A 288,358-nucleotide genomic window follows, 5' to 3' on the forward strand; every position below is an offset into this window, starting at 1 on the left:
TGAATGAGTGTGGTTAAGGAGTTAAGGAGGAGGGAAAAAAGAATAAGGAGAGTGGAGAGTGTAGCTGGAAACATGGTCTTATGGGTTTTCAGACAGGACAGAAGGGGGTGGAGAAGTGGTGCTCGAGGAAAAAAATACAATGAAGATGGAGCTGCATTAAGAGCGCGTCTCAGGCCAATTACTCAGCTTCTAACCTTCTTTTCTATCTCTCTCTGTCCTCTCGCTTTCCCTCTCTCCACTTTCTATATCTGTGCTCTAACTATCCATGTGCTGTCAGCAGCAACAGATCCCTATACGATACAGGTCTGCACAGGCAGGTTTTATCTTCCCGTGCTACAATAGGAAAGAGGGATCTGAGAGAAGATAAGATAGCGCCAACCAACAGTGACAAAAGCAAACAACATAACTGAGAGACACATGCTTGATACAGTGCTCCACTGCCATCTAGTGGCCGATAGCTCAGCAGGCTGTCTATCACATGGTGCCGATCCTTACAACAACAAATTTTATTCATATAGCACTTTTTATACAAGAAGAAAAATGTAGCACAGTTACATTACAATAATGAGATAAAAAGTTAATCTGAGAATGAGTTTTTACAGATGAGTTTGAGAAATATGTTGTGCACCTGTTCACTACAGGGGATGGAGGTTTTGCTCTAAGTGTTAGTGTTTACCGTACCTATAAACTGAGCAAAACATCCTGCTCTGGCTGACTTACTGCCAAAAGACTCATATTATGGTTTTCTGAAGCAGCTTGGTGTCATGTTGATACCTCCAATAAGGAGAATATCGCATACATTGTGGCAAATTTTGCTCAAGTTTTCTTTGATATGATTTTTTTGTACAGAAAATTTGTTTGATTAATTTATTTTGGAATGAACTAAAAGACTAATTTGAAATAAACAATTTAACATAATATTATACATAATAAAACTTGGATTGATATTACAATGCAATAGTATTTGCAGCGTTTGCCTGTTCAGTCTGGGTATTCTGGCTTCTTCCTACCATCCAGAAATACGCATGTTAGGTAAGTGGTGATTCAAAAAATTTTCTAGGAGTGAGTGTAAGTGTGTATGGTCGTTTGTCTCTGTGTGACCCTGTGAAGGACTGGTGACCTGTCCAGGGTGGACTCTGAATGAGGTTGAGCAACTCATTTTTGAATATTTTTGAACATTATGAACCTCATGATTTATAAAGCAATGATGTATTTCAAAAAATCTATCTAGTTGTAGTTAGATGTCATTTCACAAATGTTTGGGTCCTGCATAGGCATTTAATTTCCCAGACAACAAACTATCCATCCATCCATTCTGATCCAAATCGGGGTAGCAGCAACTATCCCAGCTGTCGTTGGGCAAGGGGTGGGGGACACCCTGGACAGGTCACCAGTCCATCACAGGGCCACACAGAGACAAATAAACATGCACGCTCACTCCTTGGATCAATTTAGAATCACCAATCAACCTAACATGCATGTTTTTTAGACGATGGTGGGAAGCCGGAGTACTCCGAGAGAACACACACCTGCACACAGAGAACATGCAAATTCCACGCAGAAAAGCCCAAGCGAGGATTCAAACAAAGATCCCCCTTGCTGCGAGGCGACGGTGTTAACCACCACACCACCATGTAGCCCAACAAATTAGACGAATTAGCAACACAAGGCCAATGAAGAGGCTTAAAGCCACCTGGAGCATTCAAAAGCAGTGTAGCCATCTACAGCCAAGTATATTCATGGATTCTCTGATGCATGACTGCCTTTTTTAGAGTTCTCTTGAAAGTATTCTTTCCAAATACTATAGTTAAACACAGGAGTGTTTGATGTAGCTTGTCAGAACAGACGTTGTGGCATTGATTGACATATTTCAGAATTTTAATTTGTCTGAAAATGTTTTTAAGCATGAAAAAGAATCTTTAAATCCGGCATACTTTGAACTGATGTGACAGCAAATAATCCATAGCATTGTATGGGAGGAAAATACTTTTGATTATTACTTTAATTAGATATGCACACACTCAATTAAGTGATAAATGCAAATTTTGAAAGATAACTTTCAGCATCACTGTGCTCAAATATCCCTTAATGTGGAATTTTAAAAAGTCATTTCTTTAGATATTTATACACGAAATTAACAATTAATGTAAGATTTAATTTGAACAACTAATTAACCTTGATCAGATCAAAAGGTTGCAGACCTGCACCAGCCTGTGGTCCCGGCTGATTTACTGTGTACTGCATAATAACAACAAAAACCACATCGTGAAAAGCATGTCAGGTTATCATCTGTCTAATGGGGTGTTTGGGGTATAACAGGTAGGCTAATTTACATTCAATAAGAATAACATCGAAGTTTGTAAAAGAAGACTGTGCACACAGTTTTTACTTGTAAACTTTTAATTAGAAGATGTATAGAGAAATTCTAGACACGAGGTTAATCTCAGAGGAAGGATGGGGGTTGTATAGGTGATGGAAAGAGCTGGAAACAGATAAAAATAAAATCACAGGACCACTCCAGAAATAACAGGACATCTGGTCCAGACATCTGGAGCCAGAGGACTTTTAGGAGCTTCCCAGCACCCTGTCACCTTGTGGGTAAATTAGCAAAGTGAGAAAATATGGCCGGGGTAAACGATGCTGACAATCACACAGAGGGGGGAGAGTTGAGACAGGTTTCTAGGAAATTCATCATGTGGAGATCTTTTTTTGTTTCGCATGAATAAAGGGTGATGAAGGATCGACAATGCGGGAGTTAAAATGTGAACGTGTGAGTGTGAGTGTCTGAGAGAGGTATTCGAAAGCAGGTGGAGGTTGTAACCATCTCATTACTTTTTGGCAAGTTTTTGTCAATTTTCCACATTTAGCTAATGAATAAAAATGGTTCTCAGTGGAGATAATAATTCCAGGTGGGTTGGACAGTACATAATTGACAGTTATCCCGTTTCTTTGGAGATCAATATAGATGTCTTCTACACCCGACAGGTGGAATGGGCTTTTCCAATGATTTTTCAAATGTGTGGGAGGGGGGGTTGGGGGTCTAATCTGTGAAACGAGCCATGCATTTGCTGGGTTGTTGTTTAGTTTTAAGCTGTAAAATATTTTGTTCACGATGTCGCCAAGAATATACAAACGGGTCATCAGTTAAAGTTTTCCAGGATTAAAACTCACTTTAAAAAACGAGCCTCCAAGATTGCAGTCTGGCTTTGCGAGCACGCATCATTGACTGATGGGTTTGCAAGTGTCTGAGAGAGAGAGAGAGAGAGAGAGAGAGAGAGGGGGGGGGGTAGAGAATGGTGTCAGATGTGATACTGATGACAAGTCATTGTGCTTGTCTCAAATTTCCCCTTGGCTCAATGTAAGGACACAGTGGAAAGGTGGGACAACAAATGCCACCAAGGGATACCGAAAAATTTGACCCCTGGGAGATGAAATGCCCTTTTCGTCAGATGTCCCTCCGTCCAACTGCCCTGTTCCTCCTCAAACTCACCTCCATTTACTATATCATGTCTAATTCTACTTAACTTGTTTTTCTCCATACCACACACTATTTTGCCTCATTTGGTGTTTATATCAACATGCACACTGAAGGATACAGATGCAGACATGATGCCTTCTTCTCCTCTGCAGTTTCCCTGAGCTCTCAATCTAATGTCACAAATAGGTAATAAAAATGCCGTCAAAAGGACACCAGAGGATTCACATTCTGCTTTCATTCCCTCCCACTCGTAACTCTCCAGAGGGCAGAAGGACATACATCACCTGGAAAGCTCCCTGGCATAGAATTATGTTGTTTAGTGCAGAGTGCTTCATGCTGATCCAAATGCATTCAAGTTCACAAAGAAAGAGCTAAAAGCATACTGAGCAAATACAGCTAAGGTGAGCCAGATAGTGTAATCTGAAATATCAAGCAAATTGTATCTTAGCTGGGTCTGCTCAGCACGCTAACCACAGAGAAGAGGAAAGAAAAGATCCAATAAGGACAGGGAGAACATACTATATTTATTCCCCTCCGTGCCTCCTCAGACACTCGGCCCGTAATGTCTGGTCAGATTTGACCTTGAGCTTGCTCATTGTCTCAAAGGATCTTCCCTCACACTGTTGCATCATGCCACTTTAGTGTTCTCAATAAAAACAACACGACAACGGCATCACAATGATGTACCACTGCACATCAGTTGTATTAGTGAACAGATGGGGCAGGTTTGTCAGTTCCAGTTACTGCAGCGGTACAGTACAGGGCCTTCAAATAATTCCCTTATGAAATTTTTATCATTTAGTCTGTCTCGTCCTTGTGATAGGTTTACATAACATTTTCCAATACATACATTTTCATTTTGAAGCTTAGAGGGCAACAGTACGTATTCATCTATTTATTTATTCATTTATTTATTCATCTATATTATCAATTATTTTTCAATTAAACGTTTCGATCAAGTGGAAGGGATACATAAGTCCGGGTTTGGTAAACATTTGCAAACTACAAACAGGAATTATTTGAATTACCACATTTCCAAAGAATTTTTTTTTCTCTTTCCTTTTTTTTCTTTGAAGAATATACTCATTCTGAATCTGTACTTTAGACAAGGCCATGCTGTATCACATCTTTGAACAACACTAAGAGCTTTTGGGAGCTGAGAAGAGCGAGTTCCGAAGATTGACGAGTAAAACATTTCCCCACTCGCGTTTGTTAAAGGATTTCAGCTGCTCGGCAGTTCAGGATTCTGTTGTTATATTTCTTTGTTTCACTACCACCCACTTGTTATCAGCTGGTGACAAGCCTGGACCACAAGATTTAAGATTTAATCTTTGGCAAAGCAATGAATAACATTTTCTTAACATTTTTCACGACCTTCAAAAACTTCTGGTAACGGGTTTGTATTTGGCCAAATCCATCATCAAAAGTATAAATTTGTAGTGATGACATAAATGTGCCAAGTTCAATCCTTTGTTTGAAAGTTTAACATTTTTCTCACCTTGATTCAAGTGTGTTATGTCACAGCACATGGTGTTACATTCCCTAAGTTAAAAGTATGGTGCCACACAGTTCTCAAATGTGCCCTCTTGGTGATTTGGTGAGTTATTTCACTTACATGTGTTAAGGGGGGAATTTTTTTGTTCTTTGTGCTAGTATTTTAATCATTTAGTCATATTGACCACATCGCAGAGAGTTGCATTTTGCCATCTATCAGTAGCTGCCTGTTTTTACTCAAATAGCTTTATGAAACTTTCCTGTGTGATTCTTTTTACCTTGTGTGTGCAAAAGAGTCCATTTTTCCCTGCTGGGATTCGAGCCCACATGCTAGTGTTCCCTCTCAGTGTTCTTGTGATGTGTCCTTAACAGGCAGACTATGTTCAGCACTGATAAACTCGGAAGACCAAAGACAAAAAGAACCTCAGAGTCAGGAGGAAATTTTCCAAAAATCCAGTTTAATTCATCTGTAGAGACAGAACTTTCTAGAGATTTTACACCTCACTTACAGTGTTTCCTACAGCGCATTATAGTCAAGGCGGCCGCCTTAGCACATTCGCACTGCCGCCTTGCCAACGTTCGCAAAATTTATTTATTTATTTTTTTTTTTATTTTTTTTAAATTTTTTTTTTTTTTAAACCGCAGTAATAATGCTTTGCCAGGCTCAGACATTAAAATACAGCATTGATAACGTTGAATTGCGACACCTACTGGTTGTTAATGTAAATAGTTAATAATGCACATAAAAAAGTGTTACAGCTCTTAAACAGCTTCGTTATTGCTCTAACAGCCCCCCCCCCCCCCCCTAAAATCGGTTTTATCAGTGCTTCAGTGCTCAATATTTGGTACTTAAAAATATGTCTATCGCTACTTCTACACAAAAACGTAACTATTTATTAATAGGACTAAATTGGCTTTCATCACATCTGCCAACACAGAGCTCCTCTTTTTCCTTTTTTTCTTGCCTTTTCTCAGCCAGTTTAGTGAGCTTGTGCCCACTGTACATTATAGCCTCAGATTCATGCTCGTAGTTGACAGCAATGGACTCGAGTGTGATCCTTTGCTGCAGTATCAAGGCTACTTCAAGGTTCCATGTGTTGTGCATTCAGCGCTGTTGTAACACAAGGTAATATGTATTACTGCCACCTTCCTGTCAGTTTGAGCCAGTTTTGCCATTCCCCTCTGACTTCTATCATTAACGAGGCATTTTTGGCCACAGATTTTGGTGATATTTTCTGTAAACTCTGCGGATTCCTGTGAGTGAATATCCCAGGAGAACCACTGTTACGAAGAGAGTCAAGCAGCCTGTTGGACGCCAGCAACTGCAAAGTCAAGGTCACTGTTATCGCATCTCTCTCCCGGTCTGGAGTTTATTCTGAGACATTAGTGAGCCTCCTGAGCATGCTTGCTTGGTGGTATAGTATGCAAAAACAACAACAACAAAAAAAGACCCAAACACCCTTGAACAGTTCATCCTGCCTGCACATCCGTTATTGCTGTCAATCCCATCCTTTATTGCACTGTCAGCTTAAAAACATCAAGTACTACATATTAGTGTGTGAATATGTAAATGGTACTGAAGCAATTATTTCCCAGTGCATGTGTCCTGTGCTCTTGTCTGAGAAAATAATGCCCGTGCTCTAAATAATTAAAAGTTGAATGTGTGAAAAATGAATTCACACAGTAAATGATTGCTAACATGAATATCCAAACAATGGGCATTCATACCATGCACTGTATCAAATTACTTTTACAACACAGCCAAAAGCTGCTTTGAACCATCATCCTTTTTCTCTTTGCTGCTCCTTATTTCCATTTCCCCATTTCTTTTGAACAGGACCTCTTGTAAATCCTGCTGCACGATCAAGGTAAAAAAACAATGAACTTAAAAATGTCATGATCTGTGTCTTTTCTCAGTCCTGTTCACTTCCTCACTTCCTCAGTCTCTCTTCACCTGTGTTATTTCCCTTAGCTGTCTTCACTCACCAATCACCCTCCTCTGTATTTAAACTCCTGGTTGTCCTCCCATGTTGCCTTTGCTGCTACTACTTTTTTTTTTTTTTTCCAGTTTGTTCTTGTTCCTGAGTTTTCTTTTTCAGTTTAGTTTTTCATAGTGTTCCAGTTTGGCTGCGTTGTCTGTTTAGATGTAATAAATCAGTCTAAATTTGGACTACCTCTTGTTTTCTGTCTATCTGCACCTGGGTCCTCCGACACGTGACATAATGCCACACAAACTGATATTTGGTATGACAGTACACACAGAAAATGACTCAGTAATTCTATTTTTGTTGTTCAGTCTTAGTCATCTGTTTTGTGCACTTTTTTTTTTAACTGTAAGTACCACTTCAAAACCGTTTTTCTGCCCATCGTGGCATAAAAATATTTAAGTCTGTTGAAAAATGAAGCAAGACATTGATAAGGAATAATTATTGGGACTCTCAGATTTGTTGGATTTTGGCAAGTTATGTGTTTTCACATCTTTTGACTTTAAAAGAAACACAGACGAGGATAACATGAAGTGTTGTGACGAGATTAATCCCCAGGCAAGTATTGATTTTTTTTTTCAACATATTAAGCAAAGACTGACTTGAGTTTTGCAACATGGATGTTTAAGAAGTCACCAAGAGATAATTTTTCATCAACAAATCGAGTCCTCCCCAAAACTCAATTTTATTCTTTAATTGATGTACTCTAAAGCCACAAACTGCTTTGAAATAGTCACACTGTTAGCAGGCAGAAACAAGAACCTGTGGTGGGCCAATCGTTAGAAACTTCATTACCAGGAAGCCAGGCTAGTAATCTCCTTGGCTGCAGCTGTGAGGGGCATACATTCTACCACAGCACCTGTTCCCAATGATATATCCAGCCTGCACCTGCAGCAGCACAAAGACACACTCACACCACTGTGTGGATTAACACTCCTGTACTATCTTGCCATCTCTTCTTTTCTGTCCGTCTGCCTAACGAGCTAACAAGGTTTTTGTGTTGTTTCATACTCTTTCCCCATTTCCCTCTTGCAGCTCTAGATGAGCTTTCTCACATCCATGCCAGGATGCATCTTCAACCACTAACAAGAGCACACTGAGCGAAAACTGTGGGAGAAAACAGTGAAAGAGAGGAGCAGCTCGGAAGGTGTAAGGATAACAAAAAAGAGAGGAGCTGTTGAGTCTTCTTTTTTTTCAGTTTATAGAAAAAGACCTTTGGGGCTCAGAAATTGTGCAGTATAGTATTATGTCAGAACAGTTCCATTTTAAAACCAAAATAGGCTCTGTGAAGGCAAACCACAGCAATATTTAAAAACATTTTACCAATGCAGCTTTGCCTCTGAGAAAATTGTTTCCCCACAGAAAAAAAAAAGAGACATAATCTACTTATCAGGAAGAAGGAGGTTTTCAGCCTTGGACTCAACACTCACATTCATAGCAGTCTTATTCTGTAACAGAAAAAAGGCCATTGAGAACAAAACTGTAGGTTCAGACCTAAATCGCATCTTGAGGCTCAATTTGAAACGGGCCAGCAGAGGTTAATTGCTCTGGACGAACAATGTGTGACTGAAACATGCTTATTTTCACCGATTAGGTTAATCCAACCAGTAGATGGCACTGGCAGAACAAGAACAAACACTGCAAACATCCCATTAAGACAATCATTCATATGAATAAAACTTAATTACACTACAACAGTGATATGGAAAACAATTGTTGCGGTTCTTCAAAAGCTGAACTAATCAAATCTCCCCTCTGCTCACACTTGGTGATCACTTCTCATTAAATTGGATAAAACTGAAATCTGTCCCTTTAAAGCAGAAACATGTAGCCTTTGAAGCTGGAAAATGTTCCAAAAAAGATATTTGAAAAAAAAAGAGGATGACTATTTTTACACCCTTTATCAGTTATTGTGTTGAAGTTCCAATATCCATGTGCTAATTGTTTCCAGGTATTCCAAAGCTACATAGAACCATGAAACCGACTCTCATCTCTGACTCGTACATTAAAAAATGCGTGGACTGAACCAGCCATGCTGAATAGGGGCAGTGCAATGCATTGTGTGTTACTCCATTAAACTGCAGCAGTTATCCTTTTGTGATTAAAAACAGGAAATGCTGGTTGGATTAATTCAATGTCACACAACACGTATTTCTAACTGCAGAGTATCGATTTGCCAAGAGGCAACTTGACCAACATTTCATGACAACACAGCTGTGATGTATGTTTCTTTTAAATATATAAAACTAGTAAAGGAGCAATTTCATCTGGCACACTAGATAAATCTAGTGTCCTTGGTTTATGTTATTTCAAAATTTCAGTAATTACTGTAAGGAGAGTGTTTGGAGTGCGGAGTTAATTTGTGCTGTATGAGACAATGTATCACGCATCAGATTTTTCCATTTAGGGATTAGTTCAGCTGCTCTATGTTGTGAAGCATTACACAGTTACACTGATCAGCTCAAAAGGTAGACTTAGCATGGCAGGTCATAACAGTGTGACAGGTCAATTATTCAATACAAAAAGCTGTATGCCAAAAAATGCTTTTACAGTGGAAAAAAAGTAATGGAGGTGATATAATATTACGCAGAATTTTTAAACTGTCCTGCGGGCAGGGCATGTTTAAGATCTACTGACAAGTAATGTAATGTGTGTTTTAGCAATCCTCAAACATCTGAATTACATTTGATTAAGAAATTTAAGACTTTTGGTATCACCCCAAAGACTTCAGCTTGCAACGTACAGTAGTTCACGGCGGATTTTGAGATTCGCTCTCTTGTAAAGATCAACCTTACTTCAGCCCAAGTTTCGTGAGCAATGACCATTTTTCTCAATTTGTAATGTTTACTTTTGCCTTTTGCAGCCCACAGACTTAAACCAGATTATTTTTGGCAAGATCATACACTTTTCGGTGAGATTAGGTACTTTTTCTAACTTAACTTAACTGCCCTTTCTTACAGCTTTCTGACTGTGCGTGAGCATCTCATGTATTAATATTTGATTTTGAATTTTTTTGTTTTCACTTTTTAAAAATTGGCCAGGAGTGCATAGACTTTTTATTGGATCACCCCTAAAGAGGATTTACTTCATGTTGTAATATTTTCTGTGTCCAAATCCTTCAAATATTAATTTTTTTAGCTACTTGTTGAACTGAGTCCTGATGAAATGAATGTTTTGTGTGATCTAATTAAGTTATTTCCATGACCAAATTAAAAACTAGTGGTAAGAGCAGAAGACATAAATTTGCGGTAAGAGTACAGCAATACAGATATTTATAGTGATTGAGCACTAGTTAAAAACTAAAGTTGACAATCTATTATATGTCCTTACACAATAGATCTGTGTGGTTACAGCCGTCCTAACTTAACACTCATGAAGCTTTCTCATTGCTATCAAGATAGCTTAGCAGCCCTTTGATTAAAAGGAAAGTCCAAAGCTAACAAGACATCTGTTAGGAAATCTGTGCAAAGATTACACAGACTCGGCTCACACAGACTCAGAGCAAGTAATGATGTAATTAAAACCAAAGTAATACTGCTTCTTGTTTGTGGCCTCATTTCTCATGCAAGTTTTTCTCGTAGTTTTTTCAAGCTATCAATGCTTTAAATCCTGTTGCATTTGAGAGAGCTGTTACAGAGCTGTTTCAAATAAATACACTGTGGCATGCTAAAGTTTGGGCACCACCAAATGAGTGAAAGATGTACTTTTGCTGATTTGCGGTCTATCTGAAATGCACTGCTCTTTTGAGGTCTTTTGACCGATTCACAATGATTAAGATGTCAGGGGACACCATGAAGGCCGTGGCAAAACCTTCAGCCTGTGTTTCTCAATGCATAGGTGCATTTAGGATCATTACCCTGTTTTAGAAGACATGCTGCTTTCAACTTCAGCCTTTTTTTCTTTTACTTTTGCTTCTAGAATTTGTTCAAATTTAGTTAAATCAATTCTCCCCTCTACAGTGAAACGCTGTCCGGGATAACTTGCTGCAATCCAAGCCAAAAGCATGATTTATCCAACCACCATGAGTGGTGTTCATTTCATGAAATTTTGTTAATTAAATTAACTTGTGGAGACAAACAGACAGAGGTCACAGCTGGCAAAAGTTTGCTAGCACCTTTGCTTTAAGCTCATTTTTAAAAAATTTGATCAGGCAAAGCAAGAGCGCACAACATATAGTTTTATTGTTTTTCGGGACAGAATTGCTCGTGCAACATATTTCCAACTAATCTAACATGTCATCATTGTGCCATTTAAAGTAATGACAAGTCAGACTCTCGGCACCTAGAGGCAACTCTCAAATGACTCTCATTTCCCCAATCTGCCTCTTTCCCACGCTCAAAAGCCTCTAAGCCCACAGTGCCTTAACTCTGTGTTTGCGGAAATATTTCTTAACTTAGTGCATGGGCCAGAAAAAACAAGGATGCAGAATACAAGATGGATTTATAAAATGTCCACACTCCATCTACTGATAGCTTTGTTTCAGTATACTGTGTGTATATCATACAAAGGAATCAAGTCTGTCCATGCAAACTCACCAAATAAAAAAGAAAACATGTGAATTGTCCTGCTAGGTTTGAGCTTCAGTGTTGTTCATCCACCAAATCTTGGTAATAATGAAACGGCACATATCTATCACAGTATGAGAGAAGATGAGTATGAGTGATGATCTCAATCTGCCCTTGTCCTGAGAACTTCAATCACTAAATTTCTCTAAGCAGTATGCTTCCAATCCCAGCAAACAGCTGGCCTGGCATTTAGAACACATGGGGATTAGGGGGTTGATTTAGTTAGAGGCTCAATCCAGAGTGAGACCATAGAACCACTTATGATCCCACGTTCACCTCTCTGCTGGCTTCGTTTAGAATATTTTTCTATTCCTTTTCATTTGCTTTCATGGACATACAACAGAAGAAGCCATAAATTAATAGTATTAATCCGTTGTAAGATTTTAAACAAAATATACATGATCTGTCTGTCTCTCTTTTTTGTATAGATATATATTTATTGATTAAGTCGCAGGTCAAGGTTGCCTACTTTAAGAAATACACATCATCAGTGTATGTCTTTTTTTTATTTGTAATGTTTTTAACTACTGCTGGATTAAAATAATCTCTCAATTTTGGACAATTTATGTTTTGCCTAGTCCGTTGTGCCATCATAAACTCTGCTGATGATCATATGCTTTCACTCTGCCGCAGGAATATAAGGAATGCTGCTGCTTATGACAACATGGGTGTGTGCAGAAAGGGCAGGTGTGTGTCTATGTGCTTTTATAGCATGCATGAAAGAGGAATCTGTTAACTCAAGATTTCCCACTGGCCAGTGTCTCTCATTGGATGGCACAGGGGACTGATTTGCATACGGTGGGAGTGTCCTGAGCCAGCGCTGGGATGAATGACTTGTTCAAGTCAGATAGAAATAAGGCATTGCACTCAGCAGAGGTCTGCACAACTCAAAGCTCAAAATGCCCGGGTTACTAAAGCTACCACTGCTCCTGCTATAAGTGGAAAGTGCTGGACCAGGACAAAACATGTTCAACAACAGACACAACGGCCTTGGCAAAAGAGGAAGAATATGGGTAAGTTTTAATGATCATTTGTTCTATTGGCAAAAGTCACTATGATAATCAAGAGGCTATTTACTGTATTGTAGATCATTTATGTATTATATAAGACGGAGGCACACTTAGGCCCCCTGGAGTTAGATACATAATCCAGACAATTGACAATTCTAGCTGAAAGCACTGATGAATGAAGAGCTCTGTAAGTGATAATACAATATAACAAAATGCATTTTAATTCTACTGTAATCGATGAATTTTTGATAATCTCCTTCTATTTGGCACTTCTCTTAATAAACTATATTATCACTATTTGCCTTGTGTTTCAGGGATTCTGTATCCTCTTGCTCTGCACCATCCCCCCTTACTGTTTTGCCAATTTCAGCCAAGCAAAACAGATCATCTATAAGATAAAAGAAGGATTACCAAAGGGGACTTTCATAGGGGCTATCGGAGTAGACTTACATTTGGATTTCACAGTTGAGCCCCCCTTTTTATTCAATCTCCCGCAAAAGAAGGTCAGTGATCAGTATGTGAACCTAAATAATACCACCGGGGAGCTTTACACATCTGCTACAGAGATTGACAGGGAGACCCTGTGTCCTGACAACTCAGAGGGACAGCGATGTGTCCTCTCACTGGATGTGTTTGTATTACCTCAGCAATACTTTCAGCTTGTCAAAGTTAAGATTTTAATTGAGGATTCGAACGACAACAGGCCAAAGTTTCCCACAGATGAGATCTGTATGTTCGTCCCAGAAAACACACCAGTCAATGCTCGTTACGTGGTGGAGCAGTCAGCAGTGGACCCTGATGTGGGTATTAATGGAGTCCAGACTTACTGGCTTGTTAACGACTTTGGAATGTTCACATTGGATGTCGAGGAGAATGAAGGCGGTGAGCTGACACCCTATCTCATTGTGATAGAGGCTTTGGACAGGGAGGTGCAGGATGAATATGTTACAGATATCATCGCGGAGGATGGAGGGACCCCTCCTCTACTTGGTGCAGCTACTTTGAAAATTGTCATCACAGACGTGAATGATAACTGCCCTCAATTCAAAGAGTCACAAATTAATGTCACTATTCATGGGAATACCACCAAAGGGGCACATTTGGCACGTCTGCATGCTGTTGACCCTGACCTTGGTGCTAATGCTCAGATCAGCTATGCTTACAGTGAACGTGTGCCAAGGGACACCAGGAGCTTGTTCCATTTGGACAAAATCACAGGGGTGATCAAACTAGCCAGGAAAATTGACACTAGCACAGCCACATTTTATAAGCTTACTATTCTGGCCAATGGACCTGGTTGTATCCCTGCTGTTGCTACTGTTACTATCCATATCATCAAAGTGGTTACTGGACCCCCTGCAGTCATACCCCGGTACATTGCACCTGAAAAAGACGGAGTGCTAACGATAAAAGAGTCTGAGCCAGCTTTCTCTCCAATCGCTTTCTTCACCATAAAAAACATTGATCTGAACCAAAGGGTGGACTGTTATTTGGAAGGGTCTGGTCCCTTCAGGCTTGTGCCCTACCAACTGTTCAAGAATGAATACCTTCTGGAAACTACAGAGCCCTTGGACTATGAGAAGACACAGGATTATGAGCTGATTGTGGTTGCTAACAATACTGGAGGGCTAGTCATGAAGACATTCCTTAAAGTGCACGTTTTGGATGAGAATGACAACGCACCTGTGTTTCAGCAGTCTTTGGTGGAAATATCAATTGAGGAAAACAATTCACCAAACACCTTTCTGGCCCAGCTCAAAGCTTCTGACCAGGATAGTGAAAGTCGAGGGGAGATCGTCTACCTCCTTGGAGGTGATGCCCCTGGGATTTTTCTGGTGGATCGTGTGACAGGTGTCCTGACTGTTGCCACATCACTTGACCGTGAAGAAAAAGAGAAATATCGGTTCATCGTGAGAGCAGTAGATCAGGGGACACCCAGAAGGGAGTCAATAGCAACTGTGGTGGTGACTGTGCAAGATCGCAACGACAACAGTCCACGTTTCATCAATAAGGACTTTACTTTTTTTGTGCCTGAGAACTTTCCGGGTTATGGTGAGATCGGTGTTCTGTCTGTGACAGATGCTGATGCTGGAGAAAATGGATGGGTGGCCCTCTCCATCCTCAACGGCAGCGATATTTTCATGATAGACACAGGTCGAGGTGCACTGAGGGCCAAGACATCATTGGACCGCGAGCAACAAGGGACATACCAGCTGTGGATTGAAGCTGTGGATGGCGGGGAGCCTGCGCTTTCCTCTGTTACTATGGTGACTGTGCTGTTGTTGGATGTAAATGACAACCCACCAATTGTCCTCTTCCCTAAGTCCAATCAGTCTTACATGCTAGTGCTACCAAATACGACACCTGGAACATCAATCACAGAGGTGTATGCTGTGGATAAAGATGCAGGCATGAATGCTGTGATTGCCTATAGTATCATTAAAAGGAAAGGTGGTGAGCCGGGGTCATTTACCATCGACCCTGAAACAGGAAATATCACATTGAAGAGGGAGCTCAGCAACAGGGGCCTCTACAGCCTTCTAGTGAAGGTCACTGATCATGGTCAACCTGAACCACTTTATTCAACAGTCATGGTTAACTTTTTTGTCAATGAAACAGTGAGTAATGAGAGTTACATCCAAAGTCTCCTGACCAGAGAGGCTGACATAGAGGTGGAGGAGAAGCCCTGGTACATTGGCCAGATGACAGATGGGCCTGAGAGGTATGAGCTGTTCCCCTGCCGGCCTGTCCTCATTGCTCTTTCAGTGACATGTCTGGGGCTTTTCTCTCTTGTTGTCACACTGACATCTTACATGTGCTGCAAGAGGTTTAAAAAGATCAGGAAGAAAAGATCAGAAGTGGAAATGCCTTTGAAAATAAAAACTGACCAAGCACAGACTGTGAACAGAAAACTCAGGCTGATCTCAAATATCTGATAACTCCGCTGTCCACACATCCAAAAACAACCACTGTTTACATGAATGTTTACTCTCACTGTAAGAGTTACAGCTCTTACACGCTGTTGCTCTTTTACTTTTGTCATGTGATTTTTATCGCTGCAGCATACCGGTCTTTATAATTTGGCTCTATGCTTCCGTCGTGGAAAAAGGCTTCAAGATCTGTTCTATTGTTTATTTTTCATAATATTTATGAAAAGTGAAACCTAATTTAAGCATGCTGTGCTAGAAAATTATTGGCATCAGAGGCATAATGGGATTATTATAAGGCATGAGGAGCAACTAATTCAATATTATGAAAGTTCGATGTAAATATTGTCCAAAATGTTTTGAATCTTTATATCAAAAGTTTGCATTGGCATCAAAAGGACACATGGAAGTGCAAGAAATGCTCATATCTTGGATTAGTTTGAGAAAAGTTTAATCTCATTACAACACTTGTCACTATTATAAATATTGTGATTGCACTTGCAAGTTAGAGAGATGTTAATATATTTATTTTTCTAAATAGAATGTCCACCTATGCTAATGAAGTAAACATACATTTCTGAGCTTGTTGTTACAGAAAAGGCTAATCATTGCATACACTAACATGTCGTGACAAAGCAATCTGTGCAATGAGCTTTTATATTTGGAACTAAAAACAGACCAAAAAGAAGGCTGACGGGTTTTTCCAGAGCTTTCACTTGTGTTTCACTTCCTAGTTTTTGATTGTTTGGTATTCCATGTCTTATAATGAGTACTGAGAGACACACTGTGAAATAAGGCTGAAAGCTCTTGTAACGGCTCGTTAGAGGACCTTGAGTTTTGTTTTTTTTATTTTCAGTTTTTGTTCAAATTTTGTTTGATGTCTTACAGCCATCTGAGTAACTGCAGCGAGCCTTCCAGTGGCAAAGGCTTATATATGTTACTGTTGATCTATGTAAACCCTTTAGATGCCATCACAAAGAGTAACATGTGTTTATCAGCTCAACAAATTGAATTGTGTCTGGATGTCTTTGTCTAAAATCTGCTTTGAGTTACATGCATTAGCTTCATTTATAGAATCATGCCCTTCTTAATGTGTCTGTGGAAAAAATGAAAGTGTTTGTGAAAGAAAATCAGAATAACTATTAAAGATACTTTATTTTCATAATATACTGGATATTGTCTAATGATAAAGTATGGCCTACATGTCCTACATATAGAGATTGGGTATGAGAAATATGCCTTTGGTTTAAGTATTCTTCCAATCCATCTCAGCTTTATTGGCAGTTTGTTTAATGATGCATGTCACAGGCAACAGCTAAATGTAACTGTGTTCTGATGCTGGCTGAGGTGGAATATTGATAGGAGCGTAAGCTTTGGATTACAATAAAATTACAAACACACATGAGGCATATTCACTCACTCAAACTCTTTGGTAGAGTATGCTAATTTTCCTCACGTGTGAGTGAGAATATAAATTCTGATCCAGAATTTTCAGAATTAAATATCTGCATTTATTGTTTCTTTCACGAACCATAAATTGCTTCTGGTGCAATTTACAACTGCCTTGTTCTATTTAATAGACAAACTACATGGAGCAGTTAAAGATTAATAGCTTGAGATCCCGTGCTGTTGTTTTCATCACCGGCATGGGTCAGAGCTTGTGGTGAGGGAACACCCAGAGTAACACTCTGAAAGAAAAACACTGTGCTGCAGTTGTTCTTGTCTGGAGGGTCAAATCAAATTCCCTTGCCTATTTGGAGATGTACTGGCAATGACTGCACTCCCAGTACCACTACAAATTTGTGAATAACTCCCCAAGAAATTGCAAAAGTGGCTCTGTCGCTTTTTCTTCCAATACATGAGAACCTGGGTTTCTACTTTTAAATATTGCTGTTACTCTGTTTCATGCTTGTTTGAATATTTGAGTTGTGTAGACAAAAATACTTTAGGAGTCTTTTTAATCTTGTAAATGGTATGCACACTCCCAAGAGAGGAACTTTGTTGTGTGTACTTCTGAAACCTGTCTGGGTTTGGCTCTTACAAAACAGCAGCCATGCAAACAAACCTGTGCTCACAATGTTCTCAAACATGCAGCTTCTCAAGTCATCGCTGGCTTTTTAGGATGGACACACATCAGGCAGGCACAGAGCAAAATGAGAAGATTTCAGCTCAGTGTAATCCTTAGTAATCGCGTCTGGACAAACTTTTCATCACACAAATGGGATGATAGATGATATACCACATGCACATAATGTATGTGCACAGAGTGATAATGATGAAAGGTGCTACTACAACAACAAAATATCTCACAACACATGACCAAAAGAAAGTGCATTTGCTCTGCCGTTTGTGCTAAAACAGGCATAACTGGATTGGGATGTTGATCTATAATAAGTAACAGAAATTTCTTAAAGGAACGGTCAGACAAAAACATGGTTAATGTCTTTAATAGGATAAAAAAAACGCGTAGTTTTCAGTCACTCTGTTTCATATCATTGGGACAAACTTTGTAAGCATGTTTATACATGCAATATAAGTGTTTGCATGTGAGAAAGGACAAAAAAAATTTGTATGTGCAAAGTCTAAATAAAGGTAATTTAATTATTGATTTATCACAACAAGCTGGTCAAAATACCCTTTACGAAAGAATATGAAATGGAATTGTTTCGAAGCTGTGGCGTCAGAACAGTTTTCATAACATTTCCTACTAAGTTCAACACATCATGCAGGAAAATGTCAAAAAAGACTTCCATCAAGTATGGGACCTGCATCGAATTTTGCTTATACTTGGCCAAACAGGTGCGATGTCATAATTAAATCTCATTTATCAAGCCCAATCCGTACCGTACCAATATCCTGATAATGTGTTCCATAACTGTGTACAGTGACGTTTTGCAGCCAAGTAACACATAATTGCGATGGTGTCTGGATAATTTTACTTTTGTTTTTCACACTGTGCAAACATTTACAGCATATGATTAATTGCAGTAAAAACAATGGAGATCTTTTTTCAGTGGATCCCATTTCGCTTTCACCCGCCTTCTCATTTTTTAATTAGTCATTTTTCCTCAGCGTGTTGGGACAGGAAACAGTGATAAAAGCCCTCATGTGCAAAAACAAACAAGGGCTTTTTTAATAAATGGCAAGAGCTGATCATGACCTCACATTTCCTTAAATGATATGCTATCTACGTTTCTTAGCTACTTGAGCCCTTTCTCTCTTTGTTGTGTTAGTAAAAAAAAAAATCAAATCTGCAATAATCTCAACTTAAACAGTTTGGGTATGGTGGTCAAATACTTTCCATTCCAACATACCCAATGATGTTTGCTTTCATTTTTAGGCAGTAGTGGTGTTGTCTACACATTAAGCGCTGAAAATGTATGGGATTTTTAACTTGACCTAGGGAGTCTACATTCTCCTGATAGCTTTTTATTACATTACAAGTGCTGCAAATATAAAATTATTAAAAATGAACAACAGAAATATCCTATTTATGTAAGTATGCAAACCATTCTCCCAGTAGTTGGTTTAAGTATCTTTGGCAGCCTCAAGTCTTCAAATTGGCTTATTGAGAATTATATCCTGTGAACTTAGCACACCTTTTCTTTAGAAGTTTCTTCAATTCTTCCTGATGAATATGTTTAATGTCATTCAGTTTGGATGGAGAGAATCAGTGCACACTTTCAGGTCTTTCCCGACATGCTCCGTGTCACTGGGAGTGGAACTCCCAACCTGCAATCTCGTGCCTTTTGATGACTCAAAAGCATCTGTGATGACGCACATATTGTGCGTTTGACATGTTTTTCCTGTTGTTTTGTACAAGGAAGTGATCAAGTGATGTGACGCAAACCTGTAACTATGTATAGATTAATATTAAAGTGTAACCATGTGTTTTTTTTTAACAACATATGTTATAATTATCATGTATTAATAACATGTATTTCTTCTATCTTAGCCTAACCAACCATGACTGACAGCCAACTTAAAAAGGAAAAGCCATTGGACAATGTTGGATTGGATTAAACCCAAACTTTTTTTCTCCTTTCGGGATAGTCTGTGGTGCAGTGCAACCATCTACCACGTCTTACCTCCACAAAAGTGTTTTTAAACATCTCGTTCATTATCTGACAGTTTCATGTAATGCAAAACGTAAGCATGTTGAAATTTGCAAAGGAAAACGTCAGCATGTAAAGTTCTGGAACCTTGAAAATATGGTAATTTTACAACTCTTGAACATGGTGATGGTTAAATGTTAAGTAAAACTTAGTTATGCTACGATTTTCTAAGGTGAACGAAGAAGAGTCGTAACTAAATTTTTGAGCCTTTAGTATGAGAAAGCTATTATTTTTTGCTGTGGATCAACATAACTATTTGACTCTCCTATACAGGCCGGATTATTGGAATACTCCTCACAAAAGGACAACCATTTCTCCCATCTCCACAAAGGAACTCTGGATCTCATCCATAGTGACTATAGGCCTTACTTACAAATCCCCTTGTCACAAACTACGCAACTACTGGCTAGGCAGCCAGATATAGGAAGTGTGTTTTTGTATGTGTGTTCCATTGTAGAATTGTGGATGCTACTTAGCTTTTTAGGCCTTCACAATCTGCAGAAATGTTGTTTCATCCTTTTCCAGAGCTGTGCCTTGCTTTGTGTCATGGTTCTTATGACAACTTACCCGACCTCAAGGCTTGGCTTTCACTCTCGGGTGTGAGTTCTTATAAAGGCATTGTGTGACTTAATTTAATTAAATCGGCTGAACTCGTAGAGCCATTGCAAAGACCTCTAACAGAAGCGGGATTGTCCTGGTTTCAGCTGAACTGCAACTGTCATTTCAAAGGGTCTGAATATTTAGCAAATTGGATATTTCACTCTGACGATTGATTAACTAAAAAAAAAATGACCTAAAACCATTTTGAAGCAAGTCTGAAGCATAACAAGATGTGAACATTTTGACAGCGTCTGAAACTTTCTGCCTGGAGTATATAAAAAAAAAATGGGACAATTTTAACCTAAAGATTAATGAGCATAATTAATACCACATTTCTTCAAAGAAACAGCTGGAAATAAGGGTGTTGCCCTAAGAGAGACCGCTTTTCCTCATGGCAGATCACCACCAGCAGTAATCCTGCAGGATGGACTTTAGAAGGGTAATTAGGCTTAAATCGGGAGCGTGAATTATATACATGTATATACAGATACATAAAGACAAACACTCGTGCAGTATCAACTGCGGACACAACTCAGCATTGCTTTGTATCTGTCTCTATCTCACTCCTCTACCCCCTTCTGGGAAAGTCTATCTGAAATTACATTAAATTCTTAATGGTGTAGACAGCAATAATTACCATCAGTCACAGCCTGATCCCATTTCCAGATTGGCTTTATTGTAAGTCCATGCCTTGAAATCAAACAAATAAAGACACAATGAGAAGCCCAGGTTAGGTTACACAGCGCTGCTGAACAGAGGAGGTTTCGTTTCCCAAGTTATGACATCAAATACGACCCCTCTCACACGAACATTTACACGCACAGGCACATACACACTTTTTCAATCTTTAATAATGCATCTCCATATTCTTCCGGTGAAAATCACTGCCTTTGATCTCAAACATCCTTCATTTGCTGTGATGCAACAAAATATAATCCAATCGCACTCTTTTGATTCTGCTGTGGATTACGTTACTAATTTTCTTTATTCCTCCGTCCGCATTTGTCTCTCACTTTCATCCAGCTTAATTCCAGGAAAACACAGAGAGGCTTCCAGGGAATTAAACGTGGCAATTTAGTTCTGAGAGATTTATTTTTTCCCATAACCATTGACAATTTATTAGCATCTTGTCCCATGATTGTATTTATTCTCCATACTGACTGCAGTTCATTCAAATAATTTAGTTTTCTATTCCTTTGTTAAAAAAAAAAGAAAAAGGACAAAATCTACTCCTATTATTATGCTTTAGGATAATGCTTCTAACTACTATTATGACACGGCTAATCTTTAAAAGTCTTTCAAGCAGTTTGTTCTGACAGTGACACTGCAGTGGACTGATCACATGCGATTACCAAGTCTTGATAATGTGTTTTTTCTTCTTTATGTTTTCTATCAATCAAGATAATTACTTAGTATGTAATATCAGATATTATGTGACAAAATTAGGTCGTATTTTTTGGAGTTGTTGGCTCATCGTTGTCTTTTACATAAAATATCCTCAAAAACTGAAATACTATTATGAAAAGAGCAGCATTATTGAAGTCGTCTGCAAATATAATGCATGTAAATACCAGCATCAATGGCACTGAAGATCATTTTCTAAAAAAATGAAAAACTTTTTAAGTTTTATTTAACCTATTTTGACTTGAAGCCAGACCTTTCAAGCCTGGAGAGGTGTACAAATGGCATCAGGATTTTTGTAGAAACACCAACTACTGTAAGGTTTACCCCGATGAAATGGCTCTGGTTGGATGTTGTGAAATTTTTCTGAAAGCCTTCATGTTTTACAAAGCTTTTCTGAGCAAAGCTTTCGCTCGTGACAGGTTAAAGCTGTAGGAAACATGTTGTTGAACCGTTGAGTGGAATTAATAATAGTCTTTTGGTGTCACTTCTGTTATGTAATTGAGGGTAATTCAACTAATTATCAGGTATGAGCTGAGGATGACTATTTGTTAACCTTTGTGTGGTGTAACAATACAAGAACTATTCTAGGAGAAACCTGTTTTGCTGGGTTCTTCAAGTTTCTAGCAACTTGGAGTGATGAGCATAAAGAAAATAATTCACAAAAATTGAAGTAAAAGAACTTGCACTGTGGAGCAAGATTCACCACTTGTGACCATGTGTGACACTGTCTGTACTGTTGGAACATAAACAACAGATAATGTGTAGAAAATCAATCAAAAGTTATCAGCCCAGTAAATAGCTGAAAATTTATCAGTTGTTGTCCTGGAAATTGTTCTTACAATTATGGGGGGGGGGGGGGATCATGTCTTTAGTTCAATCTGCTTAGTGTAATGTCTTGCATATGTTTTTTTTTTTCATTATTTAGTTTGTTTCCTATTGTGGTCATCAATCGGTAAAAAAAGAAATGCAGTAGAATGATGCTATATATCTGATCATATGCAGGATTGTTTGAGTATGTGTTCCAGAAAAACGGTTTCAATCAAACTTGGTTGTTTACACATTATTTTAACTGAGGACACTGGTATCAGGCAAATGTTCTCGAGACTACTTACCCATGGGACATGTTCACATTGTCTGCACAAACAAATCCCCCTTCAGCATATAATGATCCCATCAAAAATAGCCAATGCAACTTAGCAAACTACACATCTGAACAGTTAAACCCTAGACACCAAAAAAAGAAATGATAAGTTTAGCCTATTACATTGAAAATTCAATAAGCCTTTGGCCTCTAACTAATGCTTTCTGTAAAAAAATGAACAAGCTATTCCTTGTAGTGAAGGTTTTCACTCATACCAACTGTTAAAGTGTTATTTTCTCCAAAATTATGCAGTTTATGTTTAATTGTGGATGCTGTTAAATTAAAGCAGCAATATCAAATTTCTAATGAAATACTATACTCTGGTTAGCAGACTACAAAGCCAGCTGGGTCATCAGTTTCTGTTTTCAAAGAGTGCATGGATATAGACCACTGACTGTGCTCCCACTGCCTCTCTGCCTGGCTACATCATATGATTTCTAACAAAGCTGCATGGACAGTGGTAAAGAGTGTTACCGCGTCAAGTATTTCAAGGCCATGATTTATATTTCTTCAAAGTTTTCTTGTGTTTCTCTTTTTTTTTCTGTCACCTTAAACAATTTGCTGAGCTAAATTTTTTCATCTGTGGAAATGTCAGATGTCCTTAATGCAATAAGAGTTTTTAAAGGCCAGCACTGTGAACTAAATCTAAAACTAAATCATATCAACATTGTGAATTATAACAAACTCATGGTCCTGACTCTCCATGCTTCAGTCTTCTGGAGTGATTATACAACTCCAAGTTGGAGACATTGTGTAAAATCTAAGTAAAAACAGAACACAATCATTTGTAAAACTCACAGACTAATATTTTACTCGCACTTTAATTTAAAAAATGTAATAAATGTTGACATTTTACAACTTGCAAAAAATATATATATATTAGCTTGTCTTGATTTTGGTGGCAGCAATATGTCTCAAAAATGTTGGGATTGGGGCAACAAAAATCAGAAAAATGTAGTTGTACTGAAAATAAACTGCTGGAGAAACACATTGCAACTGATTAGGTTAAGTTTGACAACAGATCATTTACATGATTTGGTATAAAAAGAGCACCTTAGAGAGGTAGAGTCTCTCAGAGGTAAAGATGGGATTCTGATTTTAAAAAATAACAAATCTGGAGGTATCTTTGTGCTAAAAGAGCACAGGCTGAAATCGTTATTAGGTGCCTGTTGTCTTCAGGCTCTAGTATTAAAAATGAGTATAATTCAATCATGGAAATCAATACACCGGTTCAGGAACACTTCCAGAAATCATTGTTTAGGATCAGGTTAAAGCTCTGTCATGCAAAGAAGAAGCCCTGTGTAATCCAGAAATGTTATCCTCTTTTCTGGGTCAAAACTCATTTGAAATCAACTGCAAAGTGAAAAACCGCTCTGTCGTCAGACAAATTGAAATTAGAAATTCTTTTTGGAAATCATTAATCATGAATTCATTTCCACTAAAGTTGAGAGGGACCACCCATCATATGTGTCCATGACATACAATTTATTGTAGCAATTACTTGATTGTATTTGTTATCCTCTTTTAACAGAGAAAATAATTTTAGCTTGAGGTCTAAAAAAAAATGCAATGTTTATATTTAATTATGTCAGGCTAAAGCTTTATATTATTTAGGTCAAGATCTTTTAGCACACATTTCTAGTCAAAGACTGTAATTTCTATCTTTGTGTCATTACTTTGAGCATTTGGCCTGAATATCACTTCTGTTATCCTCAATTTGTGAAACTCACACACAAAATACTGCATAAAAAGATCAATTTGGCATCAAAGGAGACTTCTACATTCAAGGTAAAAGGGAATGAAAGCTGGATGCGGTATTGCCCCAGTAAAGTGTTCCTTCTTCCGCTCCTCAGAAATGAAGTATAAAAGACTTGTCTGATGAAGCTGAAACAGCACACTGAGTTAATGGAGTGTCAGATGAGTGTTCCTTTTTAATATCGGTCACTCGTGCATTTCGGGAAGCTGTCTCTTCTGTCAAGAGGGACTAGGTCTACTTGCTTAACTTTGAGAGTAAAATGTGCAACATTTTTTCAGAGAAACAATACAATGGGTCTTCATTTCATTAATTTGCCCCCTGATCTGCTACATCAACACTGAAAATGCCGACCATATTTGGACAAGGATTGAGCAGAGTCAGAATCATGCATGTACACATGGTGCAAGCATACACTCTATGCAATACACAGTGAGTTAACCTGACATCTCGTGCTAATTTTATTCTTTATTACAATTGGTCCAAAAACAATTAACCTAGGTGGTAAGAGAGAAACTTCCATCTGAGAGAAGAGAGTTGACACAAGCTGCAGACTGAATAGTAATAATAGTGGAAAAAGAGAGAAAAGGGGGGGGAGTAAAAGAGCCAACATATTAATCCCTGTCTGCACTGTTTGTGGTTTTTATTCTGACGGCCTTTGGCAGATAAAGAGAGACAGAAATTCCAACACAGATACAAACAAAGATGAGCAGAAACGTAGGGAGGTCCAGATTAAGTAAAGGAAAAATATGAACAGGTGGGCCGAGAGATAAATGTTCAGAATGTGGTTCATTTGGTCCCAAGTTATGCTATTAGTCAGGGCCTATGCTCTTCTGCCATATGGCCCAAGTTTATTCAACCTCTATATTCATTTATGGACACAGCAAATAAACAGAGGCATTGGTTCATCTTATCAGTTTCACTTTTTTATTTCAATTTTATCTTTTGGATGTTTAGAGTCAGTGTTCTGGTTCCCTGACCACAGTCAAAAGCTCTTGGACTTTGTGGTTTGTGGGCCAGCATGCAAAAAAACTAGATAAATTCCAGGGCTTGAAGTGAAAAAACTATTTTAGTAGTCTTTTAGATAACAGTAATTACTGTATGTCAGTGTAAAATACTTTGTACATTGAACAGTCCAGCCCATTATCCCTCCTAAGTTTTTTTGCAGCTATATAGCTACAATAGCCTGATGCTTGAGCCTTGGCTGCTGCGAGAGAACAATTAGATTACCCAAACCACCACTAAAGGAACATGTTAGAACAACGGAATTTCACTTTTCATACCAACTTCACTGGGAAAAGCTCCTTTGGAGCTATTTCATCCGTGACCAGCTGAAGTGACATTACTGGTTATTCATTCACAGAGAGGCACCAGTTCCAACCAGCATAGGTTGGCCAAGAAGTACTATTTTGCACACTGGCACCGCTGTCTCTGCACTTGCAGATTGCACACTCTTGGTAAACAGTGCAGTCTGTTTTGCCCCTTTCAGAGAGGCACTCTTTGTGCAACTTCTTGTGTCAGAGTCATGTCTGAAAGAGCTCTCTTAAGAATGTTAATGTAAGAGCGACTAATGTCTCACTAACTGAGTGGTGCCATTTTAACAGACTGATGACACTATCAATGTTACGCATCTCATATGAAACTGGCTTAAGTAATTCTTTCCCAGAAAAGGTGCATGCCCTTCAGTTAAGAGCTGAAGTGCTTCTGAGTCTTGTTCACGTGGGATGAGAAAAGGGACTGTGAGATTAATGTATTCAAATAAAAAAAAAACAGCTGGACTGGTTTTTCTTGGTTCTTGGGGGTTTTTTTTAACCACTCATCAACATTCCCTCTTCATTCTAAATGACTGGTGGTGACTTCAAAGCTTTTAACTACTGTCCGATTAAGGTGTCCACATGAACTTAATAACTCAGTTTTATTGTAATTTAGCCAATAATCCGATCCTTTCAGTGCCATGTAGCCCCACTGACTGACCCTCCTGACAAACCTTTAGGTTTTTATCACCCGTGAGTTGTTTACCTACCAGGCCAAAGTGTGAAGTGTTTTTTTCATTTGATTCAAGTTGCAAATGACCGATACCACCTAGGGAGGAGAGTCAACACTGCATTGCTGCATTGTAAGTTAAGATGGAGATGGACTGCACAGTCTTGACCTGTAAAGCTCTCTTTCTGTGTTGGGCAATGTGCTGGTGGAGTGGCTTTTTAGACTCCCCATTGTACTATAAATGCATGTGCACCTCTCACTGCACTGAACTGCATATACAATTAGGGTTGGCTTGCCTTTAGGTGTTATATCCTTAGGGTGAAGCAGTTTTTGTTAGTGTTGTGGGTGGGAAGCGTTTCTCAGACACGCCATCTATGTACTACAATATTTTCAAATCTGGGTTTCTACAAGTTTGGAGTACTTTTCCATGAGATTGACCTTAGATTGTGTCCAGATACTGTAGTGAGAGTGACAAGATCAATGTACAATACACTTAGGGTCTCATTTGCCAGTTAATGTCTCCACCCTCACCCATGGCAACAAACTTTGGGTAATGACCGCAAGAATATGATGACAAATGCAGGCTTGTGAGAATAAGTTTGCAAACCTTCAGAGGTTTGCAAGCACTGCTAGCTGGGAGGATGCTCATCAGGGACAGTCTGGGTCTCACGGGGAGGATTATCTCCCAACTAGCCTGGGAACAGCTAAATATACTTCAAATGGACCTGTTGGAAGTTGCTGAAGACAAAGAGGCTTGGATGTCTCTGCTCCTCCAATTGTTACTACAGCCTGAAATGGACTAAGAGGTGGATGGATGGGAAGGATGGATGGATGTTTTTAAGTATGAAAAACATAATAGGTTATGCAGTGCCTGTGAATGGTAGAAGCCAAGCGTAGAATGAGATGACATTATAGATTTAATCTAAAGACTCTTGAGCACAGCACAATCAGGTGTACTGTCCCTCAAATACCCTCCCTGGCAGTATTGGAGAGTAGTCAAAGGCCTGTTTATGTGACACTTTTGCAGGATTTGCAGCAGTGCTCAATTGCCTGTTAGAACTTCAAATAATGTATGGCGCGATGAGGAAAATTGTTTCAGATCACTAAGATACACTTGGGTCACTCATGTAAATACAAATGTGTACACAGCACGCTCATAGTCAGATGATTCGTTGGGATAAAGACACAGGATTAAGCATATAGTATTTCAGCTGCAGTCAGCTGATGACAGGTGAGAACAAAGGAGGTAATAATAGGAATGCCATTAATAATATGTATGTGTTGTTTTCCACTTTGAACTGATAATAAAAAAGAGATAACAGATTATATGACATCATTCTATTACTTAATGATTTTATTATTGATCATATGATATGTTAAAGTGAAACATGAAGGATTCTTACTAATATTTCTGTTGATACAATCAGATGTCAAAAGAATCGAAAATTAAAAATTCTGACATACGTTTATGTGCTGGGACCTGAAGAATGATATTCAAGGTTAATTACGCATCTATTCAATTTAGGAATTTTGTAACAACAAATGCTGGAAATGATATTAAAATAAATCATGGAAACAAATAATAAACATGTTGCATACACTACTCTATTTTTCGTCAATTACTGTTGCTTGTAATTATCGTCCTGATTTCTTGACACTAAATTGAGTTTTATTGAATGGGTTGTTTGACTGTTTTTGTTCATTTTATCACCCACATGGAGTTATTTTTAGTTGAAAAACTATGCTGTTTGAAACTAGGCGTTGGTATGTGATAAAAGGGATTCACTGGAGAAAGAAAAACGCAGTAGATAAAAATTTACCATTTTATTACCTGAACTTGGAGCAAAACAAGCAAACAACAGTTATTCCCGTGCAAATCATCAATAAATGAAATATTCTTGATTCTTTTATTACAATGTGCATACTAGTAATTAATGACAATAAGTGGTTATGAGTTGCAATGCATTTTCATCTTCCATCTGTGTGTTAGCTGTTTTTCACATCCCAGATCAGCAAAGTGAGCCAAGTTATTCTTGAGTAGACATGACATATGAACACTCCCAAAAAATCTGATGAACCCCAAAGGTTTTAAACTACTCTGGCAAACTGGATGAAACTGACAAGAGCAAAGCCATTCACTCCTGCTAGAGAAAACATGTTGCTATAGCTTTGGAGGACATTTGTATTGCAGCATCAATATTATTTATTGATATCACCTTGAGATATTCCATTAGGCATCATTATCAGGGAATTTGGTGAAAAAGCAGAAGGTGACACGCTAACTTATCAAAACACGATAGTGTGTGTAAACTAACACACTGTTATGTTCTATTTCTATCTGCACATTGTGATGGTGTTTTGTGAGTTTTTTAAAATATTGGGGTTGGCCTCCTTCCTCTCCAGGGAAATGTTTGCCCTTTGCCACACTTTACAAATGTTTTGTAGAATGCTCATAAGCGGAAACAGGTGAAAATACATAACCTTGTGTGACAAATATGCCCCTTTGTTCAAGGGAAGCCTTATGGCAGTTTATCATCTCTGTTGATCATGATTTGTGGCCCCAGTGTAAATCTCTATTGTCTGCAGGTTAATCCAGGGATTTATGGGATTTTAGGTACTTCATTGGCGAAAATAAGCTGTAATGAGGAAAGATGACACATTGGACCCTCATTTAGTGAGAGTGTAGGGCTGCTTTACTCTAAGGTATACCATTATGTTAAGAGGAATTAGTGGCAAATGAAACTTTTAAAACAACTGCTTGTTCCCTTAACCACCCCACAGCTGGTTAAGTAAACCTGCACTTCAATTCTGCAGTGCACAAACACTCATTACCCCTCTTCCCTGCTCAGGGAATGTAAGCTAATGGAATTTAATTTTTTCATTACAACATGTAACATCACATAGACAGACAACACTCTGAACGCATTATGCTTGATATATCTCCATCTATCCACATCTATGCCGCTTAATCTGTCGGTCGGGTCGCGGGGGTGCTGGAGCCTATCCCAGCAGTCATTGGGTGAGAAGCAGGGTACACCTTGGACAGGTTGCCAGTCCATCACTGGGTCACACAGAGACAAATGAGACAAACAACCACACACATGCTCACTAAGGACAATTTTAGAGACACCAATGAACCTAACATGCATGTTTTTGGACAGTGGGAGGAAGCAGGAGTACCTGGAGAGAACCCACGCATACACGGGGAGAACATGCAAACTCCACACAGAAAGGTCACAGCTGGGAGTTGAACCTAGAGCCCTCTCGCTGTGAGGTGACAGTGCTAACCACCACACCACCGTGCAGCCCCACTTGAGATATCCCTTTAGTCATTTTAGCACTGAAAGCTAACACTATCTACTTCACAGCTAAGCTAACCAAATGTTAGCTTAACTCGCTATTAGGCTAGTTTTAAAATCAGCATAATTTGTTTTCCTAATGAAATATGGAACATAAAGTTTACAACACACATCAGCTTTTTTCAAAGCATGGTAGCCTATTCCCATTTGCTTTGAGGGTGTCTTTTTATTTTGGTGTTGACCCTGAATTCTGACAAAGGATAGTCTTCCTACGCCCAAACTGAAGCCTCAAAATCATGTCTCACTCTTTTCCTACTTCTAACCAGATGCTAAAAATATCAGTCCACTGCAAGTTAAAAAAAAGTTTCCACTGAGGTATATAACTGACCAAAAAAAGGGGCAGTTGGAGGATCAGATTTTGTCACATAACAGCTTGTTAAGCAGATCTTTCATTCAATGGAGCTATTCTATTACCCAGCAAGCGCCATTCTCTGACTCGTTTTCCTTTTGCCATTTGTTCTCCACTATTGGAGATTTGTCTGTCTTTAGCAAGCAAAAAATGACCGGGCAATATTGGCAAAAGGCAGAGAGCAATCCCTGCGAGACAAGGATTTGAAATACTGTTGTTTTAAGGTAACCTTTTAAATCCCATGAATGATTATAATTATAACTGGACTGCCAAAATGTTTAAACTGTAAACCAAGCTCACTTGTTTATTTTTATTCTAGAACAGATGCAAGCTGCTATTACTACTGGGTAATCTTGCAATTCATCCTAATGTGAAGTGACAAACCATTATTTATTTCCTCCCTGCACAGATGACAGTTCCCTTTACACAGATAGTTTCAGCTCCTTACAGTTTGCGATCTTACTTAACATGGCTAAATACTCCGTTCCAGTCCACGTCACAGGCAATTATAGCACACCCTAAGGGACACTTGTATTTTGAGCTATTTTCACATCTTAGGTTGCGTCTCTGATCCAGACACTTCAATGCACATGAATCTGATTTTTATTTCCATATCAGTAACCAGAAAATAGAAACAAGGCTTTACAATCTTCCTGAAAAAGAACCTAACCCTTTTTCTTAATTTTTTTTTACAATATTTAAGTCGGAGTTCGAGACATGGCACAGTGTATAAACTGTGTATTATAGTTGAATAAGATGAGTTTTAGAACACAAAGTCAGAACCAAGGAATATTCATTATATTTCTCTTACGTTAGACTACATGGCTTTGTCTTCCCAGTGGGGTGTCACATTGACTCTTGCCCTTGCAGCTTACAGGCTTATGAAGACTATCAATAACAATGCTTTTGAAGTGTGGCCTACCATGATCTGGTTAGGTTAGACAACAGCGTGGACTATTTTAAAGCGATAGTGATGCAGACCTTTCATTGATGTTTTTTATTGATTTGAGAGTGTTTTTTTGTTTAGCCCCATAGATTTGTAAGCACTTTAGAACCTATAAAGGTATAAATGTGATTGGGGTAGGATAACAGGTGGTAATCCATCACTCCAACAGTGCTGCTTGGCAGCATCAGTTCAAGTGCAGTGGCGTTCCTGAACTCCTTCAATGTGTTGTGCTTGACCACATTCACGGCATCAGTGTCAGACCCACAAGTCGCTATCTCCTTTTTCCAGCATTGCCCTGACCTCTGTTTTCAGCGTGCTGACCAAGTCCTATTACTGAGCATTGAAGCTCCTGTTACCCCAGGCTGCTCTCACAGTTTTTCTTCAGATAGGATCCAAAATGGTCTTCTCTCCCTCTGGGTCAAAAAGGGGATCAGTGCTTCACAATTCGCTGCCTCCACAACATACAGTCATCCCCTAATTAGGAGAGTCATGGAACCAGAGGCTGAAGACAAAACACAAGACCAAGTGGATTTATGTCAACTGACCAGCCTTGCTGACCAAACAATCTCCTAATCCTTTTTTTGTTACATAACATACTTTCTGCTCATAGAAGTATGGATGTTTTCATTTCAGACTAATGTAAATATAACTTTAACACTGTGAAAGCCTTGTTTGAACAAACATCTTTGTCATTGTGGTAATGCTTCATTTTCTCATCTTTGTATGACAGCTGACTGTACAGTCATCTGAAATGTACACTCAGCTCTGTCAGTTTATTTTGCTCCTCAATGAATTTCTCCTTTGTATTCTTTAAACTGAGAGATATGAATCAGGTAGAAGTGCAGGCACTGATTTTACTTATTCACATTCACAACTGTCGATCAGTTCTGTGTTGATTCTGAAGAGGATCCTCACAACTAAGGCTTTTTTTTTATTTTTAGACTGAAAAAAGATAAGTATGTCAGTGCCAGCAGGTGAAAAGGGGAAATGAAGCATTGGAAGGTACAAAAAAGAAATCTAATTGCAGTTATTGTTTTTAAAACAACCGAATCTATGTTGCTCCGCGTTCCTGGATGCCTTTGATCAGAAATGTCAGCCACTGACAGTAAGACGTGTCTTGTTTTATGTTGGCACTCTGTCAACTGGGAGTAGTCAGATGCTCAGTCTGGCAGTCACACTGTATTTTCTCCAGTTTGTTGTGGAGAATTGGAGCTCGAGCTGTGGAAGGCATAAACAATTGTACAGTACCGTGCAAGGATCTTGGATTGCTCTTCTTTTCTTTACATATTTCCAATTAAAAAAGAAAAGCAGGAAATGGCTGCATCAGTTTATTAAAACATACATGGAAACACAGTCAACAAAGATTCTCTTTGAATGTTGGCTGCACAGTGCTTCAGTATTGTTTGGGGGGATTCATTTCTCCATAAGACATTACTCATTACTCCGACTCAGTGATATACAGAGACTTAATGGGAATTATAGGATTTCGCCAAGCTGGTATTTTAGATGACCAATATTGTTTGCTGTTTTTACAAAAGGTCATAGAGAAAAGGATGCTGGGGGTAATTTAGAAATGATGTCATGATGTATCAGCACTGTTTGTAGTGCATGTTATTTAGTATACATCCCAGCTCAGCAGGCTATGGAGTAAAACTGTGTTTTGTCTAGAAGTTTCCAGCAGGCTTGTGATATACAAAACAAAAAAGTAAATATACACATTACCTTTTTTATCTGCCAAAATATTAAAACCACTAGGCTGTTATTGTGTTGGCTATCTTGGTGTTTCTGAAATAGTCGCGGTCTGTTGGATCAAGAAAACAAGACCTCTGGTGGTGTCCCTCGGTGTCAGGCCCCACGATGTTTGCAGCAGATCTGCTGGAACCCGTGGCTTTGAGGGCAGGGTTTCTGTTGATGCTCGATCAGATTGAGGTCTCAGGAAATTGGAGGCCGGGTCAACGCCTTAGGATATTTGCACTGTTGGATAAATTGTTCCTGAACATTTTTGCTGTGTGGGGGTGTGCAATATCCTTATTTGCTGTCAGGGAATACTGTTGCCATGTGCTTGAGCTCATATAAAGTCTTGGTGAGTGGTTTGTGTAAAGTAACAGCCACAACAATACTAGGACCCAAAGTTTTCAGCAAAATGCTGCACTGTCTCAAAATGATTTTTGTTATTTGTGTGGATGATCAATGCATTCGTAAAAAAACAAAACAAAGATTATTGTTGAATGTATTGATATCCAACTTCCTCAAAAATACCGTATTACCAGAATCATTCAAAAATAACAAAGGTAGGCTCACTAGCTGGACTCAGTACTGATTCTCCTTCTCCTTTATGTGGAGTGTAGCCATTAGATGTTAACTGGACAGGGTCTATAAAAGTGACTGAGAGGTGCTTTACACTATGTTTGCTTTGCTGCGTAGACCCGCATGTGGTAACGGTACAGATCAATAACCAGCTGCTGATTCATCATTCACCCTTGGTCTGTACTGTCTCTGGTCAAACTAACTGGCCCCATTTGACCATTAAATTGTCATGTGTTATGAGTTACACAAGGGGTGCTTGGCAACAAATGTTTGGCAGGATGTTTGAAGAATGACCCATATAGGCCATGGTCTGCTGCACACTGAAAACAGCCATTACCACTGACAAGCAGCACCTATCTTGCTCATTAAGCGTTGAGTGTCTGAACTGCAGTTCAAGTAAAAACACCAAAGTTTGAAACTCAGCCAAACTATCTTTTTCTCTTGTCTGTGAGTACAGTAGCACGAGCGCGTAAGTTACCTTGATTAAAGCATGATGATGTCATTTCTTCATATGAGACTGCGGCATACCCATAATTGGAGTTGGAATTACACTTTGTGTTCTGATTTGAGGGAGAAAAGCTGAAATTCAGATGTTTCCCCCTCATCAGTCATCTCTGTGAGCTGTGAGCTGAGGGGAGGGTGAGGAATATGAAAAGCAGTGAGAAAGACGTGTGACAGTGATGACAAAAAAGTGCGAGTCAGCCTTTCTCCTGGTTTGTATCAAAGATCAGTCCTTTACCTGAGATTTGGGAATATTAAGACTCTGTGCAGTATCTTATCAGTTCCGAAGACAACCTGATACAAATACACTGAATAATCAGAAAATTTCAACACTACGCATAATGTGTTAGAATTGCATGTGGCCACATATCAATGTGAACCCCAGACTACACTTTTATGGACGGAGAGCTCTGGAATCTGCTGGGTTTGCTCCATCGATCCTGCTACATCTCAATCTCCTCATGCTCCCTCTCCCTGATGTTACTGTCAGCTCGGATTGGCACATTTATCATAACTGACCTCTTCTGCTCCTTGTTAACCACCACTGTGTCTGGTTGGTTAGCCAGCAGTTACTTGTATGTCTTGAACTTGAGGTCCCACAGGACCTGAGCCCTGCTGTACTCAACCTACTCCCACACTGTGTCCTCTCAAGGAACATATGGAGTACTTTATGTGCATACTGTGTATGAACCAGAAACAATTGTGCAATTCAGTTCCCGTTGTGAATTTCTTGATTCATAAAGACTACATTCAAAAATGGTACTATCTGGTAGAAACGTTCTATTCGTATATCATGTCTGAATAGTTGTGCGTACAGTGATTTGGTCGGCTTTCCCAGTTAAAGCATTGCCTTTAGGTTTTGAAAACAAATCTTTTTGTTGGAAAGACTTCTATTTGCCTGCTTTGTAAAGGAAAAAAAAAAAGAAATGTAAAACACAACGTCTGTCACACCTTAAACCAAATTCAAATCAGAAATAGTTCCAGACTCTTTGCTCAGGGCGCGTGGTTGTCTGAATGTAAAAGTTTGAAGCGATGTTGGCATTCTCCAACACTCCAGCTGTTATATTCTCATGTGCATGACTAAGAGCTAGACTTTGCAACACAAATTGCATTTGCCTAGAGATGCCAACAAAGCCTGCAGGCACTTGTTTTGCATGTTAGTGGTGCAGGCACCAACAGGAGGGTGGTTTGACTTTATAATCTTCGATTCACATGCAAATGACTCGCTTCCACACACAGGGAAAAGGTTAAATAACACACCAGCAACTCAAACAAGCCTTTCTGGACACATAATCTTCCTCACTATCTTGTGATGACATTTTTACTGCAGATTTGATCTTTTCAAGACTAGTTGAAGCTGCCCTGTCATTGTTATTGTACCTCCTCTTCTTATAAGCTTATAAGCCATCGCAAATAAAGAGTTTCAAATCTAACATGTTTAAATCTGTGCACGCAAACACCAATTTCAAGGATCATTTTCTATCTATCATTTCCAATGCATTTTTTTTCTTTTAAATAGAAACAGTTAGACTTGGCTTTATGATTTTTCCATAAATGGTCCTTCAAATCACAATTAAACCAGCCTAATAGCTTTATGGCGAGTGGGACTATTACACCTGATTCCAAAGCAATTCCTTATAAAGCCAGCGCACTAAAAGCTGTTCATGCTGCACTAAGTCTTCCTCTATTTCACCAGGTTCTGAAAATCCTCACAAGAAAGTGCGCTCCACCAGCAGTCACTCATGTAATCCCCCCCCCCCCCCCCCCCCCCCCCCCCCATTTACAAGAAGGAGAGAAAGGATTGGTTTGTTGAGGCCGATGCCGAAATTATGTGAGAAAGAGTGCATTTAACTGGATCACCGGGTTCAGATGTCACTGCCACAAAGGTACTATAGTGGAGAACTGGAGGTTGAGGGGTCAGGTACGCAGAAAGATAATGGCCAACAGCTGTGAATGGGGATATGAGGAGAGGCAGGCAGGTGGGAAACGAAGGGGCAGAGCAAAGGGGATGTTTATGTGGCAAAGAAGGTGGTTCCCTCTGAGGAGTGAAAAGCAGACCTCCTCTTGCAGAAAGTGATCAAGTTTCAGGATGAAAGAGGCCTGAAAAAAGGCAATGCAGGATCTAGAGAGCCTTTTTTTAATTAATCATACTAGCCACATGGCCCTGAAGGTGTCAGTCACTATGATCACCATGGACATCATGGACAACATCAATTCTTTAGAATTGTACTTGTAATCATGTCAGTAGGTCCATAACAAGCCTGACATGTGGAGGAACACACACTAAACAGCACAAACAAACTCTTCTACTGATACCAACCCCCCCCCCCCTGACTGTTAGAGGAACATGATTGTCAAACCTGAACACATTACTATTTTGATTCAAGGAGACAGAGCTAACAACAGAGAAATCAAACAACCTTCCCATGATCCAATTTAAATGGAAATGCAATCAAACTGAAGCTGACTGTGCTAACACCTTTCAAGCCCCAACATTAAGAAGCAAACTGATGCCCCGATACATTTTTACTCACTGTAAATCCAGTCATATGATATCCAATCATAATCTATGACTGTTTTGTGGGATGTTGTCCACTTGAGATCATATCTAACCATAAAAAGGTTCATCTGAGACAGAGAGGAAGGAGAACCATGCAGTATTTGAAGCTGTAGATTTCCCCGATTGAGGCATCAAGATTGCATCAACTGTGCAGTTACATAAAGATGTAAAACAAGATTTAATCAAGTCTTTCCAGACAGCTTTATGTTAACTCGGGTCAAACGTTCAAGAGGTACAAAACAGCGTCACGCTAGGTTTACTCTCATCAACTTACCAATTCCCTGTTAATTGTGTCCTGATGGATGTCGAGGCCCATAAGTATCAGAAACGGTTTATCTTTCGTCTTTGCCATGAATCCTCTGTAACGTCACCCAAAGATTCATTTGTCATTTCTAAAATTAGAACATGTTCAATGTGCCACATTTATTAAAGACTATTTACTCCCTTTATATAACCACAAAAGGATTTTTTCTCTTTACACTTTTCAACCAAAACGGTGACAGAAAATCGACCAAATCGAAAAATCCAGAGGATGATGATTTGCACAGATAACTCGACTTTTTTCCTTGAGTGTCCCAAGACCAGGTTAAACCAAAGGGTTATGAGCAGAAATCTCCAATTTCACTGCGAGAGGGCTTAGCGCTTCTACCAAAATATCAGTGATTATCGGATTGAAAGTCAATCCCTTATTATTTTCTGGCCAATGTGTCAGTCCCCTCGAACACTTTCAACAGGTTCACTTTCAGTTCCTCCCTTGCAGATAGGTTTCCATATTACCAGTCGTTAATTATTCATGCACGCTCGCTTGGCGCCTCGTTCGGAAAATAAAGCAAACTCTTAGAACCAGTGATACAGAATCACACAGTGACCTCTCTGCTGAACCCTGGTGCATTGTCTGTTTGTCTCCTGCTGTTCCTACGAAAGAAACTAGAGCCGAGGTTGAGATTATTTCTTCACGTGTAAAAGTTCTATAAACAGCCACCAGCGTGCGCGGTGCTTGAAGAGCTGCGTACAGTCCCTTTTGTAATGTGCAAAATGATATCTCTGCAGTGTAGCCATCTCTATTACAGTGAGGAAGAGATTGTCTTACCCTTTGGATTTGCTTCAAAGACCACAACGAATGAGTTCAGGCTGCTCGCTACGGACTTGTAGAGCTGACGCTTACGTGTAAGAGGGGAAAGTCAGAGCTAAGCAGGACCAGGCAAGTAAATGTCGAAGAGGAGGAAATAAAACATTATTGCAGCCTTGAACATGATCTGTGCGATTATACCGACTGACTGATACCCAAAGACAACGACCCAAAAATAAAGCCAAGGACCCCTGGGAGAGTTTATTCATCACTGAAGTCGGATGATTAAAAAACACACATTAAGACCAACCTGCTACATTCTAGCAATTAGTTCTTTATTTTTAGTGCATACATTTAACAAATTTTCACAACATATACAGTTGATATGTCCTTGACCAAAAAAAAAAAAAAAAAAAAAAAAAAAAAAAAAAAAAAAAAAGAGCTTCTGTCAGTATTTTTTATTTTTGCATCATGTGCAAGCCCTTTGAAAAGTTCTGTATGTCCGGATGGTGTGGCTGCTTAAAAATTCAGGAAGCACTCTGGATTGTTGCAGAATGTGGAGGGATGAGGGACAAGCTCACTGATGGATAAAGAAAGAGAATGTTATTAAATGTACAAAATCAATAATTTATGCATCATTTATGACCCTGGGCATCTTATGAGATACTAATTCTTGGAAACCTCGTGAAATTGTTTTAGACCATACTCTGTGCCGGCAACAGAGGTGAAAGTTGAAATATCATTTAATCGATTCCTAAATAAATAGACTTTTTCCTCTGTTTGCAAAATGAAGGTAAGAGCACAAAAGATCATTAAAAACAATGCCTGCCACTGACAGCCTAAACTTTGCCCAATTTTTCCCTCAAAGCTCCCTCCATTATAACGGAAGAGTGAGAAATATATATATAAAAATTCAAAGATCACAAACATGTTGGATGTTTAATTACAAGAGAAAACACAATTTCCTCATTTATTTACCCTCCAGTGCAACACAGACACATCAATCACGCGCCCTGGGTGGCTGGTAGTACTGTTGCGTGGGTCTTGTGCGTCTTGGCTGCCCATCTCCCCCCCGGCGAAACTCTAGTGAACTATCATAGTAGCCATCATCCTCTTCCTGCCATTTGATATAATTATGTGTTACTGCGAGTAATTAAACTGGATGTAATTCATATTTGAGCAGCTTTCTGCACCTCACTGGAACACAGCTGAATAAGTAACTGTAATAGAGTACTAACCAGCACATTCTTTCCTTCATGAAAACTAAATTCTAAAAGAATGCAGTTTTCTTTGTGACTTACCAACACATCAGCAGCAACAGGCTTGATGTTGTGCAGGAGGACCTCTTCACAGTTTCCGTAATCACTAAATACAACCACCGCCGTAGAGCCCGACGGATGAACGGCATCTATTCTGGCATGATAGAACTTTACACACAAAATAAAAAAAATGTTTTAAAAAAAAAATGCATTTTTAATACCCACATTTCCACATATAGTGATGACCCAATTTATGTCAATTATTCATGACAATAGAATCAAAGACATTGGTAACAACGTGATGGGCAATAACGAAAGGAATAATGCCGGCTGAATGCCTTTACATGCTCAGTAATGTCCAGGAACAACGTACCTTGCTGTCTTCCCAGTAAAGTGCCAGGCACTGGTCCCCTGGCTTCCAGCTGTGTTCAGTGACGTGACTTTTCTCTGGTCCTCGAGGACCTTGACCTTTGCCTTGCCCTGGACGTCTTTTAGGCCCCGGGTTATTAGGGGTGTTTTTCTTGGGTGCCTGGTCCCTTTTAGAAGGATAGGATGAGTTGGGTGGTTTGATGGGCCCAGTTCTTTTATATTCCAACCCTCCATTCTGGAAATGTGAAGGATTCCCTGTCACTGTTCGAGAGCCCTGTGATAATCCTACCTCTTGGGGAGTCCCTGAGTTTCCTCCTCTGAATACCAACGGCCCACTATCCCTTTGTCTATCAAAGTGATCCGAGTTTGGCCGGTCAGCCTTCCCCTTCCTCGTACTGTTATTGGCTTCTTCATTTCTTTCTGTGCGCTTATTATTTGCATGTCCATCCACTTCGCTTCCTGCAGAATTGTTCTGTTTAGACGAGGGCCCGTTATCTCTCCCCCCTCTCCTGTGAGATGGTCCTGACATATTCCCACCGTTGTCTTCATTTCGGTACCGTTGATGGTAAGGTCCACTAAATTCCATCTGCTGCTGGGGTTCTTTTGAATGGGCGAGAGTGGCCGTGATGGCGGAGGGAACAGTCTGTTCATCTCTCATTTCTCTTCTGTCATTTTGCGCTCGGTCTGATGGGCCTCGCGACCATCTCTCCTGGCCCTTCCACTGCTGGCCATGAGCTGATGTTTGGGAGCTTGTGTAGTTCGAAGCGGGCTCTTGGCCAGGTTTAGGAAAATCTGTGTCCCTGTTAAAGCGAGGCGGTTTGTCATTCCTTTGTTGCCTGTGATCATTATGCGAGGAGAACTTGGTCTGAGATGTGTCTTTGGTGTAATAGTTTGATTTGGAGAAATTTGCTTTGTCATCTTGGTATCTCTGTGGTGCCTGGCTCTTTGGATCTGAGAAAGCAGACCAACAAATGTGATTAAACACTGCGGCAAAACAAAGATTGGATGAATAAAAGAAGGGGCATTAATGAGTGCTTCACAGGTCTTTCTCACGTCTTTGCTGATTTTTGAGCATGAGACGAACATGCCTTAAACTTGCTCTTAAGTCTAAAATGTCACGTTCACCCACCATCAATGGAGAAAACTCCCATCTTGGATTCCAGAAAGTCAAAGAGAGTGCTTGGTCCAGACGGTCTTCCCCCTGCTCCCTCCTCCTCATCTTCATTTCTGGACCTTCCTCTTCCCCTTCCTCTGGCTGAGGAGAGCCCAAAAACAAGATAAAGAATAGTTTGACCCATGATACACCACAAAGATTTATTTCATCTTGCGAGACTATAATCTCTTCTCATCTTTTTCATAAATTTTTATAAATCTAAGCCCAACTTCATCAGATATTTTCCTTATGACCAGCGGCAAAACTCCGTGAGCTGACTCGGTGATCTATCCATAAAGTACCAAAAGGCTTCGGTTCATACACTCAAAAACATTTTAATTCGGTGTGATTAATCAAGTTTCATGGTGCTGCGAGATGACTTTACGTACTATAACAAATACAAAAAAAAGCAAGTAACATCTAATCAAAACCTCAGTCAGTAGCAGAGTGTGTGCACTTCAACCAGCAAAACTACCACAGTAAACCTTCAACGAGGCTGCTCTCACTCTGTAAGCCTTCTTTTCCTCTGCTAACTCTTCAGATATATGAAGTGCAGTGAGGCCGAGGGTGTGTTTGTGCGAGTATGAACCTTTGGGTGGCGGCTTGTTAGATTCAGCTACCACAGAGCCAGCTCTGCTACAAGAAGATCCAGTCAGTAGGCAGTTTAGTGCCACTTCAAGGTTGTTGTTATTATCCATTAGAGCTTGTCGAGCAGCCTCTCTGTTAAAGCCCATCTCCATGATGTCCCTCAGAGCACGTTCATCCACCTAGCCACGGGATGAAATGACAGAACAAAAAAAATAATTTTATTTGAGAAACAGTGGTGAGGTTCAGAGTCACAGAGAGAGGTGGAGTGGATGGATGGTCCACTATAAGGCATTCTTTTTTTTTCGCTCTAGTTCACCCTGGATAAGTGTGCATTTCACTCACAAACCATCTAAACCTAACCTAAACCCTATGATATCCCAATCTGTTTCACTAATGTGTTCCGCCCAAAGTGCGCTGATTTTAGCCGGAAAATTGCAACATCCCAACACAAAGCAAGGCAAGCGGACAGCCATTTGACTGGAAAATCTGACCAGGCCTCCAGCTACTTTACATTCCACAATATCATAATCGATGCCCGACTCAGTCTCTGAACCATGAAATAAGACTTCAGTCCCTGACCAACGGAACCGAACAAGTTTTGTAATAGCAAATGGAGCCTTCAGTAATGCGAGATAAAGCCATTATTCAGCGGAATTTTTTTTTTTTCAGGTTTAAAACACATCTGTCCTCTCACCAGCTCTCGGTAGTTTCCCTCTTGTCTGCTATGTGTTCTTTCAACCTTGTCTTCTCTTCTCCTCTGATGATAGGAGTCTCGGCTTCGGGAAGAGGAACCCGCATTGGATAAATTACTTCCCGCGTTTCCACCGCCGCCAAATGTGCGGGGGCCCTGACAAGAAAAAGAAAACAAGAAAAAACACAAAACATCAGGATCAATAGAGCTGCAGGGCTGGGCAAATAACAGCCAATCAACAAACATCATTTTTGTAGTTGACAGTGTGATTACGACTTTTAATTTCAAGACGTCAAAATCTATTTAGGTCAAGGAGAATGCCAATAATCAGCTCGTATTTTAAATGGCGGCCAACTCAAATAGCCTTTACACAAACAGAGATCAGTAGGAATTGTTCACATGCCAGTCGCACTAGTTCAACGATGGGAAGTGAGAGAAAGGTGGATAATCTGACATTAACGATGGATATTACGAACAGCTGCCTAAGACAAATATAATGGAGTTTAAAGACATTTAAGTACAAACTACATCGTGAGACAAAGCCAACATACATTCAAAAAGACGAATAATAAGAGTTTAAATACCTCTTTGGCCTTGGCCACCTCGGCAATAGCTGCTGTCCGCTGCTTTTCAAACTCATCATTCTCATCAGGGTTCTTGGCCACATTCTGAAGGGCCTGAAGGGTCTTCCTCTGGTCTAGGTCTCTGCAGTCTGCTTCATCATTCCTTCCACTCTTCTGCAGGGAGGGTAAGAATAGATCCTCCTCAGCTGTAGATAGTTTCTTGAGTAGAGTATCTTTGCACTTGCCATTTCCAGATTGTCTGGACATATTCTGGAACTATAACGGATTCATCTGCAGATTTAAGCTGCCCCCCCCCCCCCCCCCCCCGAGACCATAGATGTGCCAAAAGATTCCACTGTCTGAAGAGATGCAGACTGAACTCTTCAGGGGACACTGAAATGTCCGCTGAAAGCCCATTTTTACCTCGCCTGCTGTGCAGCACGCTGGTGGCAGCTGTGATGATGCTTTTGGGTAGCAGGTAGTTGAGACATAGAACTGACTGACAAACAGACAACTGCAGAAAACGCAACAACATATAACAACCCAAAACAAAGGCCTACAGGAAGCCAGCATCAGAAGTATAGTTGCACTGAAAATCTGGAAAATGCCAAATCATAATTCCCAAATGCTCCTTATCCAGCTCTATAAAGCCTAAACAAATCTGGAATACAGAGTGGTTGAAAATCCAAAAATCCAAGTGTCGAGCTGCAACAGATGCATGCGCTTCTAAAGCCGTGATCCCCGCCATGGGAGCATTGACTCCTAAGCTCTTAAATGTAAAAGCACTGTTTAATTTTCTTATAATGCCCGTGGTGCACAAAGCAAACAAAAAAAAAAAAAAAAAAAAAATGGGAGGAAAAAAAATCGTTTAATCCTTACTGAAGATACTGGGAATCAAAGGGAATCGGCCTTTTCTAAATCTGACCTCCGCGTACAGACACCAGCAGAAAGTACTGCAGAAGTATATTTGGAGCACAGTAATCATTATGGCCGGTGCACTCCAAAAACTGGCTTCTTTTTGTCGAACTGTAATCTCTTCTTACCCTTTTTACAAATTTACAACCTTTCATTTCAATACTAATGCAATATTTACCCACAACGTTGTTAACAGGGCAGTGAAGCAGAATTAGAGATCAACCGTCCACTTTAAAGATTCACAAAGACACTGTTGTTCAAAAAGGTCAGGCAAATACGTTGCCAAGAAAGAGGGCCTCGTGGAGTTTGGTTCCCCGTATGCTATCATCACGTGACTTCCACTGAATCACTGCTGAAATCTAGTTTCTTAAACACACGATTTCCAACAGTATAATGTCTGTTTGTTACTCTATAACCCCGCTGAGAGGTAGCTGCTCTCTTTCTACATCGGAGACGAAGCTCTTCACAAGCTTTGATTGAAGAAGTGCGCTGTTATGATTTTCCTCACCTGACCAAATGGCATAAAGGGAGGAGGTCCACCTTCTGCTCCAATGTTACTCCTGCTGTGTTTGGCCAGACTCTGCAGGTTGAAGGATAAGGGGAACTTGTTCTTAAATCCTGAGACAAACACAATTCTAGCACCGACAGACTAACGAAAGGCCGACAGTGGCCTACATAATAGATTTTATTGGGTATTCTGTATCTTTTTTAAGCCAAAGTAGCTGAGCCATCACTGGAACATTAACCCCTTACCCTTTGTAACTGCCATTTCTCCACCATATGATCGACTTCTCCACCAAGGACAGAAATCTTTGAGTCGTCGAGCAGCAAAAACCCATTTTTAACCTGGACAGTACCAAGAAGCTTCACCTTTGTTCCGGGGGGGGTATTGAGACTGCAAAACAAATCAAAAACAAATAAATGAAATAGCAATAAAAAGGAACACATGCTACAATGATTTGTTTCCAACCTGCTACTGAGATTTCAAGGGGTTTAAGACATTAAAACTGCATATACCAGGCATAGCAACTAATGCCTCACCCATACCACTTTCTAAATGACATGGAGCAGTGCCAGCAGATGGGTGGCAAGGCTAGGAGAGACTATTAATAATCCCAGCTGCTCACCCATCCTCATGGTAAATTAAAAGAGCCTCTATCTCATCAAGCCTGATAAGGGCTCTGCCTCTCTCATTAGGAAAGCACAGGGACTTAGGGGAATTTCCAGCTACTGATTCTGGAAGCCAAAGTAACAATTATGGATTTGACTCCAAACCTCTGAGATATATGGGGTTGTCATGATGGCAGCAAATGCACAAATGGGGCACATACATTCAATTCAACAAACGTACTGTTCAGCCTTAATGTTGTTACCCAAAACTTAATCGTCTTCTCTTTGCATCATTGTCTTACATGTCGAACAGTCCTGTAATCCATCTCATCCTTCTTTGCCACCCACTTATGGCCTCACTAAAGCGGTCACTTTCATCAGAAACACTAACCACTGCATGGTGTGTGTGTGTGTGTGTGTGTGTGCATGCGCGTCTTGCTCATAAAGAGGGGATTTGTTCTGTTATCCCCTCTCTTCCCATCAGGAAGTCAAGGCCCACATTCTGGCCACTCCACCTGTACAGACTGGCCAGTCACCATGGCAGCAGTCACCAAGGCCACCGTTGCTTGGATGGAGATGTAATTAAGGCAGCGTGTTGTTAGATCAGCTGCCACCATGTGGAAATTGCAGATAAATGGAAAATTCGGGCATGTGGTGAGGGAGAGTGTTGATGAGGAGGTGAAAGAGGAGGGTGTGTGCAGAATGTCACACATTAGCTTTGCTTACAAGAGGTAGCAGCTAAACGAGCCGTTTTCAGCATCAATGTAGCAGACAGAGAGGTTGTCTTTGCAACTCTTTGTTTAAAAAAAACACAAAGAAGAAAATCTACTGTTGTGTCTGACCAATATTACCTGGGGAAATAAACTCCCCTGACAAATTTGTTTAACTGCATTCCTTTATTGCCACAAATGTGCTACACACCTGATTTTAGACAGATGTTTAAACTCTATTCCAACACAGGCGGTGTGGCCATCTGTCATTTGTAGGCGCAGCATTCGCGGCGCACCCTGGGACTCCTCGTGGTCCTTTGGGGCTGAGATGTTTCTCACCTTCTGCACCTGGAGGACACATGGGCCCTCCAACTGCCGGTGCCCAAAAAAGGAATAAGAAAAGAAAAAAAAAAAAAGCACGTGTTAGGAGTAAATCAGCAGCATGACAGATTAGGTACAAGCAAAACCTTCAGGAGTTACAGTTAGGTGTGTACTGAGGACAAGATATCAACAAGACATAACAGAAATAATTATTTCCCTTTAGCATGCTCATGACAGGTTTGTTTATTCCTCCAAACTGCTTCATAGCTTCATTTTGAATTCAGAATGAACGTTTGGTTTAAAGGTCTTTGAAGGAACTCTTCTGTCAACAACGGGGTCTATTTCTGCGAACAGAAGTGTATACCTGCTCCCTAGATATTGCTCCGCAATCTGGATACAGTGCAGTTAAAAGTAGCATTCATTCTTTCATAAACACACTGCTACAGTAGAGTGAGTGTGCATCATATTCTGACTTCCAAGAAAACATGCGCCAAGCGCAAAGAAAATTGTGTGTTTTAATATTGGGAGCATTTTTTTTCTCCTGCTGCTCAATTTCAGTTTCACAGGGGAGTTGTTATTCGATTCCCATTTAACAGGGTGATAGCACCATCTAGTGGCACTCGTGAGAACTGCCTTTCAGATGTTTGGAGGGGGGGCTACACTGAAACAGAAAAAACCCTGTTTATGCGACATGAAACAGCAGTGAAAGTGATGTATGTGAATTTCTGTTCCACTTACCTTCTCGGTTCTTCCACTATTGATATCAGATGGTAGACATTTTCTCCCGATAGGCCTCAGGTCACTCTGCAAAGGATATACTACCTTATTAGAAAGAAGTGGCATATAATGTGCCGGCATTTGAAAAAAATGAAACGGGGGGGGGGGGGGGGGGGGGGAGAGTAATCCACCAGAGACTATTTGTCTTCATGTCAGGGCCGAGCCCGGAATCCATTCCATGAAACTGCATAAAAGTAACTGAATGACAATGTTTTATTTAAACTGTTATGGGTTGCTCTCAACTTTTTGCGCCCCATTATTATGCTATAGTCGAATGGCAACGTTTGTTCATCTTGACGCGATAAACTTCACAAACTGCACTTTGATGACATACTGACATTCGTGGGGCGCCTGCACAACCCATTACGCCACCGACCACCCCGGGGATGAAAAGACTTAATGACTGTAGTGCGTTGGACGGGTGAGGAAAGATTCACGATGTATACCAAAATGACCTGCACAGACATTGTCCCGAAATTACTTGAACGGGGATTTTGTCAGATGACACTGTCGTCATAAAATCAGGATTTTTTGAGAGCAGCAGTCAGGTTGTTGAATGTTTAAAGCGGCCGCGAGTTGACGTGTACTCAACTCAACTTTATTTATAAAGACCTTTAAAACAGCCGTGGCTGAAACAAAGTGCTGTACATGAGTAACAACACGAAATATAAGGCATAAAACATAAGAATAATGTAAAAACAATAATAAACAATAACAATATTAAAATGATAAAAACAATAACAGAAATAGAGTCTCATGCTGGGTTAAAAGCCAGGGAATAAAAATGGGTTTTAAGACAAGTTTTAAAAAGTGTAGTCTTAATGGGCTGTTTTTCAGTGACGATTCCTGACATGTTTAGCCACCTGACAGCAGAGAAACATGCGGATGAGAGCAGCACGTGCAGAGCAGCTCAGCCCAACTGAGGATAGTTGAGGGTAAAAGTGCAGGAATGATTTGAATCGCATTAATCTGGCTTTTTAGAAACTTGATATTTCATACATAACATGTCTACACCATTTTCAAAAGCTTCGGTTTTGGTCGGACTTACACAACAATTCTTTTTTGGTTTGTTTTTTTCTTTAATTCCAATACCATGTAAATGTGCTTTGGAATAACAAAATTGGAGAAAACGGGACAATAAAATGTCTTATGAGCAAAGCTCGTCAAAAGCAGTTCCTGATTCATTTTTATAACTTCTTAAGATGTTTTACAGATATTATAGACCCACAAGTTCCAGCCCAAAGCTACACCTCGCTGGATGAACCAGGTGATGCGTCTTAGTGCTGTCTCAGGTCTTTTTTTTTCGGGGCTTTTGCTGCGAATGCAGCTCCTGTGTTCTGAGCTCATCCGACGCTGCATGCCAGATGAGTTGTCTCATTCTGAATTCTTGGAGAAAAACAAACGTAACTATATGAAAGTTTAAGAAAGGTTATTTTGAATGTGAAATTAAATTTTATTGTAAAAAAAAAAATAAATAAATAAAAGCTGTCAAAGCCGGATTAACACACCAGCGTGATGCTGTTGGGGTCCAGTGGCTCCTGCCTGTATATGCTCAATTACACCCAAGTGGACCAAGACAGTGGGCTCTGTACATGCTCCAAAGTTGAATATATCCGAGTATAAATCAATTCAGTCAAATTTCCAGTAAAGTTGCTCAGGTTTGTCTATTTGTCTGTTTCTTTTGTCAGATGACTGAATGCATCGGACATTTTGACTGAGGATCTGCCCATTAAGAAGTCACCTGTCAACGCACATTTCCAGACCGTAGGTCTGCTATAATAAAACCCAGATTTTAAAAACGCTGCGTCATCCGACAACAATCCCCATTCATGTAACCTAAAGACAACACATCTGCTGGGAACGGCTACGATGGTCCTGTGCAGAGATAAGTTAGAAGCAGCAGAATGTCTTGGAAGTTTCCTCACACAATGCGGCATGCTTCGGTCAATAACTACATTCTGTTACCGTGTATACCGTGTATAATGGGACAAGGACAAATGACCGGGGCAAACTGAACTGAATGGCACAATGATAGATTCCTGACACAAAAATGATAGATTCCAGACCTGAAGTTCATTTCTGATATCATTCTGGGAGGTTGGCAATGGATCAAGGGGGAAAGAGATGATGGGAGGGTAACACTCCATAAAGATGAGAATACGAAAGATGGATAGAGCCATTGCTCAGTTTGTCAATAAAGTGTCATGCACTGACATTAAGAATAGACTGATACAGCACACATACCGAAACTTAGTTCAAAATAACTTTCTGTCCTTCAATAAGCTTTATGGCACTTGTACCTTGGCTGTTGTGATAACTATTTTCTCCACAGTAGTGTGCAGAGCAAACCCATCTGCACTCTACCAATCAGGTGAAAAGCAATAATGGTGAACTTGTGAACGTTAAACTCACATCTAGTGCGATGCGAATGATGTCACCGTGTGTTATTTTCTCCGCAGATCCTTTGAGTTCTGCTATGCCTTCATCACTGAGGTACCTGTAAGATGGACAAGTTGGGCGAGAGGAGATTTTGAGGTTAAAAGAAGTCATTTCAGGTCAATTCAGGTGCATTCTAAAACCAGTTTTCCAGAAAACTGTCCATGAAAAACCTTTGTGCTCAACCTCTGAAGAAACAATAAATATGACCTTCAGCTTTCTTAAAATTCACTGGCATTGCCCTGCTGTTTATCGATATACAACAAAAAGTTTTTTTTTTTTTGTATGTCCTTGGGTCCTGAATATGACCCTTGATGCAACGGGAGCTTGAAAAGAAAAAAATGCACGTAGACATCACTCCAGGACTGAAAAAGAGACATGCGCTTCGTCGCTTCAGGCCAGAAGTGTAACATCCAACGATGACGATAACATTAAAACTTAGAAAAAGGTCTCTGATGGTCAACACAGTTGAACTGCTGTAATCTAATCAAGTCAAATCTATCTTATCCATTAAGCGTAGCTCAATACCACAAATCAGTACATGATTACCTCCGTTTCGATAAAGGGAAAACTGCCCCCAGAAGAAAACCGAAGGGGAAAATGACCGAATAAATCTCACTTGGAATGTGTTCATGCAAATGGTCTGTCCTCTTTGGAAAATGAGTCAAAGACCTCAATGTACATTTCTTTGATCACTGAACTGTGTACACCTCAAGGTTTTGTTTTATGCAGGAGGGATGGTCCTTGTAGTCTAGTTCAATATGAGTTGTGTGAAAACCGATATGAAAGTGCATAAAGAAACTACAAAAACATGTAGCCAAATAATTAAAAAAAGAAAAAAAAGCACTGGTGTGGTCACTCAGAATGGTAATTTCTCATAGATACATCATTAAATTATCATCACTGAGGTATTTTTTATATATATATATATATATATATATATATATAATTTACTGTTATTAAACCATGTGAGAAAAGGGAAAGTAAATCAATATTTTGGTGAAGATACTGACAACTCTCTGACATCAGAAATGTGACTGACCAACAACACTACGCAGGTTTGTAAGATGATAGGAACCACTGGTTAAATGTATGTAAATGTAAGTGTGTGCTGATGTTTTGAAAAGCTTGCGGTTTTACTGAATGTATAAAATCTTAAAAGTTACTAAAGCTGTCACATGGGTTTGGTGCAGTCGGCGGAACAACACTTCCAGTTAACATGTGGGGCTAAAGTACAAAGCAACACGAAGTGGAAATGTTCAGGTGAAGTGAATGCACTTGTTACTTCCTTCTACAGCAGACCACGTTCTTGTTTATATGTGGATTAAGTGAGGATGGTAACCCGTCTGTTGCAATTAATGTACAATAACGCGTGCTGCTGCTGCTGGCAGATTCTTGGTCGCCCAAGCTCATATATATACCCCCCCATAATATCGGCTCTAATGAGTAAATTCGTTATTACCATGTGTCGTTGAACGCGAGAAAGAGCCCGGTCTTATTTTTTGATAGCATGCTAAATGTGTATTAGCTAGCTAGCATATGTCGTTGCTAACTTTGTAGGACGGCCCAAGTTTCGCTTTTAGAAACTTAATTAATCTACCACCTACAGCAGGATCCATAAAGCCCTCGTATAATGTTACTGCGGTTAAGCTCCTGCAAAACCTCACTGTAAAAGCGATTCAACAATTGAGTTTAGCCATTACCCATCTGACACCTCAACAGGACAGCTGTAACATAAGCTATCATGCTACCTACCAGCCCTCTTTGGTCAGGGAATCTGCCAAATCGGTCATTTTCGTCCAGATTGCAGAGGTTTAAATAAAGACAACAATGGATCTTATCGGAAGGGACTTAAATCACGACTATCTGATTCTGTAAAACATACTATTGTCTTTGAAACAATGCTCGCTAACGTGAGCGTTAAACCAGCGCTGTGTTTAACCTAGTCGTAAATACGTCACTCACTAAGACGCATCATGCAAGTATGGCGTGCCAAGAGGGTCAAAAACCCTTTTTTTTTTTTTTTTTTCTAAGAAAAGCGGCTTGTTAAGTCATCAAGGACACCATTTTCTTATTGATAATACTATAATATAAAAAGCACTTGCATGGAGTCATCATCTGAATATTATTACAAATTGTTAGATTAGGTGTTACATTTGCACAACTCACCTGCTGCTTATCTGGGTGTTTTACACATGGCCTTGTTGGAAAATATCCGCAACAAGTCTAGAATGAATGCTGTGTAGACCTTTGCGTTTTCACATGCCAACCCTCTTGGAACATCTACAGAACGTTTTAGGACTGCAGTGCATGTGTAAAAGCAGCTTGTGTGCCAATAAGAGTTAAGAGCCCTTCTTACACACACTGTTAAAAAAAAATGATTTGGTTTTCTTATGTTTATGGGTTAGGGTTTCTTGCTGATATATTTCAATGACTAGAACAACTTGTCTTTTTCTAGGAAAAAGGAAAGCAAAAGTGCACTTGACATCACCTCAGAGGATCGCTGCAGCTGGCCTTGTAAAGCCACGGCATGAAGCCTATTTCTCATCCATCAGGAAAGCAGTCCTCAGCTAAATAGAGAGAAAAGATATTTGTTGTTCATATATATTGACCTCATAGCGGCAATCATCCACCTTTTTGCCAGTGATTTCAGTATGTTGGCAATATGTTGCAGACTTTGAAAATACAGCTTACTCTTTATGTGGGCAATTAGGAAGTTGCATTTAATTACTGTCAAGTTACAACAAGTTAAAACTATGCTTATCCAGTCATGTCAACCAGAGATTGCACGAAACTGTGTATTTCTGGCTATCATCAGAGACATGCTGTTTTTAAAACCAGTTAAGTAGGCACTTACTGCTCTGTAACAGAGAAGTCAGTGGGGTAGACACACATGCAGCCACAACTCAGCAGTTCAGCAAAGCCCAAGTCACGTTCTAGGTGTAGATCTGCGTACGAACAATTTGAGTAAATCAATTCATTCAAGTATGGTCAATTTAGTCTAATTTAGTATCATCCTGCGCAATGAAAGCCAAATTAAGTTATTATGACGCATTAACCTTTGATGTGTACAGACCTGATCCTTATTTGAAGCTGAAGTTATTTGTAGAATCTTATGTAATTATAACATACTCAGATTTTTCAAGTTATTTTAAGTTGTGCACACTCAAATTGTTCGACATACTTGTACTCTCTGTTTTCTGTACTCTTAAACAGTTTCTAAGGGCATATTTATGTTTGTACTGTTGTCATCTTTTTGCCTTGTCCTTGTTTAATTGACAGGTTTGATTAGTAATTGGAGATTAATGAACATTCACAGCTTTTAGCAAATCTACATTGAACACAGATAAATACAATTTAATACAGTTTTAAACTGATACGTGTTTCGTAGAACCCTTGAGTTGTTTTTGTGTGAGGTAAAAATGTGGATCACTGCCGCATTCCTCAGCCAGCACCCTGTACTGTTGTTGGTTCTGTCAGTTCTTATAAGGAAACCAGCTGGCGGATGCAGTTGCTTGGTCCTGTTCGATGCAGTTGGATTGGTCTGATCCTGAGATGGAACATGATATGCAGAGTAAATTTGAGAACAAGTTAAACATAAACACCTTCTTAAAATTTCATTTCGTACATACATTTTTCATCAGTGGATCATGAGTCAACTCTTAAATAATTTAACAGTAAATGTAATTATTGTTTAAGAGCTTTTATTTCCACAGTCCATATCAAATGTCAACAGCTTTATCCAGCTAAAGGACCTGTTTTCTTGGCGTGATGGTGTATAAACCTGGTTGAAGGTCATTTCTGGAGACATAAACTAGTACGTGTACAGTGTACACTGACAAGTTGTGAGGACACCAGTGATGTCAAATTCAAATTCAACAGTTTGCTGGTTTTTTTTTCTTTGGTTTTTAAAACAAATATATTTTGGTACAATGCAGCAGCTGCACTGGTGAAAAATGCCCTTAAGATGTTTATTTATGCCTGCATATTAATAGAGGTGTGCTAGTTTATTTTGCTTACACATGATGCTTCAAGAGTGTTTTTTCAGGTCAAAAAACTTTCAAGTCCGCATGTAGTGTGTGAAAATCATGAACTGGAATTGCTGTGTTTTTTTTTATTATGGCCCATTTTTAGTAGAGCAGAAGAGAGGAAAACACACTAAGTTAGAATGGCTAGAATTAAGAGATTCGATCACTGAAAAATAAGAAAAACTTTAATAATGGTAACAACACTTTTATAGTTCAACACAAACAGCATTTGTTGAAACTATCAAAGTCTCATTAGTCTCATTATATGTATGTATGTATATATATATATATATATATATATATATATATATATATATATATATATATGTATATGGGTAAGATATCCTGTTCTATTAAAGAGCACATTGCTAAACAATGGGAGATCGGGCATTCTCTGTGGCAGCCCCCCGTCTCTGGAACTCTCTCCCGGTCTATCTGAGAGCTCCGCAACCGCTGGGCGACTTCAAAAGAGGCTTAAAGACTTTTCTTTTTAAGCAAGCCTATTCTGCCGCCATATGATTTTTATGATGTTGATTTTATCCTTGATTTTAGTTTTACTTTGTAGCACTTTGAGATTTTTGCTAATGAAAAGTGCGTTACAAATTTGATTTATTATTATTATTATTAAACATGAAAAGCAGTTCCACTGAGAGAAACCATAAAACCAGTCTGGTTGCAAGATTTCAGTGAAAAAAATTGTAACAGATGTGAAAAGTGCTGATAAAACCACAAAAGTCGTTCTCTGTACTTACCATAAGTATTGCTGGAATCCTCTCTCGCCTCATGCATCAAGGATTAAGAAAAATATTAATTAAGAAATAACAGTCTGTTGGAATGCATTCACTTTGCTGAACAGTCCGTCAAAGTCACCTCTATAACAGGTGGACTCAATTTTGAAAAAAAAAAAGAAAAATGAAAAAGCAAAACCCTGAATAGGTCCATCAATGTCAGTCCCACAAAAAAAAATTAAAGAAAAATGCTGATGTTCATGAAATTGTGTTGCCAAAATCAGATCAAGTTATTGTGACCAATCATGTATGTGATATATGGGATTGGGAGTGAGAAGCAATGTTTATGGAAAACTGCAATATTTCCCTGGGGCCGACCAATTAGTTTAATTCCTAAACCTAACCCAAATTTTTTTTAAACTGAAACAAGTGAAAACGAAAAAGATGAGAGGGAAAAATGATTGCCCCAAAGTGGTCTTAAAGTCACATCTCACAATTCTAAGTAGTATTAGTTTCAAACCAGAAATATGGACCAGGGCACTGACACCAGAGAGCCTTTTGCCCGTTTCACAAAAGCACCAAAACAGCAGTATTGGACACCTGGGAAGTGTAAACAGGTAACGTGACTGGGAGACCTTTGACTCGGTCTTCACTTGATCGGAGGCCTCTTATTCAATGATCTACCTTTAGTTGCATTACTGCATTATTTCAATCATGAAACTTAACAACTGGTAATATTTTCAAGAGCTTTCAGGCAGACAGAAAGGACTGTAGCTGTTAAAATGGATTGGTTCCAAACATTTTCTTCCTGTGTGTCTACAAAGAGTTTCACGGAGTGTTCAAAATTGGATTAAGTTTTAGCCTAGTAGGAATCGACAAAAACTTGATGGAAGGCGGAGCTGCAGCGGAGCGCGTCGATGACATCATCCAAGTAGACGCATGTGTAGAAAGCCCCAATAAGCCCCCCCCGATATCCCACAATAACAACAACAACACAGTCAGCCCTGAACTAATAGTGCAAAACACGTTCATTCATTCATTCGGCTTAAAGTATTGGTGAAATAAAGACAGATAATGCCTTATTTAGGCTGTATCGTCTATGCTTGGACTTAAGAAGAAACCTTATCATCTTTTTTCCCCCCTGTCTGGCATCAGTAAAATGACTATTTGCTTGAAAACTAGCAGGTCAGGTGATGAAACAGCTGGATGTCCTTCATGCTGACAACAACTTACCTTTTTTCCTTTGTATCTGCTGAATCCTTTTTTAAAAGACTAAATAGGACAAAACCTGTGAACTATATGTCATTGATTAAACTTAAACACTTCATGATTTAGATATGAGTTAAAGACAAAGCAGGATTGTGTTGTGGTGAGACCATTTCAACCAAAACCACACGATGGCAGCATAGGTACACTGAAATGTCACAAATAACGCCTCCATTGTTGAGTTTCACATGGCTGTTTTTAAAGCTGTTTTAATCGTGAATCCCCGAGCAATAGTAATGCAGTAGTAATGGACCACCAAAGCAAAGCTAAAGATTCAAATGCCATGCCAAGCAGACAGTGTTAAACACTGCTTCATAGCATTCACCACAATTTCAATGTCACTTTGATAAAAGGTTGAATAGCTGGGTTTTCTGCACTCTCACTGATGTAAAAGGGCCTGTTTAACTCGAACACAACACATTGTGAAAATGTGTAAAACATCCACTGTACCCAAATAACTTCAAGAATGTATGTAAAGAATGAAGAAGCATCTAAATTCTGCAGTTATCTTTTATATCAACAGATTGTGTACACTACATTAAGACACTAATCTGATTCTTCTTAAGGTCCATTGTAACAACTGGTACCTTTTTGGTGGATTGTCTCTTTTTTTGTACATGTTTATGCAATGACAGTGCTGCTTTGGGATACTCATATCATAAAAAAACACATGTAAATGAATATGAAAAAAACAAACACATTTGTTCTCATTTGGATGAATTTATTTCATTTAAATAACCAAGATCACTGTCATCATCTTACAAGACATTTGGAAATTCTAGCCTTTGAGCTTTTTTGAATGTATTTCCCTCTGGCAGTTCTTTGACCAATTTGGAAGGCTTCATCTCACATTGTCTGAGAGGATTAAGGGGCACAATGCCACAAGGCTTGTGTTTGGCTAGATGAAGAGCGTTAACACAGTTCTGGCAGTCATGCAGATGGCCTTCACTGTATTCTATGGAAAAAAGGTCTTTGAAGATAACAAGATTTTGAGAGGCTCAATTCAATGAATGTCAAACTTGACGTCATGGCTAAAAGCTTCATTCAGCTGTGAATCTTGATTCCAAGATGAGTCTGAATAAAACTATTAGTTTGAAAATTCAAAATTCACACACTAAATCCATTTCAAACAGACATACGAGCGTCAGCTGCACAAAGGTCTCTCTGTATGCCATTTAGCTTATAAGTAATCATTTAGATGAGCACTTTTCCTTTTTTCCAGAATGGCAAAGTAATAATGGGAGTATAATCACACTGAATCACAGCTCCACTTATCAGACTGATGTTTGAATCACAACAGTTGGGCAAATTACATGAATCAGGAGACACTTAAAATCGGTTAGTCTTTCTTTCTTTCTTTCTTTCTTTCTTTCTTTCTTTCTTTCTTTCTTTCTTTCTTTCTTTCTTTCTTTCTTTCTTTCTTTCTTTTGCTAAGTTGAAGAAACTTTAGAACATCTTTTTCTGAGATGTCCAAGACTGTCCTCTCTGTTCTCCGTACCGCTGGGCTGGCTGGCAGGGTTAGGACACACCTTAGATGATCAGCTTTTTATCTTTGGTCCCAGGTGCTTTTTATGTTTTTATTTCATGTTCATGTTAATTCTGTTTGTTGTGTAAATAATAAAAGAATTGAACAATAAAGTAGATGTCAAAGGTCATTCTTTCTGGACTGTTGGTAAAAATGTGACATGGTATAAACCAAAACCTTTGCAACCGTAACTATTTTTTTATGTTTATATTCACTATGGGTCCACATATGTGGACGATTGTCAACTCCATCACATTACCTTTTTACTTTTTCCATCATATAAGTTAACTAAGAGTTTACTGTAGATTTAGCTTTATTATGTTTCAAATGCAAGGGCACACAAAAAGTAACACTTTAGAGCACATTAAGAATACTATAAGCATCGACTTTCTCATGAATGTCTGAAATGAATGCTCTGTGATCATAAAAATGTTAGTTTGATGTGGGGAAGGGCCAATGCACGTAAAGTGATCTGAAAAGAGAGTATTTATTTCTGTTATTGATTCATCTTTATTCCTTTGTCTCTTAAATATAATGTTGTTATTCAATTTCAGACTTATCTTCTGAGCACAAAGATTGGATCAATATGGCTTTTATTCGAACTGACCATATAAATCAATTATTTTTATGTGTTGTTTGAAACAGTCTAATTCATTTTGGGTCGTCTTTTACAATCCCACCTACAGTCGTGTTTAATATATTTGCATTTTGTTGTGAACTCGTATGGTACTAAAACCTACCTGTGGCAGCTTACATGGTTGAAATTTAGGTTAATTAGAATGTACCTTGTGGGTTCGTTTATGCCGTAAAGCTGTAAAGTTGTTAAAGGTGCAATTTCCATAATTTCTATGTGGCGTGACGTGAATGATGGCAGACAAACTGCAACCATTTACTCCCCTCCGGTGGAATATATTTGTAATTGATTTTTCATGATATAGTGAAGCGCAGAAGAAGTTGAAAAGATTTATGGAAGAAGTTTATGATTTTGATGTTTGATTTAATGAGAACATTCCATTCCATTATTACTTTATGAATGTTTGTAGATTTGCGTTTTTCCTATTATTGTCTTTTCTGTCCAGCATTTCAGACAGACATCACTGCTTGGCAAGCCAAATTTGTTGTCCTAGTTGAAAATGACACAATAAAGCATCGCAAAAAAATCTCGCGAAAGATTATTTATGTAAATGCAATCGTTTTTTTATAATACAAGTTTGAAATGGAGGCTGCACGGTGGTGTGGTGGTTAGCACTGCTGCCTCACAGCAAGAGGGTTCCAGGTTCAACTCCCAGCTGGGGCCTTTCTGTGTGGAGTTTGTATGTTCTCTGGGTACTCTGGCTTCCTCCCACCAAAAACATGCATGTTAGGTTAATTGGTCTCTAAAATTGTCCCGAGGAGTGAGTGAGTGTGTGGTTGTTTGTCTCTGTGTGGCCCTGTGATGGACTGGCGGCCTGTCCAGGGTTTACCCTGCCTCTCACCCAATGACCGCTGGGATAGGCTCCTGCAACCCGACCGATGGATGGAATGAAGTTTGAAATGTTATATTTCATCATGCAATTGACCTTGTGCAAATAACTCTCTGAACACATAAAACCAAGTCCAAGATACCACTGAGCTACTGAAATTGTGCTGCAGGGTTTTTTGAATATCTCTTTTCACTCTGTGATAAAACAATAATGTTAACATAAAGAGACATCGGTTTTGGCCAAAATATCCGAGGCAATAGAGAACAAACAGGAGAGATCATATTTCTCCAGTTTTAGCTTCTCTTCATTGGTTCCCTGTTAAATTCAGAACAGAATTTAAGATTCTTCTCCTAACATATAAAGCTCTTAATGACCGAGCTCCATCATATCTTAAAGATCTCATTAGAAGATATTTTCCCAACAGAGCACTTTGCTCCCAAACTGCAGATTTACTTGTGGTTCCTAGAGTTTCTAAAAGTAGAATAGGAATAAGTTGCCAGTAAATGTCCGGGAAGCAGACACCCTTTCCACTTTTAAGATTAGACTTAAAAATGTCCTTTTTGATAAAGCTTATAGTTAGGGATCGTTCAGGTGATCCTGAAACATCCCATAGCTGTGAAAGGTCTAGACTGCTGGGGGGCCTCATCTGTCACACCTTTCCTCACTTTACTCTCTTCCCCCCCCGTTTAATTTCTCAAATGATATTATGTGCATGTGACATTATTGGGGTCATTAACTCGTGTTTCCCTGTTCCAACAGATATCCTTTGAATGGTGTTACGGTGTTTGTTGTCCCCTCTTTTCTGTCTTCTCAAACCCCAGCTGGTCGAGGCGGATGGCCACCCTTCCTGAGTCTGGTTCTGCCAGAGGTTTTCTGACAATTGTTTTTGAATTGGCTCTATATGAATGAATTTAATTATTTTTGGATTATTTTGAAATAAATTATGATTACAATGAATTGAACTCCAATTGGCTTGAATTGGACTATATTGTTTTAGTGCCTTGAGATGACATTTGTTGTAAGTTGGCGCTATAAAAATAAACTGATTTGAATTGAATGATAACCCTTTTAATGATAACGTAGCAGGCGCTGTAGGCGTTGTAAGATACCCTTTGAAATATCTGCTGGAGCCCAGTGTAAATACAGTACCTCCACGTGCCCTTTATAACAGCATCTTTAGCGACATAACAAGGCACATCTAATAAAGAATGCAGCAAAGAACTCGCTCAGATATGACTGTGATGGGAAGTTTAACGATGACTGGCTGCTCCTGAGCTGCTTTCACACTCCTCAGCTAAGCTGCCCTATATTGCTTTAGAAAATTGTCCCTCTGGGTTCTTTTGAATGCGATTGACTTTACTGTATGTCATTAAACGTAAAAAGAGACATTGAGTTAAAGTTTCGGATCAAACCAAGCAGTCTGTGATCATGTCAAAAATGGACCCAAAAGCTTTTTTCACTTTCTTTTTCCTTTTAAACTAAAGTAGACAGAAAGACGGTATATTGCCGAGGTGGCTTTTGCCCTCATTTACCGCAGTGGATTCCACAAAGATTTGAAATGACAATGCACTGTGCTGATACATCGGTTTTAGTATTTATCTGAATTAAGGGAAATCACAGATCAGCAAATTCTGAATTTTTTTTGGTGTGGTTGAGAGAGAAGAGCAGAAGAATGCCAACAAAGGAGAGATGGTGAGAATGAACAGGTAGAGAAAAGCAAAACAGAAGGGAGAGACAGAAAAGAGCCAAACAAAAGACATGCTATCACTGTGTGTCATTCTTTTTTTTTTTTAATATAAAAATCAGTATCCCAAGGCTGCTTTTCTATTTGACCTATATCAGTTGGTATTTCAATTTCAGCAGCAGATGTTTTGCAGTAGAGATATTATTGGGTTTAGCAAGAGAATTTATATGCATATTTAATGAACGTTGCAGTCTTTGCAATAGGGGCCTGTGCCCCAGAACTTTTTGTCTCGCAATGCCTCTGGTTCGTGCTATTATTGCAATGGATCGTTCTGATTCAAGAGTTCGTATGAGAAATCGAAATTATAAAAAGAAACCAAAAATGCGGATATGAAGTTCCTTATATATTTTCTCCATGCATCCCATTTAAGACCAGACCCCCCCGCCCCCCCCGCCCCCCCCGAACAAACGAACAAACCTAAAATCAAGGTAAAGATCGACAGCTCCGTCCAGCCAATCAAATACTTTAAAATTGTAAATAGAGCGAGATGAACCAATCATGAGCCACTGCTGCATTTCAATGATTACTATTGGTTGGATTAAACATGCGGAGCTGACGTCTCAATCGCGCGGGTCTGTCAAAAAATATCTGCTAACTTGTATTTTTTCTTTACCCGGAGAAGCTTCAACGTCTGCTCATTGTGACAGTATTTCCTTCAGTTGATGGCTAGATATAATACGTTTGTTGCGAACTATTGTGTTTTTTATACAGTTTTTCTCTGTTATCACAATCTTAAGTGTTACGTGACAGTTTGTAAATTGGATTAGCTCTAAATTAAGACAGTCTTGAATGGTGGTGTAGCCGACTTGCTAGCAAGCCATACGTACTGTTGGGTCTGACGACTAAAGCGTTAACATTTTGAACGTTCTGACTCTGACATAGTTTAATTTCCAAATATACCTCGTAGCTGTCCGACTGGGGCAAGGCATGAACGGTAATGTTAGACGCTTGACAATTCCGCATGTTTCGGTCTCCACAATTTAAGGGTGTGTGCTAACATTACAAACGTCCGTTGATCGTCTACATCCAAAGTAACAATCAGCTGACGGAGAAGTCACTTGGTTAACATGGATAGTTACAGTCAGCGCTTTGAATCCACAGCAGGACGAGATAGTAAACCTCAAAAGAAGAAAGGGTCTTCTTACCACAGCACTTCTTGTTGCGATGAAGGGGACCGCAAACCAAAGTTTGTAAGTACAAACCTGTAAGACTTAGCAGAAACGTGTCTTTTATTCCAGTATCAAGGTCCATATACATATGAAAGGTTTACGTTAATTTGATGGAAGACTATTACTTTGCTTTTTAGATTTAGAACTTTTAGGTCACTTTCCCTACCTTAAGTGTTATTTGGCACTTGTAATACAAACAATTTACATTACGCACACACGCACACGGACACACACACACACACACACACACACACACACACACACACACACACACACACACGAATAGGCGGTGCAAGAGCTTTTTTCCCACATATAGCAGGAGCTTGTGTGTTTTTTCTTATAGCAAATTGCATGAACATTATGTGGCAATGGCAATCGATTAACTATAACACCCATGCGCCTCAGTAATACATTCGTAAGAGGCAAACAGGTAAATGAGTAGACCTCTGGAGATATCACCACCTTTTTATAGTACTTTATTGACGCACGTGTGTAAGCCCACTGCTGACAAATGCTTTTACAGAATATAGGTCACAATGAAGAAAATGTAGGCCTAAACACATTGCAATCTTTGGATTTTTCTCTCTGCACAGTGACCTTGACTGTTTTGTGACTTTGTTTTGCAGGTAGGAACTCAAAAGGTTAAAATTAGCACAGAGTTAAGCTAACACTAATCCACGGGTTTCCTCCTACTACAGCATGTCGAGGTTCTGTCTGCCTGCCTTCATCCCTCTGGCAGAGATGGGGAGATAGTTCTTTCGGGGGAAAAGTAACTTTTACCACCGGGTTCTCTTTTTTACAAAGTTGAACTTCAGTTTTGTGTCACAGTGATACTTTGAAACATGCATCCTTTTCAAACAGCAAGGTTGTGTTTCCCACAAATCTCCTTCAATTAACTTTTGGCCTCTTTTTGAACGTTGACTCTAGTGTCTTGAGCTCGTGAAGTTTATTACTGGTTGCGAATGCTCAGAGATTCTAGCCTTCAATTCTAATATTCTAAAAGGAAGAAATTTGACATTTACTCGTACAGTAAAGCAATTATGATCACGTTGGAGATGGTGGTAATTGGTAAATTTATTTGTACTTTATCCTACAGCTGTATCATGCTGTGTCTTATTGACTGATTAGAATACTGACTCCCGGCAACGTGCCACAAAACTTGTGTAACATCTGATTAATGTCTGTCAAATGCCTTACAACTGATCTTCTAGAAGCGCCCAAAATCTCAAAGTAACATTTTTAGATAGTCTTTGGGACGGTGATAAATCGTGTGAGTGGGCGCAGTCCCAAAAGTACATTACATTACATTACGGTCATTTTGCAGACGATTTTATTCAAAGCGACTTACAATAAGTGCGTTCAACATCGGTTGGCAAAAGAACTTCAGGTCACAAGAAATCATAAGCGCATTTCCTTCCAAAACCAAACAGCTAAGAGCATAACTAGTGCTAGAGTAAGTGTGATAAGTCAGGTACCTAGACAAAAACAAAGACAATTTAGGAAACAAATAAGTGCGTAAGGAACTAGGACGAAGCAGGTGATGTCCTAAGAGGGCGGATCAGGGTAGTGTTTCCTGAAGAACATCTTAAACATTGAAGGTCAAGACATGACACGCAGGTAATAGAAGGTGGACTCTCAACTTCCTCTGAGCTTTACTATATCATGAAAAACCAATTACAAATAAATTCCACCAGAGGGGAAGAAATGGTTGCAGTTTGTCTGCCATCATTCACGTCATGCCACATAGAAATCCAGACTAGATTTTTTCCATTTTTGGCACAGGTGCCTCTAACTTTATGACAATGTCAATGAGCTGAACAGATGATATTTGCAAATGGTAGCAAAAGAAAACGCTATTTCTAGAATGTAACAACACTAAGCACAGATGTTCATTGCTGTATGTCCTGATTTGCTTTCTTTCTGCTCCCCACCTCCAGCACTTGCCCTTTAAAAACATCACAGATGATGTGGTAAGATCAGAGAAACGGGTGTACTCTGTTGTTCGTGCCTGCACCATCTAACCTCACCTTAGTTTAGGACAACTAATCTGCTCCGTCTTAGTGGCAACTAAGTTTGCCTTTATTGCAAGAAATTAGATTTACCTTCACTATGGAGCACAAACTGCTTTTCACACTAACACTAATTTTGCATGCATGTGTCCATAAGTCGTTCTGGGTTGAGCTTTGTTCATACAATTCACACACATCATCGCTGTTTACTTACTTGTTGAAGTTTTGTCCACTCTGTGTATTAACCATCAGTTATTCGTCATCTGTCTTGCGTATTTTGTTTATCTCAACTCGGCACAGACAGTTCTTAATCTAGATTGCGTTTTCTCTCTGCAGCTGGACAGATTTGCCAGTATTCGGATCCCAGGCAGCAAAAAGGAGCGGCCGCCCTTAACACAATCCAAACACAACACAAATGATTGGTCCACATCTTCGTCATCCACCCTGCATCATTTCGAGGAACTGTCATCGAAGATCACCTCGGAAAAGGAAATCTTGGCCCTGTTTGAGAAGATGATGGTGAGTTGTTAAGTTATGATACAAAATCGTAAACCTTTGTTAAACAAAAACCCCTCAGCTGATACAAGGGTAAATAGTGTTAAAGTGAAGAAGATGTGAATAGAAAAAAATAAGAGATACACTGGATATAACATGTGGCATATTTGGAAAATTCTTTTTTAAAATTTTTTTTTTTAATCATAGTTAAATTAATTGTTTGAATAAAAAAACAGAAAAAGCACATTCACCCCCTTTTTAGCTCTAAGGACAGCACGCACCTCAAGCATACGTGGGAAAATTGTGCGGAACGCAAGATCCTCGTTTGATGGTCTGCTTTGGTCTTTGGGTAGTTCTTGTTAAGCTTCGAGGTGCGTTTGCAGTCATTATCCTGCTGCAGTGTGAGTGCTTCCTCATAGCGGTGAAAACCTCTTTAAATCATGCGGTGGTACGTCTCTGACATCCTGATCAAGGACAGTTGCAAGTATCCAACCCCAGAAAAATCTCCCACAGGCTTTGAATGAGACGTAATAAAACCCCCCCCCCCCTTTTTTTTTTTTTTTTTTTTTTTTTAACTTTTGTTTAGTTTCCCCTGACTTATTCAGCTTTTGCAGCCAACTTGCATGGCAGTGATCTGACTTTATCAAACTTTAGCTCTGAGTGATGGTTTTATATGATGTTATAGGCATTTTCAAAAAGCACAGCTGTTGTCCATGATGATTTAATAGATGACATCAGTCATTTTCATATTCTGGAGCGATGGCATGTGAGTACGCAGATGTCCATAACATTAACTATGGACATCTTGTGGATATTCTCCACCCATCCCTCAGATGAAATCTCCAGGACATCAGAGGATGAGACGATGTATGGAAATGTCAGCAAATATTCCAGAGTTGTTGCTGCTGCTGCTGCTGCAATTCGAGTGAGCATGTGTTTGCGCTTCCCCCAAATTGCTTGTCCCTTCTGCTTACCTGTATGCTACTTTCCGCTAGCTTCCCACTATAGTGGATATGCACAGATACATGCGCGACTCAAATCAATACAATAATTGGCCTAATCTGCTAAAAACAGCGATTCCACCGCATAACCTCTGCATCCCCCGCTCTCCCTCTCACACATTTCCAGCTGGGCGAGCTTTTTTGCAGCAAAAAGAGCCTCCTGCTGTGACGTTCATGTGTAAACAGCAGCCGCGGAAAAAGCTGTGATCAAACTGTCCGCACATAGTCCTGAAATGTGTGAAAAACCACTATTGTGGTTTATGAAATCAGTGACTTCTACTTGTGCTCTTAAAGGGCTGCATTTAAGCCACTATTTGTGATTTGCAAATGAGAACGCTTTGTCAGGAGTAAAGCTTCCACTACCAGTGAGAAGTTTAGACGCACCCACTCATTCAAAATGCATGGAGTAAGTGAGTCCAAACTTTTGACTGGTGCTGCTGTGTATTTATCACCCTTCAGTCTAGAAATGCCAAAGAAGTATACATTTTGATCCATATTGCCCATCACTGGGGGCCCATCACTAGAAATATTAATTTCTTGTTAGGTGGACGATGCAAGAAACAGGGACAATAGCAGCTTTCGGACTGTAGGAACCTTTGGCAGTTCTTGTAACCTTTTAATCCACGGGGCCGTTTTCTTCCGCATTCGCACATACAGGAACTCGGGACCATCGCCCTCAGTTCCTATAACCATTTTAGCTCCTTCTCCGAGGTCGGGTCTTTTCAGGGTTCTATAGGAACACATCTGAGGGAGGTGTTTGGTGGTCGGTAGCTACGCCCCTTGTCATGCTGTCACGGCTGAACTGTTTACTCATACAACACGGACACAACCTGCGCGTGTTTAATAAGTTAAACTTACACGTCGTCTCCTTTGTCTGCGGCGCTCTGCTCTCCTTCCTTCATGAAACCAAGAAGTATCGCCTGCGCTCGATCCTGACTCTCTCTGTGAGCTCTTCCGGCCTCGATGTTAGACGCCCGATGTGATCGTCCATGATTAATATCACCATCATGCAGACCATGAACACGGTGGCCTCCCCGCTCTCCATATTAGCTTCTTTGTGGTGTTTGTTTTGTTTTGTTTTGTTGTTGAGTGTGGCGCTAAAGTAACATGTCACTGTCGCAGACGGCTATGCCGCATCAGTCCCGACTCATGTGCGAATGCAGACTGAGGCTCTGTTTACATTAATTAATTTCACCATTTCTTCGTGTCGGCGTCTTGCAAACTATTTACATTTACGCACAAACGGGGATCGGCTGATTCGCTAGTCACATGACTAATCAGCCATCACATCACATGATCGCCCTTGCTTTATTATTTATTATGCTTTATGCTTTATTATTTATTCTTTATTATTTATTCTTCGGCGACAACAACTTGGTCCACGAAATTGTCCCACCATGCGCTGCTTCTTCCCGGTCTAACCCAAAAGCGGCGCTCCATGTACGGCTTGCGTTGCTGCAGTGGCTGGGTTCTCATCATAAAAGCTTGTTGAATCTGGCGCCTCCTTGCCACCTATTGTTGTGCACAGCGTACTACCAGCAGTAGGACATGGAGCAGGCTCCCATGCTGATCGTGGTTGTCCATGATTTCCATATTCTTCTCGATGACACGAATAGAAAGGAAGTGTGTAACTGAAGTGAAGCACGCCTGTTTGTTTTTAGTTTCCCAGCACTCAAGTCACATGACCAACGATACCAGCCTAGCGAATCAGGGAGGAGATCGTCAGCATTATAGAGCTCAGCACTGCGGATCCCCGTTTCTCACCGTTTACAACTGCTAAAATCAGCATCGTATGCGAATGCTTACGTGGGCTCTGGCGTATTTGAATCCTTCCACCTATGAAGTCGTATTCCAGTATTTTAATGTAAATGGACAGTGCATCCGCGATAGAAACGATATAGAAACAGATTAGTATAAACGGACCCTGAAACTGTTCCCCTGGGGAAGGACAGTTATCAGAACGAAATTCGAGGAGGACCGTTCTTAGAACGGCTCTGTCCGAATGCGGCTAATAATAGTCCTTTCAGAGGTTTGAAACAGTCATGAAGGCCACATTGCTGCTTCCTGCTAGTTGGAGTCCGGTCATGTCAAATGTAGAAACCCTGATCTCTTGAAGAAGAAGTGCGTGTATTAAGTCGGAAACTACAAGACTATAGCGACACAGACGGCAAACGTCCAAGGACAGCGATGAATCTGTTTCTTTTACATCTGAGGCCCCGTACACACGAACATGGGCATTTTGACTAATTAAGATTCCTTGTAGTCTATGTGCCTGTTCTATAGATGCTAATGCTGTTCTTTGCTCCTCAAAACAAATATTGTTGAAAACTCCAGCCATGGTAAAGACATTTGAAAAACTCTTTTGATAATGTTCTCATGTGGACAGTTTTTTTTTATATTTTTTTTTATTTGGCTTGCTGTATCAGATTGTGCACCGCTGTATTCTTGGTTTGATGTCAGCATATGCATTGATCTCCGCTTTGTTGATTTGGCAACGGAAACCTCCGGCAAGATGGCGACGGTGTTGACCTTGTCAACGGGGATTTCAGGACATACATGTATAGTTGACCTACGATGAAGATCCGAGGCATCACAGTCTGTTGTGAAGTTCACTTCTACATCGTCCAACACAGAACCAGAGGCCAACGCTGCTGTTTTTGACTTGATCAGAGCTTCAGTTGTAGGACAGTCTTAAGGATGAAGGGACTGCTGCTGCAGAATGAATTTTTGTTTTTCTCATTCGTCCTCGAGTGAGCTGCTCCGCCTGCACGGAGACGAAAACAACTATAACTGTCACTGTGGAACGTGTGATGTCCCACTTGTGTTTTTGCCTCTTTCTTTGGACAAAGATGTCTGTGTTAACTTGTGCGGTGTTGATGCGTTTGCTCTTCTATTTGGAACAAAGGAGGGAAAGCGTCTGCTCGTCAAATAGCTGTGCTTGTGTACGAAGCCTTGGTGTAAACAAGCAGGCCCCTGACCTGACAGAGATGTGAGCGTGCTGCCCCTGTGTGCTGCCCTCCATGTCTTCTCCTCAGTGTGCCGAGCAGCTGCTTTGCATGGAAGGTTTTCTTCCTGTACCTGACCTGAGGTGTCCTGTAGGTTCCTGAGTGATTTCACTTCCACAGAAAGTCCACCGTACCTGGCGAGGTGCATTTGGCACTTCATCAAGCGCATTCTGCTTGATGACCGAGTCGGACCCGAGGTTTATTATCGTACTGACTGGGAACGCAGTGGTCAAGGTTTTTGACATGCTTCCAGTATTTTGTACACAAAGTGTGGATTTTCAGGCACAGACCAAAGTGAGTCTTGTGGTCAGAGGTGGTGTTGTGTTTTGGTGGGGAAAAAAGACAATAGTTTCATACTGGACTGATGCCCCGGTTCCTTTTTTTTCTTTTTAGGAGGACATGAACTTGAATGAGGACAAAAAGACTCCTTTGAGGGAAAAAGACCTCAACACAAAGCGGGAAATGGTCCTTCAGTATGTTTTTGCTGCGTCCAAAACTGTGAGTATTTTTTAATAAATTTATATGTGTATATGTTAGTGTAATCTTAAATTGTACTTTAAATGATTTGCCGCCTGCTTGTTTTTTTTTTCTTTGAGATTTGGTTTTCAGACCTGACATTTGACAAATCATTTACTTCCATTATGCGTTTAAAGACGAAAGGAATTCAAAGGACAGAGTTCACCCTCTCATATCTAACATTAACCCAATGAGGCCTTGTTGCTCTGTGGCGTTATCGCTCTCTCTGATTTCTTCAGTCTTTTCCAAAGGGTTATCTAAATATATTTTTTCTCCTCTAGTGCCTCAAAACATGAGCTGTTTGTGCTGTTGAGTCATAGTGCAGCACAACACAGATTAGTACATTTTAGTTTTGATTCATGACAATTCTTGATCAATGGAAGGAAATTTGTTAAGATTTGTCTGTATGAGTCTGGGGTTACGACTGATGGGACTCAGACTTTTAGCGGTAGGTCACCACAGCTCTAGGGACAGAAGGTGATAAAACTGTTTTTTAGGAAACTAAAAATCAAAGAAATGGGTCCCGCTTACTTCTCTTTCTTCCCCGGAACAAAAATACTTTACAACAATTTGTCAAAGTTTTCAAACTGAGGTGCGCGCATGTTATGAAAAGGAAAAAAAAATAAAAAATCGATTGCCGACAGTAAAACAAACGACTCGTTTTCAGTCTGCTCTCAAAGCTTTGCTTTTAAAGTTTCATGAATGTTGTAGAAATCAATAAATGGACCTCTGCTCTGGGTGTTCGCTACAGGTCCAGGATTTATTTCTGGTCTCGATGTGACCCGATTCCGCTGTGAAAGCAGCCACCTGCTGGAGATTTTCAGCTTTCCTGCCAATGAAGGAAAAGCACTTCCAACTCACTTGGTCTAAAAATCAATTTATAACCCCAAACAGTCAAAAAAATGTTCTAATAATTTCAATGAATGACTGTGTTCAGCTTGTGTTTACTCTGAAGGTTTCAGGAGTAATTTTCTCTTCACTTTAGGAAGTTTTGTGGGAGAAAGATGAATACCATAAAATAATGGTGCTGCTTTGTTAATATTTCAGAACTGTGTTTATAAATGAATAATCTTTGTCAAGAGCGAGAACCTTGAATGTAAAGATGACATTCACTTGCGAAGGTCCCATTCTTGTGACCAACGACAGCAGGCATGTTTTTTTTTTTTTTTTTTTTTTTTTTTTAAACCTTTGATTATATTCTCTATGTCCCCTCCTGATGTTTTCAAGTACGAGTGGATAAATAGCCTTGTTGATTTATTAATTTTTTTTCCAATGCTGTAGCACAGAACACCTTTGTCAGCGTGCTCTGTGGCAGTGGTTGTCTTGAACAACCACTCTACTTCTTGGAGTCCCGGGCTGCTGATTTGTCTGCAGTGCCCCTGAGGAAGAGAAAAACTGTGATTTACTTAAATCGCATGACAGAATCTTCGCAGATGTTTCTCCTGAGGATGGTATCACAAAGACGTCGGTGTTCTAAGACAGTCGTTGCTGTTATTTAAAAAACAAAATTAAAAAATGGTCCTGTTACAAGGATGAGTCGTTGTTACTTTGACTTGATGCAATTAACACTGCAAGAAGTTAGCTCAGGACCCAGTAAGCTTTGAGAGCGTCAGAATGAATGATTTCCAATAGTCATGGCACCAAGAATATCTTTAAATATTGATCAGAGCATGTGAGGATAAGCAATTAAGACCCTTTGATATGGCCATGAAGACGTGATTTATTCTCTCTGTAAAAGTAATGGCTTTGCTAGTTTGTTCATTGTGGGTTAATACTAAAAGGAAACTAAACTAAAATGAATGTTGTTTGCCATAGATTTGGAATGAAATTCTGCTAAAAATTAAAAGGCAAAGTACACTAAATGACAGCAGGTGATGTGAGTGCAGCACTCTGCTTTCACTCCCTGCAGGGGTAGTTGGTGTGTCAGCGGGTTTTTTTCTCGTATCTCCCAGCTTTCATGGCCACAGAACAAGAGGTCCGTCTACAAATGTGGGATCCTTCTGATGGTGAACTGTTTGTTGGGAAAGGGAGACATGGCCCTGCCCGTTAGTCGGTGCAAGCGATGCCACTAACAACACAAACCTGTGCTGACCAAAGGAGCCGACACGTACGGCTCGCCAAAACATTGTGCCGACAAAAGATCACATCAGAGGATTTGATTGATAGCCTCGTTACACCACGACAGTTTCCTGCAATGGGATACGATCACAAACTTGTGAACGTACCTACTCAAATTAGGATTTCCAGAGTTATTTTATAATGAAAATTAGAATATTTATGAGCTTAGCAATTATAGATAATTTGATCAATTATTTATACAATTTGCCTAATGATAAAACGAGCATCTAGGCTTTTCATATCTTCTTCTTTTTCTTTTTAAATCACTGACTGTTCGTTCACAGTTTAGTCTTGACTGGAAAAAAATCTCGAGAGGTTCGGGTTCTTATCAGGATTCAGTGTTTTTGCATTAAAGATGCGAAGCATCACTTGGATTTTTTTTCACAACACTTCTGGCAGAAGGATTTGAGAAAAGATGAGATGAGATGAGTTTTTTTTGGCAAATGTTTGTAGTAAAGAAGACTCTGCACCCGACACCAAAAGCTTCATCCCGACCTTGTAGCACGGTGGGGGAGGCATCGTAGTTTCGGAGCTGCTTTGCTGCCTCAGGGAAATAACTATATACTGTCTGAGAACGTCAAAATAATTCACAGCAAATTTTTACTCTTTTGTTTAATAGAGACTTTTTTTTTGTCTAATTGTGAGTTAAATGTAGACATTGCTACCTTTTCAGTCGTCATTGCAAAGCTCCCAGAATTCCAAAAGGTTCATAGTCTGAACACATGATTAGAGCAACTGTGTTTGTTGGTTAGATGTTTTGAGTCTGTTTGTCAATCCCACTCCAAACAGGTTGTGGGGTTGGGGAACCCTAATATGACTTTATACACAATGTTCTTTTTACCTCTGTGAAATTTGTGCCCCAGTGAAGTGATGCCAAGTCTCATGAATTAATGTCTGCTGAACTGCATCACTTCACATGTTGAATTTGATTCACCCCCCTCCTGGTAATGGCTCTGTCAGTGTACAATTCTCGTCTTGAAACTATAATCGAGCATTTCTTATGACGAATATAAGAAAATTGGCCAAAGAAGTGGAATGATTTTTGGCTGTTTAGAAGAGAGATTTAAAATAAATGTCAGAGCTTTCTGTTATTGTTGACCGACACCGTGTTGAAACTGTTGTTTTCACTTTCTTATTTCCGATAGTTTCTGATCGATAGTTCAGCAGACGCGTGACAACCCAAAATTTAGGCCAGCTCTTTTAAGAGAGCCTTATTTATGCCGTCTGTAAAATTAGAGCATTGATTCTTTCGTTATGTTCTCATGAGAAATGTTGTTTTAGCACAGTCTGTTTTTTTTATTGTTAAACGAGACCAATAGAGTGCAAATACAAAAAAAATCTACATTTTCATTTAATTTTCATTCATCTTTTATTCATGTTTTATACAATATAGGGAAAGATTGTCGAGACAGAAATGTGAAATGGGTGTGAATACTTTCTGCATGCTGCTTCTATTTGAAAGTCCAGCTTGCGCATTATCTGCGAACTAATCAGCCACAGCAGCAGCAATGCACCCAGCATTTGGCATCTGTGTATTGAGCATTTGTTTAAAACATATATATATTTTGACCTCAAACTTTATTTTCAGTGGCTGCAGTTAAGAGATTTCTCTTCCTTTTTTAAAATTTTTTCCCAGGGTAGCCTCAGGAACAGTCATCAGATATCTCCCCAGGAATTCCTCGGTGAGTTGAAGTCGGGGGTTCTGGATGAGCGTCTGTTTGCCTGTCTGGACTCACTGCGAGTGTCCCTCACCAGCAATCCCGTCAGGTAGAGTCTACGAATACCGTCGTCCGACGAACACAGACTTCGTCATCGTAGTGAAAGTGAACATTTGTGTTACTTCTTTCAGATTTGATCACACGTACATGTCTGTTCATCGTTAAACCAGAAAAATCCCCTTTCCTGGAGATTTGACTAAAATTGAGACCTTTTTCATGTTATTTTTGGGCATTCAGGGTGTTTGGGTTTTGTTTAAAGTGGGGCTGTGTGACATGTTTAGTCAGTGAGTAGTTTGTGCCTTACCTGCAATGGGCAGATGTCCAGAGCACTCGGATGTTTGGAGAGTCGGGGAGGGATTCTCATGGGGGAGCCAAACTAATGGCTACTCAGCCACACATAAGAAGAGTGATTTTTTTTTTTTCTTTTTTTTTGTCTTCTCTTAATCTTAATAACGCTTCAGCGAACGCTTCAATTAGAAAAAAGGTGGCTGTCTGTAGGTTGGTCTCTTTGCAGAGGATGCTGTGTCACTGTGGTGCTTCGAGTGCTCCTTTCCCCCTCATTCCTTTCTCAGAATTAATTTTCCTGACAGCTCTTTTTAACACCTGCCTTTTTGAGGTGATCATTTGTGACAACATTAGCACGGTGTCTATAAACTAATGTCTACACACCAGGGGCCTCATGTACAAAGCGTGCGTACGCACAAAATAGTGGCGTACGCACCTTTTCACGTCCACGATCAGATGTATCAAGAACGAAAAGACCGTGGAAATGTGCGGTGCCTCACGGCAGCTTCAGGGCTGGCGTACGCACTTTTCTACAGCTGCTGATTCTTTGGCGACACCTAAGGTGATGTTGGGAAACTGTTATAATAAATAAATGGGAAAACAATTAGTCCTCAGACAGTGATGTGCACATTTGAGATAGATGAACAATTAATACTGAGAAACCATTAATACACCCATGTGTCTCCATTTACAGAGTGGATATAAAAGCAGCGCAAAATGGTGCAATGCATTCCATTAAAAACAATGGCTGCTTTAGCAGTATTAGAAGACTTTGCAAATGGTGCAATTCGAAGAGAGCGTGTGTTCACTACAACAGAGAGGATTTGCTGGCACATGATGGCGACTGAGTTTTGAGGGAAATCCTCCTAGAACTGTGCACAAAGCTGCGGCAGGCGTTGGAGCGCAACACAGCGAGGAGCCATGCGCTGCCTGTGCTCACAGGTGATGTGCACACTGGGGTTCCAACCGGAGCATTCCAGAGGGAGCTGGCCAACCGATTGGGACTGTGCCAGTCTACCCTGAGCCGAGCCATGCCAGCCGCGTGGGACAGAATTATCTGCATCTCAGCCACGTATATCAAATTCCCAACAGGCCAACATTAAAGCTCAATTTGAAGCGAGAGCCGGTTTTGTAATCGGAGCTATCGACTGCGCACACATTGCTATAAAAGCACAATCACATGATGAATTTGTGTGTTAACAGGAAACATTTTCATTCGATCGATGTACAGATCATATGTGATGCATAAATGCAATTAACCAACATTGTGGCGAGTTGCCGTGGTTCAACGCACGATTCATACATTCTGAGTAGCAGCATCGTTGGGAACAGACATACAGGGTGGCACTGTGCGTGATGGCTGGCTTCTTGGTGAGTAACTTTATTCTTGTAATTGTCCTAATATTATTCCCCGTGACGTGCATTGAGCATGTGCGCCCCCAATTTCTATCCCGTCTTCACAGCATCATAGTCGGTGGTTAAAGTTAGTTTCTTGCTGTTTTTTGCTGGTTAAACTTCAGTTTAAGATCTTTCTAACAAGCCCCGTATCGTCTCTGTGGGCAAATGTTAATAACCCCGCGCGTAAAGTGTGATTTGTCTTAATCAGCCTCGACTTTTCCCCGGCGCACTTCTTCACGTTACTGTATGAACACGTTGTTGTGAGTTACACAAAAACATGGGTATTTAGCTTGGGGGTAATCAGTCACCCACATGAGCTCCCACCACCCCAGAGAGAGCAGTGTCACTCATTGTTGCCCCGACTCTCTGTTCAAACAGAGTCGGTCACCCCCCCACCCGACTGTTTTGGCCACACTGCAGCGGTGGGCAGCCAGTCTCCGCTTCACATCCACCTTAATGTGGGACCACTTCTTCTTCACCTCTGCTTGTGAGGCTTCTCAGACCCCCCAGCATTGACAGCCTCAGGCTCTCCCACCCACTCCTCTTGCGTTTGCTGCTTATGCCGGAGGACAGCGTGCCAAAGAACAAATTTTGTCGGGCCTCCACTTCAGAAAGTAGCACCAACATCTCGCTTTCTGTGAAGTTCTTCTTTTTTCCCGTCTTATTCAGTCTTTTTTCTTTATTTTCTGACCGTACACAGGGTGCAGGGCTCATTTAAATAGGATTTGCGTATTTAAGTAGGGGCGTGGACAGGGAGGAGTCGGGTGCTCCGACATGTACGCTCAATTCCACGTTGATTGGGATGTACAAACTAAATGTGCTTGGATTGATGCGTGCGCACAGATTCATACATCCGACATTGGAGATCATTTGTGTTTGAGCGTACGCCATGTTTCAGTAGGAAATCCACTCAAGTCTTTGTACATGAGGCCCCAGCTCTGGTGCTCTGTGTCCGTGATTTTCAAAGCCCGGTCTACCTTTTTCTGCAGGAAAATGTTCACTTCTGTTTAGTTTGCAGCACATCGTTTTGGACCTCCATCCAAAAAAAGGAAAATGGCAACATTGTTAGGGGAAGGTTTTAGTTTGACGCCGTCGTGAACAAGTGGATCACAGATTCTTGGGTCACAGGTCTGATGAGTGCAAAGAAGATTAAAGGAGGGTCTCCGTGGCTGTGCTTACAGTGCAAGAAGTGCGTCCACTTTATAAATATCAGTACTGGTGTTTAACCTGTTCCCAGGTCCTTGGTCAGCTCTTTCCTGCTTGGAATTACAATGCCTGAAAAATGACATGATAATGGATGAGGTGTACCCCCAAAGGTCGTGACAGCGAGCAAAGAAAAGGACAAACATCACTTTTTATTACCTGTTGCTTTTGAATTTTTTATTTTTTTTTTTTTGCAGCCAGACTAAATCCGATTTTTTTTTTTTCCTTTCCATCCCTCGTCCTTCATTTAGATTATTTTAGACGGGTAATGGCTGATTATCAGATTGACACTAATGTCGTAGCCTACGCAGTAACCTACCTGGGATGCACCTTTGTGAAAATGTAAGTATATGATGCAGCAAAGCAGACCGCGTTGACTCGCGTCAGTCCAATTTGTATGCTGCATATGGCATGTTGCTTTGCCCAATTCTAACACCCCTGTGTAACCAAAATGTAAAAAATAACGGGCTGTACTTTGAGTCACGTCTGTCCATAATACTAAGACAAGCAGCATTTGGCTTGCAGCTACAGTAGATGCTGCTTCTTCGTTTTTCAAAGATTTGCCATTGTGTGTTTAGACTCGATCGATTCGGCGGTTGTACACACCATCTGTTAAAGTCTCTCCTCTTTTCCGTGTTGCAGTAATTTCAGTAAAAGTGAGTGTTGTCAAGGAAAATGTGGCTGGTAGGCACTGATGTTTGATGAGGGCACCGCTGATCAAACAGACTGTCGGGCTCAAGTTTAATGGCATAGTATGGACCGGACCATAAATCTGACTTGGCTAGAAACAATGGCTCTGGAGCAGAAACCCCTTGCTATCTAATAGCACCATTAAAGTCCTCAGTTGCAGGATTGATTTGGAAATAAAAGCTTTTTGTCTGCCACAGTTTTTGGATGCTGATCAGATTCACTTTCTTGGCAATGATGCAAACAACTCTCACACATTTCCTCGAGTAAATGTTTTCATCCTGCTTCTTTAGGCTGGCAGACTTAAACGTTTTCCTGTCGAGCTCTTTTTGGGGGCACCACACAGACGTATTGGGCGCATCTTGCAGCTTTTGAGTGTCGCTGTGTGATGCTGGTGTCTGACTTCTGTATGCTTTACCTCATCTGCTCCAGCTCTAGTCCTCTGTCATTTCCCATGAAGAATGGCCACAATGTTGGCCTGTAGGACCAGCAAGGCTGCAAGATGTAATTGAATTAAATGGATTTGATAAATGGATCTGACAGCGAAGTGGAAATTGGTTTTTGATATTGTATTAAAACTGACCTTCATGTTAAAAGCTTTAGATTTATTTATTTTCTGTTTAGCTACACACTGCAAGGTAAACATCCCTTTCTGTTAAGTACACCACTCTGAAAGTTGACCTTGGACATAGTTCTTATCTCATGCACGCATGAACTGCACATAAATGTTCACAATAGCCAAAGTAATCTAACAAATCTTGTTTTTCAAAATATACACCCAGATGTCTTTCCTTTTTTTCTCAATTAGCCATTAATTTGGTCCATGGCCACTTTAACGTTGATACCTGTAAAGTGTTGTGCAGATGGATTAGTTCTGCTACCGCTGTATTTAATACGTTATAAAAGTAATGGCGTTCAGTTACTATTTACCTTTTGATTCCTGTTTACTTGGGTTTTTATTGCCATGTTGGTTTGAAGCGATGTTGAAATACCGGGTATTGATTCGTCTAGAGCAGTGGTTCCCAAACTTTTTTGGCCTGAGTACCCCCTGAGCCTTCTTGTCACACCACGAGTACCCCCGTGTGCGATGATACTCCAAAAGTAGAGCAACACAGTGGTTATTACATGAAAATCATTTTATTTAATATCCTTAACTTGAACATAAAATTCTCAGGCTTTCTCTCTCTTTTTTTTTTTAACCTCAGTTGAATTCAACATAAGAATAAAAAACATTTTCTTGAAATATAAATAATTAACCAAAATAGCATAAATACTAAATCAAAATAATCTTCCTTTGTTATCTAACTTAAACAAGTAACATTTCTCTCTCTTTTTAAGAATACATTAACAGGCCTAACTCATGTAACATTCATCTCAAAACTGGAGTCTCCTTCATAAACAGTCCTCCATAAAAGTGTGACGCCCGTACCCGCGTACCCCCTGCAGTACCTCCGCGTACCACTAGGGGTACGCGTACCACAGTTTGGGAACCACTGGTCTAGGGTATCTAATTACAAACGGAAAGTTAAAATAATTTGAAAACACAATGAATCTCAGCAGAGATTCCTGACTCAAACTACTCTGGGAGAGGAGGTGGACCACAGCATTTGGTTAATTGGCTATTATCCCTGTCAGTATCATTGACTTTTACAGCTATATGTAGGTGTTCGGGTCAGAGCTTCTACAGTGCTCTGAACCTAAGTGCCCCCTTTTCTAGGGCACTTAACAGGGGCAGTTTAGGTCTTAGGATGAAGTTTGGGGAAAAAAAACAAAAAACAAGTGGTTATAATCAGGATTTTGGACAAACGCAGCATCAGTAATATAGTATATATAATATTTACATCTATAATATTGTGTATAAGAAGCAAAGATGGATGGAGGATTTCTTGTTTGTGTGTAAAACCAGGGAGAAAAAACGTTAATAAAACAGTTTTCCGGAAAGAAAGGTTTGAAGGTATTTGAGTATTTCTGCCCTCTACTGTCCATAATATAATTAAACAAACAAATGAAGGAATTTAAATTGATTTCAGACCGTAAAGGGCAAGGACACAGGCCTAAGCTGGACACCTGTATGAGGGATGAGAGACCCCGCATATAGCTCTGCATCAACAACCATCATTCATCAGGAGCTGATGTCGCCACATGGGCACAGAATTGCTTTGAAGAATCTTTCTCAGACTCTATAATGCGGGGTTGCATTCACAAATGTCACTTTAAACTTTTACAATGCAAAAAATAAGCTTTATTTCGGTGCGCGGTGCTGCTCTGCTCTTTTGTGAAACCTTAGAGGGGATCTCCTGAGATTCTGGTAGAAGTCAAGCTACCTCAGCTGTGAAGTTGGCCAGATAAGGAACTCAGTTTTCTCTTTGATTTATGACTGTTTTTGTTTCTCAGGGATTGGTGTGTGTGGGTATTAATGCTCATTCTCGTACGGTTTTACTTGGTGACTTCCTGAGACTTCCTGAGATTACAGTCCCCTCCAAAAGTATTGGAACAGCAAGGCAAATTCCCTTGTTTTTGTTGTTCACTGAAGACATTTGGGTTTAAGATCAAAAGATGAGTATGAGACAAGAGTTCAGAATGTCAGCTTTTATTTCCTGGTATTTACATCTAGATGCGTTAAACAACTCAGGACATACCACCCTTTGTTTGAACCCACACATTTTTCAAGTGAGCAAAACTATTGGAACATGTGACTGACAGGTGTTTCTTGTTGACCTGGTGTTGCCTTTAAGGTTGATTATTCAAACATTAAATAGGTCTGCATGTTTAAACCTATAAAGACTGAATTTCTTGTTAAAGAGGATAAACCAACATGAAGACCAGAGAGCTGTCTATGGGAGAAAAGCAAGCCATTTTGAAGCTGAGAAAAGAAGGAAAATCAATCAGAGCCATTGGACAAACATTGGGCATAGCAAGCACAACAATTTGGAATGTCCTGAAAAAGAAAGAAACTACTGGTGTACTGAGCAACAGACGTCGAACAGGTTGGCCAAGGAAAACAACAGTAGTTGATGACAGAAATATTGTGAGAGCTGTAAAGAAAAACCCCAAAACATCAGTAAGTGACATCACCAACGACCTCCACAGTGCAGGGGTGAAGGTATCACAATCCACTGTTCGAAGAAGACTGCATGGCCGGTTCTGGAACAGGCTCATTAATATTTATTGATGATGTAACTGATGATGGTAGCAGCAGAATGAATTCCGAAGTGTACAGAAACATTTTGTCTGCCAATTTATGGAGAAATGCATCCAAAATAATCGGGAGGAATTTTATCATGCAGTAGGACAATGACCCAAAGCACACTGCCAATAAAACAAAGGACTTTATCAGGGGGAAAAACTGGAAGGTTTTAGACTGGCCAAGTCAATCACCTGACCTTAACCCGATAGAGCATGCATTTCACCTCCTGAAGAGGAGACTGAAGGGGGAACCCCCCCGAAACAAACAAGAACTGAAAGAAGCTGCGGTAAAAGCCTGGAATAGCATCACAAAGGAAGAATGCAACAGTTTGGTGATGTCGATGGGTCGCAGGCTTGAGGCAGTTATTGCAATCAAGGGTTATGCCACCAAATATTAAATGTTATTTACTTTAAGATTATTTGTTCCTTTACTTTTGCTCACCTAAAAATGCTGTGGTGTAATACAAATGGTGATATATCCTAAGTTGTTTAACGCATCTAGATGTAAATACCTGGAAATAAAAGCTGACATTCTGAACTCTTCTCTCATGCTCATCATTTGATCTTAAACCCAAATGTCTTCAGTGAAAAACAAAAACAAGGGAATTTGCCTTGCTGTTCCAATACTTTTGGAGGGGACTGTATATCGCTGTGATTGCACTCTTGTTCTTATCTCATATTGAAAATTGCTCTTCACCGCATTTTGTTTGTTTATCTATATCCAATATCGTCTATATCTCGGGAGTGCGAGGCTGATCTATGACGCAGTATTTTGTTCCAAAAAGTCTTGTGGAAATGTAGGTGTTGGCACAAGATGCAGATCATCGTAAGTAGCGATGTGCATTCGTGTACGTTGCGCATGAACCGTTGATGTCAGCCAGACGAAAATCAGTGCTGCAGTTTTATGGCGCTTTGCACAGCAGGGTTCCCAACTGAAGACACTGAGGCAGAGCATGTAATTGAAGTTCTCACATTGGGGATGTAGGAAGAGTGCCAGATGTTAAAAACTAATGAAACCCAAGGGCTGCCAGAGAATGCTAAATTAGAAAGCTGAATATAAAACACTATAGTTGTTTAGACAGACCGCATATCAAATATGATCCACTTAATTGCATGAGGATAAACAGACAGGGAAATACTGCACTGATTTGATGTTATTATAGGCTTAAATTGGTCACTCCAGACTAATTTTTATCAAGCTGAATTTTTTGGCAATGGCTTTGTTCGATGGGGGTCATCATGTGGGAATAACTGCCAAAGTAATATTGGTAGACAGTATGGATTTGTTGCAACTCTTGGCCAGCTGTCTCACATGTGAATGTAAAATAAAAGGTGAACATTGCGCAGTCTGTGGGTTGCTGTCTCAGCCCAGCTTTGTTCACCTTGTCCCGACCCTCTTTGACCTTTCATAAAGAAAGAGCAGACAGGCTCCTTATATCAACGTTTCACTCCACCGAGTTGTGGAGTCGCTTTTAAGGGGTTTTTTTCTCCAGACATTGCGGAAAGCTATTGCATTTGTCAGTTTCTGGCCTCTGAGATCATCAAAATGTCTGCAAGCTTAAAACGTCCAAAAGCTTTTGAAAGCAGATTTGTCACCCCTCTCCCATCCACTTTTCTCAAATGCGTTTCAAGGCAAATTTTGAATTTATTGCAGTAGACCCTGATGGTGTTAGGGCTGTTGGTTTCCTCAGCAGTAATTCCTCCCATGCATCACTGGATTATTTTTTTTTACTCTTTGCGTCACTTTTGCTACGGAGCTATGCATTTCAATGAAGCTCTTGTCAAGACTCTGCCTACTCTATAACCTGAATGACCCGGGCCGCGGCCCATTCAGAAGTGTAGGCTAAATGGATTTATTTTTTCCCTTGAACACGAGAGCCTCATCCCTCAGCTTCCTTGGCGGCAGGTTTTGCTTTCTTCATCATCAAAGCCTTGACAGTTTTTGTCAGCCTCACTCTTTATTGACCCTGCCGCACTCTCGCACACAGTCACGTATACGTATGGAGCCGTGGCTCAAGCTCGGGCACATTTTTGCAATTTGTAAAGAAGGAAGTCTTTATATTGTCCGAGATCAGTTTGAAAGACAGTCCTAAGAATTTTAACTCTGTGGTAAAGTCTTTACTTGTAGCGTGCAAGGACATTTGGAGTCTCCACATCAGTTTGGGAAATGGATGGATGTTTATGTTCACACTCTGTTACAACTCTAAAACGCGAGTTGTCATTCTTTACCAGAGAACACAGAGAGATATAGTCTCGTGGGCACTCACCTACGTATACTGCTTTTCAAGAGATGAAATTCAGATAACATCTTCTCATTTAATCTTGTCACCTTGAGAATTTCTGTGGATTCGATGCTGGAAGGCATGCAGCTTGTTGATTGGAGCAGCAACACTGAATGCTAATGTTCAGGGCTCCATTACGGAGGTGCAGGCGCTAAAAATCTCACTCATGCTGTGTCTGTGCCTGTTTTATGCATGCTTAAAAGTTTTCATTCAAACTTCCAATCTGATATGTGTGATATGTGTTTGTGTTTCCTTTTTCTCGTTTGAATTGCACTAAAACTTTGAAAGTCACCTGCACTTTTGGCACCTTTTCTTTTGAAATAATTTAAACTAGAAGTGTTGCTTAGGTAAGAGCCGAATCTTTCTTTTCTTCTTTAGAATCATTTTAATATTTTGATTTATGCAACAAAAGGTTTCGTTTTGTGAGTTAAACATTATAAACGGGGGAAAAAAGGAAAAGTACACACACTCGAGTCCCCGGGTAAAAACTGAGTTAACCCATTGAGGCCGGTAAAGCATTGCCGCATTTCTACCTTTAAAGCCGGGGGCGCTGTTGTGTTATTCTACCTTTAAGGCCGGGAAAGCGTACACTTCTTTTTTCATGTATAAGGTTGTTTTGCACCAATTATTGACCTCTGCGCCAATTTAATGCATTATAATAGACACGTGAGAGTATCGTCATGTTCCCCGTGACATTGTTTTGAAGTTAAGTTACATCGAAAAAAAAAATAAAAATAAGTTAAGTTTCATCGAACCAAGCATGGAGGACTTTCAGTGGGAAGACGTTTCAGACGGTAGCGATTGTGAGGAGTTTCTTGGCTTTGATGATGCTGAAGAACGTGCTGACCCAACTGATGGAGATTTATGGCTAGCACATATGTTTGAAGATGATTTTGAAGGGTTTGAATGTGAGTGGAAGACTGACAATTACCACCGTAATCGACGGAGAGATTTCAAGCGCACACCAGGGGTGAAAGTGGATTTACCTGCAGATGCCACACCGTTGCTGGCATTTAATCATATTTTTACTGGGGAGCTTTGGGCGCATCTCGTTTCCGAGATGAATAGATACAGCATGTACATCAGACTCCTGCTCGAGCAAAGATGGCAAGGTGGTCACACGTAACTGTGCCGGAGATTAAAACGTTTATTGGAATGTGTATGGGCTCCTTGTGCTGCCAGTACGAAGAGACTGGCGATAAAATAAATAGATAAATAAATCATTTAAATATAAAATGTAATTTTATTTTATTTTATTACTGTTTTCTAATTGAAAATAACACTGTTCCTGCACTTGACTTTTTATTTTATTTTATTAGTTTTTTTTTTTATTGAAAATAGTGCTGTTCCTGCACTTTACTTTTTACATTTTCTATTTTCGTGAAGGTGTATGTAAATAAACTCAATTTTCAAAGAAAGCCACAGGTGTAAGCTCTCACATACTTTTTGAATTTTGTTTCTATCTGCTACAGAGGCTGAGAAATCAATCATTTAGTAGGCGTTGACACAATTGCTGAATTTCCAGAAAAACTTCAGGTTTTAGGGGGTCTTTCTGAAATCGCCCATAGGTTTTACAGGCATTCTTTTCCAGGCGTCTTAGGCCTAAATGGGTTAATAAGCATCATGTAAAATGCTTGTGCTGTGAAGTGGTTCCTCGTTGTGTATCTAAAGCAAAAACGTTTGCCATTCTCTAATATTTTGACGTGCGCTGCTGGAGAGTGCGGTTCGGGCGAGATGATTTGTTCACTGGTTTCATTCTCTTTGTCGACCTTCTCGGTGTCACCATTTTCATTGACTCCTTGGCTAGATGGAAAGAACTGTGCCCTTTAAAAGGAAAAATAAATCTATACCAGATGTTGGTTGTAAGCTTTCAATATTACTCTTTAATCAAAGCAACAGTCAGTGGAATCCACCAAAGGCCCCCTCTCCATAAGACGTGTCTAAATTCACATAAAGAGCAGGAGGAAAAGTTTCTTCTTATTCTTTTTTTTTTTTTCATGGAACGTTGTGAACTTGCACAACCTTTTTGTGGAGAGAATCAGCTCACAAATGTCACTTGCTTCAAATGTAGTTTCAACGACACTCAAATTCTAGATTTTGTCCTTTTTGTTCTATTAGGCAAGGCAATTTTATTTATAGAGCACAATTCATACACAGGGCAATTCAAAGTGCTTCACAGCTACATAAAATCACAAGAAGGCAATAAAATCATTAAAAAGAAATAAAAAAATAAAATAAAGAAATTAAAAAAAATAAATAAATAATTATTAAAAACCCATTAAAATAATCATTAGTTAATTAAAAAGCAAAGAGTGCAGATAAAATACTTTCAGGTGTCATATGCACAGCTAAATAGAACTGTTTTCAGCCTGGATTTAAACATTGTCAGAGTTGAGGCCTGTCTCACATCTTCTGGAAGACCGTTCCAGATTTTAGGAGCATAAAACTGAAACGCAGCCTCACCTTGTTTAGTCCTGACTCTGGGCACCAGCAGGAGACCCCTCCCTGAGATTCTCAGAGCCCGAGTTGGTTCATATGGCTCTAACATGTCAGAGATGTACTTTGGCGCTTGACCATGAAGAGACTTGTACACGAGCAGAGCCGTTTTAAACTCTATTCTCTGAGCGACAGGAAGCCAGTGCAGAGACCTGAGCACTGGACTAATATGGTCGTATTTCCTGGTTCTAGTCAGGACTCGAGCAGCAGCGTTCTGGATGTACTGCAGCTGTCTTACAGCCTCTTAGGGGGGTTAATCATTGTATTCTCGGTGCCATTGTGATTAGCACTCTCACCTCACCTCACTTCCCGGTCGGTGTCATAATCTCCATGTACTTGTATCATGCTTTTCTTGACCACTCAAAAAGCTTTTACACTACATGCCACATTCAGCCATGTCTCAGTTTATATAGTTTTTGATAGGCTACACAATGGGGTGTCTTGCCCAAGGACGCTTCGACATGAGGCCCGGGAAGTTGAGCCACCATCCCTCGGGCAGGCAACTGCTCTTCCACTTGAGCTACAGTCCCCCCATGTGCCTGCATGGTCCCTCTCTGGGCAAATCAGGGGGCTTCTTTCCACTGTCCAAAGACGGGAATTGCTTAACCAGCAACTGGTGATGAGAAACTGGCCATAACTGCAAATGGTTGTCTGGTGTTAGTCCTGTAATGCAGCGGTCCCCAACCCCCGGGCCGTACAGAAAGAATAAATAACTTACATTATTTCCGTTTTATTTATTATCCGAGTCTGAACAATGTTTTATTTTGAAAATTGACCGAATTCTCTCCGTTACATCCGTCTTTGACTCACTCTTGACACGTGTCAAGATGCTTGTCTCGGTCACGTGATACATTAACGCTAGTATTAAACCCACAAGCTAGCAAAATGAGTAAAAAACAGTCTTTGGAAAGTTTCTTTGCAAAGGGGAAAAGGCCCAGTGAGGAGACAGAAGAAGAGCCTATGACCACTAAGAAAAAGAAAGCTGCATTTAAGAGACAATACCAGGAGATCTACTTAAAATATGGATTTATCGCGACAGGTGATTCCCACGCACCAAGCCCGCTCTGCATAATATGCGGCAACCGGCTCTCCAATGAGCCGCAGTTTTTGTGTTTGTCGTATCATTTTACTTTATTGTATTTATCCGGCACACCTTAAAGGCCGGACCGTGAAAATATTGTCTGACATTAAACTGGTCCGTGGCGCAAAAACGGTTGGGGACCGCTGCTGTACTGGAGAGATGACCTATCCAGGGTCTCCCTCAGGCTCAATGTCAGTTGGGATAGGACCACATCACCCTCTCCAGGATAAACGGGGTATAGAAAATGTATGGGTGGGGGATGTTTGTTTTATTTTGGTTTAAAGCTGCAGTCTGCAGGATTTGTTGTTGTCATACGTAAAGTCCTAATTTTTGGCATTTTAAGAGTTTACATGATCTATCAGAACGCTTGAAGTTGAAAACGGTGACCTCCGTAGTCGCAAAATGCAAGAAATGCTTATTTTTCAACCGAAAAATAAAAAGTTATTCAACTTCCTGTCCCGCCCCATCAAAACACATGAGAACTCGTGCACGTCTACGTGCACGCCAGATTCGCGTACACGACTCCTCATTCATCAACTCACCTGTCATTTGCGATCATGGAAGACACAGTAAGTAGATTAGCCCGTAATGAAGTTCAATAGTCTAGATAAATAAGCGTGGGGACGAGCCTACCTTGTATCGCGCGTGCACAATCGGTGATTGACAGGCAGCAGAGCCCAGCTCGTAACCTGATTGGTTACCTTTTACCGGTCCGGTCTGCAATTTTGTAAACAAACCTGCTGGCTTTGGAGGGACCTAGCGGGACATATAGGGGACTTAGAGAACTCATTTTTTTTTGTATTGGGGTATTTAATGTACTACTTTCAGAATCCCCGGACAGTTCCAGGCATTATGCTTGAAAAAGAGTTGCAGACTGCAGCTTTAAAAAGGGTATGAAAGCTATTAACAGGCATTGATCTGTATTTGTGTTAAACCATTCAGACTTAGGGTATCATTTGGAAGAAACTCAAAACATTCTAAAATCAAAGCATTTCCCCTTGTTTGAAGGAGATTTTGATTTATGCTTCATTACATCTTTGGTAGACACAGTAGTCGCACTAGATTCATTTATGTCAGTCTTCTTTCCTCTGGAGTGTTATTATCAACACTATTACATAAAGTGAGGAAACATTAATGAAGATCTAATGAAGTCTGAACTTGACAAATAGACAAAAATTGACAAAATGTACTCATCTGGATTCATTCTTTCTTAATGTCGTTGTTCCTTTTAAAGCGTTTGTGGCTTATATATATCTATGCTCTCAGTTTTGTATCAGGTATGAAGTTCAACATTTACTCCAACTGCATTTCTACATTTTTTATTTATTTATTTATTTTTGTCCAAGAGCTTTACACAATGGTTAAATATGAACTTTTTGTCAGCTGCCAGTCTGACACTGTTTGGGTATTGATTTGATGTTTGTTTTTCAGCTGGGTGCAGAGCTTTGGGCATGAGGGGCTCGGACTGCTGCTGGACGTTTTGGAGAGGTTGCTTTTCAAGAAACAGTAAGTTTATTCACTCACTTGAGTATTCTTGTACAAACTCTTCCCTGGTCATCCATAACTCTTTGTGTGTTGATAAGATCAGTGTTTTTTTTTTTGTCAGTTGATCAAAATTGTATTGTTCTGGTACTGTTGGCCAATCATTTTTAACCAAAATACAACAAATTGACAGATTTAGCAGCAGAAACTAATAAAGTTGCACATGTATCTGCTGGTGGTTCAGCAACTGTCTCTTTCTTTCTTTCTTTTTTTTTTATCAGAGTGAATTTTAGATGATTTATTAAGATATTTTTCAAACAGTGTGTGTGTGTGTGTACACTTAATGCTGTGTAGACCAACTGCTCCTCATTACTCTGTTGTGTCGATAGGCAAGAGAAGATTGATAAAAGGAACCAGCATAAAGTGATCCAGTGTCTCAAAGCCTTCATGAATAATAAGGTAATTACTTTTTTTTGTCTTGGAGGTTAAAGCCAATATTTACAATAATATACTTTCATTGTACAGTGAGCTGCTCTGTGACATGGCACCTTGTTTGAATAAATGCTATAACAACAACCCAGAGCTATTGGCTGTTTAAATGTATGTTTGTTAAAAGCTCTCCGTCTTTCTGAACTAACCCCAGCGTTTGTTGTTTTGGAACTTATTTAACTGTGGTCACTTCGACGGATTCAAGCTGCAGATGAGTTGAGGGATTGAACTACTACTAGGAGACCCCAAAGTCCAAATATCTAAAATCCAGCTTTATTTGAAACGCATCCATATCAACATCTGCTGTTTGTATGTAATTGGGCAGCAGGGATTTCAATTATTAAAGGCTTATTAGCGCATCGTGCAAAAATACAAAGCCAAATCCTGAGAAGGCAAAGACACTCTAATAGACTCAAATGGGCGTTGGTGAACTATACATACTCCGAAGTTTGATCGTGCTGGCAATAATACTGCGTTTTGCCAATTGAGTAGGTAATAGCTTAACAGGTTAGAAGGGCTTTTGATACAATTCACTGTTTTTGCAAAGGATTTTTCTTATGTGAAAGGTTGGTTAATACCTTTGAGTGAAAGAATTTGTGCTCGATCAAACACAAGTATCAGAAGAGCTTAAATACTAACAGTTTCAGTATTTTTTCACTGTCTTTAAAGGAAAAAAGAAAAAAAAAGAGGCAAAAGATATTGGTATTGGCTATCGAAAACAAATTGTTACTTTTAACGCTGATGTGGGCATCGGCCTACAATTTCACAATCTGTGCATCCCCAGTTGAAATTAAGATTCCGTCCTCCTCTCTGGGCACCGCTGCGTCACAGTCAACAGGCTTGGTGCACAGAGTCACTTCCTGGAGATAAGTTTCACTGTGCAGTGCAAGTCCAGCCGTTCTCCAAGGAGAGGGCAGACGATGGAAGCTTCGAACTTCTCTCAACTGTCTGCAGCAGATGGTGAAACTTTATGTTCTATGCAACCAAATGTCTTGATTTCTTTAATATAGGCAGTGATAATTGATAATGTAGAAGCTAATTTTCCTCAGATGAGTGATCATTTATGAGTCACCCTTTTTAGTGACATGATGTGAGTTTTTAATTTTCCCAAAACTTTCACAGTTAATTTATTTTCAGCCGCTTTGTTTTTGTGAGTTATTGAACTAAAGCAGCGGAATTAGATAAAACTGTGAAATAGTAGGATCATTTTGCCATAAAATGGTGCGGCATATGGTCAGTAAATGATATTGACTTATTGCCCAGGCTGGCCAAAGTACTAGCCTGCTTATTCTGTTGAAGGAGTGTTATTTCATAATGCTTCAGCTTCTCGTAAGTGTGTCCATGAGTTGCAACAGAGGGAGGGGGGGGGGGGGGAGAAATCTGCACATGGAGCTAGAACCCAGAGGAGAGAGATATACGGCCCCTCTGGCACAAATTGGGCTGTAAGGTCTCATGTAATCCTGCGTCTCAACGGGCGCCAGACACCAGCATTTACCCATAGGCCTCTCTGTCAGGCCAGACCTTTCTCTGGCTGGAGAGGCATCTTGGGACAGGAGGCACCCGCCATGCCAAGAAGACAGGTGTTCTCTGCCAGCTGTCACTGCAGCCTTTTCTTCTGCCTTCCTTTGTCAACTCGCATTCTTGCATATTTTCTTCTGTTGTCTCTCACTAATGACATGATAATGTCGTACACTAAAAGTCACCACGGTGTGAAATTGTCTTTCGAACAACTCATCATTCTAATTTCTCAGGACCCACTGACTTTAACTTAAGCCATTCTTGATGCTGTTATGTATGCCTGATATATTCTTGGTTCGGTATCGAGTATTGAACAGTGATGAAAACCCAATTAAATGAGAAACATTCAGCAGTTGCTGACTTTTAAGGACGGAAGCTCGTGAGCACATATTCGTCATAATTTGTTTCCTCAGTACAAAAGAGCAACGATAAATAGAGCTCAAATTCTTTTTCTTTGTTCACAAAGATAGTATTTATTTTTGCACTGATGTTATTGTAAGATTGCTGCTCTCTCTCTGTTTTCTAAGTAAATAACTTGCAATTGAAAACAAATAATCACGCTCCTCTTCTGCTAAACTAGTGAAGAAATTATCTTTCGATTTCGCAGCGTTTCCTTTTGGCATTTCTTCAGCATAATTATCATATCGAGCCAGTCCTCTGTTCAGCCTTGCAATATGTTGGCCTAAGCATTACAGACACAACTAAAATCACTGCTGTCCTTAAATGTTGCTTTGACCATTTGATCATTTAGATACATGTATGTTTTTTTGTGAATTACTCACGTATTATCTGAAAGATAAGTGATGGTTTTGTTGGTTTCTGTGACATATTATTCTTGTCGTAAATGACAGCATTTAGAGGTATTTGTGTTTTTTTCCCCTTTATTGCAGTATGGCTTGGATCGAATTCTGGGGGAGGAGAAAAGTCTTGCTTTATTGGCAAGAGCCATCGATCCCACTCAGTCTGCCATGATGACCGATGTGGTAAAGCTGCTGTCAGCCATCTGCATTGTTGGCGAGGAGAACACGTATGTCTCGTCATTCCATCAGCACATCTATGCCTGCTTTTATCACGTTAAAACACAATATTTTTCCATTTCATCAAAGCTAAAAACGATCCTTTTTGAACCAAAAAAAATTGTGCTCCACTGGATAATCTGTCGTCTATTCTGATTAAAGAGCTTTGCATGGCTAACTATGACACAGGCCTTAAGAATAAGGAGCATTATAAATGGGACAGGCCTGGAGTACTCAACCAAGGAATCTTGGATGAATAAGTGAAGGATAGAGACTCTGGTCAAAATTCCTATAGATGAATACATGCATATCTGATTTCTTTCCAAATATTCACTCATGCCTTTTTCATGTTTTTTTTGTAGTATGGAGAAGGTTCTTGAGGCCATCACCACAGCAGGGGAATGGCGATCCACTGAGAGGTTCAGTCCCATTGTGCAAGGACTACGAGATCGCTCCGTTCAGTTACAAGTGAGTACAGAGTGCTCCTAATGTTTTGGGTCAGAACTGAGTGATAAGTGTTGGAAGTCAAACATCTCGTCACGATGACCGTACTGAAGCAGCTATGTGTTGTTTTTCTGTGTTTTTCAACCGCTCTCGGAGAAATGTGGTACATGTTTCTCACAGTTTGTGGGCTTTCATCACAATCCAGTTAGATCAAATAAATACAAGCGCTGCACGGAGCAAATTGAGAAGCAGCGTTGTTCAAGTTGGCTTAATGTCACACGGCTCTAGACTAACTTTTTACACTGGTTGCACTGGTGCGCCTAACTTTTTTTCTTAGGTGCTCCAGCACAAAAGTTAGGTGCACCCAAATTTTCAAACGCATTGCATTTAACACCGCAGTTTTACAGGTTCACTTTATTTATTTATTTTAAAATCGCTGTCCATATATGTCTATTAACTAGCTATCTGGTCAAAATAAAGTTCTTTATTTGAAGCACAATTCTACAAACTTACTGAACTTAACTTACTAACTACTTACTGAAACTTACTGAAAAAGAGTTGGTGCTTAAAGTGCTTCACTGACCTGAAATTAAATATATATATATATATATATTCACCGGTCTTCCTGTCCTCAAGATACGGCCGTACACACTGACGCATTCCTGAACGATCAGTAATGCCATGTACTCACTGTTCGCAATTAGCACAGACGTCTTTTTTTTCAATGTATCTGCGATGACTCCTAGAAATTGCGCGCACGCGACATCATTGCTGTACGTCGGGTTTACGTTCAAGCCATTTTTCTTCTGAAGAATTATTTCGTACTTGAACTTAGTGAAGGGAACTTTTGCAATATGATAGGCAACGTTAAACTTGATTATAATCTCGGCCTCGTCCGATGATCTGTTTGCTGCCGTTGAAAGGCAGCGGGGAGAGGGGACACTGAGCAGGTAATGTGTTTCATAGATGCGTTGTGCTTTTTCAGCGTTTCAATTCGAAATGTATTACAACCAGTCACAAATGCACTATTGCCACATTTTACAGTAAATGCAGTGCATTATATTATCGGCTTTACTGCATCTTAGCCAGGTAAACTGGTCAAGCCACTCTCTTAGAAATGTATACACTTTACGCCTTTTAATTTCAGTTGGTTCTGGCTCGGAGTCGATCGTATGTGGCTTATTATCTGATGCTAGCTCATTATGGGTCTAACGTGTGTCTGTTGTTGAACCACAGGGAGACTTTCAGAGTCGCATAGACTTTTTTTTTCTTTTTTTCCCTGCACCGGTGCAACCTGAGATTTTTTTTAGTCGCACCATTGAGAAAATAGGTTGCACTCTAGAGCCCTGTTTCATGTAAAGTACACATCAGTGTCAAGATTGTAAAAAAGATGGTTGAATCGATTTCTTTGGCAGATCCAGATAGACTTAAACATATTTTCAGGATTACATGCTGACTAAGAATGATAAAAGAACTGCGCCACTGCAATGGCTACATCATTGAACATATTCTGAAAAAAGAAAATGCCTTTTTATAGATGTGGAATTTAAGTACCAGATGCTTCAATTAAGTCTAGACTTCCACTTTAATGAGCAGTTTGAGCACAGATGGGACTGGAAACTGGAAGAATGCCCATTAATTCATCTGCACTGTTTATGTTGACAAGATATCAACCTGATAACATCATCGGGATCAGACAGACGGGACAGAATTAATGTTTCTTTTCACAGAAATTCGACGATTACATGTATTACAGTCAAAAATGATATCTAATCAGGAAACGCAGCATACAGAGCCCAGGTTTGTGGGAAAGATTTTTTGTTTGTTTTTATTCTTTTCAATGTATTGATCTTGCAGTCATGGCTCTCCTCCAAACTGCTGGCGGGACTGTTGTGATTCTGGACTGTTTGTGAACCCTGGTTATTTAATCTGTTCCTGTTTTACAGCTACCAAACAAATACTCATACAAAATAAGATGATAAAATATGCACTGAAAAAAATAAAAACCCTTTGTAACACCCTTTAGTTACACACTCAGTGTAATCCCCAATATTTCTGGTTTAACTCTGTAGAGCAGTGATACTCACTATTTTTTTTTTTTTTCACAAGAGCCACATTGGGAGAGCAAAATCAAGGGAAGAGCCACTTTTACGACAACATACTAAGTCCCCTTTTGCAAATATGCATTTCTACATATAAAACATCCCACAAAAAAGAAACAACACAGCCAATACATTTTCAATTAAGACCACATTTACCTTAATACTGGGATGAGCAGAAGCTGGCATGCATGTCCTTGACTTTCTTAATGTTGTATTTGTAGTTTGTTGTTGTAATCATAGTGAGACATTCAAGGTGAGCATGGTTTTTGCCCTTTTTTAATTTAAAACCGATCCATTGTGCCTGCATCTCGCGGTACACCCGGCGTTTGCCTGCTCGTCCCGTCTCTGTCTTCATGCTGAATTTCGTTTGTTTTTTGTGCTGTTTTTTGCCCTTTTTTCATTAAAAACCCATCTATTGTGCCTGCATCTCGCGCTGGCTAAAGGAGCTAGCGTGCTCTGCGGTCAAGTGTGACGGTGGTTTAAGCGGGCTGCGTTGCCAGGTTTAACAGAGCCCCCTTTAGGAAACACCATTAAGCCTTAATTAATACTTAATAAAAATACTTAATACTACACAAACGCAAACTTAATACTAATACTAATAAACTTAATACTGTGCAGTATTCGCTGTATGTTATTTTAAAAAAAATATTGTTATTGTTACCATATTGTTATAAGCTACTATGCGAGTGCGAGCCACCAATTATAGCTTGAGGAGCCGCATGTGGCTCGCGAGCTGCGCAATGAGTATCTCTGCTGTAGAGCTATACAATTAAAATGAGTTTTTACATGTAATTCTTTATTTTCACCAGCAGAGTGCGTATGCATCATGCTCAAGCGCTGCTCGCACTCGCACATCATTTTACTCCAAATTTTAAGTAAATTTTATATATCTGTAGTATTTGCTGTTATGAAGTTATTCAGTAGATTTTAATTATTTTCTTGTGCTTGACATTTTAATTTACTTGGTTGCATTATGTAACATTACTCACTAAAATGAGGTAATCATTGCCATTATTCTTTTGATAAATGTTACCAAATAAATTTAACCAATACTCTATGCATTTAATATATATTTATCACATATCACACAACTAAATTACAATGCAATTAATTGTTAACTGTTTATTTTTCATTTTAAACAGTTTAACAAGAACAGTCAAAGTAAATCCACTACTATTGTGGATTGAATTGCCCAATCTTTTATGGGGCAGCCATAAGTTTAACATTGGCATGACTGACGTGAAAAGAATAGACACTGCATCCAATATACACTATTGGGACCAAATATTAGGAACACTGTCAACATAATGCACTATAATGGTAGACCAGCACCATCCACCACAACTTCAGTAATAAACATAAAGTCAAATTATCACTTTTCTGACAATGTAAATAAAAACGGAGCATGTAGAAGCTTAACAAAAGCAGAAGCTGGCAGAGCTGTGTACTGGAAATAATTGTATTAGATTTTGCAGGTGTCCCAATACTTTTGTATATGCAGTACAGATCTGGAATAGTGCTTTTCAAATATGCAGTGAAAAACTTACAACCCTCTGAAACAGAGTTTCAACATTTATTACAGAAATATAATACTTAGATAAGTTGTGGAGCAATTTCAGAATAAGGTCCTTCCTCATCTACAGCACATAATCGCATCAAAAGATTCAGAGAATCCAAAGACGGAGAAAAGAAAATCAATATTGGATGCCCATGATCTCTGGGCCCGCATGTGGCGCTGCATTAAAAATGGATATGATTCCTGCATGGAAATTGCTGCATGGGCTCGAGAAGACTTCCAAAATCCTTGTCTGTGACCAAAGATCACAGTGCCATGCAAAAATGCAGGTTAAAGCTCTATCGTGCAGAGAAGAAGCCATATGTGAACACGATCCGGAAACGCTGCCGTCTTCTCTGGACCAAAGTTCGGACTGTTGTTGAAAGAAGAAATTATTGCACAAAGTCTTTAACCCCATTCCAACTTAATGGAGTGTTTGTTTCCATCAAATTGAAGATGTGTTAATGTTTTTCATGAAATAGTACAGTGTCTCAACTTTCAACATTTGATGTTTTCTGTGTTCCATTGTGGATCAAATATTTGTTAAAGGGATTTGAAAATCACTGCCATATGTTTTTATTTACATTACGTTCTATATAACTGTCCTCACAATAACAGTTGTTTCAAAGCGTTGAAACGAGATGGAGATTTTCCTTGATGCTTCTTTTAATAGAATATTAAAATGAACACAAGTTATTTCCAAGCCCGGGTGCCCTCAAAGAATGAAAACAAAAACGCACGCTATCCATCTGACGATGTCTGACATGGCTCCGAAATATTTCTTTTCACCATGCCCCTTTTTTCACACTCAAGTGAATTTCTTTACTGATCAATAATTGATTTTTGTGTCCAGTTGAAGCGTCACAGGATGCCGCGGTCCCTGCGTAGTAAACCAAACTCAAGGGGAGACTGACAAGCGGTGTCCAAAAGAGCAAGTTTGCCCTTAAATGACTGTTGGTTTTGTGTGTGTATGGCTCTGCTGTTGTTGCATTAATATTAAAATCACCGCCCCCAGTTGGTAACTGGAAAAAATAGACATGCATTAGTTATGGTCCTCTGCTCCAAGGGACATAACTCATTTAAAATGCAAGCCAGCATGTTTTTCATCAACTTCTGGAAAACGTGGACCATCTTCTCTTTCTTTGGTTCCTTCTCTCACTCTTTCTCTCTCTCTCTCCCTCTCTCTGTCTTTGTACCCCTCGTGTTGCAGGTTGCATGCATGCAGCTCATCAACGCCCTAGTAACATCTCCTGATGAGTTGGACTTCAGGCTTCACATTAGAAATGAATTTATGCGCTGTGGCCTCAAAGAGATATTGCCGGTAAGCAAAACATCACCCACAGACACACACAGACATACAAAATAAACTGACTCTCACCTCGTATTAATATTCAAATGAGCTGTCCACTTCTGTGAAATATTGTCGATTTGCTCGGTCCAATAATTTGCAAAACCCAGGGGAGAGTTTGCACGCCCCCGACGTGTGCAGTGGCCAGAAACCAATAAAGTTTTTGTTGTCTCTGCTAATAATCTTCCTACTGGCTTTTATAACATCTACCTAACAGGTTTATCCATTGTAAACAATGTTTCTGCAGCTGCCAAAGAAACAAACAAATTAAAGTGAAAAGTCGGTGCCCACATCTCTGTCATGATGAAGAATGCTACTTAGATCAGCTCATTATCTTTACTGGAGCCGACTGCTTCCCTGACAACTGTCATTGTGGGTCTTGAGTCCTTCTCGCTAATTTATTTGGTTTAAGTCTTTGTCCCTCTCCGTGTCTTTTTACCTTTCGTTCTTGTTTTCTTTTTTTTTTTCAATCTCGATCCTTCCGTAGCGACTAACAACCATCAGGAACGATGCCCTTGACATTCAGCTGAAGGTGTTTGAGGAGCATAAAGAGGAGGACATGATTGAATTCTCTCACAGATTGGAGGACATCAAGAGTGAGCTGGAATATCCTTTTCAAAATTCTAAACGGAAACGTGAATGGGTGGAAACTCATTGCCAGTTATTACAGAGTAGATGCTATAATGTTAGTTAGGTTAAAACACAAACCGTCTCCTCTTGTTTCAGTAGCTTCTCCTTTTTCTATGTGAAAATGGCTGTGCTTCCATTAATCTATGAGGACCTTGACTCTCTGCACTGATGCGGAGGATGTGTTCAGTATTGTGCAGAGCATGGTGAAGGACAGCAGCGCAGAGCCCTATTTCCTCTCCATCCTGCAGCACCTGATGCTCATACGCAGTGACTACTTGGTCAGGTAAAAAAAAACCCAGCAGCACGCACTTCTTCACAGAAAATTTATAATCTTAAGTATTAAGAAGTACGTCCTTTTTGTTATTTTTTTTATCTCCTTTACGTCTGATTAATCGTTCTCTTCTCTTGTGTACTCTTAATGTCTCTCTGTGTGTTTGTGACAGAGACTTTCTATAACCTTTTTGTTTCAGTCCTCTTTTAACAGAGCAGAGCTCTCTGACTTTGTAAGGAGTGTATAGTAATATAACTTATCTATTTGGTGAAAATGAAGATTGACATGATTATCCCCTTCCTTTTTCTCCATAATGCACACAAAAGCAACTGTCCAGGTCCCTTTAGAGCACTCGTAATGATGCACACTGGTTAAGAGGCTCAAGACCTCCCAATGACTTAGGCTAACAAAGGGAATGCTTTCTTTTTCATCTCCGAGCCATCTACAGCAGCCAGGACTCCAGAGCATTTCTCATTCCCTATTAATGGTAGTTTTCAAAGGCTTATTTTATGTTGGTTCACTCCCAGCTGGGTGTGACATAAGCCTTAGGTTGATCAAAAGGTGGAGCTTTTATCTCAAGAATACAAAATGTAGCGCCTGCGGTTTTTCTCTCACACCCAAAAAATACACCTGTCTGACACGCTGCTCCGACTGATAAATTTAGTTCATACGAGGTGATTATGGAGCGTTTGCGCCGGTGCTTTTATGGTTGTTTGTGCCATCTATTAGGAAAGCACTGACAACAGTGCAAGAATATTAATCGAATGCACAAAAACTTCTCTGCCTTGTGTTGGGTTCCCACAGTGTCTAAACTATTGTCTTTATTTTATCTTCAGACCAAAAACCTATTGAACCACACAACTAATTCCATCTTTTATGTTTAATGCAATTAGTCCGTAGTACGATTCTCTGCCTATTGTCGGGATTTTGCCCGTTCTTTCAAATGGCGTAATAGATAATAGCTTAGGAGCCATGAATGTGTACACACAGGCATGTTTGACACTTGTTGCGAGAGATTCTATCAATAAGGATTCTTAAAATCATGCGTTCTGAGTTTTGGCTTGTGGTGATTTGTGATCATATTACTTATTTTTTTTCTTTTTTAAATAATGGCTGACTTGCACACTCGACTCTGTTCTTTAGTTGAATTGAAGCGAGTCGTGCCGGCTGTGGCCTGATGCCTGAGGTTCCTTTTTTACGCTGATTTACTTGCATCTCCACTCTAATATAAGAATTATGTTTCTCTGAATTCCAACAAATGCTGTTCACTTTATGCATGTTGCAATAATTTACAACAAATTACATCTCAGGGAACTTAACATGGAAAGTAAACTAGTTTTTATCAGTGTTCGATTGGATATAGTCCAATTCAACGCAGCTATAGTTGAATTCAGTCCTGTTCTATCATCTCTGTTGTCTCCATTTCTTTTCAACACGATGGTAAATTATTTTCCTTCTGCTACTGTCTTGTTGTTACTCACCCTTTGCTGCTTCGTTATGACCTCGCCTTCAGTCTAATAGATTTTTGAGTTGGAGAGCATTTGGTTTTGTTAATCAATGGTTCCTGCACATTTGTGAAATGTACAGGAAAGGAAAAAAAGAGCAGAGTATTGAATTTTCCTTTTTTTTATTTATTTATTTGTAAATGTAAAAAATCTAAATGTCTAGGACTGAATAGATTCAATAAGTGAAATGCATTTGCAGCTTGGATAAAATGCTATTTATTGACTTACAATAATTTACTGGCTTTACAATCACTACAGTACCTAATATTACTGTATTGTGAATAGCGCACTACTGTAGCCAGAATGTAAAGATTTGAAATTATAATGGATTTCAAATCCATTTAATAAACATGTTTGTACTGTTGTAAATATGAAGAGTGACCCTAACTGTAACATTACCTTATTACGTATGTGCATCTAAGCGGGTGTTTTAGGAGTGGCGGAGAAGAAGAAAGACAGCTGAGCTGAGGGGGAAAACGTAGGCTGCTGAGGTGCTCAGGCTGAGAACTATTAACCGAGCTTAGCCCCTTCCATGGCGTGATCGACTAATTGTCACATCTGTGGTTCTCATTGGACCAGATTTTTTTTAAAACTGTGAGATTCAAGTCACGGTGCCAGATGAAATGGCCAACCTTACGGGCTTAACAGACACAGTCACATTTTTCACGATGCCCTGAATTTGGCCACATGCGTGTCTGAAATCGGGACTAGTTTGAATGCATTTCTTGCAGTAACACAGTTCCCTTGTTACCTTAGATGCCAAAGTTACAGAACGATGGGGAAAATAAATGATCTCCAGTAGTCTGACAGATAACTTGCCACATTCTCTTTGTTTAATATTTCTGTCTGCATTCAGACAGTCATCCCATCAGGCATCTCATATTAAAAACCTCAGATATACTATTCACTATCAGATCCTGCCAGGGCATTGTTTTAGAAATAGGTGAAAAACACATCCCAGATTACTCACTGTTTATGTCTTTTTCTGATGGTTTGCTGTGGCACGGATTACGAAGATAATGAGCGCTTTCTCTCCAGCTTGCATTAGCACTGTGGCTTACAGTGTAGCATGTCATGTGCAGTTTTATTGGAACATTTCTAATAAAAGGATCAACAGCACATCCATAAGAAGGTGTGAATCTAGCTTATGACACTAGACAGACTTCTGGGGACTTAGTTCGGACTTAGTACAGTGTTTTTGATTTCAACCACGGAGTGATCAATTGAATCAATTAAATTGAATTAAATGGGAAAGTGAATCTCAGGATTAGGAAAGTATCAAACCCTCGGAGCAGTGCTTTGACAGGTAGTTACGCTGGAACAAAAACAAGGAACCCTCACTGTCTGACTCATCTTGTTTCCCAGGCCCCAGTACTTTAAGATCATTGAGGAGTGCGTCTCTCAAATCGTGCTGCACCGCAGTGGCACTGACCCAGACTTCAGCTACCGCAAGCGCCTCGATGTCGACTTCAGCCACCTGTTAGGCAAGTTGAGCACTTCTTGAAGTATGCTTCCATTGAAATGTTTTCAGTGACGATTCTTTGACGCCTCTGTTATTCCCTTTCAGAGGTGTGCGTGGACAAAGCTCGAATAGATGAGTACGAACAGAGAGCTTCAGAACTGGCACAGAAGGCAAGTATTCATGTATTTATGGTAATTTGTTGTATTGCATAAGAACTATTCATAAGGCATAACCGCTGTGAAGAAAGCACTGCTGACATTACCTGAGGGGTTTGTTGTAAACAAGATGATAAACAAAGCAAACACAATGTAAATGCGTTTAATCAGTTAGCAGGAAATAAACGGAATAATGGAGTGCACATGTGAATAGTGAACATTACAGGATTTGAAGGCAATGAATGACCATGAAATACTCAAATCTTTTATTATCATCTTTGAGACTGACAGATTTGTTCTGCAGAATTTTGTCACTAATAACTGTACATATATGCCCCTGATTTCTCAGTATATAAACAGCATAACTTGTTCTCCCACATCAGCGTGGATGAATCGTGTTCATTCTCGTGTATTTAATATTTGCAGCAGCTTAAGCAGCTGGGTTCAAGCCCCTTTCAGTGTTCACTGCTCAGATAAAAGAACAAAAAAAAAAAGAAATGAAGAACCACCTCACAAAATGTCATGTTATCAAAATGTAGCTCACATATTCATTGAACTTTTCATTAGTTAAGTTGAAATTGTGGTGCTTCCCTTGTTCCTGAAGTTCATCTCAAGTCTTTGACTATGACTCCGGACTCATTCCTTGCATCTACTTTCTTAACCGATTTAATGGAAATCTAAATTGCTGCTAATCAACTGGTTTAAACATCAGAATATACTAAGAAGAAATGGAGCAAATCGGTAAGACGACACAAAATAGAACTGGCCATCGTTACGGGAAAAGGGTGCAGCTTGTTGTGGGGCTACTGGACAGCAAGTGGCTGGCTGGTGCAGCTCATTAATAGAAAAGCCATGGAATTAGTGAGGCAACTTTAAAACTGTATCTCAGTGTTTTCAGTTCTTTTTTTATTCACGGATAATGATCCTGAGCGTACCACCAAAGTTTTGGCGCAGTGGTTTAAGCAGAGCAAAATCCATTAAAATAAAAATTCTTGTTCGGAAAGCTTGTTAATGGCTCTGCAAAACATTTGACCCATATTAAGAAATTAAAGGCGATGGGATCAAATCCTGAATAGGGAAAACAATTCTCTTAACATCTGCGGTTGTGATAAAAGAGCTGATATAAGCCGGTCTGCTGAGAAGTATTCTGAAAGATCGCATTTGTGAAATTAAACGCTGATCCTGACTGACCGAGAATAGGTGATCTAAAAAGCTGAGTTTAGTTATTCTGCAAAGGAAAGCTGTCATTCATTGAAGCTGGCCTGGGAACAGCGTGTATCTCTGTCACAAAGATGTGCTCTTGGTACTTTAACGCTTTTATAAGGAATGAATGTTTCTCAAGAGATTTAAATCCTGCCTGCGGTGCCTTAAGTCTCACTTGTGTGTATTCAGTATCAGAGTTTTTGATGCAATTTAATCTGTGGTTTTCTTTTTAGTTTGATGAGGAGTTCCTGAGCAGACAGGAGGCACAAACTCAGCTGGTGAAGTGTGAAGAAAAAATAGCTGAACTTCAAGCAGAGCTGCAGGCCTTCAGGACCCAGGTACATGTCCATGGTTTCAATATCTTTCTTTCTCGGGTGGGAGATCTTAGACAGGACGAGATTCTCCTCAATAAAAGAAGCTTTCTAAATCTAGTGTAGAATTGCAATTCAGCTATCCTTTCTTTTTCCCCCCTTATCATTATGAGATGTTCTTGTTATTTTGGGACGCACTTTGGGGATGGTGGTGGGGGTTTTATCCACTGGAGCCTGCAGTTTGGTTTGACATGGAAGCTGCTCTTCTGGCTAGCTGACACTAAATCTAATGAGAATACTGACCAGTCCTCCGTGTTGGCCATTTCTAATTCTCTGATCTCTATCCCATAAGAGGAAATTGTTCTAAAAGCAATTTATTCTGACAACCCCTTCAGCCTCCCCCTCCCCCAGTCACTCCAGAGAGTTGCTCCCACACCCTGGCAGTGCAAGATAACTACACACTCGGAGAGAGGAAAAGAACATCCCCTCTTTTCTCGATAATTTTTCAATTTGAGCGAGCAAACACAGAATGAATACTCAAATAGTACCTTGGCTCAGGTGGCGGCGGTGTGTTTAGTCAGCGAAGGTGTACGCACACACGCACACACACACGCACACGCACACTACGCCTGCCTGTTTCTGTTGGCCCACGTTTGCTTCAGTCTCACCAACACGCTCGCACGGGTGCCTGTGAGGGCCCGTGGCTGACCTTTAGTGTGCGTCTTTAATCTAAAACCGGTGCATCGATCAATAAGCAATTTGCTCTCTATGATATAATTTACTTGTAGGGCCAGTTATGACATTAGGTTTTTAAACTTTGAAAAGAAAAAAATCTTTGGGCCTATATTTTGAACAGAATCGAGACATTTGGCCGGAGCATATTTTACTTTAAGTATCATGATGTCATTTTACTTTCACTTCAGGTTTCACAAACTAAGGAGCTTTAAAAAATTACCTTGTGTACGAATTGTGCTCTACAAATAAAAATAAATAAATTAAAACCAACCACTTTGTTGACAAATTCAATTGAGATTGTGAAGGTGACTTTCTTTAATACCCGTACGCAGGAGTCTGAAGGACTTGATATTTCAGGAGCAGCAATGTTCAGTGTCAGCTGTGTTAAATAATGACTTGACATCAAGCGAGATCAAAAAAGGTTATATTTGCTTTTCTTAGATTTCTAATTTCTGAGGTGCATTTTTCCACTTGTGAAGCCATGGGCTTGTTGTTGGATAGCTGAGCTTTAACAAAGCAGGTTTTGTTTTCTTATAATTAATTCCCCGACGAGATCCAAAGCAGGAATTAATTAGAACACGATGGCTCATAAATTAGTTTTAAAGAGTTTTGGATTCTGAAGTCGTATTTGAAGTTGCGTAGACGTGGAGCCTGAGGCTCTGGGCTTTGGGATTTGGTGACTCAGAGTTGGCAACGAAAAAAAGCAAAGAAAAAAAGGTATCATCAGCTTTGTTTTTAAGTGCCTCACTACAGAGCAGCTTCATGGTGTCTTTGTTTTTGGCACATCATTTGGAAAATATTTCGTTACAATATTCACACTTTAATATTTTTTGCCAGCTGATTCTCTATTATTCAGTAATTAAAGTCAGTCTTGAGGAAGAAAAAGCTCTCACGCACACCCCCACATAGATTTTACTTTATAATTTATTTGATCTTCGTCCTTTTCATGGCTTTGCAGTTTGGAGCTGTACCTGTCGGTCTGACTTCTGCCCCGGGTGGTCAGCCGTCATCTTTCCCATCTGGGCCCACAAGCTCTGCCCCTGCTCCGGGGGTGCCAGCTCCCCCTCCTACAGCCCCTCCTCCTCCTCCTCCTCCTCCTCCTCCTCCACCACCTCCTCTGCCAGGCTGTCCTGCCCCACCTCCTCCACCTGGAGTGCCTCCTCCATTCGGTGCTCCCCCTCCACCTCCTCTGGGGTTTTGTGGTGCCCTAGGCTCCCCAACCCACCGCACGCTGCCTTATGGCCTCAGGCCTAAGAAGGAGTTCAAGCCCGAGACCTCCATGAAGCGCCTAAACTGGTCCAAGGTAAGACTGATGACTCATAATCAGTGTTGTATAAAGTACTGAAATCTCACACTCAAGTAAAAGTATAGGTACCCCTCCAAAATATGACTTTGGTAAAAGTCCAAGTCACTGACTGAAATGTTACTTGAGTTAAAGTCTTAAAGTATCCGAAACGTCTTGTACTTAAGTATGAGAATTACTGTAAAAATAGATGTACTTAAGTAATGTAATGAAAAGTATAAGTAAAAAGTAAACAAGGCAAATGCAGTTTGAATGACATTTTGGTAAACTTTGAAGGTCAAATACACTTAAAATCTACACTAAGTGCAGGCAAAATTTAGACCAGGTTTAGACAGAAAATACAAACTTTGTGAACCTTTAAGTTTTTCTTCTTCAAGTCAGGTCAGTGCTGAAAATGAAGCGTACATTACACCATTAAAAAAAAAAAATAAACAAAAGAGGCTGCTACTGTTATAGCCATCATTATAAACAAAATTTAAAGAAAAAAATAGGAGAAAACTGAAGCTTATCTGGCATCTGAAGAGGGAGTCCAGTTTGAAACCCCTTTTGTAAACCTTTCTAAAAAATAAATAAAATAACTCAGTACAGAAAATGCGGCCAACATCACCAAGAAAAAAAGCTGTTACGATTAGTGTACTTCACAAGCTATAGGAGGTGCACACACAACCGGTCATTATACAAAAGAAAAAAAGAATTGGGAGGGAACTGCAGCTTATCTGGCATCTGAAGAGGAAGACCTTTTTTGTAAAACTACCTTAAAACCTAAAAAAGGGGAGTTTCTGTAAGATAGAATTTCCACGTCTTTGGGCAGGCATAACATGCATGGGGTCAAAACACTGTTGCGTTTTCTCTCTCTCTCTCTCTCTCTCTCTCTCTTTTTTTTGTAATGAGTAACTAAACTGAACAATGAAAATGTATTGGAGTAAAAGTATGCAATTAAGTTCAGAAATATAGTGAAGTAAAAGTGTAAGTTGCCAAAAAAATTTTAAACTCGAGGAAAGTACAAAGTATTCCAAAATATACTTAAGTACAGTAGTGAAGTATTTTTACTTTGTTACTATACAACACTGCTCATAATACACATATCTGTAGTATAGAGTGATGCAAGTTTGTTTTTTTTCCCCAGTGTTCTGGATTGTTTCTTTAAAGGGATAGTTTGCCTCTTTTGACATGAAGCTGTATGACATCCCATATTAGCAACATCATTTATGAACATTGACTTACCCCCTGCTGCGTCCTGTGAGCCGAGTTCCAGCTGAGTTTTGGAGTTGACGAAGCTAGTCCGGCTAGTTGGCTGGGGACACAAAAATAAAGCGTTTTGGTTCTCAAAACAATATGCGTTCAAAAGAGTGATACATTTGCATCACAAAATCGTTTTCCAGGAAAAAGTCAGACCTCACATCGCTTGGCGCTATTTTTGCCTCCCTTGATATCAATGCATCCAGCCACCTAGCGATAGCTGCACATGTTACGGTGTTTACTGCTCGGAAGCAGGGGAGTGCTCGGTCTGTTCTTCGGTCTGCACAGTTTACATTGGATGCATTGATATCAAGGGAGGCAAAAAGTTTTGAACCAGAAACTGAAAATGTATGCCAGGTGTTGATGGAGGCCTTTTCTTTGCTCTTCTACTTTATTCTTCAAGTTTGTTGGCAGCACCCAAACAGTACAGATGTTTTTGAAGAATTAAACATCTTTTCTAACTTTGTGCCAAGCCAGTCACTTAAAAATAACAGATGATCAGGTGCTACTGTTGGAGCGACCTCCCTGGGATCGCTACAGATGTTCTCTGCAGAGCAATATTAGTTCACACCACCGGTGATGTTGGTTTGTAGTTTGATTAATAATTCACTCTCAGATTTGCATCTGTGCAGGTGTTCAACAAACTAGAAACATCTGTTCAAATTTTTTTGTGAACCCTCTAAAAGGGCGTGATTTTTTATGCTACAGCTGCTGGAGACCTCCACATATGAGGAAGTTTGGGACAAAGCTGTTGTGAAACTTCTTCAGTAGTAGGGTTGCTTCCAGCTCAGACTTTATTATTAAGCGCTGTATGGTGTTGGCAAACAGTTGTCAGCTTTCACACCTAAAAAAAAACAAAGGGCCATAATGGTATCTTGTTAGTATTACCCTTCACCTGACTCCTGGAACCCGTGTCAGGTATTCACAAGCACTTCGCCTGATCTTCATAGGACTGTAGAGCAATGCTTTACACAACAGAAGTGTGTACATTGGTCTTTCTCCTATCCCTGAACTGTCACATGGTACGAAATTCTGTACCACTTAGAAACGGTTGGTGGGGTCATATGCTTCACTAACAGTAAAATGTCAGTTAATAGTATTACATTATGTTTTCATTTCCCCCTCACACACAGTCACATCCTCGTCAGCTGTCGTGCTGCACCTTGACATTCCTGCCACTTCTGCGGTGGAACACTCCATATCTGCAATATATACTTGGTCAAATAATTTTTGAATGTGCCATTATTACCTGTATTATAATCATTACAATAATCACTGGCGGGTTCTCTGAGCCTGCAGCGGGGAACGCCCAGCACGAGGTCCCTATAGAGAGATTAGATTGAACATGTGACTGGGTGGTTGTTATGTTGTGGTGCACGGGTGACCCAGCCCCGCACTGACATCGTGTGGGAAACTGCACTTCATAACGGTGTCCATGCAGTCAGGCTGAATGAAAAACTTCAGTTGTAAGCTGCTTATGAATTTCTGCATTGATTTTTGTTGTGCTCACATCGGGAATATTTACATGTAGAACAATATTCTGATGTTAACTTCACTTTGGCTAAGACGATGCCATGCAAGATCATTTTTCTGATCGCCTAAACCGAATAATGTCATAATCCCAGTAAATAACAATCGAGTCAAGCTTATGGGAGTTATTCCCATCTAATTCGGAAAAAACACAGCAGACACGCCTTTATAGCGAGGGAGAAAACCCAGTAAAGGTGTGTGTTGAGAGGGATGTGAATGCAATGAAGGCTTTTGATGAGTTTAGGTTGACATAAAGTGTTATAAGATAATAATCGAACTAAGCCCCCTAATCTTTAAAAAGGAATACGACTGAAATATCTGTCAGGAACTCGGGTAAATACCACAATCAGTTTCTTATTTAGAACAAATTCAGTTGTCGGAACTTTGCTCTCCATATGAACGTAGACAGTGACGATTTTCTGAAATGAACGAACTGGAAATGTTGATCTGAACTTGTGTTTTTCAGATTCGTCCTCAGGAAATGTCAGAAAGCTGCTTCTGGGTGTTGGCTGATGAAGACCAGTATGCAAAACCAGATTTGCTCAGCAGAGTTGCTCTTACTTTTGGTTCCCAAAGAACAGGTAAGACTCTAAAATTTATTTCATGCAATGTCCATCTGCCCTTGGCTGAAGTTAGCAGGTTATTTATGGAATGGCGGGACTCGTGACTTATGGCACCGTGGCCACAGATGCCGGTGCGCCGCCACAGAAGGAAGTGACAGGATAGGATTGGTAAATCCTTGGGGTGAAAATACTCTGCTCTTTCAGGGATATGTCTGGAGCACACTAAGCAAACTGCAATACTGATCGCTCTGCCTGATAAAACACAACGTGGTTACATCCTCCCACATTAGTATGGCTAGTCAGACCTGCAATATTCATGTTTAAGATTGTTGAATTGATTAAAGCTGGAGCAGGAGATATCAAGAGATGTTATCACTTTTGTCCTCCCTTGTGTTTGGTCTATTAGTCCTGTCACTGATGATTTATTCACATCTTGTGTTTTTCTTCTTGTCTTTGCGACTGCCTCAGCTCGCTTACACCAATTTGAATTATTCATCCAGGTGTTATCTACCTGTCACAACTCTATGCTGCTCCTCTCTCGGCACATGAGACCCCACCCCCTGCCCCCCCTCCCTTGCACACTACTGCACCCTAGTTGCCTTCTGTTAGAGGTTGATCTAAATGGCAAGCAGGTAGGCAGTCAGTCAAACAGGTGCTCTCATGGAAGGACAAAGGAAGAATGTCCACTGGCTGACAATTCGATTTTTTTTTTTTTTGCCAAGTCAATAATCCAGAGCCGGCCCACATTAAAATGGGTTTTATAGTTATCGTGAGGCCTACTTCTGATGGCATGATGAGGCACGTACGCTGCTGCTCCGCAGTGTGCCGCCCGCCTGCTTTATTACCGCTCGTGGGTAATGCGTTTTAGCTTGAGCGAGACAGACATGAAACATTTTGATAAAGGTCGAACCGCTCGCACGGTCTGAATGAATTCTTTCTGTTGTTTTTCCTCCCTGTTTCTTCATGTCCCAGAGGAAGTTGCAGGAGCTGTGTGGAACGTAGGTTGCGCTGTCGGATCCAGTTGCTCGTGCTGCTTTGTGTCTGTTGGTGAACTTGAACGCATGTGCTGTTTAGCGCTGTGTTTCATCTCACTTAAGAGCTGCAGCATTTGGATCCGCATTAAACATTTAAAAGGACACACTGTGAAACAGTGCTCCTCATTAAATATTCATTCATATCTCTTGAAACTTCTTTATTCTTTTGTAATGTTTGCGCTCCCTGCTGTCGGCTTCTGAGAACATTCCTGCCACCCAGTAAACAAACTGCAGGGTGTGGTTTGGGTGTATTTTCTGTACACTTTAAATGAATCCAGAATAGAATATACTAATGTATAGTTTGTCGTCATGAAACAAAGTGATAAGAGAACTATTTCACCATGAATATTTTCTTGCTGGACTTGAAAGGGGTGAAATACATTAATTAAAAAATGTAGACTATCTTTTATGCTGGTATTTTTAGCTGTTCAATGTGGGATGCGCTTTTGTCCTTTTTTTTAATTTTTTTTGTCTTTTCCCGAGAGGGTCAATCCCATTTCAACATAAATTACACATTACTTTTACATTGCTGTTATATTCTGTGTTCCGATGAGTTCTTTATCCTGGCAGGAAGAATACTTCTTCATTGTGAAGGGAGACACTTGCTGTTTTTCTGGCTTTTATTCGCATTTTTGAGCAGTTGGATTTTGAATGGACAATGGGAGGATTTAAGTGAGTTTTGATCTCTTCAGCCATCATAGATCTGTTATTTCATGTTGTGCTTTGTTTACGTTTCTCTTATATTTGGTCTATAGAGCAGTGAGGCCTATCAGACAGCTTTCCGAATGCATCTGTTTATGACCTAGTCTGCCTCTCTGATAATATTCAGGGGAGTTGATATTGTTCAGGAATTCTGCAGAGAACAGTCGTAGACTATATGATGTATATGGTGCATGTAGAGAGGGAAAGTGATTTCCAATCACACGTGGCCACTTTAGACGCTAATGAAAAGGCTTTTCAATAAAAGGTGCACACTAATGTACTTTAAATTGTCCACTTGTGATGAGCTGAAATGCATCTCAGTGCCAGGTGTAAACAGCCGCTGGTGCTCCTCTATGCTGGACATCTGACTCCAACACTCGCTAGCATCTGGCTTTCGTCTGCTATGTGAAAGTATTTAATCGGCATTCATTCCTTTCGGTAGGGGGTATTTATTGCGTCACGCTCCAGTTGGCTGCAAGAGCGGACACAGCCCACGTTTTGTTTTATTTGCGCACTTTTATCGACTGCGTATTCTCACCTGGAGCTTCTGATACTGACGACAGCAACCAACAGAGTCACTGTCGCTCTCCCCCTTTTGTAAGGTGACTCCTGTGGTCCAGTCAAAAATCTAAATTTTCCGCAGAAAGTTGTGCTGAACCAAAACTTTGGTGCAGCCCAACGTGCAGCATACAGCGTAACGTAATACCGTTTGCTCGTAGTACTTGACAGCATCGTCCTCTGGGAGACTATAGTAGATACTCTTTTGCGTATGTTCGTCGGCCTCGGCACACTAAACAGGCTGCTGCTGCCATTGGGAAGGGATTCCATCTTCACAAACCACCAGCAGGTTAAGAAAGACTGTGCTTGGTGGATGGGCAGAATATTTTGCACATATATTCGCACTTTCCGGATTACACAGTAATTTCAAAAGTAAGTTTCTTTGACTTTTCCTGTGGCCCCACCAGTGAGTTGACATTTCAGTATGAGATCTGGTTCTCAATGAAATGTATAAAATGAATCCCCTGACCTTTTCTTTCTGATTTTTTTTTTTTCTCCTTTTTCACCACTTTTGTTGACATTTGTGGGTTTTATTAAAGGATCTTGAGATTAATAGGTGCATTTACCATTATCATTGCTAGAGACACTTGTGTTTATGGCTGTGGAACTCGCTCACAGTGTATGGAATATAATGAAGGAGGTGAGTTACCTAAAAACTCTTAACCGTAACTTCAAGCCATCAACTAGTCCTTTTAAACTCTGACACATTTGGATGTCCTTGCAGGACAGTGACTCCAAGTACAGATGAAGACTGACAAGAATTGAGGGAAATGGCTGAGACAAAGCTTTTCGAGCAGCTGCTAATGTTGGTTATTTTAACTGCAGAAAGCAACAGCTGGCTTTAAAAGAAAGGCAAGTGAGCGTTACAAGCATTTTCCGTTCCTTTTAGATTAGTTCAAATAAAAGGCTTGATAAAAAGATGAAAAACTTATGTTTTTTTTTTATTTATTTTTTTTTTTTATTCAAGATGAGGCACCAGATCCCAAGTAGCCTAACCAGTTGGAGCCCTACCCTGCTGCTGTTCTTGTATAACTTTCTGCTTCTTCTTTCCTGTCTGCCTTCTATATTTCAGCACTCCTGCTGCTTGGCAGATGAAGTAGCTGGAGACCAGTGTCGGTCTCCGTTTGATTTCTCAGAATAATAACGTTTTCCATGGCAGTTCCAATTTGCCATGTCAGGCAAATTGGAACTGCTTAAGAAATGCTTTTTCCCTGATGAGGTAGTCACGTGTTGTAAAGGAGGTAAAGGAGGTAGAATAATAGAGTCACTGGTGAACTTGTTTTGAATTCTAATTTGCTGACCTTTGAGACAGTCCTTTAAAGGCTCTTACCAAGAGAAGATATGTTGACTTATTCAGGATTCAAGACTACTTATGTGTAGTTTCTCTGGAAATTCAATGTCTATGTTTACAATAATATCTGCTTATAGTGCCATTGAATATCTGCCTCGACATAAGCCGACCTCGATCGACGAATTGATAATTGATCGTTAAGATTTTCGTCGATCACGTTAGTTTTTTTTTTTAGCGATAAAATGCTGGTTTGTTATGCGTAGTGTGAGTCGTGAAGAAGAAAGTCAATGGAAAAAGGTTCCCCAGGCTGGCCAAGTTAGTGCGGAGGTTACATTTGTTTATTTTAAATAGGTTAATCTTGTGTCATCTGTGAGTCAATACAGAATAGAATATAGATTATAGAATCTTCACTGCCATTGCACATCAGTTATACAATGATATTGCAGTGCTTCTCTGGGCATTTCATAATAAAAAAAAAAAGAAAACAGTAAGACAGGAATGCATTAATCTAGCTTCGAACAATAAAAGAATTTAGAAGGAATATACATATTTGCATAATTTACGCTTGGCATACACACTCTTGATGAGTTCAGGGACCTGATGGCCCTGGGAGAGAAACTGTTTCTGAGTCTGTTGGTCCTGCTTCTGAGGCACCTGTACCTCCTGCCAGAGGGTGAACAGGTGCTGTCCCGGGTGTGAGGGGTCAGTAGTGATTGAATCTTCCCAAAAACACAGACAAAGGCAATAAACTTTCAGAGGAGCAGCAGTTTAATGTAACATTTTTTTTTATTTGTGCCAGTATTTGCTGTCCCTTTTTTTTTTTTTTTTTTTTTAAACCAACAGGCCAAATTTTGGCAAACTCCACCTCAGGACAAGTGTTGTGAAATATTATTGTCCGTCATACCTTTGGTTGGTGTGGCCTGGTGTTTGTTAAACATTTAAAATTTTAACACCGCCAGTTGTATGAGGATGCTATATAGCGATAGACTTACAGTTCTCCTCACACACTTCTTTGAAGTCATGTGATCACATGCTTGATTCTGAATTTGGTTGGCTGGATACAAATCTGTTACTTCAAGATTTGTCCTGATTTGTATCTGTTATTAAAAGAAAAAAGAGCTTATTCATTTTTTTGCTTTTCAGTGTATGTCCTCCTCCCGGACGTCCACTTCCAGCTTGCATTGTACAACACACAGCTGCATTCCACTTATTATTCAATGTAAGAGAGCGAAGGGTGCTTTATCTTTTTAGTTTCATCGTCACATATCAACGTACGTATGCAGTCTCCTTTTACTTCTTTGGTGTTTGACAGCAGTTGAAGACATCATAATGATGCAAAGTGTGCAACTTCATTATACCACTGAGGCCGCAAAATTGCCGGTTATCACTGTCGGCTTAAGTCTTTGTTATCTTGTCTCATGTACATTCAGGTTTTATGTACAGTTTTATCTCGGTGAACACCTTGAAGATTAGTAGTAACTTAGGTGTTATAGCTTATTCTATACAAAGATTATTTTCTTTTCAATCTGTTCATTTGAAAGTCCCTCAAACACACGACAGGGTGTAAACATGCGTTTCCCTTGCGTTAAGATGCCAGCATCAACTCGTTCCCTTGATTATATAGGATTGTAAAATGGGAATTACTGTATTGCATAACCCAAGTAAGTTCCGTGACTTTTAGGCTGATTATGAATGGAAAGGTGTTAAGCAAAGTTAATCAGTAGATTTATATGTGAGGTTTAACTCATTGTGGTTAATAATGACAGATTATGAATTAAGTACAGTTAATGATGCTACAGTGTCTTCCTCTGAACTCGGAGCTTTACTCTGCCCCCTTGACACCTGCGAGCTTAATTGCTGTCTTAGTGGTTGCTGTTTCATTTGCAAAGTTTGGAACCCATGGGGGGGGGGGTCCTTCCTTTTCGAGTGTCATCAAGGAACTTCAAAAGAGGTTGATCTGAAAGTGGCTTTAACTGAACTACTGTAATTCACGGGAAGAATTTGGCTCTGAAGGTGCTCGCTGTTCAGCTTTGATGCTTGCACACACACGACAGACACCATTTGACTTCATGGACGTATGCGTGTTAAACTGGAAGTCAATGCATAACTGTTTTTTTTTTTGTCTCACAAAAACGACACGGAGTGTACCGTCTTAGATTCTGAGACACGTGTAATAATGTTCGACACGTCAAAATGAGATTCGCATTTTTCTCTCTTCTTTTTTCCTACAGCCGCTGCGGTGAACGTGGAGAAAGCATAATTGCACATATTAAAGATCTGTCAGACGGCATTAGCAAATCGATGCATGTAATGACAGAAACCAATCTGTGCGGTAATATGTTTGATTTAGATGAGAGATGCAGGGCTCTGACCTGTGGTGTGACGTAATTACGACTATGTCATCATTATCTATCGGTGCCGTTTATGACTCAAATCACTCATCAGGAGGGGAACATTGAGTCTTTTTCCACGAATGGATAGGAATTCTGTAATTCTCTGATTACAAAAATACTCAACTTTTGTCAAGTCTTTCATTTGAAGAAGAAACTGAACAGAAACTTTTTTTTTTTTTGTTAAGGCACAGAAAAACTTGTCTCTCATCCTGCTACATGAGGACTTTTTTAATTCAGTGCCACGCTCAGTCCCTGCTGATACCAAACAGTCTAAATACTGCTTACTGCAAACATTACTAACCTTCTTTTTCTTTCTTTCTGTCTCCCGTTTGCTCTGTCTCTGGCACTCTCTTGCGTTTCGTAAATCTGTTCTTGCAACTGCTGCTTGGCTGCTTGATGATGTGCCTTCATCTCTGCTCCGGAACAGAAACAAGAGGTTAGTGTTTCTCCTTTGCTCGAACCCATTAGCTACGCTTTTTCCCCACCTTAATAACTCGCACTACACTAACTGCACCTTTTTGTAGTTGTTTCCACACTAAATTCAGCAATGATTTTGAACATTTTAGAAGATTTAAGCTTAACATTGGGCTTATGAGACTTTTTAGTTGTGTTTTACATAAAAGACCCTAATTTCAGTTGTCCAGCATATACCCCTGAATGAAGGTAACAGTCCCATGTCCAAACTTAGGGATGTCTCACACAACTTAACAAGCTAAATGCAGACATGACATTAAGTTTCAGATTTCAGGGAAAAAAAATGGCCATGGCTTTAAAGAAAAGCCCATAGGTAAAACTCTTGAAGGACTGTTTCCTTCTCTTAAGTAGACAAAAGTACTTCCATAGCCACCGCATCCATCTTAGTTTTTCGATCGGACTTGTTGGAGGTTGTTTTTTCGCTTTGTTCATCCTCATTTTAGATTTGACTGGCAAAGTAGCAAAGTTCTGTTCCGGTAATGTAGAGTGGAGTTGGTCGGTGTTTTACGCAACATAGAAATGAGCGATTCTTGGCTGAGATGGCTTTGTAATTTTAGTATTCCCAATAGTCCCAAAAAAGGTTTTTCAGACTTTAGCTATTTTAAAGAATGTGGTCATTGGTCGGGGGAGCTTGTAAGACAAACAAAAGCCTCGTTTCCACTATGCAGTCCGTTACGGGTCGGGTCGCTTTGGGCAGCAAATGACAAATAACATCCATAATTTCGAACCACCTCCAAGCTTCTTCAGCTTAATGCGACACTGGCTCGCGGTCCAGTTGAAACCACTTTCTGCCGTTTTTGCGGCAATCAGCTGGACAATTTTTCGTTGTCTCCATTTGAAAACCCTGCGGAGAGAAGGACAATAGTACCTTTTACTCAGCCGTTGCCTTCGTGCAAAGAGTGAAAAAACAAGAAGGAGAAAAACAAACAAATGTACTGAGTGTTTGACCTAAAACAAAAACCTGACAGCTTTTAGAGGTTACAGAAGTTTTTATGATTTCAGAGATGGGTTCTGGATAGGGATGCAGCGATACCACTTTTTTTCAAACCGATACGATACCGATTCTTGGATCTGAGTACTTGACGATACCGAGTACCGATGCCGATACTTCTACCACAAAAAAATGTAATGAATTGGAAGACAGGTTTCTGTCTCACTAGCCCAGTGGTTCCCAAACTTTTTGTGCCTAAGGCACACCAAAGGACAAGTAAAAATCTCAAGGCACACCTATTGTGCAAAATAGTCCTTATAACACGTGTTATCACTCATATCATGTAAAATATCTGTAAATGTGCATTATTATTTACTAATGCCAAATACAGTGTGACAAGACAACTATTACTCATGAAATATTTATTAACGAAATATTTAAAAAATTAATTTGAAACTTTATCAAATTAGGCTTCATCAAAGCAGCAACACTGTCATTTAAACCAGACAGGTCACAAAATAAAAAATGAGGCAAAGGAAACTCAGCAGAAATTCAGCACAGAGAACTGTCAATGCAAGGAAGCTGCATTGTCCACGGTCCTAAACTACAATTTATCAATGCAACATTTCAGCAATCAGTGAAACATGTGCTATTGTAAATATTTAGCCTACTTACAAATTAGTGAGTCGGGGCGCGCAGGTTTCTTTAATCCTTGGTGGTACTGAGCAGAGGGCCACTTGGACCTCCTGTGCAACAGAGAGCCGCAACCTCCTGTTGTTCTTCATGTTTAACCAGAGCAGAGAAGGCCAACTCACACAGGCAGGTGGTGGGGAAAAGAAGAAGGTGCTCAATCCCGTGGTGGGAGATGCTTAGGTAGTCTGATGCAGAAGAATTAGCTAACTAGCAGTTAAGTTAGCATTAGCTAACTTCTCCCGACAGGACGCACTCGGGCTGAGGATTGTTTACATCCCCGGTCCAACTGAAGCCATAAGACGGTAACTTTCATGATACTGTCAGCTGACAGTTTTTTTCCTCTTTTCTTTCGGTGGTGGGTTGTCGGCAGTCTCTGCACTGGTGGTTGGTGGTTTGCTCCGCACAAGAAAGCGCTCTTTCTCTGTTTTCATGTTGTCCTTCAGCCTTTGATGTGTCACAGTCCCATAATTCCCACCTGCGCAACTGCGTTTACAGCGAAATGTGGGGTTCTCTGAGGATTTTTTTTTTTTTTAAATAATTTTTTAGGGAATAGAGTTTTCCTCTGTATTATGAAATGAGTATAAGTACTAATATAGTAAATAAGATAAAAATATTTTTGTGTAGTTGTATATTGCACACCAGGACTTGGACACCCTTTGATCGGGGTCTTCATGGTATCGGTTCATGGTATCGGTTAACTTTAAGAGTACGAGTAGGAGTATGTTAGAACAGTATCGGCCCGATACCAGTATCGGTATCGGTGCATCCCTAGTTCTGGAGCATTTCTTTGATATGATAGATGTCAATAGCAATAGATGGATGACATACTGTATGTGTGGTTTGAAAGCAGAATATTTGAGTGTCAGACAGATGGGAAATGATTTAAAGATATGGGGGGGGGACATGTCTTCCTTTTACTTTCCAAGTTGTTGGAGGCTATTTTTTTTTTTCCAAGTTTTTTTTTCAAGTTTTTAGTGTATTATTTTATATAGTGACTTTTTTTTTAAGCTGCTCCAGAAATGGGCATAATTTAAAAGATGCCAGGGGACCGTTGCTCTGCGTCTCTTTGTTCAATGTTTGCCTTGCAGTGTAAACAGAAATAATAATGCAGTTCAGCATAACAAGTAACATGGAGCTGGATAAGTTACACATGATACATATCGGGATCTACAGAATTGAGACTCCCATTCGGATAAATTCCCTGGTGGCCAGAGTTAGGGGAGAGTTTAATGGTAGAGCCATGCATATATCATAAAGTATCAAACCTAAAGCATTACATTCTTTTCTTTTTGTTTGTTCCTTTTTTAATGGTCATCTGCAGAGAAATACATCCTCACACACACAAACACATATATACATATACATCATATATAAAGATTTATATAAGTATAGTTTTCCATCTGTGAAATTGTCAGACATGCATGCAAATACACATAGTATTTTGACATATTCACACGTCCATCTTAATTGATGCCTGGTATGAACTAGGTTTTTCATTTCATCTCTCTTTACGTATCAAAGCATGGTGGAGAGATGGAGAGAGATGGATTTGTTGCTATAGTGTTGGGCAAATGAACAACAACATGAGAGCTGCCCTTTCCCGGGGCTTCTTTTCGTCTAATAAATAACATCCAATTAGACGAAACCCGCAAATATCACAAAATCAGTTTGCCATTTCTCCCCAGGATGCAAGCATAACCTGCTAATAACCTGCCTCCACTGTAAAGATGCAATTCTACAAGATGAGACGCCAAAAGACAGAAATGGAGTGGAAATAGGAGAACGCAGCTGTTTGTTCAGTGATTAATGGAGTTTGATTTGTTCGTCCAAACATGCAGCTCTGTGTGCGGTCTATTTGAGTTATTTCAATCCTGTTCTATCTGAAATTATTTGAATAACAACAACAACAACAACAAAAAAATGTTGACATCTTATTGTCCACTTGGGGGCATTACATCCTTTTTGGTTCATTTCAGCCCCGATTCCAAAAAGATTGGAGCGCCGTAAAGAAAATGGACCAAATCCGAATGCAAGCATTTATTAAAGGCCTACAGAAAGCTGACACTACACCCAATACATAATGATAATACATACACAGAGGAACAATAATGATCATTGGACTCTACACCAAAACATTTCATAAACGCATGAAATTTGCGATTTTGAATTTGCCGCTAGGAAACCTTCCTGGAATTGCAGACTGGGGGCGGGGCTTCCGTGCGACGTCACAAGTGCAATGGTTTTTCCTGGCTGCCGTGTTGCCAATTTAGCGACTTTGTCAGAAGACAGAAGCACTGCAGGACGGCGGCAACCCGGCATACCGTCATTTCCTGTCAAAACGGCAGTTTCAAGCTAGCTACAACGAGGGTAGGTTCACTTCCTGTTTTCCCTATGATAAAAGGCAACGGGTATTTTATTTTGTGAAAATAACAGGAAGTGCGTTAGCTCACTGCGGCTAGCTTTAGTAGCGCCGAATTCGTCGGAACAAAATGGTAAACAGCCGGTATTTTGTCAGGTTTTCAACACGTTGGGGATCTAAACGACTACTTTCTCACCTGAAAAGTTTCAAATGTTGCGGGGACAGAGGAAGCAGAGAGACCTGCGGTCGGAACTTGTGTCTGTGTCTCCCTGTCCGCCTGCCTCCTCTCTGGTGAAATCAGCCGGAGCCATCCCGCCGTGTTCAGCTCCCTGCGGTGCGGACACTCAGGGGGAATCCACCTGGCGGAGAGCGGACACACCGCGGGATGGTTGTCCTGAAATCAGCCGGGAGAGCGATCATCAAGAGCCCCGACGATCGCCTATTTCAGGGCAACCATCCCGCGGTGTGTCCGCTCTCCGCCAGGGAGACACAGACACAAGACCGCAGGTCTCTCTGCTTCCTCTGTCCCCGGTGGTGTGAGCTGCTGAGGGCAACACACGCACTTCGTACATCTACTCGCAATAAAAACTGCACTGAACCCAACGTTTTATATTTCCAAGCGACTTCCCGCGGCAGACATCGAAATTTGCCGTGAAGAAGCTGTCCAGGTCTGGCAAACTGCTGGCTTCGCTACTGGAACTACTGGTATCAGACATGTTTATTGTTTAGTGCACTCGTGACGTCACGCACCTATCGTCGGTTTGCCAAAATTCGAATCAAATGTGGTCATAGTTTATTGGGTCTAATCAGGACTATCCAGGGGCCTAAAATTATTTTAAAATCATAAAACAATTCCATGCTATATAAGGAATCGATCTGCCATTTCAGTTTTGTGCAAAAAAATCACCTTTCTGTAGGCCTTTAAGCTCTTTAATGAAAAATATTAGCTCATTATGAATTTGATGGCAGCAATATGTCACATAAAAGTTAGGGTGGGGGCAACAAAAGGTATTAAAGGGAAACAGCTGGAGGAACATACTGCAGCTATTCAGGGAAAAAAAAAGAGCACCTTAGAGAAGTAGAGAAATAAGAATGGGCAGAGGTTCGGCAGTCACTAAAAATACTGTTTGCAAATTGTGGAGCAATTTTAGAATAATGCTGTTCAATGTACAATTACATAGACTTAAGAGTATTCTATCAGCTGCGATACATAGTATAATTAGAAGTAATAAAAAGAATCTGGAGACATCTCTGAGCTTAAAATCAATATTGGATGCCCGTAATCTTGGGGCCTTCAGGCAGAGCTGCGTTAAAATCAGTTATGATTCTGTCACGGATATCACTCTTTGAAAATGGATTGAGGCAAAGCTGCGGTCAGACGAATCAGAATTTGAAATCCTCTCTGGAAGTCATGGATGCTGCGTCCACTGGGACCGTCTGGCTTCTTATCAGCGCTCACGTTGTTAATGGCACGGAGGTGCGTGCCTGTGGAAGTGGCAACGTGCAAATCTTGAAAGGCGCCACAAATGCTAGCTGTAAAGCAAAATATTCTCTCATCCAGATGACATCTTTTCCACGGAAGGTTTTGTATATTTCAGCAAGGCAATAATAAACGGCATACGTGCTGTAATGGTCTGATGGGTTTGCTGTTAAAGATCATTCCACAACAATCTAAAACGATGCTTCTCAACCTTTTTGAAAAAGAATAATAAGGTTGCTGGTTGCAGCCACCCCTCCCCCCCAAAAAAGAGACTTTTACATTGTCACTTTGACACTCGGAAAAACAGCGAATGAAATCTCTTCATGTAATGAATAAACCATTCCCCGGTCTAAAATGTATTATGTTATTTTTTTTTTCTTCACCATCAACCATCTGGCAGCCACAAGCAATATGATCCTCTTACATGCCTCTGTGGTTTCCTTAGGTTGAGATTGTTAGTCTAAGCACGATGTTGTAAAAAGAAAAGGAAAGCAAACAATGTCCATCGCACATCTAAACAATATGAGAAGTTGACAGGTGCCACTGCAACGAATTCATGACACGATAACGTCACGAAGCATTCGTTCCACCTTGTTGAAAGCACTCTGCATTCCTGAAAATAGTCAAAAAACTTTCGCTGGGGGAAAATAAGTTGTAGTTGGAAGCACATTAAGCAAATATTGCATTACCGGTAGTTTGTTTAGAAACCCACAGTAGCAGCATTTTGTCCTCCTCAACTCAGTAAAAGATTTTATTGGTACTGTATATATCAATAAACTCAAACGGCTTTTATAGACTTAACTAAAGTACTGTTGGAGTCATTGTTGCCTGCCAACAGTGGATTCCACTGGCATGGACCATTACGCAACATAAATGGTCATTATTTTATTATTGTGTCCGAGATATATAGAAGGCAAAGCAGTGGATAAACCATAGTTGGAAAAAAAAAAAAACATCCATGTTACGGCTTAGCTGTTGCACATTTTAATTTTCTACTGGGTTAAAACGAGAGAAGTATTTCCGAAACGAGTGGCACACGGCCATTTGTGTGGTGAGTAATACACGGGCTGTGAAAAGTAAATTTATAGATGTGCTGGGTAGGTTGGGGTATTACATTTATTTCATCCATGCAAACAGTCTAATGCTAAATATGCCTTAAGCAGATGCCTATTTTTGCTATTTTCTCTTTTTTTTACATGTTGTTTAGCTTAATTACCTATTGGATTGTGTTTATAGTTGGATTTGAACTTGATTATTCATTATATCTTCGTCTATTACCAGATTAAGTCACGAACAACCACAGTTAGGCTTGTAAAGGTTTACAGTTTGGTTTTTTTCTTCGAAAATGAAAGATCCAGCGATACCTTTAATGAATAAAAGTAGAGGCTTGGGTAATGAAAACACAAGAGTCCCCTTTTTCATGTAACTTAAGTTAGAATTAGGGCTGTGCTTTTAGCAGATGTCAGACTCTCCTGAGCGATGTCGCCAGTTAAAGAGAAAGTTGAGGAAAGACGATCTCTTTTACCCCTGCTCGCACGTTCTAAGAGATAATTAGACAGGCCATTTCCATACGGATATAATGACCGAGGAAAGAAGCATGCTTGTGTGGGTTTTTTCCTTCTGCTCACACATAGCTGCTGAATGCTTGATTGAAATGGCGTTTGTGTGTGGGAGGGGTTAAGCTTGTACGGGCGGTTCAGGGAAGTGAAGGCTCCTACGTGGAGGTAAAATCCACGGTCAGAGCTCACTGCTTACCGTGACTTGTCAAACTGTACGACACATTAAAGCGTCGTGATCATTCAAACCCATACCTCCACTCTGTCGGTCTTAACTAGAATAACACTCTGAACAGATCTAAATTGGAGCAACTGAGCACATGCATGATGGTTAATAGGTCTCTTGGATGCAAGGGTGGGGATAAGTGTTTGAACAGCTAAAGCGTCTGTGCTCCGCGGTGTGGAGAACCTGATAAGGCTTTGAATTCCAATAAGACAAAGGGAGCCGAGGAGGTTGGTGGACACCATCACAGGAATTATGAGTGGATAGAGTAGAGCAGAGGAGGTGGGGATAACGGGAGAATAAAAAGCGCTGGTAGGTGGCCTTTTTAGTTTTTTTTTTCTTTTTTTTTTTAAATCAAACACACAAATCAGGCTTAAAGTCAAGTGTCTCATTATGTTCTCATTGGTCCCATTTGTCTTAACTGTAAAATTTGAGTTACTTTATTATGTCATATCAAATAAATTTCCGTTAGATTTCAGTAAAATAAAGTATTCGCTGCGGTGAGCTGTTTGAAATTTCATCAAGTCCACTGAGCAGACAGAATTAACTGCTAAATGACTTCAAACGCTTTGAATATAGTTTGTTTTGAACCTCTCTGAGTGTCTGAGGATAGCAGCAGGATGTCCACCTCATGCTGTCTAGCTGTTAGTATCTCTGCACTGGTATATATCGGTTCTCATCAAATGGACTTTCTCTCCCGTGTGTCTCTCCCTGGCTTGTTCCTCTCTCTTCTCCCACTCACTTCATGCTATTGCTTTGACATTTTGAAGAGCACCATTAGTTCTATAATGAGTTTTCGTGTGGCTTCAGAAAATTTGGGCCATTATGAGAGATATCATCAAATGCATAATCATTAAAGGATTTTCCTTCCCGTTGTTGTTGAAAAGCAAGGTCTGATAACACAGTATACACAGCGAAAATGTGGCTTTTGTTTTTTTTTTGTGGTAATGTCCCGCCCATTATTTTCATACACATATTCAAATATACACATAATACACCCATACCAAATTGCTGACATGTTGCAGTGATTTTTTTTTTAATTTTATTTTTTTAGGCCCACAGACCAATTACCTGCCTCTGCTGACAGTGTCCTGAGATGCTAAGAAATGTCACAAGTTTTCCACAAAAACACTCATCATCTTCCCCAACTGTTTGCTTCTATTTTTCCGTTGACCTTTTTCCTGCTTCCCTCGCTTTGCATTCCTCCCTCATTGTATATTTTCTGTCTTCATCTGCCTCAGTTTCTCAAGCATCAGCAGTTCAATTTGGTCCCAATTTGTGTTTTTATGTTCTCATATCACCAGAGTAATGGGCATGCTCGTTAAAAACATATTTGCCTATGCGACTTTATTTTCTGCCGCGATTCTGTCACGCGCAGGTTAGTGTATGCAGGGGTGGGGGTGGGGCTAGAGCATGGGGAGGACAGTAGGGGAGGGAAACAGTGAAATAAATGACATGAGGGGCGAATGATTTAGGCTGCCACCAATTCATTAAATGACTGGAAATCTTAGGGTGGGCTTAACTGTTCAGATCAGAGTGGTGCTTTCACAATTAAATGAAATGGAGATAACAATGCCTCAAACCTGATATGACAGAGAAGTCAGAGAATACTCATTTTAGCTCACTCGAGTAAACACACCCATATTAAGAGAATATCTGTGGGTCTTCAAGAAACCTATAGAGGGCACTATTCCACTGAGAATAGAACTGCTGGTGAAATCCGTACCCACAGGCCAGTGCACATTGATGAACAGAAACTCCTAATCTGTTATTAGTCTTTGGCTTTAGCAAAAGTGAACTTGTGTCCAGATTTGCAAATATGTTTGTAAAATGTGCATACTTCTCTCCGCTGATGTATTCATTTCTTTGTAAAGAGCAGTTGACTGGGATGTTGTAGATGTTGTTGCTCATACAGGGACATTTTTAGTGATCTTGGAATAGATGGAGGGGGGGGGGGACGGAGGAGAGAGGAACCTAATGAAGTCTGTTAATTTGCTGCTATCAGAATGAAAGTCTCAGACTAATTATGGCCCTGGGTCATCTAGTCTGGATCACAGGAGAGGTGGCCCTGCGTGGTTCACTTTGATTAGCTCACTCTCAACGCAGCTCCTTCACTTCATTACACTGATCTCCTCTCTCCGTCTCACACTCACTGGTGCTAGCATATATATATTATACATGGAATATTCCATGTGCAAACTGACTGGCTGTTCCGGCGCTGCTATGCAGCACATAGGATTGTGTGCACTGATGAGGCAGATATGCAAAGTCCAAGTAACAAGTGGACGTCTGTCTGATGATTCCTGCGATTTCTTGTGTTTTCTGTCAGACTCAAGTTCAGGACTTAGCGAAATCCGAAACATTCTGCGAGTCAACAGTCAAACTGTACAGCCTGTCTGACTGTTCTCCCCTCTGTTGACTGCAGAGTTGACAGATGTGTCGGAGTGGTGGATTTGTTCACTTGCTGCAGATAGGCCCTCTCCTGTATATCTGATGTCTCATAGTGGATTTTGCTTTAGGCAATTATGTGTGTGTGTGGATAATATAAACAAAAACAAAAATATATATATATATATATATATATATATAGTTTGCCCATCATTTCATAGTTGGGGTATGTCTTACTTACAGGGACATCCAGTGTTCATTATGTTAATTCAATGCTAAGATAGATGCATATGAAGGTCAGTGTGTGGTAGGTTTAGGTCAAGGTCAGGTTAGTTTTAAAGTGCTGAATTTATGTTATGTCCTCTGTAGTCAAGGATGCGTGTGTGTGTGTGTGTGTGTGTGTGTGTGTGTGTGTGTGTGTGCGTGCTTGAATGTTTGTTGTTTGTGCATTCAATTGCGAGGCTTCCTGAATTAATCCTGCCCCAGAAAACCCCTTAATAGCAGTCATTTAAACTTTACCTGCATGAGTTCCTTGATTGGTTATTAGAAACGACACAGTGATTTAATTACCCTTTGAAGACTGCTGCCCTCTCAACTTTCCCCTCGCTGTGTGCTTTTCTGCTTTCTCCAACGGAGACAATCATGTCACTATATCATGCCTTAAATAATGAGGCCTCATCAAGATGGGAGTCTCCTTGGAAACGATGCAGACAAATATTGCACAAAAATACTGGCCATCTGATTGCATGCGCTCACACACACACACACACACACACACACACACACACACACACACACACACACACACAAAATTTAGCCACATAAACACATAAACACTGTTGAAATACTTTCACTGATAGTAAAGCTTGAAAAATAACAACATCATAGGCTTACACTACTGCTTTGATTTCACATTCATACTGAAGTTCTGTTTGTATTTGTTCTTCCTTTCATTAGACAGATGAGAAGTTACACTAGCTGTGCGTATTTGGTTCTATTCCGAATGCAACATTTTGCTCTGTGTTGTTGGTCACCACAGTCCCACCCACAGCCCCTAACACAAGTGCTTCTTGGCTCTGGACCTCATGTAATTGGTGCTGGTTTGAAACCATTTCTGTTTGCAGCCTGCAGAACAGGACATGGTTCAACATTCTGTTTTTAATCCACCGGGGGCTGTCAGTGATTGGTCAGGACCTACCAGTATCCTACATCGTTTTTTATTTACTTTGCTTTTAAGTAAAGGGACATGCCTTATACCTTCAACCGAGTAATTCCATTAATACAGCTCTATAATTCCACTTCACTACATTAAGAAGAGGATGCTTCTTGTACTTAAAATTCTTTTTTTTTTCTTTTTTTTTTAAATTGAATTTATCCACTACTTTTATGCAATAGCTGTTGTTTCTTCTCAGATAGCATTCTGTCATAGCCTTCCCGTCTAGTCTAAACTACTTACCTCCACATTTTTAGTGTTTGTGTTGAATCTCGGTGCTTTGTGACAAAATTGACAAAATGGAAGCTAAATAAGCTACTGTTTTGAAAAAGCATCACTGACTGTGAAAAGAAATACTCTCATCACAAAGCTGAAAGCAAGTTCAAACAAACGATATCTCACTCAGTGCAAACATATAATTCTGACGGCACAGCAAAGCAACAAAAATATATTGTGTTAACATGCGAAGGTCGGACGTGAAGTCCTTTCAAGTTTGCTCAGACATGTATAACAATATAATATATGATGAATGAAGAAGAGGGACGCTGACACTTCTGTCTAAGTGAGTTCAGATCTCTGCACTGAGTCAAAGGCCTTGTAGCTGAAAAAGACAAAGACAGGAAATATTTGTATTATTTGCTTTTACTCTTTTCTCTGTCTCTTAAATCTTTGGTTGAACATCAGTCTACTGTATGTTGATAATTGTCTAGATATGAAATTTGCATTCCCAACTATATATTGCAAAAACACTGGCTTTGCTGGATGTTGATCATCATTAGAAAATGAAAGGTTATGCTGCTGTCCTATTGTTGAGAGACTGAACTAAGTATTTTAGATGGGTTTAGATTTTGATAGCAGACTTTATCGAATGATGTGGACAAACCGTGTCTGGTGGTGAAATTAGCTGTCTCTTTGATAGAGATTGATTCAATAATGTGACATGACATTTAGGCAGGCTTTTGTTCTCCATATGAGCTGCAGCTGCTTAATTAAGTAATTGCAGGTTTGTTTAGTCATAAAGGCGCTTTCCTGTCACCAAAAGTCTCTGCAGCCCCCTTTTCACACCCCATCCCCACCATGCTAGTGCAAAAAAGGCGTCTGTGTTAAGCTGCCACTGTTTCTTCTGGTAATTCACTAAGTGCTGTATTGGTACCTGCTTACAAAAAGCAAGCAGGTGCTGTGGAATCAGCTAAGTGGCAACAGTGGTGTTGGTAAGAGCAGGGCGCAACATACTGGCCCCTCCCACTTAACACATGCATGTTCGTCAGGCTTTGTGTTGCTGGCTTAGAGCCTCATCAGCAGCGCATCAACTTCCATTCCCCTCTTTTCCCTTTGTTCCAACCACAAAGGACACACACGTACAACGAAGACGCATCAGTCCCGCCTTGAACAAGCACTGTGAAAAGCGCTTTGCTTTCTCCCCGAGAAATTTCAAAGATGACTTCAGTCTGTTTTTAAATGCCCAATGAAGCAATGATAAACGATACACTCCACACGTGCGTGTTTCCTTCCACATGAGGATCGGCTGGCTGTCGTCTTACCAGCAGAACATCCCATTCATAGCTTGTTTACAGTCTTTAATCATAATCAGTGTTTAACCCAGTCCAAAATGTGTTGCTTTAACCCAAAAAGAACGGTGGAGCGAGGGTTAAACATCAAACAAGCCCACCTCGCTCTGCAGGCTGCACACAGGTATGTTTAATTTTCCAAGCTGAGACACACTGTCTGCTGTTGAAACACAAAGCACTGGTTATAGATTAGAAAGAAAAAAAAAGTCCCTCAGGTGAAAAGTGGTACTAATCATTCTTCTGTCGGTTCTGTATTTTGCCTTATAACTTCTCTGACTTCAGCATTGCTTACTGAGTATTTGGTATTCTTTAACTTGACCATATTCTTAGCTTTCTCTGTGTTTGTGTGCCTGCGTGTGTGCGTGAAGCAATCAGTTCCAGGAAGCCGTTTTCTCTGATTAGAAATCCACCCTGATAAGATGAAGTGGTGGTGTGACTGAAAAGGGTCGAGGAGAAGGAGGGAGAGATTTGTGTGTGTGTGTGTGAGAGAATGAGGGTAAATTTGAGGTGTAACTCGCTTGTCTCTGAGGCCTGCCTGTCATGTACAGCATCAGTCATGCTCTTTCACAGCAGTTTTATTTCATCCACCACTCCCTTTAGTGCTTTGATGGCAGAATTCAATGATGCTGCCACGTGGGAAAGGGCTGCTGTTTGGGAAGCCAGTGTGTGTGCGTGCGCTGCGTAACACAATGTCAAGTGTCTTTAAACTGTGGCACAGATTGGATAGAAACCAAGCAGTCGAATTGCTACTAGTGAGAAGAGTAGAAAACTCTTTTTAAACTTCAGCACTGTATCCCCATCTAACCGTTCCACTAAATACGACTTTGCGCAAATGATTTTATTTTATTTTTTGTGTCACCCCTGATGTTTTTGTCAGACACGCAAACATGCTTATTGCACTTTTGCTGTTGTCATTGTGAGAGTAATGCCAACTGTGCTTCCCCTATTGTAAACTACACTAGAGGTTAAGAAGAAGGAAAAAGAAGAGTCCTTCATCTGTGTCTCGTCTCTTCTGCCACAGTGTGGCCACCAAGCTGACTTTTATCACAGGCTTTAACTTTAAAAGTAACTTGAGACGGCTGAGACTTTTTATGCTGCCGCAGAGTAAAGCGTGCCTTTCAACTGGGGCACCTTTCCCAGCATCGTTTCTAACGGCTGCTTTCTCCTCTTCTTGTAAGTGACTTGTGTTATCTGGCCTCATCTTGTCACCCGGACTGTGTCAATGGCCGGGTTTCTGCCGCCGTTTTATCTGAAGGGATTCGAGTCGGAAATGGTGAAACTTTAAAATATAAGCCGAACGTTGCCTGTTTCAAAGACTGCTCCATGCACACCCGGATGAATGGAAACGGCTTTGCAAAATTTCGCCTTGCCTTGGAAAAATGGGGATTATGACTGACACACCAGCTGTTTCTGGTCCGAGCTGCTAAATAATAAACTCGCCGCTGACTGGCATCTTCCAAGATATGTATTGGCTATTGAATGGAAACTGGATTCCTGGCTCAGTAACTCGAATGTATCAATCTTACGTCTGATACGTTCTTGCACTCTCTTTAAAAAGGAAGTCTATATCCCAGCAGTGCGTTGGAAACGTGCCCACCATTATACCTGAAAACCGAACTCTGGCCGCATTTTGCTGCAACATTCGCCGGCTCCGTAAAGTGATGCAGACTCCCTCCTGCACTGTGCTTACAAGTGTATCCTTATCTGTCCCGCTTCCTGGGTGATAAGTACAACTATCGCCACTCCCTCTGATTGATTAACCAGTGACCTCCCACCTCCTGCAGGGTATTTTAATTGGCTGATGTATAATAAGAGTCCTTCCCCGAAGAGGGTGGAGTCCTAAAGCAAGATTGAGGGGTAATGCGGGACGGGGGGGGGGATCTAATTAGCTGATTTAACTGATAACACCTGAGGTGATATGGAGTGAGTGTGTACGTGTGTGCAAGCGTATTTGTGTAATCTGATTTCTGTCTTATCACGTTCTGTCATAAGATGGAGACGATGTAGCTTTTGCAGTGTTGTGTGAGGCTGACTCATGTCTCGTCCGATTCCAGTCAAGTGTGTGCTGATACCTGGTGGCTAATGCTGTTATACTGCGTGTGTGTTTCAGACGGAGTCCGTTTCTGTTCTACTAAACGTGATTCTGTTGGGCTCTAAGTCGATCGATGCGACATCTTAATGTAGTAAGCTGGAAACTTTTGAAGGCTGGCTTCTGATATCGAAGTTAAATACCCCACGGAACCAAACTCGAGATGAGATTCCTGTAAGATTGAAGAGTTGAGCTCTTTGCTTTTTCACTGATTTTTATCTACATCTTGTAATTTAACATAGTTTACTTTCATGTCCCCTTAAGCGATCCAGTTGCTCTGCTTCAGTTTGTCTCGATGAGTACATTTATTGCAAAGTGCCGTCCACCATTACTTGTTGAACGTAAAATATTTGCACAGGTAGCTGAGGTGTGGTCAAATTTGGTCGAGTATCACGTGAAGACAAAGCGGCCGCTGTCTTTCGTATTTCTTGAAAGTCAACTCAGACATCTTTGGCCATTGTTTTACTCTTGATTCGGTCCACATCAGTAACCATTGTTGGTTTAATATTTAAATGACTATTCTTTCGAAATTGCGAACTCCAAATTTCTCACGGCCTTCACATTGAAATGACCGGAAAGTATGACATTTCCCATTATTGACGAGAGTGACTCTTCCATAAGCCCCTAATGCTTCACCCATTTATTGACTCACAACACACATGTGCTTGAAGAGATTCTCATTGTCCTTGAACACATAATCATTTTTAGAGAAATATTGATTAATGTTAAGGCTAGTAGTCTATTTTTTTGTGATGTAGTTGTTCTTTCTCTCCATATTCAGCCATTTCCACTTGAGCTTTGGTGGCTTATTGGTTGTTTCCTCACTTGAGCTTGTTTGTGTTCCACGCTGCAGTGGACAAGCTGCAATCTTATGAGAATACATTTGTACTTCTTCATTCTCTCTCTCCCCTCTTCTTTCACATTTTCCATTGTTCAATTTCTCCTCGTGTGCCCCCCCCCCCCCCCCCCCCCTCTGTCTCTTGCTCGCACTCTGAAAGACTGTGAGGACAGTGCACCAGCAGAGGAGCCACGTAAGTCCAAGGACAGCTCACTGTGTGGCCGTGTTTGTGTTTCTCTGTGCACGCTGGGCCGTGCAGTAGGTGTGCATGTTTGTGGACAAGCTACTAGTCTCTTTCATGTGGGAGCTCCAAGTATACCTCTTCACTTTTTAATTAGATACAGGATCCGTGAAAGGAGAACGAGCCCATGTGGAACAGCAGGCGTACCTTTCCTGCAGATTAACCCCTGTGTTTTCTACACTGTTCCCCTCTATTATTCTCCCCTCTCCTCAACACACACACACAGCCTTGCGCACACACAGGATAATTACAGGACCAGACAATTACCCAGCATACTCCTGGATTTTGTTCTCTTAATCTGGTGTTTTAAATAATTAAATGCAACCATGAATTTCCTCATTGTGCGCTTGGCTCAAGAGGGCATGTTTATTTATGTGTACATCTCTGAATGCATCGCCTCGGTCTGTGTTTTTTTTTTTTTTTCTTATCTGAATCTCATGGTTCCTCTTCAGTCAATCAGTGGTAACATCAAAGTACCACCAACAGTTTTGCCTTCACCGACGTCTTAAGAATCTGACTTCTGTACAATATTACAACTTGGTTCAAAGTTAAAATGCCGACAGACATTTTCTGTATCTCAGTTCTTTTTTTTTACTCTTTCTTTCTTTCTTTTGTTCCTTGACAGTGACAACCAAGCAGTCGTCCTTTATCGTGAATTTGTGCCAATGTGTATGTCAGCAGTATAGTACCCACATGCATTTCTGTAACGTTTTCTGTCTGTTTTCATCAGCTAAAAAAGAAGAGGAGGATCTGGAGGATAAAAAATCCATTAAGAAGAGAATTAAAGAGCTCAAAGTGCTTGATCCCAAGATTGCACAAAATCTGTGTAAGTATTAGTTTCTTCATTTCTTTTTCAGCCCGTTCCTGTTAAGGTTTCCGTTTACACATGGCTTTTTGTGACTTTTTTTATTGGAGTATTGGGGGGTATATCTGTCATTAACTTACCTTTTTTTTAGTTGTTGTTATCAAACAGATAATTGACTGAGTTTGTGACATGTGCAAGTGGAGTCTAAATTTCTGTTGCTGTATAAGTGTGAAGTTAAAGAGGACAAAATTAAGATATATGTCCTCATTCCAATCTTTTGGTTTAAAGATAACAAAGGAAAATCAGCTGAAGACTTTTTTTTTGCAACACTCTGTTCTCAGTACTTAGTAACACGATCTCATGGAGTGGCACATCCTGTAATGTCTCTTAACAGCCAGCTAAAGAGAGTCTTTTTTTCAGATTTTTGCTCATTCTCCCTGTAGACGACTTCTACCTCTTGGATATCATTGGGTCACCTTCTATCCGTTGCTCTCTTTCCGCAGATTGTCATGTGTATGCATGTGTGATCCCAGTGTCTGCTAAACAGTGGTTTTGATCAGTTCTTGGCAATCCTGTCTGCTGCTGTGTGTTAATGATCTTTCCAAAGTGGGAAATGGCAGTTTAATAATGATTTTCTCTCATTATTCTGCTTAAAGGACATCTGTTGTTTTTTGTTTTTTTTTAGTTTCCAGAGTGCCATGAATTCATGGCTAATTGTAAGGACAAGGTCAAGGGAGTAGTTTTAAAAATCTACATTTGTGTCCCTAAGCCATATGATCTCTGAGACCCTGGTAATGTTACATCAGAGTTATAATCTCTTGGTCTGCCCAAACTCAGAGGTTTCGTTTTCAGCCCTACGTCTTTTGGAAATTAGTTCATCTTCTATACTTTACTTACCTATTTACAGGAATAGATACTCTGAGCAAAAACTATGGTAAACTTTGTGCGTTTGCTTGTTGCTTTAGCACTCATTACAAGACGGCACTTAATGTGAGCCTGGCCCTTGATATGTATGACTCATCTCTTCTCATTGTGCTAATTAACAATGTTAAGGACCCGTTAAAAAGAGAAAAAAAAACCAAAAAAAAAACAGAAGGAAAATGTTGCACTGTATGATCACACTGATCTACCTCATTTCCACTTCTATCTCTCTCTCTCGCTTTCTCTCTCTCTCTCAAGCACTCTCTCTTTCTCACACACACACACACGCGTGTGCATGGCCTTAAAATGATCGTTTTAAAGGCATCCGGCATTAATGAGGATCCTGCTGATCTCTTAAGCACTCTCAGATCTTAGCACCTCATTGGCTTATATCAAGGGGAGCTGTGACCTTTGTTTCATCCATTAAAAGAAAATGGGACTAATCAGCTCCATAAGAGTGATAAATCATGCGGCAGGAATTATAAAGCTGGAGCGAGGAGCTAAAAAAAAAAAAAAAAGGATGGCAGGCTTTATGTGTTTTTCCGTAGGAGGTAAGGAGTCTAAAAGCTTTAAATGAGGTTGAGAATGAGTGTGGGATGTTTTATTGTTTTAATTCAGGTTGATCGATGTGGTGCTGGTTCAAGTCACTGCAAGTGTATCCCAGGTCATCTGTTGCACTAAATGTCCGAATATGCTAAAATACTTCTCATCGGCCATTAAAGCACTTACATCACGCGTATATATCACTGCAGAAATATTGCATAACCTTAAAGCGGCTTGGATTGTTTTTCTTTGTCATTCCTCTGTTGAGGAAAAAGTAAGGAAGGCCCTTTGTACAGTAAAACATTCTGGTAAACCGTTTGGTCCTGCATACCAGTTTTGAATAGTTTCAGTCGGCTCCTTGATGAAAGACTGCCTCGGCTTTTGGATGTTGGTAGGTTTACTCGCGTGCACTCTTCCAAGTCTGATGGTTTGTTTCACAACGTGCGGTGAATTTGGTTTAACGCACTTTGATAGGTTAATTGAAAAGGACACACACACACACTCACACTTCAGTCCGATTTCACCTTGAAGTGATTCTGGAAAGTACTCGTGGATAATTAACTCCAAAGAATAGGTAAAGTATGGAATATTAGTAGGATTAACTGATTCATGTAAGCGGTTGTTTGTAAATCTTACAATGTTTTCGATCATATTCATGCAGGTAGAAAGGGAATTCTAAAGGGTTTACAAACTTCGAAGCGCGACTACACATACATTTAAACATGAATTGAATACTCGTCAGTCAGGCCCAAATTGAATACGTCCTATTGTCTAAATCTCGCTTCGTTTGAAATGCGTTCAACTTGTATTTTGCTTGAAATGACTTCAGTGATGGTATGCAGGACATAACCTGATATTAGTTTCTATATCAATCTATCAGCGTGTCACTTTAATGCCACTCTATTGTGTATTTTTCATGCCGTCTTTTAACAAAACCACAAATCCTACTGTACTTCAGCACCCTGCACACCTGCATATGCAATTTCTCTTAAAGTTTCTGGAGTGTGTGACATTAAATAAAAAAGAAAGTTTCTTTTCCACCTCAGGGTGCAAAGTGACTTTAATCAGTGATATATTGTATAACCTGACAGTGCTTGAAGAGAAACACAATCCTGTTTTCAGAATTTCTCCTGCGGAGTGATTCGTGGTTCTACCGTACGCCGTGTGAAGGGGATTTGTGTTACTCTCTTGACACAAAAAAACCCCCAAAAAACAAGTAAAGACCAGTTTTTACCTGTAGATATTCCTAACAACCTTTCAAGCCTGTGCGTTATCTGGCTGGAGTTTGAAATGTCTTAATGTGACAAGACATTTACCGTTCCCGTCCCCCTGTCTATCATTTGCTTGAAGATATCGTGCGAAGTCGTTGTGACTTTTAAAATCAAATATTCCCAAACAGTTTCATCTCTAACTGACTGATGTACTGGTTCCTTTAAGTCCTTTGGATCCTACTTCATTCTCCTAATGAGTTCTTGAGCGTTTTTCTTTTTCTTTTTCTTATATCCTTTTTAACCTTTCCCTCCTTTTTTTTTTTTGGTTTACTTTCATTTATTTGTATGACCAAGATCCATCATTTGTCTCTTTCTCTCTAGCCATTTTCCTGGGTTCCTTCCGTATGCCTTATCAAGAAATCCGTCGAATGATAGTGGAGGTGGACGAGGAGCAACTCACTGAATCTATGATCCAGGTAAGACAAGTTGTACAGTTGTTTAGAAATCTGGTGACATACACAACCTTTGGTGGACTTTCTTTGGCCAACTACTCGAAACCTAACAGTACTTAGCCCTGAGATGGAAAAAAATATCAGAATCTAGCTCAACCCACAATGTACAACTTTTCACCTGAGGTTAGATGTGGATTTGTTGTGTGCTGCCCATCTCCTACACAGTTGGGCCAAGTTCATGCCCCAACTCTTGTCTATTTTCTTAATTAGTCGTAGAACCAAAAAAGGCATGTAGCCTGCGGCTAAAGCATTGGGCGTCTGTACATCTGTAGTACAGCAGCTGTTGAAGCGGTTGGTGAGCACAGGCAACGTGTCAACAACGTGTAACTAAATCATTACTGTACTGCGGTTTAGCAACCCTTTTTACCTGCTGCCCCTCTTCTAATCTGCAGTAGCATTTAGCTTAGTTACCGACATTTCCGTGTTTGTGCCATTTGTATAGCATGCTTTGCATGAATAAGTCTGCTTTTCTGTCCGTCTCTTCGCAGGAATGTATTGATCACTTAAAAAAGTGGTAGACTTCCTGACCGCTGTTACTATTACTTGTTGCTTTTATTGGTCTTGCCTAAATTGGAAGAAAGGGGTGGAATCACAGCAGGTGACTTCTTATCTTGCTTGGTGGATTTATCTACCAGAATGGTGGTCATCCTCAGGTGGAGAAAGGGTCTCTGTCTGTTTCCTTGTTTCCTTTCAAATTCTCTTAAACATTTTTGCCTGTTGTCTTCACTGGATGAAATCTAAAAAAAAAACTTTATTAATTAAATTTATTTAAGTTTAAATTTATTAATTTAAACTTTATTTATTAAGTTTTATTACAGTTTTTTAAGCAATTTAAAAGTTACAGTATACAGCAGTATTTGATTATATCCTAAACACTTCTCATAAGGGATATTTCTGCCACAATTGGCATAAATGGGCTTTCAAAGAACTTTCATCAACAGTGATCCACTAATGTCTTTATTGGTTATCAGTGCATCACGTACCATGACTTAAGTTGCTCTGAAACAGTGGTTCCCAAAGTGTGGAGCAATTGCAAGGAGGGGGGCGGGGAGAATGCACGAATGACTCAATCAATAAATGACACTGCTAGCATAACATGGACAAGTTTCTGATGGGGCTCCCACGTAAAACGCAAAGCAGAGGAAGAAGCATTGCCAAGTGTGCTTCCAACGCAATTTCCTTCAATGGCAAAGAAAAGAAGATGTGATGACACATATCTTGCCTTTGGCTTCACCTGTACAGCGGTGGGTAATGAGGAGAGACCGCAGTGTGTTGTCTGTCTTAAAGCGCTAGCTTGTGACAGCTTGAAGCCGAACAAGCCAAGGCGCCACTTGGAGACAAAACACCCAGAGCACAAAGACAAGCCTGTTGAGTTTTTCAGACAAAAACTCGTAAACTGCCGTGCTCAACAGTCATTTTTTTTTTACTAAAGCTGCATCCGTGCCGGCAAATGCTCAACTCGCCTCATTTAAAGTTGCCTGATGAGTGGCACAGTGTAAAAAGCTGCACACAATAGCGGAGGAATTCATACTTCCCTGTGCTATGGGCATGGTTTCAACTCTGCTTGTTGACTCTGCAGCCAATATTTCTTATGTACCAAAGGGGGGCCCAGCGGAGAAAGTTTGGGAACCACTGCTCTGATAGAACCACACCAGCTACAGCAACATAAGATAATTCTTTGGTTGTTTGCAGAAAAACTGTCCAACTGTCTGCAGGTTTGAAATGTTTGAGGGTAAGTAGTGATGGGGGAAAAAAAAAATAGAGCATATTGCAACTATGCTCCGCTAAATTTCACAGTGAAAAATTACCTTTAGTATCAACACAACGCAGGCTTCAAGGATCTTCAAAACTTAGAGATCGACCTGAAAGGTTAGCCAATCACGATATTTTGGTATCGGGTATGTTTCTTGTGACAAAGTAACAACCAAAGACCACTGCATCAGAATAATGAATAATCTCATCTGCAGTCAACAAGTGACTTCACATGGAAAAAAAAAGAAAAGAAAGAAAAAAGAAAATGTCAGTCCTGAAGCCTTGGGGTGTTCTGTTTACTGTTTACTTTGTCATATCGTAACTTAATTCATTAGCAGGGAAAAAATGACACATACTCACCACATCACATGGTACGCATGAAACACGGGGACAGGCGATTACTAAGACTAACATGTCTGTGTAAAACTGATTAACTTCAACGACCGTGAAGTCATTTTTGGCTCAGGATTTGTACAGCGAGGTTAATGACTGTTTCAGGTTATTCAACTGTCATATTATTTAAACTGAGTCGAAACAAATAAAAACTAACCTGAGCTAGCAGTGCACGAATTGAATAATTTATTTGCTCAATTGTTTTTTTTGTTTGTTTGTTTTTGTTTTGCAACACACACAATTAAAGGTCAATTTAATTAGAGGGGAATAATGAAACTTAGAGTAATGAATGCTGCAACCTTTGCTGAGACTCCAGACACCCAAAGCAAACTTTGAATGTTTAACATACAGTAGAGGTTTTGGTTGATGTGTTTGCATGAGAAGTAAACAAAATGTGCGTGGCTCAGTAGGTTGAAGTTTTATTTCTTTTGATTGTCAAAACAACTTCCAGTTTTTTGTTATTTTTTTTTGTACACTTACAACATAAGGAAGCAGAAGCCTGATAATAGAAGCTTTTATATCGTGCTTAAGTGTGGAAAACACCACATTGCTCTTCAGACAGTCAGTCCACCCAGAATGAAATACTGGCTTTTTGGGCGCTTTAAATCATTCGTTTTGTACAAGATCAAGAAAATTCAACTATGAAATAAAATTACAAGGACCATTTCACATATTACCAGGTATCATTGATTAATTAAAGTGCACGCGGTGTGATGATTACTTGGAGTTTCCTCCTGTAACTCTCTTTCATCCTGTTTGCAGAACCTTGTGAAGCACCTGCCAGAGCAAGAGCAGCTGAATGCGCTGGCCAAGTACAAGAACGAGTACGGCAATTTGTCCGAGCCCGAGCAGTTTGGGGTTGTGGTGAGTATACTCTGTGTTGTCGCTGGGTGTTTCCGTGTGTCAAAGAGGCGTTACCTTCACACCAACTAACTGCTGATAGCTCTGATAAGTGGTAGGTTTAGAAAGCTGGCTTGTTACCACTTAAATGTAGTCAACCAGTTTTGTATTTTAATTTCTTCCTCGGTGTCTCTATGAAAACACACACACACACACACACACACACACACGCACACACACACACAGGGAGGCACATTCTGAAGACTTTCATAAGATTATTATAATCCAGAGCTTTTTGAAATTCTGTCTTTTTCAGATTTAAAAAGAAAGCCGGCACACCTGTGGTCTAATTTATGCACATTCAAGAGCAGCAATGCTGCCTGGTTATGTCGGCATCGTTTTCTTAAAGACGTTCCAAAAGAAGGCTTATTCAGAATAATTCCTGAGAGGTTTTGCAGGTTTTATGTATTTTGTGTTCCAAGCAACCAAGACACTGACAAAACATACAATAATCTACTTGTTTTGCCCTGTGTTTTGTGCTCTTCCCATGAAAGAGACCAGGCTGATGGATGAGGGAACATGTTCTGCTTTTGTGTGTATGGCTCATTAGGGAGACATAGAACAGATATGAACCTGTTTATATACTTTGCCTGCGTGGGCCAAAGAGGCTTGTGTGCTTTCAGCGACCAGAAAAGCGAGAGTTCTGGGGAAAATGTTTTAATTTACCATTGTGCAAATATGTGCATATTATTGCTTTCATTTTCAATAACTGCCACCCTCGCAGTTGATTTTGAGCTCCACCTTGTGCTTTTTGAGGTGTATAGTTGTGATGTCTGCTCAAAGTTATAGACCGGAATGCATTATGATAAAATACAACACGTTGTGAAAGGTGGCAACATATTCATGTAAGCTTGATTTCTCCACCTAAATTAGAAAAAGAAAAAAAAAAACCCTCAGGATTTTTTGTGAAAATAAGCAAATACAAAAGCTCTGTTAACATTGTTAATGCTATGCATGCGGTATCTTCATCGATCACGTGTAAAATCTGCTTATGCATATTACTATGCATGAAAAGCCTCTTAGCCTTGCTCCCAGCACCTCTCCCTACTGCCGTTTTACACCGAAAGATGCAATGTGAATGTTATTTCTACGCTGCATTCATTTTCTCATTCATAATTTTAATCAGGGTTTCATTATTGAATTATCTGGCTCCAGGAGCACAGACGGATTCTGGTCCGCCGGTTCAGGTGGCAACACTCTAAGCATTTCCTTTAACCTGCAGGACACTGGACGAATAAATGAACCACAGTTTCATCCTGGAAGCGAAGAGAACAGCTGCTTCCACATACCCTCTATGCTGATTTTGAGCGGTTGTTGTGTATTCTCTAATTATTTAAAGTTGCCCTGAATAAATAACGCCCTATTTGTGGTGTCAGTTCTGTTTACCGAAGTTTAAACAGCTCACACTAAATGCCTCGTTCAGTATGCTTCAGGCATTGCGGATAATGTTTTGGTGCAATCTGTGACTTTCTCTCTCCCCTGACCCTCCGGACTATCTGTGTTTCCAAACGTCCTGATTTAAGCATTGAATCAGAGCATGTACAGAGACAATCTTACCACCAATCTAAATGATAACGGAACTGAAAGAAGAATACAGACTGCTGTACGTCTTTCAGCAGCATGGAGGCATGAAAACACAGAAAGAGGCTTTTTGTTCCCAGTAGCACCCTTTATTGCTGGTTTTATGCATGAACTGTGCAATATAGAAATGCACTGCAAAAACCAGTGCCACAGTTGAACAAATCCCGTTTTCAGGCAAGTTCATTTCTTATTAAGAAGAACCAGGCTCCCCTGTTGTGCTGTCGTGTCGAAGTACACTTACTTTACACTTCCTTTGTGCCAGCGAACTAACTCAAACATGCAGACAAATTAATAAGAATGTGTGAGCATTGTGCAGAAAATATTTTGAAACAATAGCTTGAAATATTTTTTTCTTTCCGTTGTCATGCCAAAGCTCCATAGATTTAAACTGCTTTTTTTTTTTCTATCCTCTGACTCTCGACCACATATGAGAAATGAGCGTTGCCTCAGCCGAGCTGTTTTTTTTCTTAGCCTCCTTGGCTTTTATTTAATTATGAAACGAGCCATATTTTCCAAAACCCCCTCCTTCATTTTGTTCCATCAGAACTCATCCCCTCATGATATCAATACGACATCTCAATGCACTCTGTAGCCTCACTGGAAACACCAGATGCCCACTTCTACTCTAAAGCTGCAATGGTGTGTTTGCTTTCTTTCTTCTTTTTCTACTTGTTATCTCCTCAAAATGAGATCCTGATGACACAATTGAACCAATGTCTTGGTTTCAGTTTAATTGATTAACCTCACTTTTTCTTAATTTTGTCATATAATTTCCCTTTGTGTTCTCTAACTCTTTCATCTTCTCATACAAACACGTTTACACACACACAAAGTCAGTCGCTGAAATAGTCATTTGATAAGATTACAGTAGCCGTAATTAAACCCTTGATGGAGGACATCAAACCGCACAGCCAGCTGTTGTGTAAAATACACAATTGGAAACTGCCCTCCTCGCTTCTACCCCACACACGTACACAATCATGGTTGTGGCCAGGTCTTGGGCACAATGCAATATTTTCCAATTTCCTCTAATTGTGTGAGAGTGGTAATCCAAGGCAGCCTATTGTATATTCCACCCCCTCTACTGCCTGCCCTATATGGACACTAACTCCACAATTAACTTACCAGACCCGGGTCCCAAATCAAATCACTGCCAGCATCTATTACTACTGCCTAGCAACACTTTCCAGCATACTGGTTGCATAAATGTCTTCTAAATTAGATCGACTTAATGGGAAAGTGCGAAAAGGTGTGATTGTATATATTTTAAGTTTGACTGCGCTCTCTGAAGTGGGTTTCTCTCGTAACGTAATTTCCCCCGGTTTCGTCCTCTCCTGCTTTCTTCTTTTCTTTCCTATAATTCCCCTTTTCCTAACACCCAATTGTCCCATTGATTCTCTCTTCTCACAGATGAGCAGCATGAAGCGACTGCGACCTCGCCTCAGCCATATCCTCTTCCATCTACAGTTTGAGGAGCAGGTAAACAATCTGCGCCCAGACATCCTGGCAGTAAACGCTGCGTGCGAAGAGGTCAGGAAGAGCCGCTCTTTTGGCCGATTACTGGAGCTGGTGCTGCTGCTGGGGAATTACATGAACGCAGGCTCTCGGAATGCCCAGTCATACGGCTTTGACCTCAGCTCCCTTTGCAAGGTAAGGGTTGTAATGCTCACACTGGTGTTGGTTGTTTACACGCGGTGTGGCGTCATACATTGACTACAATGAGTCAACCAGAGTAAGGCGTGTTCACTAAAGATCAAGAGATAAACTTTATATTTTTTTAAAACTCGATTTCACACAGCTGTTTGCAGGTGGACGCTTCTGACAGCAGTTCTTTTTCACCAAACTGTGCTGCGCTGCTCTTATGTGGCCTTCACAACTCACTACTACAGTCATGTGTCATATGTGCAAAAACTTTCACAAAATGGATAATTGTATTGTCATTTTGTGTCTAAAGTACAAGCCGGAGTCCAAAACAAATAAAAAAAACAACCAAAAAATGCTGGTATGTTTCTATCGGAGTTGGCCTCTATGTAAAAGCAGATTCTTTATTTCTCTAGTCACACTGTCCAAACCTCATAAGTGAACTGATGATTTTAGTTTTTTTTCTACTTTTGGATTTTATCAACCTCATTCACACAAGACGGCCTCTTTCTCTATCAACTGGCTCCTGTGAAAGCATTCAAACACAGGCAGTGCAAAATCCCCATTCTACAAAGGCTTCTACGGCTACGATCTCTTCCAAAGCTCCCACACGCCGCATGACCACCGGTGCTTTGTGGATAGAGTGATTGCAAATACCTGTACGTGTGGATTTTATGTGTCATGAGGACAGTTTCTCTGTGTGATAGTGATGGCAAGAACAGAGTGTAATCTTTGGATATGAGACTCCTCCAGTGGTTACTTTACTGCTGTTGGCACACGCACCGCAGTTTCCACAGTAACAACCACCACAGCCATTTGTCACTGCCACCTCTTTGCCCTGTTAGACTTGGATGCTTATGCTCATATAAACACCAGTGCATGTGCCAAGCATGGATTCATACATAAATGATGGATTAGATGCTTTAGCGTGACAATAATATAATCAATCAATAAGGGTCCATTACAGATTATGTCTTATGTTTAGCATAATGCTATTGTTACAGGGTGTCAGTTTCTTTCTCCTCATGCTTATGTGTTGATATCATATGGAGGATGTATATAGGAAGACATCACCTTCGTGCCTGCTCCAGAGATTGACAACTTAATTCCACAGCACACTCCGGCGCACAAGAAAATTGCACCCAGCCCAACTGGAAAAAGGGAAATGTTTATATTGTCAACCATGATTACCATCCATCTAAATTCAAAGTGGGACCTTTTGTGAGCCTGCACTCAAAGCTTTTTGAGTAAAAAAAAAAAAAGGGAAAACAAATGAAAAGAGAGATGAGGCTGTTTGATTAGAGGAGATAATGCAAACATGATTAAACCCAGCGGGTCTGAGTACACTGCTGTCTACCAATAGATCACCTAGAGAGATACACAGAAACGCACTCCACAGGAGGGATGCTCGGCAGGGATACAGAGAGACGTCTTAGAATAACACTGTAAAAGAGGAATGATGAAAATTTATCAGAGAAATTGAAAAATTGCTGCACGTGGGTGTGAGGGAGGCAGTGAGTGCAGGGGGGGTCATCACATTGTCAAATTGCATCTACTGCACAAGTATTCGACGTATAAGCATCTGTTGCACCGTCAACAGTTAGCACTTATAAAGCTCGGGTGAAGATGCGTGCAAATGTGACCAGCTGCTGTCGACAAAAGTGCAACAAAACCTATCAAGTCTGGCTTTTTTCTCTCTTTTTTTGTCTCCTACAGCATGCAACAACATACTCTGTAAATCACTCATCCTGTGTTCCCCTTTGACGGGGGAGAATGGAAACAAAAAAAAGAGGGCAGTTCATTTATAAATAGAAGGGACACATTAAAGGAAAATCTTGAATGGCAGAGCATCACAGCGAGGGGGACTTCCTTTGCAATTTCAATTTTTTTTTTGGTGGCAACCTGCTTTGGGACCGCTCGTCCCCATAACATAAGGTTCACTGCAGATCAATACAAAATTCCTCTGAGCGATTTCTTCTGTGATGAAACATTTCTATCCTGACTCCGGCGGTCTCCTCCAGGATGACAATGTCCCAATTCACAGGGCTTGGGGGAGTCACTGAAAAGTTTGATGACTGAATATGACGTGACTTAGTCCCAGTCACTGGTCCTCAACCCACTAGATCATTTATGGGAGATTTTCAATACACCGGTTTAGATGCTTCTCTCCTCCACTATCGTCAAAATGCCAAATGAGGGAAAATCTATTGAGGGAACGGTGTTCTGTCCCTTTATTAGTTTCACAGAAAAACAGCGTTAATGCCAAGGTGGATTAAAGTTGTTCTGGTGGTTCATGACACTTCTCTAAAAGACTTCGTTTTTCTTTTTCTTTTTCTTAATGAGGCGTATTTTTTCACTCATTTGTCACCCGTCTGTTTTGGATTCACGTGGCATCCATCCCTGTGCTTTGAGGAAAACACATTGCTCCGATAATGTGCTGCTCTGCTGCAGCACATTGAGCAGCATGAAAGCGATATATGGCCCATGTGGCCCTTTAAAAACCACATCGCACTTTCTACCCACAATATGTTTGCTTCTGGGCTGGGTTTATTTGTCCAGTGCATTCCAAACCTTGCAATGAGGAATGAATGACTCTGGCAAAGCATCCCATGCTGATCTGTTGGAAAACAAACCCGGTTCTCCCTGCACATTCAGTTGTACCTATGAGACCACTCTCATAGATGTTCTATCATGGAGCACAAAGTTGCCAAATTATGAGTAAAGCAGTGACGACTTCTTAACTCGGAGGAAAGGGAGCTACGCAGACTACACATTAAAGTTTCCTAATTTTGAATTACCAGCATGCATAAAGAGAAGACACAACTCTTTCTAATCGCAAATGAGTTGAAATACGGCAGAGCAAACTTGCACTGCTTACTGACTTCTGCACAGGCAAATGCAGGCCTCTGCAGCATAATGAATCAGTTCAGGGATTAAATCGAATGCTCACAAGGCACCAGAGACATAGCTTACATAATTTACTGCAACTGGTGTAAACAGCAACTATCAGCGTTCACATTGCACACGCTCTCTGAGAAGAATTCCCAGCGACTCATAACATTCTTTCAGGGTCTCGGTCCAATCTCCGCCCACCTTTGTTTTTATCTGATGACATAATCGGTTCAACTCCTCTAAAAAGCAAATCTTATTTGACGCATTAAGAGGATTCAAGCTGCTCCCCCCTTCGTTGTTGCATTCCTCTGGCAGCTTTCTGTCAGTCGAACAAACGATGATTTCATTGAAGATCTCATCACACGAATCTACATCGGTGTCCATGCAACGAGACAAAATTGACACTGATTTTCAACATTGTCAGTTATGTTGGGACGGCTGTTTAAGTGACAGCCAAAGTGAACTTCTACTTGGTCCGAAATGTCCTCTCAACCTGTCCCCAATCAGAGCGGTTTTACTTCTCAGTCGATAGAATCTTATTTGTTGATTGGGTGTTAGGACACACTGTAAAGAGCTGTATGTATAAATGTATGTTTTTATGTTTGTGTGTGTTTTACAACAGCTGAAAGACACAAAGTCAGCGGACCAAAAGACAACATTGCTTCACTTCCTGGCGGGAGTATGTGAGGAGGAATTTCCTGACGTGCTCAAGTTTGCTGACGACCTGGAGAATGTGGATCGAGCTAGCAGAGGTACGGCACCTGTTACCTGTATATACACACACATCTACACAAAAGACCCACTTCGACACATTTAAGGTGATCCAGATGGAAGACAAAAGGCTTTTCTCTTTACCTGCGCAGGATTTAAGCACAGAAGGAGCACAGCTCGCGACGTTACTTGTTAATTTAACACAGTCTACCTCCCAGTCTTCCTGAGGTGATATCTCAGTGTGATTATTGCTGTTAATTCTGGTCTCCCACTGTTAGCTTTCCCAGTGCATACAGAGTTTCACACGCTCCTTGTCCAATCAACAACCCCAGTGGTGTTTACCTGTAGGGTAGTCTTACAAATGTTCTATTACTTATAAAAATCGTTCAGACTATTTGACTTTCGTAAACAGGAGATGTTTTTGCCCTTTTTTGGAGATCTTTGTAAAAGATTGCTGCGTGTAGTCTCTTCAGATTTGAGTTGAATGAGGGAACCCTTTTATGTTTTCTGTGAAATGAGTTGTGGACATTATTCAAGTTTGATTTAGTATTTTTGAAAATAATTCTGGTTTTTTTTCTGCCTTTATAAGAGACATATACCCTTTTTTGGCACAATTTCCTTTGGTCTTACTGAAATATATAAGACAGGCTTTGGTCAAACCCTGGTGAATTATTTCACAAATACTTGCATTTCTCTCATTTAAAGATCAGGCACTGAGTGTTGGAATTGATCCCTCTTTGTGGCACAGTTTCCAGTGTTTCAAAAGTTGGTAAAACAGTTTGCTGCACATAGTCTTTTGCTAACTCGTGCAGAAATATTACCCTCAAATATAGTTTATCCACTGGGCTCTGATGTCCTCTGAGGCTGGGGGTGGATGTAAGATGCATGCTCCTCAGTACAGCAGACAACACAACCTTTCCAAGCAAAGCCGGCCTCATTGGTCTAGAACGTTGAATCTGAGCGGGCAGGACTAACAGGTCAAGGTGGGGTGAACTTTAAGACTGACACATGTTTATACTGCAGATCTGAACAGCTCATTGAGTGAGGTGTTCTCAAACCGAGGGGCCCAAAATATAATGTCAAGGTTTTTTTTTTTGGTTTTTTTTCGTGTTTGAGTTCATACTGACTTCAGATGCCCAAATGTATCCTCTCAAGCTCAGAAAAAGGTGATTCTTCCCATAATAGGGCTCTTTTAAAGCACTATCGGCTGGTATAAAGGATAGTGATGCTGTGGTTAATGGTTGTGGCAGTGATTGGATCACTGAGCCTGATGGAAAGTTAATGAGAGATGTGGGTTTCTGAGCCATATAAACCCCTGATATCATGACCCTTATATCGCCTTTCAATGTAATCTGATCTCAAATCTGTTATCTTTAATCACAGAAATGCACCCACACAAAACTAGATTCCCTTTATTCAAGCTCAAGCAAAGTGAATAGCTTTGTTGTATCATTAAATATTGTTTTCTGCTTGTCATATTAACTTATTTTGGTATATTTGAGGTGAAGTAGTGAGAGCTTGATGCATGAACAGAGCGACCTACCTAAACAGAAATGGAGCGTTCTCATTTTGCATTCTTTTGTGTTACTGGGAGCTTTAATCTTACTCTGCTACTTTGGTAACTCTCTTGGGGTTATTAAGGGATGAGAATGCTTGTTGATTCCATAAACAATGTATTTTATCATTTTAGTGTTTGAGCTATGCCACGCTTAGTTCATCCGCTCTGCTGTTTGATATCAACATTAATCTTCTGTCGCACGTTTATGAGTTATAGGTTTTTCTTTTCAAGCAAATACATCGGGTCGTGCCAGCCAGTGAGACGAAGAACAATACTCTTCAGATGTGTTGTGAGTCACCGTGGTGGTTTAATGTAGAATTTTTTTTACTTTTTTCCTTTTTTTCTTTTTTTATATAGATGTACACACAAACACGGCTCCACACATTTGCTCGCAAAGTGCTCTTAGTCTGGCCAGTGTCTCCAGAGTACAGTAAAGGTCACAGACGAGCAGGGCAGCCTGGGCGGTCAGAGGTGACCCTTTGTTCATATTGCTATGGGCACCTCTCAGGAAGAAGCAGTGAGCAGCAGTCTGCGCACAGTATGTGTTTGTTTGTGTGTGAGGTTTTTCACCCACTGCTCTGCTCCCAGCAGGGGGGGGGGGGTGAGGAGAAGAAAGCAGGAGGATGGATTCTGTGACTTCATTGTTTGGACTCTCTTCATGAGGACTCCTCTAGGTGTTTTTTTGCTTTGATAACCTGTTGATAATGATGCTCCTGTGGAGTTTCATTTCTTCCAACATGTCCACGAGCTCTTGACCAAGTGTCATAAGTACAAAGTTGGGATCAATGAAAAGCGCAATCCTTGGATCTTTGTTCAGGCTTTGTCCACCTCTTTACTTCGGGCCTCCAGCTGAGTATATTTGCATCTATATAGATGGTATCGGGCTGCCTTCATGTTTCCATACCACTCTGACATGCTTACATTTCGTGCTCATTATTACTCGGCTAGTGTTCAGACACAGAAATCCCATCTTTTTTTACACTGGGCTTTTGAGTGGCATCCTTTTGATTAATTCTGACAGGTATTTGAGAGGTTTGTAGACACACTAAAAGGCTGTATTGCATTCACACTCTAACCAAAGAGCCTACTTGGGCTTGAAAAAGAGTTGGAGGTAGCAGTAATGATTTGTCTTGTAAAGGGTGCTGTCTTTTGACTGTGTGTAATACAGCCCTTGTCCCCCCCCACTGCCAGCCTTATCTCTCATGAAAGTTTTGGGTTGCTTTGCGTCTGTTTTCTTATTTCTGCCCCTCTGTCTTCTGAGCCCTGCAATCATTATTTCTTCTGTCAGTGAGAGGCAGTCTTTTTTTGTGTCGCTTCTGTCATCTCCCAGGTATCTCCTTATCTCTCTGTGTCTGTTGTGCAGTTTGTCTGTCTCTCACTCCAGTTCAGTTAGTTTTTTTTCTCACTGTCCCTTCTTGTTTGTATTTTCATTAAAATCCTCCCCCCCCCATCACAGAGATGTGATAGATAGCTGCAGGTTTAGGCAATTAGGAAGGTTTGCTGATTGGAACTTTGTCGGATCTCGTGCTGGAGGCGGACAAATGCAGAGACATATTAATGTGCTAAGCCAGGATGCTTCATCTTGCGACTTCAACTACCCCCTGTTGTCTGCAGAAACACTGCTTATTTGTTTTGAATTATGCTAAACAGACATGCCTGCATAATAGTTATGCAACAAAAATGGAGAAGCTGTTGTGGTTCAGTGTCTTTTCCCGATTTGTGTGGCCCTGAAGAGTCATTACGGAGTAATGCAAAGACTCAACTACAATGAGATGGTTCTTTAATATGCTGGTGAAGCTCTGCGTTGTAGTTTTCAGCATGCAGGGTGAAGGATGAGCCTCATGTTTAAAGTATATTGAAGGAGCTCTCTGGACTGCAATTCACAGGCTGCTTTGCTCTTTTTGAATGCAGTACTATAGGTGCTCAGAATGTTGAGTGTGTTGCCAGGATTTCCTACAGATCCCCCATTCCCAGCCTCTGGCACCATCAGTCTAGCCCCACTTGTCTGTCAGGCTTCGGCCTCAGAGGGCAGATCTGCGTTTTTTCAGTCTCTTAATTTCCATACATCAGTAGATGATCAATTGTGGCGCTCTTGTCTGGAGCAGGACAGTTTGTGTGCATGCATGGCTGTGTGCTTCAGCTTGTGTCATTTATAGCACAGCGGGTTGGCAGAGTAATAAAAGGATGTCAATGGGGGATTTGACCTCTGCAAATATTCCAATTATTATTCCTCTAAAACTCCCTATATCTGTCTGCAACCCCTCTAGACCACAGAGGCGTTCAGGCCCCAGCGCCCATAAAAATCACTTGCGCTTTAATGCACAGAATGAGAAAGAAGTGGCAGCAAGGCCAACGATGCAAGGGAGAAACAGAGACACCCCTTTGTTTCTGCTTTCTGTTCCCCCCCCCTTCCTCGTACACTAAGCTTGTCACTCAACCTCAGAACAATTACATCCCTTTTTTCTATTGCACATGGCAGATTTCTGTTAAATGAACATCATGTGCTTTGAAACAGATTTCTGTGTGTTTTCGCACAACATTCCAGCAGCTGCAGTCACACTCTTAAACGCTCCTGAGATTTTCTCCCGCAGCAACATGTCTCTCTTTTTGTCACCCTCGTGTCAGCTATTGTTCATACGTTCCTGTCTGTGAAGGAGCCTCATCACAAAAGCCTGCAGATTGGTGTTTTAAAGCTAGGACATGAGGACACCCCTCTCAGTTTAGCTTTTTGTCCTGCCTTCCCTTCTTCTTTCCTCAGTCAGGGCATCATCTCACTGGGCTTTGATCATTTTTATCAACACACTGTGTGTGTTGCCTCTGTTTACTTCTTCATGCTGCCCACACTTTATTCAGTCCAATTCAGTTTCCAGGTAAAGCAGAAGGCAAAACAGAAGAGGACTGAACTGAATCTGATTGCTAAACATCTGGGAGGGCCTCCCACTGAGCTAACACAGGGGAGCTACCCTGTTCATTTTTAGTTTTGTTTAGTAGTATGATCCCCATATTAAAAAAGGATCGTCCAAAGCCACAAGATACCATGTAATATGGCGGTTTCTCTGTATTTTACCACTATCTCTATGTTAACAGTGGTTCCCGGAGACGGGGCGGTATTTTCAGATTGTGTAATGCATTTAGAGTGCTGCTACACCGTGACTTTAACAGAGCACGCATTACACTACCAGCATAAAAATAATGAAACGTTTTTGTCAGGTCTGCCGACTCCTGGAGTCACCAGAAGCAGTGTTATTTAATCACATATGACATTTTGATAATCACCTTTTACTTAAGGAAAGTTTCACTTTGAGATAAAAAAAAAAAAAAGATCCCCTTTTTGCAGAAGAGACCTCGTCATGAAGGCGACTTTTAGTTGTTGCCTCAAAGTCGCTCGGTTTACAACACTGAACTGCCTCACCTTCAAACAGGATCTGAATTCCGACTGTAGCGAGGCTTCTCGAACTTTACCCTTAAAAACAAAAGATTCAAAATTCTCTGCAACACAACTAATGCGTCTCTAAATATTAAGTATTTCAGTATCTGCTCGTACGTGAATTGGGAGCAAATTTGTACATTTTGAATTCCAGCTTCCACTCCTTATTTACACATCATTGCTGTTGGATGACAACTTATTGTTTAGTATGAGCCATTTTGATGCCACTTTTTTTTTTTTTTATATTTGTCACCAGAATAAAAATTCATGTAACAGTCAGCTGGCACAGATCCGCTTTGTTGTGCTTCTTGTGACGAGACTTTCGAATGCAGAGCAGTGTAGTTGGGGAAAGGGGACCAGTTAGAATTGTCCATTTAGTTAAGTTTTAAGAGGTAAAACATGTATTAATAGAGGGAGCTGATGTGCTAATCATTTGGCAGGTACAGATGTGGTACACAATCTGAAACGTGGTTAATATGGACGCCCCCCCCCGCCCCCCCCCCCCCCCCCAGCCCTGTTTTGCTGTAATGTACTCTGTCCTGTTTTTCAATCACAAGTAACAACAAAATGAAAAGTGCCACCTGCCCTTTTCTCACAGCCAGCTGAATGAATGAGCGTGTGCTTGGTGTGTGCGTGTGTGTGTGTGCGTGTGCGTACATTCACATGCCCACCTTTAACCGCGGTGAAAACGACCGTACTCCCACTCCATCAAACTCAAGATTTTAAGACAAAAAAAAAAAAAACTCTTCAACTTCAGCTGCTGCAGACTTTTTTAGAATACTTGTCAAACGTGTGTCCAAAACAGTGGGTTCCCGTCAGTAAATGTGGTTTATTTTATACAGTCAAAAGGGAAGCTTAGCTACATTAAAGTCCTCTCTCTTTCTTTTTTTTTTCTTTTTTTCCTTTTTCGTAAAGCATGTATTAGGATCAAGGGGAAATTTGAAACTACTTAAAGTTAAGCAGCTTATGCTTTTTTGTCGAGCAGGGTCTAATCAGGGTAATTCAAGCCATATGCTATATTCTCTCTCTAGCTTAACGTGTCAACCGTGACCAACTTAACAGAAAGTTGGGCTCAGTCTTCCACCTGCGTGATCCGTGCACCTGTTGATAAGAGCAGAGTCAAAGGATGAAAGGCATGGAAATGTTACAATCGCCTGATTCCACAACAGCGTGCGGAGATGGAGTCCTTTTTTTAAAAAACATTGTATTATTTATATTGTATTGTATTATTTATTTAAGAGTATTGTATTGTATTATTTATTTAAGAGTCAAAGAAAATAATAATAACAAGCTTGATGTTTATATTTTCTTCTCATTGTTGATTCCTGTGGCGTTTCTGGCGCCGTGTGAACCCATAATAAGCAGGCTTTGCAGCCTTCCCTGTTATTTCACTGCGTGTTGTTTCTGCCTGATTCTTTGAGAGCCTCAGAATGATGATGCATTTGATTGTACCTGTAACTGTGTTGTCCCCTCTCTGCCTCTGTCTTCACATTTCCCTGGCACGTGGGTGTGTTTCTGTGTGCTGCTCTGAATGTGTGTGGGTGTGTGTCAGTCTCTGCAGAGAATCTGGAAAAGAGCCTCAGGCAGATGGAGAGGCAGCTGCTGCAGCTGGAGAGAGACCTGGAGACTTTCTCCTCCCCCGATGACCCTAATGACATGTTTTTCACCAAAATGGCTATATCCTTTTTCTCATGTATGCATATGCTCACCGCTTTGGGGCTTTATACAGTGAGTATATGACTCAGGAAGAAGTAAAGTCAGAAGAATATTGCTGAGACTGAATTGTTTACATTTATCACTATGGTACAGCACGGGGAGGAAATAAAACAGGTTTTCATATTGTGGCTTAACAATTTATACAGGGAAGGAACCCTCAAGACACAATCCCTTCACACTTTACTGAATTACCAGATTCACGAAATGAATTCTTTCTTTCCATCACCTCACCGTCTCGGGCAAATGTAAATTTTGTTGGATTTTGCCAATGAAAAAAAAAAAAAAAAAAAGGAGGTACAAAAGTAGACATCTGATATGCTAGTAAAACACAGAAGAAATGGGTATATGGATGTACACTTCCCCCGCCGCTGGTTTGTTTTCCACCGTCAGTGATGTGCACAAGTAATCAGTGCAGCCCTTTTCCATAGTCTGGTTATTGAACCCGCCTCCCTCTCAGCTCTCGTTTTGATGGGTTCTTAGACTGAGGACAACTTCAAAATGAAAGGAAGGGTTAGAGAAGGAGTTATGGCCGCCACTCTGCTTTGCTCCAGAGGTGTCAGTCAGCGCTGTTTATCCCTGAAGAGGAGCAATTTATTACCTTATTGAATTGACATTAACTTATAACAAAGCAAAAGCTCTGACATGCAGGCACACAAACACACAGCTCCACTGCCCGTTTGGGATCTCTGGGTCCATCGATGACAGCTGTCTGTGTTTGTTTGACAGCAGCGTAAATTATTTAGTGTCTTCTGAGATAGTTCTACAGGATCAGGTTGACAGCTATGTCTCAGGCCAGGTGTGTTTAATAATACACTCTGTACCTTGCCCTCTTCATGTAGTTTTGATCAATAGCCTAGGGGCTGGGGCACTGAATGCTTGTGCTGTGATAGTTGGCAGAGAATTTGAGAGAAACACAGACGAGGTCTTTCACTGTTTTTCACTGCTTTTGCAGTTCTGGTTCTTTGGACAAATTGTCCTTTTGGAGGAAATGAAAATGAAGGAAAAAATGTTCAGGGTTACGATCAATCAGTTTTGGTTAGTTGCATAAGTGAATGAATAAACAAGGTTCTTGTTTTCTCAACAGATAGAAAATGGTCATAGAAACTCGATCAGCCTCACTGTGTGCCGTTAAGATTTTCTTTTCTTTTTTTAAAGTTCCTAAATTAATCAATTCCTTTACCTTAAAAGCCACCCGAGATTCAATAAGACGTCTTTTGCTCAGACAGTAGAGCCGAGATAGTATTCATTAATAACCTAATGTGTATGATGAAGCTCTTTCAAGTAATTTCTCAGAGTCGGGGATATTTGCCATTATATTCTTGCTTCACCGCCTGTTGTGAAGAATCCTTTTGAAAAGCGATACAGTCATCTTACAATTCTATAAATGGCAGCCGTACCTGCAGCTGATGTAGTTTGCCCACATCGGCACCAACTTTGATCATTTTAAATCTGCAGTCACCAGCCAAACGTGAGAAGCGGGGGATGTCACATACGTGAAAATTTCATTTTCACTTCATGTGCCACTCAAGTATACAGCTGCTGTGTTATTGGTCCAGATTTGCACTTCTAAATCTGAGCCCAGACTTGTAAAGGGTGGCAGATTAGAGCGTGAGAGACACAGGAGGGAGATGGACAAATGAAGAAATGGAGACTGAAGTATGATGGAACGGGTGGATGGGGGGGTAAGTGAGAAAGCTCGGGGGGGGAAAGAGGACTTGAGATTGAGCTGCAGAGAACTACTACTTTGTCTGGAATAGGAAAGCAGTCAGGAGAGGGCGAACAAAAAGAGAGATATCACACTCCGAGATACTTATCAACCACAACTCTTGGCTATTTTTTTTTTTCCCTCCCACTCTGACCTTCCTAATGCCTCTTTCCCCCAGCTTCTGGCTTGGAAACATTTAACTGACAAGTCAGGCTGGGAGGAGTGCCTATTGAACAGCATTTATCCAGCTGTGAATAGGTAGTCTCGTCCCCAGCTAGATTCAGCTGAGGCCAAACCTCAAATAGGTCCATCAATTGAGCTATAATGAAGGAGCACAATAGGAGCAAGAGAGGCTGCCCACACACGTGTAATCACTGTCCCTTCTTATCTGCCGTGAGACAACTGTGTCAGAGCCATTAGCAGAACTGTTGGTTGGGAGAAAACATACTTCACAGAAAATTACCTGGTAGTTTGAAAACGAAGAAATAGTTTTCAAAACTTCAATTTTATTGTCTCACACAGAGCAAACTTTGACTTTATTAAAGGGATAGTTCGCCTCTTGTGACATGAAGCTGTATGACATCCCATACTAGCAATATCGTTTATGAAAATTTTCTTACCCCTTGCTGCGTGCTGTGAGCCCAGTTCCAGCCTCGTTTTGGCGTCGACGAAGGTAGTCCGGCTAGTTGGCTGCGTGCAGTATAGCAGACCGATGTGCAGACCGAGCAGTCCCCTGCTTCCGAGCAGTAAACACTGTAACAGGCGTGGCTGTCGGCAGGTGGCAGCACGCAGTGATACGAAGGAAGAGAAAATGGCGCCAAGCGATTGTGAGGTCTGACTTTTTCCTGGAGAACGATTTTGTGATGCAAATGTATTACTCTTGTATTACTTCTCATTGTTTTGAGAAGCAAAACGCTTTATTTTTTACACCCCAGCCGGACTACCTTCGTCAACGCCAAAACGAGGCTGGAACTCATTTTCATAAATGATATTGCTAATATGGGATATACATACATACAGCTTCATGTCAAAAGAGGTGAACTATCCCTTTAAAAGGGGCTTTTGTGAGAAAAGCACAGACGTTGTTATGCTTTTGGTGGTCACCTGGATTTAACTATGCAAACGGGTAGTAACTTTCCTTTGGAACTTTGCTGCAGTGATAAATTTGTCCCAGCTAGCAACAAGTTATTTGACCCTGACCGCAGCGAGTAGCTTTCATCACTCGAGCGTTGGAAGATGCATCCTGCGGTCTTTGAAAAGATGTTACTCTGTTTCAGGGGGTCAAATTCTTTCGCTTCCTTCAAACAAACAAAACGACAAAGGCAAAGCTGCTAACATTGGGTTAATAACTGTTCAATGCATTATTAGTGATCATCAGTGAGGGTAAGAAAAATTTGAATGATCACAATCAGAAATCTGTTAAATGTTGGTGAATTCAGATCAAAGATATCAACAGTAGAACTCGTGGCAATGTTTATTTGTGAAAGTAAGAAGAGGGAGGAGAACTCAAAAGTGTTGGTACTAAACAGCGGTGTGGCCTGAAGAAAAGCTCATATTTCATCTGTGAGGTTAAATGGGGAGGGAAAACGAAAAACGCTTTAATTTGTATGAGAGCATAGAGACTGGACTCTGGAACAATGTGGGGGGTAAAAAGTCACGTGGTCTGGTGAGAGCAGATTCGCCCTGTTCCAGAGGAGAGGTGTGCATCAGGGTGAGAAGGGCAGAGGATGAAATGCTGCACCTATCATGCCAAGTTGCTACCGTACAACTCTGTGGGGGCAGCGTTACGATCTGGGGTCGCTCCAGTTGGTCAGCTCCAACTTCAGCGCTGGTACATGCCCATAAAAAGAAGTCAGCTGATTATACTTAATGACCTTGTTTTTCCATCAATAGATTTTTTTCTTTCCTAATGGTGTATTCTAATATGACCAGGAGGATTAATTGGGTTTCAGTTGTTGGAAAAAAAAAAAAAGAGGTTCAGGGAGCACGAGACATCGTTTTCACACATGGATGGGCCACCACAAAGTCCTTAATCTCTAATCTCTTCTGGGATGTGCTGGGGAAGACACAGATAAACTCATGAAAGCGATGTCATGGTGATAGTGCGATGTGATCAAAACTAAAGGTGGTCCAGAAAATATTAGTGAGGGACTTTTGTTTTGGCCAGGCAGTGTATTTTAAGGCGGGCGTTTGGTGAGTATTGTGCATGTTGTGAGAGACTGGCACTACAGTATTATATCCCCCGGTAGTTGGCACCATGTGGTTCAGTTCTTTCGCTTTGCTACACTGACACCTCTAAGACACTTGTTGATTGAACTATTACACAGAAGAATAAGGAAGAGCTGGAGCTCACTGGCTCTTTTAACACCTTTTTGGTTCAAACAGAGCAAGATTTCAGCACTATTCTGTCTTCATCAGAGTTGAGGTGGACACAGAATCGAGGTAGGCAATTACTACCTTGTTACTGCAGGTGTAGACCTCACAGACCTGGTGTGTTTGGACAAATAAAAGCTATACAAAGAATCAGTGGGCTCCAGCGCTCCTTTATTATTGGGGAGTTTGTAATCCCTCCACTGAGAGGCACCTGATACAGCTTCTGTCCACTTCCACTCACAAAAATAGCTGTGTTTTGCATTGCCTGGACCAGGAGGACATTATAATGCTTCTCCATGATGCCAGAGTTGGTGCGGATGCACTTTTTATTACCTGTCTGTGTTCAAGGCGAATCCATTTATTTTTGGACAAAGTCCTGTCACTGTTGCTGGACCGTTTTGGGATGCAGTGATGTGTTCCTAAAACGTATGAGCAGCCGAAGCCAGTCTGCCCTTGGTAAGATTTGGTGTCCATTGTTTTTTAATTTGAATGCAGCTGAGCACAGATGCTTGTATGCCGCAGTGCATGCACTCTAGAAGTAGCCTGACAGGCAGCATCAGTGCTCCCGAAAGCTACTTCCCAGTTTCTGACAAATTTCCTGCTTCGGATCACCGTGGAAACCAGAGTGAATGCTCTCACGTTTGCTGTTAAAATGGGTAATATTGGCATCGGCATTTGATGAACCAATTTAATATGTGACGGATCTAATGTTGACCTTGACCACACCCTTCACAGCTTCAGCACGGTTGCACGGGAGCAATATGGCAAGCTGGTGATCATGCACAGCAACATGGAGACGTTATATCAGAAGTTACTGGAATTCTTTGCTGTTGATCCCAAGAAGACCTCAGTGGAGGAGCTGTTCACTGACCTCAGCAACTTCCGTTCCATGTTCACAGTGAGTATTCTGTCTTTACAGCGAGAGCGACAGAGCTTTTACATTACTTTAAGACACTGTGAAGAAGAATCTTAAAATGCTGCCTGTCACATTAAGCATATACACATTTATATAAATAAATTGTAACTGTCCCTTTATGTTGAATAATGTGCTGTAAAGTGCTTAAGAGACGGTCTCTTCTGCTTTCATGTTATGGTCACATCAGTACCCTGTGGAATAATGCAAAGCAGAACAATGGTAGCCCTGTGTCATCCAGTCCCACCCAGTCTCTTATGTCATCCCTGAGCTCTTTGCTTTACCAGTCTGATGTTGCTCGGATTTCTGGAGCTGTGGAGACCTGCTGAGTCTAATCAGCAGGATTAGTGGCACAGGCCACTTGGCGTGACATATAATAGTAGCTAATTAGCCTTCTGAAGTTGTTGCCCTGCCCCCAATTTAACATATACCACTCACACAGTAATAGATTTCATGCCCGTTGTTTTTTTCTGTGTTGCCATTAGTTTTGCTTTAGTTTTTCCATCTTGCTGTCCCAGTTTTTGTCTGTACATATCTTTATGTGCTCTCTAGGGTGAGTGTTTTGTTTGATATTCCTGGTCAAGAGTTGGGACATTAGCTTGTGTTTATTTTTTGCTTGGTTGGTTCACATTTGAATTACATTATTATGACACACATTACGTCTAATTATAGTCAGAAACTGTAGAGTTTGTTAAATGGATCTGATAACAGCTCTCTTCCCATTTCTATTTGTCCAAGTTCACCACTATATGTTTAAACGGATGCGAGCAAGATGCCACATACATCTATTCATTGCCACATATCTGGATATGTTATGTGATTTATGTGGCATACGAGACTGACGTAACGACAGCATTGCAGCGTCTTTACAGCCTCCAAGAAATAGTCCAGAAAACGGTCCCAGCGGCACTGCTTTTATGACCAGGTTTCTTTTTTTATACCTATTCTATTGATCCCTTTACTTCTCTGTGCTCTGATCCTTTCTTCTCTTTGAGTCAGAGCCCAGGTCAGTCCCTGCTGTGTTCAGAGATTAAGCTGACCCTGAGTAAATGATGCAAACCTATTTATTTCAACACGAGGTTCAAGTAATAGCAGAAAATATAACATATCCTAAGGGCATAAAAAATGTTTAATATTACAGCTGCAGTCCCTTTCACTTTAGCTCCATTGCTTGGGTTTGAGTTTTCCTGGTGCTTTTATGCTTTGGCCAAACGTAACAGTTAATAACGTTGCCAGTGAAAGGTGAACAAGCCAAGTCTTATAAGGACTATAAAGACCCTTGTGATAGGTCAAGGCGTAGGCAGCTTACACCCTCAGCAATTCGTTCAAATTGTCACATCACAAGAGGCACATCTTGGGACATTTCCAAGGCTAGGTCAATGAACACAGGCATACAGTAAATCTTAGCGTCATAACCTCTGGGTCAAACCTGTGTCAGCATTTACACTGCTGTGCCGAGGCCCATGCTAATAGGTTTCCAGCCCTCTGCTTGAAGCAAACGGTGCCTTTTAAGTGCACGTATCAAACTCGTATAACTTGAGTGTGAGAATGTTTTTTTTTTTTTTGTGTGTGTGTTTGTGTGTGTCATTCTGTCTAGGCAATCTTTGTAGGAAAAGCTGCTTATCCCCCCCCCCCTCACACACGAAGATGTACACACACTTGTGCACACATGCAGCGTGCTCAGTCACCCGTAGAAAGGAGACCCAGGGCGAGGCCACACATCTGACAGGAATCCAATTGAGCGTGTCTAATGGTGGACATCCAGAAGAGGAAGAGGGCGAAGCAGACCTGCAGTGATGAAGGAGAGCGGAGGGCAATTTCCTCAGAGAGCTGGTTCTCTCGTTGTCTTTCTCCTTCATCTCAATATTACAGCGAAATTAATGTTTAGTCAAAGGACAAAACTCACAGGGCTTTCGTCTTTTCCTGCTTGTCCTCACAATCCCTCAAAATCGGCATTTCTGCAGTTCACTTTCTTTTCCCGGTTCTAAATCATTCTAGCCAGCCAGCGTTGGTTTTAAAACGAAATGAAACGGCTTTCAGTTTTACTCTGCTCAGTTAAGGTCCCCCTTGAAATTGATTATTTGTTAGTTTTCGCTCATGGTTCCTTGATTTAAAATTATATTAGTCTTTCTGCATTAGCACCGATTGAATCTTTTTTTTTTCAGTGAGGATTTTTTTCCTTTTTTTTTATTATAAATACATCAGCTGCTCTTTTTGTTGTTCTGTTTTGTGTGTTAGATTTGCTTCCAAACACATCATACATGATGAATGTCTTAAAACCCCTGAGAGAAATCCAGTTCTTCATTCTGCAGTTACACAGTGAAACAGTTTCCATCAGTTTTGTGCTTCGGTATGGATGTTGAAATGGCTCCTGAGTTAACATAGCCCGATCCTTAAAAGTTACAAAGAACCAGTGCACATTTAACATTCGGTACAAACCCTGCCAGCTTCGTCCAGAATTTGTACAACAGCTTGGACTCCATCGATACATTTCCAAGGCATGATGACATGGAGTGATTTCACAAAGAGTCTAAATAATGAGTGACGCATGTAATGGATTTAAAGAACTGAAATCATTGGAGTAACGCCAGGTATGCTGATTTATTTTTTATTTTTTTTCAGAGATGCACAGATTGTTACTAGTGAAGCTAACCGAGGGGACCTTTCTTCCTTTATAATCCACCCTTCCCACCCTGCGCCACATCTTTAGCATTGCAATGAGTCTAAGTTACCTCCTGTCATGTGGCAGCACTGTATGTAAATGATTCTCAGCTGTAAAGTGCTAAAAAAAACACAAACATTTTTGTATTGCTGGTGTGCGTTTGATTATTATTTTTTTTTTAATCTGTTTTGTTCCGTTAGAACAGGTTCAGACCAGTTTGCCATGTTAGTACAGCTCGTTTCGGCTGGGGTAATTGCTGTCAATCAACGCCTTTCAGAGCATTTTTATTTCGTATTTTCCTGATTTTGAAACCTCATTTGATGCACAATATGGCAACTCTTGAACTGTCCCACTTGTTGCACTAGTCGGCTACTGAGCAATCATTGTCTTCCTTGATTGCTGGCAGCATTGGAGAGTCCGGTTGTAAACAAGTTACCATTTTGCTTCTGCACTCTGCCTCTGTTGATCTGTACATTCATATTAGTGAAACCAGTTGCCAAATCTTACAGAGGCGTTCATTGTTCCAAGTGACCTCAGGCAGCTCTACAAGGTTGTCCATTGTAGGAAACTATTGGTTGGATTCTGGTGGATGTTTCAGTGTTCTGGAGGATGCAACCTGTTTACTGATATCCTTAACTGGCAGATCAAAGTGTTCATGCATTGCGTTAGGGCTGGGCGATAAAACGATAACAATAGCTATTGAGGAATAACTTTTCCTCAATAGCGATATGAAACATGGTGGAAATACTTTTCGATAGATCACATTCGTCCACCTTTTGACAGACAATACGAATAGCCAATGACAACAAAAGTTACGCCTCGCTGAACCAATCACGTGGCTGGAATACAGCCATGCCATCAGCTAGCCGTGGTGTGTTTGTTTGTTTGTTTGTTTGTTTGTTTGTTTGTGCTGCTGCAGCCGTATAAAAAGAGAAAACGAGTGCTCCCTCCAAAGAAATGACGGAAGACACAGCCCGAGGCGTAAGGGATGACATTATTGATGACATTGTCGATAAGAATGGCCCGAAAAGTTCGGTGGTGTGGAGGTATTTTTTAATTTATTTTTTTTTTAGAAGTTCGACACGAAACAGAGTGGTGTTTTATGTTGAGCGCGCGTTCTGACAAAGACGGGGAATACCACGAATCTTTTTCATCACCTGAAGCAGCGACACTCGTTTGAGCACGGAGAATGCAAACTTTTTTTGATTAGTTGACCGGTCAGATATAGGATTTTAGTGTAAAATACCCGCCCTGTATTTATCTGACACAGTAGTATAGTGTTACATGTCATGTTCAACTTTGACAGAAAATTAATATTTAATTAACAATTACCCTTCTGATATCTTCAAATCTCAATTAAGAGTAACGGGGGAACATTTAAGATTTAAACAGGATCCCTCCTCCCCAGCTGTAATATTTGCTCCAGTTAGTAAGTGAAGTAAGTGAACCTTTTTAGTGTTACAGGGATGAAACCACCCCGGGTGGCACTGTTACATTATAAAGCACAATTAAAGACGCCCATGCCTCCAGTCAGCAAGTTTATTGAAAATCTCATTTTCCCACTCTGCTTGGTGAGTCTGTGCCCCACCCACTCAGATGGACTCGTGCACCAGAAGCTTTTAGACGCAGAGGAGAGAGAAGACAGCAACCTGATTGCTGTCTTTTCAAAATCCTCACACCCTGCACACTGGCATTGACTGGTAACTACACACCCATTAGCCAAAAGATGTCAATCAGAGCAAATGAATATAAAAACTAGGAGTACACGGGCAAAGAGCAGGGTCTCTGTAAATGAATGCACCTCCACTCATTTCTAGTGGACACAAATGATGATGAAGAAGAATGTCTTTTGAAACGGTGCGTACGTTGTGTTTTTAGGATGATTCTGCTTATTATCCCTTGAAATAACAGAACTTTCCAATAGTGCCCTCACATGGGATGCAGTATGCGCAGTGGGGGTGCAGAGCACAGGAGAAGCTGCGAGGCAACCAAAAAGATATCCCGCAAGTCTCTACTTTTTACAGCTGCAGACTCGGATACAGAGGATCTGTCGAGCTGCAAGAGGAAAGCCCTTAATATTACTTTTACTGAGGAAGAGGAGGCCACTGTTACCCTTCCCAGGATTGGTCAACCAATGTACCTGAAAATGTACAGAGAATAGTGAAAAGAGTAGCACCTTATTCTTTTTCCATCATACTTATTCTCATAGTATAGCAAAATGCTCACCCTATTAAGGGTGTAGTCTTTTTTGAATATATGGTTGCCATGAGCAACTGGTAGTCATTCCATCATTTTAAAGTTCATTTTGTGATTCTAGTTGCCTTCATTTAAAAGGAAAACATTGAATAGCTTGAGTGATTTCACATTCGTATTCCTTTTTTTCCTGCTCTGCGCCTCTCCTTAAGTCCCCTGAGTGGTCCCCATTAGTATCATTAGCTACTATTGTGTCTCTAAGTGAGCAATGTTAGATAAATGTTCCAAGAAAGTTTTCAGACTTATCCACTTCTGCACACATCTTTCTGATTTCCAATCTAAACTGTGACGATAAAGCAAAAAAAAAAAGAATATCTCAAAACGGTTGCAAATGTGTAAAGATGTAAACTAAAGCAGTATTTTGACTTTCGAAGTACTCTGTTTAAGCCCTGTTGGCAGCAGCTTTGAATCTTTTTGGATAAGAGCTACAGACTTTGCACATGTGGATAAGGGCAGTTCATCCTATTCTCTCTGGCAGATCCTCTCAAGTGCTTTCAGATCAGATAGGCAGCGTCTAAATCTTGGTTTTAGCAGCGGGCCAGTCAAAGACAGTCAAGAGACCTGTCCCTAAGCATCATCTTGGCCAGATGTTTGCAGAGTCATTGGGTGAAATGTTACCCAAATTAACAGCATGCTCGTCATGCTAATATGAGTTGTTACGGCAGTATGACTTGTTTTAGTGAAATTGTATGGACACTGGCATCATGGTTGACTTGAAGGACCCTCTAGGCCTGTATGAAATTACTTTGGGGACTTGGAATGCATGTGATTTTCCAGACTAGAGGCCATGCTCGAAAGCACCAGAGGGCAGTGTCTTATTTTCCAATTTGAAAGAAAGCTTTAATGAGTTTTGGGTTTGCACATGCCCCATCACTCCAACAGGTTGCATTAGATTCAACCTCATAATTACTGATTGATTGATTGATTTAGAATATTATTGCTGACAAAGGGACATATGGCAGCAAACACATGCCTCCACCTGGGAGCTTGCCTTGGCAGGGGAACAGTGTGTTCAAGCAAATCACTTTCCTGACTTCATTCAGGTGCTAGACACATCTCAAGGCTGGTTAAATGTCATGCCTGATCTCAGTTTGGTCATTTCTGAATAATTCATTCATAAAAGTGTCCCGTTAAAGATAAGGATGGCAACGTGCAGACATGGCATGTTTATCAAACAGAATGCATGCAGTTCAACCCATTATATGAACCCGGTCATAAAAAACATAGGACTAAAGCACAGGTTAAAAGATGTAGAACAACATCACGGTGTGAATACGGTTTAATGTATTTCTCTGCTATCAATAATTCGCACGTTATTTATTCAAGTTGCCATTTCACTGTATTTCAAGTGGCTTGTTGATGGTAATCCAACTGTTTTAAATTCAAGCTGACCATACTGTTTGTAACAATGGTCACTTTTATGCAGTCATAATGAAGGGATGTCAGTAGGCCTCAGTGAACGACTGTCCCTCTTTAGTCTGCCACTGTTGTTTTCGATTTACTCCAATGTCATGTTGAGTGTGTGTGTGTGTGTGTGTGTGTGTGTGTGTGTGTTGTGTACGTCCTCATATGTTATCCGACTGAGCTGCCAGTCAAGCCTGATTATGTGAATGCAGAAGGAGCTGGGGAGTTGATGGGGGAGGAGTTGATGTTTGATGAAAACCCAGACCTCCTTGCTTTCAGTGACAGGCTATTGATCAGGATGGCAACCACGCCAGCACTCTATTAAATCATATGCGTCCTGCCTCCTGCCTGTGGCATTATTGAGCTACTGGCATTGTTGGAGTTAAAAAAAAACCAAACAAACAAAGATTGTAGATCACACCTATCGAGTCATTCTACGTACAACTTTTGATTTAATCACTTGTATGACACTTTTGGTCGTTGGCAATCTTTTTTTTTTTCTTCTTCTTTGTATTCTTTAAAGACTAATAGCTTAGCGTAGTGACCTCGACTCTTGTACAAATTGTCCTTATTTCTGAAGGCTCTTAGTAAATGATAGGACATTAAATCCAAATGTACCCTCTTCATAGATAATCAAACAATTGTTGCATCGAGAGCAGATTTACTCTGGAGTACAAGAAGCACCAAACAACCACAGAAACATAGCTCCAATTTTAGTTTCTGGGCCGAGTTAGAGAGCCACATCAGTCAACACATGCTTTTCAAGAAGTAGGTACATGCATGTTATGGTGAGGTCCTTATGATTGCAAACGCAATTGACGCCAAAATTTCCACCCAAAATTGTTATGATGAGACAGGAGCTCTGTCTTGTAGGGAATTCTCTCCCAATACTGTTTAAGATCGTTGTTTCCTGGATGGATTTTCTTTTGTTTTCCCCAAAAACGGTCAAATCCAGTGGACGAGAGAAGAGCTTGAAAAAGAGAAAAGTAGTACCGAGTAATTGAATCCCACTGCTGAAATCGAACCTCCCCATTTCTTTTGCCTACTTTATTGAAGTAAACAAATTCTAATACTTCCAAATGCATTCAGCAGTGTACAGCCTCAGAGCTAGTGAAAATACAAGATGGCGTCCAAAGAAACTGATGCATGAGGTCAACTACGCGTTCTCTACAGTGAAGTTCAAGCACGAGATATGTTTGGTTTGGTTACCGGCAGTCATCGGATTAAATGTAAAACCCACACAGCATCACCTGATAAACCTGGTAAACGGAGTGCAACATCTGAAAGAAAAACAAGAGGAGTTACAAAATAAACGAGGAATACAGAAGAAATGCAAGACTAGAGACAAACGGACGAAGTTGTCATGAAAAATAGCAGCTTCCACCAGTCTTATGTCTCTCTAGAGTCTGAAGTGCCTGCTGTAAAGTCATTTTATGTCTAGCAAGACCAGGGTGACGGTGCACCTGAGAAGCTTCATCTGACTTTAATGGTGCCTGATAAAGATGTCTGTGGGGTTTGACAGCTGCCTCTGCCTTTGACAGGCTCTACACTACTGTAATTAACCCTACTTAGCAATCCGTCATGTTTTCTCTTTTTCCCTGTCGTTTCATCGCTTCTTCTTTGTCTCTTCCACAGCAAGCACTAAAGGAGAACCTCAGGCAGAGGGAGTTAGAGGAGAAACAGAGACGAGCGCGGGTGGCAAAGGAGAAGGCTGAGCGGGAAAGGCAGGAGCGACAGCAGAAGAAGAGGAGGCTCCTGGAAGTCAATGCAGGTAGAGACTGCTCATTTGCTTTGCCTGTCGACTCAGATTGCATAGATAAGCCCTGCAGAGGGCTATGAGCTAAATCAATCTCGGGTCAACAGAGGAGACATCTCTGTTCTCACAATGTGCTAATTATCTCTTCTGGAATTAAACCCACACAGCAGCATTTTTGGACATTTTGATTGGTTGTTGTAAGTGTGCTGCGTTTATGTGTGCAGCACAGTTCAAGCCAGATTAACCCTTTCACATACATCTTTACACTGGATCTTGAACCACTCACCTAACTGCTGGTGGACAACTCTCCTGAGCCACAGTACAAACCTTTTCTAAGAGGCCATGTTAAACCTTTTTGTCAAAGATATTGGAAAATGTGTCACACTGTCCTTGTCTTCTCAGTTGAAATTGTAGTCTACGACATGCGTTATTATACCAGACATGTTTTATGTGGTGACATACTCGCTGCCATGCTGATTATTGTGTTGTCTTTCAATTTAGCATCATTCCGATTTTATCTTTTTGATTGTTGACTTGTTCATATTTTCATTTGAGAGATTCACCCCATCTTGAGAGATGAGAACAGAAGTTCATGTAGAACAGCATTTGATAAGCTTCGCGGTTTGTACTTCCACCTGCACGTGCTGGTTGAAGCGGAGCCACAATTTGCACAAAGCAGTCGTCGTGTGATGAAATCCGCACGGGACGATGTTTCTATTTGTTCACTGTGTTTTAACGTCGCTCGTTGACCAGCACGAGACGTACATTTTCCACCTGCGATAGATTCAGTGTCCTGATTGTCAGTAAATGCAGCAGCATCAGAAGAACTCAGCCGGAGAATTCAGCAGTTAAAATGCGCGCAGAGTTAAGCTGGAAAGTAAGTGGACCCGGGGGAAGTCACAAAATGAAGCAGATTTTACTCTTCAGACATTCCTAAACCCGTGTATTTAAGTAAGACTTTGTGAAAAACTGCTTGGGCAGTTTTATTTGCATTTCGAGGAGAGTTGGTTACGAATTACCACACAGACGGGGTTGCAATATCAAAATGGTTCTTTGGCCTTTGATGAGGGTATTGTGTTTGTTATTCATCCAGTTTATATGTGACCGAAGATATTTCCGTAATGCCAATTAAATACCAGTTCATCATCTGCGGACAGATGAGTTTTCAGTAAATGTTCTAACTGGTATCCCCACATTTGATCGACAAAACATGCTGCTGACACCCCCCCCCCCGATAGCTCGACGAGTTCTGAGGAAGTTACATTATCTGCATCTTTTGCCAGAGAATTTGATTCCAACCGCCCCACTTTACTTTGGACTGTCAGTGATGCCAGCATGCTCAACACTGCAGCCCCCAGACCCCTTTCTTATGTCGAAGCCAAGGCTGGCAGGGCAGTTGAACTTGACAAAAACATGCGCTCACATGTATAGCTACCATGCCAGCCACTGTAGCTGTGCTGTGGATGTTAGTGTGCATAAAAAGAGCTGTTTATGCTCAATCCTGGCCAAAATACTACTATCTAGCCAAAGCATGGCCTGTTTTGGCTAAAGTATAATGCAAACCTCTCCCGTTTGATCCGGACATCCTTTAGTTGTCACAGATTGAACAGAAATTTTACTCTGCTCGGCTGCTATGTCATGTTGTGCCTAGTTGAACAAATTGAACAGATATGTACTGTCCGTGTGTGTGAGAGAAAGAGAGTCCAGGACGGTACTGTATCTGGCACTATAATTTGGTTTCCTGAGAAGAACAGCAACAGGATTAAAGCCACTAACACACATACATTTATGACTTTTACAGTTGCCAGGCAAAGTTTGTAATCCTTTGAATACTGGAATTTCTTCACTGATGTCTCATAAAATGAGGTCTTATCTTAATCTAAGTCATAGTCAACACAATCTCACTAAACTAATACCACAGGAACATATTAGGTGCTTTCCAACACAGAATAACCGTTTGCAGCCAAAGATTCAAGTCACACTTGGTCTCTGATCCCTTAATGTCAGTTTAACTCGGTGTCTTTGAGGTGTCACATGTCAGTGCATCTTTCTACATCTGGGCTTTTTGAACTGGAGACACGAGTGCATTGACTGGAACTCTAATCAGATATAAATCATTACTCTTTTGCTTGTATTTTTCATTTTCACTCACTGTTTTGCCTCCAAAACGACACGGGTGGCTTTTGGAAACCAACGCAGTGATCGTCTTTTGCTTTTGCTTTCGTGAGAAAGCTTTTTGCCCCCTTCTATTGTGAACAATACCGAAATCAGAAACCCTGGTAGTTGCAAAGAGGTCGCAAACTATTTCTTTCAGCCGTAGGCCAGTTTCTCAGTTGCGTTCATCTCGGTGAGACTTTATGAACTCTATCGACTGAGTATGGATGGTCTGAGGGATGTCTGAGGCAATGTGGGTGCAATTATCCACAGACATCACATGCGGAGAGCTCCCACCTGTACTGTGATTTAAGAAAAAGAAATCAAATCAAATATGCAATGTTTTATGTTGCATTACCAGAGTGAATCGGGAATCAAACGTAATTCGATGCCTATGTTGGAATGCTTTTGCATGTATGTCTGAGAAAGTGGAAGATAAACCGGTCTGATTAGGTTGAAATTGCTCTTAATGGCTGTGAACTGTGCCATTTGAAAGTGGACGCGCAGATGGAAATGCACCAAACCAAATGTTTTTAGTGATGGGATCATGCGGTACGGATGCTTCTTTAGCAGAATGCACCGGACAGCCAGAAAAGGTGGAGAGTGGAATGAATGGCATTTGAATGAATGGAAAAACTGAAGGTAGCTGGGATGTCTCAGAGAGAAGAACGTTTTAAACCAAAATTGGAATTCAGGCGACAATCAATTGAAGAATTTTTGGTAGGACTTGAAGAATGCTGTTTACTCAAATTTGTCATGCTTAAATGGACCCTGAACAGTTACTTTTGCAGAGACTTTGCAGAGGCACAGACTGATTTGTCTGAATATTATCAAGTTGTAGGAGATACCTAAAAAGTGTACTTTATGGGGGGTTTGTACTTCATCAACTTTATGTATTATTGTTTTTCCTTTTGGTATGAATCTGTCAAAAAGAACAATCTCAGTGAATTCACTTGGCTGCAGTATTTTAAACCAACAGAGAGTAGCCTCAGTATCATTCTTACACTGAAGAACGCGTCGGTTTTAGATTCCCTGATTCGAATGTTTAGAATATCAGTCGTTCCCGCCGACAGTTTTGAGTTCCTTCCTCATTGCCAGTGTCGATTTGCGTTTGCATCACAAACTTTTTAATTTCAGAAAAGTAATTCCAAACTCGGAAAGACTAAACTTCAGCCAAATATTGTCAGAAAGGGGCTTATACAAACATGCCCAAAGCTTTAAATTTACTCAAATATGCTCCATTTAAGATAAAGTTAAAGGCAAACGCACAACATCTGTAAGAAGCGACATTTCTGGCCGTGTACACGTATGCATACAGACACACAGACTGTGTGGATGAAATGAATATGTGACAGAGAGTTGTCATTGTGCTGTCAACCCCGGACAGGATTTACTTACACTCGCTCACACGCACTCTCACTCTGTCTGTCTCTCAGCCTATTTATTAACTAAAGAGCTTTCTCTTTGTTTGTCAGGGAGGATTGTCCTCAATGGAGATTTTCTGTGTAATCATCTGATTATCCATCAATTCCATAAAAAGCCCCAGAGAGGCGGTGTATGCACATTATGCTGAAGGGCACAGCAATGTGAGACGGCAAAGGAAGGAGGGGGGGGGGGGGGGGGTTTACTGGAGGAAATGATCAAAATGGGTTTTAGCTTCCTTACCTGCGACAAGTATCTGCATTCATTTTGGTTTTAGCTTTGCCTACTTATGCATTCCTGAACTGTGAGGTTGTACCCGCTTCCTTCTCATTTCCCTGCCACAGACTGGGCTTCTACCTACATTATAATGTGCTGCCTGGATTTGCCATCAGTGTGTTTTGGCAGTTTGAGAGAGCGGGAGCGTCGGCTTGCATGCATTTGCATAGAGCCCTATGGAGATTGAAATTCAGATTGAATAGGTGTTTTTTTTCTACTTCCCTCCTCCTTTAGCTGTGCCTGGCTGGTGTATGACAAATCTGTTGCATTAACTCCCAGGGTAGGCCGGGAGCAGGAATGTTTGTGGAGCGACAAATTACACATCAGAGCTTTATTTAACATTCTCTACATGGCTACAAGCGATGAACTATTAAGATGTCAAATGGAAGAACAGCAACACCGCATGCAAAAATGCTGAAAAGTATATGAGAAGCATAGGAAAGGGAGAGGAAGTGAAATCTGTTGGAGAGGCGGTATCTAGCACACTGTAGGAAGAGTAATTGGCTCTGTCCTGTGCATTAGAGTTGCACAGGCGCTCACAGAGCTGGTTTCCATTGTCTACCCGTCCATGAAGAATCCACAGGACGGTGAGTCGGTTCCCTGTGTTGCTGTGGGCAGCTATGTTAATAATGTCCATGCTGCAGTGCTTTGTCACAGAGCCAGCTCATTTTTGAATTGCAGTATCACAAAAGGTTTTTTGGAAAACTGCGGTGGCGTTTGCTTGAGTTTTGGGGGGGAGGGGGACTTGTGCTGTCCCCGACGTCCAGCAGCAGTCAACTAGTCCGAAGCCCAAATGTGAGGAGTTAATCTGTGCACGGCATTAAAGGGAAACCAGAAGATTGCATGAACGAAAAAAACCACAAAAAAAACAAAAACTGTTTTCTCTAATCACACTTATTGTTTTTACCTTAAAGGTTTGAGGCTCGTCCTAAATAAGTTAGCCAAAAAGTTAATTTTCATTAGCAGTCTTTTTGCCACATTTTTTTTCTCTTTCCTTTTACACACTAAGGTTTTAGGACCACTACAGTCCCCTGTGACATTCTTGAAACCCCATTTGAATCCCATTTGAATGTGCCTCAACCTACTGATAAGTTGTGGATGATTTTATTGGGTCTTGATAATGTGGATTTCTCACTTATTCTCATTTGTCTTTTTGATTCATTGTGTGCTCTTTCCACTGAATATTTTTGAATGACTAATTAATGACTGATAATGAAAGGATGGTAAGAAGGGATCCAATTGAGTATTTAGTGGCTGGTTCCGATTTCAAGTTGTCATTTCTCTGTCCGTATTCATGAAAAAAAAAAACAAATGGATCGACTACTCGCTGCTGAAAGTATTTAAGTCCAATTCAAGGTATTCAATAGAGAGAAAGAGGGCTGACTAGCATTTTTGCACCATTTGTCTTCTAAGTATTTGAGGGAACACAGTGGTGGGCCCGCATTCATTGTACTCGGGCATGTCATTTTCTCTCTTTAGCTTTTCCATCCTTGCCCAATTGACCTGATTTCTTGCCTTGCTCAGGCCCTCCTCTGCTACACACTGCTACAACTGGGTCATTGTCCTGATGATAAGTGCCACATCCCGGTGAGTGAAGTGGCCGGAGACATTAGTCAAGGACTGAATGGAGAGTAGACATCGACACACGGACAGGCTGCTTGTCCAGACAATGGAAAACGCTCCTCTGAACAGGCCCTGATTAAATAGATGGTGATTGAAGTTTCACTTTAGACAGGAGGGTAACTAAAGCTTTTCCCCAGAGGTGGAGGTCTAGCTTATTCTTGGTTCTGCTCCCAGACTTTGTTCTTTTAGTTTGTTGTAAAGTAAACCCTCCTCTGCTTTTATCTTCTTGTTGATCTGACCAGGAAACTTGTTCATCTACACTGTTTTCAGCACTTTTTTGTTTTGTTTTGTTTAGATTAAGCTTGGCACGTCTCTGTAGAGCTGCTCCTGCTTTCTTTTAACGCCAAGACTTTGGCCTCGGAGCTGGCTGCAGAGCGCGATTTACAAAGCTGTGAGGCCTCACATTTTAAGCAAAAAAGCTCTTCCACATCGTACACCTGTCATGAAAGCTTTAAATCCACACGCACCAGAAAAAAACTAAAAATGACGGGCAAATTATGCAGATCAAAGCACCGATCGGTAACTCAGCTGCAAAGGCTTAGATGCGATTCTTTGCTTTTTGTCCTTCTGGGGAAGCTTTGTTCTCCTGCCGAATCCTCCACAGCACCACCATCCACTGGCTGAACGACTGTTTCAGACCCATTTCCCAGCCGCTCGTTCGTCTCATGTTCTGCTGCCATGTGTTCCTCTACCATTGCCCCCCCGTGTGACATGTCTGTGATCTCTCAAAGTTTGTGAACACGTGGGTGTCGCTATATAAATATGTGTTGTGATTTTTCAAAGTTTAAATGTCTGAAAGCACCTTTTGTCTACATTTTTTAAAGCAGTTTTCCATCTCAGCCTGTTTGAGTTACTTTTGACTGATGTGTAAAATTGGACTGTTTTCGCTCCCATATATTCCTGAGGCGGGAGATCTGAGTGGGTTTCGTTTTTGGTTTTTCCCTCCAGAGACGCACCAAACGTTTCATGTTTTTGTAGGCTGGAGTCAAACGGAGTACTACACATGAAGGCGCTCACTCCGGGTTTCAAGAGATTGATCTGCTCCATTTTTGTGCATGCCATCTATATTTGTGTGTGTCTGGGTGTGTTGTGGCAAATGTTAACCTCGCTGCCTTTGATGAATTGCCGTGGCGGTGGAGACAAATTTGGACGTCGAGGAGCGTTTGGTTTTCTCAGGAATTTTAGCTGCCTCTCCGCTCTGTGCAATGATGAAGAACTAGGCACCTGTCAGCCAGAGGAGGAGTGCAAGTGTTGCAAATAAAAAGCACGACAAATGAACTTGTAGGAGCAGGCAGACAAGAAAGTAGGCCATTATATACTGTATCTACTGTCTGCGCGTGTGTGTAGTTGAAGCGTTGTAAAGGGATTCGGTACAGCCACATCCCACCACTATGGGGACGCTGCCCTCAATACAGCAGCTTCAGTGTACAGGAACGTTGATGTCAAGGGACTAAGCAGTGTGGACCAGATTGACAGCTATTATTGGTTTGCTTCATGCTTGACAGAAGATGAAAATATCAGTTCGCAGGCGACGTGGTACATTGCGACTGTTGTGGTCACAGTTAATGTTTCATGAAAAAGTCTCATGAAAGATTGAAAGAGCTCAGGGAAGAAGCTTGTCGGCGTCTCAGATGGGGCACAGATCAGAGGTCTGTCGCTGACTGCAATGCGGTCCTCATTTTCCCATCCATTAGGAACTTATCCCACATATGGGGGTACCTGTAAACGCGTTTATTTACTTTTTGCACAACTTCTGATCCGTCCTCACCTACGTATGGGTGCACATGGTGCCTGCTGCTGGCGTTTCACCAGAAAATCCCTGTGATGCAGCACTGCTTTTAGATTTCATGACGATAATGTCGCAACATATCTCCACTTTAACCATTGCAACGTTAGCCTACCTCTGTCCCCTGTACTATTTCAAGCGTGTTCGCCCGAATGCTTCTTGCTAAACGTTGAGCTTTTCACCGTGAGAGGCAAACGGCTCGTCTTAACTTAGTCTGCCGGCTGTGGTGCAGGTACAGGTGAGTGTGTTGACACACATCGGAGACATTAGTACAATGATTATGACAGTCATGTGCTGGAGCTACTATGAGAAGGAACCCTTTTCTAGAGTTATTTTAGGTTTATTAAGGAACAGTTTTAACAGGGACAACCGGTGGTAAGCGGTGCCAGAGCGCAACAATCAGATGGACCAGAGTTTCTCAATTCCGGTCCTCGGGACCGACTACACTGCATGTTTTCAATGTTTCCCTCCTCCAGCACACCTCATTCAAATGGATGGCTCCTTATCAGGCCACTGCAGAGCTCGATGACGAGTTGATCATTTGAATCAGGTGTGCTCGAGGAGGGAAACATTGAAAACATGCAGGGCAGTGGGTCCTGAGGACCAGAATTGGGAAAAACACTGAAATAGACGATGAGCCCTGCAGAGCATAACTGTCACCTGTTAGACAGAATGCAGGTCATCTAGATTTTAAAAGACTGTTCCAGCCTCACTATCACATTATTGATATGATGGTATGCGCCCGACTGATCTGCTCCCACATAGTGAACTTTTCTTTGCTCAGATCATTTTTGTCTGACACATAGTTTGAAATAGACGGACACAGCGAGAACAAGTTTGTCTTCCAAGTTATTTCCAAGTTATCAGGGTGGAAATTTCTGCCAATGTGATCGGCTGTCTGAACAAAAGTGGCTGTGACGACACCAGCACTTTGCTGTTGATTTCAAAGACCTTCACCTTTGTGTGCTTGGAGCAGACACGCAAAAAACAACTCTGTGAAAAAAGGTGGGTGCTGCACTTTTTCCTCAAGGTGGCTGCATAGTCTTTATTCTCAGGGAACAGTTGAGAATAACTTTTGTTTCTGTGACCCTTGAACGATATTTGATATTTCTGTTTTTTTATTTTATTTATTTATTTATTTATTTTTCCTGTGCAAATACCTCACAGATATTTTCTCTTAAAAACGAAATACCTCCATTATACTTCCAGTATGCAGCAAACTACTCTTTGCTGTGTGAAACTATGGCGATATACTGATGCTTTAACAGAGCACGCAGCCCTGTCTCCCTCTGCCTACCTCTGCTCACAAGCTCTTCGCTTTCAACACCGGGAAGGCCATGGATGCATGAACAGGCACTGCACACGTTGGTCTTTCAGAATAAGCACATCATTTAGCTTCTCTTCCTCTGAATAATGCACCTACTTTAATTCAAAAGACTCCAAGAGTCTGATACAACATGAATCCATGTTACTTCTTAAGAAGATGCAAAGAAAGACACAATATGTCCAAGTGCAACATTTGGGGGTGCATGCCTCCCTACGAACTTATGGCTTTTTCTGCGCCTTTTTCCCATCATCCATGTTCATGTTCTTGACTGTCCTGTACAAAAACCTAAACAACGGTATTTTTTCAATTTGCTTGAATTGATATTTTTCATATAAGCGCTATGTGTGTGGGTATAAAATGGCAAGACTCAGGCCCGGGAAAGGTTCTTGGGGTATTACGAGGCCTTAGTTTCAGCCGTCTTCTTTCTGTCTTAATTTTTCCTTTTTCCTTCCAGTGTCTCATTCTTCCATAGGGGTTTGTCAAAATTGAAGGAGTGACGAAAACACACCCAACCTTAATCAGAGCAATGTCCTCCTGCCCTTCTCTAGATCAGCGGTGGGACTCGGCAGTCACACTGTGGTTGATGGCACAGCTTGGCCAAGCTATGAAGCCGTTATAGTTCTACCGACTTCTTTTTTCCTTTTTTTTTCATCACTTCACACTTTGATGAAGGACGCATGAATGCAAAAATAGAGAATACAGCATTTATTTTCATTTGAATGCCTATATAAATTGTTAAGTTATCATTGCTGTGGATGTATTAGTTGATTATATAGTTCTACAGCCCATAGATCAATGTTTACATGAAGTAGTCTTAGGTTTGATAGTCACAACAAAAGTATAATAAGTATAATAGAAAATGCACTCAATTGTATTATTATTTTTGTGATATTTTATTATATTATATTAATTGATGTATATGTAGAGAGAGAGAGAGATAGATAGATAGACATTATATTCGGTTATATTCAATTATATTATATTCCCTAAAATCCCTTGCTGTAGGGCCTCCTCAAACATGCCTAAAAAAAAAAAACTCCAAAGAGAGAGGTGGCCAGCATTAGACTTGTAGTCAAGACCGCCTAAACCGAGACCAAGACACTACCAAGACCAGAGGGTATCAAGACCGAGACCAAGACGAGACCAAGGCCAAGACAGACTGAGTCAAGACCAAGACAAAGTCGAGACGAGACCAAGACCGAGACCAAAAAAAAAAAATATATATATATATATATTACGGAAAAGGAGGGTGCACACTTCCGTTCTATTGGACAGTTAGCCAGAGTTTGTAAAGCGGCGCCGGATTTGATGTGACTATCGTTATTAGGCCTACAATACATGCCCAGATTATTTTCGGTGTGGCGCACAGGGTTGCTCGAAAGCGCCCCTGCGCGCTTTTTTTTCGCACCGGAGCCACTCATCCTCTGCGCTCCGGGACCTCCCACTATACAAATGAAGCACGGGTTGAGTCATTGGGAGTGGCTGAAGTGGCGTGTCAGTCAAGATGACGGACAGATTCTTCATCCAATCACATGCACGAGTTTTAGAAAAAATAGCCCCATTTGAAATCATGTCGGTTGTGGGCTCGTCCCAGATGGTATGCGAATACCAGAGGGCGGGAGTCAGGTAAGTGTCGTGGGCCCAACTAGACGAAACACTGATGAAAGGAGGTTCCCACCTGATGACCCCAATGACATATTGGTCAGCACTGCTCACTGATCTATATTATAGGGAGTATAGGGAATTATTCACTGAGTCTGGTCCTTTTATTTATTTTTCTTTAGCACAAGTTTCTTGTGTTTACATTCAATCTGAATCCAAGGTTTCAGCTGCTCAACAGTCCGTGGTTGTTGTTGTCTGATTCTCTTCTTCATGATGCTCCATACATTTTCAATAGGAGACAGATGTGGACTGCAGGCAGGCCAGTCAAGCACATACACTCTGTGTGTATGAAGTAGACTTGTAGTCAAGACCGCCTAAACCGAGACCAAGACACTACCAAGACCAGAGGGTATCAAGACCGAGACCAAGACGAGACCAAGGCCAAGACAGACTGAGTCAAGACCAAGACAAAGTCGAGACGAGACCAAGACGAGACGAGACCGAGACCAAAAAAAAAAAAACAAAAAAAAACAGCTAGTGAACTAGTGTTACACCATAACTTGCATCAATTGAATAAAAGCAGCATACTGGGGTAAGAGGTTCAGTCCCAGTTTAAATTCAATTTAAGAAGGTATTATGTCAACTACAGACAGAACAATGCAGAGATTTGTACTCCAAGTACCTACAACATAGGGGGAAAAGAATCTGTAAGTCATCTGTTTCTATTCAACCACAACAAACTACTGTATCTTACAAATGCAGTAATTTTAAATCTATCAATGAGTGCAGGTCTTTACATACAAAATAACCTCATCCAATCCAGTGTGACACATTAACATAAAATTATTTTTTCACATTGCATTAAGCCTCCTTATGTGTCAGCCAGCAATCAGACACAGGTAATGACAAGAAATGAAAGAAAAATATATACATATTCAAAAAAGTCTAAAGTTACTATACAATAGAATTGTGTCCCATAGTAGATAGATAGAAAGAGAAAGATAGATAAATACATTACTCTATCTATCCATCCATCCATCCACCTATCTACCTATCTAATAATAACATGCTGGACTGGTTACAGTTAACACAGGACAAGACGCCTAACCACCATAACCACGTCAAACATGATTGTACATTTTGTAGAATGGGTGTCAGTTGCAATTATGCTCAGGTCAACTCAAACTCAAGATTCATGACGAGACAGTAGTAGAGGAGTTGCGGCGTGTGAATCAAACTCGTTGCAAGGAGTTTCGAGCTGTCGCTAAACAATCAACATGTCAAATTGTACTTTCTCCTTCATAAGTGTCTCTGGTTTTAGGACGTTTTTACCTCACAGCTTTTATGACACAATGTCAGTCGAAAACAGCTGCTCTGATATCTGGCTTCATCGGCGAGAATGCCGCTAGTGCTAACCTAGCAATGTCGAGGCACCCATGGCTCATCCTTCCTTGCGTGTCAGCAACAATATTATGCCAAAATCAACAACAAACCACATGGTACCAGGCCTTAAAGTGCTCACTGACACGGTTTTGATATAAAGTATTTCTACTCAATGAATTCGCCAAAATATCTAACGTTGGTGAAAAATGTTAAGTAGCCAAGAGCCACTGATAAGTTAACTACCTGTACTTAGCATTTAGTTACACTCTCAGCCAAAAATGTTTCAGTAAGTCTGCAAAGAACTGAAGCTTGCAAAAAAATATCCGTCCCTAAATAATTTATACCGCGCGTGTAAGAAGAGCATGTCATGATAAATAATACTAGCACATGCATGATCTGGTCATGTAATATTGGTACGGATAAAGAGTTTGGAGCCAGTACCGACTAGCTAGCTTACCTCTCCGGGTGTCTCCGCTCCAGGTGTCTGGTGAACGTTGATGTGGTCCCGGCCCGGCTGTTTCGGTGAGAGACACTTTGCAAAACTGCAAATGTCTTTATGGTCCGTAAATGCAAATTTGATGATGCCGGAATTTGCTGACATTATTGTTAGGCTACTAGGTCTGACTGAGACTGAGCTACAACGTAAACGTAAAGTTTTGCACTGGCTCTACACTTGCGTCTTTTGATTGGATGAGCGCCAGTTTCTTAATCACAACAAAATACATGCATGTCATTGATTGGTTGCATTTGAAAGGCGTGAAAGGTGAAATAATTTAATGTTGCATTATCGAATGTTATGTTTTGTATCATGGACATTATTTGTTGCAAATCTCCCGAGACCAAGACAAGACCGAGGGATCCGAGACCAAGACAAGACCAAGACCAAAGACGGTCGAGACTGTGACAAGACCGAGAACACGTAAAAGTGGTCTCGAGACCGGTCTCGAGACCAAGACCGGTCTCGAGACATCCAACTCTAGCCAGCATACACGATAATCAGGGTCCCAACCACCTCAGCTGACATCGCCATCCAGAGGAGCAGTGGCTCGACTCTAAGCTCAACCTAGATGCACGAGCTCCTCACCCCTTCTCTTAGGCTGAGCCCGTCCACCTTAGGAGGCAACTCATTTAAGCCACACATGTCTGTGATGTCATCTTTCAGTCACTATCCAAATCTCATGGCCATCAGTGAGGACTGGAATAACGATGGACAAGTAATAGCCTCCTTCTTGTGGCGGAGGGGTTTGAGGAGCCCCATCACCCTTAAAGCTGTGTTCTTAGTGCTGCCAGCCCTTGGTATGCTCTCCAAAGGCAAATTTGTCTCTGGAAAGTGGTCAGACTAAGTGATTCATAGACCTTGATGGAGTGACAAAAGAATGAAGATGACCTCACCCAGAAAAGTTAATGCACCCCCACCCCATTCCTCGCCCTGGAGGCAGGCCTGTTTAGGGGAATCTCAGTGGCGAGTCCCGGAGCCTGAGCCTGAGCCGGAGCCTGAGCTCCTGGGACTTGGCCGAGCTCAGGCGGTCTCAGCCCCTGGAAGTGAAAGGGTGCCACCTCCACGTGGGCTCACCACCTGCGGGGAGGAGACTCAAGGTCAGTTTGCAATGTGATCTGGGCGGACGGCAAAAAAAGGGGCCTGGGCAGATCCATTCCTGGGGACGCTAACTGGCTTTGGGGAATGTCACCTTGCTGGCGGGGAAAGAGCCGAAGCTGGTGTATGAAGTACTGACTAGATATAGTTGAGCTCACCTCCACACAGAGCAAGAGCTCTGGAACCAAACTCCTGGAAAGGGGATGGACTCTCTCATAATCCGGAGTTGCTCGGGGGGGAAAGGATATTTTTACGTTTAACGTTTCCTATTCATTTTTTTCTTAATGATTAAAAAAAAAAATATATATATATATATATATATATTTTTAAATGTCATGTTCTTTCTGCTGTAAGGATAGCTGTAACTGTTTACATCGAATAGAAGAACCATTAGAATGGAAGAGCGGAGGAATGATCACATAAGTGTGTCTTGCTTTCAGTTCAGTGAGCAGATTGATTCTGCTGCAATGGGAGCTGTCTACTTGCTGGAAAGTGGTCTCGCATTTAAGACCTGTCCTAAAGTGCGACATTACCTCATTTGCAAAGAGCCTTCATGAAAGGAAACTTTCACTTTACCAAACTTAACACCGCAGTGTTTCAAATGTCGCCGCACAATTTTTTTTCAGCAACAAACCTACACTTATAAAATAGAAAATAATTTTCCGGTAGTCCTCGGTTAAAGGGAAAAAAAACCAACAAAATGTGTACTTCTCAGTGTGTCGGCAGACGAAATGTACATAAGTGCTCCTTGAGTTAAGAGAAATGCAGTTTTTTAACATTTTAAAAGGACTTGGTGAAAATGTAAAACAAACAGTGAAATAAGTGGCATTGAAAATAAAACACTTACGCACACATTCATATTTTCAAACCACAGATGAAGCATATTTTTCAGTGACATCCTTTTTTTCAGACCATTCCCATGAATTAAATCTGATGCCTATGCTTGTTTGTTTCTCCCTGTCCACTGGTAGGCATGTTCACTCCAAAACTGGCCAAACCAATCATTTTTCCCTCAGTAGAGTCGGGTTTTCAGTTATCCTTATTTCACAGAAGGCATGATTTACATCACGCGTCTGCGGAGTCCTTTATGCTTTTATGGTTCCTTGTTCGGTTTAAAAAAGCAGCACTTGATATATTGAATAAATAGTAATGAATAGTATCATACACCACATTTCCTGCTTTGGGTGTCTTGCTCCAGCTTCACAGTCTACCATGTACTCCTGTAAACATGACTTTTTTCATTGCTATTTGATATTCTTCATCATCTGTTTTAGTCTCCTTAAATACTGGAGTCCTTGGTTGATTTGTGCAAAGTTGCCATACGAAAAAGGCACATATGAAAGCTTATGTATGTGATACACATACTAATTTGAAACGAGGGTAATGAATGATGTTCCATCCTTCCACTGGTGTTCATGCGGAGTCATTATCAAACCTTGATGGATTTGTTTTTGCTGTGTGTTTTGTGTCAACAGCTAACTAAGACAGCTTTCAGAACATTACATTTTCTTTTCAATCGCCCCTCGTCGGTAGATGCATTCTTCAAATTGTTGGACTGTTGAATTCAAGAGTTGGCGCTTGCAGAAACTACGCTTTACAGTGTGTTACTTAGTTTCCTTACATTTCCTTTTCCTTTCAACATCCTCTTCTTGTTCCTTGGCAGAGAATGATGAAACGGGCGTGATGGATAGTTTGCTTGAAGCCTTGCAATCAGGAGCTGCATTCAGAGATCGCAGGAAGAGAGCGCCGAGGCCCAGAGGTAAGACTCATCACACATTTGTACACAAAGACATGCTCTTAAACCCAGTCCTCGTGTTTGTGCAGTGTTGTAGTTCCAGTCGGATGCTCAAGAATCAATAATAAAGTTATTCTGGTCCGGCTCTCGTCCTCAGTCATTTGCAAGATAAAACAAACTGAAGTTGTGAATCCAGCATTAGATGTGGGCATGTTCTGAATGGATTCCTCATTAAACGTTAGCTACAACTTTACCATTGTACAAATCTGAGTCCTCAAACACGTCATTGCAGTTGCGGTTGCCTTCAGGCGGTGAACGCCTCCTTGTCATATTTCTGATCTTAGTACTGTATGTGTTGGCATTATTTGTTCATTGGCCTTCCCACAGATAACCAGCACCAGACGATCAGCCCCGGCTCCTTCCGCCAGGTTCTGAGGCCTGTTAACCATGGTAACACTTAAAATAAAGAACCCACACAGCTAAAGCCTCAAGCATGCTCAGCTCTGTCCTCTATCTGCTGCTGGAAATCAGCATCAAATAAGTCTAAGTCTTACTTGGCTTGTACTGCAAGCTGCAAATTCCCTTTGAGCATACAGTCGTCCAGCTTTTTGTGTGCGTGTGTCCAGCAACCTTTTTGTCCCTTTCAATTTGCTTTGGCTTTTTTTTTTTTTTTCCCTTCTTTTTTTCCCTTGCCTGTGTGCCTACTGAAAGTGTGAAAGACCATTAATCAAACAATTTCAGACTGCATCATGTGCAGACTCGGAGGCAGTCGTGAGATTCTCTGAAAGTAGTGTGTGGGCTGCTCTGAGCTACGCTGTGACTGCAGCATTTTGAGTTAGTGTCCGTGCTTTTGAATGCAGTTGGAAGAATAGTATTCTTTTCTCTTGAATTTTTCACTGATGACCTATGTACATATGATTATATTCAAAGCTCTTCTTATTGGAAGAATGAAGAGAGGCCGACGTAAAATGTATATCAGCCACCTGTTGCCTCGGGCACATCATCATTGAGAAGCTTCATATTTATCTTTGAATTTAAAACTAACCAACTGTACGACCTTCTGAGAGTGGAGCTTGAAAGAAATACAAATTACACCAAATTGGATTGTCCTATATTACTCATACTGTCCTTTTTGTTGTCTAGCTTCTTTTGTGGAAGATTTTTTTTTCGATGAGTAAATCCACAGAGGCACTTAAGAAATTATTGTGTTACCCTATTACCTCTTATTACTTGTAATTGGAATCCCAGTGGGCCGGGTGCAAGCATGCATGAATAAAATTATTCACACACAATCCACCCACATCATTGACGGCGATGATAAAGGGCCTCTCTCTGTTGTTCTGCTACGGCATATCTAGAATTAGATTGGAAAGGGACGAAGGGAAGGGATATTTATGGGGTGGGAGGAAAGAGATGGATAGATGTGATTGTGACATTAGAAATGGAGAGAGATGGTGTGGGGAAGACGAAGAAAGCCAGTTTGGTAAGGGTGAGATCAAGGAATGACGTGAGAGAAAAAGGCTGGACCTGGATGCCTCTTTGCTGTGTGTGTGTGAGTGGAACGATGACTGTAAAAGAAAACACGTCGGAGATAGCTTGTATTAAAACGGGATTTGAGTAGAAAATGAAGTGCATACTGAAAAGGAGCTTTTGCTCAGTGTCTGTGCTGTAAACCCCCCCCCCAAAAAAAAAAAAAAAAAAAACTCAGTGTGTTGTATAGGTGAGAATGAGCTGGAAGGTTGTTGACCCAGCTACCCCCTGCTGGCTGCTTCAGCCACGTCCTTGTTGTCTCATAGAGCTCAAGGCTTTCGCCTGTCACTGTAGGCATCATACTCACTGCCAGCCTCCCAGAGCTAACAGAGCTAATTACTTTTCTCTGCCCAGCACCAGCTCAGCCCTCTCAGTGCCCATTCATCTTAATTTCCCCCTCTCTGCCATCTGCCTCCTAAATAACACTCTTCCTCATTTCCCTACCATCCCATATCCCTGCTGTGTTCTTCTATACTCTCATGGCCAGGCAATGGCCCTCCCCATACATAATTGCCTGTTATTGGTATGGAGTATCTCTCTCTGCTACTGCTTCACTCCTTCTCCCCTATTTCCCTTCTCCTCTTCACTCCTACAGATTCAGGCCTTTATTGCCCTGGCTTCAGTCGCTGGAGTGAATGAAACCCACAGGATGCTCTCCATTTAGTTTGGAAGTGATGAAGCTTCGTTGGCGGCGCAAACACTTAAACGGCTCTTTTTTTCTCTCTTTTTTTCCCCCATATTCACACCACCCTGCTACCGTGCTTTGAATACCCTTACAAGAAAAGATATATCTTGGCAGTTTTGCAGCACGTCAGTGAAGCGACAAAGAGAATTACATTAGAAACATCTGTGTCCAAAAAGTGTAATTGGCGGTGAAAGGGAGCGATTTAGATGGTCAGTCTGGACATGCACGGTGCCACTAAGTCTTTAAACCAAGGGAGTTGCTTTTGCGTTAAGGGCGTTTATTGCCTGTACCAAACAAATTATATGGCCAGTATCGGTGCTTTCTATCAGGCTGATATGACTAGTAGATTGATTATGGCGTCAGTGCTTTGTGACCATAATGAGTGTGATTGCCACACAATAGTAAATAGGATTAGAACCTGCCCTGCAGTCTGCTCCACTGTCACACACAAATGGATTAATGTTATTTTGTTCTTTTTTTCCCCCTTCCTCCTTTGGCCCGAGTTAGCTCCATGGCCTCAGTTCCTGGTATTTTCTCAGCTGCCTCCGTCTCTCGTCTCCTCTTCAGGCCTACCCCTTAAAGTGGCTCAGAGCACTTTTAACATGAGCACGCAACAACAGTGTTTAGCTTGGTCTGCAGTCTCTGTCAGCACACGTACACACATACACATAAAAGCCTGCAGACTTTAGGGGATGAAGGTAAGAGGGCTTTACGGTGCCTATGGCCTGGGTTAGGATAAGGCTGTGGGGCTCTGGGGCGCCTCAACTCTAAATTGGATTGGGCCCCACAGAATGATGGATCGATGGTGTTTAGCCACACAGGTGTAAGATTCTCACTGAATCTATATATCAACCATAGCTTTTTAGTTGTGTCCCTCTCAAAACATCCCTCCAGACTCTGTCTGGGTGCATACACACGTCTACTGGCTGGTGTATGCATGTAGACATTCAGGGGAATGTAAAAACTGCCTTTTAAACCACCCCTTGCTTTGCTTCATAGAAATGAAGAGGGGGGGGGGGGGGTTAGTTGGAAAATCTCCCCAAGAAGTCTGGGTCAAATGTTGCGCACATTAATATTTTCCAGATCATCCCAAGAACGTTTCAGGACACCAGTGCATGGGTGAAAGCGGCTTACGTGTGTGTAACACAGCACAAGCCAGGGATGCATTAAGAGTCTACGTTCCGGCTGCAATGCCCTCGTCCTGAACTAATCGATTTTGGAGAGAGAAAGGGGAGGTAGATTTCTCTGTTTAAGGACGATTACTTCAGATGTCTTCAGTGATATCTGACCTATCAATTATTATGTGTGATATAGTGCTGGACTAGAGCTTAAAGTTCACGTGAAGGTCACTTCCCAGAGTCACCGAACTCCGTTACCAAATGGAGGCCGATGTTTCTTTTTCTGTATCTTCACTTTGAAGCGCTGGTGTCTTTACACTAAAAGCAACCCCTTGGTTATTTGGGATCTATATATGTACTATATATGCCAACTCAACTTCATGACCAGTTTTACTGCATTAGTTTATTTTTTGAATCCTTGGTTCCTGCAAGCTGGTATTCAGTGGCAGCTTTGTATGGCTCGAGCGAAGGTGCAAATGGAAGCAGAAACTTGCAAAAAATTCTTAAGATGAAATTGGTTTGACGGTGAAGTTGAAATGAAGGTCAATCTAGTAGGATTATTAAAATGAAGTTAGTTTTGTTGCAACTGTGTGTTCTGCATGCTCACATGCAAGATGCTTTTTAAACACTAGAACTCAGATAAGCTTTGGTAGCCTGGTGAGACTTTGACATGACTGAGGAGTGTGCTGTTAGATGCCTGCCTTTTCGGTTGAGCCTCTTATAGACTGTGATATGTGGATTCCACTCTGGGCTAACTGTATCCCGCAGATTGCGTTTATGTTTTTTCATTTCTCTTTGACATTCCTGTCTCTTCATATCATTGTCAAATACATGTGAAAGATTCCAATGCCTTCAAACTTCCTCAGTCTTCTCTTTACTTTTTGACTGTTTTTTTTTTTTCTTCACTTCATCTCCAGACGTGACATAAGCAGTAAAGAAGGGGCTATTAAATCATTTCAGTGAGCTCAAGACAAAAAGAGGGAGCATAGACGCTCTCCTCCCTTGATCTATTTCAATTGATGCAAAAATGTCATGGTTTCAAAAGTGTAACTGTAGAAGTTGCTGATTTATCTGCGTTTGGTCACCATATATCATCCACACACCACCTGCGCTGTGTGTGCTTTTCATTAAAGTGACAGATTATTGCCGAGAAGCCTCTATTTCTGAACACTGCTCAGTCTCAAACTTCCACACACACTCTTCTTATTCAATCTCATGCATTTGTGCTTTCTGTTTCAATTCTTTCTTTGATTCACATACACACAGAAGGTTACAGATTATTCAGGGTTTGGTCTTGGTCTTAGGCAGGGACAGGTGTCTTGCTCTTTGTGTCCATGTCTGAACCCCCCCCACCCCACACACACACAATCACAGTGTCTCTCTTATATGCACACTTGATTGCTGCTTTGGTTGTTTAACTCTTCTTGTAGACAAAGACATCCAGATGGTGAAAAAGTACATTAACCTGCCTTTGTCTGTTTGTTCGTGTGAAAAGCTGCACTTATTGCGGGCGCATGTTTGAGCCTGTGCACATGTACAATGAACAGATGGGGCAGAGGGCACCTCAACAAAGTGGCTGACGTAATTAGGTCTCACCTTTTACGCTGATATTTGTGGAATAATAATTGAAGGTGTCGGAGAACAATGATGGAAAGATTTTTTTTTTTTTTAACCTTTATCCAGGTTTTGATGTGCTGCATGCTTACACAGTTCAGGGTTTTCTCACATGGAAGCTGCCCATAAAATTCCATCCCATCCGTTTACCTTTACCATTTATGATGGTGATTAAACATCCAAATCCAAATCATGTAGTGATGGTAAAACAACTAAATGGCAAACATGTTTGTAAAGATATACACCTGTGTATGTTATAGTCAGTGATTTAGATTGTGGTTTTCTGTGTGCCACATCGTGCTCAGTGTGATCGTTATGCTGTTTGCTTCCTGTGCTGCTTTAAAGACAAGGACATAGGTAATGAAAAGTGGCTTTTAATGGCTCCCACTTGCTTAAGTGTGTCCAGAACCTGCCATCAGTATTTCTTTCCAATTTATTTAGTTTTTAAATGAAGCATGCAGAATTTTGACGGACACACACAATGACAGCGTAAATCAGTGCGTGTTGTGCAATCTGTTATCCACATCCTGTCCAGAATAACAGAGGGTGAGAAAGTGAAATATACTGCCATATATTCTGTTGACTGGTTGAAGAGGTCAATGTAACGGATATGAGTGGACATGCAGCACACACACACACACGCGCACACACACACACACACATACACACACACACACACACACACACACACACACACACACAGAGCCTGAGCTCCACTGTTCTTACTCGGTGCTAAAGAGAAAACCGATGATAAAGAACACCTCAGCACTCTGGCCCATGTCTTTGTGCTGAACATCCCATGATTTTAGCCAAGTCCTAAGCCGATCAGGCTTCTCAGATATCCACTTTTAGCTGGATTATGAGGAAGCTGGGCTTTAATAAAGGCTGTGAGTCGTGAAATAGAAAGTGGTGTTCAGCATGTTGAGTCAAGGAACCTAATCAGTCCATTCGCACCAGCTCAAGCCCCAAGCAGCAGGTGAAGCTGCTAATGTGGGATTGCTATTCAGCAGGCTTGGAATATCCCTTTTCTTTTTCTTCTCGCATACATATATACTGTCCTGTTCTCTGACTGCCTTGATAAACACCTAATTTACTTGTATAGAAGCGGAGAAACTAACGGGCAAAACTAAGAAGATTTGTCAGGGATGTGGTCTAAGTGCACAAATGTTATTTGAAGGCGGTGACATTGTATTTTTCCTGTAGCTGTTTTTTTCTGCTTCCCATGGTCGTCTTTCACATAAGCCTGTTATGTACATTGAGTACGACGGGGCTCTTGCATGGCGCTTTGGTTAATAATGCAGTGAGAAATTAAGTCATTTTCACCATGGCTTTGTGCTAATTAAATTTTACAGCAGCCTTATCGCCCATGCCACACGCATTCCTGGTCTTTCCACATTTACCAATGCCAGAAGCTATATCGCATAACTGTCAGGGAGAGAAAGGGCTCGGAAGATAATTATATGAACTTATGTTGCACAATCATGCTTTCATATCTATAACCGCCGTGTAGAGCTGCGCTTAAATTCTGTCTCTGTGGTAACAACTGAGGGTGTCCGATCAGATTTTTTGGGTCTGAAGGCTGGGAGCAGAATTGGCCGACACTGATCACATGGTGTAGTTAATTACTTTGATTTATAATGTAGATATAGATGTATACTTTATTGTCCCTGTTGGGAAATTTAGCTTGGACCCCAAAATGTTTGACCCCGAGTAGGGCTGCACGATATATCGAAAATGTATCGTTATCGCGATACCACGGCTTGCAATACACGTATCGCAAAAGTAGAAATTTTATCGCAATTTTTTTTTTTTTTTTTTTTCCCTTGTCCTGTCCAGCATTATGGCAGCAGAATTGTAATCTGAATACCGTTTATGCTAAACACATTTGCTATGCCAAGGGAAGCTTTATGAATGTAAATGCACTAGCCATTTTGGTCTTGTCCCCATGTAATCATTTAAGCACTTTTAAGTCCCTCCCGACCTCATTTTGTGAACTCCTCCTTGATTCACCTAATTTGCTGTTATTAAAAAGGTTGACATTTTAAGTTTATGCTGTATATCAGCCATGTTTTTTCCTAATAAAAAAATGTTGGAAATAAAACATTGCTCTCAGTTGTTTTATACATGATAAAATGCAGAATGGCAAGTAGAGAGGGAAAAATATATGTATATATTAAATATCGCAAGTAATATCGATATCGCAGTATCCAGTCATGTTATCGTGTATCGCATATTTTTCTAATATCGTGCAGCCCTAACACTTAGATATCAAATGCACCTGCCTAAAGAGGCATGATATGAAATAATAGAAATTCTTTATCTGAAATTAAACAATTAAAATTAGGTACACAATTAGGTAAAATTATAAGCAAAAAATGAATGGCAAAAATAAAATCAATGAATAATCCACCAAATAAATCAACAGTTAGCACCAATCGATTTGTGGTTTCCATCCCTACAACACAACTTGGTTATCAAAAGTTATTTCAAGGCTCTGTTTTAAACACCAACGGGCACAAAGAAGTTCTTAAATCATTGCTGAGCTCTCCATCGACTGCCTGAGGGCAACAACTCGCATCACAGAGCATGTGTGATGGGACTCTGATCAGATACGGAATTAAAGTGGAGATGATCATTCTGAACAGGGATTTTTCTTGCCACAGGAACCAGACAAATTACCTTTGAATTTGACGAAACTGAATATTTTCCGTACGGTGCTACACAGCTGATACAGCAGTTTAGTTTAGTTTTACTCCATAGAGACATTATTTTCCAAGAACGTAGCTTCTCAGGAAGAACAAACCCAGACCACATGAATGTTTCATAGAAAGCAAGCTGAACTTGTGCAATACCCTGGTCACCTACAACCACTGGTCTGGTACAGTTCTTCTCTCCATAATAACGATAGAAATAAACAAATGAATCGGCCCTTATGATTAGGCACGTTTAGAGACCACCATTGAAAGGATTTAGGATGAACATTAGCTGATTTTGATCCATCGGAGCACCCTAAGTGACACCTACCTTCATCATCATAAGCATTTGGATCATTCCTTTATTTGTTTGTCCTCTCAGCTGGCTTTGTTTTTTTTTTTTTTTTGCTTCTGGCTACAGTTGGAACTGATCAAATCGTTGAACTTGGCAGAAAGAGCCCCTTCTCAGTTTGCGTGGGTTGTGATGATTGCTATTAAGCTGTCTTGACTAAAAAATAACCAAACAAATCAATTTAAAAAAGAATGTAGGAAGACGGTGATGTATGATTGGAAATTCGACGTTCCTGCAGTAAGCAGTTCATATTCATTTTATACTCCCAAAAAAAAAAAGCCTTGGTGTTTGGAAAAAACACCAAGGCTCCTGTTGCAGAGGGTTCCAGGACCATTTCAGTGTGATCATCAAATGATCACGTTTGAGCAATCCGCCTCATTTCTCCAGTGCTCTCCATGGCAGTTATTTCTGCTGTCACTCCACCCGCTATGTTTCCCCTCATGGACTCAGAAGCTCTTAGCACAGCGACAAGACGTTCCATGCCGGCAGAGCGGGAAGGCCAACCCTTAGGCAGCCAGATCCGTTTGATGCTGGATCCCCCTTAGAGAGTGTGGTTTTGGCTTTGCTGCGTCTATGCCACCCTTTCATGTCCATACCCACTTTCGCACATTTGACAGTGTACGGCCACATACTTTCACTTTAACATGCACATACCCTTATACACAGTCTTGTACAAACTCAGCCTTGAGGCACAAGCCCCGTATGTGTCTCTGGCTAAAGAGCTTCATTAGTCTGGCAGGAGCTTTGATCAGCATCCTCACGGGTCCAAATTAGCAAACAAATTGAAGTGATCTCATGTAGAAATGCTCTCTCTGGAATTTCCCGATGATATATGAACACTTCAGAAGCGTTTGAATTTCTCTGCCACTCATGAAATGACAGCTCTACCTTAAAGTCAGAGTGAAGCAGATATAAATCTGCCTTCTGAGTTTGTCGCAAAGGCACTATTAGTCACCAGGCCAAATAGTTGGCAAGTACGTAAAGTTAGGTTTGAAAAGCATACAAAAATTAGCATGTTTTTCTCTGCTGAGATGTGGTGGAGGCGACTGCTGAGACATTGATTGACAGGTCTCAGACCAGCTTAAATGTAGCAAACTTGCCAGGCAAACAACAAACTGCTGGATGTGAAATCTCAAACACTCACTGCAGATATGAAACGCGTCAGTCAGTGTCTAACTCCACACTTGGTTATCAACAATGGGTATGGCCTGTCCACCATGCATCAGCGAGGGCGCCAGAGAGTCACTCCAGCTCTGATATGCGGTCGCAGGGGTGCATCCATTAATCCAAGCTGGTAAAAGCTGGGTAAACATACGAGCTAAGAAATCACAGAGGATCACCACCAACACCTACTTTTGGTTGTGACTCTGCACAATATCAACCCAGCGGACATTCACCGACTGTAGCTCGGCACGTAGCCCTCTTAATCTCTACGGTAGGCTGTTGGCTCTTCAGCACTTGCACATACAGTCCCCTAACAACTGCAGGACTTAGATAGTTAAACTGATACTTCAGTCTTAATAAATAACTCAGTTTTTCTGAGTTGGTGTGCAGCCCCTCTAACATCTGAAGGGCCTAGTTTTTAAACTTTAAGTGATCCGGTATTTCTTTATCTGATTAGTCCAATTCGATTTTAAGTAAGCAGCTCAAGCTGTTCTGCAAATTGTGGCATCCAGGGAAGTTGCCTTTAGTGAAAAAGGCAGAGTAATTTCACAGCTAGACACACGGGTTGATGATGCAGTTGTGTCAGGTGTGGGGTTGTGTAAAATACCTACTCTTCTGAGATTTTTTTCCTAACCCAATCAAAGGTGGAAGTGTAATGTTCTAACTCCATGATCTAGTACAATGTAGTTCTCAGCTGACAGTTGGTTACCAACATGTGTAACATGTTTTCATGCAAAACCTCTGAGTTGGCCTTTCTCTGAAATTAAATCAAGTTTTATCATAGAGGTTTAGTGGGAATTCACCTGAAGATGGGAAGAGAAAATGCAGCGGAATTCTAAATCATAAATTACACCAAGAACATTGCATTCACACCAGCCATCACATTAATAGATCATTGAAAAAAGTCCTCTTTCAAAATATTTGTAATATAGTGACATGCTGATGAAAGCGAAACTCAATGATTTGCTCATCACATCGACTTTATACCTATTTGGCTGAACAAAACAACGGATCAAATGTCAAAAACAAATTATTATGGTCATAGCCAATCATTTTTTTCTTTATCGGGATTATTTGACACTTGCTGCGTGTATAGTTTGGACAGCGGCCACAAAACTCTGGATATAGATAAAGATATTTGAAAATGGCAAATGTGCCATCCAGCTAATTAGATTTAGCAGAGAGCAGAATAATCAGGAAAAACAGAGAAGACCGTCACCTGTTATTTTTTTGTCCAAAAAACAACAAAGAGCCTCGCACCTCAACCTTAAACCCGCTTTTTCGGGCATTCTCCCAGCCGGATATGAGCACAGCTGCACTGTGATTTCATCTTCCCCGCTGCACAGAGACAAGCTCCTCTGAGATTTTTGTTTCGGAGCTTTTGTCTCACCACCGATGCCCGAGGGACGCGGTTGTGCTTAGTCCACTTAAAAACACGCACTTGAAATGTGTTTACATCGCTTTGAACACCCCAAAAGACGGGTCTTCACCGAGCATTTCAGGCACGGACACACAAAAGTCCAAAAATTTTAATTGAAGTGCATCTGACAACAAGTTAATCGATAGAGAAGTTTTAACTTACTACATGGAGAGCGAGATCTATTTAATAGCCAAAGTGAAATATATGACTTTACTGGCCTCATCAATCTTTTAAAGGCATGTTCAGTCATTCTGGCTCTGGTTGCATTTCCATTAATATTCTTCTCACTTCATTTCGACATGCTTGTGAATGCATTTTTTTTTTTTTCCTTGTGTTGTGACAACAGCACCTAAAAAGCCTAAATAATGTACTGAACTCCAGGTACCAGGAGGGACTTGCATGTTAATTACATCCAGTCCCTCTTGTGTTTTTCATCAAGCCAAGTTTTTTTTTATACATTGAGCGCAGATAATCGCAATAAAAATGTTTTGAATGACATTTTCAGAGCCAACGTTTCTTTATGTTGTCCCTGACCCACCACGTTCTATTTAAACTGATAGAAAATCATTGCATTGTGCTTTTGTCTTTTAAAATGAATGTGTGTGCTCGTGAACATGTGTCTCACATTCCTCGTCCGCGTGCATCTGGGTGCAAAGGGGTTAATTCACTTCCTCAGTCCAGGGCATTACTGTGTGGAGATGTAGCTTGTGGATGGGCATTGTCCAAGACCGTTTTCATTCAGGTGAAAATTCCTGGTGCAGCTGCCTGCTCTGTAATAGCCGTACTTGACATTTCTCTCTCCTCCAGCCTGTGGAGGCTGGCGCATGCTTTCCATTCCAGTTGAACCCATTAAGGCTTTCTCTTCTGTACTGCACCCACGAGCCTGTCCTTTGGCAGGGCCCTTCTGAATGTCAAAACTAACTGTTTAGCATCACAATAAAGCAGACACTGGACAGAGGAGTAAAGGAAAGGAACTGGCTCCTGACTGGCAAAGGGCACGAACAAAAAGATTATTTTAAAAAGGCTGCCCTTGCTCCTACAGCACTGTACGGGCTTTTTTTTTTTTTTTAAAACTCTGCATTTCTGTTTTTTGGCTGTACTGTTAAAAACGTTGTGTGCACCTCTTCAACAGCCAACAGAACTTGTTGGAAACAGCTTTTTTTGGGCCAGATTAGTGAAAAAGAGGACATTTGCAGAATGGCTTTTACATGTTCTTTCATTTCCATACATGGGTTAGCAGATCAGCCAAGTAGTGTCTCTCTTTTTTTCTTTTCAGTTTGTTAGAATAGAAATGAGGAATCCGTATTTATTTATTTCTTGCCTTCTTAAACAATCAGTTATCAGTCCCTTGGGCACATCCATCTTCTCCCTCTCGCAGCTTCACAAGAGTTCAGTTTCGTGTCACAGAGGAAGTACAAATCGTATGGAATGGTTAAACATTCGATAAACAGGCTGTATTAATTATCCTTAATTAATTACAGAGGGACCTCGTGGGAATACGGCTCCAAGTTTAACAAATTCCAAAGAAAACTTGATTGGCATAATATAATGAGTTATTAGTTTATATGTTTATATGCACAATCTTTGCCGAAATGAGTGATGGAGCCATGACAGGTTTCAGTCTTAATGAATGTCCTGACAAAATAGAAAAGGTTTTATTCGTGCCTAGTAGACTCGATGGTTGTTTTGGTTTTCAGACCGTTGCTATCCTTGATTTGTGTGCAAACTTGATTATTTTTCTAAATGGGGAGATAATTAGCGTGGTGCGTTTGGATGGTAATTACAGTGTCAACCAAAGAGTAAGGAGACTACCCTAATGCATTTAACAGTCAGTCCTGTGTTTATCCATACGCGCTCACACACATACTCGCACATGCTGAGGTGCCATTCAGCAAGTAGGAACATCTCCAGCCAAATAGAATTATTTTTAAAATGTGCTTTGATATGGCTCCACAATAGAACACGAAGACGTGTAACAGCAAATGATCTTATTTGCCTCTTCAATATAAAATGTTCTGGTAATGGTAAAAATGCAGAGCAGGGAATGTGGTTTTATGTGTTATCTTTACTCTTTTGTTTATTCATTATTTTCACTTTGAGGGCTGTTTTGTTTTCTTAATAATACCGTGTCCAACATTGTTACAGAGAGAGAGAGAGAGGGGAGCCTCTAAATGCTGCCAGGAAAAGTCATTTCATTTTCTACTAAAAGCACATTTTGCTAATTTAGCAGCGTTAACTCTTGCGTAGTGAAGTCCATAAAACAATGAAACATACTTTTGCTCTAATAACGTCTCCTATGATACCATAGAAGAAGTTGTGATTTTCTACTCCTGTATTTATCAACAAATGCTGTTGACCCACAACAACAGTCACAGTAATTACTAAAGAATTGATACATCATACACAGAATCCGGCCGGAAAAGGGTGGAATGCTCTCTCCGGGTCGGGAATGAGATCCTTCCCCAAGTGGAGGAGTTTAAGTATCTCGGGGTCTTGTTCACGAGTGAGGGACGAATGGAGCAGGAGATTGACAGGCGGATCGGTGCGGCGTCTGCAGTGATGCGGGCTCTGCACCGGCCCGTCGTGGTGAAGAAGGAGCTGAGCCAGAAGGCGAAGCTCTCGATTTACCGGTCAATCTACATTCCTACCCTCACCTATGGTCACGAGCTGTGGGTAGTGACCGAAAGAACGAGATCGCGAATACAAGCAGCCGAAATGAGTTTCCTCCGCAGGGTGTCTGGGCTCTCCCTTAGAGATAGGGTGAGAAGCTCGGTCATCCGGGAGGGGCTCGGAGTAGAACCGCTGCTCCTCCGCATCGAGAGGAGTCAGATGAGGTGGCTCGGGCATCTGGTGAGGATGCCTCCTGGACGCCTCCCTGGTGAGGTGTTCCGGGCCCGTCCCACTGGGAGGAGGCCCCGGGGAAGACCCAGGACACGTTGGAGAGACTGTCTCTCGGCTGGCCTGGGAACGCCTCGGGGTCCCCCCAGAAGAGCTGGAGGAAGTGGCCGGGGACAGGGACGTCTGGGTCTCTTTGCTCAAGCTGCTGCCCCCGCGACCCGACCCCCGGAGAAGCGGAAGATGATGGATGGATGGATGGGCATACACAGAACATGTGGCTAAATGCAACGTGTCTGTAGGTGTGCATGTGACGGTGTGCAGCTGAAAGACTGTGTGTTGATCTTTGTTGTACTTGTACATGTTTTACATGCTCAGATATAAAACACTCAAACCTTGATAGAACAACGGAGACCCTGGTGTTTATGGGTAAAATTCCTTCTTTGCTGATGATTTTGTTTAATACCAAATTGAAGCTCAACTTCTGATCTGATTTGTGTATTTTGTCGCTGCTTGGCTAGCATAAAGGATAGCTTGCTGACATGCTAAGTGTGTGAAACGTATGTAACAGCAACCCAACAGTATGGCAAAGCCTATATACAATAACCGAACCACAGAACTTTCACTAAGCATCCCATGCCCTGTGTCGGGCTGCCATCGCCCTTGAAAGAAAAGAGATTTCTTGGCATGCCGTCCTGTTAGCTGGCAACTCATTTGCTCTGGCCGGCCGTTGATGAGGCAGGCTGGGAAGTGTTTGTGCAGTCTTTACTGCCAGGAATTTCAGGCAGGCTCTTTTGACATTGCTGTATGGGTGGGGGGGGTGTCAGTTTCTTCCCTGTACAAGCTACATGGTGGTCAGAGTCAGAGAGTGGAGATCTCTCAAAAGGTCTAGGTGAGAAAAGGGCTGCTGACCTTTCCTCTCAGAAGTCATGAAGGAAAGAGGGAGCAGAAGTAGAGCTTGCTCGTTGGGGATGTAAACCCCAGTAATGTGAGGCTATGGTAGTGACTGCAAAAAAGGTGGAACTCTGTTATCTTTCAAAGTAACTAGAGATAACAGATAAATGAGCAGTGTTACCTCTGGCACCTTCTTGTGGTACATACAATATCAATAATCACTTGAAGTTGTCTTATAAAAGGAGGGTTTCACTTGACGTCACTTCCGTATTTTCTAAGCGCGCGAACCTAAGTGGTGGGCAACTGGAGCTGGATCCAATTGAAAACACTGTGTTTTGTCTGCCACTTTTTTGCCCAAAATGCCTCAGTTTTGTGCCGTTTTTGGATGTAGCAATCGGTCTAACCGAGAGAAGGGAAAGGGTTACTATCGAGTACCTAAGGTAATCGCCCATAGAGGTGAGAAATGGAAAAAACTCACAGAACAACGCCGCAAAAAGTGGATAGCTAACCTACGTTTACAGACTGGAGGAGCTGAATCTGCAAATGCTCGTGTCTGCGGTGACCACTACGTCAAAGGTATGTGCGAAATCTAACTGTTTTGTAGTAGTGCAGTAAAGTATTATGTTGTTAAAAGCCAATCAACAGTAATGTAATAAGGGCTACGTTTGGGCTTTGTTTTGAAGGCTGCCCCAGCGCGTTGCTGGCTACTGAGTCAGTGGACTCCGACAGTCAAGCTGGGTTACCAAAACACAGAGCTAAGACACCGTCATCGGTGTTTCATGCGATCTGAGAGTGGTTGATCTAAACAAAATAAATTTGTCACGTCGTCACAATCTTCACGTTTCAGTAGTATCCACGAAGTGCTTAAGTGCTGACAGCGCACATTAGCTCCCACGTTCTTGACAACAGAATCGCTCGCTCTCTCTCTGCCTTCAAAACATCAAAACATAAACATTTTTGATTGTTATTTGAGTGCCAACATTCACAGCTCGGCATTCAACATGTTAAGTTCTGCTTTACTGCCCAGCCCTGCACTACACACTGCATTTTCCATTGGGATAATGCACCATAAACAACACAGAAAACAAACTTAAGGCGGTAGCATGGTTGCCGCGTCCGTCACGGCGGTGTGGCACCGTGACGTCAAAATGACGTATCAGGCATGGCGCTTCCCTTGAAAAGACGGCGCAGCGCGTTGTCGTGCACCAGTCGATTTTTGTAACTTGGCGGCGCCGAGCACAACGAACCGGATGGACCGTTGTGAGAGCAGGCTCAGTCAGGAGGTGCGTTTGTACAGGCAGCTGTACGAACCTGCAGTGAAACAGCACAGGGAGCACGTAAACTCCCAAAACTGGTGCACAGAGATGGGCAGAACTTTGGGGAAAGAGGGAGAGTTCTGTAAGAATGTGTGGAAGAAGCTACGGGACAGATACGTGAAAGCAAAGAAGAGGGCAGAGACTCTGTTGATGCCGGGGGCTTCAGACCTTCACCTCTATTAACTGAATTAAAAAATTAAAATGATCTGAAAACTGCAGCAGTATCATTAATTACAGTTTTCCTGCTCTTGACAGCGGCATTGTTTTCTTCTCCACTTTCGTGGTTGTAGAGTAGCGGTAACCTACACCAAAACACAATTATTCTGTAGACGTTTTACTCCGAGTTTGCTGATCCGTCCGCTGTGGTAATAGTTGTATGCCTCCAAACTTTTGTGGGCCTTCATCTATTGCTTGGTGTAGTAAGACGTCTGGAGAACCAGGTAGCTCGTTAAGTCCACAGCCTCTATATTCGGCAAATCGTTCCGGTCTTGCGAAAATTCATTTTCATTAAGTAGGGGTCACGCCCAATGTATTTCTCAACTAACGCCAAATACCTTTCCCTATATGCCGGCTCCAAACCACTACAATATTCACTCATCTCCATGTTGGTGCTGCTGTAGTCAAGCTTCCTGCCCACCAACTTAAATTTGCGCGCTCCCGTGATGACGTAACTGAAACCCTCCTATGAAGTGTGCAGAAACATGTTTGTATGATACATATAAATGCTAAACTGAGGAATTTCTTTCTGATCTATCCTTTACTTGGTTATTAGTTGTTGTATGTCATTCAACACAACCAACGCCAGTTTATTAAGATATTTCTATTTGTCTTAATGGGCCAAATTGCAGGACACTTTCTGAAATTTTTATTTAGGTGTTAAAGCAACATTGCTGTTGTATTGCTTCAAGTTTTTGTGTGAAAGTTGTCCAAAACTCGACAGCAGCGAAGTACTTCCGGTGCCTTCATTTTGCTTTATTTTAATCTATAATGTTATGGCAGCATTGTTGTCAAATAGAATTTTTGCAGGTTATAATGGTCATATACATTGTTTTCAAACGTGTTGATCCAAGAAACGGTGTTTGAGCACAGGCAATTGACTGTGCCTCTGCCAATGCAAATATTGTTAACACATGGAGTAGCAATCGGCTACTCCATGTGTTAACAATATTTGTAAGTTGAAGCTTACTTTGCTTGTATTTTATTATTTTGTTGAAGAAATCTTCATGCGTTGCTTTAACAAACCGAGAAGCAGCACGTGACAAAGTATTGAAGCACTTTTTAGAGTCAATGAGCATTTGCTAAAGGTTTGTGTTCGTAAAGGGACAGGGAGGTGGACAGAGCGATGGGTTCTTAAAGGAAATCTTGGGTAGTATGCCTCGCCTTTTCAGTCCTGTGACTTAGACTGGTACTATTGGAGGCTTTAAAAGTAAACCCTATTTGCCCCACCTGTACGCACAAGCACACACGGATACGCAATTTAAGTGGCCGTTGGATAAAGTCTGTCCATGTTGCTTTTGTATTACCAGACAAAGTGTAAGACCGGCCAGGCTGCCTGAGCTCAGAAGTGTGAGAGGGTTAATGAACGTGGCTTATTCACCAAGGAGGGTTTCAGATGGAAGAGGCTGACTGCTTGTAAATCATCCATCAGCCTGTGTAGCGAGTTGAGCTTGAGCTCTGACAATGGAAGGTGTTTGGGCTACAGCAGAGGGGACATGATTTATCAGTGAGCTGAGTGATTATGCAAAGTCTCTGTATGTGAGAGACGGGCAGAACTAAAAGATGATCCCATATCGTTTCATGAAACATGCAAAGAATAGTCTGGGTGCTTGTGAAAAATGACCACACGAAGGCAGTGGATAAATGAAGTGTGGGTGTGCTTGAGCTTGAATGGAGAACATTGCAAAGGGTTCAACTTGTGAAGAGCTGATTCCTCTAGAATAGATATATAAAAGGCAGAAAGAGCTAAAACTATTCTTGACGATTTCATGTCATTTTTCAAGTTAATTACTATAATGGTCGGCCTTCCAGGCCGTCGCTCAGCTTTGGCATTTTTAAAAACATCTTACTAGGAGAGAGATGACAAAATGCAGCACTTTTCTGGTTTTTAATGGGTGATTATGTGTCTCAGGTGTGAGGAGGGGAAATGATGAACACCAAAATAGATCAGGGACAGAGGAAAGTCTCTGATCTTCCCCTGGCAGTGTAGTGAATCTAAAATGAAACACTTAACGTTAAACCCCTGTGCTTTTCATGTGCAAATTTAACTTCACACATTGACAGTTCGCACTGGCTCTGAAAATGACTGGTTTGGATCTTACTTATGTCATCTTTTTTTATTTTCTTTTATTTTTTTATGTAAGTCATTATCTTTTGTCCCAGTTCCCAAGACGGTGACGGATTTGTACTTTGATGAAAGGGGGTGAAGGAGTTGACATCCACTTTAGTAGGCTTAAATGATTCCCTTTGATGATTCTAACTGAGATAAATAAATATCAAAAAACAAATGCCACAGACCAACTTCACTTAGCCGCAGCTGCTTCAGAATTTCTGAGGCTGTCGACGGATGCCTTGGATGCGGAAACGATGAGTGAGGCAGAGGCATGTAGATGGAATAATGCAAGGCTGTCTATTCCTTCAGACTTTATATGTACCGTGTCCTAATGGAGTCTTTCCGACCATTTACATCATGGCTGTTTTCACAGTTTGTCAAATGAGCTGCACGGCATAAAAAACCTGGAGTATGCCGTTGCCGATTCTTGAAAATCTGTGTTCCCCCCCCCCAGATGTACACTAATCATGCTGGTATTACGGTACCAGCGCACCTCAGATTTATTTGGCATCTTTATTTGAATAAATGTAAGTGCAAAACTAAATCTAAAAAGTGGATTTTTTTTTTTCTCCTTGAAAAAGTTGCAGAAAATCGATTTTAGAGAAATGACATCAATGGACAAGGGAACGCACCCTTTCACTGAGAACGAATGGAAAATGTAACAGATTTGACAGAAGACAAGGATCCATTTTAGACGTTTACGTTATACTTAAGCTATATTATACTACTCACTCTTTCATTTTGACGGAAAAATGCACAATTGCACATCTTCTTTTCACTTTTTTTTTTTAAAGGAGCAAATGTAGAAGAGACACCTTCCGTTTGTCTTATCCCAGTTCTGTGACTCATCAATGTACCCATGTGGCTTTATTGTTTTCTGATGCATCAGTGTAGCTGAATATTCAGCCTTATTAGGGATACGGCCACATTGTATCCCAAAGAGGAGAAAACAGATGGAGGTGCATCGGTTCATTACATTGTCCGACAATTTTTTCTCAGCTGTAACACAGTTCGCTGCTTGCCTCTCTAATTTAATCCTCTGTATTGTTACTTTATGCCTCAGCCGTTTCCCAAATGCTCCCTTCACGGAACCAAAGAAACGGCCTCATTTCCTCTTATTGATCACATGAACTGCATAAGGTGCAGCATTAGTTGTCTTAATGTCACACTGATCTCACTGTTGGTGATTTTGCCACAGCGCACACCGAGCATCATAACAAACACCCACCCAATCAATGATAAAATGGGCTGTCAGCTATTACTATAATCACTTTTGACTGATTTAATTGATTGGCTGTGGCAGCCGCAATTGGGACGCCCAGACAGCAGCTGAGTTGTTGTTCACTGTCAAACTTAGTCTTTTCTGAGATTATACCTCTCGTATAATGGATGCACATACATTTCTCATGTACCTTTTAAGAGCTCTCACCGGCCACAGCTCAACATATCTGAAAATGTCAGATTAGAAATGAACAGACGCTGATGTTTATGCTTTAATGCGGCAAGTATCTACAGTCAGAGAGTGGTGTCAACATTTTTTTCGAGGATGAATCCATGATGTGGTCATGCGGCGTGTTTTCTGGCTTATGGTGGCTCCTCTCCCATGTGCGGCGTGAGCTTTGCTGAACTACTGCGTTGCGACTGTCGTTGTGTGCAGGCAATTGATACACACTGACCGCGTGTAATCCACAGTTTATATGACTCGATAAGGAAAGGCATGAACGTCTCCCGGGTGCGTTGACAGTGGTAACGTGCAGCTGCCAAAATGAGCTCAAAGTCATTCGTTCATCATAACTGGGGAGCTGTATTTTTGATGTCTCTGGCTTGTCGTCTGCACACTGAAACTACAGTTAAAGGCAGTGTGCCCAACAAGCGTCATCGCCGTGTATCGTGTTGAGAATTGCTTCTCTCAGACGAGAAAAACAGGCATCGTGTTGAATCTCTAGATGACTCAGCGCTGCTCAAGCTATGTCTCAGAAATGCCTATTATCTGCATTACTTCTCAGCAAGACTAATTTGTTTGTTTGACATTTCCATGACACATGCCAATGAAAGCTACAGCAATTGGTTGTCTTAACTGCTGCACCACATCTTCTGATTGGTATCAAGTGCTGCCACTCGCACCCATTGGAAGCATTTTTAAGTTTTCAGCCACTTCAAGACATTAGTTTGAACTTCTGTGATGAAACGCACTACTTAACCCCGGCGACTTATCGGAAGAGCAGTATTTCTGATGGGACAGATTGGTTATTTATCGACTTCAGTCATTAATCTCCTCGTATCCATTATTTTCCCAAATACGTTTGACGCGTGACAGTGCGATCAAAGGAGAGCTGCTTTGGGACGAAAGCAAGGATACACCGGCATGGAGAGGGTGTCCTTGAAAAATGTGTTTTTTTTACCAGAAGCGGCAGTGCTTGAAAATAGGACAGTGGTGAGAAGTGATTCGGGGTGGCGTGTCTTAGAGCATTGTCGTGTGGCCGGCAGCTGCCAGTGTGGAGGGGTGACAATACAAAATAAAAGGAGTGTCTATTATGACATGAGCCATCCAGCTTCGATGTGTTCTTACCTTTTAGAGCCTTGATCAGTTTATATAACACCTGCAATAACAGTACTCGCAAGCAGAGTATGAATAAAGTACTATGGGCATTGTGCTAGTACATGCACTTTTCTATCATTCTTAACACTCAAAGGTCAAAGGATCAGATGGCTTAAATCACACAAAATTCAGCTTTTAGTCATTGTGTTAATGTAGCCATAGAAATTATGGAGACTACTTTAATCAGATAGAAATAAAGCTGTCTGTACTGCTTGATGCCACAAGGGAATAAAGCGAAGGGGGAAAAAAATGAGTGTTTTTGTAATTTCAGTGAACTGACCCTTCAAGGTGAGTTACAGCACAATTGCTCTGAGTAAAACTGCTTGGAAACCTATGGCTCTGCAGAGCCTACCTGATAATTGTTTTTAGGTGGGCAGACAGGGCTGCAATGGAGAATGAAAATGAAAAGGACGCGGAAGCTGAGCTCAAAGTAAAACCGAATAAAATAAACCTGAGGAGACAGGTGTCTTTTGCTTTCTTTTTTTGTCACTCTTCCCCCTCCGTCAGTCTAGAATGATGAAATTGTCAGTGATTTATAACAAATGTCAGTGACAGACACAGCAGACTGCTGCTTTGTCCCTGTCAGCGCTAGATAGGGCCTGAGGTGGGCAGCTTTGCTTATCAGTCATTGCCTCTGCTCATCCACAACCACAAAACTTAGTACTCTCCAACTCCAGGATCAATGACTTATGGCATGCAAATGTGTAGGCTGTGTTTTCACCATCTCATACCAGCAAAGTATCTCTTATAACTGCTCCTGATATATGACTCGTTTGTGCTCAACATAATTATACATTTCACCAAGACATGCACATGCACACACACACACACACACACACACACACACACACACAGGCACACACACTGGGTTCTTTGGGATCTAACTCCTTTCTTCTGGCGCTGTGTGCCTGATGGGAGTTTGACGACAATTGAGAGCAAGAGGGAGAAGAAGGAGAAGTTCTCTCTCTTAGAAAAAAAAAAAAAAAAAAGAATATATGTGACCTGATAATAGATGTATTACAAATTTAGAAGTGCTGTGTGCTTGTGTACTTAACAAGCTTAAGGTAATAGTGCTAGAATAGCAGAAAGATAACCTCAAAACACAAATATATATATATATATTTATATATATATGTGTGATATTTTGATCATGAGTAAGGCTTTACATGAGCAGAAAACATGTCCTGAAAACACGTATTCTTCAAGGTCTGAATCACTTCATTAGGAAACAGTTCATTTATCGCTGACATTGTCACTGGCACGTAGGTACCACATACACACTTTAACAGTCTCCAACGAAATCCGTTGTCCTTTTATGTTTCTTGAAACCAACTATATGCAGTAGTCACAGTATCAGGTTTTTTACAACACAATTATTAAGGCCAAAAACACTCTCAATTATTATATTATAGTGAAATTGATAGAAAACTCATCATAGAATATATTGCTTCCGACTAATTAACTTTTTTTGTCTCCTTTTCTTTTAATAAACTCGAAATAGGAGTAAAGAAGTGTAAAGATTTTACAAAAACATCATTTACAATCAAAATTGTTTTGATTTCATTTGCTGATATCAGTCAACATGATATCATAAGTGCATTAGCATACTTCCTTGCTGTTTTTTTTCTTTTAGTATCACAGTTTTCATCAACACCCCTTGAAAGGAACGTGAACGTCATATGCATTCGTCGTGTGTTTCCAGAAATGTAAAATGGCGATATATAATCCCTTACAGATGAATTTGGGGGGGGGGGGACGTAAATAATTCCTTTTATGTACGTCTACTTTACAAAAGAAAAGTTTATCTACACAGAAAAATATGTTGTATCTTTACTGCATTATATTCAATTCTGCTTTTACCAATTGGTCAAAAACTTTTCATCTGCGATTTAACTTGTGTTTTTCTCTCCGTAAATAGAGATTTCTATTCTAAATAAATGCTAGAATGCCAGAAATGTTCTATTAATCAGCCTTGTCACTATGTAAATGTCCCTTCCATCCATTTTCTCCTTCGTTCTTGAAACACATTTCAGGAGCAGATAGAGGCTTTATCTTCCATGTACAGACGAAGGACCTTTTTAACTTCTCCACTTACCAAACAATGCTCCCCCTCCCAAACTGTGTCCTGCTGAGGGGTAGTTGTGCATGAGTAATTCTAATAAGCACAAGATCTCAGCTTGCCTGTGAACCTTTGAATTTGAAATTCCCTGATTAGCAGATTTCACACTTGACATATGCGTTCACTCATGCCGGTACGCATAGGGCGGCGTCACCGGTCTCATGAGCGTACGGCCAGTGATGCAAAGTAAATGAGCTGTGTTGATTGTTTGAGGGTTTTCAAGGAGGAACCACCTTTGAGCCACCTCTAATTATCTGTCATTTCAAAACAGTGCAGTTAGAGACTGTGATTTACTTCTTTCTTCGGTCATAACTCATACTGTGGTGTTAATATGAGATGAGGACGTGCTGCTTAATTGCACATTTATTTGAGAGGTCTTTGCCTGGCAAGTGCTAATTTGTTAGACTATTTTGTCAGATAGAAGGCACTCGGGTGGCAAGGCTCGTGTCACTTGGTATCTGCCGCCGAAGTACTGCAAAGCCTGTTTCTGGAGAACAAATTTCATGAACCATGTAAGGTTATTAAATGTGCTTGAAGAAATAGAAACTTCTTCTTTTCATGATGTGATGATATTATGTAAAATTTCATGATATAAAAAATATTAAATAATAATGGAGACGCGATCGTAGTTGCCAATGAATGTGAAAAGACCTGGATAAACGCAACACAATCTGTACATTTTCTGTATTTTCATTTCGTCCTCTGTGACCCAAAAAGAAAAAGTAAGTGTCGCTGCTTGTTGTTGCTATCGTTTCTTAACACTCCCTTCTTCTTTTCTCTGCCACCTCTGATTGGATACATTTAAATTGGCTCTCGCGGATAAACGTTTTACTTTTTTTTTTTTTTAATCAGTCCACTGATAAACCAAACAGTCTTTACCCTTAAGCACAAATATCGAACACCACATCGAAACACGCACCCATTTATCACCGCCAAACATCATTTGATCTACAAGTGGTGAAGAAGACCGAATGCATGTGGGGGAGAATGGTTGGACCCCGACAGACGCTAAAGCAGGGGTGAGAGTACTGGAAAGGAACTTAAGTTATCCTCCCAAATTGTTGAGGCAATTTATTGAATCATCTTTATTCCAACAGGCCAGTGTCTTCTTTTACTGTAGAACTGCGTGAAGGCTGAGCATCTGTTCAGCCCCTCTTCCTCGGTCTTTGGCGAGCAGCCACTCCACATCAACCTATTTCCTCCATATGCATTCACTGGATGAATATGTGCGAAAGCAAGGCTTGCCGAGTTGCTCTGTTGCTACTGCAACACTGTGGTTATACCATTTTAGCCTTTCAAAAGAGTTTTTCTCACGAAAGCACGCAGCAAGAAACGCAGCAACTTCAGGCTGCCCATCGAGCTGCAGGCAAACAGAAGAATGAGCTCGCATGGCTGCGGGTACGCTCAAAACATGAATATGAAGAATTATAGAGCCAATTTTACAAAGTACAACAGACTGAACTGCGTTCTCAAGAGTGAGTGCAGCTGCCTGGAAGCTGATAAGGACATTAATGTGAGTGAGACAGGAAATATAAAGCCATTATATTGCTTATGTAATTATGTGTCATGTAAATATGAAAATAACCCTTGTTACATGTGAATATAGCTTAAAAACGAAGTTGTTTACGAATACACATTGACAGCATATTCAAATTCTATATTGTTGTCAAGTTTGATGAATTAAGAGAATTACATTTTCTATATTAATTTTGTCATATCGCCCAGCCTAAATCTTGGAATATTGGCCCATCTTTGGCATAATCACACTGTAAAACCCTTGCTTCAAATACCCACTAGAGTTCCCCAGATGTGTTTTGAAATGGTCACTTTTCCAGAAGGAGAAATTTAAAAAGAAACAGGTTTACGCGTGAAGGACATGGCACCATTTCCCTATCCTTATTTCTGTCAAAATTTGGTCTGAGTTGTTCATCTATCCATCCATCAATCTCTCAGTGGGTCCCGGGTCTGCCCTGAGTCCTTCTCCCAGTAGGACATGTCCGAAACACCTCTCGTGACCAGATGCCCGACCCGCTCCTGGCTGACTTCGACCCCACTCTGAGCCCCTCCTGTCTGACCAAGCTCCTCCCCCTTTCCCTAAGTGTTAGCCCAGCCGCCGTTCGGAGGAGGCTCAATTCTGCCACTCGTATGTGCGATCGTATTCTTTCGGTCACCAGCTACAGCTCATGGTGCTCAAACCTCTCCTTATTTTTTTGATTGACAGTTGAGAGTTCCTTTCCTAAATGACGTGAGCGTAGTAAATCTACAAATTTAAGCTGCCTTGTCACTAAAAAGGAAAAAGGAAAGAAAAAGAAATCAAGTGCAGCTATAGGCTCATGCCTGCAGATGGTTTCAGTTTTAACGATGGATGACACAAATCAGCTCCTGTGCATTTGATCTTTGTTTTCATACAGCTTGATGGCGAGTGCAGCTTCTGCTTAAGCACCGGCTCTGACGCTGGTTGAGACATTGTTATTTTATGTGATTTAGTGATATGAAATGTGAAATCTCAAACATAGCTTACAGCATACCGCTGCACACGTTTGATCCGTGTCCTCCCCTCTCAGCCAGCAGTTGCTTTTTCTAAAAGCAAACTAATTGGACTAAGGCTTTCTTCCTCTTCTGTTACCTGTCTCCGACACAGCTACTGCTTCTGTCAGCGATGATTGTGCACCGCACTGTAATTTGTTAAGGCAATACTGTGCCTTACTAGGCTCGGTTCGGTTCTTTAGTTCAGGGATGTCCAAAGTTGGTCCTCGAGGGCCGCTGTTCTGCAGGTTTTAGATGTTTCCCTGCTTCAACACACCTGATTCAGATCCTTAAAAGATTGTTAAGTTCTGCACAAGCCTGCCTGATGCATTGATCTGAAACGGGTATGTCCAGCTGAAATATATATATGGCAGAAAATGTTTGTGACTGTAGGAGTGTGTGTGGTAGATCTGAGATGGACCATGCAAAGTTTGTGCATGCAGGTCACTGCCACGCTGGCCAGAGCGGGTAATCTTCCACATGCTCCTCGACCAAAGAAACCACATTCTAGAGAGCTCTAAGAGCTGCCAGAGGGCTTCAATCAAGGTTTGGTTTTCAGTTTTTGTTCTGCTCGTTTTCCACCGATTGCTCAGTGCACCGGATTTTCTAAAGTTGTACATTTCAGCTTAAAGGTGTGAGGTTGGAGTGAAGATTATCAGCGTTTTTTTCTGATGTTCAGCGGCTGCGTGTTTGTGTCAGGACTGCTTGGTGTGGAACTTTGAGCCACGATATTTTGCTGCTGCAGCAATGGAGTGTTTTTTAAGCACAAAATCACACAGACTGAGAGTTGCAGATAATAGGTTTTGTGTGTGTGCGTGTGTGTGTGTGTGTGTGTGTGTGTGTGTGTGTGTGTGTGTGTGTGTGTGTGTGTGTGTGTGTGTGCGTGTGTGTGTGTGTGTGTGTGTGTGTGTGTGCGTAGATGTACAGTATGAGAGGGTGGAGCTGAAACAAAAGGGAGTTTGAAGGAATATTGATGAAGATGTGTTACAGGAGCATTTGATGTAGCTGCCCCACATGTAATCTTTTTGAATTATGTTCATTGATTGATTGATTTTTTTTTTTTTTAGTTTTTTTTTTTTAGTTTTCCATGAAAAGTGGTTCATATAAATTCATTAGAATTCTAATGAATACAGTGATCTTGAGCTGAGTAACTCCGGGCATCTTGCTGCTATGCTTTGCTTGTGTAAAACAGGCAGAGTCTCTCATCACTAAATCACTCCTTATTCCCACCACATCTATCTAAGCAGTATCTGTTCTGCCCTGTTGCCAACCTCCTAAAGTGTTTGTTTCTCTATTTATTAACCATATGTCTCCCCCAAGATTCCTGTGCTAAAATGCTGTGGGTCGGGGTGCTTTGAACAGCTTCTAATAAATAAGTCACTGTGGAGCCAAAAGTATCAATCAAAAGAAAAAAGAAAAAAAACAGCAGGGTATTTGCAAGAAATTTCATCACTTACCTATCTAGATATGTAACACAACCAAGGAGTTATCTGGAATTCCTTTCTAATTTAGTTTGAAACTAGGATAAAAGCATCCACACCGCGCACTGTTCAAACCTGACGAGGGAACGCCGCATGATGGAAAAGAGATGATTAAAGTTGTAGTTGTGGGAATTACCGTCTTACTGCCCAGGTTATCAATTCATCTGAACCCCCCCCCACACACACACACACACACACACACACACACACACACTTTTTACTTTTGTTTTTGCCCTTTTGTAAACTGATGCAACAGCGAGCACATTTCTTCTACTGCATGCCGTGATGAATGAGTTCCCCAGTGTGCGTTTTAAGTCTTTTAAAATCCATTATTAGGATGTCAAGTATTAAAATATTCAACTTTTGTAAGTGTGCGTTTGTGCCTGTGATGTTTGGTAAGACTGCAGCGTCACATGAACTCCATTGATTATGTTAATGTTGGAGTTGCTTTATCACCGGATAGTCTGGGAGACCAGACTGTGTGCCCTCTCTGTCTCACTTAGGTCATTTCATGTGTCTTGGTATGATGTGATTAATATTGGCTAATGACTGAATAATCTATGTATTGATGTTTGGTCCACAGGAGTATTAATGTGTCTGGTGTGAATGTGAGCTCATACAGTAATTAGCAGCCTTAGTGACTGAGCTGCCGTTTTAGTTTTTATTTATTCATTTTTTGACTTTTGTGTTTTGACAACTTTTGCATGTATCCATTTCATGATGTTGCCATTTGACTTTATTTAGTTTCTGAGCGAAGTCCTGAATAAAATTTAGATTGACTTGGTTTGTGTTGGAGTATGGCTGTGAGTTTGCATCCAGATTTCATCACAACTGTGCAGGCTGCATATGGATGATGGGGGGTGAAACTGAAACCAAAGTGTAGTTTAGGTTTAAAAATGGGTTTGATTGGACCCATAGTTACCCAGAAAAAGGGCAGGCTCACTGGTAGTTTTGTTTTCTTTCTTCATAGAGGTGCATCTCGCTGATGCAGGAACATACAATATTGACATGATGGGTTGTCTGGTGTAACATTGCAAGATGTTCTCTCAGTCTCGTTCTCTTAGTGTTTGCACATTCATGAAAAACCTGGGAAAGCATTTCAATTCGAGTGTCTTTTTCAAGGCCTGGAGAAGTGAAATTGTTGAGAGCTTCATGGAATCTATTTTTGTTGCCTGAAAATAAATCGTTGAGTCCATCTCATATCTCATTTAATTTCTGTTGCCATAGTGAAACATCAGTCGATTAATTCTTGACACTTTTATCATCCAAAGGTTTGAAAGGGCATCGTAATGGGCAGGCCTGTCGTTTTGAGCATTTTAGGCGAATACAGAAGCGAGAATTGAATTTTAAAAGATGAAATAAGAAATCATATTAATGACGATGATAATGTGTGGAAACAATTCATCTGAATGTCTGAATTATGCTGTTGTCAAAATCCTGAACAACTGCTTTTAGGTACTTCTTCCTTAATTAGTCATTTTCACAAAAATGAATCAGCGGAAGTTTTTGGTTGCACATTATTCGGGGTATAGTCAGCCGCACGCCACAATGTAATGCACACTGATTTACACTTCAATGTTTACATCCACATTGTAGTTCTGTGAAGGGGTTGGTATGCGGATCAGTACCTCCAAGTCTGAGTCCATGGTCCTTTCACGGAAAAGGATGGCATGCCGACCCCAGGATGGCGCGACGGGAGGAGGGATGGTGAGATCAGCCGCAGACTGGAACAAGCGGCAGCAGGGAGGCAGTCGCTGTACCGGACTGTCGTGGTGAAGAGGGAGCTTAGTCACAAAGAAAGCAAAGCAGCAAAGCTCTTGATTTTCCAGGCAGTTTACATCCATACCCTCACCTGTGGTCATGAACTCTGGATCAGGACCAAAAGAATGAGGTCACGGGTACAAGCGGCTGAAATGAGTTTTCTTCGCAGGGTGGCAGGACTCCCTATTCATGATGGGGTGAGGAGCTCAGCCATCCAGGAGGGACTCAAAGCAGAGCTGCTACTCCTCCGCATTGACCTTGTAGACCATTGGTGAACCTGTTAAACACCACACAAGTCAAACAACATTATTGAGATATGATGCATGTTAGCAAGAGATTTACAGAGATTTAAGATGAGATCCAAATTAAAAAACGGGACGCGATCGCACATTGCACGTGAAGCCGACTTACAACTCACGGAACTCGGGCCTATTTGTGAATGAAAGTCCTCTTCTCCTATTATATCTGCTGCAAAAGAGATTATGTTTTCTTTTGTGAAAAAATGAAGCCCCTTTGTTTCGCTGTCAGTGTTGACTAGTTGCGGTTTGTCACAAGAAAAGCGATGACAATAGAGTGGGAAGGTAGAAGGGATTCCTAAGAAGCGGACGGGAAGGAAAAGTGAAAATGTAGTGATCGAAAGGAAGAGAAATGTAGAGATACGACAGTAAGCAATAATGAGAAGGATAAAAGGAGCAAAGAAAATGGTTTGTAGACGAAAAGAAATAAGTGGAACAAGATTAGTTCTAAAGTAAAAAATTGGAGAAACAAAGAAATGGACAAATGTATCCGATGTCATTGTGTGTTTTGGGAATAACCCAATTATTAGCTCTGCATATACTGAATCCATGCTCGGGTTTCTTTACAGCAATTGATTGAAAGTGTGTGTGTGTGTGTGTGTGTGTGTGTGTGTGTGTGTGTGTGTATCCCCGTGGATTGGAGCTAATCGTCAAACAGTGGTGTGGGCCAGAGTTTGCTCATGATAGTGTGCCAGCCGATGTTCATTAAACATTTGGCACATGGCTGGCTGTTTGGACACAGAGCTGCCCCTGTCGGCTCTGTGTCTATCTGTTTGTGTGTGTGTACAATATATCATTTATGTTTAAGAAGTGGGGTTTTAATGAGGATGCTTTCATGATTACCACCAGTTTTAATTTGTCAGTTCACAACATACAAAGTACCGGTTAACGGAAACCGAAACAAGTATTTGGTTTGTCCAGCCATGTCTTTAAAAATGCACCACTTTTTTTTTTAGACACTTTGGCGGGCGGCGGTGGTCTGATCCAAGGACGACAGTTCTGTGTGATTCCAGTTGCTTCTGTCTCTTCACGTGATCCCAGAGTGATTTGATTATCTGGAGATCAGGGCTCAGCACACAACTCCCTCCACAAGGTGTCCCTGCCAAACTGAGTAAATGGGGAGGCAGCACGCTGGTCAAACAAGCCGCCAGGAAACTAATGGTCACAGGGAAAGAGATTTAATGTTTTTTTGTGGAGATAAATTTGTTTTAGGATCGTGTGACCCGGCACGGCTCTTGCTATATTATTATACGAGGCACACAACTTAACTGTGTGTGTGTGTGTGCAATTATTACATTGCACCGATTTAGCCGGTGCTTTTAAAACAACTCACAAGTGTGGAGTATACAGTCGTTGCACTGTGTTTACCTCAGAAGGGCTTGAATATATTTTGGGAAGAGTTACTAAGTTTTAGGAAGCTGAGCACCCTGCTTAAACTTAAACTTTAAATCTACTGTCGGTTAATTAGCACGCACGTGTGTTCAGTTGTCATGCACACAATTTGCAATCTGTGCACATGAATGAGAAATCCATGATTTATGTTGTAAATTTGCTTAACTGAACAAGGGAGTGTGTCTGCTGTAGAGGGGCGATCATTCTGTCAGACCAATCAGCCGTGTTCTGTGTTTCCACATAACCGCACAGTATCGGCTCGACTCGCTTAGAGCCTCGGCTCAGGTAGTACCAAAAAAAAAACATATCCGATAGTATCAGTTGCATGGTACTGCCAACAATGGGAAACCATAAATAAGCAAGCTGAACCGTACCTCGCCATGAAATGGAAAAGCGCCATTACAGACAATTATCAGAGTAGCAACCCACTGATCGGCAGTTTATGGTGAATTGGCTTCAGAGAAGACATTCCTGACTAAAAGCAGCCTGCTGGGAGCTTCAAAGCTACCTGAACAACTCTCAGACCGTGAGAAGCAAAGTCCTCTAATCGTATTGAGTAAAGATTCAACAAATGGCCATTTTTGTTCCATGAGAAATGTTTGCGAAAGAGCATTACCTCACTCCGACAGTTGGACTGTGCTGGTTGGAGCATGGTGCTGGCTGTGTGTTTACATAGGAGGGGACGGGGAGATTCATTTGGATAGATGGAGAGAAAGGGGTGCAGACAAATACAGACCAATGCTGAATAAAACCTTCCAGCACAAATACTGTAGTGGCTTCAGAAAAACTAGGAGAGTTCCCAAGTGAACCAGGCAGAGTCTTGTATCCACCCAAGGTCATCTCTCATATTAGCGAATCCCAAGGTCGACCTAGTTGAACTTGAAAGATGTCGGCCTTGCATACTGTAATTTTTAATGAACAGAACACCCACGGACACCTGTTTTGTTTTCTCCTTGAGGATTGTTGTGTGCAAATTAATGAGAGCCGATGATGCAGATCCACTTTTAAACGAGTGTGACACATTACCAAAATGTGGAAGACTAAAATTGGGTCTGGAAATGGGTGTGTTCTGATTGTCTGCCACTGCATGCCGTGCAAGCCGGCTCCCTTTGGAGTCGGGCATAAAATCGGAGCAGGGCTGTCAAGACACACACACACACACACACACGGACCCCATATTAATGTCCACAACACACGCACAAACAAACCAGGGTTTTTTTTTTCTTTTTTTTTCTTCGTGGAATGTTTTCGGAGAACTTCTTTGTCCGTCTGTTCTTCACTCAGTTCACTGCCACCAAAGCCACGCGATGTGACCCATATCCCATCGTTACTCACTACAGTTATTATGCACAGTGTGCAATTATTATTTTTTTTTTTTCCCCCCAATATCTTGCTTGCTTACCATTGCATATCTCCTTTCTCATACATACCCAGTGTCTGTCTCTCACAGTTTTCCCTCCCTCCTGCTCCTGTTCCCCCACATTGATGGAGATGACAGTGAAAGCCACCCCCTCTAACTGGTTTGGACATCAAGCGCCGTTTTGCTCCTGTCATTCAGATGTCTGTGTCGGCCCATCACAAATCTTTACGTCGAGGTCACAGCCAGAACATCTCAATCTCAGGTCTATGAAAATTAAAAAATAAATATATATATATATATATATATATATATATATATATATATATACATACACACGAAGAAACAAACAACAGCAAAAAATCCTCATTCAAGCAGATTCAAGCAATTTTTCATCTCTCACAGAATGTGACACTAATGATACCAAGGCCCTTACAGAAAAGTTTTTAGGTGGAAGAAAATGATGGTACGTAGGTAAATGTAAGACAGTTTAAGAATGAAGTTGTAATAACAAGATGAAAGTTTTAAAAAGATCCACGTATGTACAGATGTTGCTGAACCTACACCGGACCAGCCTCAGCAGATCGTTTGCTTAGTTTTTTTGCCAGGTATTGTATAGAAGATGTGATGAAGTGCAAACTAAATTTGATTTGATTTAGTGAAACGTATACTAATAATTCACCAGATGTATTCAACATGCATACGACAATAGGCGGTGCGTCCCAGATTTGCTACATGCTGTCCTGGATCTGTAATTCCCTCCTCTTTTCTCCTCACATTTCTTCTTCTTTCTCTTTTCCTCGTCTGTTTCCCCGTGCATGCATTCATATCTGCACAAATGACTGCCCATAATCCAGTCTCTTCTATTGGAATGATATTGGAATCCTTCTCAAAATCTACACCAACAATATATTTTGCCCCCTAAAATAATCAGCTAGAAAGCTCTATGGCGGCAGACGAAAGGCCCAGCTTACCTCTACCTTTCAGAGGAAGGTCGCGTCACTATGACAGCATTAGGGATGTTTTCCTGGACCTCTGGTGTCAGCCCCTTACAGCGAATAAGCTTCAAGCTGTCTTAATGAAAAAGAATAATAATAATGAAAATAAAGAAATGACAATAATAATATTGAATTTTAAAAGAAACTGGCCGCGCCCACCTTTGTCCATGAGTTGTTGCTAGTTATTGGTAGTTTCAGGGCCATAAAAATGGAGCCGTGTTTTTTGTTGTTGTTGTTGTTGCCCCGGCTGCAGCATCCACAGTGAAAATTTAGAGTGTACATCTGGGTGTTGTGTTCCCATTGATGCTTGTAAGAAAGTGAGCGTTTGAATATAAGAGACGAGGATAAACAGAGAGAGAATGCCGATTTTAAATGCCGATTTAAAACCTGCGTCGACCACGGAGCCACGTGTGATGTGGGACCCGATGGCGGATGAACGCATCCCCACTGCACGAAAGAGCCAGGTGTTAGCAGATGTTAGCGGATGTTTTTAACCAACGCAAAAGGGACTTTCGCCACTCGATATCTTCAAAAGGCGAAACATGATTTCACACGTGTTTGAATAAACTGAGCTCGTGGACAAACTGCTTTCAAACGAAGGCCCAAAAAAAAGAAGAAGAGAGGAAGTGAAGGAGAGAAAGATTGATAAATAAGAGATGACAGGAAGGTAGAGGAGAGGGGGAGAATAATGTTACAGGGCCAATCACGCCTCAGTGGTTCCACTAATCATGCAAACAAGGTCACTGTCTGCCAGAGCCAAACTGGCAGGCTACAGGCATCTGAGGCATTGCTCTCACTCTCTTTCTCCCCTTCTCCCTTTTGCAGTTTCTTCCTCCTTCTGTTTTAGACGCTCATTTAATAAGCTGGACATGCAGGCAACAAGCAACTTGTCAGTGATATGAAAGCACATGAAATAAAAAATCCTCTGCGTTGCATTATTCAGTCCACATTAAACAGGAGAACGACAAAGAAAAAGTTCATCTTCACGTGGAAGCTAAGTGTTTCCAGCCTCCTATTTTAAAGGTGTCCTGCTTCAGTTTCCTGTATCCCTGGAGACCGACTATTTAAATTTTAGCATCATCTTGGGAAAAAAAGATTTTCTTCTGACATTTCATCTGCAAGTGAATAGAGAATTAACCATGGAACAAATGCATTCATAATCAGTTAACTGCTATACCTCGTTCACATTTCTCGATGTTCATCTGGACAGGATGAATTAGAATTTCAGTTCATTACTGCTTAACAGCTGCTTTCATTCAAGTCGGTGCGACTGACTGCAAACTGAGGATTTGCATATTGTTCATTACACAAAGCGCACACGCAAGCTTTCCTTGAAACCGTGATGACAAATGACATAAAACACCAGCAGTTCCATTTTCTCAAACGTGCTTGTAATTGTCAGATTCTTTCTCTCTCCGTTTATCCTTGTCTCTTATATTCACACGCTCACTTTCTTACAAGCACACAGACAGTTGGCTCTCTTGACAGTGAATTTCATGTTTCTTTGCTACCCTTAATTGGCCACATTGTAAAGGGAAGACGGCGTTGCAGTTTTAAAGATGTTCGTGGTCATTTCGTTTGTTTTCAAAAGTGCACTTGAAAGTAAAAAGAAGCGATTCAGACATTCTTTCTTGGACAACATCCACATAGTTTATTCAGCATTTATTTGATAGGGATGAGCAGAGAATTTCGACTTTTAGAAAAGTTACTATGATTTAACCGTCAGCTGGTAGTAATGCGTTGCTATGACCACAAGGTGGCAGTAATACACATAACTGTTTGTTGAACGCCGTTGAAAACAAAAGAGGAGTTACTCTTGCCGGACTCCGGTGCAGCGTATCTGACACTTATTAGCTCGGCTGCTAATGGTACTCCAACATAAGAAACATGCACAGCAAAAGACCTCCGCCGTCAAACACTACTTTGTGGAAGTCTTTCCAAAAGCCGCACCGAAAATGTCGTGCAGTGAAAAGCCGTCCAGGTAAAGCTAGCGTGCCATAATTTTACCATGACTGTGCAGAGCCTGTGTAAGTTGTTTCTTCTTTTCTCTCTTTAATTTAGATTTTTTTTTTTTTAACATTTTACCAATGTACGTAATCGTTTGTGACGCTATATGACACATTTTGCACGGTATTAGTAGCAGCGTTGTGCCACATTGTGTGTGTGATATTGGTGACTGGCTGTGCGTGTGCAGGGATTCGTTTGGAAATTTCCGAAATGACCGAATCGCAATTTTAATTTTAAGTAGTATTTTCAGTTGAAATGAAAACTCCTGATATTTGAGCGGTGGTATGTATTTAACCCAGGCTCATTTGGGCCTTAAACATTCACAGTAACACTGGTATGAAAGTGGCCAGTTAGGTTTGTTGTTATATCCCACCGTTTTATTTGATCTGCTACTGTATCTATTCGTGTTACCTTAAATGAAGGTATTGCTATAGTGTTATTACAGACATTTATTACTGGATAATACCCTGCTAATGTCTTCTTGTTATTGTATATTCAAAGCCAGTGGAGGACTTATTGTTGCCTTAATTTGCACCAGTTTTACAGTAAGGGTATTAGATTTAGCCTACCTGGCCAGCATGGCCAACACCCTGATGACAAACTACAGAAATGTGAAAAATCATCCATCACATGCAAGCTCTCACAGCATGTCCAATACTGTCCCAGTGCCCCGAAGCAGAAGCTTTGTATGTGTTTATAGCCCTAAATGGTGTTGACAGGTGAAAATAAATCCAACTCTACTTTTCCTACTTCTTTGTGACTTTTCAGGCTGTTCACCTTCCCTTTCTCCTTCCCTCTCCTACTCATCAGTTTCCATCATTCCTACAACCCTGCATTTCCTTTCGGCTTGTTCATATTGCCCTCATTACTGCCTGCTCCCTTTCTTCACTTTACAAGGTCCTCTATTCCTTTCATGTACACTGAATTTACTTCTTCCTTTCTCATTACCTTAAAGTCGCTGTTCTTGTTTTCTTGAAATGTGTATTTTTTATTTATTTATTTATTTAAAAAAAATCTTTTCCCAACATCCGTGCTTACCGTGCACCCATCTGTAGTCCAGAAAACAAACAATGAAGACTTCATGGTTTTTACTCTCAGCATATACAAATGCCAAAGCCCCTTGCACCACATGGCATTTCACCCATTTGCCACTGCAACGCCTCCTGCATGACAGATAGGGGGCGAGGGAAAGGGGGAGAAGAAGTTGTAACAAGGGAGATACTGTCAAGATTCGTCACAGTCTTCCTGTACAAAATGCCACGAGCATTTTGAAAAGGAGCCACAGAGGAGGAGACATTAGCATGATTTGTGTCTGTGTATGCTTGTCTGTGTCCTGGGGCCATTTTGCGACTGCAAAACTGCATGTGTACAGCTGTTTCAAACATCACTTCAACAGGTCATGTAATCAGGTTATAATGAGATCCAGATAGTGGAGTATAATGGATTAATAAGCGTGAGCTGTGTACTAGGCTCTGCCTGTCATGTTCCTGTTGCTATGGTGAGCAGAAAATTGATATATAGACTTTGAAGCATGTGTGTGTATGAAAATAAAGCATCTTTATATATCTCATGCTATCAAATGACGTCAGCCATTTTGGGCCTGTCTCACCACGTCAAGACAAAAAAAAAAACATTAGTGCTCTCCAACTGTTCTTTTCCTTTGGCTTTCTTTTATTTTTCCCCCTCCCCTTCCCTGTATCCCCTGTGTTTTATTCACAGCATTTACTGTGGGCATGCTGAGTGGAAAGCATGGTCTTTACAAAGATCACATCTCCCTTTTTCTTTTTTTCTACTCCACCCACCTATGGCGACGGACCATTAGTAGCCACCAACTGGCACCACACAGAAAAATGTTTCAGAGGGTATCCGACTTGATTGCCCTGGTTGTGTTCCAGGCATACCTGTTTACGAGGCTGCTCCTATGTGCATGCACCGTACTCTTCAGCCAAATGTGACAACACATATCCGTCTGGGGATGGATATCCGCATATAAGGAATATGCAAAAAAAAAAAAAAAAAAGTCACAATGTTATTCTCTTTCTTGATTGATCTGTCTTGATCACAATATAGAATTTATTATGCTGTCTTTGGCCAAGTGTTTATAATGACAGCTATATTCATATGTATTCACTATTATATTCAAATTGTATATCATTATATATGCAATGTAATGCCCTCTTTTCTCAAGCACATGCGTGTCCTTGTCAGCTCTCGTTAGAACTTCTACTAAAATTGCTTGCCCCCATATTAGGAGTGTCTCCGTGACCACTTCACACATACACCCCCCAGCCTACATTGTTTGCCAGGGATTTTCTTGAGGGAAAATGTCCAGAAAGGCTTAAATGTTGCAACAAAGGTGCTCAGGTAGCAACCGCGAAACTCAACAAGCCTTGTGTCTGTGTTTATTGACTCCTTCTATCTGTGCATATAGAGGGGAGAGGTTGCATATAGAGGGGAGGGGTTGATGGAGCATTACGGTGTGTTGGCCATTTATTATACACAGAGGAAGATGTGCTGAATACATTTGCTGCATGTAGCTCCACAGAAAAAGGATATGTCTTTTTTGTTTGTAAGGTTTTACTAAATAAATACCTGAGCTGTAGGAGGATAACGCAAGCTCACTCTCGGCCTCACTCCTTTTGTGATTCTCCCCATGTCCATTTATTCTCCCTCACGTGCCTTCAGTCCTATTCGCAGCTGGTAGCTCAAACGATGTTTTTGAAGTAATGATTAAGTGTGTACTCTAACTTTATGGTCGGACCCATGGGCGCATGTTGCATCTGTTAGTGTTCAGTGAAAGGTTGTTTGCTCTATCAGTGGATCAACTGAAAATGTTTAGTGCTTATCGCCAAGATTGACATACATTTAATTTCGATCTAAGTCTGAGATCTTTTTATCACGCAGCCTTAGTTCCATTCAGAAGTTGTTTTATTATTCCTGCAAGTAAAGAGAGAAAGGAAGAGTGTTGTCGCTTTTGAAGCCTCCAGCATGTTATTTTGTGTAGACATGCTTTGTAAATGAATACATTATCTGTGGTTAAAGGGATATTTATTTTTTCTGAGGTGGGGCTGGGTGAAGTGCCAGTCAGCGTCTCACTCGCGGTAGACAGCGGTCAGAGCAATGTAGCTTTGGAGAATTGGAGGGTTTCCTGACAGAAAAGCTGAGCTTAAGGCTTCTCAGAGTGGGGCCACGAAAAGAATGACATTTTCACAATCCCAAACAACTCGAACCTCAAAAATGGCAGCGCTTTTTTGAGCTGTGTTCCGGGATTTTTAGACCCGTTACATGGATCGCATTGTTATGTATGACGTTCTCAAGTAGAAGTGAGCAGGAGAAAAAAAAATACACAAGATGGCTTTTGGAGCTTTCTCAGTAGTAATCCCTTTATATGACGTCATGAAAACATCAGCACTGAATACTGTGCGTATCCAACTGAATCCAAACTTTTTAAAATGCACAGGAACATTCATTGGATTGTATCCTAATATTCTACTCCCACTTTGTTGCTCTTCAGACCCACTCAAGTCTGAAACACTTCCAAAAGTCACTTCATCTTTGTTCATTCCAAATGCTTTTCCTGTAGTATTGATAATTATAATTACCGGTGTGCATGTTGCTCACAAGCTCACGGAAGGCCCGGACTGTTTGCGATTTAAAGAATTATTTCTGCATTGCCAATTTTCAGCCACGCCAGTCGTTTCTTTTGCTCTTTGGTAAACTAGCCTCCACAAACATCCAGATGCACGCACATATTAACCAGCTGTCTTTCTCTTAATTCACCATTTTGTGGCACAGTGTAATCTGGTCCAACACCATGTGCAAATAAGTAACTGCGTTGAAGTTAGATCATTCTTTAATTCCATTTCTAATTATCTTCCCAGACCTTCTCACACGAAGTCTTAAAAGCAAACAACAAAAGCAGTACAGTAGTTGGTGGCAGGCCAAATTCTTCACACCCTGTGTGAGATAGCCTTAACACGCCTGGAGCAGAATCCACCACCACATCTTCAATAAACAACTGAGATGTGTGCTTTAAACCAATTTCAACTTCAATGACATTTTGAAGACGGACAACAATTTATAGACCCCATAACAGAAAGTTATAGTTGTGTGTAGTCACATTACGGAAACCTCATTTAATTCATATCCATGTTACTCCTCCTTACTCTCCCATAAAGTAATCATTTTTCAACGTGAAGCATGTGAACTTCTACTCGTTTTGCTCCTTTCTGTCCTTCAGCTGTTGATGATGTCTGAAGTCAGTATGGCTCCACAGATTTATGTGTTTGTCTACACATGGAAGCTTTAATGTTTAGCCTGTAAATGTTTACAGCTTTTAATAAATATTGATCAAGTCCTAAGAATTTAGAACCAAAATGGGGTAACAACAGGTCCCCAAAGACATGATTTTGAAATGTAGTGGAAAGAGTCTTTCCTGGTCTCTTCAATGGAACCCTGCAGACTCGCCTCTAACTTCACTCATGTTGAATTGGGTCTTATTATGATAATGGCATCAATTAAAAATCACCCCCCCACACGCACACTTTCTATCTATATCTCTGAACAAGTACGGACCACTACTGAACATGTATACAACGGGATAATGCCCCCAGATCTTAGCAGATATGGAAGCTGGTTCTTCTCCTTTTTATCTCCCTTCTGGGTTTCAAGATGTCTGATTATATCCAGACTAGAGCAATTCCAATAACAATGTGAGCCTGACCTCCTTGCCAAGTGGTTTGGCAGATATGAAATCGGCGCAGACTAAATCTGATTTGTGCATGCCCAGAGCTACAGTCAGGCATTACCGCAGTGACTACCGTAATTGTCGTCATGGATAAATGAGAAGTCGGGTTTTGTCTACACTTTCCTCTGACTCCATTACCAACACCGTTGATGCCATTTCTTCATTTGCTGTTGCTCATGTGTGCTTTGTCTTCTCTTTCAGTGTGTTTTGAATGTGTGGGAGGTAAAGAGTAGTGTGTGCCGATGTCAGAGACCTGTTTGGTTCATTCCAATTAACCTACTGAAGAAGAAAAAAAAAAGGCCTATTTGCAGGTTTGTGATCGCTGTTGTGGCTTCACTGGCTCTAGTAGTTGGGAAGATACTTTCTTCAAGACATCCTGATACATTACTTCAACTGAATTATCATTTTCTACCTCATCTGAGACTCCATGCTTGAAAAAATACACCCAAGCTCTTTTGGTACCCTGCTTTTAGATTCTATGAAGCGTTTTTTTACAGCCCGCTCGATTAAGTTTAAAAAACGCCTCGGATCAGTTGCTAGTGTGCCCATCTGGATTTCGTTGGTTTGTTTTCCACACTTACCTGTTGCTGTTGATCTTCTGGACTGCATGCCGAAGTGTAGCCTGCTGAATTTCTTTGCAGTGTTAGCATAATTGCTTCTTCTGGGGTCTGTTGTTTCATTTATTAATGTGACATATTTTTAACAAGGCAAAACTCTCAGGCTTACTCGAGGATTTAGTAGAAAATACCTTCCTCTGCGCCTCTGTCCTGCACTCTGATTTAACCAGATGCACAAGTTCTCTTTCTTTTTTCTCTCCCCGTTTTCTTCTGTAAAACCTATTTCTCGCCATGCTAAAACGCATGCCTTTTGATGTCTCCCTGCTGTTGTTGTTTTTCTGGGGCTGTATGTAGGATCCTGCCTATTTGAGCTTATTGATGGCGCTGCCATTAGGAACTGTGCCATTCTTTTTCTTTTAATATTGGTGTGTACTTTTTTTTTGCTTGGATATCTCTTTCGGGGGAAATCGTAATCAGGCATTTGCAACTGGAAGTAAATGTTGATTTGCAAACGTCCCAGAACAGTCGGGACACGTGCACACGCACAGACCTAAATAAATGCGCTCTGACCCCCTGTTTTATATCCCCTGTCTGATCAGTGCTCGGAGCAGACAACGGCATCGTTACCTGCTGCCATGTTGCTCTCTTTTTAGAAGTTATTTACTGTTTGTTTCTGCTCTCGAGTTAGCCTTCGTTCTTTTGTTTTGTGCGTGTTTGCTGATTGGTGTTGTGATAATTACGACCAGGATTGTGCTGCAGGCCCCTCCTTTATGCTCTAATGTCTCACACTGAGCCATTGTTCTCCTCATAGACTGATGAAAGAAAACAAATGCATAACCATCTGACTGCTCTGAATAAATGGTGTAACTGTAGGTTTGGAAATACACGTATTTATCCCATGCTCTGAAAATGAGACATGAGTGTTCAACTTATTGCCTTCATCTGTCATCATGCCACCATCTTAAAGAGACAATTAACAATTGATGGAGTGACATTTGGGTTTGAAGTAAAGTAAGTTATGGTTTGTCACATTTTCATTACAAAGAGCATTTATTGATGACCCAGTTTGCTGTCCATCCTGCGTTTCTGGGTTCCAGATGATCCGTGGGCTCTGTCTCCAAGTTGACTCGTTTTCATTCGTCTCCATCTTTTTCAAAAAGGCTCAGTGAGCTGATGGACCGTCTTCTTCAAAGACCACTTTCATATCTTTCACATTTTCAATTTAGATGCTAAGTATCCTTAAAGATAAGTCACACTTTTAGAGAAAGTGAGGCTACGGCTACACGAAAACGAAACGAGGTTTTTTTTTTTAAAACGGGTACGAAAATTCTTGCGACCACACGGCAACGCTGCTGTAAAGACTCAAGTCCAGACGAAAACGGATGAAAACGATGAAACGATGCAGTTCACACGCCACTGTGTCACGCCACGCTGTGAGACAATAGAGAAGTGTTAAAATTGGCTCACAGCGTCAACGTGTGACTGACGCAAAAACGTTTTAGCTGTAACAATGGAAACGAAACGAGGCCGTTTTCAAACTTTCCCACTCTGGAACCCGTTCTCAAAAACTATAATTTTGGGGTAGTGGGAACGCCGGCTCCATGTGGCCGCGACAGCGAAACGATAAGAAAAAGTATCGTTTACAGTGAAAAACGTTTTCGTGTAGCCGCAGCCTGAAACTCTGTAGTGTTTCCCTTTCATTTGTCATCCTTCTGTAGAATGCTGTCACAAACCCTAATTATTGTTTTATTATCATTGTTGTTACACAGTAGCATGTGATTCTTTGTGATGAGGAAGGGAACTTATAATTTATACACATATATCTGAAAACATCTGCCTGGGTGAAGAGTGGTCATGTAGGACTTTTTTTGAGCAGGGGTGGTAATGAACTGAACTGAACTTTCACTAAGCTGACACACTGGTGGATACAAGAGAGACGAGTACAGGAATAACAGACAGGCTTAGCTGCTTTAAAAAAGAAAAGAAATGGTCTCCTATCAGGCTTTTCTGATACCAAAATGCTTCCATCGATTCAGCTGCTATTCCCTCCTAGCTTTGCCCCAATTCAAGCATTTTAAATCAATGCAGCTGTATCTTGTAGCCCAACTTATCGATTTCATTTCCTGACACCCTCAGCATCTGTGAGTGTGTTTGTGTGCGGTGACACACGTTTGCTTTGATTTCTTCAACATTTTCATCTTCAAGAAGTCTTCAGATGTTGATTTTTAAGCGTGAAGTACAAGGAGGATGATCACCCCCCCACACAACAAACACCTCCTCTTCAACATCTGCCCTGCACATTTCCGCTGGTCAAGGCTAACATGGGCACTGAAAAACTATTAATTTGTGTGAAGGGCCAGCAGGACCTTTTGTGATTCAAGGATTATTGATGCAGCCATGTGTAGATGTGGGCCCATTTCTACTTCAAGCCTCTCTCTCTCTCTTGTCGTTAAAACACCGTTGCCACCTTTTTTCACCGTGTTCCCCTGCCAGCCATTTAAAATATTAACCCTCTCTACTGTCCACTTTTCTAAAGCCTCCATGGACGGCTTAGACGTAGAACACATCTAAAGGGAGCATGGATTTCTGTGGGCCCCGTGGGAGCTTTCAGTAGGGAATAAGATGGATGACACATTCACACTGAAGAGCTGGACTTTTCCCTCAGGCCAACTGTGCAAAGGATGCTTTTGTGCTGAACCATCAATACATGCTCAGATGCAACTTAAACGTTCTAAACCAGTGATGGGATTCTTATTTAACAATCTATTTCCTACACATAAACACCAGCAATTCTGCACACTCCGTCATACTGAGGTCATTGCTACGTGTCTCACACAGCTTGAAATTTATCCCCTGGGTGTCTGCTCACAACTAGCTGCAAAACGAGCTTCACAGATTAAATGTTTTTCCTCATCAGAAGAGAGCAGACTCATCCTCTCAGTCCTATTGATTAAAATCAATATGGTCCAATTCTATCAACACCTCCGTCCTTGGCTTACCAATTTCTGTCTTGCATGTGTGATAAACTGCAGCTTTCTTTGGGCGGGTCTATATCTTTCGAAGTGATTGGGTTAACACGTCCCTCTTAGCCAAGATATGTACCACCTCCTGTTTCACTGCATCATTCGTCTGCTGCATTGATTAAAGGTTCATTGAATGCAGGAAAAAGACTTCTGGCTATCGGGTTTAAGACCAAAGGAAATAAACAGTGCAAATTAATTCTGCGGCACACACTCTGCAGAATGACTCTGCCCATTTGCATGTGTGTTGATCATGTAAATATATGATTATATGTTCTTCAGAGAGTTGCATAGATCATTGATGCATGTATTTTTAATTGCCAGTCCAGTGTAAGAGTTGGAGGAGGAGGCCCCTGGACAGAGGCAGCCATGCTGCCCTGTCACTTAATTTGTTTCATCTCAGCCTGCCTCCCCGGCTCCTCTCACTTGCTTCCTGTCTCTGTGTTAGTCTGAGTGGTGTTAGCTGACCTTCACTGGGACACAGCCAGGACTCTAATTGCATTGATATGTCAGTGTGCTCCAGTGGTTGCAGGAGAGCATGGCAATGTTAGCCCAAAGCACTGTGGTGATGCCATGTGGATTTTGCTTTTCTTTTCTCTGATGACTCAGACTCAAACTGCTGAGAACCAATAGAAAAACCAATCCTTGCACTCACATAATACTAGAGGATTTTATTCCCAACATGACGCTAAGGCAGCACCCAACTTTTTATTTTCAAGGCGCAGAAAGCTTTCAAAGCCTCTCAACCATGGAACAGACCGCAGAAAAACACGTCGCATTCGTGACGTGACCCCCTAAGTTTCTGATGGCTTCTTTTGAAGCACAGATGAGAAGTCACTGCTACATCCTGTCCTTTCTGATTAGTGAAGCCAAAAAAATCTAAATGTCTCTACACTTCTTCACTTACGATTCTTAGAAAATGACACAATCATGTCTGCGCAAGCTTTCATTTTGGTGCAGCTGCAGAAAGTGTTTGGTTTACATAAAAGAGTCCAACAACGTACAACAAGATGGTGCAGACGCGCTCTCTGTTCTGTTATTCTTTGTAGTTTTCTCCTTTGATGTACCTCCCCACTGTATGGATATTTATTTACTTGTCTCTGATGTGGCCCCAACTCTTTAATAAAAGGCAGCACTCCACATAAAGATCTACCAGTTTTATGATAATGTTATTTATTCATCGTCACCATCTCTCTGTTTTTGCAGCATCCTTCCTCAATGCGTTGCTTTTTTTTAGTAGTTTTGACACCGGTCTGTGTTAACTTGATCTGATCTGTGAGTGTGTTTTTATTTTATTTTTTTTCTGCCAACTGGTGGGTGGGTCTACAGTATATGCACATGCTTCTTCCCACATGCTTTTTTCACGTGTGCATCATGTTTATTCATCAAGGATGGTCTCTGAAATGAAGTGGCGGCATAAATTAGCATAATGTAAATGTTCTATTGAAAGTCCTTTTTGCGTGGTCTGTAGCACCAAGTCTGGATTGAGTCTTCATAAATGTTTTTAATCTTTTTTTTTTTTTCATTGAAGAAATGTCCGTCATCCTCATATTGTACAGATAGTACCCTGAATACAATTAGGTGGAAATGGTTGAAACACTGATATTAATTCACCACTAAAGCACAGTCAGAATATATAAAAGCACACATTTTCTTCGGGGGCAGTTAGTTTTCAAAGTCTGCAATATTTTCAGATTTTTCTTTTTTTTCTTTCCCTGTCCCTTTTTTACATGCGTGTAAATGTATTTACAGCATTCCTGCATGTAGTCGGCTTGGGTTGAACTTTTTCCATCACTTTCTAAAGTGATTCTCATTTCTTGTGAGCCCATCGAATTTTAAACATTTATAATAACATATCAAAGAATCCAGAGGTTTTCCTTGTACCTGTTTTCTTTTTTTCCAGAGTGAGTATCTGGCCAGGTTTATGTGCAGAACCTCTAATATAAATGAACGAGATATATATATATATGAATGCATCAGAAGTGTCAGCAAGCCCAAGGCAATAACAGTACCAGGCACAACATGAGATAATCAGCTTTTAAGGGAGCTACTTTAGCATGTTTTTTTTTTTTTATATATATTTGTCTCTTAACATATCTGATAGGGTTTATCTAAGCGTTTTTTTCCTCACCTCAGTAGTCACTATTTAAATTTTTTGAAGGAAAATAATTTTTTTTAAAGAAGAGCTATAAGACGTTATGGCTGACCAACATGATGAAACTGACATCAGTCAATATCATGTCACTCTGCTTCATGACTAAAGCAACACCAGAGAAGAATGTGAACCTTAAAACAAGTCAGAAGCGCACAGTTTTAAGTACGTTGACTTTCGTGATCCATATTCCCAGGGCTGAGATACCACCGTTTATGCTTTTGGTTTTTAGCCCTGCCCCAAACCGATTTGCCCTAAAGTCACTTGACACTTTTGTGTGCTTTTGATGGTGTCTTTGGAGCCTCTTCAGCATGACATCAAATTCATGCATATGGCTGTACATGTGCAGGCTCATTCACAGATTTTAAGTGGTATTACGTTCCACAACTTTAGAGGGAGATAAAGGGCAACAAATGGCCAAATTCTCTAGTGTTGCCTTTAAACTCTAATTTGCTGTGAAACAGATGCCTCATTCTCAATTTCTGCTTCTTACATTATAAATGTGAAAATAACTGAATGATTGTCATGTTTTTAAGCCAAAAAAACCTGCAGAGCTATGGGCACAGTTGGGATAATACTAAGGTTTTCCTTCAATCTCGTTTGGTGCTTTTCCTGTTTCTCACAGTCCGATACATAAGTGTTGTTTTTTTTTTTGTTTGTTTATTTCTCAAAGTTAAAGTCTGAACCACTCAGATCTGACTGAGACTGTGCCGTCAGAGGCAGGCGACATTGAAGTCTGTCTCACTTTTTTTGAAGTAAAACACTTGTCTCATTCTGTCGTTGAAAGGAAACTGAGAACTATCTCTTCTGGCTTGGTGGTCTGTGTGATTCTCCAGGAAGAGATGAGGTTGAAGGACAGCTGAGGGGTGAGAGTGAAAGCACCGACAAAGAAAAAAAAAATGGTGGGTGAGAAAAGAAAAGCGAATGAGATAAAGGAGGCATGAGAAAGTGTACAGTTGTTTGAAAGCGCAAAACCTGTGTTGATGGAGACGGGCTGGTTACCAGATGGGTTTGTCATATAGAGAAAGGGGAACAGAGGGAGGGAAATGCTTAAGAGATGGTGGCTGATGTGGCTGTCTGTAATGCGATATGGCAGTTGCGATTTTATTTTTAGGACACAAGGCCCCAGAACGATAGGTTTTATAGGGTTTTGAGTGGGTTGATCTTTTTAAATATTCAACTTCAATGAAATATGGAGCATGACTCCAGGCTGTTTGGAATTCATAAGTCTGTTTGGCAGGACTGGCCCTGCATATTGAGAGCTGCCACCGTCGGCCTCAGTGTTAAACACAACCCCTCAGCTGGCAGTGCAAACAATTGCAGAGAAGAGACACACCTTAGAGGCAATAAAAGAGACAAAGAATAGAAGTCTTGTATTGGATGTAGAACAATTTAATCAGCTTTTAATGTAAAGCGAGGGGAAGATTGTGTTGCCCGCACTTGCTCGGCTCACCCAGACGAGGCGGCGGTGCTGAATTTTTTTAATTTATCGTTGATTCCTTTTGTGTCGAGCCGAGAATTTATTGAAATTAAGAAAAAGAATAATAAATGTTAAAAGTAAAAAAAACATTAAAACATTTCTAGAAAATACAGTAAGGCGTTGGCGGGACCTGATTTGATTAAATGAGTTTGAGCTGAAACATCATGATTAAATTAGTGTTGTTATTAGATATAAGCTTTTAAAATGCACAGAAAGCATCTTGTTGCCATGGACACAATGAATACAAGATGTATTCTAAGTCAGAATTGGGTATATTTTCGAAAAATCAGTTTGCTAAATTAGCTGTCAGCAGTTGCTCTTTGTCTTCGGCTGTCCTGACAGCTGCCTGTCTTCATAGTATTTTATTCGTTACCCTCTAACCTCAATCTGGAAAAGAAATACGTCTCATGATTTGCAGTTCATGTGTGTTTCGTAATGAGTAGAACGATAAAATATTAAGGCTAAAAAAATGCAACTCGCAGGGATAGCAATCTAGTAGCTTGAAAAAACTTGCGTTTGCAAGATTTCTCCTCTCTAAAATTGTTACTTGTTTAATTTCCTACTATAAGGTGCTGTATATGGGGCTAGGTAGTAGTAAAAAGTATTTTTGTTCTAAGAAATGCCCCGAAGTCATGTCCAAAATGTTTGATAATTCCTGAATTTTGGAACAAATACCAAAACATCAATTATCTAAATAAATAGAACCCTTTTCAGATTGTCAGAACAATCCAATACTCAATATACTCAAATATATTTTACTTCTCGATTTCAAATTTCAAAATTTAGTGCTGCTTTTTTGTAAAAAGAGAGAGAGAGAGAGAGAGAAAACAATATCAAGCTGTCCTATTTTTCAATCTAAACGTGGTGGAAAATGTCTCAGGGACTTTTTCAGATTGCCAGCTGTGTTCTCCACTGCAGTCTGGGTACACAACAAAGGGGAGTCCACTGGTTCTGCTTCTCATAAACTTCTAAGTCAACAGGTTTATTAACCCGTGGAGCCGACTGATTGAAAGCTGACAGAGAAATGTATGCCTCTGTCTGTTTGTCTGCGGATACATTGGCGGGTGTGTTACAGCTTCGCGTCTTGAGGCGTTTGAAGGATCAATATTATCCTCTGCCTGTGTGTGACAGGTATACACTGCTTGAGAAAGCAGATGATAGAAACCCTTCGTGTGAATTCGCTGAGGAGAAATACATATGCATTAGGATGAGGCTGCTATTGGGTATTTACCGGCAGTAACCACACAAACAACAACAGGTAGCAGAGCCCGACACCACGACATGTTTAATTCATGCCAGATGCCGCAGAGTACGCCGAGTGTACACCTGTATTTGTGAAATAGCCGGTGCTTATTGGGAGAAGACTGTGTTTATGTGTGTGTGTGTGCACTGTGTGTGTTTGCTTTTATGCAGTGATGTGTGTCTCTCAGATTGTCTTGCTGTGTTTGTGTCTGATGTCTGATATCCTTGTGTGTGTGTGTGTGTGTGTGTGTGTGTGTGTGTGTGGGTGGGTGGCGGACACACAGAGAGATGAGAAACCCCAGGAAGTCATGATGTCCCTGTATAAAGGAACATCTTCAGTCCATTACCCTGCATGTAGGTATAATTAGTTTAAAGCGGGAGTGGGAGCCTGGGTTGCCACAACCATCTGCCAGGTGTGTTTCTTCTTTGTAATACAGGCAAAACAATTAGTTTATATTCGTTATATTAGTACCTCTTTTTTTACATCAATGATTACAGACTGCAGTTTTACAGTGCTGCTGTGCACTCCCTGTTTTACAGCACTTTTTTTTTTTTTTAACTTTTCTCTCCTCTCTTGTAGGCATACAAAGCTCTATTAGGACAGATCATTTCAAAGCCTAGTAATCTATCGTGAAAAGACTTCTCAAAGGGTGCTTAAAACACAGGCTCTGTATGACTTGTTCTAATTGTACTGCGTTCTATTCTCAATAGAGCATCTCATGCAGTGAGATCCAATATGTGCTTGGTGGCAGTTCTAGTGGCAGGGAAGTAGGCTCACTTTTGAAGTATTGTTGATTCCACCAAGGCATGCTAACGCAATGTCATGCTTGGCTGCAGCTCACTGTTGCTTGGGTTCAAACTGAGGGGCAGAGGACTTGAGGGACATCCAGCCCGGCCCTTTTCATATTCCACACATCATCCTTATTGGATTTAGGTAGAAAACAATTCCAACTCCACTTCCATCTCCCTGCACACCTTATCAGGTACTTTTGATAAGGACAAACATATCTAGATGGATACACACCTCATACATAAATGTGACATATTGAAGATGCAAGGGTAAACATTTAAATCTTACTTCCACATCTGTGTGTAAAGCCCTTTGCCATATCCATTTAGAGAGTTGTGACAGGGATTGAGGGTGACCTATAAATGTCAAGCAACTGTGGCCGTTCTCTGTTTTGAATCACTTCTCCTCTCTGCACTCGTGGTGGTCATAGATCACCTCTATAATGGCCGGCATTACTGGTATTGTATTTAGCTCATAGTATACTTTAAGCATTGTGTTAAAATTGAATGCTAATTACCCAAACAACAGAAAACAAGTTAAGGTATCTACCTGTGTAATCTCTAATTAGAAGCACATAAGCAGACTGCCTTTCTCATATCAGCTTTGAGTCTTCAGAGGATAACTGTATCTGTACCTGTAACTTCTCGTCAGGCCGGGTTAATGTGACATCTGCTCCTCATCAGGTAATACTTTGATATATGATCATCACCATATTTTTGGCTATATGATCTATATGAAAAATAGTAGGGCTGGGCAACGATTAAAATTTTTAATCTAATTAATCACATGATTTCCCTGATAAATCACGATTAATCGCCTTTGTACGCAAATCCAAAAATGAATTCAAAAGTAGGGTATAGCTTTTAGCATTTAGTTTTATTTTAAATGTACTAACATATGAATGAAAGTGTCATAACATTTGTTGTGCAAACACACTTTCAACATCAGCACTTTTCTGTAGTTTTTATGTAGAAGCCTCGCTCCACTGTCTGTTTCCTTGAATGACTTGCTGGTATCAGTTGTGTGTTTTGCATTTAAGTGATATTTTAGACTGGAACTACTACGGTGAGAAGACAATTCAACTTGGCAGTGTTTAGAGTAGAGCTGGGTCAAATAGTCGACTTATTCGACGTCATAAATTAGTCGACATGAATAATTCGCGTCGATGCGTCGCAAATTTTAAATTTTTTTGGTTGAAGTCCCCGTTCCAAACGACCTACTAGATGAACGCTCACTCCAGTCCAGCGGTGGCAGTAAATATGCACCAGAGTCGCCAATCGGTGTAGACGCCTTAGTTTAAAACGGAAGAAGAAGAATTCATAACGATGCCAGCGGCAAGCAGTAGTGGGAGCACTGAAGAGCATATAGCTAAAAAAAAACACACATACGGTCTTCCAAAGTCTGGGAATTTTTCACCCTTAACGCTGCTAACAATGTGGTTGTTTGCAATTTAATTTGGCGTACCACAGCAGTACATCAGCGATGCACGAACACTTGAAACGAAAGCACCCTGGAGCTCTATGTCAGGATGGCAGCAAAACACCGCAAGTTCTATTTATTTCATTTATGTTAATTTATCTAGCAGTAGTTGCAGTTGGCTAAACCAAAGATCCTCTCTGAATAAACGCTACGTTAGACTGTTGAGTTGTTGTCTAGTTCTATATTCCCGGCATAAAATTTACGTCTTTTAATTACGACTAGAACAGGTCCCGTGTTTGCCTAGTTTAAAGCTGTTAGCGCTACCAGTCCCGACATGTTTCTTCTGTGTTATCTATTTGCTAACACCGGACGGTGGATTTTATACTCTGCCATTAGGGCCTATGTAGTTCTAGTCTACCTGTTGACTGACGAAATTCCACGATCTAGTAGCAACCAGTTCCAAGTAGTAAACACGCATTACAAGTTAATTTAATTTTGGTATATTCCTCCTGGGTGACTTATTATTTATTTTGTTAATTTGTGAGATGCTACATTTGGCATCAGAATGCATTATTTTGCAGTTTGCACAATATAAGTGCCATGTTTGCAAGAAAAAGTGGCATGTTTAATAAAAAATGATATATTAACAACAGATGTCTTCATATCCATATTGTGTGAAAAGTTGTAATGTGAAATAATCGAAAAAATAATCGTTACATTAATCGTAAAATTAGTCGTTAGATTAGTCGACTAATCGAAAAAATAATCTCTAGATTAATCGTTTGAAAAATAATCGTTTAGGACAGCTCTAGTTTACATATGACTTTGGTTCTGTTGACTCCACTGTCTGGAAGAACTTTAAAATGAAAATGGCAGAGTAAAAGTTCCGTACCCTTCTCCATTTTTGGTGGATCCGCCAATTTCTTTCTTTCCCATTTCCGCAGCAGACAGCAACAGACTCTTACAAAATAAAAGCCTGTGAGCAACAGACTTTTACAATAATAGACTAAATAATAAAACAGGGGTGGTCCGTGGCGTAGTGGGTTGAGCAGGCGCCCCATGTACAAGAGGCTATAGTCCTCGCTGCAGCTGGCCCCGGTTCGAGTCTCGCATTGGACAGCCCTGTGCTGCGTGTTATTCCCCCTCTCTCTGCCCCCTGCTTCCTGTCTCTCTGAAGTCTCCTATCCATTAAAGGCACAAAAGCCCCCCCCCCCCCAAAAAAAATTGGTTTTATTAATTTTTTTTTAAATTTTTTAAATAAAAAATGAATAAAACCTGCGTTAATGCACGATAAAATATTTATCGGCGTTAAATAATAACGAGTTAACTCGCCCAGCCCTAAAAAATAGTTCACCAAAAGCTACCAACAATCTGTTTTGTTGGTTTTTTTTTTTGTTAACGCACAGGTATAAGAAAGTATGTCTCACAGTGAGAGAATGTTGTCTTTTTCCAAGGTCAAATTTTACAAGAACAAATTTCTGCCAAACATATTTCTAAAAGGTTTTTTTAATGTAATGTTTCAGCAAATTCTTATACAGTTTTTTCCTATATTTTGGAACAGTGTTTGAGGTTGTCAAATGTGGAAGAGGGCACGAGGGGTCAAATTACAATTCAGAAAACACTTTGACTCGCATCTGAACAAGACAGGCCTCGGCTGCCAATAACTGCTGTTTTTCCTTGACCCAAAGGGATCGTTATAATGTTCTTCCAACACTTCTCTCTTTTCTCTTTCCCTTTCTCTTTATAACAACTTCACTTTTTGTACTTTATTTCGGTCCAGTCCAAATTACATTCCTTGCCTGTTGGTTCTGTCCACCTTGTTATCTCCCCCCTTTTCGTTCCCTCTTGTTCTACTTCCACTCACCTTTCATTGCTTTTTGCCTTTCTTTGTGTTTAATCCTGTTTGATTTGATTTTTTTTTTTCAGAGAAGGTAGACCGAGCCATTTGCACACACAGTTAGCAACATCCAACAAATAAGGGACAAGCCTTCAGTGACTGGTGCTTTGCCAGGTAATGATCTTTAATTACAGCCAGCCTAATACACACAGGGAAGCTAACAAGCTGTCTACTAGTGTTTACTCTTTAAGTCTTGCTGGGGAGAGGCGGTCACATGATGTGACACATTTTGGGATTGCATAAAACTGCAGTCCATCTGTAGTTTGATATCGGTAATGACCTACAGCTATTCATCTAAGCCGGGGAAACGTTTCTGTGTATTGTTTGGCAATTTACTGTAAACTTCTATTCTTTCTTTCATTTCCTTATTCTATTCAGAGTGATGGATGGATGAATAAATGGCAGTTATCAGTTTTATCACTACTGTGCAAAGACACAGTACGGCATCAAAAAGTCAACATATATACACAAAGTGACCATCGCGTACGTCACATTTTAAAGCACTCGTGCAATGACTTCATATCTTAAATCCCATGGTTCTGTCCATATTATACATACAGTTTATAATTGTTTCATAACCACAAATAGTGACTAAACCTTCTTTTCTTGTTTCGAATAGACTTACAATTGAGTTCCTATGGCTGCATAATTTACTGCCCGATCAGATCAAGCCCACTCACTTCATAAACCACTTCTTTATTCAAGCAGTCTTTATGTGGTTTTACTTTAATCGCCACGCATCATTGTGTGCTGTGTTACACATTCTGAACAGGCACACCCAGAGAACTCCTTATTGGATCATATTTGTCGAAACGCACATTGGAAGTGTGCAATAACAGTGACAACAAACTGGCCCCAGAGTCATGCAGAAGAACTGATGTTAGTGTTACTAAGCTCTTATTTCCATCGTGCTCTCACAGCCCCTCCTCTAAACTTCCAAAAAATGAAATGAGTCGGATATTTGTCCGAAGAACTCAACACATTTTGGACTGCTTTTCATGTTGGACTCGGGTTGAACATTAGAGCCGGCCAGTTCCTACTTTTTGAATTGCTGGGACTAATCTTGCCTTTGTATTCTTTTCATTTTTCTTTATAACACCAAGGACGCAGGAACTCTTCATTTATTGAAAATGTCACCTAATAAAACAGACTCCCCCAGACCTCCTACGCTGAACAACTGGAAATGACCCTGACTGTTCAAACAGGATTTTCAGACTCCAGTAAGGAGTATTTCTCTCGCGTTTCTCCATTATTTGGTGTCGCTTTAGCCAAAAACAGCCCTTTGAAGACTGAGTGGACTTACGGAAATGTCTTGCTTTTTTTTTGCTTTTTTTTTTTTCATGCCCTGAACAATTAATTCATATGCGCTGTGACATTTTAATCATTCATTACATTGCACTTTACTTTATTTCCATTTCAAAGTGTCGCACAGTGCTATTTTGTTGTTGTATATGATGTCAGTCCACTTGTGGATGCAAAAAGCAGGTCATCATTTAGACGGAACATGCAGCACACTGCCAAACCAGCTTGCTGTATTTTGGTTTATGGCAGGTGTAGAAGGGTGCGTTTGATCCTGCTAACTTCCGCTTGTTGTGTCAGTCACTCCTCAAAGGGAAAACGTCTGTATTTTGGTGAGTCTGCCTGACTACTCTCTTCACAAATTGATCAAATACAGCAAACGTCATGAGAGAGGAGAGACGGGGTGAGAGAGAAAGATGAGAGGAGAGGAAAGGCTCATCTGCATCTGTAATTGAAGTGGCAAATGGACCAAATTATCTGACACGAGGAAAATATGAGTTCCTCTCTGCTGATATTTGCAGATAGTTAAAAGAAAGCCTCGATCTTTCTCTCTCGGACATTTTTTGAGAGTTGACTCGTCCTCTGTTGCAGCAGAAGCGGTGTCAGTCGCTGGGCAAAAGATTGTTAGCTGTTGAGATTCACTGTTTTAAAGACACGCAAAACTGGCATGAGATTTTTTTGTTCAATGTTTTTCAGCTTTTTTTTTTTTTTTTTTTTTTTGTCTTTTCTAGACTGCAAAGAACAGACCGAGGACTGTGATAGACGTGGTAATCTACACAGTCATACTGTGTTTGTGAGTTACACTCCGGAAAAGAATGGTCTCCTGGCTTTCTCATGTGTTGACTGTTTTGCTCCTGCCTTTTCACACTGCTCCATGTAGCAGTTAGTGGGATGAAAAAAAGACACCCATGCACTGCTGAAGCCCAGACTTCACTGTCTTCTGCCTGCCGACCCAGAGCTTTTTCCCAGAGCAGTGGAAGGGTGGAGGGAGAAAAACCATTGAAAGGCTCATCTGCGTCAGTGGAAGCCGCAAATAGAAATGGCGCAAATGATTACATGAGGGAATGTTTTTGAAGATGGAATAAAGGAATATCTCTCGTGCTCCTTCATATCATCGGGCCAGAAAAAGCTTTCCAGTGAACCTCTGCCACATCAAAGTGTGCTTTTTTTTTGGGAAATCAGTGAGAGTATCGTGTTTCTGTATCATCACATATTCAAATACAATTTCTACAAAATGACATGCTGATCATTGATGAGGAACTCCAATAGGCCGTCGCCAAATGGGTCTTTGAAGAAAACAAACTTGTAAATGCTGCTTGCATGTAACTGCTTTTGATCAAAGGCACTGAAGGTTTTGGCTCTGAGATTTCTTCTGTAGCCCACTCTACATGACTGTTGGATGCTGGTCTCCACTGTAGCCACAAAAAAATTTGTGACTTAACTGTCAATGGTTGCGGTCCATTATGGGTAATGGGCTTGGTAATCTAGATCTCTGGCTGCATTGATTTATTTATTGTTTTTCCCTAACTGTCCATCAATGTTAAAGGAGTGCGATGCAAATCGATGGAGCACTCTTTCAACTATTGATTGAGTGCCAGTAAGGCTGGGTAAATTAGATAAAAAGATTTAGAAACTACTTCAGTTTAACTTAAACCTGATGTTTTGGCTGACAGTAAGTGCATCTGTGATTCTGATAACCAGTTGTCCTTCCTGTGTCTACAGTTAGTCTGTATCAATCTGCCATAAAGGAGCGAACATGCAGCACGAGGTCACTGCAACGTGGGGGGTTCGTGCTGAAATTCTTGACCATCTAGAGCTACAATTTGGGTTAAAATTCCACATGACTAGCTCACCTAGCATAACCCCTTTGTCAGTTGTTGGGTAAAGAAGTACAAGTTGTGAGATGAGGGATGTTTTATATCTCGACCGTGATTCGCAGCTTACATGACCGCAAATATTAGCCCCTTTCACACTGAGGAATAACCCGCGTTTAATCCGCGAATTGAGCGTGTCCGCTGTTGCGTTCACACTGCCGACCCGGGCTGCCGCGTCAACTCGACTCGCCTTTCGACCCGCGTCGGACCCTAGTCTTTTTGCCGAGCCGAGTTTGGTGTGAACGCAATCGACGCGGGTCGGACGTGGGCGTGGCGTGACGTGAGGAGTTTAAAAGACAGAATGGACAGCTGATTCAGAACAACAGCGACAGGTGAGGACAAGTTTCACTCTGTTTTAGCCTACATCAAGTTGGAGACATTTTTGAAGATGGCCAACTGGGGAGACAAGGAGGTCCGCGAGCTCCTCAGCCTCCGAGCAGAGGACGTTAGGCTATTTACCGCCACATTTCGGGGAGTATAGTGCTCTTGTATTCTCCGCATATGTTCTTCGGCGGCATCCCACGTTGTAACCATCCACAGCCCGTAAAATAACATCTCCATGAACTGCATATACAATTGCAAAAACGAGTCCTCAAGGTGTATTTAACCCTACGTCCGACGCATGGCTTGTGCCTACGTCATTGTACACGCCCAGCATTTTATGTGTTTCGTGTGACACTCTGCCACTAGGCAACGCCCCCTGAACTCGGCTTCAGGCGACACGGGTCACCAACACGCCAAGCGTTCACATTGCTCGACGCAGGTCGAAGGTGCAATTTGGACCCGCTAAGGTAGCGGGTCACAGTGTGAAAAGGGCTATAGATAAGCCAGTGAGGCTCCAAAGGAAGGGGCCGTTGGGTGTCACAGGCATACAGAGTGAGAAAAGAAACACAACTTCCCAGAACTTTGATCATGTTCACCACTAAAGGCCTTGGTCCTGTTAAGGAGAGAAGAAATGCACTTATAGATAAAGGATCTCATTCAATATTATTCTTATTTTGTGTTGTCACGATACAACACGTCGTACTTTTTCATGAATTATTGTTATAAGTTCATGCATAGCTAAAACTGAGATGTTAATTAATGCTATTTAAGATTCACACTTGAATTTTGTCACATTTAGTGTCTGATGATAACCGCCCGCCTGTACTCCCTCCCTAATGTGGGCTTTCTCATTTGTAAACGCAAATATTTGACAACGCAGTTTATTATTCTCACTGCATCGGCTCTGAATCCAGGAGTGAACTATCTGTTAAGGAAGCGTGTGATTGTGGGACATCATCAAGGCAGAGCGAGGCAGGAAGGGTGGGGGCAGATGACAGGTTTTCAGAGGGAGGACAGAGGAACAGGACGTGATAGGAAAATTGCAGAGAGAAAGGATAGACAGTGGGGAGTAATTGTTAGCTGTTACAATTGAGACTGCTACAAGAGGAAGAGAGGGTGAAAAGAGTTGGATAATCACAGGAGACTTGGATCTTCATCTGTGGTAAAAGTTCGGTCACACCGGCTAAGCAACTCAGTCTGCCCTTTCGGTCTTTTTAAAGTCCCTCTCTTTTTGTGCGACTGTTGGCTTTCTTTGCTTAATATTGCAGTTTGGTCCTTCTTGCCTGCTGTCCTCCCTTTATCCTTATTTATTTGTCAGAGGTTGTGTTCAGGGACGTTCCTTGTCATTCGTCAGCCCAGCCCATAAAACACACTGTCATGACTGACTGGCCACGCTCCAAACTCATTACCGATTGGCTGACAGAGCGGGTCGCTCTGTTCTGCTCTGCTGTGTTGACTCCTGTTAGCCAGACATTTCAGGCTCAGGAAACTTTAAATGCGGCGGCGTCTTTCCTCTCGCCGCTCCTCCCAGCCTCACGCTCAAGGTCACATGAATATGGATTTAGCTTCTCCTTCTCGTGCACACATACTGATGATGTAGTCTGAGATCTACTCAGAGGGATTATAATTCAGAATGCAAGTCTGATTTTTGGCATCTGGGCGTTGTTCGGTTCCACTGTCTGCCTGGGAATGTGTTGAGAGGACTAAGAAAGATGGAGAGGACTTATGTAAGAGCAGAGAGCTGAGACGAAGAGCAGCAAAAGGAGAATGGATGATGATAGTGGAAACAAGAAGGGTGGAGCCGAGTGGGAGGTTGCCTTAAAAGAAAGGCAGGAAAAAGACTGGAAAATGCCAATAGTCAACTTAGTTTCTGTTTCAGTTGATCAGCCATATATATATATTTCATCATCAAGAGCTGGCTGCATCCCACAATCTGCTGCATAAAATCCATCCTCATCAGTGTGTGTATACACATTTTCTGTGTCTACTCATCCAGAATATTGGTGTGAAAACTGACCTCATGTGTATGCATTTACACTTACATTTATTTTGCACGTAACTATATGCTTGCTTATGTGTTTATTACTTCCTGAATACTTTTATTCTTGATGCATTATGAATGTCGTCACCCTTTAAAGTCACTCCCTTGCTTTGTGGCCTTTGTAATTTAATCTGTAGTCTCATTAACGTTGTCTTCCATTCATTTAACAAGTCAGTCACGCATCTTCTACTCCTTCTCACTTCCTAACTCATTCTCACTGTTGTATTCACTGTTTTGCCTCATGTGTTTTTTGTTTTTTTCCCTTTTTTCTCTCACTCTCAGAAAACAACAGGGCACCTTTACAAAGGTCTCGCTCTCGACAGAATGTAAATGCGAGCTCGGTGGCGGCGAAAGCTCCCCCTGCCAAGGAGACCCGTAATGAGTCTGAAGGCCATCCATCTGCAGCCAGGGCCAAGGCATCTGCATGTTCAGAGTCGGGCCGCAGGTACAAAAACACTCCAGGTCACAGCTGCGGGCTGGACAGAGAGAGGGTGGTGGAAAAAGAGGTGGTTAAACTCACTGAAAAAGAGGTGCAGCATGAAGCAGCGGCTCCAGCCCTCCAGTATCAGTCCTCTGGTCCTGCTGTCAGCAGCTGCGACACCAACGGAGAGTCAGATGTAGAGGCTCTCCTGGCCAAACTCAGAGCCTTATGAGTTTTGTTCCTGAAATTCTATCCACCATATATAGTCTGTTTCTGCCTGCACGGCTAAACATGCCCTGAATGTATCCAAAACATTCTCCTGGTACTTTCTTCTTTCCTTTGCTTTTCTCTTTTTTTTTTCCTTCTTCTCCTTTCTTTTACAAGAGGGGAATTATCTGTAAAAACAAAATCGTCAGCCATTAATTGCCTGGCAATTAGTTAAGTCCCAGCAAAATGAATGAAGCTGAGGGACCACATATTCTTTTTCCTTTTTTTTTTTTTCTGCAGACATTATGAATAATTTAGCCAATTACCAGGTAATATAATAAACGCACTTTTGGCCTGCAGAATGTCCTTCAAAGTTACTCATGCACAAAGCAGATTTTTAAAAAAAGAAACACGAACGAACGTTAAGTATATTAATGTCATATAATATTTCAGAAAAGAAAATGTACCCAAATAGATTCAGAGGCTGAATGACCCTGCAGAGTGCACCGCAAATAAGTTATTCCAAACTATGAGACAATTACTGCGTTTGTTCAGAAAGATGCAACATTGCTCAGCACTTTTATGGAACTAAGAAGTATGAAGCGTTGAAGAAAACTTTCAAATGAGTATTTTTTGCAACTTCACTCTGTTATCTTTTTCATTTCATTTATTTAATCTCACATCACTTATTTCCATTAGCATGTTGGTCGTCATTTACAGGTAAAGAGTTTCAGCTTGTCTGCATCTATTACATTTGGTATTGAAATGATTTATTTTCATGTTGTTGTTGTTGTTGTTGTTGTTGTTGTTTTTCATTCCCAGTGTGATAATTGAGTGTTTTCATATCAGATCCATTGGCCTAAACTCATTGTATTCAAAAGCTATACAACTATAAATATATGTGTATGAAAAATTCAAGCCACGATTATACTTTCAAAAGCTAGTACAGTAATCGGTTGTCTTTCAGTTTTAGTTGCATCAGACTGTTTCTTGTCTCTGTGTGACATAGTGACAACATTTATAAGACAATAAGACTAAAAGGGAATAAAATATGCGGCTCAAATGAAGCACATTAACGGGACCAGAACTGATGTTTATCGTCAACATTCCACCCGAGATTACTCATAAACTTCTTTATTGTGTCTTTATTTGTATTCAATTTTATAGAAGCATTTACAATAAAATTACAATTTTTGTCTCATCAATCAAATTCCCTCATTATTTGTGTGGTTCTTGGTGTGTGCCTTTTTTTTTTCTTTGCTTTTTTCTGCAGTGTCGCTCATAATCTTTGTATTTCAACATTTGTCAAGTAGCTGATCAAAAACACCCAAACAGTGGTGACTGCGAAGGCGGGTAAAATCACCTTTCAACTCTTAACAAGTGCGCTGCAGCATCAGTTTGCTGGTAAATGAGCCAAAAAGATGGTGCAAGTTAATCAGAGCTGTTTCTGTTGTTTGTTTTCTCACCCACAAACATCTTTGCTATTCATGTTTGTCACCTGTCAGTTTCCATATCTGTGTGTCCCAAATATGTGGGCCCCCAGCGTGTGAGCACAGTGTGAACTGTGCAAAAACACATGCTATTTTAGGCCTCATTTATACCTGTAGTGGGACAATTGTGTTGTGGGTTTTTTGTTTTTTTGTTTTTTTTTAGGGTAAAATTGGTGTAAAATGAGCTCTGTTTTCACAGCATTCATGGGTGACTCTCCTCTTAAGAAGTAATACTTCTAAAGAGGAATGAAAAGAGGCGGATGAAAAGAGCCTGAATTTGTATACTGTATGCAAATTCAGGTTTACTGTAGTTTCTGTACATTTGGAATGTCAAATTTTCTAATTCAAATACACAGTTGACTCTGTTAAGACCTTGTAAAAAGCATGTGTGCTTTAACCACTTATTTTATTGTTTACATTAAACAGCGCAGCACTGAATATATTCCTCTCTTAGAACCTAAACTCGTTGCACATGAATATTAAAAGGATCAAACTCAGAAATCTTGTACAATTTGAGCCGCAGACTGGTTAACCTGCTATCTGACAAGGTCTGCTTGCTGTAGTCAGGCAGCTGGTGAATATATTCAGCGCTGGGAGCGGCACAACTGTCCCCATCTGGAGGAAAGCCAAAGACAAACATCTCCCGAGCGATGCAAACAACCGTATGAGAGCAGAGGAGTTTCTAAGTAAACTCCTCCAGAGGCCTTAATGTAGCAGTAGCTCTCTGCGGCACACTTAAGGCTAAAATCAAACCTGCGTCTTCCTGTAAAGATTACTGTAAAGCAATATGACACATTTCTGTCGAACATGTGCTTTCGAGGCCATTTGTCTTCTTCTTTTCCCTTTTCAATCCTACTGGGAATTAGCTGTTTGTGAGTCGCTGGAATTATCTGTCAGTTTGCCTAACATTATTTTAATCTTAAAGATTATAGATGTGGGAGTCTTTATGTCTGAGATGGTTTTTCTGGGTTTCTGCCACAATGTTTGTTCTAGGTAACTGACATGCAAAAGCAAGCTTCTGATACTCATATAGGCTCTTAACAACACACCGTATTAACGGATGCCACCAAATGGGTAATGAGTTGTATGGAAATGTTAGACCGCCATTGGACAAAAGACACATGGTTTTGATAAATGAAATAAAGAAAAGGAAAGCAAACAGACATTAAAGGGGCCCTTTCTTGAAATGCTGATGCTCCAAAGAACGCAGATCCCAACTGGAGCTAGTTGATGTCACAAAGAACAGGATGTTTGAATAAAGATATCAGGTTTTCTCTGATATCTTCATGCAATTTTAAGCTGTTCTTCTTTCATAACATTTCCCCCTGTTCGGGCTGTCAATATCAGTATGATAGCAGCAGCAGTAAAAGTAAACAGCTGTCATCATGGCTTGATCAGAACACTGGAGAGAATTCTCAGATAAAAAAAAAAACTGCTCTTCTATTGGGCGGAAAGCCAAAACCAAATCTCTTTACGACTGAAAAGGAGCTGTAAAGGTTTTTTACTGAAACAAAAGTGATGGCATGCTGCTCTGTCCCATAAGGAAGGAAACATTACCTATGATACCAAGAGAAAAGCCATCATCTTATGTGTGCAAAGCAACATCTGGATGTGCTGCAATCACATAGTGTTTGGAGATTTAAAAAAAAAAAAGGGAATGGAGTTTGAGGAAAGAACACCTTTCCAACTGTTAATCACGGGGGTGGAAATATTCTGCTGCGGCTCGCTGTTTTGCAGCAGTTGGTGGGCACAGCAAACGCCGAACAGATGGAGGAAGGACTGGATTCCACTGAATATCAAATTCTGGATGTAACTGAAACTGATGAGAGGCTGGCTTCTGCAACAGAACAATGATCCAAAGCACACCTCGGAATCCACCACGAACACAAGCTGAGGCTTTTTGGAGCAACCCTCACACTCCCCTGACATGAGCTTTGTTCAGAATCTGTGGGCGGATCTAAAACAGCACGGCTTCAAATGTCCCAGAGCTTCAATCATGAGAGGTTGGAATTCTTCAATCAAGATCAGAAACTTAAACAGAGCTATAGTTACTAAATACTGACATCCTGAGGTGTCCAAACTTTAGCTCATTGCAAATCATTGTGCTAGCTTTTCTTATTTACTTGTGCTTTCAAAACACAAGTTGTTTGCTCCGAAGTCATTGGTTTTGCTTACAGGATCTACAGATTATTATGTTTTCTCACAGCATCTGTGCGGGCTCGCTCCTATGAGATGAGATCAAGAAACTGACCGGCTAAACTCAGAGATGCTGCACACTGAGAGGAGGAGTGCATAAGGAGGGTTGGATCTTGTTATGCTGAGGGGGTCTTCATTACTCAAACGCCTCTGTTCCATGCACGAGGTTTATCTATGGGCCTAATAAAGTGGAGCAAAACATATTGTGTAGCAGATTGCAATCTGGGCTTCCTTGATTGGAGATGGAGTTAAAAATGTGTGTGAGGATTTGAAGAGGAGTGGGGAAGTACAAAGCAGATCAGCAGATTTGTCACCATTTCTTTTCCTCGGGAGTCAAAGAATGGGAACTCTGCTGTATACAATGCCCATATGCATCTATTAAGAAATGTTATGGTCCAAAAATTGCTTTCCATTTTCAGGGTGTCGAGCGGAATCACTTTGTAATCTGCTGTTGACGGTGTCAGCTACAGCTGTAGAGCTGCAGAGGAGGGATGCTTTCATGCACTCCATTCATCCTCTGAATATGCTGAAAACATGCTGAATTTGCCTCGACAAACACCTTTTGTCATAGACTACAGAAAATATGTTATTGTTCCTTCTTAAAATGGGTATGCCGGTCCAGAATCCCAAAAACGCCAAACAACATGAAGGCAAGAAAAACTGTGCGAACCGTTGGGAATTTGGATGTAAGTGGGGGGTGTCGCGCCCATGTGGTTGATCTTTAATTGATTCGTGACAGTGTCAGTCGGGTCTAACGTGACAAATCGAATCTATTTGGTATTATAGTTGTCATCACTCAGGTAGCATTCACTTGTTGCTATAGACCCAGCAACCCACCGCACACTTCTTCAGCTTTCCAAACCCGAGCAGAAGATAAGTGAACCAACCCGAGCGACTCGGTTCTAAACCACTCCAACACCTGAGCCAAAGCTGTCCTGTATTTCAGCCATATTTCCCTTAGAGTCTGGGCAACAAATGAATCTATCAGGAACACGTGTTCACAATCACATCCGACTGGAATGAATAAACTCAGGAGCTGCGTGTCCTAATAACCTATCAGTTGGGAAGTAGGTTGAACAGTCACAGTTGTCTTTCCTTCATAATTGAATGCAAACTGATCTAATATACTGCTTAAAGAACAAACAACAGGCCACAGTAATAAAGAGCTACCATATTCAGAAACATGGTACTATCAAGTTAAAGTGTGGTGCTAGCTAGCCTGGTTTGAGCAGAATAACAGAGCAGCTTATGTTGTGCCGTAACTCAGTAATGCAGTAGAGTCTGTACATTTTCAATAACATCATTAATGCATGCGCATACTGGGGGTAATTAACTGGAGAGGGGAAATTAATTCCATTTAAATGTTAAAAAAGATAAATAAATAAAAGGCCGGTCAGTGCATATGTTGTCTTTTAGGGGCAGCCGAAAGCCAGCATTCCTCCAAATGATGCCGGCACTCAGGAGAGTGAATAACAGACAGGTTTTATTGTCACGAGCTGGTGGATTTTCAGACTTTCAGAGCAGAGGACTGTCAGCACAGATCAGATCATGTCAGTCCAGTGAAAGGATAAAACTTTAACGTGTTTGACACTGTTGCTGACACACTCACACACTCATAAAGCCCTGAAACCACAGCGCCTGCCCACATGACTAATTCCAATTTAACCTCTGCTGCTTCGTGAATGAAAGGTGAGCTGTCACAAGGCCTATGTGGACTTCCTGTGTTGATTCAAATTAAAGTGCACCTGTTCCCTCTGACATGCATGACATGAACAGCTGAAACAGAGCAATTTAATGTGTTAGAGTGGTTGTCCGCGGCACTTTTCTCCTTCTGGAAGTCTCGTAAAGAATAGGCTCTCCTTTGTCTGGTTTGAGAAACGGCTGAGAAATCCTTGAGCTGTTCCCAAAACCTTTTCACTCGGTTTCTAATGAGTGTGAAGACTCGGTTTGTGTTTTAAGCATGTGTTTTCTCTCTTTCATTTTGTCTCTTACAACTGAAGAGCTGGTGCCCCCCCCCCCTCTATTTCTCTGAACTCAAGAGTGGAGCTGCACCAGAGAGCATCATCACTCAGCGGCAGAGACCGACAAATCATTGAAGTGCTCAAATCAAGTCACCTTGCTGTTGGGCTTAGATCCAGGGGGAGACAGTTATGGTGGAAAACCAACGCCCTAAAAGTGTCGTCCGGGGACAAGCTGGGTTCTCACTGTTCCTTCCTGCTTATTGATCAAATCGGGCCCGTCTTTGATGAAACTTTCATGTCTGTGAAAAGCAGTGTTTGTAATAGAGCCCTTAAATCAGCTATAAATTCTCCCCACCTTCCTTATCATTCCGCCCTCATCTCCGTCTGCTCGCATTGCTTGTAATCCTCCGTGGCCCTGTGTTGTCTCTAGCAGGTCTCCATCTGTCACTGCAGGTGTTGTTGTGTTTCTCGTCTGTATTTGTCTGATCGCTGCTGCATTACACCGGTGTAAATTTTTGCCCTCTTTCAGTTCTTTGTCTTTGTTGTTCTGCCTCGCAGAGATTTGTTGATGTTTGATGATGGGTTTTTTTGTTTTTTTTTCTGTTAAAATGAAAAAAGACAGAAAATGCATCCCTCGCTGCTTTTCTAAACAAATATCACGACGGATATCGAATACCTCACTGTCTGTCCCTACAGCGCAGATTGGTTCCCTCTTCAAACAGCTGAATGGTGTCCTGCCGTCTGAACGCTCTGCATGTTCATCCACGGCAGTCACAACAAATTAGCAGGGTTTGGTTCAGTGTTGTTCTCTGTTGTGCAGCAGCTGATCTTTATTTGTTGCTCTCGGGACAAATTGATGTGTTTGGAAAGGAGGAACACTAATGTTTTTATTTTGAATATGTTGAGTTATAGCAAAGATAAAAGGTCAGAATGATGGCTATAAAAAATGATTCTTCAGAAGAAGCTGACAATGTCTTCGTGCAGAGTAACAATGCAATAACAGTGACTTATAAGTGCCTCTCAGTTGTACATTTGACGGATTTCAGTTGATGAACGTGTGACTGTTCGAGAGAAGAACTCTGCTGAGGCTTTTTTTTTTTTCTTTGCTTGTTTAAAACATTTGAAGTATATAGTTGAATCCCAGAGGGCTATGGCCTCAAGCACAGTGATACATGTAAAAACACTCCATACAGTTGTGGTTTGTTGGTGGCAACAGCAGTGAGCACATCTGGCTTTGATCACCATGGTGATAGTGCTGAAGGGAGTGATGGGGCATGCTGTGCGACAGATTCTCGGGGGAATCATTATCTTGTTTAGTAAGCCTAATGAGAGAAAAGGTGTTGCACCTCAGCTAAGTGCTGTCGTGGTTGAAAACTGAGACTCAAAGCACAAGCAAAGATGGATGTTTTATAACCGATGTGAATAAACTCCATTTTCCATAATGCTTGTCGTAAGAAACTCTTGCACATAATTACTCTGCTACTGCCGCCCTTAACAAATCAACACACCGTTAACACTCAGAACACGAGAAATCCCACAGAATGGTGTGAAAATGTGCTCGTAAATGTAGTCTGCCTTTAATGATCAAAGTTCTGTACATTTAAGTGCATCCAAAACGATCACGTAAGCTCTAGCTGCTGAAAATAAGTGCAAAGAGACACTATAAAAAGAATCAATCCGTAACATTCATGAGTGTGCTGACTGGTTGAATGAACACATCAATAGCATCTTCCATTTTTGAAGGGGGAAAAAAACTAACGAAATTAAAGAAAATGAGAGCAAAAAATATGCAAACACCGGTTTTAAGCTCCAGTTATCTGTTTGGTGTCAAAGTGCTTAAAAAGAAAAAAAATCAGCAATCAATGACGAGAAGTACAAGTACACTCACTGGCTTATCAAAGGAGGCACGTCAACAAAGGAAGACAGGCTGGAAGATGCGAGTAGTCAACCAAGAGCGTAAACATCTGTAATATTGGCAAACCAAAAAAATCAGGATTACACACACTTGTTCCAAAATGATCTGCCGCTCCCCCTCAACTTTTCCAGGCACGAATGACCAAACAATCACCGGCCTCTGAAATCAGCAACAAATCACCTCAATCAGTGCAGCCAGGGCTCACAGCAAAACATTCCATTGTTGGGGAAAGAGAAAACTTTGCACTCATGATAAACACAAACTTTTTTTTTTTTTTTTTCAAGCCTCTCAGCAGACTTGTCTGGTTGGTGTGTCCAATCTGCTTTGTGCGTTTAGCCAACAGAGAGTAATCCAGGACGGGCAGAATTTGATGCGATATGTTTTAAAGCAAGTCGTGATGTTTTTCTAACCTTAACCTTTTCTTCTTAAAGGCTTGTGACTGAATTCAAATACCCAATGTAAAGGTACTTTAAGACGTCAGTGGTTGGGAGGTGAGTTGAGGTGAATTTGGGTTGATGTTGCTTTCTGACCTGACCATTTCCCCTTGTCAATGTGATGCGATGGCTGTCATGTGACTATTTCACAAAATGTGGTGACACTGTGGTTCTCCAATTGTTTGATTTCTTGTCAAAAATCATGCCCGACACCAATCAATACACCAGGTTTTCTCCGGATGTTTAACACTTTGTTGTGAGACTGGGTTGATCATTGACATTATTGCACTTATGCAGAACCCATCAGTTTGAGGAGAAGCCTGATTCCTTCCACGGCGCGGATATCCAATGACTCCGTTACCCATTACGTCGGGGTCCATTTGTCCCCTTTAAGGGCAGAGTCATTGCAAATCATTACATGTTTGCAGAAGTGATCACCCTTCACCTTAGAATGAAACATTTCTATTATTCTGATGGAAGTTGTCTCTTCCAGGATGACAGTGGCCCCAAATACTGAACAGCTTGATGAGTATGAAAGTTATGTAAATCAAATACTATTCCTTTCACAGTCTCCAGATATCTGGTCCACTGAACACCCGTTGGTGATTTCAAACTCACTTGTTGAACAGCTCCCTCCGCCATCATCAAAACACCACATGACAGAATAAGTGGTGGATGAATGTTTTTCCATCTCTCTGGTACGTGTAGAGTTCCACAGTCTCATAGAATCAATGCCAAGGCACAATTGTGCTGTTCTGGCAGCATGCGGTTGTCCAACACCATTTTGAGATGCTTTGTGTTTATTGGCCTTTTCTTTTTTCCATTTCTGACCCTTCTGCTGTTGGAAGGAGTCATGCTAAAAGAGAGGGAGACGTGTTCCCGGGTTGTGCTTCTAGCTCTTGTGCTGTCTCGGCATCGGTCCTGGTCTGCCACAGTGCTCAGGCTGCATGTTCAAACAGCACAGTCTCTCATTAGAGTGCCAAGGAACAGTGATGGCTTCAGGGAGCACAGCCAGCTTTGCTGTCACAAACACATTTGTCAGGAGTGTACAGGTATCTGGCAACGTGACACAGTCCTGTCAGAGCAACCCGACGATCACTTGTAAACCTGATTTCTTATTATCATTCATCTGCTTTTTCAGTTCATAACATTAAAGTGGCCAGAAGTCATCAATCAAATTAGGCTGACTTAAAACGGCGTACGAGAATAGAGGCCTTTGCAAACCAAGTCTGTATTTTGCGTATGCTTTTTTTATTTTAAATGTGTCACAATAATCTGACAATAAGCTGTTTTAATAGCGTCTCCTAAAGTGCTTTGGGTTGAGAAACAAAAGTAATCTGTCTGCCAAAGGCCATTTTGGATTTTTACAATTGCCTGTAGGGTGACCCTGTGGGTTCAAACACCTTTTGAAAAACATGAAACTGTCATAAAAACACAAATAGATCAAGAAAATCAAACTCGTTCCAATAACTTGATGGACAAAACCTTCGGTGTGTAAACATGATTGACATCGCATGACACTGTGTTTATTCTTTTTTTGTGTGAAAATATTGGACCAAAATAAATACAGACTTAGTGTGCAAAGGTCTTATGAGCAGTACAAATTTAACAAAATTATGATCTAAATAAGGCAATATCTGATCTGAGGATACAATACAGACATAATTGTTTATTAGAACAAAATTACTATCATTTTGGCTCTATTTATATATATAGTGGTAATGTATCTCACATTGTAGTATGTGTAATTAGGATAAATGATCATGACAACATGTATGTACACCAGCATTGATCATTACTTATGCTGTAAATTCTATTTAGAGAAAAAAAAGAGTACCTTTTGTTGTATTTTTTTTTATCTTTATAGATATTAGTGACGTCGGGTCAGACGTCATGTGTTGCCAAAAAAAGAGTTTTTTCTGAACCACAACCAAACGCTCCCAAAATAAAACAAAATAAAAAGCCTCGGCTCCCACTTCTGCTTTCACTCATGCACCTAATTTGTGATGCAGCTCATTTGAACAAGTTTCAACAGAAATGTGGATGCCAATAAATATGAACAAGGAAAGGAGTAATTGTCTGGTAAAGCTCTGGTGGACAGGCGAAAAAAGGTCTCATTGAACTTAACATTGAGTTGATGAGCATGCAGCAAGGCGAGCCACAGGCTTGTTTAAATGACCTACAGCACACTGGCACAGATTGCTGGCAGAGAAATGAAAATCCTGTGTTTTCTTTAGCAGTTTCTGTGGCTACAGTAACCTCTGACACTTCAAACCTCGTCTATCCAGCCACACACATCTGTTTTCTGGGTCACAGCATTTACCAACATCTACTGAAAATGAAAGAAACAAAAAAGGAAATAAAAAAAAAAATCTCTTCAATTACTGGCTCAAGAGTTCAGACCCCCCCCCCCACACACACACACACACACACACACACACACACACACTGCTCACTTTAAATTGCATCCAAGGACAGTTCAGCATAAAGCAAGTGTATGTCCATGTCCAGTCACACAAAGTTCACTCAATGTTGCTTTGGTAAACAACACTCAGATGGTCCTTCGGTGGCGCAGTTTGAACAGCCGTGCATGATTTGCAAACATAGGTTCCAAGGGTGGAGCCTGACAATATAGACATGCAATAATCCCCTCATGCTCCAGCGAATCACATGGTAGATAACAGGATCCTCGTGTCGCGTTGTGCTCAGCAGAGCATGTGTGAGTTTTTTTTCGCTCCTTTTTTTCTTTCTTCTGTAATGTGGCAGTGAGATGATCATCTTGCAGCTGTGACCTTCAGTGGTAATAGTGTCATAGTCTGCCTTTGGTGGATCTGGAGGAGTCAGAGTTATATGTTTTGTATATCCACGGACTCCATAACAACATATACACTGTATTGCCAAAAGACTTCGCTCATCTGCCGTTACACGCATATGAACTTAAGTGACATCCCATTCTTAATCCATTGAGTTTAATGTGACGTTGGCCCACCATTTGCAGCTACAACAGCTTCAACTCTTCTGGGCAAGCTTTCCACAAGGTTTAGGAGTGTGTTTGTGGGAATTTTTGACCATTCTTCCAGAAGCACATTTGTGCGTCACTGATGTTGGATAGAAGGCCTGGCTCACAGTCTCTGCTGTAATTCATCGCAAATCAGGTTGAGGTCAGGACTCTGTGCAGGCCAGTCAAGTCCTTCCACACTAAACCCGCTCATCCATGTCTTTGTGGACCTTGCTCTGTGCACTGGTGCGCAGTCATGTTGGAACTGGGGGGGTCGTCCCCAAACTGTTTCCACAAAGTTGGGAGCATGAAATTGTCCAAAATCTCTTGGTATGCTGAGAATTCAGAGTTCCTTTCACTGGAACTAAGGGGCCAAGCCCAGCTCCTGAAAAACAACCCCACACCATAATCCCCCCTCCACCAAACTTTACACTTGGCACAATGCAGGCAGACGCGCTGTTCTTGAGCTAATCTGAAGGCCACATGAAGTCTGTAGCGATTGACTCTGCAGAAAGTTGCCGACCTCTGCGCACTATGCTCCACAGCATCCGCTGACCCCACTCTGTCATTTTACGTGGCCTCCCACTTTGTGGCTGAGTTGCTGTTGTTCCCAATCGCTTCCACTTTAATAAAAATACCACTGACAGTTGACTGTGGAATATTTAGTAGCGAGGACATTTCACTACTGGACTTGTTGCACTGGTGGCATCCTATCACGGTACCAGGCTGGAATTCACTGAGCTCCTGAGAGCGACCCATTCTTTCACAAATGTTTGAAAAAGCAGTCTGCATGCCTGGATGCTTGAATTTATACACCTGTGGCCATGGAAGTGATTGGAACTCCTGGATTTAATTATTTGGATGGGTGAGTGAATACTTTTGGAAATAAAGTGTATGTTTTTTTTTAATATTGCTAAATGCTCCCACTGAGCTTATCTCCCAAGCTCACTATTAGTTTCTGTTGAATTCATCAAAACCTCAGCCGGGAACCCCCATCCCTGACCACAAACCTCTTTCACACACACACACACACACACACACACACACACACACACAAGCAAGCAAGCCTGTGATCAATAAAGCTCATAAGTCTCTTCCTCCAACTGAAGGAGCTTCTACTCTTTACCCGCTGAGAATCACTGAGCGTCAGACAGACCAGACACACTCCTCCTGCAGGTGCCTCCAGCCGCATACAAATCCTGACTGCTTCTCTTCCTCGCCAGGCTCTGCAACATGCACTTTCTTTACCTAAGGCCAAGACAGTCACACAAGTGGATGATATTTACAAGAATCTTTACAGAATACCACACTTCAGTCACTTTTTTGAGGTGTCTGTTGCCTTTGGCTGAAAGCTGATGTCATCTCACGTAAACCAGCGATCAGCCCTTCAAGTCTTAACAGCAACACCCTCCACAGAGGGTGAGGATACAAAATCCATCTTGTCTGCACACAGGTTGTCGTGCTCATAATAAGGTTAACATTCACCGAATATCCGGACCGAAATGGGAAAAGAGAGTTTTTAAATATGCTGCTCCCATTGCTTGGAATATACCTTGCAAAAAGACTTGATACACTAATCACATTAGATGTTTTTAAAAAGAAGTGACATGATTTGGAAACAGAATCATCATTTTGTAGATGTTTTGTCTGATTCTTTAAGTCTTTCACTGACTTTTTTTTAAATTTTTGCTTTAATGCCTTTTGTTGGACTTTTAATGTTTCATATATTTTAATTGATTTATGTTTCTCTTCATTGTTTCATTGTTTTGTTTTTTTAGCATTGGACAAAGAACTTCCGATTCACTGTTTGTTTTTTAAGTATTCATGTGAGCCTGAGATGTGGTTGCTGCAAACTGTGTGGCTGCTGTCTTGGCCAGGGCACTCTTCAAAAAGAGATTTTTAATCTCAATGAGCTCTTCCGGGTTAAATAAAGGTTAAATAAAAAAAGAAAACATCACTACAAATATTTTATAACCCTATTCACTATCTGAACAGCTGTGGCCTTTGACCCAAAACTGTCAAAATCTTCAGCCCAAGAAGTCCTGGCCAAGAATAAGATTTAGATGCAGTGCTGCATATTCTGTGTCTGTATGCTTGTGAATATGGGGATTTATTTTTCGGCAGTATTTAATGCATGCGCTCACATGCAAACATTTCAATTTTTCAAAGACATGTTCAGTAAATTGCATTAGTGTTGAAGCGGCCACTGTCGTATTTGGCTAATGAAGGAATTAAGATTAAAATGAAGTTTAGGGCCAAAAGCCACAGCATGCTTGGGAAATAAACAGCTTGTCTCATCTAATTTGCAAATCTTGTAAAATGTTTTGAAATCCCTTTGATTTAGGTCCTCTATGCTCTGCAATGTAAATCAGCTGGTGAGTAAGTGACTTAATGGTTTCATTAATATGTATTCATACATCAAACTCTTGCCTGTAAGTCAATAAGATGTGGGGGAAAACTGGACCCCTCCACTCTGGATAGACACAACGAGGGAGGCTGCGATAGGAGCCTTATTACAGCAACACACATTTAAAATCCCACAACAACATTATTATCAGAGATTACATGCAACATGAGAATATCATCATGCTGAGCAACCAACAAAACTAGACTCTCTATCTCTCTCTCTCTTTCTCTCACACACACACACACACACATACAGATCCCATATTCAGAGGTGAAATGCACATTAGTTCTGGAGTCAGTCCCAGGCATGGTAATAAATGGCAACAGATGTCACACATGGCACAACGCTAATAGGAGCAGAAAGGTTGTGGTGTAAATGAGAAGTTGAAATACATGATGATAAGAAGAAGGGGAGGTACTGATATTCGCGTGGGCAGGAAGCCCATTGATCCCCCCTGAGGTCTGACAGTCAGGTCGGACAAGCCAGCGCATGGTAAGTCTGATGAATGCGTCACCGTTGCAACTAAAATTCAGTTCTATGTTAGATCCGCTTCAGTGATAGAGGTGTAATTCCACTTTCATTATGAGTCACGCATCAGCGTGTTCATGTGCAATTACGAGGGATTTGATGAATGCATCTGTGTTCATACATAAGCCCACATTGTAGGCGTGCATGTGAGCAGATCTGCCTGCAAGATTGAACTTTGATGTGTTTCTTTGATTGTATCCTCTGGCAGATAACAGCGCTGTGTGATTTGGAGCGCAGGGGTTAGAGTGCCTGAGTGAGCTCTAGCTTTGCTCCGGGAAAAGTAGGTTTCCTGCTCCTTTGAAATCACATTTTTCCCAAGAATCAAGCTACTGTAGGCATTTTCAAGCAAAGTAATAGCTGAGACCTTATGTACAGCATTGAGACACAGAAGTGGGCTGGTGCATTCCATTTAATCATTTTCACTTCACTTTGTAGGAATTTGAAAAAGTCAGCAGTTATCTTCTTTTTCTTTTTTTTTCAAATAAACTAAGTTGTCCTAAACATTTTTTAGGTTTTTTATTTGCTCTTGGATATACGTGTCATTAAGTTCCCTCGGTGTGCTTCTGTTGAGCAAAAACATTGTTGTGTACATACAGAATTCTGCTGTAACAGGACAATATCCAAGTTACTCACCTGACAGTGATTATACTCCTAAAAAGTAATATCTGCTCACCTCTGACTTTGCTCAAACACTATAAAACAGTGAAGAGTTGCAATCCTGGAGTAAATGTTTGAACTGATCATGCCTGAGGAAGGAGACCACCAAGAGGAAACTTTATGGGCCCAACTACAAGCAGAAGCACCTTTCCCTAGAACATCCCTCTAAACAATTAATAAGGACATGCTTTTTACACCTTAGAAACATCTTGAAACTCAGATCTGGGGAGTCCACTCGTGAATTTGAGATGATAATCCCCACTTTTAATTCCTCGCGATTAGACTACTGTAACAGTCGTTTCACTTGTCTCAGTCAGAGGGGGCAAGCTCGGCTGCAGGTTGTCCAGAACTCTGGCTTTTAGCTCGCACAAACCAAAGGAGTCAAATCACCCCTTTTCTAAAGTGGCTTCACTGGCTGCCAGTCAGTTTTATACTGCTGATTTGATTCAGTTGCACACTTCCTGTCGCAGCCTGAGGTCGTCCAATCAGAATCTTTTTACAGTCCCTCGCACTCGCTTTAGGACTCGTTGGGACCAATCTCTCCGAGCAGTGGCACATAAATTGTGGAATGCTCCCCCTGTGTCCTTACTTAGTTGGCTCTCTGTGGATTAATCTAAAAAGGCATTTTTATTCCAAGAACCTTTTCGTTAGACTCGGGCTTTTATGACTATTTGTTGTTTTTATGTATTTTACTGCATAGTTTATTTGATGTATTGTAGGGAGTCACTTTCTGTAAAGCACTTTATGACATGTGTCTGTGTACTACGGAAAAAGGTTTGTTTCCAGTTCAGACAACTACTTCCTCTACTTAATTACAACCACGAGCAACGTAGCCTATACTTCCAGCCTCTGGCAACACTCGGCAGCCTAGATAATTTAATTGTAAATTCAATATCTAAAAATCACAATGTCACACGGTAGGAAGCAGCAACTTAAGTGGCAACTTAAATTTAAGGTACCAAGGCCGACATAACAGTAATGAATAACTTAAGACTTCATCTTGAGTGTTACAGCAGCAAATAGGTAACAGTGACATGACTGTGCTGGCTAAATGATCTCATGATCTCAGCTGCCAACACTAAGCCTAACCCTAATATTAGTTCTTTAGGTTTGTTCATTTCTAAAGCATAAATACTTACACATATCACTATTATATGTATTATAGATACATATTGTATGTCTTCCAGCTTATAAAAAACACATGGTTATCTTGACCCATTCAGACCAAGAGTTTTGTTTAAATAGCATTCCAAAACTGTTCGCGACCATCTTTAATTTCACAGCCTCTAAAAATGGTAGGTAATAAAAACCACTTCAGATAAAAGCATGCGTGCGATACATCATATCTGAAAGTCTTAAATACACTTTTCCGTGAAAATCCAGTTTTAGTCTTGTTAACAGCTTTGTGACACACGTTGAAATATGAGGATTTGTTTCAGCACATTAAGCAGCTCAGAGATTTGTCAATAAAGGTGACGACACACCAAGAGAAGTTTAAATAAACTTAGAGCGCATATTTTTAGTGTCATCCTGAAGGACTTACTGTGGATATTTGCATTTCTAAAGCTTTCTCCAGAAGGTGGTGTATCATGAAAAAAATGACTTTTTCTGTCCTTGAGAGCACATATCTTAAGTCACTACTTACTGAAAAATTCAGAAAAAACACATACCTGGCACTTTGTTTTGCAAATATCCATTTAGATTTTTAGTGGAAACTTACATCACTCATCGAGTTCAGCCTGGGTCCCCTTGTTTGGCCATGACGGTCTGCGCCCCATACGCTTGCATGTAACCTGCCAAACCGATGAAGCATGCATCTTAAATTATTCCCATCCTCAGAAGATCCAAGAGCTCAGTGGATAGACTTTATGTTTGAAGTTTATGTTCCAGCAAGAGTTGGCAAAAGTGTGTACGTAACAACCACATTTAATTTTAGTAACTAGCTATTGCCGGTAGAACGGTGGATTTGGAAAGAAATTGTGCCTCAAAGAAGGATCAGTTCCGGCTCTCTCCGGCCAAACTTAAGACAAAGTAAATGTAGGTATTTGAGAAATAATTTAGCCCTAGTTGATGCTAAAAGCTCAGGTATTTAAGTTAATAAACTTCTAGGGAGTTATTACTGTCACTCTCTGAAAGATTAATGGTCATTGTTATGCTATTAATGATCATGGTGGATGATGATCACATTGCTTACTGGTACTGAAAACTCACAGCCTAGAGCACTGAACAGTTTCTGTCACATGATCAAGGCATAGTGTCATTTTTAAGGCTATTCAACTCCCTGTTTCAATATCATTTAGAATTGACTATCAAAGGAAGGAAAATGAATTTCTTTGTGAAATTAAATCCATGTACATTACTTGCGATGAGTAAAGGCATAGTGACTGCCAGTTGCTTTATTCCTCATAAATAGAGCTCCAATTAAAAGAGAAAGCTTTGTCTCAGTGGACAGAGGAAACTGGGCTCATTTACAGCACCACTTCCAGTATCATAGAGTCATGACAGATAAGGAACACAGTAATACTGTTCAATGCCCAGCCAGTGATTCGAAAGAAACTCAGGGGCTGCAAAAACAATTCCTGACACTGAATTAATGATTTTTTTCAATGCATGAAGCAATTTACAGAGGACTGAAATAGCACAATGCTCTTAGCTTATTTACAGTGCATTATTGTGTTAAGACCCTAAAGGATCTAATTTCTTAGTCATATGGATTCAGAAGTACTGTGTTCACATCGACGAAGGAAGAAAAGTGAGGATTTTGGTTGCTTTGGAGCACTGGATTTATTTTCTGAATCCATGGAGCTTGTATCTGGGCAAATACTACAGTCTGATATTAAAGCTCATACAATAGGGACTGATTCTTTCTGGTTTTAATTTACACTGGAGAAAACAAGAAAATGTACAGGAGTTCAACTTGAATCAAATCCCATGTGAAGAAACAGACTTCAGTGGAGGAAATGAGTGTCCTTATTCCACCAGTTATTTTCATTAGAGTACACCACATACTGCACAACACTTTCTCCAACAGAAGTGAGTACACCCCTGTGCAATGTTACTTAAATGTCAGTTTATTCAATTCTGTGTCATCCCTCGATAAATGCATCATTTCAAATTGCAAAAGTGGGGTAGTTCCTCCCATGATATAAAAAAAAGGAATAAATGAAAATAAAATGACCATACTATAAGCACAGGTCCCAAATGTAGAAACTAACTGCAACAAAAGTGAATATACCTGGATTCAATGACATAAAAGTTGGAAAATCTTCAGTCACTGAGACAAACAAAAATTCCCCTTTGGTATGTCTGACAAAGAGCCTGTGCACTTTTCTCTTTCCCCTTCTTCTGCCATCGTTCTAGGTGCAAACTACCTGATTGGTGTGGAATCAACTATCAACTAAAAATCAGTGGAAACATATTACCACCCTATCGGCCAAACGGGTATTTTTGGGGGGGGCAAAAAAAAAAAAGGAATATGCGCATTAGTCCGCAAATATGTCCAAATGTTTCAGGCACGCACGCCAATCAGGCTGAATTGATTTGAGAATCATCCCCGGTCAGCTGAATGACAGCCAGTGTAACGCGGCTCTGGTTTAACCTTATTTTGTTTAAAATAAGCCAGTATAGACATGGCAACGTGTGAAATTGCCATTTAGATAGTGTTGAATGTAACGAATGGGTTATAAACGTGACGTTTTGGGGTAGCCTGTAACTTTCATTTAGACTGATTTAACTTGACACTCGCCAGATGAATGGGCTCCGCCTTGTTCCCCGAACATTCTCAGAAAGTTCAGCGGACATACACACGGGTCTGGCGATAAATAAAAGTACCCTTAACATGATTCCCTTGGTCAAGTGAAAAATGGTTGATGAAATGTGCAGTTTATGAGCTCTAAATGAATAAAATAGCGTGAGTTTTATTGTGGTAGGATTTTGAAAGACATAACTACACTCAGTCCATATCCATATCCAGGCAAAGTGTTAAATAATCCTTTTGGTTTATCCGAAACAAATGAGAGACTGGGAAAGTAGAGGTGGGTGTGGGTGGGTTGCTACGGGGGGGCATTCAGAGAATTTTGTCCCGGGCCCAGCCAAACCTGTCACCGGCCCTGTTACCAGCTGTATTCCGACAACAAACTGTAGTACCAATGACGAGAGCCGCCGAAAGTTTGCCCACATATGGTGCACTACTGAACAACTGTACAATCCAGCCCTGAAATATAGACATATGCTTTGGACTTAGCATAGCTGTTATCAGTATGGAGCGGTGTTGTTAGGACTTTACTGATACTCGTATAAATATCGATTCTGCTTACCGATAGTTATCAATACTGTTATCAATACTATTTGCAAAACATAAAGACATGACATTTAAATGTTTTAAAAAGTTTAAACAATTGTGAAACAATATAATAAGATACCTAGGCTCTTCCTCCCTTTGCTCTTTAATTAAAGATTAGGACAAGAACCTAGTGAGCTGTATTACTGAAGCACACAATCGCGTTCTTATACTTTTAAACTTTTTTGCAGAAACTCAGACATACTTGCTGCTCCCAGTTAGTTCACTGTGTCTTCACTTGCTTATGAAGTACTGACCTCATAATGTACTGACGGAGTTGTTCTCTACATTTTACACTTTATCTGTTCATGTGAACTTAAAAACTTCACAGCGCTCAGCTTGTCATCTCCCGTGGCGGTTTCAGCCAATCTTCTGACAATGCAGACGTGGAGAGCCAAACGTGATGTTACCCCAAGGTAAAGTGCAACAGCACATTTAGGGCACAGTGTCACTACAGCATTTCTAATAAGCATTAAAAATGATCAGTTTTCTGTTGTGGTCATAACAGCTGTCCCAATACGTTCAAATGTGGGCTAATGGTTAAGCTGTCAGCGGTTGATTAGCATTTATTAACATGTGCATCCATTAACCAATTCTGCTTCACTGGAGTAAAAAGCAACAAATCTTTTATGATAAAATTGGCAACAGCTCTGTGTAATTCTTCTGTTATATATTTATGTATTTTCTTTCTTTGTCCTGCGGTGAATAGTAGCGTCGGACTTCTGGACAAGCTGTTACTGCTGCTAACTGACTCACATTGTAGGATCATTTGAATGATTTAAAATGACCTTTAACTGTGCCATGAGCAAATAAGTGCAGACCTATTTTGGTAATGATAATAAGCATTACCTTACAAATTGTCATATTTTCGCCAGCAGTTGTGTTGTCATTAGTGGATGGTTACGATGAGTTTAAGTTACATAGATACCAATTTGTCCTTAATCTTAGAACTTCAGTACCAACCAGTCCGAAATAGCGAAATGACTTTAGCTTCAGTTCTTCATATCAGGGAAAATCAGAAGTTATTGTCAGGATCCCAGATTTCCAGTCTCCCATTATTTACCTCATTTGAAGAGTGTGTTTTGATTTCCATGACACTTGATATCCATTGCTAATTATGAGTGAAAATGAGTGTCCTGATTACAACTCAAGCACTGGAAAGGACAATAATTAATGTCATTCACTATGGCTACCATCTAAAATGAATTCACACCTTGCACTTTGCTACTAAACAGTAAGATGAAATAGCTTGATAAACACAAACCTAATATTGGGAGTCTATCCTTTGGTCAGATGAGCTCAAGATTCATTCATTCAGCCAACATGGGGTCCAGCATGTTTAGCATGAATCTGTCCAACACCACCACAGTATGTGCATAGTTCTTGCACTAAAGCACAGAGGTGGGGGGATGATGTTAAGGGGCTACAAGAGTTCATTTGTTATATTAATTGATATAACCGACACATGACAACATGACCCCAATTTTCTAGAAGCTTGACAGATGAGCAATATTCTAGCATGATTGTCAGGATCAGACAGACAGTGGACCCACAGAGCAGACCAGAGGCAGACAATGTAGGAGTAAGGGAGTTTATTATCCAAGTCGGTACACGAGAAGGCAGTCCGTAAAGGCAAAAGTACAAAATCGCTAGGCAAAAAGGGATATCCAGAGAACAAGGCAAAAGTCGAAAGAACCAGGAATGTAATATCACGAGGGAAATAAACTGTCGGAAAGCTACACCAAATACGCAGACAATCTGACGAAGACACGCTGGAGAGAACAGGTATAAATAAACAGGACACAGGTGAAAACAATGGGCAATCACACACACCGGAAGTCAAGAAACCTAAAGTAGCGCACAACAGGAAGTGAGGAAAAAATAAAACAGGAAACTGACAAGACTATCAAAATAAACAATGAACAGACAAGACAGACCCTGACAATGATAATGTATCCAGGGCACACTGCCAAAAAAAACAACACAACACAGTTTCTAAAGAAGAAAAATGTGAAAACTATGACCTGGCAAGTACATTGCCTGACCTGAAACCAACAGAACACTTCTGGAGTAATTTAAAGAGAAAGATAGAGCAGGTCAACCTCTCCAGTAGAGAGCAGCTGAAAGAACTTTTCTCTGAGGAATTGCAGAACATTTCTCCACCAAGCTGAGAAGGATTTGGTCATTTAAAACATCAATGTATTTCAAATTTGAATCTTATTTTTGAAAGGTGTTCTGATTTTTGCTGCATTTAATCTGGAACTGTATTTGAATGTAATGAATGTGAAATACTTGTTTTTAGATATGAACAAACAGTCTGCTTTTCAACTTAGATAATACTGATACAGTTATAGTGCATGATTATATCATTTTGAATCATTTGACATTTAAGTGATATTGATCAGTTGTGCACTGGCTTTTGTTGTATACTGTCTGCAGTGTGTCCTCAGTACTAACTGTCTCTCGCTGCTGTCTAGACTGCAGGAGCCAAGCCAGACCAAGTGAGCAGAGCTGAATGGCCTTTCTCTTGCTGTTAACACTGCGGCTTTGCCAACATTACTGTGCATATGGTCGGCATGTTCCCAGGCGGCCGGGCTGCACACAGACGTGCAGCACTTAAAGCTGACATCTTGCCTACACAAACAAGCTGAAGAAGCACACACATATATCCAGACTGTCTCTTCTTCCATCTGTCTTACAGCCCATGATTGCAGTTGACAGCTGAAGACGTGTCACAGCTGGCTCTGAGACCAAACTTGAACAAAGGCAGGTTAAGCCAACTAGGTCACCTGCCTTGTTGAAACCTCTGCCCATTTACTCACCCCACAATCATCCCATTCGCATTCCCCACTCGTCACAAACTGTCGCTTGTTAGAGGGTCTTTCATGTTAGTTGTCAATGCACTTAGTTACCCTTTACTGTCACTTTTCAACTCATAAGGAACTGCTGCAAATTGCCAGTGATTCTTCTGCCGTGTAAAAGATCCACCAACTGTGCAACAGAAAATCTCATTCAAAGATACTGGCTTGTCAACAAGTAACAAGGAGGTCAGAGGGATAGTCACCTGACTCCCAAGCATGCGACACATATTCAAAACCAATAGTGAGGCTGCTGTCTTTCATTCCTTCTTGTCATTCATTGTCTCTTTACTTTGACTTTCTAGTAATTGGTTGAGGTTCAGAAAATGTCATGGTTTGACATTTAAATACGCAATAAAAAGCATTTTCTCATTTTCTTGCAGAAAACTTCACTGTCATTTAATCACGTTGCCACGGTGACAGTTACACTACAGTTATGTAAGTCAGGAGACCCTGCACATTTAAAGATGACACTTTGGGAGTACCCTGCATGTTAAAAACCAATGCAACAAGTTCCTGACCAGGCATCCATAATGCTTTCCACTGATGGTGAATAAAATGAATAACAGTAATCTTAACTGTAACAAGTAAAACCAACCAATAATAGTTAATTATGAAAAATGAATAAAATAGAACACTAAATAAGAGTCACCAGTCTCTAAACACAGAAAATCCACACATATTTGGTCGCGATTGTACTTGAAATTATGTCAATAAAACTATGACTATAAAATGTATAGATTAAAACATGTACATGTTCATGTACTTGACTAAATGCAACGTTAAATACAAAACGTGTTGTATGAATTACTGTCACAATGACTGCCTCACTCTAAGCCTTGGCATCAATTATGATTGGGCAATTTTCTATCTGTAAACGGAGGCACTGAGTGAAAGAACATTTGGGATTAATTCAATTTTTTTTTTTTTTTTTTATAATGGCTTCCCTGCCATTAAATTTGAGTTGAATTCTGTCTGGGCTGCCACACAAGGCGTGAGTTGTACGACTTTGAGGTGTTGAACTGATTGGCAGTGTCATTTAAAGTGTCAAGAGAAAAGCACAATGGGACCTCAGATATGGAACCAAGGCCTGATCTTAACTACAATCTACTGCATGCTGAACCCAGCATCTCTAAACTCAGCACTGATGTGGATGTACTTTTTGTACAAGGGAAAAAAAACTACCCGAGAGCTTTTGTGCCATCGGTTTTGAGAAAGGAGGCTAGGAGTGTAAATGCATGTTTCAATGGAAATAAGACACTTTCTGACTCTATAAAATCTGATTTTTTGAAGTTACCTTTGCCACTGCTTTTTAGATCGTTTGGAGCCATACTTAAGTATCACCTGTGCAAATTGCCATTGATAACGCTGGTTTTCGAGCTGTCCTTCTAAGAAACAATCATTTGTGTGTATTGACAGGACAAACTCAAAAGCTGTCCGTAAAGTTTGGAAAATCCAGAGCAGTTCTTGTAACTTGATGTGCTTTAGCTGTATTTGAATATTCTTCTTGTTGTGTTGATCATTCTAATCAGGTTTACTGGCCAGGGGAGCTTTTCTTTTCTTTTCTTTTCTTTTTTCCCTTTGTGCATTTCTTTGTAAAATAACCAGAGCCCCTTTGTTAAAACACAGTCACTAATACATACACAGACACAGAGCTACTTCTCATCTGTTTGCGCATCCTTCAGCATCTCTCTGACCCACCTACTCTCCGACAGAAAATGCACTTGTACACAGAGGGTTTTGAATCTTTAATAAAAAAGAACATCTGCGTCCCCCTTCCACAGTGGATTGACCTCCCCCACTGGTGTCCAAGCCTTCCAAACCGTCTATGTTTAGTTTAAAGGAAATACCAGGTACTCACTGTACATATTTAGAGGGGTTAAACATCTTCCATTTCGACAGCCTATGTGTTCAAATGGACTCTGTTTCTGAGGATGGCAAAAAGATGGACATCTGTTGAAAGAAACAGGAAGAAAAAGCTGTTTTTAACCACAATTTCACGAGAGCTTTAGTTCATTGTTCAGTTCATAGTAGGTGTGCCTACAGCTAAAACACTAAGTCCATTAATTGGTTAGTGGATTTCCAGAGGAAAAAAATAAAGCTATTATTGCAATTACTGCTCTGGCATTTAAGTCAGTCATTTTTACAGTGAAACATGGATGGGTTTCCGCTTCTCAGCTGTTAAGGTTTGCAATTTCCTCTGTCAAAATGTGCGTCTTTAGAAAATAGCACTGGATAATTCCCTACTTCTTATAAACTGATCAGTTAATGAACTAAATAAAGATAAGATTAACTACAAAAAAAATAGTTTCACTCGTGTTTGATTTTCCGTTTAAAACATATTGAGCTGGCATATCAGTTTCCATCATAGTTTACTTTATCTGTCACTGAACCTTTACCACAAGTTTCTCTTTATCTGCTGCTGAGAAAAACAAGAACCCCATGCCCCTCACTATCCTGGAGGGGAAATAAAAATGTTGCCCTGTTGCCCTCACCCTTCTAAAAACATTGCTCATGCAGTATATTGTTGCCTGGGTCTGCCCCAGGCTCCAGTCAAACACTGCAGGAACAGCTCGAGGCAGTATGGTATTTTTTTATGAAACAAACAACGGTCAAAACAACAGGCTGCATGACATACTCTGGTAAAAGACTTTTCCACTCTGTAGACTGCATTTTAAAGCAAAAGTTGTAAAACTGACCCTTTCAGACGACTAACTTGAACTAACTCCTCATATTGTCTCACACTGAGCTAAAGGACCACATTTGAAGCCTGTAAGCCGTACTATTGTATTATTTATCTGTCAGTCACATGTGCAAACTGTCAGCCAGGTTGAGCCACGCGGAGATTAGGATTGTTGAAACGAAACACTTTCAACAATCTGGAAATTAGAACCAAGATATTTTTCACATGTGGAGGTGATATCCATTCAGATGTTTAGAAATTCCAACTGCCTTCATCTTTTCTGTGAGTTCATTTTAGCGCGTAGCTGTGTGGCAGAGAGGCGACGTGTTTTCCAAGAACACTTCAAAAGTGACTTTATCTGCATTTGCTCAGGCCCCATACGACATTCTCATGGAGAAATGGCTCTCTCCCACAGACGTACGCACACTTATCATATTATGACAGTGAATCATTGTGTGGCATGCTGAAATAGTAAATGAATAACGCCAGTGTTGCAGACAAGCAATGGAGAAAAAGTAAGGAGAATGTTTTGTACTCTAGAAGTGAATTTCTTGAAAAAGAATGTCATCACATCCATATCACATACAGTTTATACTTTGCAATGAACTTAAAAGCTACTTTTACTTAAATGTTTGTCGAGGGAGAAGATTCTAAATTAGAAAAGAAAGGAGGAATGTTTTGAAAGAGAATGAACTGAGGCAGCTCTGTGCCTGAGTGAGAGCAGACTGTGTGTTCACAGTTCTCAGTTAGAACACAGCAGTCTTCTCTACCCTCATTATCACGTCCCCAATCTGTGGCATAGGCCTAGTGTTGCAAGGAAATGATAGCCACGATAAAAGTTTGGCGTTTTTATTGACATGTCGCTGCTTTGTGTGAGATCCCGCCTGGATGTTACTTGGAAAGGTCGTATATTCATTTCTGCCCTTGCACACATTTCATTTAAGGGAGTTTTCTGGATGGGGAAGTAATTCAAAGGGAAGCTGTAATAAAACAGGAGCAGACCATTGAAGATGATTTACAGTGTAGAAAGTCACTTAGTTTTGCATGAGTTTTTATGCAGTAATAACATTAATCAGCTCTTTGTCAGGACACTCTCAAGATGGCTCCATTTCATAGTAAGAGGAGATGTTGCTGCTGCTTATATGGCCCGTGTAATAGTGATGCCTCGAGAGAGCAGAGATCACTCTAGAGATTTAGAAACACAAACCTTGAGTGAAGATTAAAAATGTGAGCATCTGCGAAGCTAGCAGCATGCAAATGCTAATGTTTCCAGCACATTAGTGAAATTCTAATTTCATGGTGTTGGCCATCCGTTAATCTGAATCATGCATGTACATGGTCCTGATGCCACTGCTATGTGAGCCAAGAATGGATCATGACTCTTTTAGATAAAGAGGGCCCACAATTCTCAACACACTAACAGAAAGTTAGACCGTATTATCACGCAGAGACATTATACACCACTATGCAGTATACGAAATCCTATTGACTGATTATAAATGATTAGATCTAATTCATGGTCCATGCACATTTTGTTTCTACATTACTAAACTATGAGTATGATTTGACACCCGTTTGGAATTCAAATATTTGGTGGGAGGGAAGCACCTTTACAAAGACTGGTCGTAGGAGTGTGAATTATATTATATTAGTTGCAGATAGAATAGTGCCTAGATGAACTAAAACACCTAGACAGTAGGGCTGTATATCTCTCCCCTACAAGATGATTCAGTTCATTGATTCAATTAGATGCGATTAGATTCAAAGCTATTCGATACAATTATTAACATTTCTATGTCGTAGATAGTAATTTTCCTTTATAATGAAGTCATTTTCTTTCGTTGTGGCAAAAATTCAGTTGTTGAATAACTTTGGTTACAAGTCTTACACACATTTGTCAGTTAAATGCTGTTTAGTTTCTCTGCTTTACCAGTGACCGACAGTTTGTACAGTGTCATGTCACCATACTCTCATTCTCAACCACACTGCAAATTTTATAGATCTTTAGCAATAAATAGAACAACAGAAAACGTAAATACCACTGACATTGCTGTGTTGTGTCTAGATTGTGGTCTGACAAAGTTTTATTCCCTCTCTATCTTGTGTGTTGTTGCTGTTTGTGCTTGCTGTGTTAGCATCCATGGTACAGGGATTCACCATGATGTGTGAGCGCCAGGTGAGCGCTCAGATCTGTCTTGTTACCACTGTACTTCATCAAAGCAAGTGTCAAATGTTCCTTCCCCCTTATAAAATGCAAATGACTTTTTGTGTTTATCTCTCAAGCAACAATAGGTAGGTAATAAATACTACTTTCACCGCTAGATCTGGGCCGTCTGATACAGTGTTTCATTGGCATGGCATCTCATTCAGCACATGCTGATGTAAATCCGACTTAATTAGCTGATGCTACCAGCTAATTGAACTGGTAGCTCGCAGGGGACCAAGGTGGAACATGGCGCAACCACGAGTGGCTCTTTCAACAAGAAGAGTCGAGTTTGAGACCAAGATACAATAACTGTTTTTTTGTTTTTTTTACTTTAAGGTTTGTTAATTCAGTTTTACACCAGTATACTTAAAACACTTTTTCCACTTCCAGATTGTGTCCAGACAATAGGACACAGGCTGGGATAATCCTTTTTTTTTTCTTTTCCATGTTATGTTCCTGGATGTCATTTTCCCTCTTCACGTGCAGTTGCTCTCACAGCCACTAGAGATCACCTCTTCTTCAAACATAATCATACTGTATTTTGTTATTGTCTGCCTGAACACAGAACCCATGAGGTTGTTTTTGGTAGGATTTGAAAGACAACCTTGACAACCAAGTGAAATTTTGCTTGCTTCCACTCTGAGTGGAAAACAAACCTCACAGTATGAAGGGCTGTTGAGTGTTGTGACAAACAATTTAAACTGCTGGTGCTGATCAACTCAAAGTTTGAAATGTCAAGGGAGAAACAACAACAAAACCCCTCACACCCGTCTTTGTATACTGTGACATTCTCCAGTCAGTAGTGTACCACAGAAGTTAACAACATGTCTCCTAACAGCAACTGAGTCTCAGATGTCAGACAAATGCTGCCAAGGGAAACGCCTAATCAGAGGCTCGGCGCTTCAACAATTTTTACACAAATGCCCAAAAAGGTTTTCATCCTATTTTAAAGCAAGGGGAAAAAATAGAATCTTTATTGTTTTCATTTCAGATTATCTTTCACTTCACTTCAGAAGAACAAATTTCAAATTTAATTCCCCCATTAGAAAAGGCAGGATGAAATCCTGTCTCTCTCTCTCTGTGTACTGATTTCTCTTCTTGTAAATATAACTTGGTGTGCTAAACTACTCATGTGGGATGTTGTGACATTATTAGAGACTGCCCTTTCCCCCATCAACATGTTTTCCAGGCCAAGTGGATCCACTCCCCCGTGTGGAACACTTCAAGCAAAGGTGGAATCTAAGCCCTCCATAATCTGCTGTGTTATTGAATTAAAGGCTTATGACTGCTCTTTATGTGCATGTCAATTATTCTCAATTCAATACTGCACTCACAATTTTTTTCACAGTAAAAGGTAGATCCAGAGAAATACATACAGAGGTAGGCTATGTGTTGATTGATGCATGAAGCGGAAGAAGATGAATAAGGCTGCGGCTGCACGAAAACGTTTTTCACTGTAAACGATACTTTTTCTTATCGTTTCGCTGTCGCGGCCACACGGAGCCGGCGTTCCCACTACCCCAAAACGATAGTTTTTGAGAACGGGTTCCAGAGTGGGAAAGTTTGAAAACGGCCTCGTTTCGTTTCCATTGTTACAGCTAAAACGTTTTTGCGTCAGTCAAACGTTGACGCTGTGAGCCAATTTTAACACTTCTCTATTGTCTCACAGCGTGGCGTGACACAGTGGCGTGTGTACTGCATCGTTTCATCGTTTTCATCCGTTTTCGTCTGGACCTGAGTCTTTACAGCAGCGCGTTGCCGTGTGGTCGCAAGAATTTTCGTACCCGTTTTCAAAAAAAACCTCGTTTCGTTTTCGTGTAGCCGTAGCCTTAGTTTGTTACCAGACCTATACCATGGACAATCTGGTTTGAGCAATTAATTCTGTTTTTAGCAATTATTATATATGGTGTTATGGTGATAGTTACACTTGTCTTCTTAATGCATTCTATTTCTGCAGCACCAAATAACAACAGAAGTCACGTCAAGGCAATTTTATAGAAAGTAAACAAGTAAAATAACAGTACAGTTATACACAGTTCCATTAAATTGTGATCCAGTTATGACCCAACTCAACCCAGTTCATTGTAATCATATAAGATATTATGCCGATTCATTAAACAGTTTGCAACATATCGCATTGAATCTCAACTTTGATTCAATCCTCTCAGCTGAGCACTGGGAGGCGGGGTATAGTGGGGAGGAAAAGCTCACCTTAAAGAGGAATTGACCTCCAGAAAAACAAGACTCAGGAAGACTTAAGATAACAGTATGGCTCAGTATGACTGGGATAATTAAAATTAAGAATAATGACGTATAAGGCACAAAGGTCTTGAAAAAATTGTTCACAAGATCAAAAAGATTCCTTTGCAAAGTTGAGGGGAATAATACAATTAAGAGGAACAAAATAATTAATTCTCAGAGGTAATTTATATGTATTTATACCCATCTAGCTGAGTGCCGTCTGTGAAATGTATTTGAAAAATCCTTTACCGTTCATACCCTCACACACATACTTTAATTTTCCAGCATTTTTTCTTTTACGTTTTTGACACGAATGTCATGCATTGAACTTTCCTTATTAGAAACTAATCATCCGCTCTGCTTTAAACATTTCTCAGCACAAAGTGACTTTTGATTCTTGGTTCTGTGTGTGTGTGTAGCTTGATGCTGGGCTCTCATTAGAATGGGTCACCTCAGACAAAAAAATCAAGGGGCAGTCTGATCACAGGCAGTTCCGAGAGGGTGGAAACATGAAGTGAAAGAAGGCCCCATGTGTTAAGTCTTGTGTATTTCAACTGAGGTCAGAAAATGAGATCCCTGGAGAGAGGGTAATGTCTCATTTTGAAATAAAACTAAGTGGTGAAGAAAGTTTGGTAAAAGTGGCCTCGATGCTGAAAAGAACAAGAAAGTCAATAGCAATGACTTCATAATGAACAGAAATATGAACCCACTTGCCATCTGAAGAAATCAAGCTCCAGTGATACAGCATGAAATTAATCTTGTGCTTTTTAAAATCAGCACAGTTACAGGTGCTATGAAGTACTGCATGAGATGAAAATATATGAAAATATAAGAGTCAAGTTTTCATACTTTAGGCATCTTTTTTGAGATCTGAAACATGATCCAACATAGTATATTTGCAAAGTTGCTTAGAGACAACTAAAGTATCCTCCCTGACTTTTCACAGCAAATTGTCAGTAAGCAGAGCAGAGCATCAAATACATTTATTATAAGTGTGCTATTTATGCAGAGCAAATGTGAGTTGCTCCATTTTTCACTTCCAAGTCTCTTATAGCTTCTTTTGCTGCAGCGTATTGCTTTTCCGTGCATTTAGACTGTGTCTCAAAACTCCACAAGCCAAAGGCAGCCTTGTTCAAAACACACCTCAAAACAGATCAAACTCGCTCAAACTGCCCAGCATAACAGCGAACTGAAATAAATCATAAAACACTGAAACAGAAGGTTTTTTTTCCTGACTCAGTGGAACAAAGAGATGATTGGAAAGCTCACACGTAATTTGGACGAGGCCTGTGCTACAAAGCAGTATTTGGGGTTGATGAGGAAACTTAAAGCTGCAGTCGGCAGGTTTTCAAAATTACGAGTCTAAAGTCGGAAAATTCGAACTGATACAACTTTCAGGTCCCTCCCCCAACCTCTAACAAGCTCCGAATCGCCCCCCAAACCCCTCCCCCTCTGTGGACGAGGTTGTGCACGTGAGTTCACACCAGTGTGAGCACACACAAGCTGGGGCAGACTCACGCTCAGCAGCGTGTGCACAAGCTGTGATTGACAGGTAGGATTCCTCCACCCTAACTTGATTGGTTAAAAACAGCCGGGAGCGCTCGGTTTTTGCAAGCATGATTACAGGCTTCAGAGGGAGCTACAGATTTCGTTATTTTTCCTAAACAGCCTATTTAATATTCTACTTCCAGAATCCCATGACAGTTCAAGCTAATATGACTAAAAAAAAGTTGCCGAACGCAGCTTTAAGGTTTCACGTGCAGTTTTCAGGCTTAAGATGGTGGTTCACTTCCCGCTTAGTAACGGCTTTTACTGTACACCAAACCTTTTGCTGGTAAATGCTGTGTGGACCAATGAATTCTTCCGGAAAACGATTGTGAAAGGGCTCCTTCTGGCTCCCATTTCTCACAAGAATTAAAGACCATCTAAACCCTTTGGCTTGTCTGAGGCTCTATATGAGTGATATGGATTCTCAGTGGAGGGAGCTAATTATTTAACCCAGACTATAATTAAAACAGTAAAGCCTTCTACTTGTTCAATTGTGCTTATGGTCTTACTTGCAAGATTTGCAAGAAATTCTGCTTACCTGTTTGAATTCTGTCTTTATCTTAGCTCTTTACTTGCTCCTGAGACTGCTAAACACTGACTGGGTTTCAGCTGAGAAAATAAGACTAAAATTGTCTTGAACACCAAGAGAAAGCTTCCAAGGAGGATGTTAATTTATAGGAAGACAAAGCACAATTATGGGCGGATATAACAACGCCTTAATGATTGGGCAGTGATATTATAAGCAGATTATTTTGCACCTTCACACAGTCTGCAATTTGCTGCTATCTTTTCTTCTTTACTTTCGCAGCAGTAATTGTGTTACTGTTAGCTCAGGATATGTGTGTATTCGCTTTGTATTTTCTGATATTGTTTGCTCTTACTTTATATAATATTATGCTTTGTTGTCTGTAGAATTATGCATATTTGTGATTCATCCTTTGGTGCTAACAGGTTTGTTTCTGAATCAGACAAATGAAAGGGATAATTCGGTGGCTGTTGGCACTTTTTCTCCTTACTGTAAGTCACATATTTCTTTTGGTAATGTAAAGTAAATGTTCCATGAGGTCAGTAGGGGTTTTTGTGAATTTGCAAAATTAGACAAGGTAAGACAGGCATCGATACAAAATGAAAATGATGAAAAACAATAAATAGATCAATACCGATGCACATATGTTAGCTCTGAGGTCTTGCAGACTGATAAAAAAAAAAAAACTAAATTGCATACATGTTCTATATTGGTGTTACTAATGGTGTTTCTAATGACCTCTGTACTAATACCAAACCTTAATAACAACAACAACAAAGTGTTTGTTAGCATGTTTGGGTAAAGACATCTGTCCAGCTCGCTGAAATGGGCTTATTATTTGTGTCTGTGGGTGTTCTAATGAATTGACCATCCTCCTTTTAATCAAAGTTATGTAACCAACTGATACCTGACCAAGCAACCATGTGGTGCAGAATTTTGCTCATTTTGATGAGCTCATCGAGGCTGAAATACTGAACAAATGACGTCAACATAAGCCCACACAAAGATGTTGTTTTGGGTTTATTAGGTCAAGTCACAGTAACTGAATTTGTTCCAAATCTAATAAAAAAGAAAATTTTACATCGGTTAAGAATTACGGTTAAGTGTTACAGACCAGATGCATGCCAACAATCTACATTAGTGGCTAAAGAAACATCTAGGTTTTGCATATCCATGCAGGGTAAAAAATAGTGGCAGGGTTCAAGAGTGAGAAATGGCACACCATGCTACACCAACACTGGGCTTTTTAAATAGATATTAACACATTAGTCCGAACTGAAGTTTTCGAAGCCACACTAACACACCAAGATCGGTCATTTGGGAGTCGGATCACTCCTGCATGTATATGCTCAACTAAACGCAAGTGTTGTATATTTTTTGTAAAAGCAGGAAAGTATATTAATACAAGCAAACTCTTAGTAAAGCTGCTCTTAGTCACATAATGATTTATTTTATCAGATGGCTAACCCTACAGAAATTGTGACTTAAAATCAGCCCTTATGTTAACTCACGGTCACTTTAAACATTACTATAATGTCACTCCGTTCTAATGAAATCCTGATTTTATAATCGCAACGTCATCTGACAAACTCACCACTCAAGTAACCACTCAAGGGGAATTTGGCTATACTTTCAAGTACAATCATCTCTCACAGGGAAAATTAGAAGTGGCAGAATGTCTTGAACATTTTTCTCATACAATCCACAGCACCTCTGCGGCAGATGCCTCAGTAGATAATGTGAATCCCCTTCTGTGTAAGTATAATGGGATAGGGACAGTGGCCATATAAAATACTTTTCATAGCTCACCCCAACTGAGTATGTAACCATAGCAACAAAGTGTTAGATAGCTAGCATTAGCACTGCCATCAGAAATGACAACGTTTCCTCCTCCTACTGACAGAATATATATTGTCGGTCACAGTCCCTCTTCTATGTTCCAAAAATGGTTACCATTGAGGGTGAGAAGCATTCAACACTCAACTGTCTGATCATACCGGGTATAGCATGCCAGTAGTTATAGTGCATGTAGCCATACTTGTTGATACGGAGTCATAATACCAAATGCACCATATGAAAGTGCAATATTTGAGAGAAAGCTCTACTGTTTCAGCAAACTTTTTTTTTTTTACCAGTCAGCCATTTGTGATCATATTTATTCAACTGCATTACAACAATTCAAACAGAGCTGCAAAAATGATATAGGCACAATCACAACAGCAATTATGACTTTTTAATGGCCTTACAACCTATTCAAACACAAATGCAAGTGCTGTTTGGTAGGGAAATAATTGCTGGTAATTATTTAATGCTGAAAAGTACTTGGTCATTAATGCAACACATGAAAAGACTTCAGCCATATCATGCACCATGATGCAGCCTTCTGCACAAAAAAATTCAAAGGCCCATACAAGGCTGCTTTTCTATGTTTCTTAGTGCTATTGATCTGTCATAAAGAGCCTAATAACCACTGTGTTACATGCACGCACAAACACACGCGCACACATTTCTAATTGTTCCAGAGTTTCTGAATGGTTGCCTGGCAACACACCGTTTTTTATTTTTTCCTTCAAAATCATGTTAGAATTATAGGTACATGGACATTATCATCCCCAAGGTCTGGGACGTAAAACTGTTAGTGGGCATAAATAAAATACGAGTGCAATAATGCCATGTGTATCGCATGAGAGGGCATAAGATCTCTGAGAGCTTGTGTTTCCATCAGCAGGACTGCAGCCTTGATTGATGAGGCGATTGAGGTTGGGGAGTTTGCAACAAATCAGCAGTGTTGTTATGAGGCAGGCTGGCCAGCCTGCTTTACTTGGATCTTAACAATGTCTCTTCTTCCCTGCTTGAAGATGCAGTTTCCTCAGCGATGTCTGTCCTCTGAGGTCAAAGGACAGTGGAGAATTATTTTCATTCTGATCCACTCCCCAGGTTGGTTAGAAAGGAAGACTTTCTGCCATTTGCACACATGTGGATAGAAAAGCACATATAACCCATGCCAGTAGTGCATCGCCTCTGTCAGCCCAGCCTCTTTCAAATCATGCATCTGAAGCACACTGATGCACCCCCATATTCACCCACCACCCCAGTCCTCCTGCTGCCAATAAAAATATGAGGAGTGGAGACAGTGAGATTGAGCTTCCTGGCATGGCATTGGGGGAGGAAGGGGGGGGTTGGGTAATATTCAGACAGCTTTGCCTCGAGCAATGAAATCAAACAGAAGCTCCCTGCAGAGTTAGATGTCTGTTATTAAAGGCTGTTCTTTTCCTGTCATGGTCAACATAGACCCTGTTATACCCATGCTCTAGAAATAAAATAAAATAAAAGACAGTGGCTGATGGAAGAAAAAACTGCTCAGGCTGTGTGTTCTCAACATAAAACACTAATTTCACAAAGGTTACATCGTTTCCTGTCCTTGAACAAGCTCAACAATGTACAGCACTATGTTTGATCTAATTTGTCCTCCATTTGCGTGTAACAGTTGTATAAATGTTGGCCATTACAAAGACAAAAATAAAATTGTGTGTGGTGCTGGTTCAAGGTGTGTTACTTGACCAAACACATATACGCGGTTTAAATTCTTAAAATTATTTTCTTAAGCTTTAAAGCTGTAAAGTAACCCTGCCAGTATTATATACTCAAAGCCTTTATTTGCAGCAACTTGTGTAAACTGTAAGTTTTATATTTTTCTTTGTCGCGATGAATCTATCTGGTCTACTGCAGTGTGCATTATGGCGCTTTTCCACTACAAACGAGTATACTTCGTGCCTCCTCGACGTGGGCGGGGTCGTCGTAACACGGCTGCGCGTGTTGCTGCTCACCCTGTGGCTTTTTGTCGCACAGAAGGCAAGAGAAGAGAGCCAGAGAAGACTCCTGGCCGCCAGACAAAACAGTGTTGAAAAGTATGAGAGTTTTGTTACGAGCTTCAAAAAGACGACGTTTGGAGGTAAGCTAACGGTTGCTAACGCTAGCTTTTATTACCCGCGTTATGACGCTTCCAGTGACGACACTCATCGCCCAATCAGTGGAAGGCAGTCGGCTGACGTCACGTTTTAGTAACGCTTCGGCCCGCTTGGAACCAGGGCTGAGGAGATACGGAAAATCGTCCCGGTTGCAGGTACTGCGTGCTAGTGGAAACACGCAATAGCGCGCTGCGCCGAGCCGAGCCGAAGCGAGCTAGTGGAAAAGCGCCATTAGTGACATTACATGATTCATCATGAGGCATCTTTAGTGACTTCAGCTTGGCTGTGGAAGATTTAAAATGCCAAAAGTAAAAAATAAAGCCATAAAGAGGAATGATTAGAGAAATATAGGACGTATAGGACATTTTTATTCATTCAGAATTTTACAGACTTTTTATGAACAAACAAGCAAACAAACTTTAATAAAAACAAAGTTGGCAGCACAGCTAACAAACAGAACAACCCCCACAACCCCCTAGATATCGCAAGACAAAGCTCATGGAACAAACAACTTAGAGTACAAAATGAGCTATAACTGTGTTAAGTGAGAAAATCAGTCTTTACCTGAGTCCAAATGTTTTCCAAATGTTGACAATTTGAACTGAAAGAGCAAGGAAAAAAACTGTTTCCAGCTTCACAACAATGTGAATTTCAAACAATCCAATATCTGAAAGAATTTATCCAGAGTATCTGTCACGTCCATGGTGTTTTTCCCCATGTTTTTAGTTTGATGTTTTATCATGTTTTAGGTTGTTTTATGTCTTGGTTTTTGAGTTCATGTTTTGCCATTGCTTTTCCCCTCACTTCCCATACCAGGTCATTAGTTGTCACTCACGTCACCTGTTTTCTTTGTCCCCAGCTGCACTCATTCACAATCACCCAGTTCACTATTTAGTTCCCAGGCTCCCCTGTCATGGTGTGAAATCCTTTTGCTCAGATTTTCACCCCTCATGCCACGACGCCACGTACCAAAGTTAAGTGTTTTTCAATATCATGCCAAGTCTTTTGTTTCCTTTAGTCATGTTCGTGTTTTTCGTCCCACAGTTTAGTTTTTTGTCGTCCGGCTCAGCTGCACCTTTTGTTTAACTTTTTTTGAATAAACCAAGTTTTGCTTTATACCTCTTGAGTCCGCATCCGTGTCCAACCCACCACCACACGTCAGTATCTTACTTAAGAAGTAGGAACATCAGCAGCTGCTCACTTGAAAAATTCATGGTCAGGTTCTCAATTTCAAGTAATTTGCTTATGTTTGACTATAGCAACATTATCTATAAATTTAGACAGGAAAATCCGAGCTTCTCTTGTATCCACAATTGAATGTGGTGTTTGAATTTTTGCATCCATTATTTCCTCATCGTTGGAATGCATGTACACTTGGTGATAAGAAACATTCTCCTTCTCATTTTATTTGATACTGACACCCCTGCTGGTCCTCCGATCCATTTACATTTTTGAAAGAAAAAGAGATGGCAAACAGGGAATAGCACTGCAGGGGTTGTCCCCTTTCAGGTGCGTTTTCGTGCAACAATATTTGTGGCTCATGGTGTCAGAAATCTCATATAAACATCTATTTTTAACATTATCCACCTCGGTTGGACTCCTGAGCAACCAGAGGAAGATACAAATTCTCTTTTCTCCGGTCATTCAACGTTGATCCAAGAACAGCTCTATCTCCTCTGTTATTTCTCTAATTCAAGTTCAACATTTAGTGAAATGCATTTAAGCACATTCCCTATGAGTATTAGGGCAAAGTGAGGCAATACCACTGAAATGTTTGTGAATCTTTGTATGTGGAGAACTTTGTAGATAAATATTTCAAAGTTTTTTTTTTTTTAAGGTGAAGCAATTATGTGAACAAGGTCTGTACTGATTCAAACTAAAATAATACAATAAACAGTCATTTTTGTCTGTTATACCCTATTTCTGAAATATATAACATGCCTAAGTGGAATGACTCAGGGTCTGTTGGAGCAGAAGCTCAAAATCATTACTTGATCATTTTGCATACCATTTACAATTCTCAGCTATTTTTGCACTTATAGAAATAAACAACTAATTGGCGTAACTGTGAGTTAACAAGAATAGGTTGAATGTCCTTTCACTATCAGCAAAACTGATGACAGAAGGCACAATTTAATTAAGTCGTTGTTGTAAAATGTTCCTATTTGATTGTTCATATCATGTCATCTATTACTAAAAAATATTCTATATTCTTAATATATACTTAAAAATATTTATATTCATACTTCAACAGTCGGTAACATTTCTGCACAGGTGTTTCAAACAAGACAATAAGATATCACATGACCTTGTGATATGTGTGTTTAGACTTCCAAGTGTGCGCTTTTAATAAGACAAAACTAGTACCGGGTATGTTTTTATTTAATCACAGTTTATTTACTTTGAGATTTGATATTACTGAAGAAAACAAACCAAAAAACATTAAGAAACATGAAAGGACTATAATCAACCGGAGGTTGACTTCTTCCGTTTGTTTGTGCATTAAAGCACCTGTCTGCAGGGCTGTAGCAGTTTGTGTATTTGTCTCCAGCTGTCACTGTGCGGACGCTACGGTTCAGTGCGTGCAGTCATAAAGAGAACACACGGAGAAGAGATTGATGAGCATAATGCTGAACCATTTTGGCAGTGCCTATGGGTCAGCTACAGCAGTAGCCACATTTGCCATGCTTGTGCCACTGCTTCCACTGGAGAACTGTCCAGCTGGGCTCAGGTACGTCTGTTGTAAGACTTGAACCTTGCTAAGTCAGTTATGATGGACTCGGTTTAATGTGTTAAACTGAGGGACGGGACACAAGAAAGCTGGAAGGCGTGTTCTTCTCTCTACTGTATTCAAGTGCAACTCCCAACAGACAGACACTGTGTCAGAGCAGAAACTTATGGCTGTGCTTTCACTGAGCAAACAGTAGCAAAGAACAGTTTGTTTAAGGTATTCATACAGTATACGTATCCATCCATATGTAGCTGCCACAAGTGCAGGTTCGACCCACTGGCGGTAAAGTAAACCTTAATCTTTATCCTTTCCCACTATCAGTTTTTGTAGCTTTAGTTTGAAGACTTCCAGCTGCTTCCATGCCAAGAGGGAGATGTATGCCTTTGGTGTATCCTTGCCATACTCCAAGGTCTCCCCCCATTCAGGCTACAACTCCTCCAAACAGCGAGTTCTGAGGTGATAGAGAAATGCAGAAACGACCCACTCGTCATTGAAAAGGTGTTTGAACTATCAGCCTCCAGAGTGTGTTTTGATTTGAATGCATGACATTAATGACAGTCAGGGTAGGGCAAGCAGTCAGTATCACTCACAATAATACAGCAAAAAGTGGGATTTTATAAAGGTTAGACAGTAACATGACTATGTGAGGATCGTAAAACGGTCAAAACTGTCAGATGTTTAAAATAATGAGAGGTTTTTCATGCTGTTTTGCTTCTAAAATGAGGATAAATGTAGATGGAGCATCTAATAAATCCTTCATGCCATGCCTGTGAAACTCTGCAATTTTTTTCATTTACATTTTTTTTAAATAATACTATTTTTGACAGGCCACAGTTACCTCTTCTGCAGTTAAAACTAGGTGAAGAATGAACCACAAGATCCTGAAATATTCATTAAGTCTTTGACAGAAAAAAAGATTTCAACCCTTTTGACCTGGCGTGACCACCTTTTGACCATTAATTGATCATAAAATACAATATGATTGTGATATAAACACAACATATTTAGGTGGTGATGTAAAAACACTTACATGTCATATATATCACATACACACTCATGTATAATCTGTATATTAATAAGTATGATCTTTTTTTTTGTTTTAATTGAAATTAAATGAAAAAATACTTTATTAATTCCAAAGGGACATTACATTTAAAACAATCATCTATTTATCACAACTATAGACACTGCCAGTGCTAATAATAATTAAAAAAAAAAGAATGTGAGTTATTTGGACTTGATAATAAAACCTCCTTTTAAAGCAAACTGTCAGTAGTGGCTGCAGATCAGACATTTAGATGTTGAAGTGGAAGTTTGGACCACTCTTCCCTGTAGAATTACATTAGCTCAGCCGTACTTTTTGAGTGTCTGTTGTGAACAGCACTCTTGGCATAACATTTCAACACTCAATTTCCCTTCAGGGTTCAAATCTGGGCCACTCCAAAGGGCAGATTTTCCTAGTTTGAAGTAATTTTTTAGTAGATTTGCTTTGATGTTTAAAGTTATTGTGCTGCTGCATCACACAACTTCTAGCAGCAGATAATCACTCTGACCATAGAGATTCTGTGATCAACATGGCAATCCATTTTCCTCTCGATAATGACAAGCTTTATAGGGCTCAGATGTTCTGGTATTATAACACTCTCCTCTGTACATCGTTGTTGAAACGATGTTTTTCCATAGTTCTCGTGTTATGCCATACATACTGCAGTATATTCCTATCTATTCACAAAACACTCCGCCAGTTCAACAAGTCCTACAATCAAAACAACCAAATAGATCTTTTATTCGTCCTATAAAATTATTGCCTCTCATGTGACTCATTTGAAAGTTTCTTCATCAGACCAAATGAGCAGGCCACAAAGCGATCTTAAAGAGGACGGAAGGGAGCAGGTGGTATGATGGGGTGCAGCAGTTACAACCATAGGATGCCGCTTCAAACTATTTATTTAACTTTCTGGGTGACGTTCAACAACACCTGACTGAAACTTTTTTGTGGCTTCCTGATTAGGTTAATACAACAATAAGTGGTTAGGGTTACAAAACCATTACAGTTAAAGGGATAGTTCGCCTCTTTTGACATGAAGCTGTATGTATGTATATCCCATATGAGCAATATCATTTATGAACATTGACTTACCCCCTGCTGCGTCCTGTGAGACCAGTTCCAGCCTTGCTTTGGCGTTGACGAAGGTAGTCCGGCTAGTTTGCTAGGGTCCCGAAAATAAAGCGTCTTGTTTCTTAAAACAATATGCGTTCAAAAGAGTAATACATTTGCATCACAAAATCCTCCCTCCAGAAATAGTCAGATCTCACAATCGCTTGGCGCTATTTTCTCTCCCTTCATTTCAATGCGTTCAGCCACCTAGCGATAGCCGCACCTGTTACGGTGTTTACTGCTCGGAAGCAGGGGACTGCTCGGTCTGCTCTTCGGTCTGCACAGTTTACATAGCCCGCAGTGATATGAAGGAAGAGAGAAATAGCGCCAAGTCTGACTTTTTCTGGAGGGAGGATTTTGTGATGCAAATGTATTACTCTTTTGAACGCATATTGTTTTGAGAAGCAAGGCGCTTTATTTTCGGGACCCTAGCAAACTAGCCGGACTACCTTCGTCAACGCCAAAACGAGGCTGGAACTCGGCTCACAGGACGCAGCGGGGGGTAAGTCAATGTTCTTAAACGATATTGCTAATATGGGATTTCATACAGCTTCATGTCAAAAGAGGCGAACTATCCCTTAAATGCTAAACTACAGTCTTTTAACAGTGCTATCATAACCTAATGGATGCCAATTTTCTGGTCGCCTCAATGACGCGTCAACACAATATGTTATGATGACACTTTCTCACTTACTGGTTGGGTTTAGGCAAGATTTGGTTATGGTTTAAAAAACGTCATGTTTCAAGCTAAAACACATCCTTTCAACTACATCACCTTCTCTCTCTCCTCCACATATTCTCAGGATGTAATTATGGGTCATTAAAGCTTTCATGATCACAGGTTAGCTTTTGGGGAGGAGTAAAGTCTTTGCAGTTACATTGCAGGGTGATAAGCTCCATCCATGTTTTGGTTCTTCTAAATTCACAAATTTGCATATTACACATGGATGTGAATATATTTCATAGGAAACCATGAATGTGAGTCTCTGTAAGTGAATCTGAGATGGAAAAAAAAAAAAAAAAAACATTAAAGGACATCACTGAAAATTCAAAAGAAAGAAAAAGACAGTCCCAATCAGTAGATGAACACCTTGCATAATGCACATAGAAACAAAAACGAAAAACTACAAAGTGAGTGTGATTGTGCTCGGTTGAATCTGGGCTGGAAGCCCTGTTGTTTAAACCCAGGATCTCATGTGACAAGATTAACACAGAGCTGCAACACTCACCCCTGACTGTGAGGAAGCACTTTCAGCAGTAAGTATACGCGCAAAACAGTTGTTATAATTTTTGTATGTGAGACTGATGTAGCACCAAGATAGCAGGAAGAATAATCTTAGTTCTTTTCTAAGTGCTGACACAGCTGGAGACAGTCATAAGAAATCAGCTCATCTGAAATCTTGGGAATCCTGCTGTTTCCCACAGAGCAAAATACTGTGCATGTAGTGTCTTTTTTATTTTAAACTTGATTATTTTGGTCAGGAGCACAAATGTCAGAATACAAGACCAGTCATTGCAAAGATAGGTTTAAGTATTGCATACAGAAACAGAACACAGGTCTGATCCTTAAACAGCTACAAGTAAACAACCCAGTGTTGCTGATGAAATGTCTAGAACAGAGACAGCCAAGATGTAACAGCCACCAGTGTCAGCTATTTCCATCACTAACCAGCCAGTGCATAAAAAGGTTTGCTTTGATGTGCAAGTTGACCCTCCTACTCTTTTACAGAGGAGAGACAACTTAGAGGAAACTAAATGAAGTCAATCATCCTAAAAGCAAATTACATGTCATGCTGTATGAAGACCAGTCCTAATGTATCTTTGATAACTTATGCTTCTAAAGGTCAAAATGAGTTGTCAAATCTTAAATGTGGGGGTATTTAAGAGCCCAGAGCCCGGAATGTTTGCAGTATTCACCGCAATACATCAAGTATAATTAAGCCTCTATTCACATAACTTTGTTTTATCGTTTAACACATCAGAAGGAAAGGTAATATTTTACCTGTTGATACCATAACAGTTGTAGAAATAAAATTGTGTATGTAGAAGGGATTACATTATGCCCTTAAACCCACAACTCTTATTTCTGTGAATTTTCCTGGACAAATCTGAGTCAAAATTATATTGGTTATTGCCTCTGTTTATCATCTGATATAGGTGACTCAAATAAAGAAAAGCAGCAACTGTGCTTTAAGCAGGGAGAATTTGTGTCTATCTTTTACCAAAGCTCCAATTTTGCTTTGGGCCACCAGTCAAAAATAACAGCTGTGCACTTTTGAGGTTCAGTGAACTCTTCCAGCACCTGGCAGCCAGTCATTCCTGTGGGAGAGAATCCTAATCAGAAATGTTACAGGTCAGCTTGAGAAAAGAACCTGTGTTTTGTAATGAATGAGTGGAAACAGCAATGAAGGAAGTGCAATGCAGTCTTAAACACTTATGATCATACATACTGTATATACATGTGTGCATACATATACGTTGAAAGAAAGAAAAGAAGAAAGGAAGAAAGAAAGGAAAGCTTGTACAATTAGCATTAATATTAGATATTGTTTTTCATCTTGACTGGTGAGATGTTCTGTGAGAGATGCTCTGAATGACAGAGATAACCCTTGGAAGACTAAAAATCAAGACAACCCTCCAGGGATACATTCATTTATTCAAAAAGACAACTAGATGCACAGCCCGTCATCATTTCCACTACATCACCATTTTCACCAAGAGTTGTGACTTGTAGCCTCAGGACACAAGGACAGTTAAGATATATAACAATAAGCTTCACTCTTTGGCTCCCTTGTTTTGACTCACTGTCATTCCCTTTGTATTTGGAACATGCCCTTAGGGAGATGCAGTACAGTGACCCATTAGAATCTCACTTTATTTACTGAGGTAACAGCAAAACTTGACCCAGTAACTGCCATTGCCCTGGGCAGTTGCCACTATCTGCATCTTCAAGAGACGTTTAAATGTACTCAAAGAGAATTTTGGTAGGTGGATGTAGTTCCACTTATAACAATTACAACTGTATTTCACTCAGTGGTACTTTTAACATAGATATGACAGGATTTGGAGACACATAAAGAAAAAGAATAAAAAAAAAAACTGCCTGAAGGAACGGGGAGGAAATAGCAGTGAACTGTGTTTTTAAATGTTCAGGCTGTCTTATCGTGCACACAGATCGCGGAAACCGAAGGCCAAGGATTTACTGAACCCTTTGTAAGTTTTGGGTTCCCGAGCTGAAACCTTGAAAAATAGAAATTCTATATCAGTTTATTGATTTTGAATTTTGGTCTCTTTTCTCCTTTCTATGAATGCGGAATTCAGTTTTTCTACTTTTACACTTTTAATTTAAATTTTTAACTTTTGATTTATAGAAACACATAAAGTCAATGACATTTGTTGGGATTTCATGATTAAGTGATAAAAACTGAATTGCACTGAATAATAATATTAATCATTATTATTGTTATTATGTTGGATTACAAGTGGAGCATGCTAATTTTTCATAACTGGTACAAATTATGAATTATCTCATGACACATCATAGACCTTTTGTATGATTAATAAAGACGTTGCCACTACTGCATTTTGGACATGTGGACATGCGTTTTCTTGTGAGATTGAGATTTTCAATGGGAGAACACGATTTCCTGTGAATATGGAATACATTTTATCTGACAGAAGTCCACTAATCCAGTAAGGAAGAGACAGTTTTAAGTGGATGTTGCAGTTTCCCAACAATTAGCCAAGCAGGATTTAAGAATGACAAGAACATATTCTCTCACTGGCCCTAAGTTCTCTTGAAACAGCTAAATGGCTGTATGTTGATCATTCAGAAAACAGAACATCTGATATCTAAACTGCACTCAGGATGTCTTTGTCATTTTCCAAATGGCTCGTAATTTTTCTATTTCAGAAGGATTTGGATCATGAATGGCAATGAAACAGCTGCTCTGATCTAAACTTGTAACCCAGCCACTTTCTTTTACATTAACAGTAAAACAAAGAGAGAGCAACCGACATGAGTGGCCAAGAAGGGAAATTAAGGGAAAAAATTGAATTATGGCACTGCATACTGCTCTCCAATAATAATTAAAAAAAAGACATTTAAGAGACTATCCTTTCACAAAAATGTATCCTGCACGGCCACACTGTCACACTGGCCAATGTTTACATTTGTAGAATATGTGACCTTAAGTGGTAGTGAGAGCAAAGCGAACTGTAACTATGATCTAACCATCTAATCCTAACCAAATAGTCTTGATTTGTAACCCTAACCAGAAGTAACAAAGGTTCATCACAACATGTTATTTTGACATGTAACCAAGGCAGCCAGCAAAATGATCTCCATGAGGGTGAAAAGAATATATTTTAGTCCTAACCACAATCATATCCTAACACAAACCAACTAATGTTATTATCTAAGCCTAACCAGGTAATAACACAAATGTTTTTGTTCAGCTTGTTGAATTGAAATAACTCTGAAGGGAAAAAGCTGTTGCCACATGTTGAACACACAAATTATGGGAAGTCCGACACGTAACATCACAGCCCTTATGAGGACTTTATGGCTTCTTAAAGGAGAAGCTTCAGAATGACGTCTGCTCTGATGTGCCCATCTAAGTTATATTTCCTTTCTGCCACCTCCAGGTGCCACATTTGGACACCAATATGGGTAGAAAATGCCTATTTGAAAATGCCTAATTGATTTATTATCATTTGATAAAGATACTGCATCTAAAGTCCCCATTACATCAAATTCATTGTTTAAATGACTGTATATAATATACTTTGCAATGTCCAAAAATGGCGAGTCATTTTGTACGCATTCTCTGTGGTATTTTGGAGATTGTTTTACTAAGAAAACTATTAAAAGCAATTTTTTGACTCATACTGTACTTGAAGATGTCATTTTTAACTCAAATTGAACACTAATTTTCATATTTCAATAGAGGTGATGCAGAATGGTGGACAGGCCACTGAAGTTTACAAAGACTTAGTGAGGGCAGTTTTCATATTAATCAATTTAATAAATGTCAATCTACGACTGATTTTTATACAATGATAAAACAACTGTTTATAATTTAATTTGCAACATGCAAGTTTTAACACATGCATAGAAAATCATCTAAAACTGTCACAACACAGGTTTCTTTCTGGCAACTGAGACTCAGTACAACGCCAGTGCTGTCTCACTGCCCTGAGTTACCTCTACATTGGATATAGCAATCCTTACAACAGTCCCACAACAGACAGTGTTCAAGTTTTACAACAACAGAAGGTGTTGTATGTTACTATTTGACATGACAGATAATCAAAGACATTCACCAGTGATGCAAGACACTCCCAACTAGTACCAAACACACATCCAGCTCAAAGCTGCAGGGAAGCTGTCTTTTAGACGTTCAATTCCAGACTTCTGGTTCAACCAAACAGGAACGGCTATGACCTGTAACTGACTCTGAAGTATCTTTTGTATATTACTGCAGGGGGTGCGCTCGGTACTTCGAAGAAATCTCCAGACTACAGTTCTAAAAGTGTGTCCCGCTCTCGTTTTTATTCGTTCCCGTTCGTGTTGTCTTTATCTAAATTTTCTCTTTCTGATTGGGGTTCTTGTAGTTATTTTAAAAACAATTGCATAATGATGTAAATATCAAGCTTCAAAGAAAGTTGTTTTTTCTGCGGACAACTTAAATGGACATGCCTGGTCTGTGATCATCTACGGTTTAGCGACTGTTATTTTGCTGTCACTTGCCAGTGGTGAGGGCAAAGCACTATCAACTTAAATTATACTGTTTATTGGCTTGTTTTAATCAGTTTTCAGTTTATTAGACTTACGCCCATCTTTTTACGTAAGTGGGCTAACATCTAATCTTTCCACAGTGTTTCATTTTTTCATGCTCTTTACTTATTACTCAGAATGTATTCAGTGCAATCCATCCATTTGCGTGCTGTACCAAATGAAGCTGTATGTTTTAGCTGTGTGCTCAATCCTGTACCCCATATCATGCTCCCAGTTTCTCATACTGGGAAGGTCCCGGCTTCAACCAAACAAGGTGGCCTTTACCATGACGCCATTCTCTGGACTGATTTACCCATCTTTGATGACAGTTTAAAAGTTCTGTTCCTTCTGTGCTGTAACAGCTGAATAGCCTGCCAGGATATATATGTTGTCACCTACTGGACTCCTTTTAAATGTAGTTTTCAATAGTGTCAATTTCATTGTGTAGCCTTTTAATCATTTAATTTTTTTTAAAAAATATACGTAAGCTTGAGTGTGGTAAAGTGCCCATGTATACACACAAGTGTTGGAACAAAAACTGCTGTCTTACTAGACCTTTTGCTCATCCCTATGGTAACAAGAAGTGGAGCAAAGGTCAATGTGTGTGATAATTATGCGTTACTCTATTGATCCCCTTATGGAAATTCTCTTTTTGCTTACCTTTGTGCGCAGGCCAGTCAAAGTGCTAGGTCAGCTTGAGAAGTGCACTCCCGAGGCTGTAATAGTTTCATTGTTAAACTCAAGGATGCTTCAGTGGGGTGAAAGCGTTTGGGCTAAGACCCAGCTGAAGGAAACTGCCGCTCCTCACCTGCTGCCATGCAGGGTTTTACCTATATCTGGATGTACAGACATGGCTACCATGCATCTGGTGTTTGATATACAGAATATTTGCCTTTTGTGATGTAACGTTGTGACATGATATGCTTTTGCACCGCTGGAGTTGATCGCTGTCTGGCTTGGAGTTTTTATTATATTTCCAACTGCAAAATCAGGTTTGGTACATAAACACCTTCTATAGATTGGGATTTAGTTTTATATCTCTTCATTTACCCTAACCGCTTGGTGGGCACTTCCCTCTGTTCTGCAGCAAATCTTTAATGTCAGTGTGACCATCTGCACTAATTTACTTTTAGTAATGAGCCTCACTCTGTACACACTGTATGTCTGGACACCTTATCCTACGTCTCTGCCTTCCTTTCTATCACGCAGACACAAAATGCCTTTTAGTCAGCCACTGATGATTTTCCCTCATTCGCAGATAATGCTGTGGCAGAGGCGTGTGATTTTTGTATCTGTCTGGGAAGGAGGCATCAGTGGAGGCACAGTGCCGCAGTCACAGCTGCAGGTAAATTGGTAATTAGTAATCTTGTCTATTTATCTCCCCTGTAGTGAGGCTGGAGTCTCTCTCCTGGCGATTATGTACACCAGCAGCTCGCTCTCTGAGCCTTTAGTCTTGAGTTGTTGTAGTGTGGAGTAGCAAGAACCTTGGCAGTGTAGTTTTAATCTAATGAAATCACAGGTGTAAGTTTACTATTCTCCTGTTTCTGCTTAAGGTGCATCTCATTTCATGTCCCTTTACTTCTTAGTTCTCCTCTGACCCATGCAAATTGATTGAGTCGACTATCATAAATGACATCTCATTTCCCTTAATTCTCCTTGGAAGAGCACAGATGCTTGAGGAAATAGAATCTTCCTAAGTGATTCAGGTGGAGATTTCCCTTCATTACGGTCTAAGATGTAATAACTTTGCTTACTTATGTTACATTAGTGTACTTATTTCTAACCATCCTTTTCACTGAATTCATGTGGTGTTAGTAATGTTCTCGTTTTAGATAAAAGAGGTATAAAACTAAGATCAATTACGAGTGCAAACTCGACTCGTGCCTTTAAGCGTGAACACAAAACTTAGCATTGCACATGTGTTTTAGTGCAAAACAACTCAAGTTTAGAGAAACTGTGACCTTGAAGCTGAATGTTTCCCTTGTCTCAAGGTAGTAGGTTATTCGGTTTTCAGGATTATTTACCTTTATCATCTGTGATTTAATCATCCACATTCTGCCTCAGATTTCACGATGCTTCCTGTTGGTGTGTTAGCTAGAATACATAAAGATAGTCAACATCATCTTGAAAAATCTAGCATTGGTGTCACATACGACAAAACTGTCACTAGTGACATTAAAATCAACCTGTAAGCCATTTGGATATATTTGGACTAATATGCTCTTCATATAGATTATATGTAAATCTGGTAGAAACACTGATCTTCTTTTAAGGTTGTCAAATTTTTAATTCAGTTATTAAATCACTGTGGCTATAAAACAGCTTTTGTTTACTTATTGGTTCAAACTCAAAGCCTAACTTTTTCGGATTGGAAACAGCACTACTGTTTCACAGACTGTATTTCATCAGCTCTCCAAGTGAAATGACACTTCCAGATGGCAGCCGTTTGCTAGCTGGCCACGTTTCACAAAACCTTTTCAGCTTTTTCAGTGTTGATGGAGCAGCCTCAGACAAGTTCACAGCCATGTAAGGTCAGAGTGAACTCTCACATAAGTTTCTCTATATGGGTGTGATTTTATAAGCAGGAACCACAACTAACTACATCATCATGACCAGAATAGAACGAGAGGAGAAAAGCAAAACGCAAATACTCCATGAGAAGTTATATGCTCTTGTCTGAAATATGAAGAAAGACATTACATTACACAAAAGGCATTAGACATTTTAAAATGTTATTGGTGAATGATTGTAATTCTAGGCACTGTGAAAGGTTAACTAATGATGTATCAGAATTACAATTAAGCAATTGTATTTTGTCTCTGCGGTGGTCCTGTGGACTGAAGACCTGTCCAGGCTGTACCCTGCCTCTCACCTAATGGCAGCAGGGATGGACTTCATCCAGTTCAGGGTTGCAAGGGGACTTTAGCCCAGTGTCAGGCGGGAAAGGCTCCATACATATTTTAGATTCACATCACATTCTTCACCTCAACATTGTGTTAAAATCAATTAAGTTTTTATTAAAAATAGCACAAATTCTCAACAAATAATGATCTTGGGGTAGTTTACCCAGAGAGAAACTGCCCTCACATCAGATTGAATATCTTTGGGTTATCTGAATGCTGAGTCCTTGAATCCTGACCTGTTGCATGAGCAAGGAAAATGTGCTACACTGGAGGCATTACTTTTTCAGGTAGATAATCCATTCATAAGAATTTCATGCGGAAATTAAATATCGAGATCACTTTTAGAAATATGGTAAAGTACTGATAAGCATGTGCTTGTAACTGATAGGTCCAAATAGGATCCCTGGCGATAAAGCAGCCCCCCCTGAATTTGGAGTGTGTTTGTATTCAGGCCTTTGTGGTGAATGCATGAAAGGAGAAGGACTGATAGATAAAAACTCCAGCCTGACTATTTTGGGGATGCATACTATAACCCTGAACTATAGTATTTGCCTAAAACTACCGCAGGAGTAAACTCATTAAGATTTATGCACTGACTGGGTAGAAGCAGGTATAGAAAATTGGTGGATGGATATGTAAACACATTCACAGATATGCAATTCTAATACAAATAAAAAACACATGCATAGTTAATCTTGAGTTAAAGTCTTGACATTTAAGGGAGATCTGAGAGCCACAAATGGCATTTCAGCCATGGCTGGGTGCTTTGGCCAAGGTTAGCAAAAGAGTAAAGATTTTAACAAAACTGTTGTATTTGCAGTCTTTTTTGGACTCTTTCTTTTCTTTAATTATAATTTTGATCAGTTTCTGTTTTGTTTTTTTGTTTGTGTTTCAAGAGCTTGCATGTTTTCCATAATCTATAATGTCATATAATTAACACTGAGTTTCCTTAAAGATATACTGGGTGTTGCAAATGAGTTGTGGAGAAAAAAAGGTTGGCAAATCTCTAAAGCTATATGTCCATAAAATTAAATAAAACTTCTGTATACATTTTACTGACAAGCTAAGTTTTATAATTAAGAGACCAACCTCAGTGAGTGATGCTGCAATGGAGAAGTTTTAGTGGCTTCAGTGACAATTTTCCGGCTTGAGCTCTATATGAATGTGACAACACAAGGGACATATCAACCACAAATTGTTTGCTGAAAGCAAGAACATTGTCAGAACCTGGTTTTCAAAAGTGAAGAATTGCAGCCTAACTGCACTGTTAAGGAGAAACAGAATGTTGGGATAGTGACAAAAGCTGTCAATCTTCAATGAAACATGAAAACACAAAAAGCTGCACAGTATTAATCAAATGTGCTCTTGATTCAAATTGGGGAAGCTTGCTTCAACACTTGGTACAAAAGCTAATTTGATGAATCACAAAAACAGATTACAAAATCTGAAGTAATTTGAGCTATGAAGCATTAGACTCTATGCCTATCATTTAACCTGAAACCCGCATGTAGCTGCCAGAATAGGACACTGATTGATCCAAAACACTGTTACTCAGCCACAGGCATAGCTTGAAATCAGGCAAGATGGATTCTCCTGTGATCATAATCTTGTTTTCTGCTGCCTTGCAAAAAAACAGGGTGGAGCTGAGCAGTTAGATTAAAACATATCTACATATATTAGATCTTTGTGATACTTTCTTTAATCACAGAAATAGAAATGGTGATGACTAATAAAAAAGCTTTTAAATCTGTTGCTTTCAGTCGAGCTTCCTCCCTTGCAATTTCAACATTTCTTCCTTGTGCCGTGGAAGCTGATTAGTTTGATTTGTGGGTTTGTCAAAGATTTCTGTGAAAATCTGTAAGTGTACCCATATGAGAAAGAACACCCAATACTTGGAAAAAAATAATAACACAACAAATTAGATATTTGGCTTGTCTCACAATTGAATTATTTGGAATCTACTCCATGTTTCATAGTCCAAGATGCAATGGGATTCCTTTCCAGGAAGTTTCATTGGAGTTAGCCTGTTATCTAAATAAAAAATCAATGCAGTTATTCTGGGAACACTTTCCATGGTGAGAATAGCCAAGAGGCCTACGATGCCAAACAGCTTGCTGAACCAAATGCCTCCGATCAATAGGTTAGTGAATTATGCATGGTATCCTTGTGCAGTACAACACCGCAAAGCCTCTTGTGCCTCTGATGCCTGTCTTGATGTGATGTTTCATTTGTATGAACACATATATGTGTCTTCGAACATATGTGACCACTATCCGTGAACACAGTGCTACTGTTGTAATCTCTGTCCATCTCTAGGGCTTTAACTGTTACTGCACCTCCGAACATGTGACACCCCCTTCCAAGAAACGGGGCAATATGAAACAAACATGGAGCAACAGACAACTACACACAAATCTACATACAAGTGCACACAACCGTTAATGCGTATATAACACACTGGGCTTTCAGGACTGTCTGGTCTAAATCTCTCAAGGCAAAGCAAGATAGCATGAATGTGGCACCGGCTTATTATCACAAAAATCTCTCGACAGCCTCTATTTTAAATGATGACGCATGGTGATGTCTTTTATAATTAAAGCTCAAGTGACTCTATTTAATTTATTTATTCAGGCAAGGCTGCTCATTGCCTTCCACTTTCATGCTTGTTCAAATTTATTTAAGTTTTAAAATTGTCATTACAAAATAGGTTAGCTGCTGCAATTACAAAAGTTCCAATTAAAAGCAGAATGCAAATATATTCATAACTGTGTTGCTGTCTTATCTGTTTCATGGCTGGTGTTCCTTTTAACCAGGCAGGGGGCAAATAACTGTGTGAGGAGAGAGACAGTGAGATAGAGGAGGAGGAGGAGGAGAAGGAGGAAAAAGAGAAAGAAAAGGCCCTACAGTGTAATCTAATTAGCTGTCTCCCATAGATGACACTGTACTCTGACATATTCACTGTCACAGCATCAATTAGCTGACCATATCTTTACTTCGGCTTCACCACTCCAATCTCACATACTGTATATGCCACACACAGACATGCATCAAAACAGACATACAAACATACATTCATAGATACATACATACATAAACAGATATGCAAACTTAGATACAAAGAAACATACTGACATTTAAATGTACATACATACAAACATACATACATACATGCATAAATACATACATATAAATACATGCATAGATACGTAAATTGATTGATGGATGGATGGATGATGACAACTACATACGTACATAGAGACACACATACATGCACACACACGCACACACACACACACGCACACAGGTCTAAGATACTGAAAAAGAGAGAGGTCATTCAAACATTTTTACACTGCCCTCACATTTGGCAACACTAATATTTATGATAACTCATTTATTCACACCCCCTGATATTTTGATCAAATCAAGCAGATGGCTATATGAAGTGGAAGTGCCAAGTGTGGTGCTGGGAAAAACTAAACTGAACTGAACTTTAAGACTCAATAAAATGACTTCCAACAAACCTTTTGCGTTCATGAGGATTTGACCAACTATTTGATTTGATTTAAAGCATTACATTGAAAGGTGTGAATAAGGGTCAGGTGTAAGGACAAAGTTGTACAATAAAGTGAATCACTCTATGCCCACATATGCAAAGAAAAATTGTAATATCACCCTCCTGTTTGGTGCTCTCTCGATTGCTAATGTTTACATTTATACAGGTGTGTTGACTTTTATGTGATTGCATTAGAGTGAAATTTCATGCTCACAAACAACATTCCCAGCTGAGACAGGACAAAATTCATATATATATATTTTTTTTATTATTACAGTGTGATCATTTGAACCATAATCTTAGCCTTTTTTGTGCAAATATACTTTTCTTTTATTCGTGACCTACATCCTCTTACTCAAGCCTACACATGTTCGGTGACGCATTTCACTGATAGAAGTTACATATCCAATATGCCATCGCCCTAGAAACTATATTTCCATTCTTCACTCCTTCCTCTCTCTCGCTATAGTGTTTACAGTAATAAACTAACATGTTAATATAATCAAGAACTCAATGCTCAGGAGAGAAAATCTCATGAAATCCTTACACACAAATTTGTCTAATTAAAATTGGTTGAAAAATAGAATAATCTCTGACATGCTAAGATAGAAATAGAACGATGAAGACTTTAGCTGAGTTTCCATTGCTGTTTTTGCTTCACATTTAAGATTAAGATTAAGATTAAGATCAGATTTATTGTCATGCATACATGCATTCACACGAAATTTGTCCTCCGCTTTTAGCCCATCCAGGTGGGCACCTGTTGACATACACATGCACAGGGTCACGCACTCATAGAGACAGATGCCGTACACTGGAGTGGCTGGCAGCCATTCACGGCGCCCATGGGGTACGGTGCCTTGCTCAAGGCTGTGAAGAGGAGGTGGAATTTAGGAGATATTTAGAAGAAAAGGTGAATGGAATTTTAAAAATAAACTGCCTTTAATGTACTAAAAAGTTTACATGCACCAATAAAGTGATTTTTGCCTTTTCTAAGCCATGTTAAGGGGATGGGAAACAACTTCGGGAATCACATCTGACTTTAAACAAATTAAAATAATTTGATTTACCAGCTGTTTCTGCTTTAAGCTGGCGAACAATAAACTCAGGTGACTGACTGACATCTTCTCAAGTGTAATATCCTAGATATTATATCATGTCAAATAAGTAAATCATGAAGAAGAGCTCGCTTAATTTTCCTTTTTTGGATGTCGACCACAGTTGTTGATGTTGGGACTGCTCCTCGTGGTAAGATGTCTGTTTTCCGCTTAAGACAACTACTCCTTCCACTGAGTTAGAACAACTAGAGTTGTCTGACTGATGACTATACTGCCATACTCTGGCAGCAATACGCAGTCTAGTTTATATACTTTAAACCAGTCAATGGAAATGTGTCTGATTCACATTTCTTTTTTGTAACTTTTTAAAACGGTTGCTTCAGATTTTCTTTGCTAGTGAATAAAAACCAGCTTTTGAAAAACTTTTTCTGAGAGGGAAGTTTTTTACACCCATCCAAAACAAATTTCCCCACATAAAAGGCAGGAACAACTCATTGGCTGAGGTTTTCGGTGAGGGAAGGTACTGCACTTATGTTGAGAAGTAAAATCCTCATCGGCAGTCCACCTTTTCATTGACACTTTTCCACAAAAATGGAAACATTAATGACTTGCTGTAGGTGGATGCACTCTAGGTGGCTCAGGGTTCCCTGTGAGATCATGGATAGCTGTTATTTCAGGTTTCATTACAAATCATGCCATTCCAGGTTAGACTGTGTAAATAAAGGATTTATATGACACATCGGTCAGGACCAAGGAGACTGTCACCGTGTGCTAAAAGAAGAGCATCCTTATCAATATATTAATTCAGGTTTAGTGTGGTGCTGAAGTATCTTCTATTGTGACATTAGATGCTAATTCCTCCTCATTTATATAGGCCCTTTGTAAATAAACCCTTTTCCTTCAAAGATATACTTTGTTCTGGAATATCATTTTTTCAGAAATTAAGGTTATTAAATGGTGAGAAAACTTGTCGTTTTAAGGTTAAAATCCTACAGCTTCAGATATCACTGTATTTTGTAGTTTCCATGCATTTCCATAAAACTTCTAGCCTAGCAAGCCAGACCCATACAGCAAAAAGCTGTACAGGGGTCTAGTGATGCTGGATAGCAGTGTGGGCGGGATAAACGGTTGTCTGTTAAGTTGCACTCAACGCCACGCAATAGGATGGCGCAACAACCAATCAGAGTGTCGTCCCACCAACGGAGCAAGCTGGTAAATTAAACTTTTACTGTACCCGGTGAGCAAAACTCCGAAAATGTCCTTTTTTTCAAGAAAAACTTAAGTGCAGTTATCTGTTCGTCTCGCAAAGAAAAATGTATATTTAAATCTTCTAGAGTCGCTGCCAAAGCCAACTCGAAAGCCTGTTCGCCGGGCGCAGCCATTGTTTACCTCTCTCTGGAACTACACACTGAAACGTCGCACCTCTGTCGTCACTAGGTAGCCCGGCCTCCGACCCCACTCCTCACGATTTGATTGGCCTGATTAAGTTTCAATTTTCAGCCTCGCAAAACGACCACAAGGGACTAGACTAGCCGGGAGCAAATTCAATTTGCGGTCGCTAGGGGCGTCTAGATTTCTAGGCTATAAAACTTCTTGAAATTGTTGAAATTTTCTTTTCCTCACATTTTTTAACTTCCCACCAAAGTTAACTACCCTTGTTTGAATTAATTTACAAATTTTGTCATCATGAAGTGGTCACGGTAGGTAGTTGGGCATATAAAAAGAAGAGCACAGGGGACACTGGAGGCTAAATCGGAAAAAAAAACACTGGGCAAAAAGAATAGAAAAAGAGATCCTTAAACACAAATCAACTCAGGCATATGTGGGAGGAGATAATATGACATGGAGATGAGATGACGTGGAGATCTACATGGGAATAGGAAGTTGGCTACACATTGTTGTAAGAGAGACAAAAAAAAACCATTCACTCAGAGATTTAACCCCAAGAGTCGTATGTTGTGATGCCTTTGGAGTAAATGTTGGAGTTTAATTACAAAACAG

General features: G+C 40.6%; 3 protein-coding genes across 4 annotated transcripts; 2 read left to right on the forward strand and 1 right to left on the reverse strand.

The window, feature by feature from the left end:
• Nucleotides 1-12,373: 12,373 nt before the first annotated feature.
• Nucleotides 12,374-16,624, forward strand: pcdh20 (protocadherin 20). Its single transcript, XM_075487974.1, has 2 exons — nt 12,374-12,535; nt 12,847-16,624. Exons 1-2 carry the CDS (start codon nt 12,488-12,490, stop codon nt 15,466-15,468), a joined length of 2,670 nt encoding a protein of 889 aa, XP_075344089.1. The 5' UTR covers nt 12,374-12,487; the 3' UTR covers nt 15,469-16,624.
• A 21,265-nt stretch (nt 16,625-37,889) lies between these two features.
• On the reverse strand, nt 37,890-50,387 carry tdrd3 (tudor domain containing 3). 2 transcript variants are annotated; one of them, XM_075488021.1, is made up of 14 exons: nt 50,194-50,387; nt 48,415-48,499; nt 45,964-46,029; nt 45,116-45,276; nt 43,838-43,979; nt 43,593-43,664; nt 42,191-42,343; nt 41,610-41,762; nt 40,917-41,094; nt 40,304-40,429; nt 39,179-40,125; nt 38,848-38,973; nt 38,525-38,663; nt 37,890-38,126 (listed from the first exon to the last, which is right to left on the reverse strand). In XM_075488021.1, exons 1-13 carry the CDS (start codon nt 50,229-50,231, stop codon nt 38,547-38,549), a joined length of 2,364 nt encoding a protein of 787 aa, XP_075344136.1. In that variant the 5' UTR covers nt 50,232-50,387; the 3' UTR covers nt 37,890-38,126; nt 38,525-38,546. The 2 variants fall into 2 exon arrangements, with proteins under 2 accessions (XP_075344136.1, XP_075344185.1); XM_075488070.1 differs by lacking the exon at nt 38,525-38,663 and having other exon boundaries at nt 37,891-38,126.
• A 9,458-nt stretch (nt 50,388-59,845) lies between these two features.
• Nucleotides 59,846-234,385, forward strand: LOC142365773 (protein diaphanous homolog 3-like). Its single transcript, XM_075447503.1, has 28 exons — nt 59,846-60,382; nt 62,299-62,331; nt 62,707-62,889; nt 67,265-67,369; nt 71,142-71,272; nt 85,273-85,347; nt 85,713-85,782; nt 88,221-88,357; nt 88,709-88,814; nt 93,658-93,768; nt 94,283-94,401; nt 94,592-94,708; nt 97,567-97,685; nt 97,769-97,833; nt 99,255-99,359; nt 101,026-101,370; nt 104,606-104,720; nt 127,464-127,559; nt 130,595-130,689; nt 133,633-133,734; nt 136,762-137,001; nt 140,507-140,636; nt 147,133-147,257; nt 152,108-152,272; nt 160,242-160,377; nt 175,193-175,288; nt 175,652-175,714; nt 232,875-234,385. Exons 1-28 carry the CDS (start codon nt 60,260-60,262, stop codon nt 233,243-233,245), a joined length of 3,678 nt encoding a protein of 1,225 aa, XP_075303618.1. The 5' UTR covers nt 59,846-60,259; the 3' UTR covers nt 233,246-234,385.
• The last annotated feature ends 53,973 nt before the right edge of the window (nt 234,386-288,358 follow it).

Source organism: Odontesthes bonariensis, chromosome 1 (assembly GCF_027942865.1).
Source record: "Odontesthes bonariensis isolate fOdoBon6 chromosome 1, fOdoBon6.hap1, whole genome shotgun sequence".
Lineage (NCBI taxonomy): Eukaryota > Metazoa > Chordata > Actinopteri > Atheriniformes > Atherinopsidae > Odontesthes > Odontesthes bonariensis.

Bases quoted from the DNA above. Each gene is read 5' to 3' on its own strand.
- pcdh20 (XM_075487974.1), top strand. From the start codon at position 12,488: ATGTTCAACAACAGACACAACGGCCTTGGCAAAAGAGGAAGAATATGG. The intron at 12,536-12,846 runs GTAAGTTTTAAT...CTTGTGTTTCAG, and splicing joins GCAAAAGAGGAAGAATATGG to GGATTCTGTATCCTCTTGCT.
- tdrd3 (XM_075488021.1), bottom strand. From the start codon at position 50,231: ATGACCGATTTGGCAGATTCCCTGACCAAAGAGGGCTG. The intron at 48,500-50,193 runs GTAGGTAGCATG...TCCATCTTACAG, and splicing joins TCCCTGACCAAAGAGGGCTG to GTACCTCAGTGATGAAGGCA. The intron at 43,980-45,115 runs GTGTGTAGCACA...TTTGTTTTGCAG, and splicing joins AAACATCTGTCTAAAATCAG to TCTCAATACCCCCCCCGGAA.
- LOC142365773 (XM_075447503.1), top strand. From the start codon at position 60,260: ATGGATAGTTACAGTCAGCGCTTTGAATCCACAGCAGGACGAGATAGT. The intron at 99,360-101,025 runs GTACATGTCCAT...ATGGCTTTGCAG, and splicing joins TGCAGGCCTTCAGGACCCAG to TTTGGAGCTGTACCTGTCGG. The intron at 104,721-127,463 runs GTAAGACTCTAA...TGTTTTCATCAG, and splicing joins TTTTGGTTCCCAAAGAACAG to CTAAAAAAGAAGAGGAGGAT.